The following is a 249375-nucleotide window of genomic DNA, read 5'->3' on the forward strand; positions in this document are numbered from 1 at the left end:
ACACAATTAATCCATAAAATAAATTGCTTGTAAATAAATTACTGGTAAATAAATTACTNGTATGGACGATAAACCCGCACCATACTTTAAATAAATGTAAATGTGCGGTAAAATAAATTCATAAAGTATGAGGGTTAATTCCACATCATACTTTAAGTAAAGTAAATTTGCGATAAAGTAAACGTGCTTGTATGGGCACTAATTCTGCTCCATACATTTAAATAAAAGTAAAGGCATGGACGATAAACTCGCGCCACCCTTTTAAATAGATACTGTTGTACGGATAATAAACCTACACCATACAGTAAATAAATTGTATGGGTAATGAACCTACACCATACAATAAATAAAGTAACTGTGTGAATAAAACCGCCACTATATATATATATATATATATACACATACACTTTATATAACGTGTTATATTATATTACCACCTTTCAATATTAATATTATAATTATATACATATATATATATATATATAAGATAACCATATATAAAAGTAAACAATAATTGAATGATAAGGATGTGTTCTGTGTATATGCATGCTCCCAATTGCATATGTTCTTTTCTTTTTGCCATTATAATATATTAAACCAAAAACAGCTTTCCAACATATCTTATCATATTAAATTGGTTTTGTGCATGTTTGAATTCAAGCCTCTGCTTTTCCAATGTCACCAGTACACCTTTACTAACCTTACTATGTATTAAATATTGTAAAGAAATAATAAAATAATGGAAAAGTTTAGAGACAAGGAGCTTATCCTTCCAGTTGGTTTGCTCGTATATCTCTCTAGCAGACCACAGCTCCTTCACTACTTTTCTTCCTTACATCAACATAATGGTTAGTAGTATAGATAATAGTGTAGCACAAAAATTATACCTGCGAGCTTCTCGTGCTGATAACGTGTTGTAAAATAAACTGAAATATGTGCAAATATTGAGCTGCACGTAAAGTAGATGAGACACAGCATTTAAAGAGGTTCGGCTATGCCTACGTCTTCAGAGAGCAGCAGCAGTAACTTTTCCACTACATAAAATAATAGGGCTACAACTTTAGTGTTTACAATATGTGTGGCTCACTGAATTTTCTCTCTTGGAGAATTTCTCTCAGCTCTCTTTCCTCTCCACTCACTCACCCTTTTTCTTCCTTCTCTTCCTCTTCTCTGCCTAACTCTCCTCTTTCTCTCATATGGAGGTGTCTGTTTAAAGGCAGGATAATGCCTTATTTATAGGCAGATTGGGGGAGGTAGCTAACCCACGTGAATGTGCACTAAGGGAAAGTTGTAGACAAACTTTACCCAAAGCCTCCAAATGAATAGTTAGTGGACTCCACACAAAACCTTTACAACATTTTTTACTCTTTCGTTCTATAAAAGTTGTACAGATCCTCATAGAAAAGTCAAATAAATTGATCAAGTCAGTCAATTGTACAGATGCTGAAGCGATTTTCTTCTTTTTCACACTCGCTCAAGTTATTCAATAGCACTAGGTATTGATCACAAAATAAACAAATAAATAAAGTCGCACTCGCTCAAGTTATCTTGTGCAAACTGTAATCCAAAGACTTGTTAATTCTTCAAGTTCACGGCCAACCCAAAAAAGAAGTTAAGTTCTTATCAAAGTCGCTATTAAATTGACTAATGTTGATCAAGAATCTTCAATTTAGAGTAGATGCAGCCAAAAGCTTGATTTGGAAAATTATTCAATTTAGAGAAGATGAATCTATGATGATAAATCTACAATCATTGAGAGTTCAGTATTACTTACTGGCAATAAATCTACAATCATTGAAATTTCAGCATGATTTGTAATTACATGATTTTTCTTATGATTTTAATAGATTGTAATTACAAGATTTTACTTATGATTTTAATTCATGTAGGACTTTCTTGTATTCTCCAAAGTAGATTTCACCAAAGTGTGGATTGGATTCGGGTAAGCCATCTTTCATCCATTAGTTAAAGGATGCCAAGCCTTTAAAGAAGCAGAAAGAAGCAGAAAGTTGAAGTTACAGCAATCTTAGATCAAGTTATCATTACTATCTGTCATGTATGGCTTTCTTCAAATCATCCTGTTCTAGAGCTAAAACCATAGCGGTCCCAAAATTCAAACATAATTGTCATTAAACTAAAACCATACAGCTATTAAGTTTTGGATATAGAACTAGGTCTGGAACAGAGAATTGACATAGGAACAAGCTACAACAAGGAAAAATCTTGAATCAATTCAAATAAGAAACTGGACAGCTGAAAACAAGTCAAAATGGTCCAGCTATGACATGATACTAGTACAGAACACTTGTCACTCAAATTGATAACACAAATTGACTAAATAAAGACAAATAAATCAAAGAAAATAAACGAGCTGAAAATCTATTGAGAAAAATGCACGCATATTGCATAATTTGAACAACTATTGAAAGTAACGTATATGAAATTATTGTTTAAATATCTGAAGGTAGCCATCAGAGCCTCTCTTTTTTTATTGGGCAAAGAGATTATCTAAATTTAAATGAAATTACAAATGTACCCTTGAGGTAGGGGTAATTTGGTCATTTTCTTACCCGGAGAGAGTTTGGGACAATGACTAATATTTTTGGATAGGTCGTACTGAGATGAGTTCGTAGACACATGGTGGGCTCGAATCGGAATTGTAACAAGAGAGATATGGTCAAAAGAAACCCAGTGACACAATCGTAATTATTTTGAAATGGGATTTTTATCAAAAATCATATTTTTCTCTCTCTCTCCCGCGTGCTCTCTCTCTCTCCTCGAATCTCCGGCCACCAGCAGCGGCTGCCGACGGGACTGGTGCCAAAAGACCGGCTCGGCCTCGGCGTCACGACCTGGCCCTTCCCCGATATCGGCTGCCGCTCCCACCCCTGGAAAAAGGCGATTTTTGCCCGGTTTTCACTCGAACTTCGAGGCTCCGATCTCCCTCCTCCGGTCGCCATTTCTGGATATCAAGGTATGGAAATTCATCCATTTTTCATAATCTAGCTGCCTGTTGAGTAGGATTGGATCGATTCTTAGCGTATGTAATTCAATTTACGAATTGAAATTCGGCCGATTTTGGGATCGCGATTCCAGCCCACTCCGGTCAGTTTTTGGGGTAGGTCCAAGAACAAAAGTGTCTCCAAATAGGGTGTTATACCTAGGGTAGAAGTTTGGAGTCATGGTTTTTAGATTTTCCGGCGATGCGTAATCGCTTTGGGCACCCAGCGCTGCCGGCGCATGTGGCAGCACGTGGACGAGGGTAGTGAAGTTGCACTATGTCTCGATGAGATCCTTAGGTTGTCACGAGTGCGTAGGATTTTGCGGATCTCAATTCGGATGTCGTTTGACTATCAAACGGATACCGCCTATTGCGCGTTATCCGGGCTCGATAGGTTGGGACCTTTAGATGGTCTCAAATTCAATATATGTTAATCTATGTATTTCTAGGATCGTGTAGGATTTCACGGATTGTGAATCGGAGCCCCGGATATTCCGATTTAATAATTTAAAGTTTATGTTTTATAATAACCGTCAGATCGTGCGATCGTGAGCGATCCGACCGTCCGATCTGGACCAAACTTGCAGGACGAGAGTCCTATACCTTGTAGAACTCATAGGAACTTTCGGATCAGAGTTTGGAGGTCATGGGCCAGGTGGGCCCGTTTGACCAGGGTTGGGGTAGTTTGACCCTTGGTTGACCGTGAGTCTTCCAGAGTAGTCTCACCTTCCCAAGAGGATTTAAGTGACCGTAGAGACAGGTCTTGAGTGTTAGATGAATCTTGTTAATTATGTGGGATTAGAAATTAATATATATTTATATATGTTTGCAAAGGTATAAAAAGAGTCTAGAATGTCAGTTTGAAGTGCTATACACACTACCTTAGGCACATCCCGGATATTAGTTAAATACCAAATGCCAGATACTGGAGGCAGAGATTTGGGAGGAAGGGATTATAGAAACCCCCAAAATTTCACCACCCAGAAAGGTTCACAACCCCCAATAAAATTTGTCAACTAATTTCTAGGTTATGATTGCATATGTACCGCCATTAAGGGGTGTGTTTTCCGAAAGGTTGTTGACTTGTAGAGAAAAACAAAGAAACACCCATCGCAATCCACAAATTATCAAAATCCATTGTCCATTTGATTTAGATAAATTTTTACAAGTCATTGTTCTCATAGCTTTTTGACTCAAGGAAAATTAACAGGCTTAATGAAATGTCTGTGGAAATCTAGAAATTAAAGAGGCATGTGATGCAGTTTCCACAAGCTTTTTGACTCGAGGAAAAAACAACATGCTTAATGAAACCATTGTTCTCTGGGCTTAAGCCCCTTTTCTTACGAAGAAGAAGACGCAGAGAAGAGGGAGGGAGAGAGAGAGAGAGAGAGAGAGAGAGAGAGAGAGAGAGAGAAGTAGAAGAAGATAGAAAAAGTAAGAGAGGGAGAAAGGAGAGCGTGAGGTAATCGAGAGAAATGTATGATAAGTTTGATATAATATTAAATTAATTCAATAATCATTAAAGTTGAGACTGTCACTTGCTCATGAAAAAAAACACCGAAGAGCTGTTACGCGTGGCTTTAAGTTTTGTCAATTAATACATATCAAGGCTGCAATACCATCAGGGACGATCCTATGACTTGTACAACCTGGGCTATAGCTAGGGATGGCAAAAATCCTCGTAGGGGCGGGTCCCTGTCAGATCTCCAACTCTAAGGGGGGGAGATTTCGGGTCTAAATGGGTATCGGGTACGGGGATCCCCGAACTTGAAAAATCCCCGACTGGTATGGGGAGGGGATGGTATTGGCGTCCCCATCCCCGAACCCGGCCCGAAAATATATATGTTTATATTTAAATAAATAAATAAATATTTATAATATTTATGTTTAACCCTAAGTTAACTTCCATCTCCTAATTCTTCCTAATTTTCTATGGAATTTCATATTTATGTCATTTTAAATAGTTGAGTTGAACTTTATAGTTAATTTGGATGTGTTGAATGATAAGTTAATATGAAACTTAATGTTAAAATATATGATAAATATTTTTTTATGCAAAAAAATCGGGGATTCGGGGCGGGAATGGGGGATAGTCCCCCGACGGGGACGGGGATGGGGATTCCCCGAAACCTAATAAACGGGGATGGGTTCGGGGATGGGGGCGGGGATAGAAAGCGGGGATGGGGATGGTATTGTCATACCCGGCCCCTACCCGATCCGTTGCCATCCCTAGCTATAGCCCATATGAGTTTTATTTATTTATTTCTTATAGTTAATGTTAATGTTAATCTCATTTATAGCAGAAATATTAATTTGAACTAATTGGATAATTGTAGTGTTACCTCTAGTTGACATACGTCTATCTGACTCCGTCTTTGTGAAGATAAATTTTCATTTTTGAATTTTCTTATAAATTTTCTTTTCTCTTAATTCATTTATGTTCATCATGGTAGACCTTAGCTTGCATTGTTGGTGTAAAATAGGCCTATTATATATATATATATATATATATATATATATATATACACACACACATATGATCAATTCCATAAGCCTAAAATTTAACAGTTCAATAAGGTAAATCTAGCCTATCCCATTTTAAAATCCTGGGAGCATTCCTGAATACCATTGGATTGATTTGGCATTTCACCTTTAGTGTTTGCATTTTAATTAAAATCCAGTCATCTTGATGTGAGCAAACTATATATATATATATATATATATATATATATATTATTAAAACCCCCAACGACATTTCCACCTCATAACCCTCCCTCTCGTGAGTGTATATGATGTGACACTTACACCCTTGGAGATGCTCACCAACAACAATAGTCATCAGTATATGTGACATGAGCTTGCCCGATGAATAATTTAATGCAATAATTTATGTGTTATAAGATTGATTGATCGGATATAATGGAAATTTACCAGAAAATCAAAAGAAAACAAAAACAAAATCTGATAAATGGCAGGGATAAGGGTATCTCCTTCTGATTGATGTGTATCTCCGTCTGATTGGCAGGGATAAAGGTAATAATGACGAAAATCTGATAAATGGTCGGAGCCCACTTGAGATTACAAAAGAGATCCCACTCAAAAAGTTGACATCCCTTCCCTATATAACATGAGTACATAAACAATCCTTTTCATACTTGCAGGGCAAAGATCTAAAAAAATTTACACCGGTACAAATCATGTCGCTAGAAGCTGGTTCAGCAGCTCAATCACAATGTTCTAAGCCTGATCAAATTGTTCGACATACGGCAAATTTCCACCCGAGCATTTGGGGGGATCAGTTTATGGATTATGGTTCAGAAGACATTGTAATTTATATATCATGCAATTAAATAAATAAATCCATGTTGTTTTTTGTTTCACAAGAAATTTGACATGTATTTTGCTCATTTAATGTTATGGGTGCAGATAGCTTATTCCCATAAGCAACAAGAAGTTGAAGACCTGAAACAAGTAGTGAGGAGGGAAGTATTCACAACTGGTGCAGGTGATTTTTCATATCAGATGAAGCTAATTGATGCAATCCAGCGCCTCGGTGTGGCATACCACTTTGAAAAGGAAATAGAAGAAGCACTGGAACATATATATGCTGCAAATCTTTTCCATGATGATGATGATGGTGATGGTGATCTATACAATGTTTCTCTTGGTTTTCGGCTACTAAGACAACATGGACACAATGTTTCATGCAGTAAGCTAAATTATTAGAGAAATTAATGTAACGAATTTGAATTTGGCAAAAATTATTTCTTAATATTTATGTGTTATGTGTCCATTTGCTGCAATCGAGCAGGAATATTCAACAAGTTCAAAGATCGTAAAAATGGAGGCTTCAAGGAAAGCTTAATCCCTGATGTGCCGGGAATGCTAAGCTTTTATGAAGCAACGCATCTGAGGGTGCATGGAGAAGATATTCTAGAAAAGGCTCTTGTTTTCACGACAAAACATCTGGAGTCGGCAACAACCCATGTAAGCTATCAACTGGCAGAACAAATAGCTCAAGCCCTAGAGAGACCGCTCCAAAAGAGTCTCGAGAGGTTATGCGCCCGTCAGTTCATGTCCATCTACCAAGATGAAGCTTCACATAATGAAGCTCTATTAAAACTTGCCAAGTCAGATTTCAATCTTGTTCAGTCTTTGCACAAACAGGAGCTCAGTGAGATTATTAGGTAGGTTATCTTTTAATTATGTGAGATTAGCACATGTAATTAAGTTAGTAATTCATTAACTAATATTAGCAATGAATTAGGTGGTGGAAAGAAGTAGACTTCAAAAGGAAGCTGCCTTTTGCAAGAGACAGAATTGTGGAGTTATACTTCTGGGTTGTGGGGGTCTATTTTGAGCCTCAATACCTCGTTGGAAGAAACATTCTCACAAAATGGATTGCCCTGTTAACAGCAATGGATGATATGTACGATGCTTTCGGTACATTTGAAGAACTCGAGATCTTTACGGAAGCAGTTCAAAGGTTGGATGAATTTTTATAAGTAAATAAAATAGAAAAGTTTATTTACATCTAAATTTCTATTGAGGAGTAGGGTTTAATCTTTGGAATTTTTGGTGACTTTGATCCAAGTCCTTTGATTTTTGTAACACATAAGATTAAATTCCTTTTTAAATATTTTCTAGTGTAATCTTTTGATTTTTAAAATTATTTTTTATTCCAATGTTGCCCCTTATGACTTGAATCGGGTAATAATCATTTATGTCATATTGCATGTTGCCTATTGCATATGTATATATATGTTTTTTCATATTTTCGACAATGTGTAATAGTATTTTATGTATCTTTTTTTTATAGGTATACAATTTTATTTGTTTATTTTTTGTATCTGACTTATAGATAGTCTTCTAATTTATGTTCCTAACTTATAGGTAACACGATTTATCACTAAGTTTTTTTCATTGCTAATAATAACATTATTTACATGTATGTTATGTACATAATTTAATGTGTGTGCTTGTCTAATAGATTGGTAAAATATGTGGGTCTTTACTTTTTATTGATTAAATTGTATTTTATCCATATATCAGGAATATTATCAAGGAAAGAATTCAAAATTTAAATTCTGGAATTCAATTACAATGAAATAATTCATTAAATTTAGATTTTCAATGTGTTTTCCTTATTTACCTCAAAAGGTAAAATCGACACAACAAAAAAAGTAATAAATGTCAAAAGACCTACTTCTACAACCAAAAACTTGTGGACTAAACCCAATGACGGCTAATCTTTTTGGACATAGATCTAAAACCAAACCAAACCAAATTTTAATTTTGCTTTGTAGATATGCTTCAGATGAATATGGTGTGTGCAATTTACAGATGGGATGTCAATTGCATGGATGAACTGCCAGAGTACATGCAAATATTCTACCGTACGCTTTTGAATGTTTTCAATGAAATTGAGGAGGAGATGGTGAAGGAAGGAAGAGCATACGGAGCTTACTATGCAATAGAAGCAGTATGTAATAATTAACTAATTAAACACACAGCTTAACTTACTTTTCACTATTTTAATTAATTTACGTATTATTTATGTCCCATATATGCAGTGGAAAAATGCAGCCAAAGCTTACTTTGATGAGGCCAAATGGTTCCACGAAGGATACATCCCCAGCATGGAGGAATATATGCGTGTTGCTACAGCATCTGCTGGTAACACCACGCTTACAACTATATCTTTACTTGGCATGGGAGATGTTGTAACCAAGGAGTCCTTTGAGTGGTCGTTGAATGACCCTAAAATTCTCAGAGCTTCCAATACCATTATTAGGCTCATGGATGACATTGTTTCAAGCAAGGTACAAAGCAGCTATTGTAGTTCACTATTACATGATTCTCACTTTGGTCTCTCAACAGTTACTAAATTTTATAGTCCTCACATATTCAGTAATGTGTCTGCTTCGGTCCTTCCGTAAAATTTTGTAAGTTTTTTCTGTACTTTTTACCGCCAAAAATGTTTGCTCACACCAAATATTTTTCCCCCACTTCTCATTGTCCACTTTCCGGTTCTTATATTTCATCCTCATTTGAAGTTTGAAGTTGGAACTTCAATTCTACATGAAAAATGTCATTAGAAATGAATTATGAGAAGAAAAATGTCATTAGAATGTCATTAGAACTTCGATTCTACTTGAAAAATTAGAAGTTGGAACTTCAATTCAGTTTAGTAAAGACTACTCTTACAATTATGGATGCGCTATGTATAACCAACTAAATAATTAATTATTTTAGATTCTTATTGTTATTGGATTTTGGATTATATTTTTGCAGTTTGAGAAAGAGAGGGGGCATGTTGCTTCTGCCATTGATTGTTACAGGAAGCAATATGAGGTGTCAGATGAGCAGGAAATAATTGATGCCTTCAACAAACAGATTGTGGATTCGTGGAAAGATATCAACGAGGAGTTCCTCATACCAACCTCTGTGCCAATGCCTATCCTTGTAATTGTTCTTAATTTAACAAGAGTGGTGGATCTCCTCTACAAAAAAGATGATGGCTTCACACATGTTGGAAAAGTCATGAAAGATAGTGTTGCTTCTTATTTCATTGATCCGGCACCACCATGAGCCTATGAGTCTGGATTGTATGTATGAGAAAGAAGAAAGAACTAGAGCTTGCTTTTTTTGTGGATAACTTGAGATAAGTCCATGCTTCAAAATTCAAATAATGAGTATGTACTGTTGATTTCTAAGACATGTTTGGGCTTTACTTAATAAAGATGAGTGCTGCTATTTCCACCAACCTTATCTTCCCACTCACTATATGTAAATTTGAAAATACACAATCATATCTTTCCACCCATCATTATCCTTAAAATACCCTTTAATTATCACTTCTTCTTTTTTTAGTATAAGCGATGGTCTAAACTCACACACTCAACTAAGATGCTATGAGGGTTTGAACATGAGGCTTATAATCTGAATCAATGTCATTTTCCACTGAGTTAAACCTCGTTGGCGTGTATGTTAAACTTAAGTGAAAAGGATATATGTGTGTTAAACTTGTGTATGGATTCTAATTACTCTTTTCATGACATCATCTAATTGTTTCCATATCATTTGTGAGTTATAAAGAGAGTTTGAGTCTTCCATTTCTCTATTAGCTTGGTGGTATGGGATCCTTTTCTCTATCAACTTACAAAATGTCAGCCTTTCTAAGTATTAACAATAACCAAAACAATGTCGTTGAAAATATAAAATGGCTGATACCATAGCGCTCATCACTGAACTAAAGCAAAGGGATGTGTGTTCCGATCATGAATCTATCAAGGAAAGGGAAAAAAGGAACCGAAGTGGTTATTTCTACTGCTACCTCTGTATTTTTAGTTTATCTATACTCAATGCCAGGCAGAAGCTGATATCAAGTTCCTGTCCTTCCATCCCAACATCATAGCCCCGTCCCTATCCATCAGCATGTAATGTTACGGGGGAATGCTAGCAACCTTCTCTCTAATTCTCTTCTCCTTTGGACTTTCTCCTTTTTTTGCTTGACATGTGTCATTCTCTTTACACTTAAAATAATATCATTAATATATTATACAAGTTAACTTTTGCTTTCCAAGGTTACCCTTATTAAATGTATTCAATTTATCCACAAAAAAATTCACAACTTTCTTACCATCTTATTAATTCTTTTTAAACATCAATTATTTTTTTAAAGAAAATGTCTACTTTTTTCAAAAAAGAGGAAATGTCTTTTTTTTTAAACACAAAAGGACTTTTTTTTCTATCTAACCCCTTTGTGTCTTAAAAAAAAAATTACATTTCCTCTTAAAAGCACATATTTTCGTTTAAAAAAAATAATTTAATTTAGAAAAAATAATAATAAGATGGTAAGAAAGTTGTGAAATTTTTTTGGATAAATTGAATACATTTAATAAGGGTAAACTTGGAAAGCAAAAGTTAGCTTGTATAATATATTAATGACATTGTTTTAAGTGTAAGGAGAGTGACACATGTCAAGCAAAAAAGGAAAAAGATCCAAAAAGCTCATTATGACAGAGTTGAGATATGAGCTCAATGGGTATTTCTGAAACCCTGCCATTGTCAACTTGGACTTCCACTTCCCAAAGAGCTCACGGCATTCCACTCTTTCTGAAATTACCTGTAGGATGACTAAAAATGCCTAGAGGGAGGGTGAATAGGCCATTTTAAGATTATAATCAATAAACTTCGGTAGTAGAATTGATATGGCTTATCAATCCTAAAATGTGATGAACATAAAATAAAGGAACACACAGAAAATTAGTAAAACCCAATCTTTAGGGAAAATCCACGGGACTCCTCAGTCCAACACAAATCCACTATAAAACGATAATTACAAATAGTACTCACACACTTGTCCTAGACACATTCTAGATAATCTTTACTGACTTCTTCGTAACTCAACTTCTGTCACGGGATGATCTTTGACACTCCTTATGTTGAACGCAATAGTAGTCACGATTGCTTCAAGCTCGCCGGAGGAAAACCGCCACCATGGTCTTGGTGTCCTCAACCATATGAGTCACCGAACAATGCAATACGAATGATTAAAGTGTTTGATAAATCACCAAGTAAACATGAAACACTTGATGATTTATCTCAAATATATCACAGCAACTTTTCTTAGGAATTTTAGATGCTAAAACAAAATATCGGAAAGCTATGGTTTCCAAAAAAGATGCACACAATGTTTTATACATAACTCATTCTCCCCTTTGCAAGAGAAGTGCAAAAAGCCACGAATCAATATCTTGCCATTGATTAGTTTTGATACTCTTAGAATCCTAATTGATTTCGTCAACTCTGTGACTTTCACTATAACCAATTGTTTATAGAAGAAACAATATTGATCATGGAAACCAATTTGGTATTCATAAAAAGTGCTCTCCAAGTCAAAGATGATGAAAACATAATATTTAAATTTAAATTAAAATAGGGTTCAACTAGGAAAGAATCTCAAGTAAATAAAGTCAAATAACTTGTTTTAAGCAATTTTTGGCAATCACAGAATCACTGGTAGCCTTGCTAAATAAAAAGGCCTGCTACATTTCGTGGGCTTGGTTTTCTTTCTTTTATTATTTTTGGGTATGAGGTTTTCGTTCTTATTTAAACAAGAATGCTGTGTTTTTCTTCTTCTTCAGCACACTTTTTTTATCTTCTTGATCGAAGCCAATTCGTTTCCTTTTTTTCTTTCCTTTTTGTGTAATCTGTTTTTTTTTTTTTTTTTCCTTTCAGATTTGGCTCTTATGATCAGTATTCAATAGCAAACTCGAGAAGGAAGAGGCTACGTGACGCACAACTCGAGGTATGATCAATTATGCTTTGTTTATTTAATTGATAATTTGATATTGATTTCATTAGATTAATTTATATTTATTGATTTTCATTAGATTAATTGATATTGATTTTCATTAAATTAATTGATGATTTGATATTAATTTCCATTTTAATTGATATATATATATATATATATATATATAAACTATACTCAATTAGTCATAGACCTAAAACCCCTTATATGTTTTACTTATACAGTTATGGAATGTTACTTTAAGAGAAAATGTCTAAATCCTCTTTCGAATAATTTGGGTAGTTCAATTTTTTATATAAGAATATTAGGTTGTCAATCTTTTTTTATAAAGCTTTTAGCCCTTCAAAATTGCACCCCAGCTAAAAAATTCATGCATCCACCAGTGGTTGTGGATGCTATACTTGGTTTTTCCAAACATGTGTTTGTGACAGACTGTCTTTTGTCCTATGTGTGTATGAGTTTGATGTTGTCGATGGATCATTTTTTGTTATTTGTAATACATTTCTGGGTAGTTGTAGTGGCCATTGTGGCTATTGTATTTGTATTTCTCTCGTGATGGCATAATTTATGAATGCAATCTCCCTACCTAGTGGCGGACGGAGCTAAAGGCCCAGGGTGGGCATGTGCCCCCTCTCAAATTTTATTTTAGGCTATTGTATTATTAATATAATCATACTTTTCTAACCAAAATTTGAAGTGCCCACGTATTTCTTTCTTTGTATTTTTCTAATTTTCCTTTTCTCACTATCATTGCTACCCTTTGAAATCTCTTATATTGTCGTACTTCGACTGTAAATTTTGTAGTGATAAATTACCGTTCAAATTTTCTCAGTGTGTATTTTTAATAAATTACATTTCATTTTCATTTTCCCTAGGATCCATGATGAGTAGATAGTTAATATAATATGTACAATAATGGAGTAAAAAATTTAGGGATTTTGTATCAAGTAAAAAATTAGTTTCATTTGTCACCCTAAAAAAAAATATATTTCACTATATGAGGTCTCCTTCAATGAAAATTTTCTGGCTACGCCACTATCCCTACCATTTGACTTTAAAAACAAAAAAACAAAAGCCTGCTGATTTCATTTTCTACATTTTAATATGGAAATTGGGCAAATAGCATAGTTGTAGGCACTACTATAGGAGTTTTTTACTCTTTCGTTCTATAAAAGTTGTACAGATCCTCATAGAAAAGTCAAATAAATTGATCAAGTCAGTCAATTGTACAGATGCTGAAGCGATTTTCTTCTTTTTCACACTCGCTCAAGTTATTCAATAGCACTAGATATTGATCACAAAATAAATAAAGTCGCACTCGCTCAAGTTATCTTGTGCAAACTGTAATTCAAAGACTTGTTAATTCTTCAAGTTCACGGCCAACCCAAAAAAGAAGTTAAGTTGTTATCAAAGTCGCTATTAAATTGACTGGTGTTGATCAAGAATCTTCAATTTAGAGTAGATGCAGCCAAAAGCTTGATTTGGAAAAGTCTTCAATTTAGAGTAGATGAATCTATGATGATAAATCTACAATCATTGAGAGTTCAGTATTACTCATTGGCAATAAATCTACAATCATTGAAATTTCAGCATGATTTGTAATTACATGATTTTTCTTATGATTTTAATATATTGTAATTACAAGATTGTACTTATGATTTTAATTCATGTAGGACTTTCTTGTATTCTCCAAAGTAGATTTCACCAAAGTGTGGATTGGATTCGGGGAAGCCATCTTTCATCCACTAGTTAAAGGATGCCAAGCCTTTAAAGAAGCAGAAAGTTGAAGTTACACCAATCTTAGCTCAAGTTATCATTACTATCTGTCATGTATGACTTTCTTCAAATCATCCTGTTCTAGAGCTAAAACCATAGCGGTCCCAAAATTGAAACATAATTGTCATTAAACTAAAACCATACAACTATTAAGTTTTGGATATAGAACAAGGTCTGGAACTGAGAATTGACATAGGAACAAGCTACAACAAGGAAAAATCTTGAATTAATTGAATTTATAAATATTACAACAGACAAGTTGAAATTGGTACTTAGGTGACGAGGGGTAAATTTAAAAGATATTCAATCAAGAACGCAACAATCTTCACACACTCTAGACCTTGACCAAATACTATTATGACTAGTCAACTGTTAGATATGAATTATACCAAACAATAACATACACAGAGCATACCAAAATGTACCTGCAGGCCTAGAGAATTACTAGTGACAACCTAGGCTCTCAGAAGGACCCATCAATCTAGGCATCCCCTGTGCTAGCAACAACTATGGTGAAAGTGTGTGAAGACAACATAATCAAGCAAACACCAAACAGTAGAAAAAGATGACTAGTCAACCGCAAAAATTCAGATGACTAGTCAACTATCAAGAACACAAACCCAGAAAATTTACAGAGATGGAAACCATAAATTGTTCACCCAGAAACCCACCATTGGGAAAAAATTGGGGGTCATCAACCGACCAGGCAATCCACTAAGCAAAAAGATTCTTACAAAGAACACTAGCAAGCTCAAGAAATTCCTAGGTCTATTTAAGAAGATGAGCTATACCTCCTTTGTGCAATCTTCTTCTTCAACTTAGCAAAGCTTGAAGCTCAGTTCTTCATGGCAATGGCAGCTCCTTCTCTAGCTCTTTCATCCCATGGCACTAGCTTGCAAGCTCTAACTCAGACAGAAATGAAATTTGGATTCATGGAGAAAATGACCAATTTCTTCAAGAAACCATACTCTTGAAGAAATCAATCTTGAATCTGACCTAGATGTATATGATAGAGTGTTTGATCTAGCAAGATGAAGTTTTCATATTTCAAATGCATTTTTCAAAAAGAAACAATTTGGAAAACTCAAAGATGAAAAATATGAAGGTTACTCTTGAGGAAGAAGAAGCGAAAGTTTGCTATGAAACTTTCCAAAACTTGTCCCCAAAAGTGACGACTGCCAAATGAGGAATTCTTTGGCTTTTACCAAAAATTCCTAGGTTAGAATAGACACATGGCAGCTGAGAAATTCGTAGAAAATGACAAAAAAATGGTTAAGCCCCAGCTGGAAACAGTGAGCTGGAAATCCTAATTGAAACAAATGTTGACTAGTCATACGAAGGAAAGATGACTAGTCATAATCTTAAGAAATTTAGTGAATGCAATGTAGTGTAATGCAGAATTTACCTTTGTCAAATGCATTGTTTTCCATCAGAATGTAGGCAGATAAGAACACCAAGAGAAGTAATTCTTAATATAAACTTAGAGCTTGAGAAACTACAATGATTGTCCTATTACAAAATTGTCAAGGGAAGCCAAAAGAAAAAACTCAAAATGCATACATTAACACAAGTTAATTGAATCAATTCAAATAAGAAACTGGACAGCTGAAAACAAGTCAAAATGGTCCAGCTATGACATGATACTAGTACAGAACACTTGTCACTCAAATTGATTCCACAAATTGACTAAAGAAAGACAAATAAATCAAAGTAAATAAACGAGCTGAAAATCTATTGAGAAAAATGCACGCATATTGCATAATATGAACAACTATTGAAAGTAACGTATATGAAATTATTGTTTAAATATCTGAAGGTAGCCATCTGAGTCTCTCTTTTTTTATTGGGCAAAGAGATTATCTATAAGATGAAGGCAAACAAACAGTATAGACATGAAGCCAAAAGAAAGGTGAGAAACACCTCCTGCAACCAAACAGCCAGGAGAAAAAGAAAACAAGATAGACTAGAGAAAGCAAAGAAAACAAATACAGCTATTTGAGTCTATCCACTAAATACAGAAGGATCGAGTCTGGTTAAACCAAGGCTTTGTAAAGCCATGAGTACCTTGTTTATCTTCATTTGTTCATCTTCCCCAAAAACAAAAAACGTGAAAATCAGGCATAGGAGGGTGGGATTTGTTTGGGGGTTTGGTATTTATATCACCCACTCAAAAGTCTCACACAATACACCATTTAACGAAATACCTCAAACTCGGCAAGTTTTTGAATACCACCTTACTTTTTCTTATCTTTTAAAAGAACTAATTGAATACCACAAGACTTGGATTGATTATTTAAAAATATTAATTGAATACAACCAGATTTTTATAATTACTTAAAAATCCTAATTGGATACCACTGAACTTTTAAGCTTCAAAACAATCTATTAAAATCTCAATTGAATACACCCCCCTTAATGAATTATGTTGAAATGATAATTTTCATTAAATCAGTCAATCAATTTTGCTTTTGATTAATTTATAAACAAATTCATATACCACTTTCTTATTCTTATTTATATCACTGCTTCTGATCATCACTTTTTTTTTCTTTCTTCCTATGTCTGCAACCACCATCATCAAACAATGAATACGGAATATTTTTTTCTTTTGATATGGGAAAGAGGAGGGATTATGATTACAGAGGTTTTGGGGAAAAGAAATCTCAGTGAGAGGTAAGATTTTTGGGGAAAGAAGAGGAAAAAATAAGAGAAGAAAGACAGAACGTGATGCAGGAAGAAGGAGAAGATTAAAAAAGACTAGGAACGCTAACTTTCCCGTTAGTTGGATTAGAGATTTTTTTTTTCTTTTTTAATTAGAGTTTTTTTAATTTTAGGATAATGTGTCAACTTTTAAGTCTCTTAGATTAAATTTTAATGAGGTCAGAGGTAGCATGTGGGGAACAAAAGTCAAACAAATCATAGCAGAGGATCTAGATCCTTTCTGAAGTGGGCTTTGGACTTGTTGGCTTTATTTAAATTAAATATATATTTTTATATATCTGAGTTTTTGAATTTCGGATAATTTCAGTTAGTTTGAAATTCAAAGTTCAGACATATATGTTCTCTGTTTGAACAGATATGTCTAAGGGGTGTCTTAGGCTAATTTAAATAGCCATAATGTAGTTCGCTAGATACCAAAATTCAAGTGGTAGAATTTTGGTTTTGATAGTTGTATCCTAGTGGACAGTCATCTGCAATGGCGGATCCGCATAGGGGCAAGGGGGGTCAATTGACCCCCGCAAGCCCGGAGTCCACCATAGGAGCCAAGAACTTGACCCCTGCAAATGCCTAGAAGGTGTTTGATGAAATGCCCCAAAGAGGGAGCAGCCATAGGCAAGAGCAAGCAAGAAGCTTGCTGTGCAGCGCCCATCGCTTCTCGTTCCACTTAAGTTGTTTTTTTTTTTTTTTTTTTTTTAAATAAACTTGGCCAAAATGAGGTCGTTTTGGCTCAGGTTTTTTATTTATAAATAAATAAAATAAATAAAAAGCCCCACAGGCCTCACAGCAGCTCGATAGAAGAAAGTACAATCAATTGCAAACACACACACGTATATATAAGCAAACTGATTGTTGTCTGTCTAAGAATACTATATGGTGAAATCAAACACATGTGCCTTAGATATCTTTTGGATATAATATGGCGACATGTTAATGAGTTCCACTTTATTATTAAATTACAAGCCAAACATATATTTTACCTATTACACAACCTTGACTGCTGAAGGCTTGAAGCTTCCTTTTACAAGCTCAAGGATTGGATCGGTTCTAATTAATGGGGGTGAAATTGATCATCAACAAAATAATGGTGAGAATCACTTTCAGAAGAACCATGTCCGAATTTACCATAACTCTCGTTCGCATCATTGTCGTCATCATGCTTGGCCTCGTTGTTGTTGTTGTTTGTGGTTGGAGGCTGAGATTGATCCTTTGTATCACTATCAACAGCCTCATCAGTGCTTCGACCCTGCAGATTTGGATCATTTTTCTGCTGAGCCAGGTGACGTTCATGCAAATTATATCTTTTAGCATCAGCTTGCAAAGAAGCCAAGATCATCATTTTTCTGCTTGGTTCTGTCCTCTCCATTGTTTCATATGCATCATCCATGGTGGCCATGACACTGTAGCACAACCATTAAGTATGGCTTTTATGGTGGATCCATAATTTCTTATCTGCTTTGCAGACAACTTAAGTAAACCTTACCTGACTTGTATATGTTGACCTCTTAGAATCGAACCCTGGAGTTTAATACAATTTACAAATATTTTTCTTGGTAATATATTTTCTGGAAACAAGCCCTCTATCAAAGCAGTTAAAAGAATTATAAACGAAAGTCGCTATCATCAATTTCGTCACTATCATCAACAAGAAAACATACCGTATATAATCTATAATATACAAGAGAGAAATACATATAGTACTTTCTTATATTGAAAATTTGACATAAAATACGAAAGTGGTACATTCATATATAATTTTTTTACCTTTTAGACGTTGACCCCTACAAGGAAAATTCCTGGATCCGCCACTGGTCATCTGCAGAACCACGCAAGCACAGGGGTGGGGGCGAAATACTGTCTAAGGACATAGCAAATCTAATGGCCTCTATCATCTCTGCAAGTTAGTATTTTTGTTTAATACAAATTCTTGTATCTGTATTTTATGTTGTTATATACTGATTCATTTAAAAGCCTTTTATATATATATATATATATAGGTAAAATATAAAGATAATTGATATATTTACAGAATTTCAAAAATAAAACTTCACTATAAATTTGAAATAAATACAATAAAATAACGACAAGGAAAATGTTAAGAATACTTTATAGATGATCGAGTCTAGAACTTAGTTCTATATCTTTAAGACAAAATTGCCTCTTCACAGGTGCTTTTAGGATTTTCTTGGCAAACGTCTCTCAGAATACAACGATCGACTTCTTGTTGAAGTAGCACTATAATCCCTAAGAAAAGCGAACTCAAACTTGTGTATGAATTCTCTCTTACTAACTCAGTATATTTCTGAAAATATAATGCTATGAATGCTCTAAAAACTACTATTGTTGGATGACAATTGGATGAATGAAATGTTGTAGGACCTTCTCTATTTATAGGCAACAAGGCCTCTATTCAGAAAAGATGTGACTAAAAAATATCAACAAATGTGTCTTTTCATGTTGCAACCATAAACCAAGAAGTGCAATGTTTCAATTATTATGAAACAATGCAACTTAAGCCAAGAAGTGCAATATTTAAATTTCTATGAAACAGTGCAACTTAATTCAAGAAGTGTAATGTTTCAATTTCCATGAAATAATGTAACTTTTCACATAAAGTATTATTTTTATTCACAAACAAAATAAATAATATTTTAGTTTTCCTCGGTTAAGAACATGTTCCAATGGATACATACCAATTCATAAAAGTTATGTACTTAAAGTCACAGGTTCCACAATTTAATTTCCATATCAATTATTAAAAAATTAAATATAAATATTATTATTTTCTAACAATATATTCTATTGTATTATACAACATTCTGATTGTTTCCAACAAATGATCGGTAGAGTGTCACTTGAGATTACAAAAGATATCCCACAAGAGCAAGCGCACATAAAGACCGTATCTTCCTAATTGGCCGGGCCCGCGGATAAGAGATAACGGACAACCTTAAACATACGATCCCTTCCCTATAAATAGTACATAAGCAATCTTTCCATACTTGCAAAGCAAAATATCCGAAATTCTTTTACACCAGTACAAATCATGTCGCAAGAAGCTGGTTCAGCATCTCAATCAAAAAATCCTAAGCCTGATCAAATTGTTCGACGGACAGCAAACTACCAACCGAGCATTTGGGGGGATCAGTTTATCAATTATGATTCTGAAGACATTGTAATTTATATATCCGACATATTGTTTCAATAACTAAATGCATGTTTTTTTTTTTTTTTTTGTTCCAAAAGAAATTTGACATGTATTTTGCTCATTTAACGTACAGATAAATTATGCCCATAAGTAAGAAGAAGTTGATGAACTGAAACTAGTAGTGAGGAGGGAAGTGTTCACAACCAGTGGAGATGATTTTTCGAATCAGATGAAGCTAATTGATGCAATCCAGCGGCTCGGCGTGGCGTACCACTTTGAAAAGGAAATAGAAGAAGCACTGAAACATATATATGCTGCAAATCATTTCCATGATGATGATGGTGATGGTGACCTATACGATGTTTCCCTTCGTTTTCGGCTACTAAGACAACATGGACATTATGTTTCATGCAGTAAGTTATTAGAGAAATTAATGTAACGAGATTGAATTTGGCCAAAATTATTTCTTAATATTTATGTGTTATGTGTCCATTTGCTGCAATCGAGCAGGAATATTCAACAAGTTCAAAGATAGTAAAAATGGAGGCTTCAAGGAAAGCTTAATCGCTGATGTGCCGGGAATGCTAAGCTTTTATGAAGCAACGCATCTGAGGGTGCATGGAGAAGATATACTAGAAGAGGCTATTGTTTTCACCACAAAACATCTGAAGTCAGCAACAATCCATGTAAGCTATGAACTGGCAGAACAAATAGCTCAAGCCCTAGAGAGACTGCTCCGAAAGAGTCTCGAGAGGTTATGCACCCGTCAGTTCATGTACATCTACCAAGATGAAGCTTCACATAATGAAGCTCTATTAAAACTTGCCAAGTCAGATTTCAATCTTGTTCAGTCTTTGCACAAACAGGAGCTCAGTGAGATTATTAGGTAGTTTATCTTTTAATTATGTGAGATTAATTACGAGCACTAGTAACTCACTAATTAATGCCGTCAATTAGGTGGTGGAAACAACTAGACTTTGGAAGGAAGCTGCCTTTTGTAAGAAACAGAATTGTGGAGTTATACTGCTGGATTTTGGGGGTCTATTTTGAGGCCCAATACCTTGTTGGAAGAAAATTTCTCACAAAAATTATTGCCCTGCTTTGTGTAATGGATGATATCTATGACGCATTCATCAAAGGTTTGAAATTATTTATTAAAAAAAAATTGTTTTGTTAATATGCTTCAGATGAATATGGTGTATGCAATTTACAGATGGCATGCCAATTGCATGGATGGACTGCGAGACTACATGCAAATATTCTTCCATGCACTTTTGAATGTTTTCAATGAAATTGAGGAGGAGATGGTGAAGGAAGGAAGAGCATACCGAGCTCACTATGCAAAAGAAGCTGTCTGTTAATTAATTAAAGAAACACACCGCTTATTAATTTTCACTATTTTAATTAATTTACATAATATTTATGTCCCACATATGCAGTGGAAAACTAATGCCAAAGCTTACTTTGATGAGGCCAAATGGTTCCACGAAGGATGCATCCCCAGCATGGAGGAATGTGTGCGTGTTGCTACAGCATCTGCTGGGCACACCACACTTACAACTATGTCTTTACTTGGCATGGGAGACATTGTAACCAAGGAGTCCTTTGAGTGGTTGTTGAATGACCCTAAAATTCTTAGAGCTTCCAATATCATTGGTAGGCTCATGGATGACATTGTTTCGAGCGAAGTTCAAAAAGTAGCCATTGTAGTTCACTATTACATGATTCTCACTTTAATTAGTCTCTGAATTCAATTCTTAAATTTTATAGTCCTCACACGCATTCAGTAATGCGTCCACTTTGATCGTTCCGTCAAATTTTATTAATTTTTCTATATTTCTTTATTGTCAAAAATATTTGCTCACACCATATATTTTTACCCTGCTTCTGACACTACTACAAAATTGGTCATAGGACACTGTTTTATTTTTGTGCTCTCTGAGTGGTTTTTGTGATCTGACTTTTAAAAGCACAAATATTTGTGCTTACAATTAATAACCACAACGCGCCCATGAAACTTTTACTTGTCGATTTCTCTTATAGGGTTCCTATTGCTTATTATAGAGCACAATTAATCCTTTTTCTTACTTTTACTCTGACAAGCTGGATTAGACTCTTTTTTATAACAACTCTAACCACAATTCTCAAATCCAAAACCACTTTGCTTCTCCGACCAAAACCACGGTAGAGTTTGGAATTACAATTCACAAATTTTGGATTATATTTTTGCAGTTTGAGAAAGAGAGAGGGCATGTTGCTTCTGCCATTGATTGTTACAGGAAGCAATATGAGGTGTCAGATTAGCAGGAAATAATTGATGCCTTCAACAAATAGATTGTGGATTCGTGGAAAGATATCAACGAGGAGTTCCTCAGACCAAACTCTGTGCCAATGCCTATCCTTGTACTTGTTCTTAATTTAACAAGAGTGGTGGATCTCCTCTACAAAAAAGATGATGGCTTCACGCATGTTGGAAAAGTCATGAAAGATAGAGTTGCTTCTTATTTCATTGATCCGGCACCACCATGATAGGAGTGGATTGTACGTATGAGAAAGAAGAAAGAACTAGAGCTTGCTTTGCTTCTTATGGGAGGGCCTTATTGGGTTTGATAAGTCCATGTTTCAAAATTCAAATAATGAGTGTGTATTGTTGATTTCTAAGATATGTTTGGGCTTTACTTAATAAAGATATTCAAATTATCCATTTCTTTTGACTTACGTATGTGATAGAGAAAACTACTATAATGTTTGGAAATTTTAACTGAAAAGATTAAATTATTCTTTTTTTTATAGAAATGGTACTTCTTTTAGTACATGACCTTTTAATGGATTCTAATTTTTCATCAACAATAGGTTGTGTATGTTAAACTTTTTTGTTTTATTTTTAGTACAAGCGATGGTCTAAACCTTAACACACAACTAAGATGTTGTGGGAGTTTGAACCTTAAACCTCTAATATGCAAATCAATATCATTTTCCACTGGGTTAAACCCCGTTAGCGTGTATGTTAAACTTAAATGAAACGGATATGTGTATGTTAAACTTGTTTCCATATCATCTAATTGTTTCCATATCATTTGTGAGTTATAAAGAGAGTTTGAGTCTTCCATTTGTTGGACAGAATTCAACACAAACATTAGTTCATCGGGACCTTATGATTTAGACTCTTATTATCGAGTGATGTTATGTGATCATTGTTCCTTATTAGACAAGCACCCATCAACACTAACAATTGCCTTGACCAATTTAAGACTTTTCTAACTCATATTCAATGTTTATTAAGCATTGTTTTCGCTCATCGGTAGGCACTAAGTTTGTTATTGAATTACATTGATTATTTGTGAATTTTCGAATATAACAATTACACCCTATTTTGTTTCAACACGCCTGCAATAGATAACCGCCACAATTTCCCAACAAGAACAGAGATCATGGACCTCACGGGCTTACCAGAGTATGAGGACTGGACAAGAAATGGGCTGAGGCTCTGATTGCGGAATGAGTTTTCATCAATTATCATGAGCTATGGAAGTTAAAAATGGATCACAAGTACACATATATACAACTCGGACAAAGAAACAAAAAATAAAATAAAAATTCATTGTGACAAGAAGAACAGAAACAAAAAGCCCCGCATCACAAGGACACATATATACAACTCTGACAAAGAAACAAAAGAACAGATAAACAGAATATGTATAAAGAACAGCCGTAACAAGCTTAGTGGTATGGGATCCTTTTCTCTATCAGCTCACAAAATGTCAGCCTTTCTAAGAATTAACAATAACCAAAACGTCATTGAAAATATAAAATGGCTGATACCATAGCGCTCATCAGTGAACTAAAGCAAAGGGATGTGTGTTCCCCCCATGAATCTATCAAGGGAAAAAAAAGAACCGAAGTGGTTATTTCTACTGCTACCTCTGTATCTTTATTTTATATACTCAATGCCAGGCAGAAGCTGATATCAAGTTCCTGTCCTTCCATCCCAACAGCATAGCCCCGTCCCTCTCCACCAGCGTGTAATGCTCCGAATAACACCTCAGCAGACTCCTTATGACAGAGTTGACATATGAGCTCAATGGGTATTGCTGAAACCCTGCCATTGTCAACCTGGACTTCCACTTGCCAAAGAGCTCATGGCGTTCCACCCTTTCCTTTCCCTCGCAAGCAATGACGTTCACCATATCTCTTGCCAGACAATGCTGCTCCACGTTGATCCTCTCCTTGTTGTTCCTCGGCAGGGTCACGTCAATAGACTCAAACATTGCCAAGTAGTATTCTAGAGTTTCCACAAACCTATTGAAGAAAGGGGTTGTGTTTGTGTTTGACTCTTGCTCCACCAAAGTGGTCACTTTTGGAGATAGTGACTTTACCATTCTCAACAGCCCATCCCTCGGATTGTTCTCATCAACACTCTCATCTGGTGTGTGATGAAGCTGCAGGGGAAAGTTCACAGCAAGAGCCTCTCCAGGCCTGACATCAAGCATGTCCTGTGTGACATCAGGTGCAAAAACTGGCACTCCATGAAATTCAACTGGGATGTTAAATTTCTCAGAGATAGCTTTCAGCCGTCTCCCAACTGCCTCCAATCCATCACCACGGGCGTATTGAGAAAGAGGATCATCAATACCTGTAATCCGTACATGGGGTGCCCCACCGGGTCTTGCTGCAAGTGCTTGAAGGAGAGTCACCCACTGGGTTCCCTGAGCAATCTGGAAGTCTATAATGTGGATGCGATCCTCATTTCTGCAGGCTTCAGCGATGGCCCCATTGGCTGCCATGTAACCAAACTTTAAATAGGGGCAGATCTCATACAGAATCTGCATGTATGAGAGCAAGTCATCGCTTTCAGGCTCTCTACACCTCAGGGCACGGTAAATATTGGCACCCGATGCCTCCTTCCTTGCTACCAGCCCTTCTACCAAGTAAGCTCCAAGTCGCTGGATTGGTTCTCCACTGATAGACACAGCCCCTCTAGCCTTTTCAATCAACTTATCAAAACTATCAATGTTGTTGTCAGAGAGAGCTCCAGCACATGCAATCAGCAATTCCTTCAGATTACCTGCTGGTAAACCCTTGAGAGACCCTTCATCTATTACTTTGGGACGTTTCTCAATCTGAAATTCACACAACTGCCTTTGCCTAGAGACAAAAGATGTCTGACGTTGAACTACAGGTGAACCCTGGTGCTCCTGGATCCATGAAGTGGACCTCTGTGTCTGCCGCTTGCTACTTTCTCCAAAAGAAGTGTTCGGTGTGGTGACTTCTTCTTCTTCATTGTCAGGCCCCATTAAAGTACTCTCCAATTCCTGCAAAGCGTGTTTTATATTCTGGCTAGAATTTGCATCCTGTAATACAGAAGTCCTGCCAGAATAGAGCTGCAGACTGTCTCGACGACAATCCACAGAAGGACTGAAGCTTAATTGATGAATGTAACTGTTTGTTTCAAATGAAGAGTTACAGGAAGGGCTAGCTCCTGAGAGATTCTCCGTGGAGCTGTGCTGCTCCCGACCGTCACTCAGTGTAGTAAGGGTATCAGAATCAAAGTGAGTAGAAAAGGGTGAATTTGGTGAATTCCCTATATCAAATTTCAGTGACCCCAGTAACCTTGTAGGTAAAGATGGAACAGTGGAATGTGGAGCTGTATATGAAAATCCTGCACCAGTCACACCAAATCCAAAATGTTGGTGCGAGTCCATGCTATGAGATTGGCATCAGCTAGTCCATGCGACAAGAAATCTGATGGTATAATTATCAACTACAATAGGATCAGCCTCGCTGCTTTTCCCAGAAACAACTGTTGGAAGCTTTGCAATCTTCTAATAGGAATCAAAGTTCTGAACTTGCAAGATAACAAAATCAACCTGCAATATTGACACAGAAAAAATCCCATTAACAAGAGATTCTGAGGGGAAAACTTTCATATACCCAAACCTTGTGAAGCAGAAATTATCACCAAATCACAAACTCTCTTGTTTAATGTTTTCTCAAGTAAATAAACATACAAAACAGAGACTTTTTTTTTTACATTTTTAACTCTTTAAGTGATTATTATTACGCCAGAAATCATACCTGGAATGTCTTTTATGGCATGGAATATTGCTTCTGCAGGTCATATGATCATATCTATACTAAGAATTCCCGGCTTTCCTAATTCCTGACACTTTTTCAAAACACATTGCAACATGACCACCTACCCCTTGACAAAATATCCCTCCAAGAAGCAGGGAAAGGCCTCTTGTTTTCCAAAAGCACCACTAGTCCTTCTATGGATTGGTTAGTTTACCTACAGTGGAATTTTTTCTTCTTTTTTCTTTTTTTCTTTGGAAAAAGATAACTATAGTGGATAGATAAAGGATAGGTATCAATAGATTGAGATTGAACCCTAGGGCCAGACACTGAATCAACCTCATAAATCGACCAAATATAAGAACAGTATGACCCCCAGTACAAAAGAAAGCAACAAAAAGCAAACAAGAAAACAGTATTGCATTAAAATGGAGAACACAGTTCCAAAAATGACAAAAGTATGTGAATCTAGACAATTTATATGGTAATCCACACAAATGAATTAGAAAGATGAAAAAGAAACCAAAGAATTAACTTCCGAGTGGATAAATTAGAAGTTTTTTTTTTTTCCATTTGGAACCAAAACCTTAAACCTTACCCAGTTGAACTGATTGTGCAAAACCAATACTTCAAATCACAAAACGGTCCAAAGTCACTCACGCTCTGTTTTTGCTTTCTGAGAAGGAGATAGAAAACAGATGAAAACACAAAAAACCCAAGATTTTCCTCACTCAGTCAAGCCCAATACCAGCTACCCGCTCTGATTTTTCCATTTCCCAAAACCCCAAATACACAAACAACACAAAAGCTCATAAGAATTCAGTTTCCACTCAACTTTCCTTTCACCTCAACTTTCTCAGCTACCAAACAAATCATGCTGCAAAACCAATCAATTCAAACACACACCAACACATATATATATATATATATATATGATATGAACAACTAATTTATATGAATAAATACCTTTTTCTTCTCTTTCTTTCTTCTGGGTATCTTTGGTCTTTGGCTTGGACTTCAAGTTCTGGTTGTGGGTAAGCTCCGGTTGGGTCCAAGACCCTGTCTTTTCAAGTTGTGGCAGCTCTGAATTTGCTGAGTTTTCGAAAGAAGAAAGGCAGGCTAGGCTTGGAAGGCATATATAGGAAAGAGAAAGAAAGAGGGTTTTGTACGGAAGTAACAGTGAAAATGCAACTTTGCACGTTTGGATATGATCAGACTGAGAGGGTTTATATTTTTATATTTTAAGTTATAGGGTGACCTGTCGCGCCGACCACAAGCTCCAGTCTTCGAACAACACAGAACATTCCTTGCTCTTTCTCTTTGTTTTTCTCCTTCGCTTGGGTTTTTGAGTTCTCTTTCTCTTCTCTTTCTCCTTCGCTTTGGATTTTTGGGTTTGGCTTTTGGGTTTGTTGAAAGTCATGGTGGAGATGCCTTTACGCGCTTGTAATCAGGAAGTGAGACACTGTTGAACAAAATTTATTTATTTTTATTTTTCTTGGACTTTGGCTGGCCTTCTGTCACATCGTCTTCTAGTGTGATAAGGAAAGTTTAAGATTTAATTAGGATCATAAGAGTTAAAACATGTCTAATTAAATTTAAATTATTATTATTATTTCTTCTAGCTTGGACCATGGGTTGGAACTTGGAACCAATCTTTGAGCTTGAATAAGTGGACCGGAGTTTGACTTCGAAATACTTTGTCAAACTTCTTCACTTTCTTCTCTTAATATATACGAACTTTTGTTGTTTTATACTCTCTATTAACTCAAAATTCAGCTTTTATAACCGAGTGTTTGTCAAGTCAACATAAACGAGTTTATGAACTCTAATTTTTTGTTTTTGACAAATCAAAGAGATATTGTATTTATAAATTACGCCACAAAGACAATATAAATACAATAGCTATAATATATTCACAAAGAGTTACAATCAATATAGAATGATCTAATAGCAACATCAAACTCATACGGTATATCTCCACTCAAAGCCATATAGGATCAAAAGACAATTCGTCATAAATGCCTGAAGATAGACCACAAACAAGCATAAAACTCGAATAAAGTTCATGCATAACTAAAGTTTGGTAGAAGACTTACCCAAAATTAAAAAAATCTACTCCCGCCGTCATGGAGACAGGGACAACACTGCAGAAATTGCAACCACCTACCCAATTAGCATTAACGAAAATTCTAAATTTCATTTAAAACATTTATTAGATTAAAGTACTATTGATTTTGGGGCTCTTCTTATGGAGAAACTGTGACGGTGAAAGCGAGTTTAGCTAGCTTCTATTATCAAGCAGTGAGCATCCGATTTAGAAGTTACTTAATCTCAACCGTCGATTAGTACGCTATTTCTTAACATCCAAGTTGTTGGCACATGTGCAACTGTAAAATTCCAATCAACGACATGAATCCAACTATGTTTGACCGATGACGATCACGTGACATAAAGCGTGACGATTTTAATTAAAACTTAAATTATTAAATAATTAATTAATGAAGTGTCAAACAATGGAGGTCGAAAAGAGCCCACGCCAGCAGGGACACTAATGAAGCATACGCGCTACCACGAGGAATTTATAAGTTTCTTTATTCTTTACCTTTGACTCTTTGACCTGACGTGGCACCCACTTTTTTCCTTGTCATAAAGACCAAAAGGTAAGTCTTCTAGGTTCTCTTTGATCTCGCGTACCCCTTTGTCTCTTTTCTTATGAATGTATTAAGGGAAATTCACTATTAAGGAAAACACACCTAAAGTCTATTTATAATCTAATAAATAGATTTTTAACTTCTTATAAATTACAAAATTATTATTAATTTCTTAAAATAAGTTTAATCCCAAAACTTTATATAAAAAACATAAAATACTCAATAGGGCATCAAAGTAATTTAATAATCAAAATTAAATTCAATAGGATTATCTGTTATTTTTTGGATTTTTTTTTTGGTTTGTTTATAGAAATTAAATAGTGTAGGATTTATCTATATCATTAGTGTAAGAATAAGTATATGACTAAATATCTCATATATTAACTACTTTCATCAAAAGTGTTTATTTCCGGGGCCATCTTTCAAAGATTATTTATGAAGAAAAAAAATCAATTAAATTGAAAATTATTTAATCACTTTACCAGTTGTGTAATTATTCAGTTTTCAATAGAAACATGAGTTCGTTGGTTAAATATTTAAAAACTCAACAAATATTCTTTACTTAAATCGACTAAACTTGAAAATTAAAATAAACATACGCAATGCACATTTTACCTAACTCTAGAGTTCTAAACACTAGCATTCATAAAAAAGAAGAAGAATATGAAAACACATACCAAGAGGCTAGTAATAGTCGAACAAGGTAATTTTTGATGTGATTGATTTTTTACAAAGACGATGTTTAAAGTCGTGTATATGACCAAAAACTGCAAATATTCATATGAAAAGTGCATTACCCATGATTTGTAAATGAAATCATATTCAATAAGAGCAACTCCACCCATTTGCCCCTTGCCATGGCAAGGGGGGAGCTAGGGAATGAATAGTGGTTGTCCTTTCAAATAGTATTTTGTGTTTCCACCCATTGCCATGGCTAAGGGCAATTACTATTCATTTTTTTTGTTTTTTTCACAAATTTTTTAATGAAAATAATTAATTTGGATAATATTTTCGGATAATATTTTTGGGTTCGTACATATAAATATTTACTATAAAATTCATATCTCAATCAGATAAAATTTTGGTATTTATAAATAAAATAAAATAAAAATCAGTAATTTTTTGGTATTTTTTTTCATTTTTTATTGCACAAAAATTGGCTGCCGTTGGATTGGAGAAAAAAATCTGATCGGACCAACCTGTAGCGCCTGACACTGTAGCACTGTAGCTCACTGTAGCTCGAGCCAACCTTGCCCTCGGGCCAGCCCAGGTTGCTGGGTCCCACCTTGCGCTCGAGCCTGGGCTCCACGCTAGAAACAGATTTTTGTTTTTTTCTCCCTCCCAGCCTTGGGCTCAGCTCCTTGCTGGAGCTGCTCTAATCAAACTACCTATGATAACGAATGTTGGGTAAGACATACAATGAACCTGAGGGGAAAAAGGCCACAATCATATCTGACAAAATCATAGTAGACTTATCCTTGAAAATTTTGCAATCATATATTTTTGGCAGAAAAGCAGATACCTTTGTTTTGGCTTTATTCGCGAAATCAAATCTAATCTAATCTCATCTCACTTTCATTTTGGCCTTAATGATTTGCCTTTTTCCATCACCGACATTTAAATGGTTATAGAGGAATTGGAAGCAAAGATTGATAAGCTAAAACCTGCATCTGGCACTATAGAAAAATTTATCTATATTATCGAACCAATTTACATATGCGCATCATTGATTTAAAGATCATAATGCTTTTAATTAAGAATAAGTTATAAGATATATCATTAGTTAAGATGATTGTAGAATCATTTTAGCGGCAGCCAAACCCTAAGGGGTACTCACCAAGAAAGAAATACAAGAAAGCTAAATCAATGACAAATTAAAGGATAAACTAGATTGATGTAAATACTTGTAAATGGGTCGGAGATGGATCGAATCACCCTATATCTGATCGGATCTGATAATGAAAATTTTCAACTCCATTCAATTCGATAATCCAATGGATCATTCATAACTAGAACTATATCCAGTTTGTTGGATTATTGAATATCGAATCAAATAAGCCGATCACAATATTGTTACGTGTACATCAAATCGGTGTATCCCAAACCCTAACCCTAAAGCAACCTTGGCCTTTTCTTCTACCACTTGTTTTGGGCAAATGTATCCACTCATATTGGACCTTATATCTCCCAGCCATGGATGACAGTCAGAGCCTGCAGGAAAAAATATCCGTTCACATTAAAAGTTAAAACCCCCTTTTATTTGCTCCTTTCCAACTTGGATTCATTCCTTCACTCAAACAAGTCGTCCATGGTCTCAGATAATCTGACCCATTTTCATGTGCTTCCAAACTGCTCTTCAGTCGGCATATACTTATTGGAGCATTTGGTCTTTTCCAAATTCCACGTAATAAATTATAAAATAATAATAATATGTGAAAAATTCCCAGGCCGTTTCCAAATTCCATTTTGTTAGCACTGAGAATTTATGAATCACATGGGAAATGCAAAGGTAGTGAGAAAAGCCGCAGACAAAATTAGGGCGCAGAGAGTGCGTTCCCATTTCTCACCTGTGAGGATAACCCACACGTGATTAATTAGGAACAATCGAGCTAGCTCTAATTCTATTAGAATGCCACGTCACCAATGTATCAAGTTGGATAATGATGTGTGGCCCAGATGAATTCAGCTGGGATATGTGGTTTAGAGGTATAGCCACAGGATTTAATCAAAAGTCAAACCTGCGCTTTCGCTTTGACCTTTGACCAGGATTTGAAACATGATGCCTCATGTTGGTGACTTTTATTCTCTCGAATTAAAATATCCTATAATTAATTCATATTCCATATTGGGTCCTGGCTCCTAAGTTTTTTTTTTTTTTTTTTAAATTTTAATTATACAAAAATAAAATAGATTCCTAAAGTTTATGTGAGCAGATGTTTTCTTTTTTCTTCATTTTTGTGTGCGTATACTTTTTATTTTCCCACTTGAAAGTGTGCTTGAATATTTGCTCCGATTTTCAGAGTTGACCATATTCAAATTTTGTGTTCGTTGAGATCAAATGTCAATGGGAAATTTGATGTATGAGATGACCAAATGCATGTGTTCCACATGTGCATGGTATGTGGATGGATGGATGAGTTGTGCAATTGCCTTTAGCTTTCCTCTTTTCCCTTTTTTATTTATTTATAAAAATTATAAATTTTTTGCATATACTCAGGGAACAGTTTTTTTTGTATTTAATGTTTAGGGGAGACCCTTTTTTTTCGTTAGTTTAGGCCCATAATAATTCCTTTTCTTTTCTTTTTTTCTGGTCAAAGGCACATAATAAATTAGAACTTAGAAATAGTCCACAATGGCATGATTAAATTTCAAGTTTATTAAAATTGTATTTTTTTTTCTCTTAGGGCCAGTTTGACATTGCTGTGCTGTAAAAATAATCGCTGTCAGATTTGCTGTAAGATAAATCAACTATGAGAGAAAGCAGTTTGGCGTTTGGTAAACTTTTTGTTAAAAGCGTTGTTGGTACTGATTCCTCGTATAATCAGAAAATTGTTGTCGTATAATCATTAAATACGGCGCCTCTTCAAAATTGATTCTTACATAATCAGAAAATGAAAGCACCTCATTAGATGCTTTCCCTTATAGCTTTCTCTCACAGCAATTTTTAACAATAAGTGATTTTTTCATAGTTTACCAAACGGGCTGGGCTTCCCAAAATGATTAAAAAATCACTTATCACCCAAAATAAGCAATGCCAAACTGGCACTTAATCTCAACTTAAGATGCTTGAGTCTACTACCTAGCTTTTTTTCTTTGCCTATGAAAGTCGGTTATTGGGAAGCTTGAAATGAGCGGGAAAGAAGCCCAAGCAATTAAAAAAGGTTGATAATGGATCGTATAGTGTCGGGTTTATGTCGTGTCTGAATAATAAATATGTTAAGAATGTTCAACACAGGTTGTGTTAAACAAGTTATTAATAAGTAACATATTTCAAATTATTAAGAGGAGATGAAAAAAAAGAAAAAGAGAATTAGAATGACAAGATTGACTTAGGCTAAGAGTTTTCTTTTGGGTGGGTTGAAATCTACCACCCTAAGGTGCACGGTGGAATGGAATAGAATATGTCAATACATGCATTCCACATATTTATTACTAATAATAAAAGTAAAAAATTAAATAATAAACATGTGAACTAGGTCATTTCATGAGTTAGCATATTGACCCTCAATTCACTTATTTATTAGACATGTCATGACCGATTGAACTAAAGTTAACCCGTAATTTTAATAGTACAGGTTGACTTGCTAATTCTAGTAATGAGAAGGGGGAACTTTTCTGACAGCGCATGGCATTGCGGAACAAAACGAAAGGGTTTTCATTTCAGCATATTGAAGAGCCTCCTCCACCACTTGAGCTTTGATTTCTGCCAAAAATTTGACGTGGACTTTAAGTCTCTTTCTGGCGACATACCCCGCTCGCTCTGTCAAGATTGTATGATGCGGCAAGGTCATGAAGTTGATATAAACCTACTCTCCACTCATCTTTTCTGAAGGTTGAGCAATTTGGCGGAGAAAAGGATGCAAAAAGGCCAACAACCATATCTGCTGAAACTCCAATCCAATCATCCCAGGGCCAAAGAAAAGGCTGACTTCCAAATACTATTTCACGGTGCCCTGAAATGTAGGCTTTTTGTCTCCACAATTGTAAGCGCATCTCTAGAAGAATCTCTAAATTCTAGCTAAAATAGCTAAAAAGTTATTATAGCAAACCACTTAAAAGGTGTTTCCTCCAGCAATGTTCTCTATTTTGACTAATCTGAAATATTTTATTATTATTTTCTCTTTCTCTTTCTCTTCTTTCTCTTGCAAATCCAATATATTTTTAAAAAAAATGAAACGAACTCAACCATTTATTTAGAGCTTTTGATCCTTTGGCCAGGAAAGCAACTAGAGCTTTGGATAGTTTGAATTGAAAGTGTGTTTAGATTCTCTTCATAAATGATAGCTTGTAATAGGCGATGTTACGTGCATGATATAGAAGAATGAGATGGATCTTATTTCTAACGATAAAAAGGATTGTCAAAGCTCTCTCGTATTAGTATTTTTTTTTTTTTTCAGAAGGCAGTAACACAATGGTAACCAAAGCACAATAAAATCAAGGATTTTGGAGAGATCTAGACCTAGAAGTTTCTGGCCCATTTCTCCCAGTTACACTTGGTAAAGCCCAATTATTGCCACACAAATGGCCAAGAGCCCAAACAAAAACCAACACCAGTTAGTTCCCAACAACAAAAAGCCTTCTTGTCTTTCTCAAACCCTAGCAGCTTCTGAAAGTTTGTGAATTTGTTTGTTTGAATTGAAGCCAAGTAAGTATTGGCCCTCTTCTAGTTCTAGGTTTGTTTTTAGAACTAGATATGGAATGAGATTATGGGAACGTGAAGAGAACAACATCACATGCCCCCACATGTGCTTCTCACATGCCCCATGGACCCCTCCCCTGGCCAAGAGAAGAGACCAACAGAACATCAATGCTTATGCTTGCTTGCTTGCTTGCTTCAACCTCAAGCCACAATAATCTATGTATCTTTGCCTCCAAGTTAAATGTGAGCAGAGTCAATGGTATATATATAGATAGATAGCGTTTTGATTAAAGGATCTCTCAAATAAAATTTATTTGAGGAATACATTTGTATTATAAAGCTCATTCCATATTGTATTTCACTAATTCAAACAGTCTATTTGGTGGATATTTATTCAACACTTGAATCCAATATCATTTAACCACTCAATTATATTATTGAAATTTAAGTACTTTCTTAAAGCACCGTATTCATTGATTTTGTTGGTCTCAATTAGATGTCTTAATGATTTTCAATTTGAGTAATTTTTTGCAAAGATGATCTCTGAATGAAGATATGAAAAATAAATGGTTTAGATCATTGAAAAAATAAGAGATATTTAGTGATATACCCATTTTTAGCACTAATATTATAAATAAACCCTACACAATTGAATTCCTATAAACAAACCCAAAAAAAACCCAAAAAATGATAGCTAGCCTTATTGAATTTAATATTGATTATTAAATTACTTTGATGCCTTATTGAGTGCTTTGGGTATTTTTATGAGATTTTGGGGTTGGGCTTGTTTTAAGAAATTGATGGCAGTTTTGTAATTTATAAGAAGTTAAAAGCTTTTTTGTTATGTTGTAAATGGATTTTGGGTGTGTTTCTAAAGTCCATTTTATATAGGGTATTTTTATAATTTGGGCCCCCATATTGGGTATAATAGTGAATCTCCCAAAAAATAATTTATATAATATCCTAAATGATGTCCCTCAAATAAAATTATTTAAAAAATTCCTCAATAAAAAGTAATATATAACCAATATTTAATATATTATATACAATATTATGCATGATCATGCATGATCTGCTTTGATGCTTATAATTATTGGGGAAGTGACAGTTTATTTGTGCTCCACTCCTACACACCATATATAATACCCACCACACCACACCGTACGGAGGCATTACGGATTTGCATTTATTATATTTTGGGAGAGCCCACGATTAATAAGAAAATCTTATTTGGTTTAAAATATAATTTGCTGCAAAAATACTTGCTAGTTTTACACTACTCCAGTGTAGTTCAATGCTTCAACTCGACCCACGGATATGTGTTTCATTATAATAAATAAATTAATGGGTTCATATGGTTGTAATTTTTATTTTTTTGTGAATAACAAGGAAATTCTATGTTACATACTCAACTCTGTCATTAGGTTAAAGGCCTTATGAGGGTAAGTCTGGAATATATGTGTATCAAATATATTAAATTTTGTGCAAACATTCAACTCTTGCATAAGTAACTATTTTTTTCTTGAGTCTCGATAAAATCCCGACGATTAATACCAGGACTTTAGGACATGAATATGTGAAATTATCTGCAAATTACACGTATTACGTTGAAAGAGATCCAAAGTTCAAATCCTAATTGATATAAAAAGAAAAAATTTATGAAGCAATATAAATAATTCGTAGAAAAAAAAAGGTGTTCTTCGAAAATTTTGCTCTGGAAACTTCGCAGTTGTAGACTAGGTTTAGGGACAAGCACTACTTTGAAGCCTCTCTTTTTCGAACTTTGTCTGAGCTCACTTGACCATTTAGCTGAAAATTAATTTCCCACCTAGCTTTAGTTAATAAAGTGATGATGATGAAGGGTGGCGATCCAAGATTTGCTCATTTCAACAACATCATCATTGCAAACACTGTTCGGCCCCTCACCAGTCACCTCACACACTTACTAGTAATAAGATCTTAATTAACCCTTCGCTTCCTTTCATCTCATTCTCTTTTGCTTAAATTCTGAAAAAAATGCTTATTTTGCGTATTCTGAGCCGAGAATATTTTTGCCCATCACTTTAATTTAGGGTGTATTATCATTATTATTCTCGATACTTGACATGTATCCATAAATATAACTGTAGTTTCATAAATATACATTGAGTTAAAGTGACGGTGAGTAAAAATATTTCCATTTTGCATCTGCTTTTGAAGCATTGCATTGATCTTCGGTAATATCGTCACAAAAACATTCTGCTATAATATCATTTGATCACCTTCATATGAATTTAATAAAGCAACCCCATCCCCATGTGTCTCATAAATATATACAACAAGAAGTTGGCATTGCCGCATCAAAAAAAAACAAGTTGGCATTGTTTTATTCTGTGTTGGTTGCATTTGTTTCTATCATATTAAGTACCCCGTCGTGACCTCCACACCACGGAATTTGGATAAATAAGAGTGGCCTAGTTGTTGTTGGTACAATCCACATTTTCAGATTATATTAAGGGGCAAGTATCCGTGACGTTACGTACGTGTATATTATATTTCGAAACTACATATTGTTTATCTCATATCTTACAGTATCTTAACAAGAAAAATGATTAGTAAATGTGATAGAAATAGTTTTATTAGTCTTTGAATACGTCTATTACTCTCGATCAGTAGTGTTTATATATTTATTCTCAAGTTTGTACACTTATGTTTTATTGTGCTAATTTTTAGCTAATTATGCATAAAACACAATATTGTTTTTTGTTTTTTTTTAAAGTAAACTAAAATCACGTTCCTCTCATAATTTCATGGCTCGAGTTTAGACTTAAAACTTGTTTTAACAAAATAAACAGAAATTATTATACAATATATAAGCGTGATCACGTGATATATAACCCGTGGATGTGCATCTCTCCAAGAGGATTTTCACGACTGCCTCCTAATTAATGTCCAAAGCTACGACAGCTACCCAGTGCAGTACCTCCAAAACCCCTGTTTCTATCAGTACATAATTTATAAAATCCTAAAAATCATGACTCATGAGTTGAAGAAATTGAATGATGTGACAGAATATATATACAGACACTTACCCACAGGGGCGACATGAGACCAATGGGAACAGTCTAAGATGATATTATTGCTGTACTTAATTTCTTAAACTAACTTAAATTCAAATATTAATCATTACATTAATCTAAGGCAGTCATCTTCATTGAGGTCATTTGTGGGGTTAACTTGTGATCACCTTAAATATGTTCTTTGCTTTGATTATTATTATTTATTCGTTTTCATCTTCCATTAGGTGTACGTTTGGTTGACAGTTGCTCCCTCCAATCTCAGTTTTTCATACCCATTAACTGCTAAGGTCAACAACTACAACTCCCCCCCACATTTTCTGAACACATCTATAGAAATTTCATAATCCCAAGCTCCTATTTCACTAATTATATCGATAGTAATCTTGAATTAATATGTGGCATCAATTGCATATTCATCATCCTCTACTCAAATTGCAGCAAGAATTAGTCCATGATAGTGATATTTTGATTCATTTCCAAGTTTATGATCTCCATCATATTTCTAACACATCGCGTGGGTTAGAAATTAGAAAAGCATGACAATTACATTACCCCATTTTTAACGTACATACCACTTTGATTCTAGCATGTCATTTTCTACATAATTTTTACTAAATATTATCATATCAACTTCATCGTATTTTCTAACTTATTGTGTGCGTATGATCTATTATTATTAAAAGAAAATTCTGAATCAACTCAAAAAGATTTAAACAACTCCATTAACTAAAGAGGATTACACTTTTTAACGACTATTGTGGCCAAAACTTAAAAGAGAATAAGTATCAAATTCCTCTTTGCTTGTGTTGCACAATGGTCTTCTTTTTGTTTTAAGAGAGAGAGAGAGAGAGAGAGAGAGAGAGAGAGAGAGAGAGAGAGAGAGAAAAAAAAGAGAGAGGTATTTTCTTTGCTTTTTATGAAGAAAAGTTTAGGGGAAGAGGAGGCTACTCTATCCCAGTATCAGAGCATACTAAGGCATTTTTGAGAACTTACAGAGAGGGTCATGCCTCTTTTTTAATTTTTACAGATTACCCATTAAAAAAGATGGTCTATAACGAAACTCAAATCTAAACCTTGATAGTAAAGAAAACGATCTTATTTTCTTTTTAGTTAAACCGTTGAATGACCTTTTTAGCTGATGCAATCATGCAATGTATTCATGGAAATTATTATTACTTACGAACACCTCATGCGTAGATTGCTATTTAGTATATCGTAGTTTTCGCAGCAGAAAATTCATCGTTTGACTTTCTCATATACCAAGTCATTAGCCAACAATTTCTCACAGATTATCTGGTCCCATTATTTACATGCCCTTTTTTTGTTTGTTTATTTAATTTGACCCAGGATTTACATGCCGAATGACATTGAAACCTTGAATTTTGTTGCCAAATCCACCAATATTCCTGATTAATGACATCAAATTTAAACTCATACCAAGTCCAAGGCCAACATGAAAATAAATACTATTGAAGTCAACGTCACCTATCCATAAACTCAATCTAATCTCTTATTAGACAACCAAATGCAACCTATTGCTCATTCAAGGTGACAAAGTCAGACCCACAAATTTATGTGTAACTCTTGGACCATTCCTGCATTCCATGAAAATTGATCAAAATTGGTGCACCCACCAATTTTCATATATTGAAATCAATAGTCTCTCAACTAGTGCACCAACCAAGTGTCCAAGACCCACGCTTCCCAATTTATTTATTTATTTTGTAATGTAATACATATTTATTGCTAATAAAGTTCTCTTGTCACACATCATAATTTTGACACCTCGTTACAATTTGTTACTGTATTACATGTTCAAACAAAATTCACCTCGTTACAATTTGGGTTGACAACCTCATTATCAAAATCCACCTCCTGCACGATTCTGATTGACACCCTAATCAACAATACCTACTTCGTTTACGATTTGGATTAACATATTAACAGCCTAACAACATAATATCTAAAGTTGGATTACCATTTACTTTCTTATTTTGAAAAATCACAAATCCCAAGAATTTGGGCATATTGGTCCATTCACACACAAAAGGAGGCCAGTTTTAGGGGCAATAGTGAGGCGCGTTTCATTTCATTATGTCAGCGGCGACTCACGGTATTTAAGAAGCCAGCCAAAAACATACCATTATATTTATACATATACCATTAATTATTCACTGTTTCTTTCTGTATTTCCTTCATTACTTTCTCACACCAACTTTCTTTTTCATTTTCTCTGTTTCCCTTCAAATATTTTCATCTCCTACATCATAATCATATTCTCTTTTTTCATCCTTGGAATCTCTCTCTCTCTTTCTCAAGTCTCGACACTTTCACTTGTTCTTTTCCTTACTCCAGCAAATCATGTAACAGTTTCTCAGCATATACAGGTAATATCCAAAGCGTGTTAGTAAAACCACTAAAGCTGCACGTCAATGTTTTGGTTTGATTGATTCTTTTTGTTTTGATTTTGCTTCTTTTTTCTGTTCAATTTCTGTTGTTTTCGTTTTCCTGGCCATGATCTGTTGCGGGGTTTTTCTTGAATCTCTGTTTGGTTGCCGAGAAAAGAAAAGTTGAGTTGAATGAAAGGAAAGAAAAGTGAAACTGACTTTAAGTAGGTCCAATATAACTTGCATTAGTCTAAATGGTTTTTATTTTAATTTCTCTTTATGATTATGCTGTACTTTCTTTTCCTGGTTTTATGAGCAACCAAACAGAGCATTGTTGGATTTGCGGTTGACCCATTTCTTAGATTTTCGATTATATCCATGAATTTGATTTGGTATGGGAGATCTCTGTTCAGTTTGATTTGGTTAAATGGGAAGCAGATCAAGTAATTTTCTGTCACTATACATTTGATATCTTACTTAGTGCTGTTGATTTGTGCTTTTCCCACATTAATTAAGCTTTTATTTATTAAAAAAAAAAAAAACTTTTTGGGTTTTTACCCCCCCCCCCCCCCCCGGCCCCCAGAAAAGAGAAAATATTAATCGTGTAACTGTTTTTTTTTTTTTGTCTTAGTACTGTCACAAGGCTTTTAATGTGAATTGACGAGGTTGTGCTTGTCCAACGTTAATTTCATGTTCAAACTTGGAACTGGGAGCTAAAATTGCATTATTTGAGATATATTTTTTTTCCTTGAAGACTAGATTTTTTTGTATACATAATTTGGAGTTTGTTATTTTATTTTGACGTCTTTGATGACTATGCATATCAAACAAATTGTTCAAAATTGACCTCACAACTTTCAAGTCCATTGGTCATTTTGCAGGTTTTTCAATGGCTTTGATCATTGAATAGGCACTAAAGTACATTTGAGGAGATGAAAGGCGAGCCGGCTGGGCTGATAATCGGGGTATCTATAGGAGTAGTGATTGGAGTGCTTTTGGCAATTTCTGGATTCTTCTGCATTAGGTACCATAGGAGGCGCTTGCAGATAGGGAACAGCAGTTCTCGGAGGACAGCCACTATTCCTATCCGTGCTAATGGTGCTGACTCTTGTACTATATTGTCAGACTCGACCATTGGTCCAGATTCGCCTGTAAAATCCGGACGCAATGGTTCCTCCTTCTGGCTTGAGGGATTTAAGAAGAGTAATGTGATCTCAATGTCTGGAATACCTCAGTATTCTTACAAGTAATGTTTCCAGAAAAATTATTCCTGTCATGCACCTTAGTTCTTGATTTAGATGATATGTTTTCTATCATATCATTGCTTGTCCCATATGGAAAGATATGAATCATGTTTAGTGGAATTATTTAGCATTCTATCTTTAGAGTCTTGGTGATAATGAGTTGACTAACTGGTAATGGCTGAATTCTGAGGCTGCATACTTGATAGAAACCAACTGGAGTATATGGCGTAAACATTTGAACACCAGAGGATCAATCTATGTGAATACAGTAGATAGCTTGAATGCTTGTTAGAGTTTACCCCTCATTACTTTGTTACGATTGTCATGACAGAGTCCTTGAATTTCAGAGGAATGTGTCCCCTGATAGTGTACATTTATCTAAAACACGTAGACTCAACCAAACAAGCAAGAAATGTATAGACATTAACTATACTTTGCTTCAACTGTTATGTGAGATGCCTAATGCCATACATTTGTAACTGCAAAAAGACTAGATGTTTCGTCATGAAGTGACTGTATATTTCTTGCTTCTGAATCTGAAGTTCACCGCCTAGTAGTTTTTCTATTGAAATTTACAATGAATTTTTATATTTTATTATTCTTAAAGGAGAGGTAGTTTATTTTTGCACACCTAAGTTCTTGACCTCCTTTCGCATTTGGTATATTAGTTTAATTTGTTAATTGGATTCATACAGGGATCTGCAAAAAGCAACCTATAACTTTACAACATTGATAGGACAAGGTGCGTTTGGTCCTGTGTACAAAGCTCAGATGTCAACGGGTGAGACTGTTGCAGTTAAAGTTCTTGCAACTGATTCTAAACAAGGGGAGAAAGAGTTCCAGACTGAGGTAATGTTCATTTAATATTTTACTATTTTTAGGGTCCCTACAAAGTAATTGTTTATACTCTTAACCAGTTCGCTTCTGTCTTTTAGAAAAATATTCGTATTTTGCTTTCTTAAATGGCATCAGGATGCTTTGATTAATGTCATGTAATGAATTTCATTTTTAAGTATAAAATATATTCTGGATTGTTTCGTCAATTGTAGTCCCTCACCTTCTTCTTCTTAATCTTTTCCCTTCAGGTTAAGCTATTGGGAAGGTTGCATCACAGAAACCTTGTGAACTTAATTGGATATTGTGCAGAAAAAGGGCAACATATGCTTATATATGTCTACATGAGTAAAGGCAGCTTGGCCTCTCATTTATACAGTAAGATGACTATAGAACTTCAAATATGTTTCTTTTAATGGCATTTCTTAGGGTTATCACTCAAGTTTTTATGTTTGTTTTAATGGTCACTGTTCTGACATATTCTTATTCCACTTCTGTTCATGTAATGACTGCTGTGAATTGTTAACTTTGCAATTATTGTTGGAAAGGATGATGTTAACTACGTCTTAGTGCATTCAGTTTACATAGGAATAGAAAGAAGAACAAGATTGAAATTTGAAAGAAAATGCAGATTTGATATGCAAGATGTTTAATTGAGAATAACATGCTTTTCTTTGTGCAGGTGAAAAGCATGAGCCGTTGAGCTGGGATTTGAGGGTTCTTATAGCTTTAGATGTAGCAAGAGGCTTGGAGTATCTTCATGATGGAGTATGTCAATCTTACTGTGCTAAAACATAATGAATTGCTTTTGTGCCTGTGCATGTGTCTATGCTCAAAGGTGTTTATTTGTTGTTGTTGTTTCTGTGTATGCCCAAGGTGTTTATTTATTGAACTTTAATTTTCCACTCCAGGCTGTTCCTCCTGTAATACACCGCGATATTAAATCTTCCAATATTCTGTTGGATCAGTCCATGAGAGCCAGGGTATGTGTTTTAATTTTGTATAATCATTTTTCCAAAAGCAGATTCGTAAAGATATCACACTGTGTAAAGGGAGTATTTGATTTACTTTCCAAACATGGAAGAAATTTTTGCATTTTGGATTTTACATACTTTGTTTAATATATGCATATATTTCTGAACTTAAAGTAATAAAACTTATAAAAGGTTAGGCTGCCAATTATGATATTATAGAGGGTTATTCTGGATCAAGCAGGTAGCTGATTTTGGACTTTCAAGAGAAGAAATGGTGGACAAACATGCAGCTAATATTAAGGGCACGTTTGGTTATCTTGATCCTGAGTACATATCTACAAGAAATTTCACCAAGAAAAGTGACGTTTACAGCTTTGGAGTTTTGCTCTTTGAACTCATAGCTGGAAGAAATCCTCAACAAGGTCTCATGGAATATGTTGAGCTTGTAAGATCTCTCTCTCTCTCTCTCTCTCTCTCTCTCTCTCTCTCTCTCTCTCTCTCTCTCTTTTCACCGCACATGGTCACACACGGGATAGGTGAAACAGGGAAGGGAATTTTAAGGTTGATTTGACCATGTGACAATATTGATAACCCAGGAACATAAAGAGATCATTAGACATTGTTATGGCAGCTTTTAATCTATTACACTTGCATAATGTTCTTTGATTCTTTTTCATTTTTTTGTCTGTCTGCTATACATAACTGTATTTTCGTGCGTGTGTGTATCTTTTTTTGCTCGCACTTTTGCTTGGCTAGGTTGTCTATATGTATGAAGAAAATAGCTGCAATTGTCTAGTTTTAGAAGAACAATGAAGGGGAAGACTGTCGTGGACTTTTGTTGCAGAAGTACATATCCACTTAAAATCCAATTAAAGCTATTTATTTGCTTATCTAATTAACTTTCTATGTGAAAAATAGGCTGCAATGAATACGGAGGGGAAAGTTGGGTGGGAAGAAATTGTGGATTCCCGTCTTAATGGGAACTTCCATATGCAAGAGCTCAACGAAGTGGCAGCTCTTGCATATAAATGTGTCAACCGTGCCCCAAAGAAACGGCCTTCCATGAGAGACATTGTACAAGTGCTATCACGGATGCTCAAAATGAGGCACAACAGGAAGCACATGAAATCCTTGTCATCCGTAACAGATGAAGTCACAATTGACGTGAACCAACCGGAAACCAAAATCCAAATGGCTGAACATCGAAGAGAGGAGTCTGCGGACAGCATAGCTGATACCTATGAAGTATAGACGATAGTTTTCCCATTTGTTCATTTTTTATTATAAATTTCTTGGTTTTTTGGCTTTGCTTTTTTGATACATGTGCAGTCTTTGATGGGCTAGAACTAGCAGATTTCAAGTAGTTCTGATTTCTGCTCGAGTGACACAGGATTTCTGTTCAGCATTTTTACTCTGTAACATATCTTTTTCTCTTTCTTCCTCCCTGTTTTGCTGAAATGACAGGTTTCTAATTTGTATACCGTTCTCAAGCAATGGAAATGAAGGAACTTATTTCCTTTTATTTGCAGTGTTATATAATTTATTATTTTAATGTTCTACAAAACGTTTGAACTTGTTCAACATGTTGACTTTCCTATGTAATTTGAACCAGAAGGCAAACCTTTTCCACCCAAAAAATAAATGAAAATTGGGAACATCACCAAAATAACAAGGGTGATTCTATGAACACAAATATTGCAGACGTGGGTTAGGCCAGTTCGTTAGGGCAGTTAATTGCTCCATTGCATTCAAGTTCCAGTCCCCTTCTCTACATATTATATTCATTTAGAGTAATTTAAACTATCGCTTGTATAAAAAAATAAAACACAAATACCATAGATACGTTCTGGTTGTCCAACAATTCTTGGGTGTCCATAAAATCACCCTTACCCAAAAGTTGGGTTGGGCTTTACCTCGTCTCTTCACTAAAATCTATTAAGGCCCAAATTACATATAGTCCCTTGCTCCCTCCAAACCCATCTTTAAGTAAGAAACAGCTACGTCGTCGTTTTCGTCCCAATCCTATATCGCAACAAGTTTACACTCTTTTAAGCTCTGCTCTGTATTATCCATTTCTCAATCACAGCCAAGTACACGCAAGCAACGAAAATGGCAGCCATGGCTGCACTTCAGAGCTCCATGACCTCTCTTTCTCTCTCCTCTAACTCCTTCCTGGGCCAACGACTCTTACCCCCTACTCTTTACCCAGTCCCGGTACGATTTCGGTTTCCCCTTCAATTCTTATATCAAATTTCTTTTATTTTGTTGCGTTCAATTTCAACTCATTGTGAAAAAGTTCTGCCAAAATAAAAATAACACTCACATTGTCAGGATGGAAGGTCAAACTTGTTGTTAGTGCTGTATTTCCGTTATTTTTGCTTGTAACACTGAAATGGGTCTTGCTTAAAATTTGACTAGCTCTTTGTTCTAGTGGTTCGTGCAAATTGATGTGATTTTCCTTTACTCTGTGAAATTGGATTCCTTGATTAAGATGTCAAACTGGGCTTTCTAAGAATTGGAGAGATGATAAGGAAATGGATAATGTTTTAATGGGTTATTTGTAAAATTTGAAGAAATTGTTCTTTGGGTTATGGTTCTGACATTGGTGGATTGTTTGTTCAAAATGTTCCAAGTTGGTATTGAAGATTTGTATTCTTTTGTTGGAAATTTGAATAGAAACCAGATGCCGGTTTGATTAAGAGGTTTTAATAGTGAAGGGAGATTGCCGGTATACTATTTTGGAATTTGTTGTGTATAAGATTTAGTAGTAGGTGCTTTAAGTGTTTTATTTCTTAATGAGACTTTGACTACAATTACTGTATGCTATTCCCACTACCTAAGAATGAAAATGCGCTAACACCCTGTAGATTAGCTTCTCCCCTGGTATTTGTGGCAGGATTTAATGACATCTAGTAAAGGATTTTTTTTCCCCAGGTTTGTAAGTAAAAATAGTTGCCCTATATTAGTGGATGAATAGTTTTTACTTCACTGACATGAAACTAATTGCATGAAATAATGCTTTAGCTGGATAAACCTTTAGCTTTTGGTTTAATGATGAGTTGGCTTCATTTTGTGATCTTGCATTCTGTTTACACAGTCGTGAGCAGGCTTTTTGTAACCCACATACTGACTGTGACACCGTTCAGTTCATTCTACTAGAATGGTTTTATTTCTTTTCATGGTTTTATGTAAATGTCTCAAAGACGGGATCTAATAAAGTTTTGAAACAAAATGTGTCATGTTATATTTTAATAATCTGTTTTAAGTATACTAGTAAATTTGTTAAAGTATATGCTTTGTTGTTTTTTTTAATTTTTTATGAGCTCATATTTCTATATTGGTTGTCATCTGAGAGAAACAAAATTGTTACATATCGAAGTGATGAGAATTTTTTTTTTATTCCACTCACGCTGTAGCTTGAGTTTGAATCACTGATCACTGGGAGGATAAAAAAACCATTTCATAACAATTTGTCTACTTGTGTTGTGTGCAGGCTAATTTAACAGCGAAGCCTTGCCTCATTGTAGTGAAGGTTAGTATCATGAGTCCTATCTCTACCTATATTTGTTTTTTCTTTATCTTTGTCAATAACTTATTTTGTTGTACAGAACCAGAATATGATAACTGTATAAACGAAAATAAAAGATTTATGAATTTTGGATAAAAAATTGAGTGAGAAAGACGGTAATGAAATTGCTGACTTACTAGTTACCAAAAGTAGTGCTCTCCCCTCTCTTGGAAAAAAACAAAAAAAGTAGTGCGCTCCTTGTATTTTTTTTTTGGAAGCAATCTTCTATTATGCAATTTCACATATAATTTTCTCCAAAATTTACCGCTAAATGGGATATTCCACTCTCCCAAGCCATCTGGTTTTAGAAGAGCCATACAGTGGGCATTTTGTTGCAACTTATCTATGAATGTGGTGGAGAGGTCTTTATCTTGATTTTGTTCTGGCTAAACCAAGTTAAAACTTTGTTTCAATTCGCTTGGCATGGTTCACATAATTTAACATCCTTTTCTTTTGAAAAATCTATTTTGTAATATGGGTTCTCATGTAGCTTATTGGGCTGCTCATCCATTTTCCTGAAATGTTGCTTTTTTGTCCTCGCACAGCTCAAGCGATGGGAGCGGAAGGAATGCAAGCCAAACAGCCTTCCTGTTTTACACAAAATGCATGTTAAGGTTGGAGATACGGTGAAAGTTATATCTGGGCATGAAAAGGGTAAAACTGGAGAGATAACAAAGATCTATAAGCACAATAGTACTGTGATAGTTAAAGACATAAACTTAAAGACGAAGCATATGAAGAGCAGGGAAGAGGGTGAACCAGGACAGATTATTAAGGTTCTTTTTCTTTCTTAAAATGTGTACTCATCAACTTATTGGTTCTTATGTTTTCTCGTTTACTAGTTTCATTTAATTACAAAGAAACATTTTACATTTCATATTGCAGGTAGAAGGAGCTATCCACAGCTCGAATGTGATGCTTTACTCAAAAGAAAAGGATGTAGCAAGTCGAGTGGGTCATAAGATTCTGGAAAATGGACAACGAGTTCGCTACCTCATCAAAACTGGTGAAATAGTAGATAATGTAGAGAACTGGAAGAAACTGAAGGAAGAAAAAAGGAAAACTGAAGTAGCTGCCACTTCTGCATAAGGATCCAATTCTTGCCTGAACAATGTTGTAGTTTAGACACTAGATGTATTGATATCATTTTGTTGTTTGTATTGGTTCAATACCTTGGCATGCCCCTTGACTGATGCACATGCAACAGGGTAATATAAGTTTGTGTATTTGTGTTGGTTGAATGACAAATTAGAATGTTGATCTTTCTCCAAAACATGCCCCTTGTCTTGACATTCAGGATCTAGGAAAAGTGTTAGCATCAGTTGTGAGTAGACGTGTGACGCATTATTGACTCATTTCTAATGCGACACACGCCGACACGTAACTGACGCTGACACTCCTCAATAATTTATTGTTGTTTTCTTAATAAGATACGATGGGTCGTCTCTAAACACAATTGAAAGCATATCCTTCTGACTGTTGCACTTGTTCCAACTGTTGGGTTGGGACCCAACCGGAAGGATGGAATGTGACTTATTAAAATTCAAGTATTAAATTGTACAATGTAGATGGTTCAAATCCATACATTGCGATTTATTTATTTATTTTCACTCTTTTGGTGCTTGGGAGGACAGTGAACAAAGACTAATATATTATGGATGTAGACCATTTAGACACATAAAACCTCGAACACTACGAACAGTGACTTGAGTTGGAAGTTTAAAACCTGAAGCTTTTCCTTGAAAAATTAATATGAGATGTAATATTAAGGTAATGAGAGGTCTTTTATAATTTTGATGTATTCCTACTCACATAAGAGATCACCTTGCTAAAGTTTCCTAAATTAATATGCGATGTAAGAAATGAAAGAAAGACATGTGATGAAAAAATCGCAATACAAAGTGGCTCCACAAAGATGACCTCAAATGTATTCATTTATAAAGTTAGTATAGGATTATTAGAAAGTTCGTAAATGTATTGTTTAATTATTATATTGCCCTAACTTTTACATTATTATTATTATTATTATTATTATTATTATTCAATTTACTCTATATTTAAATAACGAAGTTGACCTTTTACTCCCTCTCGTTGACAATAAAGGGTTCCCTCCAGTAGGTGTGAAGTGTCAATGTTGTCCTATTAGAGCACTTCCACTCATTTGTCGTGGTATAAGACAAGAGGAGGTAAAGGAAGTTATGTTCATGCGAATAGTGACTGCCGCAGCAATTTTTTTGATGCATTATCACCCATTGCCATAGCAACTCAAGGGCAACTACTATTCACATGAGATATGAGGAGATGAATTTGTATGGAGTTTTGGTGTGGAAAGTGAAGATATGGCTAGATATTTATAGAAAAAAAAAATATGAAAATCATAAAATTTTGGTTTTTTATTTAGTTAATTTTTTTGGTATTTAAATTGATTGTTGTCGTCACAATGATGTTAATGTGATGTCAGCTTGCCCAGACAGCAGTCCAGGCAAATCTTGCCTTTAAACTTGTCCAGGCTAATAGAATCGAACGCTTGCCCTAGCAAGTTTTGGCTGTTGAAAACGGAATTGGGGGCTAGCGGGCTGCCCCTCCCGCTCGAAATACTCTTAACATTAAACAACTGGTTTACCAAACTTTCTCCCACCCTCCTATCATAACTTAGTCGTATAAATAGATAACTAGTAGCAAGTAAAAAAAATCTCATGACAAGTGGCATCCTTAAATTATGATACATTTTCTTTACATTGGAAGGAAGGGATCGAACTCTTGGTGTATCTAATCCTAATCCATTTTTCCACTCTCCTTCAACACTAACCCAAGAACTTGGCCTTCTCATACTTATTGATCACATACAAGGTTTGGCTTCCTGAAAGGAAAACCACGCCAGCGCTAACAACCCCAAGCTAAAGTAAAACTGAAGTACATCCTCTTCGTTAATGAAAGCCCAGATCACTTTGATTAAAAAAAATAAAATACTTATTGATCATTGAGAGGGAACTATATAATGTAAAAATGTTCTGTTGTAAGGATCATTCTCTTCGCTATCAAGGCTTAGGTTCGAGTCATGCTGTCGACAATCCTTTTTGGTGGGTAATCTGTAAAAACTGAAAAATGGGCTAAGACCCCCTCTGTAAGTTCTCAAAGAGACCTTAGCATACCTTGGCTTTGGAATAGGGTACCCTTCCCTTCCCTTAAAGTTTTTTGTAAGTTCTCAAATACCTTGGCCTTGGAATTGGGTACCCATACCTTGGCTTTGGAATAGGGTACCCTTCCCTTCCCTTAAAGTTTTTTGTAAGTTCTCAAATACCTTGGCCTTGGAATTGGGTACCCTTCCCTTCCCTCTCTGAAGGTCTGCAGCCGCCTCCCTCCTCCCCTGTGGGGGTGGGTGGCTTCCCCATCTTCCATCTTTCTCTCCTCATCTCCCTTTCTCCTTTCCTAGTTTTCTTCCCCTCTCCTATTCTCTCCCCAGATTTGTCTGGATTTTGGGTCCTTTTGCCTAGATCTATCTGGATCTTGTCTTTTGTTTGTTTGTTTGTTTGTTTGTTTGTGTGTTTTCTGTTGTAGGTCCTTGGTGACTTTTGTTTTTCTTGGATGTGTCTTGCTGTCATTGGGATGGTTGCGGTGTGGTGTTGTGGACCCAGCTTTTCTCTTTGGTTTTCATTGTGTTTTTCAAGCAAGTACTACAATCCACCATAGACGCCATGATTTTGTTGCAGCTTTTGGTCCACGCATATGGAATTTGCTCCAATTAAGTGTTTGGAGTTGGAAAAGTAATTGTTGCTGGTTTGTGTGGGATCGGATTTTACTTGTGCAAAATAAGAGGTTTAGCCATGTTGGTGCTACTAGTCTCTTTGGTTTGTTGGAGAGGAAGTGATGCGGTGTCCTTGTTTCAGTGTTTATTTTAGTCTAATAATTCTCAGAAACTCAATAGGAGTTTGCTGATGTATGTATTTAGTGTTCGACTTTTCGATGCGGATTTGCCGTTACTGCCGTTGCGCGGTAGATCTATATTGTAGGTCTGAGTACAGATGTTTCTTGTCTGCCAAATTGGGCTTTTTAGGTTTTTCTGGCATGCCTAATTCTCTCCAAATCAAACCAATTTATTTTTTTGTATGGTCACTGGAGATGTTGTACTCATATTTGGCATTGCAACTACTCTGTACTTTTTTTCTGTGTTATCAATAAAATTACTATCGCTTTTATTTTATTTTATTTATGAAAAAAACATTCATAGAACTTCAGGATAAGAAGCATTTAATGTGTTTGGCATACACCTTGCAAAATGAAGTTTCCTTTCAAAATCTAGTTCTTTCCACCACCTAATTAATTGACAGTATTATAGTTAACCTCACATTTATGTTCATGAATTTTACACATGTGTTTCATTTGAGTTGTTTATGATGGTTCTTCGAATTTAAGTATTATTTATGATAGTTCTTTGAACTTGATGTAATTTTAGAATTTATAGTAAATTTGGCTTACCCACTCTAAATTGAATTTTCCTTAACTGTAACTCATCAATTTTTGTTCCTATTAATAAAGAGTGCACCCATTTGTTCTATTTCCCCACTGACCTTATAATCAAAGTTTTAAAGACAAATTTACCCTTTGTAAAATTACTTTCAAGAACTTGGAAAAAAAAACCTCAAACTCTCCTTAAAATAAAAAATTAAACAATAAAATAAAACTTTCTTTATGAAAAACAAATTCGCTCTCCCTATGTCTCCCCCTCCCGAGCCACCCCAATCTATCCTTGGAATCTCTACAGCCACCCCCTAAGCAACCCTAGCCATTCCCCTGCAGAACTTATTTACGAGTCTTGTTCAGTAGATTAGGAAACATTTAAAATTGTTGGGGCTTTGGTATCTAAACCAAATCTTGAAGGAAAGCTTAAGATGATGTTGCCGCCATGAAAACTTGAAACTTTACTCGATTCTTAAGCAATATTTTTTTTTTCATGGCAAGCCACGTGATAGTGGAGTCTGGCTATTAACTAGTATAACCTACCTTATCAAATCTTATTGCATGGCTTTCACTATATTAATTCATTTCAGCCCTATGTAATATTTATTATATATTTTTACACTTTACAAAAGTATTAGATAGGCCCTTGTGCTTAATAAGCATTCTATTCAAAGTTGACGTGTTGCATGCATATAGTTTGTCAATTCTTGTTAAAGTATTAGGTGAAATATTTAAGCATGAGGCGTAAGCATTGCATGTATTCTTATTTATAGCCTTAATTTGAGAGTGCTCATTAAGCACCCTATAAAGCCAACGCATAGGGCTATATTTGGTGGTAGACTACTATCAAGCCACCCAAGTACTCTAGGAAACCATAGACTAGTTGTGGCGCACAAGTTTAGCTTTCATCTATTCCTATTACTTGGACTTTGCCGACTTTGGCACCTTATAAATAGCACTCCCTTATAGTTCTTGTATCATATTCCTTCACTTAAATTGCTTTAGTTTCCTAAAATTCGTAGAAAAAGAAAACAAAAGTGAGAAAAAAAGTGTTGTGAGATTTTGGAGAAGTTCAGGGTGTTTGGACTTGTGACTAAGAGTTATACAGTACTTTGAATTTGAGGTAGGGGTTTTTCTTGGGGAGGCTTTACATAAATTGATTTAATTAAATTTTCTGAACATTATGTTATGCTTGATAATATTATTTGATTATTATCCTTGATATTGGGTGTTTACATGTTGTCAATTATCATTCTAATTTGATTAATGTTGACATGTTCATATGTTATCAGTGATGGTTGGAATTCTTGGGTTGATAAAGAAATTATGAAAAAGAGGGTGGTAGGAAGGATCTTTTGTGTAGTTGAGTCTGACCATTGTAGGGACCAAGTTTAGGCGAGCTAGTGTGCACAGTAAATTAGGATATCAGCGGTATAATTGTCGATTAGGTGATTTGGGTTTGGAGATCAATAATTTAGACAAGATGACTAGCAAAAGGGGAATTATGGGATAATTGAGATGGGTGTTAGTTTATAAAATGGGGCATTTAGAATCACAGTGGTAAAATGCATGGTATGGGACATGCAGATTTGCTTGCCCTATTATATAGATTAACGGGTTGGGCATGAAGCTCATTCAAGCATTGCATAAATTATACATTATAAATCTCACTAATCACATAAGACATAGGACTCCTATTGAGCATGTAGTGCTCACCTCTTATTAAATCTATTGCAGGTTTTGAATTTGAAGTTTAGTTTGTGACCTGAAAACAAGAAGAACAAGTTGTGGATAATTTTTGGACATTTGTTGTGAAAAAAAATAAGTTACGAGTATGTTGTTTTCTTATTATTTTGCTTGTAAAATTACAATGTAAATTACTTTAGTTTAAATAAAAGTTTTTGTTCAGTTCTCATGTTTCTTGTTATTTAAATTTTTAGTTTTAGTTTTTCTTGTTACATGGAAACATATTTCAAAGTATATTGGCTTCACGCTTAGATTTATTATCGAGGGAATTTCTCTATCAAGATGTCATGGAGGTTCGAACATGAGGCAACTGATCTGCAAGTTGAGGCCATTAAACCCCAACCCTTATTTTTAATTTTTTTAAAAGATACTAAGGCCGCGTTCGGTATCGTTTTCACTGCCCGTTTTCCGTTTTCATTTCCTGTTTTCTGGAAAATACCTATTCGGGTGAACCTTTTTATTTTCCCTAAAAATATTTTTCAAAAACAAATCCAAATCATGAACAAAAGTTGAAAACGATATTATGTTGTTTTCGTTTTCAATCCATACAATAATTCATTTTTTCCATCTCTCTTTCTCCAATCAACATCGATTCTTGTCTTTGAAATTCTCCATAGCCATTCTTCTTCTTCTAAAATCTCTAAAATCTTGATTTACTTATAGAGGTGTCAAACGGGCCGTGCCGGGCCGGTCCAACCCATTTAAACTCGTGCCTTTAATGTATTCGTGCCGTGCCGTGCCGGCCCATTTAATTTATCGGGCCGTGCCGTGCTGGCCCATTTAGTAAAATCATTGATCCCAGCCCGGCCCAAAGCCCAAGTCCATATTGAAACGGGCCGTGCCGTGCTTGGGCCGTGCCCGTGCTCGTGCTCGGGCCATACTCGGGCCCAAGAACAAGCCCATTTAATTTGAATTTTTTTTTACTTGATTTTTTTTTTCCCACTAGATAATTAAAATTATAAACATAAAACATATAACTAGAAGCAAGGAATGATGAACTATTTGAAAACATTAATAATCAAACATCCAAACAATATGAAAAAGGTGGAGGGCAAAAATAGCTGCACTACTAGATGAAGATGAACCAAATAAATGAACAGTTGGAGCACTTTGTGTAGCTATTGTACCAACACTATATTTCTTCTCATACAACAAATAAGTATCATTGAATGTCTTCTGAATATTGGATATTGTAAGTAGGGCTGGCAATGGGTCGTGTCGTGTCGGGTTCGTGTCGTGTCGGAATAATAAACGTGTCAAGAATGCTCAACCCGAACCCAACCCATTTAATAAACGCGTCGTGTCGGGTTCGGGTCGTCTTTTATCGTGCGGGTTTCGAGTCGTGTAACGGGTTCATAAATAATAACATGCATGTTACAAAACCCACAACCGAAAAAATTTAAATTAAAAAAACAGAGAGAGTAGAGAAAATATAAGAAAAAGAAAGAAAAAAAAAAGATTGAGAGATGAGAGAAGAGAGAAGGAAAAGAAAGAAAGAAAAATAGAGAGAGAGAGAGAGAGAGAGAGAGAGAGAGATAGAGAGAGGAGAGAAGATTGAAGGAAAGAAAGAAAGAGAAAAGAAAGATGAGAGAAAACTAAAGAGAAAGAAAAGAAAGAAGAAAAAAAAAGGAGAGAAGAGGAAAGGAAAAGAGAGAAGAAGAAAGAAGGAAAAAAAAAGAAAAAAAAAAAGAAGAGGAGAAGAGAGAACGAAAAGAAAGGAAAACACAAAAGAAAAAGAAACATTATAAATATCAAAAGGTATACTATAAAATCACAAAATTGTTTGTAGCATGGTGGATAAGGTGTTTGAGAGAAATGAAGATGGTAGGAGTTCGAAACCCCTTGTGTGTGTGTTGAAATCTCCATTTGTCTTTATTTTTTAGTGGGTTAGCGGGTTGTACACGGGTTGACACGACCCGTGACACGACCCGTTTAATAAACGGGTTAGATAGGTATTATAGCGGGTTAGCGGGTTAGCGGGTTGACCCGAAACCCACCCGTTTATTAAACGGGTCAGAACGGGTTGACCCGAAATTGACCTGTTTTTTTATCGTGCGGGTTGAACCCGCTAATTTCTCGTGCGGGTTTCGAGTCGTGTATCGGGTCGTATCCGAAATTGCCACCCCTAATTGTAAGTGGTAAACTAATTGATAAATTTCTTGAAATTTCAGTCAATATTACTTCCAAACCACTTACTTTAATTCTGGGATCCATTATTGCACCAAAACAAAAAGTATAAGGAATCTCTGTCCAATACTTTTTATATTTAGTTTCCATTTGCTCACAAATATTTGTAAAATTACATGTAGTATCAAATCTGTATTTAGCAAAGGTAGCACCAATTGAAAATAAATCATGAAGTGCAATAGGAGATGTCGGATAATAAACACCAGAACAGTTACACGTAGCATCATAAAAAACTTTGAAAAAGTCCACCAAAGCAAAGCATACATTCCACTCTTCATCCCTCAACAGATTGTCATTCATTTTATTATTGTAATAAAAATTGATGACATTGGTGTAACCTTTACAACTTTTAAGCATGTGATAAGTTGAGTTCCAACGAATACGGATGTCTTTTTTCAATTTTATAGGTTTCAAGCCATGAGACATACACAGGTGAGCAAAGTCTTGCTGCCTAGAGCTACTAGAAGAAATATAACCAATAGCATCCCTAATCAATTGAAGCTGGGTTTGAATAACTTTTAATCCATCTTGCACCATTAGATTAATTATATGACACACACACCTCATATGAAAAAATTTTCCTCCATAAGAAGGATGTAAAACATGTTTAAATTGCTCAATAGCAGAAGAATTATTGGAAGCATTGTCAAAAGTAATAGAAAATATTTTATGAGTAATGTTATACTCCTTAAACACATTCATCATACTCCTTAAACATATATTGGAAGACGAAGAGGAGATGCAGAAATCGAGAGGAAGAGGAGGAGACGCTGCTTTGTTTTCATTGCTTCTTCACGAATCACGCACGGCTCCTAGAGTCTAGACGCTTTGAGTTTGAGTCCAACTCCAACTCTCCAACTCCAAATCTATTTGTTATGTCATCAAGGCTGGGTGGTTGTTTGTCAAGTGTTTTTATTAAGTCACTTAAGTCTGCCGGTAAGTAATTGGTCATTGCATCAATTTTTTATATTTTTATATTTTATTTTATTTACTTGCTGTTCCAAGTTCCAACTTGGTAGTGAAAAAATGCAGTAGATGATTTAAGTGGGCTCGGGCTCGTGTCGTGCTTGGAGCGGGCTCGGGCTCGTGCCGTGCTTGGAGCGGGCTCGGGCTCGTGCCGTGCTTGGAGCGGGCTCGGGCTAAGCCCGTCTCATGTCGGGCCACGGGCCGGCCCGGTCCATTGGACCTTTTTTAAAATCCCAGCCCGGTCCAAGCTTTCGTGCCGTGCCAAGCACGGCCCATTAATATTCGTGCTCGTGCCGTGCCGTGCCTCATTTAAATGGGCTGGACTCGTGCCGTGCTGGGCCGGCCCGACCCGTTTGACACTTCAAGCACTAGACCCAAAAAAAAAAAAAAAAAAATTCAACTGAGGAGCACCACTATGGAAACCCATCTCCCCCAATCCAGACCCATCGTCTAGTTTGCCGCACCGGCACCTCCAAAGCATGATCACCACCAAAGCAGTCGAACCATAATTGCCACAAACCCAATCGAACCACCATCACCACTCAATCGAACCACCACCAACCATTAACAAATGAAAACAGAGAGAGGATGGGTATGAAGAGAGAAGAAGAAGAGGAAGAATAAGAGAGAAGGAAGAAGAAAAGAAAAAAATAAGAGAGGAAGAAGAAGAAAAGAAAAAATTAAGGGAGGAAGAAGAAGAGAAGAGAAAAGAGAAAAAAAGGAAGAAAGAAAGAAAAAAGAAACGGTCTGGGAAGGAATTTAAGAAGAAAATAGGAAAAGATAAAAAAGAAGGGCATGGGCCTGGGAAGGAAGGAAGGGAAGAAAGAGAGAGAGAGAAAAAAAGAAATGAGATAAGATAATTTGTCTTTTAAAAAAATATTAGAATTTTTTATTTGTTAAATTATACTTTTTTTGTTGTTTATAAATTTTTGCCTTTGAAAAATAGCAGATTTTTTTTTAAAAAAATACACTTAAAAATAACTCACATATTATTATTTTCAAATTGTATTACTAAATACGTTTTCATTGTTTTTGTTTTCTGAAGATATTTTCTAATTAATCTACCAGACGCATTTTCATTTCCTGAACATGTAAATTTGTTTTCTTGTTTTCATTATCTGAAAATATTCTCTAAAAATACTCTCTGAAAACGTTACCAGACGGGCCTTAAAAATTATCCCCCAAAATAATTTTACATAAAGATGAATTCATAATAGAAAATTTATTAAATAATAGGTGGAAAATTACAAATGTGGTGGAAATAACGCCACCCAAAGCTATGCAATTGAAGCGTGTCCCACTAAAACCTCATGGACGCTTTAACACTTGGCAACTATGCATTGAAAACACAGAAATCTCCCAGACATGTAGATTCCAAACATAGGCCAGACATGTTATATTTGCTTTCAACTTTTCCAAATCATGAATTAATTACTGTCACACGCGTACTCGATCGTCTAGTAGTTTCTGATCATACAATTGCGAAAGGAATATTATATTAGCTACAGGATTACAACATCCAATAAATTCCCTCATAGACAACACTGAAATGACCCAAAAAAGAATAGAAAAAATAGACAACACTGAAAGGGTATCTAAAACAGCAGCCTGCATCGAGTTAAAGAAATGGAGGGTTTGGAGGGCAAGAGAAAGGGAGCTATGGCAACTTACTGTGTGACAGGAGCCACTGGTTTTATAGGGTCTTGGCTGGTGAACACCCTCTTGGAAAGAGGCCACATGGTTCATGCCACAGTTCGTGATCCTGGTCTGTTACCTCACCAACCTCTCACTTTTGCTTGTTTTGGTTCTTCAAGTTTTTCTTTTCATCCAAGCAGAAAAACTTATAGCTTTCTTTGTTCTGATTTGTTTGTGTTTATGGTTGATATGAATTGAACTAGAGAGAGAGAGAGAGAGAGAGAGAGAGAGAGAGAGAGAGATTAAGGACTACACTGAGTTAGCATTAGCTTCTGTGATTTGTATAATTTTTTTTTGGTCTAACATGGCTTAGCTAGAAAATCATCCATAGTTGCATATTAGACGCACACAAATTTTGAGTTAGCATCAGCTTCTGAGATGATTGGTATTGGCTTTTCAATCAAAGATGGCTTAGCTTTAAAAAATAAATATATTTAAAAAAATCGTCAGCACCCTGCATATAGAAGTCATGTGAGTACCAAGTTTGATAATTACATGCATTTAAAAAAAACTTGATGTCAATCTCAAAGATATGTGTGTATCATTTCCTTGGTTTGCTATTGGTTTATGTGGAGGTGATGGTGGGATTTTTGCAATGTACTGTAAACTATAATATTTAACCATGGAGAAAGAAAAGAATTGGAGTATCCAATCACCCAATAAATTGTAATTCAATTAGTCTTCCAAAGGAAAAAGTCTGACCATTAAACCAATTATGGGATTCTGATTTGTGGACCAAGAATGTTACCTCAATCATTCTCTTTAATTTCAAAAATATTCTCAAGTTGTGCAAACACGGTTTAGCCTAGTATGCAAGGGTCTTGATTTGCAAACTAATAGTTTCAAATTCAAACTATAATGACACATTGGCAGTGTGTGCGTGTGAGAAAACCCCCCTCCCCATTCCTAACTTCGACAAAAATGTTCTCAAGCTGTTTTTCTTGCTTAATGGTTGGTAATAGATACATTTATTTGATTTTACAATAATTCCTTAAAGAAGAAGAAAATAGAGGCTGGACTGGAGGTGGCACTTTGATCCTTTCTCTTTGCCAATTTTTTTACTAGGACTTTTCAGAGAACATTTTCTCTGATTTCAAACTTTAGCACATGAATCTAAGTTTCCATGGCATCTTTTCTTTGATGGGTGCTTCCATCACGAAGGAAACATTAATTAAATAGTATATATTTTTGGCATTTTGCTTTATAAGATAGAAATGTAGGATATTTTGGAACTTGTTGGTTGGTGTGACGTCTTACATTTTTTGTCTGTTAAGATGACTTTATATGCACAATTTAAAACACCCAAGTCTCATCAATCACTGGTTACATGCCCTCACTTAAGTATTATTTATTTTTATTAAGAATTAATCTGACTATTTTGGTTTTATTAAGAATTAATCTGAAATGAAGGCAACTATGTTTGCAAGTTACAACAACCATTCCTATTGGGCTGGTTAAACATTGACCTAACTCCTAAGCAATCCAATAGACTGCTAATCTAGGCCAAGAAATATTGGAACAAATCTAGATTGGACTGAGGAAGTAGCTCAGCCCAATTTTGTAACTTGGTCCAAATAATGGCAGATTTGGATTTGTCTGTTTCGTTTAGGTCTAGTTCATAGGTGGAATTGGATTTAATCCATGGGACTGCTGAGTCCAACCTTTTTGACAGTGATTTTCATCTTATTTGGTGATGAGGGCTTCTGTTTGGCCTGCTGAAACTCATTTGCCTTGGTCAGAACTGCTACAAATGGAAGTTCAATTAAGTGATAGTTTTCTTTTCAAAAAAATAAATTAACTGATAAAATGGTGAGGGGTGGAAAAGGTATGTTTCTTATGTTGAAAATTATTAGAACAGATCACTTTGCTCACAGATTAAAGCCATGTGAATCAAACTCCATGTATGATGTCTAGTTCATTGGTAGAGACAGCAACACAGAACAAGTAAAAATACTTTAGCGGTGAAATGAAAACACTTCTGTCCTGAATTACAAAGTAAAAGAATTGGATCATGCAATCAATTTCTGTTCTATATACCTCTTTGTCATAAAAAATGAAATCCTTAATTCATGAGCATGCTTTATCTCTTCTTGTTATTCTGAATGTTTTTAATAAGGCTGATCAAGTTCCACCTAACATCTCAGCCAAGTGTTTGCACCTATTATCATTGTGGACGAACACTGACCGGTTGAGATTGTTCCAAACTGATTTGGGAGAGGAAGGAAGCTTCGACGAGGCTGTGAAGAGCTGTGATGGTGTATTTCATGTTGCAGCATCAATGGAATTCAGTGTTACTGTAGAAGAAAACATTGGTAATCACTATGTAAATCTACAATGCTACCTTAATATCATTTAGTGGAGCATAACACTAATTAAGTTGCTCTCAATCTTTGACATCTAAGAGAGTTATGTGCAATCAAATATCATTGAACCTGCAATCAAAGGAACCTTGGATCTCCTCAAATCCTGTCTGAATTCTGGAACTGTGAAAAGGGTTGTGCTCACCTCTTCCATCAGCACTCTCACTGCTAAAGACAGCAAGGGAAATGCAAGAGCTGTTGTTGATGAATCTTGTCAAACACCAGTTGATCAAGTCTTGAGTGAAAAAGCAAATGGATGGGTAATGCTTCCTCTCCCTCTCATGCTATATGCTTACTACAAAATTGCCTACTCAATAACTATTAGAGATGTTGGGTATAATAGTGAATCTCCCTAATTATTATACATGAGAAATTTAAATAATAAAAAATCTTTGACAGGTTTATGTACTTTCAAAGATTCTCACAGAGGAAGCAGCATTTAGATTTGCAAATGAGAATGACATTAATCTGGTATCAGTGATAACAAGTACTGTTGGAGGTCCATTTCTCACTTCCAAGGTTCCATCAAGCATTCAAGTTCTTTTTTTTTTTTTTTTTTAAACATTCATAGAACTTCAGGATAAGAAGCATTTAATGTGTTAGGCATACACCTTGCAAAATGAAGTTTCCTTTCAAAATCTAGTTCTTTCCACCACCTAATTAATTGACAGTATTATAGTTAACCTCACATTTATGTTCATGAATTTTACACATGTGTTTCATTTGAGTTATTTATGATGGTTCTTCGAATTTAAGTATTATTTATGATAGTTCTTTGAACTTATGTAATTTTAGAATTTATAGTAAATTTGGCTTACCCACTTTAAATTGAATTTTCCTTAACTGTAACTCATCAATTTTTGTTCCTATTAATAAAGAGTGCACCCATTTGTCTTATTTTCCCACCGACCTTATAATCAAAGTTTTAAAGATAAGTTTACCCTTTGTAAAATTACTTTCAAGAACTTGGAAAAAAAAACCTCAAACTCTCCTTAAAATAAAAAATTAAACAATAAAATAAGACTTTCTTTATGAAAAACAAATTCTCTCTCCCTATGTCTCCCCCTCCCGAGCCACCCCAATCTATCCTTGGAATCTCTACAGCCACCCCTAAGCAACCCTAGCCATTCCCCTGCAGAACTTATTTACGAGTCTTGTTCAGTAGATTAGGAAACATTTAAAATTGTTGGGGCTTTGGTATCTAAACCAAATCTTGAAGGAAAGCTTAAGATGATGTTGCCGCCATGAAAACTTGAAACTTTACTCGATTCTTAAGCAAGATTTTTTTTTCATGGCAAGCCACGTGATATGTGGAGTCTGGCTATTAACTAGTATAACCTACCTTATCAAATCTTATTGCATGGCTTTCACTATATTAATTCATTTCAGCCCTATGTAATATTTATTATATATTTTTACAATTTAAAAAAGTATTAGATAAGCCCTTATGCTTAATAAGCATTCTATTCAAAGTTGACGTGTTGCATGCATATAGTTTGTCAATTCTTGTTAAAGTATTAGGTGAAATATTTAAGCATGAGGCGTAAGTATTGTATGTATTCTTATTTATAGCCTTAATTTGAGAGTGCTCATTAAGCACTCTATAAAGCCAACGCATAGGGCTATATTTGGTGGTGGTAGACTACTATCAAGCCACCCAAGTACTCTAGGAAACCATAGATTAGTTGTGGCGCACAAGTTTAGCTTTCATCTATTCCTATTACTTGGACTTTGCCGACTTTGGCACCTTATAAATAGCACTCCCTTATAGTTCTTGTATCATATTCCTTCACTTAAATTGCTTTAGTTTCCTAAAATTCGTAGAAAAAGAAAACAAAAGTGAGAAAAAAAGTGTTGTGAGATTTTGGAGAAGTTCAGGGTGTTTGGACTTGTGACTAAGAGTTATACAGTACTTTGAATTTGAGGTAGGGGTTTTTCTTGGGGAGGCTTTACATAAATTGATTTAATTAAATTTTCTGAACATTATGTTATGCTTGATAATATTATTTGATTATTATCCTTGATATTGGGTGTTTACATGTTGTCAATTATCATTCTAATTTGATTAATGTTGACATGTTCATATGTTATCAGTGATGGTTGGAATTCTTGGGTTGATAAAGAAATTATGAAAAAGAGGGTGGTAGGAAGGATCTTTTGTGTAGTTGAGTCTGACCATTGTAGGGACCAAGTTTAGGCGAGCTAGTGTGCACAGTAAATTAGGATATCAGCGGTATAATTGTCGATTAGGTGATTTGGGTTTGGAGATCAATAATTTAGACAAGATGACTAGCAAAAGGGGAATTATGGGATAATTGAGATGGGTGTTAGTTTATAAAATGGGGCATTTAGAATCACAGTGGTAAAATGCATGGTATGGGACATGCAGATTTGCTTGCCCTATTATATAGATTAACGGGTTGGGCATGAAGCTCATTCAAGCATTGCATATATTATACATTATAAATCTCACTGATCACATAAGACATAGGACTCCTATTGAGCATGTAGTGCTCACCTCTTATTAAATCTATTGCAGGTTTTGAATTTGAAGTTTAGTTTGTGATCTAGAAACAAGAAGAACAAGTTGTGGATAATTTTTGGACATTTGTTGTGAAAAAAAATAAGTTACGAGTATGTTGTTTTCTTATTATTTTGCTTGTAAAATTACAATGTAAATTACTTTAGTTTAAATAAAAGTTTCTGTTCAGTTCTCATGTTTCTTATTATTTAAATTTTTAGTTTTAGTTTTTCTTGTTACATGGAAACATATTTCAAAGTATATTGGCTTCACGCTAGATTTATTATCTGGGGAATTTCTCTATCAAGATGTCATGGAGGTTCGAACATGAGACAACTGATCTGCAAGTTGAGGCCATTAAACCCCAACCCTTATTTTTAATTTTTTTTAAAGATACTAAGGCCGCGTTCGGTATCGTTTTCACTGCCCGTTTTCCGTTTTCATTTTCTGTTTTCTGGAAAATACCTATTCGGGGGAACCTTTTTATTTTCCCTAAAAATATTTGTCAAAAACAAATTCAAATCATGAACAAAAGTTGAAAACGATATTATGTTGTTTTCGTTTTCAATCCATACAATAATTCATTTTTTCCATCTCTCTTTCTCCAATCAACATCGATTCTTGTCTTTGAAATTCTCCATAGCCATTCTTCTTCTTCTAAAATCTCTAAGATCTTGATTTACTTATCAAGCACTAGACCCAAAAAAAAAAAAAAAAAAAAAAAAATTCAACTGAGGAGCACCACTATGGAAACCCATCTCCCCCAATCCAGACCCATCCTCTAGTTTGCCGCACCGACACCTCCAAAGCATGATCACCACCAAAGCAGTCGAACCATAATTGCCACAAACCCAATCGAACCACCATCACCACTCAATCGAACCACCACCAACCATTAACAAATGAAAACAGAGAGAGGATGGGTATGAAGAGAGAAGAAGAAGAGGAAGAATCAGAGAGAAGGAAGAAGAAAAGAAAAAATAAGAGAGGAAGAAGAAGAAAAGAAAAAATTAAGGGAGGAAGAAGAAGAGAAGAGAAAAGAGAAAAAAAGGAAGAAAGAAAGAAAAAAGAAACGGTCTGGGAAGGAATATAAGAAGAAAATAGGAAAAGATAAAAAAGAAGGGCATGGGCCTGGGAAGGAAGGAAGGGAAGAAAGAGAGAGAGAAAAAAAAGAAATGCGATAAGATAATTTGTCTTTTAAAAAAATATTCGAATTTTTTATTCGTTAAATTATACTTTTTTTGTTGTTTATAAATTTTTGCCTTTGAAAAATAGCAGATTTTTTTTAAAAAAAATACACTTAAAAATAACTCACATATTATTATTTTCAAATTGTATTACTAAATACGTTTTCATTGTTTTTGTTTTCTGAAGATGTTTTCTAATTAATCTACCAGACGCATTTTCATTTCCTGAACATGTAAATTTGTTTTCTTGTTTTCATTATATGAAAATATTCTCTAAAAATACTCTCTGAAAACGTTACTAGACGGGCCTTAAAAATTATCCCCCAAAATAATTTTACATAAAGATGAATTCATAATAGAAAATTTATTAAATAATAGGTGGAAAATTACAAATGTGGTGGAAATAACGCCACCCAAAGCTATGCAATTGAAGCGTGTCCCACTAAAACCTCATGGACGCTTTAACACTTGGCAACTATGCATTGAAAACACAGAAATCTCCCAGACATGTAGATTCCAAACATAGGCCAGACATGTTATATTTGCTTTCAACTTTTCCAAATCATGAATTAATTACTGTCACACGCGTACTCGATCGTCTAGTAGTTTCTGATCATACAATTGCGAAAGGAATATTATATTAGCTACAGGATTACAACATCCAATAAATTCCCTCATAGACAACACTGAAATGACCCAAAAAAGAATAGAAAAAATAGACAACACTGAAAGGGTATCTAAAACAGCAGCCTGCATCGAGTTAAAGAAATGGAGGGTTTGGAGGGCAAGAGAAAGGGAGCTATGGCAACTTACTGTGTGACAGGAGCCACTGGTTTTATAGGGTCTTGGCTGGTGAACACCCTCTTGGAAAGAGGCCACATGGTTCATGCCACAGTTCGTGATCCTGGTCTGTTACCTCACCAACCTCTCACTTTTGCTTGTTTTGGTTCTTCAAGTTTTTCTTTTCATCCAAGCAGAAAAACTTATAGCTTTCTTTGTTCTGATTTGTTTGTGTTTATGGTTGATATGAATTGAACTAGAGAGAGAGAGAGAGAGAGAGAGAGAGAGAGAGAGAGAGATTAAGGACTACACTGAGTTAGCATTAGCTTCTGTGATTTGTATAATTTTTTTTTGGTCTAACATGGCTTAGCTAGAAAATCATCCATAGTTGCATATTAGACGCACACAAATTTTGAGTTAGCATCAGCTTCTGAGATGATTGGTATTGGCTTTTCAATCAAAGATGGCTTAGCTTTAAAAAATAAATATATTTAAAAAAATCGTCAGCACCCTGCATATAGAAGTCATGTGAGTACCAAGTTTGATAATTACATGCATTTAAAAAAAACTTGATGTCAATCTCAAAGATATGTGTGTATCATTTCCTTGGTTTGCTATTGGTTTATGTGGAGGTGATGGTGGGATTTTTGCAATGTACTGTAAACTATAATATTTAACCATGGAGAAAGAAAAGAATTGGAGTATCCAATCACCCAATAAATTGTAATTCAATTAGTCTTCCAAAGGAAAAAGTCTGACCATTAAACCAATTATGGGATTCTGATTTGTGGACCAAGAATGTTACCTCAATCATTCTCTTTAATTTCAAAAATATTCTCAAGTTGTGCAAACACGGTTTAGCCTAGTATGCAAGGGTCTTGATTTGCAAACTAATAGTTTCAAATTCAAACTATAATGACACATTGGCAGTGTGTGCGTGTGAGAAAACCCCCCTCCCCATTCCTAACTTCGACAAAAATGTTCTCAAGCTGTTTTTCTTGCTTAATGGTTGGTAATAGATACATTTATTTGATTTTACAATAATTCCTTAAAGAAGAAGAAAATAGAGGCTGGACTGGAGGTGGCACTTTGATCCTTTCTCTTTGCCAATTTTTTTACTAGGACTTTTCAGAGAACATTTTCTCTGATTTCAAACTTTAGCACATGAATCTAAGTTTCCATGGCATCTTTTCTTTGATGGGTGCTTCCATCACGAAGGAAACATTAATTAAATAGTATATATTTTTGGCATTTTGCTTTATAAGATAGAAATGTAGGATATTTTGGAACTTGTTGGTTGGTGTGAGGTCTTACATTTTTTGTCTGTTAGGATGACTTTATATGCACAATTTAAAACACCCAAGTCTCATCAATCACTGGTTACATGCCCTCACTTAAGTATTATTTATTTTTATTAAGAATTAATCTGACTATTTTGGTTTTATTAAGAATTAATCTGAAATGAAGGCAACTATGTTTGCAAGTTACAACAACCATTCCTATTGGGCTGGTTAAACATTGACCTAACTCCTAAGCAATCCAATAGACTGCTAATCTAGGCCAAGAAATATTGGAACAAATCTATATTGGACTGAGGAAGTAGCTCAGCCCAATTTTGTAACTTGGTCCAAATAATAGCAGATTTGGATTTGTCTGTTTCGTTTAGGTCTAGTTCATAGGTGGAATTGGATTTAATCCATGGGACTGCTCAGTCCAACCTTTTTGACAGTGATTTTCATCTTATTTGGTGATGAGGGCTTCTGTTTGGCCTGCTGAAACTCATTTGCCTTGGTCAGAACTGCTACAAATGGAAGTTCAATTAAGTGATAGTTTTCTTTTCAAAAAAATAAATTAACTGATAAAATGGTGAGGGGTGGAAAAGGTATGTTTCTTATGTTGAAAATTATTAGAACAGATCACTTTGCTCACAGATTAAAGCCATGTGAATCAAACTCCATGTATGATGTCTAGTTCATTGGTAGAGACAGCAACACAGAACAAGTAAAAATACTTTAGCGGTGAAATGAAAACACTTCTGTCCTGAATTACAAAGTAAAAGAATTGGATCATGCAATCAATTTCTGTTCTATATACCTCTTTGTCATAAAAAATGAAATACTTAATTCATGAGCATGCTTTATCTCTTCTTGTTATTCTGAATGTTTTAATAAGGCTGATCAAGTTCCACCTAACATCTCAGCCAAGTGTTTGCACCTATTATCATTGTGGACGAACACTGACCGGTTGAGATTGTTCCAAACTGATTTGGGAGAGGAAGGAAGCTTCGACGAGGCTGTGAAGGGCTGTGATGGTGTATTTCATGTTGCAGCATCAATGGAATTCAGTGTTACTGTAGAAGAAAACATTGGTAATCACTATGTAAATCTACAATGCTACCTTAATATCATTTAGTGGAGCATAACACTAATTAAGTTGCTCTCAATCTTTGACATCTAAGAGAGTTATGTGCAATCAAATATCATTGAACCTGCAATCAAAGGAACCTTGGATCTCCTCAAATCCTGTCTGAATTCTGGAACTGTGAAAAGGGTTGTGCTCACCTCTTCCATCAGCACTCTCACTGCTAAAGACAGCAAGGGAAATGCAAGAGCTGTTGTTGATGAATCTTGTCAAACACCAGTTGATCAAGTCTTGAGTGAAAAAGCAAATGGATGGGTAATGCTTCCTCTCCCTCTCATGCTATATGCTTACTACAAAATTGCCTACTCAATAACTATTAGAGATATTGGGTATAATAGTGAATCTCCCTAATTATTATACATGAGAAATTTAAATAATAAAAAATCTTTGACAGGTTTATGTACTTTCAAAGATTCTCACAGAGGAAGCAGCATTTAGATTTGCAAATGAGAATGACATTAATCTGGTATCAGTGATAACAAGTACTGTTGGAGGTCCATTTCTCACTTCCAAGGTTCCATCAAGCATTCAAGTTCTTTTGTCACCAATAACAGGTGGTTCTTCTGCTATACCTGTCTCATGAATACATGGACATGGCAAACTAATAGCTTCTTAAAATGCTGAATTCTCCTAAAATGACCAGATTAGGTGTGATTCATCACAAATTATGGAGTGATATCATAATTTCACAAGTCTACCACAAACTAAATGTTATTTTAATCTGTCCTGATTTTCCCAGATATCTTTCTGAAATGTCCCAATAAATATGTAAAATTAAATTATGTTTCAGTTTTTATTATGAAAATGCTTATAACTTATGATTGATGCATGGGACGCATTCTCAGAAATAAAATAAGAATTATGGATAGAGGAAGACAATTGAACATGTGGATATATGATCTTTTATGCAGGTGACTCTGAATTCCATGGGATATTATCTGCTGTAAATGCAAGAATGGGTTCAATTGCTTTAGTTCATGTTGAAGATATATGCAGTGCCCACATATTTTTAATGGAGCATGCCAAAGCTGAAGGTCCTTACATATGCGCTGCCCAAAGTTATCCGATATCTGAGTTGGTTAAGTATCTAGCTCAGGCATACCCTTGCTCAAATTCAAACAGGTGATTTCTCTGTCATAGACCTGTCAGTGTCAAGTAAATGATATATGTATGTAGACATATATGTTTAAGTATAAACAAATTCAAATACTATGTTCTAAGCCGCCGGACGAAAATTGAACCTTTCAAATGACCAAGGTTAAATACCATGTAACTAAATGGTATATCGTATTATCCGTCCGGCGAGCTTAGAACATAGTATGTGCTTTATTAAAGTATTTAAACAATGTGATTCTCAAGTTAAGTCTCCAACTTAGATCCTCATCAAATGGCTTATGTATTAAGACTAAAATACTCATGTTAACTGATACAGATTTATGGAGGAGGAAATTAATGATGTAGTGCCTTCAGAGATCTCTTCAAAGAAGCTAACAGATTTGGGATTCAGTTTCAAGCATGGACTAGAAGATATTATCCATCAGACAATTACTACTTGTCTAGGTTATGGCTTTCTGCCTCCTCTTTGAAGTTAGTGGTGTTCAAGTTAGACTGTATACTTTTTATGGAATTTTTGAAGATGAACGAAATTTGATGCTATGTGCCCCTCTGCTACAGTGCCCACGCGCGGGCAGCGTGTGGGTGTCCAAAGCGATAAAGTTTCGCCGGAAAATCTCAACATCTCGGGCCAAGACTTCTACCCTAGGTATAACACCCTATTTGGAGTCACTTTTGTTCTTGGGCCTACCTCAAAAAGTGACCGGAAGTGGCCAAAAACCAACTCCCAAAATCGGCAGAATTTCAATTCGTAAATCGAATTACCTACGCTCAAAATCGATGCAATCCTACCCAACCATCAGCTAGAGCATGGAAAATAGGTAGAAATCCATACCTTACTCGTCTGAATCGGTGGCCGGAGGAGGGAGATCGAGCTCCTTGAATTTTGGGTTAAATCAGGTCGGATTTTTGCATTTTTCGGCGAGCACAGGTGATCCCGGTGGCTGGGATTGGTCGGGATGGAAAGAGGAGGATGACACGGTTCTTTTGGGACCGGTGCCACCCCAAGCGGTGGCCGGATGCGAACATGTTTACCTATATCCAATTTTATGAAAATTCATTGCCATTATTGATGATTAATCAAAGATGTGGGCCTGGATGCAAAAATGTAGCATCATTCCTCTGTGATTTCATGCCACCCTAACTAAGCCAAACTAAGGTGGTCATTATTTAACCATAATCATAAAGGTGGAAAATGATATCTCCAAGCCCAGCGTCTGGTCCAGCAAGAACTATGGATAATTCAGAAAGCTGGAGAAATTATTGCAGTTTGCATATATTTAGGTGAAGCAGATTTAATGCAAAGCTTGCCCAATGAACTTGTCATAGGGTTGTAGGTACCACCAGTATGCTTCTGTATAAAGTTATCTGCTTTTGTCAGTAGTGTTTTTATTAAGAAGTAATATAAATTTTTAATAAAAATTCAAGTGCTTTTTGTATATCCAGAAGCTTTTTTTTAAAGTACTTTCTCAGGAATTACTAAAATTTAATTATATTAATCCTTAAAAGACTGGGTTGCTTATCTCTGTCAAACTTTATTTATAAATAAAAATACATTTTTGACTACTTGGTAACTGCTTTTAATTATTGTTATTTTCAAGTTGTTTGTCTCTACTCAGAAGAACAGAAGCCTCATCTCTGCCACTTCCTGATAATAAAATAACAATCAGAAGCTTGACATGATCGGTGCATTGCTTAGCCATTGGCAGCCCTCTAAGAGTCTATGTCAAGCAGTAATGTCAACTGTAATAAAACAAAGATATTCAATATTTGAGTTCATCATCATCTGCAAATGCAACTTTTTTTTAGGCCAGAAATTGAAATTGAATAAGACCATATTCAATTTTCTTCAGATCATGATTTCAGAAAAGTTTTAGGAGCGGTAGCATTCATTTATGAGGTGCATGTGCCACAGAGCCTTAAAAGCTGTATAGATGTATCAGTAAGGACATGTACGTAGTGTTCTGGCACTTAAAAGACTATAATAATTAAAACTACCATTTTTGAAGAGGAAGAGAGATGAGTAATTTCTTCAATGTAACCGTAATACTGTCACGTGATATTATAAGTGCTACCGTTATGTGAATTATTCAAAAGCAAAAATAGAGAGATATATGAACCCTGACCTTATCTTGAATGTTAGCTGCTCCTACACCAACAGTAGGCACCAAAGAAATCAAATCTGAAAATAGCGAGTAAAAAAGATTTACACAAAAATATCAATCAAAGCTTCAAACAGTGATAGGGATAGAAGAGACAAAACAAATGCCTGACAGTGAACATATGTCATGCAATCCTTCTTAAATTTTGTCCTCTGATTTTGGACTAACATGACATAAACCTTCCAACAAGGACCACATGACAACCTTGTCACTCTGCACAATGCCAGTGGCTACTAAAAACCCATAATGGTCCCATTTAAAATTTGGAAGGAATCTAAGTTTTTAGTGATTATTCTACTAATGCCAGTTCTTTGTCTCTGAGCTCTGTAGCTCTTAGCTTGTAGGACTTAATAAAACAGCATAAAGAGTGCAAGCTTTCTGTTATCTTCTCTTGGGTATTTTGCTTCAATCTTTGAAGGTTTGAAGTTTTAATTACTTGTGATTTAATATTCTGCCTTCCCCAAGAACTATTGAAATTGATGATGCTCAGGTTCACACTTGGGGTTGAATGCTTACTCATTTTGATAGACATTGACCTTTTCCTTTAATGCAGGCAAGAGAATAGCATGCACACAATTCAATAATTCAATCACTATTATTAACTGCGATTTTTCTTTCAAGACTAGAGATTAATATATGGTTTATTTTTCCCAAACTATTTTTTTATAATTCAATTGTTTTAGTGAGCATTGTTGGCAAGCTCTATCAGTTGTTGCAATAACAGCAGAAATATTCATTTCTTCACCAAAAAAATTGTTGCACTGATAGCACAGGCCTTAACTGAAGAGGCAGAGATACAATTGAGACTGAAATGCACAACTTTTACACAATGGTAGGTGACTTGGAGTCTTGAAAGAAGAATCAATTTTCTTCCAAAAATCAGTGGGAAAATATCTTCACCCAAAAAAAAAAATAGAAAGAAAAAAAACAGGAGGGATTCACATAACATCATAAATATAGATGCATTGAGCCTTTTTTTAAAAAAAAAAAAATTCAGCAAAAAAGATAAGAAAAGGATTGTTTCTTCAGGGTTTGCAGATGACCACAAAGCAAGGAAGGAGAGCTCGAGGATTGAGCAGATAAAGCTCTTCAATATTTGAGTAAAGACCCATTTTTCCAGCCAAAGAATCAAACCCAGTTTGGCCAGCAATTTCTTGTATATTCTCTAAAGGCTTATGAACCCTCCCAGCAATTACTCTGCAGACTATCAAAGCTTTCCTTATGGAGGGATCTTCTTCTAATATTTGAATGGCTCTTCCACTTGTTGAAGTTGTAAAAACACCTACCCCTTCCTTGAGCTCCTTCTTTGCAGAGAACCCATTTCTTATGATCCTACAAACACAGCATTTTTCTGATACACAGAGACTTGAGGAACTATTTAGACCAAGGGAGCAGGCCACAGTGGTGCCATAAAACCTCAAAAGCTCATTCCCATCGGCAATGCACCTAGGGTGTTTCTTAGGGAGTTTGCTGGCTTTCATTTTCACCATCTCTCGATATTCTTCGAATCGAGCAAGAGTTCTTTGCATGTTGTGGACTTTCAACACTCTCTCAATCCGGCCACAATTGTTCTCGGATTTCAACCAGCTTGTCCGGCATATTATTTCGACAATTTTTCTAGATGAGTCACCTTCCATAAGTTCAGTAACTGCCACAGATATGAAGATAGTGTGAGTGGGAAATCTACTCTAAAATTTGAAGTAACCATTGGATGAATCCAAAGATAGTTTATAGAATCAGAGCCATTTTAGAGTGTGATTGACCTAACATTTGGGTGAACACTAAATATGCTAGAAGTCATCATTCAAGCAAAAAAACTGAGGTTTGTTGGGGAACCAAAAGGAAACCAGATAAAGTTTCTGCTAGATTCACCAGTGTCTCAAGCAGTGGTCTCATCTTCAAACTTGCAATATGTAAATAAGAACTCTCTGCGCTCTTCCTCATTTCTTTGTCAGAAAAAAATAATAATAATAATAACACAAGAGTGCTCGTATATTTGTGGCCAGAAGAATATTAGTAATTTGATCCAAAGAGGATAAGGAAAAGTAAAACAGATGCATATCTACAATGTGTAATAAGGAGAACTCTGTTCACATTTGCTCTTTTCTTGGTCAGTGCTCATATTTTTGTGGTCATAAGAATTTAGACATTTAGTCCTATGAGGATAAGGAAAACTGAAAATAACGAATACTTGAAAACAAGAAGAAGAAAGGTTCTGAACAAACTGAAGAACATTTCAATTTTCAAATAATATTTGCCCAAAATGAGAGTTTCATTCAGCAGGGATTTCTTACCAGCATGTTTAGAGAGATGGTGTGCTTCAGCAGCTTCCCATTTGGTAAAATGCTCACCACATTTGTGACAAGTTATTGCAGAAGAACCATGAGAGTTCTCTGCGACTGTGTCAAAGGAGACCCTATTGCTCTGACGAATTCCACCACTACCAGGAAAAGCTGAACCTTTCCCTGACCCTTCTGTATTATCTGCAGATGCAAGAAAAGGACTTTTCCTTGGAGGAGTTGATGAGGTCCTAAAAGATGGATTAAAATAGTGCACTGTTGATGGACCACCAGGGCCAGGTGTGCCTGGCCTTAGAGTATCCACAAATGTTGAACCACCACCACCATTGTTGATGTTTCCAGACCCAATTCCTTCATGGAACCCACCAAGGCTTGTGATTTTGAGCTCACACCTTGAGTTGCTCAAAATTACTTCATGGGTTATTGGGTTCAGAAACTCACTGCTCCCTATAGATCTTGGGCTGCAATTACTTGGTGGCCTTTCCAAATGTCTCTTGCTTCCATGAATCACATCCTTGAGGTTTGCTATAGACCTTGAACAGCCTGACCTCCCTCCCTTTCTTGTCAAGATTGTGCTCAACTGCCTCCTTGACTTTGGATCATGAACTTCTGATGGCTCTGATTTGCAGTGTAGAGATTTCTTCAGAGAGAACCACACTGTTGGCATATTTGATCCCCCCCTTTGCCTTTTTGGTTCTCGTTTTTCTAGTGGCTAGGCTGCTCCAAAGCTCCTTACAAAGTACAATCTTTGAATTCTTCAAGTGTTCTCCATTGGGTTGAAAAGCAAGTCATCACTTTCCATTGCCATTTCACATCCTTCCTACCAGCATTAAAGCTGGAAAAAGTAAGCTAGCTGCCATCACTTTCTCTTCAATTAACTTTCTATTTTGGCACACAACTTTAACTTCTTTCCACTTCTAGCAACCAAGAATTCATCCAAGAATATTCAAAAAGCTGGATATCAAAGAGAACCCATGTCAAAAACTTTTATGAAAAACCCAGGAATACAATTTAAAAAAAATAATAAATTCAAATTCAAAGTACCATCATGTCTTTTGTAAAGTGTCATTCAAATGAAGCACATTTTGGAAGTATCTCCAAAATGGGTATCCAGGAAAGAGGAAGAGAGAGAAGTGGTCTCAAAGCCATAAACAAGAGAAGAAATTTTGATTTATAAAACAAGAAGACACATGAAATTTCAAAAAAAATGGAGAATCTTTGCGCTATTTACCAAAACCTTGCTCTGTAATAACACCAATAAATGGGCATCGTTACTGAGGAAGGTACACGTGAAAGAAAGAGACACTAAACCCTGAAATCTGAATTGGCATTAATTAGGGATTCTCATGAATCTGTCTCATATCTTATTTGAATTTTTTAACCTGTTTCAGTTTCTGCGTCTGAAAGATTTTTTCTTTTCTTTTTGTGGTAGTGGTGTAATTTAAGGGATTAAATCCAAAGCACAATGCCCAAATTTTGTCCCCATCTTGTCCAATCGCCACTGTCAAAGTAGAGCTTCTGACTTACATGCATAATAGGTAATGAGGGAGCGGAGTCGTCTTATTCAAAACCATTGAGTCACATTACACGACATATTTTCGTAGTTTCCTATGGATGCGTTCACCAAGTGAAAAGGAATAAAATTGGGTAAAGTTAGAGGAGCGCTGAAAAGAAAGTTTGTTAATCATTCTCACACAGTATGATTATCCACTAATGTTTTGTTGATTATGACTTGGTTTTTTTTTTTTTTTTTTGGTTGGTCTAAGTTGTAATTCATTGCAAACCTTCAAAAGGATAGAGAACAGTACAAAGCAAAAGCACCAGCCATAAAACTAACAGAAAACAATCAAGAACAAATCTAGCTAAAACTAGTACAGTATAACATGAAGATCATGTTCCCGAGTCAAAAACTAAAATGTCAAAAGTCAACAAAAAGGCATTTAGCCCACATAAAGGCATATAGCCCACAAAGAGGCATTACACCCACATTTAGCATAAAGCCCACATTAAATATAAAAGACATAAAATAAAACACAGGAAACCTAGCCGCCACAACCAAAGAGAAACTCCAAGCCGCCACCACCAAAGAGAAACTCCAAGCCGCCACCACCAGCAAAGAGAAACTCCACACCTGATTTTCAAATTAAGGGTTACACGTTAAGTTTAACGTTCAACACCTAAATCCTCATATTAAAATGAGCAAGAAAAAGGTAAACTCTTCATATTAAAATGATCTAGAAAAAGGTAAAGTCTTCATATTAATATTCATCAAATGATGTGTTTGTACATGTGATGTGCCTAGTAATATAGACTACATGGATAAATCCTTTTTATCGGAACTTCACTGTTTGACACTAGGGAAACTATTTTTAGTGCTTGTTAAGCATTGCTTATTTAGGTCCATAAGTGATTGTTTTGAAATTTTTAAAAGGCCAGCCGGTTTGGTAAAACATATAAAAATTTATTGTAAGTAATTACTGTAAGGGAAAGCAATTAAGAAAAGCAGCTAGCTGCTTTCAATTTTGAATTATGTGAAAATTTGGTCTGGGAGGTTTAATGAAAATTTTAAAATTCCAAAAATAACCCGAAATATTTTCACACTATTTCTTCTCCATAGTCTTTCTGCCCTTCAATCATCTCACTTTCTCCAAGCCAAAGGTCAATCTTCTCCTTCTCTTCCTTTTGTTCTTCAATTTTTGTTACTCAAGTAAGAGACATATTAGGTTGATTTCTTATCAGTTTCATGCTTCCCTTTCTTTTTAATTCCTAGGGTTTTAATATGTTTTTTTTTTCTTACTTTCGTTCTCTAATGGGTGCATATTTCATAAGCAACCTGAGTTCACCACACAGAGTGGGTAATACTTAGATGTGAACCTTGCAGACCTCATTGGTTTCAAGTCAAAGGCAATAAAATATACACGCATTGTATGCAATGATAAGATTAGATGTAATCTATGATTTCATTCTTTTGTGCTTATATCTATATACATGTCTTTCTTGCAATAAGATGGGAAAGAAGCATGTGAAAAATCTTGCCTTATCACTACTATGTTCTATTACCCAAATATTCAACCAAGTTGAAGTTTTTGTTTATTGTTTGAAATATTGATAATAGAAGTTTCTGTGTTGAGTGTGCGTTTTGGGATTCTAATTAAAGGTAGGCGCTTAAAATAATGAACTGAGATGAAAACAAAAACTGAAATGTGTATAAGTGGTGATCCGTATCATGTCCACACCTAATTCTAATAAATAAATCTTAAGGTATAAATTTACTATTTGAGTTATGTTAAATTTTGGTGCCAATTAAATTGAATTGGATTTATGATGATTTTCGAAGTACAAGGTGTCAATATCATTTCTAGTGTAGGCAGATTCACTCAATGAAATGTATTACTTGAAATAGACTATATAGAATGAGTGTAGGACGATTCTAGGATTTTATGTAATTAGTAACATTCTTCAATTTTAGGCTTTCTATACTTGTGAAATTAATGATAGCGAGTTTTTAAGCAAGTGTAGGTGGTGATGGAATACATAAAGGCAAGTTGTCAACTTAAAAATATACAAAACCAGAATGCTCTTGTTCCAAATGGACCATTCTAAATCATGAAAGAAAAAAAAAAAACCAATTATCCAGCTCTGGGAATCAAAGAAACAAACAGCAGGAGGGGAGACAAAATACACCAACAAAAATAAAAGAAGATGAGCACCGATGATCTTGGAAGCCAAACCTTTTTTCTTCTTGGAAAGTGGAACCTAAACTTGATTTGATCCTTGGATTTGTAAGAAGCATTAATGAAACCCAAACTTCAAAACACAAGTGTTTTTCTTGTTAACTTTGGGTTTTCGCAAAGACAAATATCATTATTAGCTTTCACCACTCATCTTCTTCAACTATTTAATTCAGCTTTGAAAACCTAATTCCTCCTCGTGTGAAGAGGGGCCATCAGCCAAAACTAAATGTTAATATTACATGATTAAACCATAATACAACAAAAAAACTCAAGCTACCGTGCACTGCATTATCCACGTATATATTTTTATCAACCAAATGACTATCCAAAATGTTTAAAATAGGTGGATGGAGCAAGTCTGGGAGAGAACTTCTCCAACATCATGCCTTCTCAAGCCAATGATTCGGTGCTTCTAATAATTGATGAAAGTGCTTTAGAGCACTTCCGCGCATTTGTGCCATGATAAATGGTAAAGGCAAGTAAGGGCAAACACTATTCATGTGAATGGTGACTGTCTTAGCAATTTTTTCTCATTGTTATGGCAACTCAAGGGCAACCACTATTTACATGAGATATGAGGATAGGAATTTGTATGGATTTTGGCGTAAGAAGTGAAGAACATGGCTAGGTATTTATAGGAAGAAAAAAAATTCTGAATTTTTTGTTTTTTTTAATTATAATTTTTTGGTTATTTAAATTGGCTGTTGACGTCAACTTGCCTAGTCAAGTCTTGATTTCAAGCTTGCCCAGTTTGGTGGGTCCACTTTTTGCCATGACAACTTTTCCTTTGTGGGGGTTGCTTTTGGAGCTTAGGCCGGCAAAAGGGGAGGGGTGGAAGTGCTCTTATGGTCTACAGGTTCTTTTTAGAATTGAGACATTTTGTAGCTCAATCACCCTCGAGTCACCTTCAGGGGCGGATCCAGAAATTTTTGTTGTTGGGGGCAAAATGTAGTAGTTTAAATCACTAACAAACTTGAAAATTTTATAAAGTTCATGCGTAAAGCAGAGAACAATATTTTCTAACATGAATACTGAAGATTCCAAAATAGAACTAAAAATTCCAAAACTCAATCCACTTCAAACACAGATGAATTATATACAAGTAACAAGAAGAAGAGCCAACGAAATTTTAGGAAATTTTAGTTGTTTTAGTAATAAAATGGTGAAGTAACAAGGAGAAGAGACCAAAACAACTTGGATATGAGAATGTTGGGTGTTAGTAATTATGGTTGATTTAAGTGACAACCAAAGCAAACTTGTTTTGGTATGTCAACTTTGCCCCTCCATGTTCTCTCATAAGACTTTTATCAATCACCTTGCCCCATTGCAGCATACTTAAGTAGAGCTTCAATGGAGATTCTAAAGACTTCATGAATAGAAGAAAGGTAAGTAGGGGCAATAGCCTTCATTGGGCCTTAGGTAGATCCACCACTGGTCACCTGGACTTACAGGCCCCCATTATTGGTGCTAGTGGCACAATGAAGATGAACATGAACTCCTAAACCATCTATATGTTGGCCCAAAAAACAAATCTTTTTTCTAAACAAAGCAGCTACCTAGGAAACAGAATATCTCCTACTCCTAGCCTAGGAAACAAAATGGGAACAGTTTTTCATCTTTTCTTCTTGTGGACTTTTATTAGTAAAGTGAAGTGAGAAAAGTTGATAATATGAATTAACCATATGCTCTATGAGATATGTTCACATTTTGTTTCTGCTAAAAAAAATTAAAGGATCAATCAATCCAAACTTCGAGCTAGACTCCCTGTCACCTCTAGAAACCATATCAATGAGACATAGAAGTTCATATTCAATGCAAATTGGTTAGATGATTAGGGCTACAAGGTTGGTGCATTTCTTTCCTTTCCCTCCTTTAGTCTACCTAGTACTAGTTATGTAACTCCATTATGTTCAACATAATTTTTGGTGTCCTCCAACATTTCTTGTCATCATATCAGTAGAACCACTATGGGGGGAAGCCATTACAACAAGTAAATCAATTTTAAATTTCTCCATCACAATAAATGAATCATTTTAAAAAAAATACTCAAATGCTGGTTAACGGAGTCTAATTTAATGAAAAATGAGTTTGATTTGCAGACCAATAATCTCAACTCACGTTATAAGTACCTTTGTAGTTTAGACAAATGTGACTATCAAATTGACATGCCCTATACATTTCACAATATTAAAAATGATGAACTTGTGAAAACTAAAATTGTGTGAATAATTTAAGCAGCGAAATTGAGTGCTGAAAGAAACAGTTTTTTTTTTTTCTTTCTGTTTCCACTTGTGCGTGGACTCCATCACTGGGCGGGGAGTGTGTTTGGCTGGAATTGACCTTCATGGAGCATGGGCTCCAAATAGCCTAGGCTATCTAATCTCATTAGAAACCCATTAGAACAGGCATGGCCTGGGCCATTTGGCTCCCACTAGACATGCTCTCGGAGCATGAATGCTGATCAAACCCGAGTTGTATTGTGTGGAGAATCATGGTTGTATGCATGAATTTCATTTGGGCCTCTCGGTTATACGGGGAATCATTTCCTCAAATCAGATTTGTATTGTGTGTTTACACATCAATATGCGTATTGTGTGCTGCCTGAGGGCGTTGACGCCAGCTAAATTATAAATAAATAAAATAGAATTTTTTAATTATAAATACTTAATAATTTTTTATTTATTGATTTTATATGTAGAAATAAATTTAATCACATGTGAATAGTAATTATCTTTGAAATATTACGGTAATGAGTGGAAAAGCAAAAATAAAAATAAAAATACTAATATAGATACTATTTACATAAACAGTAACCGCCATTACTTACCCTTCGTGATACTCTCCATTGTAATTTGTAACATTTTCAAAGGAGAAGTGCATTTATGCAATTATGCAAGCAAGGGGGGCAATTGAAAGCATACAAACCCAAGTCAAAAGTTAATTGCGCAAAAACAAGTCAACACGAATGAACAGAAAAGACAAGGTTAGTTTCGTCACTTCACCAAATCCAACAGAACAAAAAGTTACAAACTTCAATCAACCAATCTCTACCGTCCCTTCTCATTTTAATCAACGGCTGTTGATCTCGATCCGCGTACTTCAGCCCATTGGCTCAAATTCAAATCCCACCGACTATAAATACCCAAAACGCGTTTCAGTTCTGCTCCATAGCACCAAACACTTTGTTTCTCTCCATTGCTTCTAATTCTTTTCCTCTTTTTCATTCTCTCTCTCTCTGTCTCTCTCTCTCTCATCTGTTCCTGGAAGTCCATCAATGGCGGGTCGAGGCAAGGCTATAGGATCCGGGGCCGCGAAAAAGGCCACTTCTCGGTCGAGCAAGGCAGGTCTGCAATTCCCGGTCGGTCGTATCGCCCGGTTCTTGAAGGCAGGAAAGTACGCCGAGCGAGTCGGTGCTGGAGCTCCGGTCTACCTCGCCGCGGTCCTTGAATACCTTGCCGCTGAGGTATACTCCTCTTTCTCAACCTCTTTCTCCCTCTATATTTGTACGTGCATGAATATCTCTCTCTTCCCATTTTGTAAATCTAGGGTTAGGGTTACGAATTGGGAATAAGATTGTTTCGTAAGTTTGTATGAGTGTGGAAATTGGTTAATTGAACATTAAGAAAACTGTGAAAAGGAGGTAATTTTGCTTCAACTGGTCGTATCGAGCCAATGTTAAGATCTTGGATCTAGTTTGTTTCCTAAATAATTTTTATTATTTTTTGGTTAACCAATTTGATTATTTCTTTCTTTAAAGTACGGGGCTTTGAATTGAATTCGATTTCATTGTCTGGTAATTTTCAAGTTATGATATGAATGTTTCTGTCCGTAATATTGAGAAATCTTGGATTTTTTTTTTTAAATTGCTTCATTTTTTTTATTTATCTTTTAGGCTAATAGCACTGAAAATCTTTCAACTGTCGAATAGGGTTGAATTAATATCCGCCCTTTGCATTTGAACTGTTTTATTCTTGTTCGAGTCTTCATTTTAATGCATGAGGCATGTTTGTGGAATTGGTGTTTTGGGTAAGTCATAGGAATGAAAAATTAGTGTTGGTTCTTGGATGTGTTTTCACCTCCATTTTAGATGACAACGCTATTGAATTGGTGTGTCCTTCCAAATTAGGATATTTTCTTGGTAAAGGTATGGTTTTGTGTGTTAATTGATTTCTGTCCACAAGTTGAGGCTTTTATTCTAATGTTGTTTAATTCTGTTTGATTTTACAGGTTCTGGAATTGGCTGGTAATGCAGCAAGAGACAACAAGAAGACTCGAATTGTGCCACGCCACATTCAGCTTGCTGTGCGTAATGATGAGGAGCTCAGCAAGCTTCTTGGTGATGTTACAATTGCTAATGGTGGTGTCATGCCCAACATTCACAACCTCCTGCTCCCAAAGAAGGCCGGGACCTCATCCAAGAACGTAGGCGGTGATGACGACTCTTAAATTTGAAGAGAAATGCCAATGGGGGGGTCAATGTGCTTGATTCAGATTTAGTTTCCTCTAGTAGGTTCAAGTAGATTATTGAGTCTCTGTTTCTGGAATTGTAGTTGGGGTAGAGTTAGGGTTGTAGGTAGTAGTGTTTGTGAATATAATCATCTTCTACTAGCTTCTTAATAGAAGAGATTGTGGGAACTTCTTTTGCTTCCTTTTTTATATTTTTGGGCCTTTATTTTTTGAACGGGTTCTTTGTGGGTTTAAATACTTAATGACAGTGCTTCAATATTTGAGCATCATATGATTCTTCTGCTATGTACTGTTTTCTGATCTTTTACTCTTTCATTATGTGTTCAACACTTGGAGAAATGCGGAAAGCAAGAGGCAGATCCTTTTCCCCCAATATATGCTCAGAAAATGTTTTCACTCTACGGTTAACCTTTATTTGGGTAAGAAAACTAGGTGTACCTAATCTGATGTTTATTTTGCTATGAAAGCGACCCTGGCCGAAGTTGTTTTTCTTGGTAGGTAATTTAGTTATGTTATTCCTTATCCACGCACGTTACCTTTAACTTCATTAACTTCATTTATTTTGCGAATCGAAATATAATTACATCATCTATTACATTAGTTTGTGTCTAAAATCTGACAGAACTCTCATTTTAGTCGATGTACTGTCGTGTATGACAAGAATTGGGGTACAAGTACAATAAACTTAACTGCAAACTCATGTTGTCTAACACTAGTTGAGCCCCTTCCACCTCCATCCATGTGGACAAAGGTTTGAAATCCTCACGCACCCAATGAATATTTGTGTAAAATTTCCTTCTCCAATCACTTGTACTAAAAAATAAAAAGGGACTATGATGTAGACCCCAATATATTGTCTGGTCCTAAGTCTTGCAGTTACGCTATCGTATCCTTGACAAAAAAAAATAAAAACTATGGAAAGCCAGAATTATGTCTACCAAATTGCACTGAAACACCACTTATGCAAAGCCTGGTAGAGTAGAGAGAGTTGCCATGCGTGTCTGATGATATCAGTTTAATATCCTACTCCAACTGGATTCACAATTTGAAAAATTAATAAATGATATTGAAACCGACTGTTCTGAATTGAAATACAAGTTACTATGGCTGATTATGTCAAATCAGCAAAATCTCAAAAATGACGGTAGACTGCTTGTTAGTATTGTTAAAAACGACGCCTCACGAAAATGCAATTATATATTAATCTATGACCATATCACTCGTACAAATTCATATGTAGCTCAAAATTCCAGTTACATGAAAAGTCGCATTACATCAGGTCCATACTTCTCTGGAGGGCCGGACATCAGTTGCGCAGCCTCATTCCTGCAAAATCACACAAACATGCAGACTGGAGTATGCAAGTTTCATAGCACCAAGAAGTACACACTTTTAAGCTAAGAAATAAGCAAAAAGACCTAGACACAAAAAGAAGCTAATCATTGATCAACACCTACCTATTCAACGCTTACGCTCAGCCCGCCACTTGAATACAGGTTTGGATGTTGGGCAGACAATCTCATCTTCCCGCAGTTTGCGTTTTCTTCCCTTTTTCTGTTAATTTAGATGGAATTTTTTTTTCAACATTTTCCATGCACAACATAAGAACAAGATGTACGAAAAAGAAATTTGGATGTCAATACCTGTAATTCCTTCTGCATTGCCATATCCGTATAGATTTTCTCCAACTCATTGACTCTATTCCTCCTTGCTTCTAGCTCTCTGTAGGAAGCAGCTGTTTTCCTGCACATTTAAGACAAAAGAATATAAGACTTAACCAAAAGACTAATATCGTTCCACAAGAATTCAGCGCGACAATGGAAACAGGAAGGAAGAAGTGTGCATCACTCCACCAATTGAAAGGTAATATACCATGATATTGTAGAAATTTAAGGATAATAAGAATTTCTTAAAGCATGAGTGAGCTACCTAGGATTCAGGACAAAAATGGAAACAGGAAGGAAGAAGTGTGCATCACATCCACCATTGAAAGGTAGATTACCATGATATTTATGAAACAGCAGGATAACAAGAATTTCTTAAAGCATGAGTCAGCTACCTAGAATTCAGGAGATAAAATGGCATAGAAGAAAAGAAAACTTAAGATATCATGATAACAAAAAAATTTACAAGAGAGATTATTACACTACCAAATTTCTCAACTAGCACCTGATAGTAGGGCCTCGAACCAACTTGTAGTTTAAAATTTTAAAATCAAACTTGAAAAATCCAGCCTATAATCAGGTCTTTTCCACGTAATGCGGCCGGAGATGCAAAAGAATTGGTTTGTGGTTGACATAACAGCAAAGGGCAGTTCATCCCATTTGTTAAAAATACAGAAAACTTCAGCAATCTACTTGTGACCAATAAGATTCGCTTATCCTCTCAGGTCAATTAACGTACTGACAAATAACAATAACAACTATAAAAAGCCAAATTGCATCCATTGAACTAGATATTAAGAGAATAGTTTTGCTTAAAACCTTTCCATTATGACGAAGTTTCTAAGTCCTATTCATATTCTGAGGGATTAATCGATTTGTCTCACAAAGTAATGTTATGGCGTTTTAAAAAAAAAGTACAAACCAATCAGTGCACAGTTACCCCTTGATTGAAAAATATGCCAAAATTCTATCAACCAAATCAAAAGGCATTTGTTTATACGATACTGTAATGCACAGACATTCATAATAGATTCTTAAACTGATAAAAATCAACAGACCACCTCAATAATAAACATAACTCATCAATCTGTCCCCTAACACTGAAAACTTTGTTTGTACCTTTTTATATGATCAGGAATGTCCTCAGAAGCAGGCATAGTTCCACTTTTTGAACGTGAATGAATTTCTTTAGCCTCCTCCCTACAAACAAAAGGAAATAACAAGATAAGATATATTTATATAAAAAAAGGTTCAAAAACAATATATTTGGCAAAACGGGTGTAAATGAAACATGTAGCGTCTGACTGTAATTAGGCCAAACCTCAAGGGGTGTAATTGAAAGTCTCCCTAAAAATGACAAGAAACAGAAAATGGTCTCTCCAACATATCTAAGTCTGGTTACAACTAACAACAACAATAAGAAAAACTAAAACATTAAAAAGCAATCCACTTATTCAGATATAATTTTGATTTTCCAAAGACAGAAAAAGCAGATGAAGCTCAAACCTGTCTTCAGCAAAGTAAACGTGTCTACTTGAAGGCCGATTATCAAGAGAGTGGAGTGTCGCAGTCAACTTTTCAATTTTCTGCATTGGATAACAGCATAATTATAACCAACAGGGTAAACTAAAAAAACCACTTGATAAACCATAGCTTCTTGGTAACAGTATTAATAACCTTTTTCTCACTCTGAACTTTCTGAAGTATGTATCCAATATCTTGGGTCTTCATAAGTAAGAGCTCTTCTGGAGTGTACTTGTTTGCCTGACTCCTGTAGCAACAAGCTATGTCATTTGAGAAGCAAGTGCCAAAGAAAAATGATAAAGAAGCATTATACAGAGTTCTGTTACTCTAATTTATGGACTCCATGAACAGTTCGAGTCTTGATCATCTTGAAGTAGAACTCATCTGGGTTTCTAAAGGCTGCTTTCTCCTTCAGTCTCTGTTGAGTGAAAAGGCAGATGAGACATAGTTGGAAGTTATATTACACGATTATAGAAAAATGATGAAATCCAAGGAGACAAGCAACAAAGTCACCACAATTTTACCCGTAAAGTCTCCTCCTTCTTGTGATATGCTTTTGCACGCTCAACATAGTCTTTGTGCTTTTCAAGAAGCCCAAATTTTTTCCTCGATTCCCTAACAAAAAATTAAACAACAAAATACATAATTCCCATGATCTGATGCAAAACAACATTATCTGAAAGTCTTAACAGCAAAGGGAATGTGGTTGCTCACGGTTGAGCTCGTTCCTTGTGAGCCCGCCTGCTAATAGCATTCCTTAGGGACGACATGCTGAATAATATGAAGCAACAATCACAAATCAACTGCCAAGGTAGCAAAAAGACTCAGTTTTAGTTTGTCAGTGTGCAAACGTTCGGTATCTATTAAGCTATGGAATTGCAGGTACAACAAATATATAAGTTATAACCATCTCCAGATAGACTGCACGAAAATATAATTACAGTGCATTTGGATGGAGGGAAAGGAATTAATGAAATTCTATAATTAAAAATGTTGAAGAACAGTAACATTTATTCTTGGGTAGTTTCCAAATATCAATCTTTACAAGTCAAGTCTACAAATTGAATCAAAACCCTAGCTTTGAGCAGCAACTTGCTCGTTAAAATTGAACAATACAAAAGATAAATAATCAAAAAATCAAAGTGACCAAACCTTAACGATGTCGAGTTGGTATTCTATTCCTTAACTGCCCAATAGAATGCCAAAGCCCTCCTTCGATGGTGAGATTACAGCGCGAGCAAAACCAAAGATGGAAAGCTGGCCTTGGAACACAGAGACTAAAACCCTAGAGAAACCTTATTTGAACCCTGAACTAAACAGAAGAACGCTCTATGGTGGTTACGGAGAAGAACTTCAGTGAAACGGGCTACACCCGTTCTCTCTGTCTCACGTGAGCCTAAGCCAAAATCCCTAATTTTAAATTTTTTTTGTTGCAAAATATTTAGAGTACAGGAATATAGTGCCTGTTAATTTATTAATTAGATATTTGTATTTCCACCCTTATAAGTAGGGATGGCAACGGGTCGGGTAGGGGCCGGGTATGACAATACCATCCTCATCCCCACTCTCCAACCCCGCCCCCTTCCCCGAACCCATCCCCGTTTATTAGGTTTCGGGGAATCCTCGTTCCCGCCCCGAATCCCCGATTTTTTTGCATAAAAAAATATTTATCATACATTTTAACATTAAGTTTTATATTACATCATCATTCAACACATCCAAATTAACTATAAAGTTCAACTCAACTATTCAAAATCACATCAATATGAAATTCCATAGAAAATTAGGAAGAATTAGGATAGGGAAGTTAACTTAGGGTTAAACATAAATATTATAATTATATATTTTATTTATTTATTTATTTAAATATAAACATATACATTTTCAGGTCGGGTTCGAGGATGGGGATGCCAATACCATCCCCTCCCCATACCTGTCGGGGATTTTTCAAGTTCGGGGATTCCCGTACCCGATACGCATTTAGCCCCGAAATCTCCCCTCGTTAGGGTCGGGGACCTGACGGGGCCCGCCCCTACGGGGATTTTTGCCATCCCTACTTATAAGTACTCCATCTACAGCCAATACCTCTTTTTTTTTTTTTTTTAAATTTATTTATTGAGTGATTTTATTGGCACCCCATTATTTGCTCTTTTCATTCTATATTAATTTTAAATATAATTTTATTGACACCCCATTATTTGCTCTTTCCAACCTTATTTTACTCTTGTACATAATTACCGTTAAAGACAAAAAAAAAAATTTTTAATAAAAATTAAATTTGTTCACTACACCCCACATATGTTCCTGCAACCCTAGTTAGACTTTTTTCTCAAACCATCATGTTCTTACAACCCTAACAAGCTTTATATACTTATATTGGTGAAAAATATCTTGTATTTATTCTTGAAGGGTGTGACTGAAGTTAGAGAGGCTTCGAATGAGGTATGAGTTTATTTTTTGGCGTTTTTCAAGTTCAAGATTTCATGATGGTCGCAGTTGCATTCAGCACACCAATACCGAACGCGATAGGTAAATTCGGTAGGATGCCACCGAAATATTGCACCTATTTCGGTGTGTGTTTGGCTGGCTGTTAATTTAAGATGCAATGGAGATCCACCGTAACATGGAACAATGTTCGGTGGTGTATTACCGAATTTTTACCTACAATTCAGTGGCAATGAATCGAAATATATATATTTTTTCAGTAACTTATCGCCGACCGCAAATTTAATGCAAGCTATTTTGACCTTACTTTCATTAAAGGAACAAAAATAAGGTGACGCCCCTACTGAAGGTGTTATGTTGGAACAGAATGTGTAATGGACTATAGTGATCAATTCACAACTCATTCGGTAATTATTTTGAGTTTTTTTTTTGTTTTGTCTGAAATCCTTTTTAGTATCATTAACGTGACATCTACCTCAGCATTACTATCATGAGTACCAGCTACATCTTCAATCTCTATAGTATCTTCAAAGTGGTCTAGGGGACCATACTGGGGCTGGTCCTCTTGAGGGGCTAACCTCGCCCCTCTATGTCTCCTCGTTGAGGCTGTGAGATGTTGTCCATCTTGTCGAGATGATGAAGCCTCAGTAGTACCTCTGTGAGTTCTCTTCATATCTAAAAAACAATATTAAGTACAAACTTAGTAATAAATTCGGTAAAGGATCATTGAAACAAGAAACGAATTTACTAAAACAAGAAACGAATTCAGTAGACTACCACTGAAAAACGGAAACAAATTTGGTGGACTACCACTGAAAAATTTAAACAAATTCGGTGGACTACCATTGAAAAACGGAAACACATTCGGTGGACAACCACTGAAAAACGGAAACAATTTTGGTGGACTACCACTGAAACAAGGTAACGATTTCGGTGGTAACACATCGAAAGTAACATCTATTTTCGTAAAACCAGGTTCGAACCATACATCTTCAAAGTTGAAATAAAAATTCAAATCAAGCCCTAGCTTTTCAAAATTAAAATCAAACTTTGGCTTAATCAACACTCAAAAACATAAATATAGAAATCAAAATTGAAATCGAACCTTGGCTTTTTGGAGGATTTTGAGGTCATATGGGTTTGTGATGGGGGTGAGATCGCGTCGTTGCGACGAAGGTAGATCACCTGGTTGCAATGGGGTGAGGCGATTCGTGTTGGGGTGTGCAATGGCTTTGTTTCAAATGGGTTGGGGTTTGCGATGGAGTCTGTTGCATATCGGATGGGGTGTGTGATGAGATGCGTTTGAAACACCAAGGGGTTGCGATGAGGTGTGTCTACAAGAGGAGAGAGTTTTCGATAGGGTGGGATTTGATATGGGATGAGATTTACACAGGTAAGTTAAGGAATAGGGTCCATGAGGGCAATTTAGGAAAAAAAATGGAGTGTAGTGAGTAATTTTAAATTGTACTAAATTCAATGGAGTGTAAAAAGAATGTGGGGTGCAAAGAACCAATTTTGGGGTGCCAATAAAATCTCCCTTTTATTTTTCATATTTGTTTTTATTATATAGTGTAGCCGAGCGGCTACAACATTGACATACAATTTTTTACACACAAAAATAGTATCACCACACGGCTATACTCGTTTTTCCTAATCTTTTTTAAAAGAAATAGTATAGCCGAGCAGCTATACTCGTTTTTAAAAAATTATTTAAAGAAATCGTATAGCCGCGTGGCTATACTCGGTTTTTTAATTTTAAAAACAGAATAGTATAGCCGCTCGGCCGTACTCTTTTTTAAAATTTTGTTTAAAAGAAATAGTATTGCCACACGGATACATTGGGTTTTTTTTTTTTCAAAATCTTTTTAAAAAAAATTCCTTTTTTTTCTTCTAAAAATAGTATAGCCGCTCCGCTATACCAAATTAGTATTTCAATAATACATCCGTGTTTTGTAAAGGTCTTAAGAACTCGGTAAAATTTACGTTTTTTAAAAAGCGAATGTACCGTACTCGTATTGAACATGTACATATGTATTTTTCATGTTTAATACACATATTTTTTACAAAATTCACGTATTATACACATAATTATCACATATTATTGAATACAAATAATATATATTAAAATATTATATAGTGGCTGAAAATTTAAGTTGTAATTTGCCAAAATTTTCCACACAAAAAAATACATACATATTTTATTCGTATAACCGTGCGGTTATACAAAATTAATATCTATAAAGTATAAACAAATGCAACTAGGAGGGTCCTTTTTTCATATTTATTTTTATTAAATAGTATGGCCATGAGGCTATACCATTGACATATAATGTATTTAAATAGTATGGCCCGGCAGTTATATTACCCTTTTTTTACAAACAAAAAAAAAATAGTAAAGCCCCGCTATACTCGTTTTATCTAATTTTTTAAACGAAATTGTATAGCCAGCTGACTATACTCGTTTTTTCTAATTTTTCAAAAAGAAATAGTATAGCCACACGGTTACACTGGGGTTTTCCAATACTATCTGTTAAAAAAAATTAGGAAAAAAATAGTACAACCATTCAGCTATACTATTTCTTTTTGAAAAAATTGGAACCGAGTATAGCCGCCCGCTATACTATTTCTTTTTTTAAAAAAGAAGAAAAACAAGTATAGCCGGACGGCTATACTATTTCTTTATAAACAATATCAGATAAAACGAGTATAGCCAGGCGGCTAAAGTTTTTTATTAAAAAAAAAAATTGGAAAAACCCCAGTATAGACGTGCGGATATGCTATTTCTGTTAAAAGAAAATTGATTAAAAAAAGCGTATAGCCGAACGGCTATACTAGTTTTTATAAAAAAAATTGGAAAAACCTCATATAGCCGACCGAGTATATTATTTCCTTTTTAAAAAAAAAGTAGAAAAAACGGGTATAGCTGGGCGGCTATACTATTTCAGTTTAAAAAAAATTGGGAAAAAAGAGTATAGCCTTTTTGAAAAAATTGGCAAAACCGCGTATAGCTATTTTTGTTTTAAAAAATTTAAAAAAAATAACTAGTCTAGGCTTGCGGCTATACCATCTTTTGTAAAAAATGTAGTATAGCCACACAACTATACTATATAAATACAAACGGCCATGATCATTCAATACAACGGTATGAACACGATACCAAGGCAAACCCATGGAAATACCCCTTTATCAATGAAAAATAGACACAATGTAACTTATTGCATTGCAAAAAAAATATGTTGTGGACCGTGGATTAACTTGGGGAATGTCCCAATTCTATTTCCTTGCTTTATCTATTTGTGTGGATTTCAATGGTATAGCCGCATGTTATAAATACATTTTTAAAAAGCGAACGTTCAATACTCGTATTGAACATGTACGTACATATTTTTTTTGTTTAATACACTTTTTTTTTCAAAATTCATGTATTATACACATAATTATCATATATTATTGAATACAAATAATATATAATAAAATATTATATAGTGGCAGAACTTTTAGGTTGTAATTTGCCAAAATTTTAACTAAAAAAACATGTATGTATTTTATTGGGTAAATTACTCAAATGGTCCTCAAATTTATACCCGATTTATATTTTGGTTCCTCAATTAAATTATTCGTTCAAATGATCTATCAACTCTTTATTATTCGTTGAATTGGTCCTACCTTCTAATTCCGTCAATATTACCGTTAAGTTGAGGGTTAAAATCGTCAGTTTATACTAAAATGTTAATAACTTTTTTTTTTTTTTTTTGAGGTCCTTTCCTATTGAAAGGGGCGATAACATATTAAACTCACACACACAACACGGATGCTAGGACTCGAACCCAGGACCTTGCCTGAGAGAGTAAATACTCCAAACCACTACACTAGTGGGTCTATAGGATGAGCCTATAAAATACTATAAAAATCAGAAAATTTAAAAACTGAAATGCCCAATAATCAAAAAACCAATAAATAATAAATAAATGAAAAAAAAAAACCACCAGAACCCGCCCCAGCCGCCACACCCACAACCACCCCCCCAATCTCTGCAATCCTCCCCATCAATCCAATGTAAATCAACAAACACCCATTTTTCATTTTCTCCAGGCAGTCATTGCATCCAAGAATGACACCAAAATATGAAATTTAATTCTACATTTCTTCCCCAACCACACAAGCTAATATAAGATTCGACGGGATTTCTTGGTCTTGGGACTGGACACCGAATTGGATTGTCCGAAGCTTTTTCGATCTTGCCTTCTACGGATGTAGACGACACTAAATTCGCAGAATCCCAAGTCCACCCCCAAATTTTCTCCCCAAGAGACAGAGTCGATTTTTAAAAAAAAAACCAAAAAGATAGAAACGGTGAGGATGAAGCCCTTCTCTAGAACAGAACGAAATGGGAGAGCACAGAGAGTATAGAAGGAGAGAGGGAATGAGGAGACAAAGGGGAATTGGATTATAGAAGGCAGAGGGGAGATAAGGGGAAGAGGGGAGAGGGAATGGGGAGACAAAGGGGAATGGGAGGAGAAATGGCACTGCAGGTTTTTTTTTATTCTAAAAAACTTATTCTTATTTATTAACCTATCAAAAGTCCAACTTACCCTTAACAATATAGCATGTGCTCCTCACATGATTTTATTTGACAGAAAATGTTACGATAAGAACAATTTGACGAATAATAAAGAGTTGATGAACCATTTGAACGAATAATTTAATTGAATGACCAAAATGTAAATCGAGTATAAGTTTGAGGACTATTTGAGTAATTTATCCTATTTTATTCGTATAGCCGCGCGGTTATACCAAATTAATATCTACAAAGTATAAACTAAAAAAAAAAAAAAAGTATAGCCGCCCTGCTATGCGAGGTTTTTCTTAATTTTTTTTTTTTAAAGAAATAGTATAGCCGTCCAGCAATACTGGGTTTTTTTCTTATTTTTTTTAAAAAGAAATTGTATAGCCGCACGGCTATACTAGGCTTCTTGCTCCAAACTTAGCTCAATCTCTACTGTTGATGTTGAGAGAGAAACTATCTCCCGATGACCAAACTATTCAGCATCTTATTTCAATCGAAAAGTGGTTGGAGTAGCTAAAAAGTAATTGCCAATTTAAAATGTTGAATTCAAAATAGATAATGTTTTAAACCATGTTAGCTAAAATAGGATTATAATCACAAATCATAAATTTCATTCCTGGCAATAAGATGAACAATATAGATCTCAAACTACCTTGCTACACCTCTTTACTCCAAAAAAAGTCAAAATTATGAACAAAAATATAACAAAGAATCATAGGTGGAAAGAAAAAAAAGAATCACTATATCTAAATAGCTCCTGCGCATGTTGTGGTTTTTTAAGGCAATAGTATTGTTTTCTAATAATTTCATTCTCAACAGGACACCAAATAACAATGAAGGCACTCCACCACTCAAGGAAATGTTCGCCTTTTGCATAGGACGCGCAGGCAAAATTCTGTATGGTATTGGCATTGTACAACACTAATCATGTCGTCTGCCTGATTAGCGGGGAGACATTGATGCACACGGCCAGCCATGAACGGAGGTGAAACATCATCAGAGGTACCTTCAAAAGTGACCGTAGGTTTTATCTAGTGAAATTCCACCTTGAAGAGAGGGCATAGGCCAACTCCAACTCCTTTTTCACTAATCCTTCTGTGAAATCAGTGGCCACAGAAGACATCTAGAAAAGAACCGAGCAACTGAGTACATGAGATTCTGTGACGGCCACCTGAGTAAATGCCAAGAGAAAAATTTCTTAAATACTAAATCAAAATATCCTTGACTTTCTTTGTTCTAAGTAAATTACACACGCACCCGCATGGATTGAAACTCTGACATCACCCTACCCTTGTTTTAAAGGGGAAGGGGGACGAGGTAACACTAGGCCCAAAGTTCATTGGCAATATCTACGACTATCACATATTGATATATGATCTACACAACAACACATGAGTGATTCTTTCTTCAACCAGGTTTAGAAATTTCAATACCTTCTCGAAATGAAATCTATTAACTTTCATCATCTGAGCTAGAATTATCAATTCGCCGATCTTGGATTGCCGGGAAAAGCCGCTTATGGAGATCAGGAGAAGGAGGCTGGCGAAGATTGGAGGCAGATGGTGTTGTAGGAGGCTGACGGGGATCAGAGGAAGGTGCTTCCTTTTTTTGAACATTTGTTGACTTTTTTGGTGCCAATCTTATCTCTTTGCATGCCTTATCTATGATTAGTAAAAAATCCCGAACAATAACAAACAATCTTAAACCCTCATCCTTCCCTGCGTTCCCATGGAAGTAGTCACCAGTGTTCTTCACCAGAGCCATGATTCTCTTTTCTTCCTCGAGGAGACCTGTGATATCAACCTCAGCATTCTGCACAAAACTCTTCAGTGTTTCATGGAACTCACTATCTTCCCCTGAATTTTTCATGTCTGAGTTCAGGAAGTCTCTGGTTTTTACGAGTGCATGACCAAGTTTAGTAACAGTTCCTGTTAAGTTTTCAGCATCCAAAACGGATGCTTTTTTGACATTCTCAAGTTCATTGCTTAAACCTGAAACTTTCTGAAGACCAAGACTGCGAAAGTGCTCTTCGGTTTCCTGGGAAGTTTCCTCAAGGAGATCATCTGATTTGATGCTAGAGAAACTCCTGCTCTCTTTTGCTGCACGAGCAGCTCTGACACCCTCAGAGCGGATTATTTCCTGAACAACAAAGTGCAAAAGGGTTGTCTTGCCATCTATTCCTTTTACATCAGATAATTTCAAGAGCGTGTCAAGTTTGAATGCTTGTGCGCGACCACGAAATGTTCCATCATTCATGCGATTGCCAGTTTTAAGAACAGCTTCTAAAAGCTTGAGGAAAAGCCGGCTGCTTCTTAGTTCCTTACAAGCAACCTGCCATAGACATGGATATGATTTAGATATTCTAGAGTGCGAGGTTTCAAGATATGGACCAGAAGTTACCGGCAGACAACGTCATGCACAGAAACAAAATGATAGGCTACAACAACATGAAGCTGTGCCATTTGAATGAAAACTGGCAGACATTTTTATATATACTGTACAAATATATTCGTATATTTCTTCATGACACATTATCTCCATGAGTTTCCCCTATATGCAGATACGTACCATATTTCATGGCCCATACAGGACAGTATTGTCTAGGCCAGACAAGCCTTCATCTTTCCTGATAAGACTAAGCTTAAGGTATCTAATAGAGAGTTTTGTTATGCTATTATCCTCTGCTTCCACATGTGAATCTCAGTAGCAATATTAGAAATTTGAAATTTGAAGAAACTAGTCATTGCAAAAAGTGATGAAAACTTGAAAACTAAGCATAATGAACAAAATATTTGTCGAAATTTTCAATCTCTTAAACTATTCCAGCTAAGAGTTGGAGTAGAAGTCATGGGACATTTATCATTAAAGGCTTGTAGACAGATGAAAATGCAAGAATTGGAGTCCAAATGCCACCAGAAATGAAACTGACCATGAGCTGCCACTCTGGGAAGTTCTTAACATAGGTAGATAGTGGCAACCACTCCCCATATTGTACATCATGGCATCATTTTTTCCTTGTTGCATCAAACTCTATTCATGCTATTTCAACTGTACATTTTCCCTTTGTCCATTGGCATTTGGCTCTTTATCGGTTCATCATCTGATGATGATTTACACAGCTGAAAAGCACTGTCTTGCGTAGGATATCAGCATTGGATGCTAGCTTAGCATATATATGCACCAAGTTATATGTTTATAATAGTTGTATAAGCATAATTCAGGTCACTACATTGGTCTTTTCCATACTTGCTGAACTAATAGAAGTTAACCTGAGATACCCAAAAAACTGGGTAGAAGAGTATGAGACTCAAAATCATATATGGCATGCAATTCAGAAACTCAGTCTTTACCTCTAAGGTTGCGAAGGACTCTTTAAGGGTGGTGACCTCCTCCTGAAGAGTGCACATAAAAAGTAATGCTTCCAATCGCTTAAAAGCAAATGGAATCTCAATCAAGGCTTTTAGGAACCGCTCAGCAGGCCCAAGTTGAGAAAGTTGACCATTGAACAGTCTAAGCTTTAGTTCTTCTTCTTGTGTTGGTGCCATCTTCAGCAAAGTTTGTAGGAATTCTGAGGGAAGCTCATTTCCTGATTCAACTAAGAAAGATTACAATATGCTTCTCATGCAAGGAAAAAAAACACATGCACTGGATCATCTTTTATTTTAGCTTTCTTTATACGTTATTCTATTACTTAGACAAGATGTTCGCTCGAGAATTTTCAGAAAAAGTTCCAAAGTAATTACTAGGTTTTTTGAGAAACACAGCGTTTAATTAGAAGTTTAGAACAATTACAAGGCTTTATTTTAAAATCACCAATACCCTTGAAATATTGCCCCATAATCAAAGTGGTCCCTGAACTTTCAATTGCATCAATGCGACCCTCAAACTTTGGTACCATGCACCAATGAGGCCCTGACATCTGATCCTTCAGCTTCTGTCCAAATTGATCACATGGAAAGCAGATGACTAAATTTTAGGGGTATTTTTCACTTATGGGTTTCAACACAGTACTTTTGAGTTTTAGTGGTTTGGTGGTTTATCTAGTTTCTGCAGTATTTTGATAACGTGATTTAACTTCATTCAGTTTTATTGTTGCATTTAGTATATTAGAATACTTGTTGATTGTGTGTGAGCACGGAAGGAGAAAGAGAAGAGAGAAAAAGGGTGACAGAGGAGGAGAGAGAAAATGCTTTTTAATCTATAATTTATGGTCTAATGCACCATTCTACTCTTGAAAGCATGCCACTTTCAACAGAAAAACCAATGGATCAGACATCAGGGGATACATTGATGCACAGTACCTGAGTTTGACAGGCATATTGATGCAATTGACAGTTCAGAGTCCAATTTGATTGTTGGTGGGGACATTGGTTATAAAAATCCTAAGCACAAGCACTAGGTGCATCTACCACTTGAGCTTCTCTAAGTCCTCAAACTTCATAAAAGGACTAAATGCAAGTTTCTTCTAGAAAAATAAAGAAAGTACACCATATATCCCTTTTCCTAATACATTTCCATTTTGACACACTGAAAAAAGAGGAAAGGAAAAATACTTGCTCTTTTCAATGCCATGGATAGAAAGAAGGAGATAAGTTACCTTCATGAATTGCATCACAGACTTCTTCTACGGTGACATTCAGTGCCCGCAAAAGAATTGATAGATTTTGTGCCTTTTTGGGATTAATAATTTGAATTAAATGGGGCGAAGGATCTTGGAATGTAGATTCTTTCTTGCGTTCATTTTTGTTTTTCTCAGCAGCATTATACCCAAACAGAGTTTCAATCATATTTTCATCAAACCTGTATAAGAATCATCATTGTATTACTATTCAGAGGCTTGTAATATCTAATGATTCATGGATCACAAAGAAGAAAAGGAAGAAAACTGCAACTTACTGGAAAGATCCTGATTTAATCTGATGCCAAACCATTGAATGATCAGGGTTTGCTAGAACCTTATCCCAAAAAAATGGCTTCAGCTTGGTTTTAGGAGCATCACCTTCAGCATCAGATCCACCTACCTCACCAGAAGCAGCATTTGATGGACGTTTTGGTGCAAGAGGTGGAGGTCGAGCTACCTTTGAACCAAAAGGCATCGATTGAGGTGGCCGAGGAGGAGGAACACCAATCTTTGGAGGGGGTGGGGGGGGAGGGCCAGGAGGTGGTGGAGGTGGTGGGGGAGGGCCTGCACTGCCCGAGGGTTTCAAAGTGGAAGGTGGCACTTTCAAAGTGGAAGGTGGCACAGGAGGCGGAGGAGGAGGAGGACCATTCCTGCTGGGAGGAGGCTTAAAAGAAGAAGGTGGTTCAGGAGGGAGAGGATTTGCTCTGCCAGGAGGGGCCTTTAGAGTAGGCAGTCCAGTAGGAGGCCTTCCAGGAGGAGGTGGTACCAGTCCATTGATGTTGCTGGATGTATCAAATTTGGAAGCACCTCCAGTGGATCCTAATTCTGCAGTTTAATGTAGTGAAGTATTTAAAACATCAGACTCAATGTGAAAATTACTATTTAAAAATTAGGCCTTTCTGTGATTACTTGAGTTATTACCCAACGATTGATGGTCAAGCTTCACTTCTTTCATTGAATTTCCCAAAACGTAAGACTTGTACGAAGAACCTGAAACATTAAAACTTTCAGAGATATATAGAATTGAAATGGTTCAAACAACTAAAGATAACAGAAACAAGATATTAGAGAATTATACCACTAGAATCAGTTAAACTAAGGCTAAGGAGGGGCCTCTCATCATTTTGTCCATCTTTTTTCCCAGTCCTACAGATTTTAGTACAGCATAAAAAGAAAACTGCTGCAACAACAAGAGTCACTGATGCAGTAACAACAACAGCAATGACAATTTTTTTACGATCATCTTGTCCTTTATCTTCCTGTACATTTAAACCGGCATCTGGCTCTGAAGCTTGCACAGTCGAATTTTTGGAATCGGAAGGAAAAAATGCTGCAGCAGGGCGCCTAGACCTAGGAGTGTGAGAAGTGGAAGGTGTTGGAGCAGCGGATGGTACTGGACTGAGTTGAGGAGATCCTGCTGCAGGGGCTGGAGAAGCTACCTCAGCAGAGCTCTGAAGCGATTCACTGCCCAAATTCCTTCTTGGAACATAAAGTCTGGGAAATAGGGACTCAATATACTTGGTATACCATATCTTCGAGGCACCCTCTTCTCCAGAGACACGGGATAGGAGACCATGCCTTCTTAAACAATCTGAAAGAGTTTGTTTCACCTCAGGGTGCAGGACACTAATAAGCTTCTGAAATCTTTCTTTTCCCGATGACTGTCTTTTTGAACTAATTTCATCTGTACCACCAGATGTTTCCTCTTCTAACCATAAGTGAAGATGTTCAATAGCTTCTGTCAAGTGGACCAAATCCACCTGGCAACTTATCCATAACAGCTGTGCCTGCAGCCCACAGAATTTACAAATTTTAATGTCTACTTTTGCAAAAACAAGCATGTAACAGAGTTGATGAAGAATAAGAAACTTCATTGGTGAAAAGTAAAGCTCAAATACATCAAAATATCATTTCTCATATAATTTTTTTCAATTCTGTTTTGGCCTTTTTTATCTTCAATAGATATACAACTTTGTTAGACTTATCAAGATATCACTTTGTCAAATACTACTTCTGGTTTTCAAATAAGTTGTGCACAAACATTTTAGTAAAATTAACAAAATCAAAATCTATTTCAGTACAAGAATACTTCATAAGCTCCAAACATACTTTCACGAACTAAAAAGCTTTAGATTATTTATCTAATTTTCGGATCTACTGTTCGGTCCAGATATATGACATGATGCTATTGAAATAAGAGCAGAGAGGCGTACTACAGAAATCCCTATATAAGATATGGTTTTGATACAAATTTAAAACGAATAACATTAATATGAACAAATTTATCATATAAGATATAACACTCGTATGATAAGGTATCTTACTGAAACAAAAAGATGTTATATAGTCTCTTACCATGTCCCCATCAATCTTTCCAGTTGCTGGATCAACAAGTTGACTGAGAAACACTTCCTCTGTGATTTTCCTCTCCTCTGAGCTTATTGATGTTGAAGCACATAGCAGAATAACCAAAACAATGAAACAGCTTGTCCTCATAAGACCTATTTGTTGTTGAATTGTCATTCCAAACGTTTAATATCCTTCTCATTTCATCAATGCCTAAACCTCTCATAACCAAAACCCTAGAACAGCTTCATCACGCAAAACCACACAAAAGCTTCTAACTTTCACGATTTGGCACCAACCCAATTCAATTTCCTTAAGAAAACACCTATTATATCCCAATTTCCACCATATATAAGAAAATCTTCACATACCCACGGAAGTTTTTCTGATGAGAAGTTGAACTCTGAATACAACAGAAAGAATTGAAGAAAACCCAGAAGTTTTCTTCCCCAAAGCTGCCAACCAAATCACCTGCAACACCACAAAGAAACCAACCAAAGAGAGCTCGTATGGAGCTCAAGCAAGCCGTGAAATTTCCAAATGGCAAATGAGAATGCGAAAAATCAAAAGGCTCCTCGTGTGAAACCTTTTAATGTGTCTTCGATTCTAACCAGATCCACCCAATGTGTTTAAGAAATGTCAGCTATTAAATTTGTATACAAAACATTGGCGGTATTGACCGGAACATGTCGAAAAGGTGAAATTTTTCTTCAGAACGTTTCGTCTGAAAGCCGTCAAGGGAATGACTATGTTTCCTGTCTCTTTCCTTTTGGTTGTTTTTTTTTTTTTTTTTTTTTTAAACTCAATAAAAAAAAAAATTAATCTCGTATTATTATTATTTTTTAAAACTCCCACTTGTACCCAGTATGTTGTTTGTGTCCTAATGGAATATTTGCAACACAAAACAGATGTGAGATGTTGGCTAATCATTGTTTTATCCACTAAATTACACTACAACGGTAACATGCTAATTTTATTTCATAAAACCTTTTTTTTCTTTTTCTTGTACAAAGAAAATTAAAACGACTATAAATGAAAATCAACTTCATTCCAAAACTATTCTATAAGTGAGATCTGAATGAAACCTATATAAAATCAACACCAATTAGAGAATATAAATACTTTTATTCTTATTTTCTTAGTCTTTTCTTCTATATGAACTAACAAATTAAAAGCAGATTGAAATTAATTTGAAAGAACCAAAGATATGATGTGCTCAATTGACCAATTTAAATTTGATAAAAACCCAAGTCGATATGACCAGACTCCGATCCCTCCATCGAAGGGAAAAAGAGGGTAAGACCTTGAAGTCGATCCGCGATATAGGAGTACTCGGGCGGGGAGCTGCACCTAAACTAACTATTACTTAGGCTAATAATTTTTATTTCCGGAGAAAATAATCAAGTTTCAATAATGTACTAATACAAATGTAGTAAATATTTAAAAGGAAAATGAAATGTGCACTATAAATATGATTTCTTGCTGAGGAAGGAGGAGTGTAGGATGCAATTTTTAAATGCAAATAACAATTATTTCAAAAACAAAAACTTGAAATCTAACTATGATAATATTAGAGGATCAGAAATGTATCTCAAAGACAAAATAACCCAACCTTTCTTTTCCGTTCTTGTTGCGCTATCCAATCACCTACGCGCATTTGATCTTCATCTTTCTTTTCATCACTCGGTTGTCTAAGTCACCGACGTTGTCATCATTGTAGGAGAGAATAGACTTTTGCAGTAGGTTTTGAGGAAGAATAATGCTAGGTCACATGATTCTTGATGCGTGTGGAACATTTTTTAACCGTTTGTAGAACATTTTTTTTACTGTTGATGCATGTATATATTTTTTTAATCGTTGATATATGTGGGGTATTCTTGACCGTCCATGCATGTGTGCTGGGGCACCTCTTTGAGTTGTCTCCCTTTTCTTTGTTGCTTCAAATTATATTTGTTTACAATTTTGTGAAAGAAAAAAGAAATGGAATGTGTCGTTGTTCTGAATCTGAAGCATGACCAAAAGTTTGGACAACGTGTTGTGAATAACTGTCGAGAAGGCCAAGAAGTTTGGCAGCAGGGCAGCCATTGACCCTTTCTTTCAATTTAACTTGTTGCCAATTCTTTACGTTAAGCTGCCGACTTCCATATTCGTTCTTCTGTTTTTCTTCTTCGTATTTTATATATGCATGTTTATGATTTTCTTTCTATCTTTCTTCTTCTTCTTCTTCTTCTTCTTCTTTCTGGAAGAGAAACACACTCCTGGAAGCAAAAGAATGAGCGTGTTGTAATGTCACGACTCACGCTTAAGCTAGAGTCTCGCCAAAGTCATTTTCAGCAACTCGGATTAGCATTTCTCTTGTTATTAAGTGATTTATTTACTTCATTTTTCATTTCTAACTATTAAAATGATTCAACAGATAAATTACTTTATTCCACTTGCTGAATTTTATGTTCCAAGAGGACAATAATTGCCTTATCGTAGATGGGATGAACCACAATTACTAGGTCACTTATTCTAGCATTGGCAGCACATGATTAGCCCTGAACTTTCAAGATAACTGCACCTATATAGGAAAGCTGCCCTTTTCTGGCTGTGCCCCACTATCCAAAGTCCCTCCAGAATTTTCACTGGTTGGAAATTCAGCATCAATCATGAAGATACTAATCCTGCTTTAGGAAAAAGTAGCTCTGCCAGATGCCAATACCATTTGCTGTAGCCTGCACTGCACAAAAGCTTCATTGTAATAAGTAGTCAAAAACTTAATGCCATAGTTGAAAAGAAAGATATAAAAAGACTCTGCATAGTATGGGGAGGAGGGGCAACATGACAAGAGAAGAGGCACCCAACTCATGTAAGTACGTGACAAATATTCCTTTCACACAGCCTTTCGTGAATATATAAAAACTTATCTCAAAAGCAAAAGCACAAATTCACTACTGTACTTTGACAGCATAGAAAAGGTTAATTGCACCAAAACTCCATCATTGATCAAAGAAGTGCTTTTCCAGAAAAATTACTCTTGCTTCAAATGAACTGACCTGAAAGGGAAGTGTCTGACTGAGCTAGTTTAAATATGGCATGTCTTGACCACACTCAACCCATCATGCCCTATAAAGATTCTTCCATGGATCAGATTCATTGAGCTTTTTTTCTTCTTCAAGGATGTCATGTGCTGATGAATTTATTTTTTCATGTGAACAGCAAGCCTGAGTTTTCTTTATGTTCTGCACAAGCAACAATCAATCCACGAGTTTCAAGGTTGAATGGACCTTTTGTCAATTACCTCTTCCATTTTGCCACATGTAATTTCTTGTCACCAATGAGGAAGGATCAAGAAAAAGAAATATTCCAATTAGCTTTACAGCCCTTCAAGTATTCTGAGGGAATTTGTGCTCTACTACTTTCTCAAAAGTGCTTCTCCCACACTATAAGAACCAACAAGCCTCAAACCTCTCTCCACCACACACTCAAAAGTTCAGTTTCTCTAATCTTCAATTCAATGACTACTACTCGCAAGCAGCTTGAAGTTCTAACAGATGATCAAACTCCACACAAATGGTGTGTTTTATTGAGAGAAGATGTGTTCAAGAAGTTCATGTCTCAAGGCAGTCCAGCAGTGCACAAGGTTTTTGGTGGAGGATCATTGTTCAGTCCATTCTTGTTTGGGAAATTTTTTGATCCTTCTGATGCCTTCCCACTGTGGGAGTTTGATGCAGATATCTTGTTGGCTGGCCTCAGAAGCTCTGGTCAAAGCAGTGCTGTTGACTGGTTTCAAACAGATCAAGATTATGTACTAAAAGCAGATCTACCAGGTAAGATTTCCAAATACTTCTTAGTGATTCAAATCATCATGAACCAAGGAGACTGCATAGTTGAATTGTGTATATTATTTTGGCAGGCTGCAATATACAAACCTAAGAAATATAGGTGGTATTATTCCTTAATTCACATCACAAGTAAACCTTTTGAGTTTTGAGAGAAGGAAAGGAGGCCTTTTTATCAAACATTTATGTTGGGTTTTTTTGCTTTTGGTAATTGAACATTTAATATTGGGCTCCAAATGGGTCGTGTTTTTTTTAGTACAAGCAATAGTCTAAACTCAATAGTCTAAACTAGAGGGGAGGGGGATGTCATACACACACACAAATGATGTCTTTGAGAGTTCGAACATAAGACCTCTTATCTGCAAGTCAATATCATATTCCACTGGACTAACCCCGTTAGCAAAATGGGTCTTTTTAAAATCTGATACATCAGATGGGATAAAAAATCATAACTTCATCTATATATATGAAGAGTTTTGAACTAGAAACTAGAAATTCAAGAGTGCAATGAAACAGAACAGTATTTTTGATTTGGTGAAACAGGAGATGGGAAAAACAATGTTCAGGTCTATGCGGAAAATGGGAAGGTTGTGGAAATTAGTGGGCAGTGGAAGCAGCAAGGAGGAGAGTCCAAGAGCACAAAAGATTGGAGAAGTGGGAATTGGTGGGAACATGGGTATGTTAGGAAGCTTGAGCTCCCACAAGATGCAGATTGGAGAAGAATAGAGGCCTCTGTGACTAATGACCTACTTTTGGAAATCAAAATCCACAAGATCAACCCCTTGGATTGTGATATTAATCATCTGACCATGAAAGATAAGGAAGCAGTGTAAGTTAAACCAAAATATACTGCTAGTGATGACTTGTTTATTTTGACATACTTGTAACATAGATTGTGTTATGATGTACTTTCATACAAATCTGATCTTATCTGATATCCGATGGTATCCATGATATATAAGCTACAAAGAAGAATGAACAAGCAAAGGGGATGTAGCTCAGATGGTAGAGCGCTCGCTTAGCATGCGAGAGGTACGGGGATCGATACCCCGCATCTCCATTTTGTTTTTTGCCTTTCTCCATATTAATTTAGACGACTATGAGCTTATTGTCGTATCAAGTAGCTCACACATAGTGAACGACGCTAAAGTTAGAGAATCACAAACAATAAAGATAAGTTTGACGACAAAAAGGTGAGATAGGGTTGGTGGCATTCATATGAATTGCATATTTTTCCCTTTTTCTTCATTTACAAAGAAAAGAGGTTTTTTTTTCCTGAATAAATATGAATTAGACGGGTCCAAGATATCGAGACTGTTAAGTACAATAATTCTGTTCTCTTGGACTACTGGGATTCAAGAGATTTGTGGTCACTCACCGTTGGATGTAAATTCAACGGTTCCCTCACTCTTGCACTCCTTTTAAGAAACTTTTTTGAACCATTGGATTAATATCTAACGGTGAGTGACCACAATCTCTTGGACTCCTATGGTCCTAGAGATCGAGACTGTTAAGTACAAACTAAGCCAACTTACTCAGTTCTATCAAACCTATCAAATGTTTTTTTATTGTTGCTTAACTAATTCTTTTTTCTTTTCCTCAACTTGAATTGTATCGAGCCGCTTTATAAGTCTTCATCTATATATATAAAGCAAAAGGCAGAGAATTGCGAAATATTCAAAATACCAAAAAATACCCTTTGTTAATTCAAACATTAAGAATTAAAATTATTAATATATATATATATAAAGCAAAAGGCGAAACATTCAAAATACCAAAAAATGCTCTTTGTTAATTCAAACATTAAGAATTAAAATTATTAATTAAATGAGGATAATATGGTAAATTCACACATTTTCATATTTTTAAAAAAATTAAAATTGAAAGAAATATCATATAATGAATCCTATTTTTATGGAACATAACTACTCATTATCTTTTTTAATTCTAAAATAAATATATTAAATATATTTTTTAAAAAAGCCTCTCACAGGCACGGAAGCGTGTGCGGAGAGCCTAGTAATAGCTTAAGGGACCAAAAAAGAGGGAGTATCTATTGATTATAATTAGAATACAGAATAATAGGTTCATAACTTGTTGCCCTCAAAGAAAATAAATTTTTTTTGGGCTGCCCACACACATGAGGAGTTCTATTTTTTTATTACACACGAAGAGTATATATATTTTTTTATACAAATAATACTTTACTTTAATTTAATCTAAACTACAGGGAGGAGAATTCGAACTCGAGTACAGCATAGAGAGCACATCCACTCTAGACAACGTTAAGTATGAAGATTGATCCAATTAGATTAGTTGTCAGTTTTTTTTTTATCCAACTTCAATTTTATTTTATTTTTGGGTAGAAAATGTCAAGTATCACATGTTTTGCACTGTGTTTTGTTGTTGGTTTAAAAACTTTGTGTTTTTTTAACATCGTAGTTACGTTTAAGTTTTTATTATTATTTTAATACAAGTGATAGTCTAAACTATATGAAATGGAGATTTCTCGCACACACACAACTATGATGTCATGGGGGTTTGAACCTTAGACCTCTAATTTGCAATTTAAGACCCTTTTCCACTCCGCTAGAGCCCATTGGCTTTTAGAGCACTTCCACCCAAGGACGAAGCCAGAATTAACATGTACCAAACATATAGAGTAAGAAGAAAAATATAAATTGTAGAAAAGAAAAAAAAAAGGTATATTAAACTTATTTTGAATTAGGTTAAGCTCTATGGCCATTTTAATTATTTTTTTATCAAGTATTTTTAACCTATTTGGTTAGTTATGATAAGAATTAAGATTTTCCAACTAAATCTATTAGGGGTGGGCATTGGGATCAGAAAACTGGAACACCGAACTGAACCGGTGAAAAAAATCGGTTGACCAAAAAAGTCAACAAAATGGACCGAAACCGGACAGAACGGTTCCAACCGATTTCAGTTACATCGAACCAAACCAGACTGAACCGAACCGGACCGGTCATATATATATTTTTATTTTTACAAATTTTTAAAATCTAATGCCATATTTTAAATTTTATAATCACTATTTTTCCAAGTTCAACAGCAAAAAATTTATAAATGTATGAATTGGATTATTTGTTAATTTTTAAGCCAAAAAATAAGTTATTTATTTGACAAGACCCGATCCTAATTCCACTTTGGAATTCGAACCAAGCCCTGTGCATGTCCGACATCTGGCAACTGTCGGGCACCAATGACCGTTTTATCCTTCCTGCTACAGTTACCATGAAAACTTTCTCTGGACTCTTGCCGAAAATTAGGCAGAGTCTCCCCTGTATTTTGACCAAACCCAAAATTTTTCACCTGTTAAACAATCAAATAAATCCACACCATCTGCCAGAATATGATAATCACTTAATTGCCAGCTTCAGTTTTCCACTAAAACCAGATATCAGAGCAAATTCTAAAGTTCACAGGATTTCAAGAATTTTTCCACAAAACTCTACCTTACTTGGTGGTGCGGAAGCTAGGGATGGCTCGGTGGTGGATCCTGCGCACTTCTACGGCCTGGGGGCGAAAAACAGGTTGAAAATGTGAGTGGACAAAAATAATGTTCTTGAAAACAATTTTTTTAAACATAATAACCCCCATTTAAAAATAAGAAGGGATCTAAATCGAGGGTTTGTCTATATTTCAATACAAAGTATTCCAATAAGCATGTAAAAACCTACTGATGACTGTGCTTGTATAACTGAACAAATATGTAAAGATATAAATGCACGAATATAAAAAAAAACTGATATAAAATAACTGAAAGTTATAATTGAATAAAAGAAAACTCAAAATCCTTTGAAAATACCGCCTATTTGTACCCCTGTCATATCCGTCAATTCCCCTGGCAGGTCTCGGGCGCCACGCAGTCTACCCGAGCCGCAAACTGGCGAAATTAGGGGACTATGATCAGCCTGATCTGCCGGCGGGTCCTCGATGACACCAAGTCAGCTCGAGTCGCTCAGGCAGGATGCAGGGGACCGTAGTCAGCCTGATCCGCAATCCTGGCAGGTCTCGGGGACACAGAGTCAGCCGAGCCGCAATCCTGGCAGGTCTCGGGACACCAAGTCTGCCGAGCCGCAAATCCTGGCACTCACGGTCCGAGCGTCCCCGAAACTCGTGAGGCAAAGTCAAGTGCACTGACTGAACTATAATCAGACTGGATGTCCGTAGACATCGGTCCGACTCTGGGTAATCACCAAAAGTAATGGGTACACGGTGGTTTTCTTTGAAAATAAAGTATTTTAAGAAAAGTCTACTAACTCACTGCATCTCAGTAAATCTGAATCGTAACTGTATCTCCTCTGGTAAAGTTCTCAACCTCTGTTTTTAATATTACTTGAGCTTCAATAATTAAGCCTCTACTTAATAGTACAAATCATACTCGAGAAGAATAGTTCATAAAACTTATTCAAATAAACTCATTTATAAAAGCTTATTTATATAAAATCAATATAAAATCATTTAAGTAAACTTGTTTATATAAATCATTCATGTAACTCATTTATATAAAATCATTCATGAAAGAAAGTCCACTCACAGATGGTCCGAGCTAATTGGGCCCTTCGAAGGTCCCGGCTGCGGGTTGACTGGACCTTTGGTGCATGATTATCCATGAATAATAAAGCAATAAACTTGTTGAATAAAAAGAATTTAAATTAAATACCCTGCCCCCGGCTCCTAGAAATACGTGCGCCCAATTTTTAAGTTACTCATATGCCCACATTAGCCTTTTGGACTCTTAAATCAGTTTTGGAAGACTCGACGCTTGACTAAGCGATCAACCACCAGACCGGCCAATCCGGGACCCCGTGGGTCCACGGTCTCCGATGGCCAATCTGGGATTCTCTGAAGGTTCCTGATAGAGAAGGAACCATGTTCTGCGAGTTTGGTCCGAAACGGACGGTCGGATTAGCCAAAATTGCGTTATCGCTTAAAATCCAAACCCTAGCCCCAGGGTTCGCGATTCCGGAGTATCTGGGACTCCGATTCGTAATCCGTCAAATCCTACACAATCTTGAAATCATGTGGACCGACATATCCAAAATTCAGCTCGATCCAACGATTGGACGACACTGCACCCAAGGATCGCGCGATATGGAAAATTCGTTCGGGGCTCAAACGGACTCCGAATCGAGATCCGCGAAATCCTACGCTCTCGTGACAACACGAGGATCACAAAAATGCACAGAATTACTTCACCACCCTCACCCAGCGCCCCAGCACGCGCGGGCAGATTCGGGTGTCTAAAGCGATACCGGGTGGCCGAAAAATCTCAGAACCAAGACTCCAAACTCCTACCGTAGGTAAAACACCCCATTTGGAGTCACTTTTGTTCTTGGATATACTCCAAAAAGTGGCCGGAAATGGCCGAAAACAGAGGCCGAAAATCTGCTAAAACTTCAAGCTCAAAAATCCAATAGCTACACCACGAATCGATCTAATCATACCCAACAGGCAGCTAGAACAGCTCGAGAGGTTCAAGATCCATACCTGGGTCGACGAAAATGGTGGGTGGAAGTGAGAGAACGAGCTCCCAAAAATTTTCAGAAAAACTGTTGGAACCGGCCTGTTTCGTGGCAGTTTCCGGCTACTGCAGTAGCGGATGGAGGCTGAGGAGGGGCAGGGCTGATAGAGGGAAGTGAGGTGGTTCGTTTGGGACCGGTATTGCCTGAAACGGTGGCCTGAGTTGGGAGAAATCGCTGTCTGAAGTTGGCTGGTCGAAGTAGTCGCAAGAGAGAAGAAAAGCTGGGTTTATAAAACTGAATTTCGAAATATTTACGGTTCTGCCACTGAGACTCTTTTGACCATAACTCCTTCGTTACAACTCCGATTCGGGTCTACTCCGTGTCTACGGACTCGTTTCGCCGTGCTCTACGCAACGGCACAAGCGGAATTGCTAAATTCTTTCTCGATCAAAAAGTCAACTTTTTCCCTATTAAATAATGCGATGTTAAAATTGTCTTTTTGCTAAAAGATATTAATCATACTTTTTAGATATTTTGTTTTGGGTTATTACATTATTATTATTATTTTCTATAAAAAAAATAATTTTTTTGAAAAAAATTTTAAAAAATAAAAAATTAATAATTCGGTTTAAAATCGGAACCGGTCAGAATCGAACCGGCCAGTTTTTGAATTATTTTTGTCTAAACTGGACCAGTTAAATAGTACCGATTTCGATTCCGGTTTGAGGTGAGAACCGGATCAAACTGGACCGCGCCCACCCCTAAAATCTATCCAAGTATATATATTTATTTTTAATTTTTATACTAAAGAAATCAATATTTACTAAAACCCAAAAGAGAAAGATATAAAAATCAGCAAAGAAAAGCCAATATAACTTCACATTATTACTCAAAATGAATTTATTAAGGTGGCCATTAACTTTAAACATGCAAAATCCTTTTAATATTTTACAATACATTGCCTTGATTGGTGAAAACTTAGAAAATATTGGAGGGGCCAGGGCCACCTTTGGCCTAAAGGTGGCTCCGTCCCTGACTTCCACCCATTTGCCCTAGCAAAAGACAAGGGGAGGCAAGGACAATCACTTTCACGTTTATAGTGTATGCCCTAGCAATTTTTTTGATGCATTCCCACCCCATTTTCATGGTAACTCAAGGGCAATCGCTATTCACATAAGATATGAAGAGATGAATCAATATGGAGTTTTTGTGTGGAAAGTGAAGAACATGGCTAGATATTTAAAGAAAAATGATATTTTGTTTAAATTTTGTTGGTATTTAAATTGGCGATCGACGTCACACTGACGTTAGTATGAGGTCACCTTGCCCAAACAAGTTTTACCTTTAGGCTCGTCGGGCCTTCAGGACCCCACCTCTTTCCTGGGCTGGATTTCACCGTTGAAATGGGTTTTGGGAGCCTAGGGGGCCTTTTGCCTAGGCTAGGCTCACCGCTGGAACTGCTCTTAACATGGGAGTTACGTTTGAGTTATTAATATTATTAAACAAAAAAATTAGTACAAATTATAATCTAAACTATAAGGAGAGAGATTTCTCACACACACTTTAACATCATAGTTACGTTTGAGTTTTTTTTATTTTTCCGTGAGTTATAAAAATACATAATCACGTTATGTTGGATTATGGCATTGAGTAAGTATTGGATTGATTGAATTGAGTTACAATGTTTGAAGTCCAAAAAAGCCCAAGCAACCCAAAAATATCTAAACTATCCAATCCAGCTCAAACTGATCCAAGCCAAATTTCCAATCCAAATATATTTGGATTTGGACCATATTGCGAACATAAACATTAATAAAATTAGATTGGAACATGGTGCAGTCCGACGTGACAAAATCATGTACAGCAAAATAAAATGACATTATATGTGCATGTTAAGTTTCATCATGTCGGGTCTATGAAACACCACTATTAAACAAGCTGAGTTAATAGTTATATGGAAAGCATGATTGCGACACGTCACCTTATTTTTGTGAAATATGTTTTTAGTTATTTTTTATTTTTGAAAAATCTTTTAACTTATAACTTATTTCTTTTTCATATATGTTTTTTGGTTCATTTTTTGGACATTTTCTATCTAATATGTTTGTTTGACATAAGTTTTTATGGTATTAGAAGATGTTTGATTTAGGTTGTGATATGCTTGATAATATTTTCATATTTTGGAGTTTTATTGACAATAAAATAGAACAAAACGGGTAGACATATAAATGCAGAATATGTAAATGGATTTAGATTCTTATATATTTGGACGTGATAAATTAATGGTTAGGATAATTTCATATGACTTTATCAATAACAACAATGTCGTAAATTGGGTAATTTTTAGATGCGTTCTAATTTAATGTGACATTTTCCTCTTCATACAAGATGAATGTCTCATACGAAATTAAAATTAATATAGAGCCAAATGCTTTAATATAATGTCAAATACGGGTAAATTTGTAATGAAAAAGCTATCAAAATGTGGATCACATCGGCAGTCTAATAGTCCATAGAATAAGTTTTAGACTTTTCAGTTGCTGTTTTGTTTATCGGTGATAAGCATTTTTGGTTCAACTAAATTCAACTAGACAACTATAATTAGACTCAATCAACACATTTTGATTCATTCAACACATCCTTTCATGACATGTCTATTATTAAAAATGGGTAGACTACTTAATTGACTTTGTTCACATCATATTAAAACTCATTTGGATAACATTTTATTTTTAATATTTTTTTGAAGACATTTCCTATTGAGATGGGCGATAGCATATTAAACTCATACACACCATAACGATACTAGAACTCGAACCCTGACATTTTCTAAAAGAGTAATTGCTTCAAATCACTACACTAGTGAATCATTTTTTAATTTTAAAATATTTATATTAGTGTATTATGATGCAACTCATATTTTTTGAGCTTATGGTGCAGGCGACCATATAATATAAGTAAATCCAAATATATGGGACGCCATAGAACTCACAAACTTGGAGGATCTTGACTGGTAAACAAGTTCTGTGGTCAACCAGTTGTGTTGGAATTTGAAGCCGCCCAAGCATTAGGGTTTTGTTCGAGTTGGCATTCACATAAAACAATAAACACTTGGCAACAATATAAGACAAGACTAGGGGGATTTATATATATAAATTGCTTGAGGACTTATATAACGATTTGTTTCTGACCAGAGAAAAAGTATATCTATAGTTGATCAATTCCTTCCTCGCTTAATTAGGTATATTATTTTTTTTGGTGAACAACTCAAATATATTTTGGCAATAATGGTAAATACACATGCAAATTTGGTCCGCAGCAATTATAATGACATTTTATATCTTTATAATGTTGCTCCGTTGTCAATTTTTTCACCTGAATTATACCAAACATTTAATAATGTTACTTTATGTAGGTGAAAAGAATGTTAAATGCATTCACCATTTATGCATATCATGTTTGTTTTTTAGAGAATTTTGACGGAATGAGGGAAATTTTATTGATAAAATGAAGAATTGTAACACGGGGATAAAACACCTAACCCCGATTCAAAAAATCACATAATAGAGAGTTCTAAATAAGATCATGGGACACCTCAAACCAAATAAAATTGTCCACATTATATAGACCAAATCGAGCAAGTTGGTGTGCAATATCATTTACTCCCCTATGGATAAATTGAAAAAGAGAATCAAGAATCTGTTTACGCATATCATGTTAAACTAACTTTACACCAAACATTTAAAATTGCGTAAATGGTAAAAGCATTTAACATTTTTTTCACCTGCGTGCGTAATATTGCGCACTCATTGTGTGCAACAAAGTGGAGCGTGGAGCTTATAACTTCAGAGGCTCCTTGGTCCCGAAAATGCATTCATTGAATTGAAACAAGCCAAACGGCACTTGCACAGAAATCATTAGTTTTTATTGAGAAACCTAAAAATAAAAAAAATAGTCAGCCGGAGAAGAAAAAAGAAAGAAATCATAAGCTATCAGAAAAATGAAATAGAATTTGAGGTTCTTATATGAAAATGATAAGAAAGAGAGAGAAAGATAGATAGTATTTTGTTCAATTTGTGTTATTTTGGCTGATTAGATTTGAATGTTTTACACCGCAAATTGGCCGGGGCAATGAGCTTGCCCCTTGCACTTAAATTTGAGTCCCCTTTCATGTAGAATAAATTAATTTAGAGTATTTAGGATATCACTTGTTTCCAAAGGACTCACTAGTGTAGTGCTTTGAAGTAATTGCTTCCTCAGCCAAGATTCTAAATTCGAGTCCTAGCATTCGTATAGTGTGTGAGAGTTTAATATATTATTGTTCATCTCCATAAGAAAGATTCCTAAAAAAAAGAAAAAGAATAGCATTTGTTTAAAGAAAAATTCCTTCTTAATATGGATCATTAGGCCACCACCTGCCTGACATTTAAAATCTGATTAATGTCACCCGACATCTCACATGTTACCTAATTACTAATTAGAAAGGCAAGCTATGAACATCAAAATATAGACAAAGAAATTTACACTTTATTCCATTTGGTAAAGAAAGCCATATATAATCAGCAGCATATAATGAAAAAAAAGTGATCATCCCGATAGCATCTATATCACCTTGAAATTATCTTCTTTTTCTTTTCAGATTACATAAAAACACGTTTGGTATATATCTTTACAAAGATTTGATGAAAATAAAAAAATAATAATAAAAACTTTGGGGAGAGAGAGAGAGAGAGAGAGAGAGGAGAGGAGGAGTTTAGTTCATTAATTAGCAATGGCTAAACAAGAAGCTTCCTAAAAAGGATGATTAGATGAGATGAGAAAGTGACAACAAGAATGGGAAGCTGAGCACCAAGAAATGAAAAGGGAATACCAACAAACTAGTTGCACACACCATGCCTGATGGGAACTTGCATCCTTTTGTTTGTTTCCAAAGAAAATAATTGGTAGAAAATTTAAAGTTTTCCGGGAAAATTAAAAGTGAAAATACTTTACCTCCATTTGAAGCAAGTAAAGATAAGATCTTTATATTATTTAATTATTTATTAATTAAATCTTATCTGGTGGGAAAAAGTTTGGGGAGAGCTGGAGCTGGCCTTGGGTTGCTTGCTTCAGCTACAGCAAAAGAGAGAAGAACCATAAATAATACTATAAGAAATTAGTTGCACCAAATATTTCTAATTTAAGAATGTGACAACTGCTAAGAATTCATCATTCAACTTGAATTATTGGGATAATCATTAATGAATTCTTTTTGTCTTTTAATTTTATGAGACAAAATACTTTATAATCATTACCTCTAACTCTGGCTCAATTCCAACCAAACCATCATTTGGAAATGTAATTTAGGCCAAGCTATATGCAACTTTATTTTATTTATTATTATGATTATTATAATTTTTGTTAAAGTTAGAAAAGAAGGGGAGAGAAAACTCAGACACACGAGTACCATGGAGATTTAAACCAATCGGTAGGTAGCTATATGCATGTATTCTAATTAAGTTATTTCGTTTGAAAAAGTATAAACAAGAAAAACATGGTTTTTTTTTTCCTCATTGGATGAATACATATGTAATATTTTTTTTCTTCTGTCAATGATTGTGAAACCCCAAAAGCGACTTCTTAAATTCTTGTGTTTATTGTTGGGTCAAAATGTGATGCATTCTGACAATTTTGGTTCATCCTTTCAAAACTCCAAAGATGGTGATATAGCATTCTCAAAACAAAAAGCAATCAAAAAAACCAATTAATGTATAACCTGACACAGAATTTTCTTATTAAAAACGCATTCAAACGTAGTTTAGAATTCATCTCTTGAAACAGAAAAAAGGAATTCAAAAGTTGAAATCAAATATTGAAAACCAATGTTCACTCAATTTCAGGATAATCATATTTTATATTATATTATGAAAAGTAGGCCAAAATGACATATATAGTCCTTATAATTTTCCCCATTTTCATTTTAATCATTCTATTTTATACTCATTAAAGGGTGGACGAAAAGATAATTTGAGCGATACACGCTAGTATATGACCTAAATACCATGTCATTTGACAAATTTTAAAAAATTGTAGTTAATTGAAAGTATTTCAATTCTTTTTATGCCAAATGTATTTTTTGGAACTGAACTTAAAAATCAATTCGGGAAATAAAATTATGAAAACAAACATAAGGGTAGTTTAGGCACTGCATTGTTCCAATGAAACTGTTGAAGATGGTACCGCCTGATCCCCAATTCAAAAACATTCAAATGCCAACGGCAGTAAAATCAAACCTTACCCAACAACAGCCAATAAACTAATGAAATAATCACAAAATCAAATAAATAAATTCAACCATTTTTAAATTTTAAAGAAGATTAAAGATTTGTTTTTTAATTTGGCAAACGAAAACAAATATTTTGCTATCACTGGGTTTCTTGCTTGGGGATCATCCATCTTCCTGCTCGTTGAAGCAACGGCTGAGATTTCACTGTTTGCTTTGAATGCAATTCATGGCCCCACACAACAACACTTTCTCTCTCTCTCTCTCTCTCTCTCTCTCTCTCTCTCTCTCTCTCTTCCTCTTATTATTCTTCTTCTGCTTATTCAAATATTTTTCAAGAGACAGATTCAGTCTTCATTTCCCATAAGATACAACCAGCTACTCCTACAAGCTAAAACTACAACCCCATCAAATATAGCAATTCCAAGCCTTGGTTTTTAGTCACCATCCGCTTGTTTTTCATGGGTTCCTTCTAGTTTTCGCATTTGGGTTTTGGAATGTGTGCTTCATTTGATTTCTTGGTGAATTTTTTGTGGGTTTCTGGAGACACAGAGCTAGGGCACCAAATATAACATTTTCAAGACGGGTTTCGATCACTTTCCACGTATTTTTCTTGGTTTGCTTTTGGGTGTGTCTTTCTTTGTTGGGTTGTAGATTGTGTTCTTGAAAGTTGTGTTTTTATTTTTTTTTTTTTTTTTTATTTTTACAAGTGTTGGTGTTGGTGATGAAGTATTGAAGTGGGTGTGAAAAGTGGCAAAAGTTTTAGAGGGGAAAAAAATGGTGGGCACTGCGAGAAATGGGAGAGTCCGACACGCGTTTTCAGTGGTAAATGGGGGACAAGACTTGGGTCCGAGTAGCGCTCCGGCGAGTAATGCGGGTTCGGAGTGTGATGGTATTGAATTTACCAGAGAGGATGTTGAAGCATTGTTGAATGAGAGACCCAGAAGGAAGGACAGGTTCAATCTCAAGGTCAGTGAGCTTTTACTTCTTAAAAGATGTGATTTTTTCTCTGAACTTTTGAGCTTTTGAATAAATGGTAATTTTGTTTTATTTGGATTAGTTCACCTGAAATGCGTTTTGGATTTTTTGCAATTTTATCATGTTTCATATTGATTGATTTTCTAGGAAAAATGTGACACTCTGACTGAGTATATTAAAAGGCTGAAACTTTGTATAAAATGGTTCCAAGAGCTTGAAGGAAGCTACCTGTTTGAGCGCGAGAAGTTACAGAATAGTGTTGAAATGTCAGAGCGGCAATGCAATGAAATGGGTATGAGTGACATCTTTTTTGTGTTCGTATTCTCAATGCAGTTGCTGAAGAAATTAATTATATTTATGTTGATTATAGGGATCTTATTCAAAAACAAGGAAGAAGAATTGAATTCAATCATTGTGGAGCTGAGAAAAAGTTTTGCTTCTGTACAAGAGAAATTTACAAAAGAAGAATTGGATAAGATGGTAAGTAGGGTGGGTCGGATATCCAATGTGTCTGATTTTAGCTGACTGATGTAGATTATTTAACATTCTTGTACATGACAATCAGACTGCAATGGAATCTCTCACTAGAGAAAGGGAGGCTAGGCTTGAAATTGAGCGATCGCAAAATTGCCTCTCGGATGAGCTTGGGAGAGTCCAAAGAGAGCTCTCAAGTGCTAATCAGAAGGTGAAGTAGAATATCTATTCCTTTACTTCTTTTCCCTCATTATTGATAAGTGTAGAGTTTCCATATAAATATTTTAATCTGAGTACTTTTCTTTTTTGGAATTCCTCAGATAACTTCACTGAATGATATGTACAAACGATTGCAAGACTACATTGCAAGCTTGCAACAATATAATAGTAAACTGCACATGGACCTCTCTACAGTTGAGGAAGACCTTAAGCGAGTAGAGAAGGAAAAGGCTAGTATGGTGGAGAACCTGAGCATGTTAAGGGGTCAACTTTCAGTGACCAGGGTGAGTTTCTTAGTATGAACTGTTTCTAATTGCATACTGTAGTTCCCTGATGAAGTATCTAGAGAAGGAAAAACTTGTAATGATTATATTGTTGTTGAATGTGCTTATCAGTTGCACTTTTAAGTTTTGACTAAAGACCAGATATTGCACTCCCTTAGGATTGTATCCTGCCTTCATTGGGAATGATGATGTTGTAGATGGTAGAGGTCTTTCTTCCTTTATGTTGCCAGTAGGCCCTAATAGGCCTTTCATGGATGGCATTTTAATTACTGACTATATTTTTGAGAAACTTTTTGCATTCAAGGGTCTAGAAGAAACTTTTTGCATTCAAGGGTTTAGAAGAAATTTTTTTTCCCTTTCCAATATAAATTCAAGTTTTAGGGAACGATCTTGTAGTCAACTTTATTGTAGCACCGATAAGACAGTTATTATTATTTGTAGTCGTGACTTGAGTTTCGTCAGTGCATTTTTTAGCTTGGTATAAGGAATGGATCAAATAGTATGTAATCTAAAAGTTGAGTTTTGTCCTGTGTTCTCTCTTGCCTTCCTTTTGAAAATGAGCCGTCTCTAACTTTTATTTGATGGATGGATACAGCAATCTCAAGATGATGCTATAAAGCAGAGGGATTCCTTGGTAAATGAAGTTGCATGCCTTCGGATGGAGTTGCAACAAGTGAGAGATGATCGTGATCGACATCAACTCCAAGTGCAGACTCTAACAGCTGAATATACCAAGTATAAAGAGTCGACGGAAAAATCTTGTTTTGAGTTGGATAACCTCACATCAAAAAAGGACGAACTGGAGGTTGTTTATATAATTCTATCTTTCTTCTTATGTAGGTTTTGTTTCTATTTTTTGCTAACATATTACAATGCTGGGTATTCTTCAGGAAAGATGTCTGTCACAAAGTAACGAGATAAGGACTTTGAAGGACCAACTACTGACTGCAGAGGGGAAACTGCAGGTGATAATATCTGGTTATTATATGTTGCATGGACTATGTATGACATATGGGTTATGTACACATTCGTTTTGGAATGAAATGGTTGAACCACTTGCTCATCATGTTGGTTAAATTTTCTAAGTATAATTATGTTTCTCCTAGATGTCCGACTTATCTACACTGGAAACAAGAGCAGAATATGAAGGGCAAAAGAAACTTATAAGTGAGTTACAAACTCGCCTGGCAGATGCAGAATTTAAGCTTATTGATGGAGAGATGCTGCGTAAAAAGTTGCACAATACCATCTTGGTAAATCTTCTGCGATTGCTTTTATCAGCTACTTTGTCTGCACCATACTTAATCTCTCATTCTGTAGGAACTGAAAGGGAACATCCGCGTATTCTGTAGAGTGCGACCTCTGTTGGCTGATGATGGTCCTAGCACAGAAGGGAAGGTTATCTCTTATCCAACAGCAATGGATGCTCTCGGACGGGGCATTGATTTAGTGCAAACTGGTACATTACTTGAAAAATAGTAGTAGATAACAAGTCTTATTCTTGCGTGTTTTCCTGTGCTCTTTGTTGATCAAACTCACATATTGTCTGTATTTGTCATCAGGGCAAAAACATTCTTTCACATTTGACAAAGTTTTTATGCCTGATGTATCACAAGAAGATGTATTTGAAGACATTTCGCAGCTTGTACAAAGTGCTCTTGATGGTTATAAGGTGATAAAAAGCTTGTTGTATTCTTTAAGTGACTATTGCATTTCATGCCAAGCAATTCATTTAATGTCTAATTAAATTAATTTTGCCTTCAAAGCTGTCTTGTTAGTTTTGGTAGAAAGCCTTAAAATTCTTAGTGTCATTTAAAATTTATTTTGATAAATATGTGAAGCTTCTTAGAATGCACATTTTTCTTGTACTTTGTTATAATATTATCCCATAATTTTTGTTATTATGGGTTGATAACTTGAAACTTTCTTTTTATAATATACCTATATTTAATATACCCCAGGGGTATCACAAGCATTTTGCACATTTAGCCTGATGATGGTGGCTTCTTGTTTCAGGTTTGTATTTTTGCCTATGGACAAACAGGATCAGGGAAAACCTATACCATGATGGGTAACCCAGGAGATCCAGAGGAAAAAGGGCTGATACCCCGTTCACTAGAACAAATTTTTAAAACCAGACAATCACTTCAACCACAAGGTTGGAAATATGAAATGCAGGTGAGTGGAATCTCTCTCTCTCTCTCTCTCTCTCTCTCTCTCTGTGTTATTCTAGTTATATGAATGTATTAATCATTGCATTCTTTTTATATGTAATTTTCACTTATTTTGACAATATATGTAGGTGTCGATGTTGGAAATATATAATGAAACTATTCGTGATCTATTATCACCAAATCGATCATCTTCAGATATGTTACGAACAGAAAATGGTATTGGTGGAAAGCAATATACGATCAAACATGATGCAAATGGAAACACTCATGTATCTGATCTTACCATTGTGGATGTGCGCACTGCTAAAGAGGTCTCATTTCTCTTAGAGCGGGCTGCACATAGCAGGTTGTAAATCCAAATACTAATTCTGTTTTATTACCTCCTGTAATCTTGACTGACATATCCTCCCATGCTTGTTAGTTTTGTATTTCTTACTCCTCTTTTGTGCATGTTTGTATATCCTTTCTGAACTTTCCTTAACGATATGCTTGACATTGGGGATATAACTCTAACTCAATGAATTGAAAATGTTGTTATTGTTTAAGGAAGAAAATTGCTTTTGAAAGAAAGGTGGGCAACTGATCCACATACATCATAAGTGATGTTTTTACTCGTACTTTTTCTCGTTGTCTATGTAATTTAGTACTTACCAAGCAAAATGAAAGGAGAAAAAAAAAGATTTACTTATCTTCTACTTGGTTCCTAACAGGTCTGTAGGCAAAACCCAAATGAACGAGCAATCGTCAAGAAGCCATTTTGTCTTCACACTACGCATATCTGGTGTCAATGAGGTAGCAACATCTCTTTTATGTATAAATACTCTACTGTATTCATGTGCTAATGTTTTGACTCTGTCTTTTTCTTATTTGTATTATTGTGCTTACTTTTCTTAACTTACCCTCTCATCTTAGAGTACCGAACAACAAGTACAAGGTGTCCTGAATCTTATTGATCTTGCCGGGAGTGAACGACTTTCTAAAAGTGGGTCAACTGGGGACCGACTGAAAGAAACTCAAGTATTTTACGGAAACCTTCATAATCTATTTTGTTTATATGTTCTCATTTTCATTTTGTTTTTAGTAATTACATGTATGTATGTTTATTTTATTCAGGCCATCAACAAAAGCCTCTCATCTTTAAGTGACGTAATATTTGCCTTGGCAAAGAAGGAGGACCACGTACCATTTCGGAACTCAAAGCTTACATATCTTCTTCAGGTTGTTGTTTACTTGTTTAAGTGATATATGAAAATGATTTAAGTTTATTTTTGGAACATCCCATCCCATATGTTCTTCTTGAAAGTCCTGAAATTTCCACTCTTAAGAAGTTTCCTTTAGTTAAATCACACTTGAATCATAAAAGAATTTAGTTCTGTTATCTTATTGTGCTTAGCTGTTGAGTGTTAACAAAATCCTGGTTGCTGTTTTCGTCTTTCGTTTTTTTTTTTTGGATTATTGAAGACATTCTAAACTCTTAAATCTAATGTTGACCAGCCATGCCTAGGAGGAGACTCAAAGACATTGATGGTCGTAAACATCTCTCCTGAGCCCTCTTCAGCGGGTGAATCACTCTGTTCACTTCGTTTTGCTTCACGAGTAAATGCTTGCGATATTGGAATTCCACGACGTCAGACCAATATGCGGCTTCCAGATTCACGTTTGAGCTACGGTTGATCTTTGATCGAAGGTTTCTTTTTTATTTGAAGTAACCAGTGATTTGTATCTGCACCACTCGTATCATAAAGTGAAAATTTGGGAGTGATTCTAACGTAGGCTTATCTGTATAGTGAAGATAGTGTATTTGTATAACTAAGCTGAGAGAATTTTCTATTCTAACTAGTGATTGTATTGAGCTTGATTTCTCAATAACATTTTCCTCCTTAATCTTCTAAAGTAATTCTTGATTACTTCTTCGATGTTGTCGAGGTAAAAGGGACTAGAAGCAAAAAATAGAGTGCATTCTCATAGCCATAATCTCGAAGGCTCATAACTCAGCCTTGTTGTCATGTGCAAGTTATCTGCTTTTACATTTGCAAATTCAATCTGACAAAGAGTGAACTTTGAAACTGATGGAACTAGATGTGCAGTTCAACTAATTTTGCTCTTATCAGAGGGACATATTTGGAGTTTCATGCCATTCGATCCATGACCTCCTGGAGAATAACTGTTGTGTCTTTATAATATGATTCAGTCTCAGATAGGTTGCGTTGCCTCACAGCGCCATCAAGCTGTTGACAGAAAGTAAAAAGAATTCTCAAGCAGCTGCATGGAATCTAAACAATAAATTATGTGCTCATTTTGATACCTTTTCTACGGTGTCAAACAATCTATTAGCAAGATCAGTGAGAGGTTGTTTCTCATCGACTGGTGCTGCAGAGATAACTTGGTCGAAATCAAAGTACATGAATGTGGATTTTAGCCGCAGGAACCTTCTAACATAGTTTAGGGTATCTTGTGCAATCAAATCTGCCATTGCCAGGAGATCAAATGCATATTTCTTAAGCCTAAACTTCCTCCCTTTGGTTCCAATGTTTGCCATGTAGAGACCCTTTTTCAGAAAAGAACGAGTCCCCGTCTTCTCATTTGCAATTTCTGCGATGAAAACATGGGTTGCAAGTAAAGAAAAGTTCGGCTGAAATTTTTGGAAACAAGTTAAGGCTTGAAGCAGCTTGGAGTGAATGACAATGTAGCAAATGTTACAACACTTGAACTGTTCAGTAGGAAAACTTACTGTTTTCAGCAGAAGGCACCGGCAGGGGGCCGTCGATCCAGAACCCGTTGCCCTCAGCAAGAGAGACTCCATTGCAGGAGTTCCCAACAAGTGCAATAGAGGCGAGGCCTAATGCTAGTCTTCTTGTAGTTTGTAGTGGCTGTTCCTGAAAATCATCTTTTTTCTTGCCCATAAAGCCAACAATGCTCACTCTCTTTTGGGTCCCTTGTATGCCTGGAAGCCTTGGTATGGCTGGCAGTGTTTCAGAGACTCCATTTAAGTTTGCCAAACGAGCCATTGTACAAGAATTGGCTAAGGAAATGGTAGGCTTGAGCGAGCAAAAATAGTGGGTTGGCAAGAATTTCAGCTATATCCTTTAGGAAATTGCAGGCTACTACTGACCACCAGAAGGATATCCTCTCAAGGGATAAATTGGTCATTATACAAGGCCCAATCATTTATGCATAGCATAACCTCAAATTGCAGTAGCCCAACCCTTTGTGCATCAGCCCACATGGAAACTTATAGATTCCCCAATTTTTTGGATAGTCCATTTTTTTTTTTTTGGGAATGAAATGTAGATGTGGTGCATTTTAATAGTACTATGTGGAGAAGTGTATAATAACTTTCTTATGGTGCCAATAATAACTCGTTATTTTAGTGTTGTGAAAAAAAGGGAAAAACAAAAAATTCAAGGTGTGTTATTAGAAAAGTTCCTAAATAAAAAATAAAAAAAATCAAGGCGTTATAATTTGACAAAGACATGGGTCTTATCAACCTGTGTGCCAATACAATTATACAAGGTATGGGGTCTCTACATGTTTAAACTATTTTGACTAAAACACAAGTATATCTTTGGCTTGGTTCAAAAAGTTCCCAGAAAAAGTGAACTACTAGGAAGAAAGATAAAACTTTTTCTATCCTTCAAAATATTTGCTGGGTTCCTATCTCTGCATCTAATCATTGATATGCAGATTGATTGAAAAATAATACCTGAAATAGTTGCATCCCTTCTCCTCAATTGTAAACACAAGACGTGTATGCAAAGTAATGCATGGGTTCCTCTCCCTTCATTTGTCAAGATTTTTTTTGGTTGCATCTCTTTGTTTTCTTCAAGTTTGAAAGCTCGTTTAAGTGGTGCCACATATTTTGTTTACCGACAGATAGATTGATAATAACTTCTCCGACGGTCAATCAAGACCACAACAATCATTAACAATGTAATAATATAACATACTATTATTTATTAATTAAAATTGTCACATATGAGATACTTTCCAGTTTCCGATACATATATGTACAGATTTTCTCTTATGTGAATGTTATGATGTTATTATTATGCGGACATTATGTATTTTCTATTATCTCTTCGTGTTTACAATAACGTTCGCACGACAATAATATTTGGACGTCTACATAGGAGAAAAACTGTATATATGTATATCAATTGTGTTGTGTTGTTGTATCCTCTAATATCTTATGTTAGTCATGTTTGAATGTACAAAGCATACCTAGATAAGGTTGTTGTGGTTTCTATGTAGTTCATATCCTTACTTGTTTTTTATATGCGTTGATGTTGTGCTTATGGTTAAAATATGTCATTTCAGACCATTACGTTTAACTTACATATCTTCTAAAAACTCCCCAAGTACCTAAAAACGACGCCATTTTTATTAACTTTAATTAGAGAGGCAGTACAGCCATCAGTGGGCAGGCCAATTAACTCCAAACCTCTATATAAGTTGCACCATCTTTCCAGAAAAAAAAGATGAAGAAGGAGGAGCAGGGTAGCTAGGAACAACTAAGATATATGGATGTGCATGATCAGCAGCAGCTCAAGAAGTCAAGGGTTGTCAGAGTGAACTCTGAGGAATTATGGGATTTCTTTCTCACTCAAGCTGCCAATCAAGGCTGCCCTGTGAGTTTATTATTATTATTATTATTTTGTCTTTGTGTATGTTAATTTGCTTCCTTACCATATTTTGTTACTTAAAAAACTCTGTTAATAATCTATATTGTTCTCAGTTTGAAACTGAGTTTGGGAAAATGGAGCTTGGTGTAATTTGCTTGACTTGAGATTATTGCAGGTGATGGTGCATTTTACTGCTGCCTGGTGCATGCCCTCTGTAGCCATGAATTCATTCTTTGAGGAATTGGTCTTCAACTACCACGATAGAGTCAAATGCTGAATTACCCTCTAAACTTGTATCATACTTTCGTTTTATCCCCATCTTTTTTTGTTGTTGAAAAACTAAGGATATGAATTAAATTTTATTGTCAATTTGCCCCCCACCGTTAGAGTGGGAGACATTCCATCTATGACTCTGTTAAACAAGTCACGTTTATGGTACCTGACACACTTTCCCTCTCTGCTCCACTCTCTTTTCCTCAGAAACCCAAACCCAAACCAAACCCAGTTACAGAGAGCTGAAGAAAATGGGGAGGAATACGACGATGCTGATGAGCATGGCTGATTAGAAAACTCAGGCACCCAAAGCAAAACAAACCGGAATGTTCACCGGCAACAACGCTGATGTCACCTTGGCACTACTTTTCTGATCTGCCATGCTCATCAGCATCGTCGTATTCCTCCCCATTTTCTTCAGCTCTCTGTAACTGGGTTTGGTTTGAGTTGGGTTTCTGAGGAAGAGAGAGTGGAGCAGAGAGGGAAAGTGTGTCAGGTCCCATAAACGTGACTTATTTAACAGAGTCATGGATGGAATGTCTCCTACTCAAACGGTGGGGGACAAATTGGTAATAAAATTTAATTTATATCCTTAATTTTTTTAAAAACAGATTTAAAAGTAAATCAAAAGTATGATACAATTTTAGGGCACCAAGATATTCTGTTTCTCTTGGTGGATGTTGATCAGGTACTATATATATATATATATATATATATATATATATACATTTTATTGAGTTTAAATGAGAGGTCATGGCTCATAGAAAAATATAAGTTGGATACCAGATCATCTCTGTCTGTTTTCAAGGTTAAATATCTTTGTCCTTTTGAGAGAAGCATATTATAATATTGGTGGTGGGAATTAAAATAAATGGTTCAGACTCTGTCACATAATCACTTGCATGTTTACTATACTATATCAAACACAAGGCAAATGTTTATTTTAAATATAAAAGCCATCTAAAAAAATTAAATATATTTCTTGGAAAACATATTAAATAAATACAATTTAGAAAATAATAAAACTAACTACACATATCAATATCTGTAATATAATTCAATTTCTAATAATAGAGAGTTATAGATTATAAATAAATTGGACAAACAATAATTTTCACAAAAAAAAAAAATAAAAAAAAATCTAGAGTTCATCATAGAAAACCATTTTCTGTGTCAATTGGGTATTTTTGAAGTTTGTTGACATGTCTCTATCAATCAGAATGCTAGATGTAATGTGTTTATCTTCAGTTTTTTCATACATTTTACTCATTTAATTGTGTGCATGATGTAAACCTTTTACCAGGGAGTTGCCCGCAAGATGGAAATTAAAGCCATGCCTACTTTCCTCATGATGAAAGGAGGAGATTCAACTGATAAGCTTGTGGGTGCTAATCCAGATGCCATCAAGAAAATGCTCAAATAATAATGAACTATAGTGGGAAAATGTATGTGGATGATGCCCATGATTTTTCATTAATTAAGACCATAATTAAACATCTTTGTGGTAAATAAAACTAGTGCCAATGTGCCTGTTTCAATTCAGGACATTGCCTAATTGTATTCCCAGCTCTGACGAACCATCTAGCCATAATATTATATGGTTTAGTACAAAAATTAAAGGCCAAATCACATTTTTGGTTCTTATGGTTTGTTTTGGTTTATTTTAGTTTTTAATATTTTATTCATATTTTAATAAATTTAAAATTAATAAAAATTTAAAAATATGAGACTCACAGTGCCATATAAGCAACTAAAGGAGAGATCTGATAGAAACCCTAACGGCGGAATCACATTGTAACAAATTTAAAAATACGGAGTATGTTATTGTAAATTGAAAAAGTATGAACTAACATATCTTGAGAGTGTAACTATAAGATGCTAAATTGTAATTAACCCAAGATTATAAACGTGGAAACTAAAATAATGGAAACAAAAAGTTGAAAATGAATCAAACTACGGAAGTTTGGCCAAAATTGAATTAGATATGAAATGAAGCCCAAGCCCATGGAATTGGTAATCCAGGCCCAAAACCCAGAAAAAACGTTTACTGGGAGGTAATGTTGGATCAATGACGAAACACACACGCAAAACACACACCACCTGTTGCCACCAATCCCCACATCATCATCAAGCACACAGATTCCCCCTCTCTCTCATCCCAAGTGAACCCACCAACCCACGAACGGCGAAGCCTTTCAATTGCCCCCTGTTTGGTTCCGAGGATATCACCAATTCCCAGCCGGAAAACCCCTTTTTTTGTCTTTTCCGGCAGCGTCCAAACATGGTCTCCCCGGAAAACACCAACTGGCTCTTTGATTATGGACTGATCGACGACGCCCCTGTCCTGGATGGGAACTTCCCTGTCTCCTCCTCCGGCTTCACTTGGCCCGTTCAGCCCCTCGCCGGCTCCTCTAGCGTCAGGTGTTTTTTCAATTCTCTTATCTTTTTCACTGATAATTAAGTAATATTTGTACTCTGTATAAACCAAACTAGGGTTTTTATTCTTTTTGAATATTCGATTTTTCTTCGATTTGGGTATTTTATATAATCTATAAATAATTGGGTGCTTCTTGTTATTTGTGGCTCATCTGTTGGGATTGAGTGGTTGAAATTGCTGATTTCAATACGTTTTTTTTTTTTTGGGTCTTATTCGAAATATATTGGTTAGGGTTTTAGGAATGTTTCTGAGGATTTGATTAGTTGGGTCTATTTAGGACTTGGAAATGTCTGCTCGGAGACCTAAATTGAAGCAGGTTATTGATCTTATGTCTTAAGTTTGGGCTGGCTACTTATTTTGGTGGGTTGAAATGCTATGTCTGAACATCTCAATCTCAATTTTGTTGAAACGTTTACTTGTTAGGGCATTATAGGATAGTTGTCTGCACAGGTAGGAAAAAAGAATCAAATTTTGACCAGAATATCACTTGTTTAGGGTGTTTGGCTGAGTAAAGAAAATGGAGGTAACCTTTTTTATTAATGAAGAAAAGTGTGATTCCAACAATTTAGTGAATCTCCAGCTGTGACGGACCAAATGCTTGCTATATGATTTGAGTAGTAAGAGATTATGAGATGAAGTCTACTTGTCCGCCCAACTTGAAGTTTTCTTGGTGGTCACTGTCAGAAACTCCGGATAGCAATGTCACTTCTATCACTTGATTTAATCTTTTTTCTATGTACACTTGAGATTTTAGTGTTTATACATTAGGTGGTGTACTACCTGTTGGTGGTGTACTACTGTTGGTAGTGGGTACATCACAGAAAATCTTACCAAGAAATTTGTAAGGGATTTGAGTTATTTTCTACTGGAAGAAGAAGATGACTTCAGTGCTGGTGATATGGGATGGACAGTTGGTTCTCATAGTGATGAGGGTTTCTGATGAAAAATGTTACACATATATGCATATATTCATGCTTGTCCAAAAAAATATCCTAGAGTTGCAATCGATACAGACTGGACCAATTTTAAATGACTGTTTAGGGAACAGTTCATTGGCTTGGTTTACCTTTTGGGTTCATTGTGCGAGCATATATTATATTAATGAGAAAAGGTTTGGTATAAATTTTCGTTTTGCTAGCTGGTTGGAGACAACGGAGTGCAGCAATGTTTTGGATGTTTGTATCATGATCTGTTTTTAATGCGTAAAGTTTACTTTGTACTACCTGTTACTAGTGTTTGTATTGTTCATGCACTTTTTAGAGTTGGTCATTTTTGTGGTTGCTCACTTATTTTCTTTATTTGACATTATCTGTTTCGTAGTGTTGAAATTGATGGCTCATTGGGGGATGCAGAGGGAGTTAAGGAATCTGGCTCAAAAAAGAGGTACAAACTTGATTGTTCTCATCAAATAAATCACAATCTGTAACCACTTCAACTCAAAAAGTTTGTTCTCATTGACTCTTTTCTGGGCATTATACCTTTTCATATTTGGCTATTTTCTGAATGCCTGTGCTGCTATGGAGGATTCTAAACTAAATTTTATCATGAGGTCTTCAGTCACTAACAAGCGTTGCTTACTTGCCATCATAAACTATAATTGGTTTTAGATGAAGAATTTTGAGCCAATATCATTTCAGTTGGTTTAATTTATTTCAGTTTTGTGTTAAAGCATTTCTTGTCATTTGTTGACAAAGTATCATATTATCTTCAAAATCACAACTCAGATACTATTATGTTAATATTATAGTGAGCTGATCAAAGTTAGTAAATTTATTTTGGATTTATCTTATTCAAGCTGTCTTCTTCTATCTGTTGCATTTTTCTCCTTGCAGGGTCAGAACTGAATCATGCAGTGGATCTAGTTCCAAGGCATGCAGGGAGAAGTTGCGAAGGGATAGGCTAAACGACAAGTATTCTTTTTGTTCTCTCTCCTTTCCCCCTTTTTCTGTCCCCACTTCCCTCCCCTTCTATCTTCCCCTCTCTTTGAGGCAGACTTCTTTTATGCTTGACATGAACCAATAATAGGTTTCTCGAATTGGGCTCTATATTGGAGCCTGGAAGGCCCCCCAAGACTGACAAGGCTGCTATATTGGTGGATGCTGTCCGAATGGTGAATCAGTTACGCGGTGAAGCCCAAAAGTTGAAGGACTCAAATTCAAGCCTCCAGGAGAAGATCAAGGAATTGAAGGTAAGCCTTTGTTTCTTTTAATTGAAAATTTGAGGATTACTTGTTAGAAACCTTGAATTCTAGATGGTTTCTGCCCATTTGTCTACCTGTTAGGTATGGATAGAGCTTAGATACAAAAACTACATGTAAAACCCTTTCGCCCCTCATGCAGGCAGAGAAGAATGAACTTCGTGATGAGAAGCAGAGGTTGAAGTTAGAGAAAGAGAAGTTGGAGCAGCAACTGAAGGCCATGAATGCACAGCCAGGCTTCTTGCCTCCCCCTCCTGCAATTCCTGCTGCATTTGCTGCCCAAGGCCAAGCTCACGGCAACAAGCTGGTGCCTTTCATTGGATACCCTGGGGTTGCCATGTGGCAGTTCATGCCACCTGCCTCAGTGGATACTTCGCAGGATCATGTACTCCGCCCACCAGTTGCTTAAGTTGGCAAGATCTAAGATGATTCGGCTGATTTGGGATAACATTTTGTCCCCAACATGTTTATTGTCCTGTCATTGCTCTTGTATTTTTCCTTTTATTGTCTACTAACTGAATTTGGTGGGTGATTTAACTGTATTTGCAACTGTAATTGCAACCTGGGTACTTTTATGAATTAATGATGGTATTCTCATGTAAATGGTATTAACTACTATTAAGTAAATCTGGCAACTCCTCGTTACCAATTTGTTCGAGTGCACAGGAGTTGGGCTGACATTGCCCCGACTCAGGCATATAGCTTTGTGGGGTTGGGGATTTGTAGTTGTATTCTGGAAAATTGAGCACTTTGGGGGTTTTGGATGGAGGTAACTTTTCAGCTGTGCGCTTTGTGGATTTGTAAAAGGAAAAATGGGTTTGCTTAGAATTTTGCAGCTCCACTAACGGTATATAAGCATGTTTAAGGTGTTATGCATGGTAAAAGGAAAATGGAGTCATTCTCTGAGGACCCCATACAGATAAAATCTGTGTGATAGTGTTCAGCTGCGGGTAGAAAAAGAAACTAGAAAAGATTGAAGTAACAAATAATTGCATCATAAAAGGTGAAAGTAACAAAAGGTTGAACTGCTTTTTTATAAAGCTCTTGCAACTAGCAAGCAAAAAACCTTATCTTTTAGTGCGCCTGGCAACTACTTATTTCTCTCCCAGACTCGGCTGTATGCAAACTGTGTTAAAGACTCAAAATGGCTTCCAATCTTCTCAGGGTTCATACAAAAACCATTAAAACTGCAAAGCAACCAAACCCATTTCCACTCACTAAAACTCTCTCTTTCCCTTCTCTTCCATTTCCCACACGCCAACACCACCAACATATCTCCTTGCCTCCAATTTTCCTCCACAAATCCAAAATTACTACTTTGTCCCCACTCTGCTCCTTATCTTCTCCCACCCCTCCAAGCTCAAAAGAAGCAGCCATTCAACAAGCCAAAACCTGTCTCTCAACCACATTGGAAAAGCCCCTCAACAACCTCAGACTCACCAACAAGCTCAAGAAGCTCAAGCAGCCCAGATTTCGTATCGAAATCCCGGTCATCGATGACTCTCCTGAATCCCTATCCCAGCTCGCTTTCCAGGTATTTCGAGACCTACCCATTAAAAGAAAAGGGTCCAAAGTTAACATCTTGATCATATGGCCTAACCTTGCCTACACAGAAGCTGCATTAAAAGCCTTCGAGTCTAACCCTTCAAGCCCAGTTGAAAATTTAGACATATATTCGATCACCAACGGTAATACCAGAATTTCGAGCTCTGCTGACGTGGCAGTGTTTGTGGCGCCAGAGGGAACCCAACTGGCTGATATGAAAAGTGTTGCTGATTTATTGTACCCAAGGCCAGTGGTTATTTTCAACCCCAAGTGGGTGTTTGAGGATGAAGCTGAGTTTGGTGAGCTGAGTGGCTTTGTGGGTTCATTTGAGGTCATTTTTTCATTTATGGGTTTGGAGGTTCAGGGGCTTTTGAGCAAAAGAAATGGAGTGATTTTCAAGTGTGTGAGAGATGGGGTTGTGAGCGGTGAGAAGTGGGCTGTTCTTGTTGAAGAGGAAGGGCAATTGAAAGCGGTTTCAACGTTTAAATCGCGGCCATCAATCAGTGAAGTTGAGAATGTTTTGTATAATTTGATGGCAATTAATTCGCCTGTTACGAAGTCCGTGAAGTTCTTCAGGGATTTGGTGTCTAATGTAACCGGAAAGAAGTAAGTTTCGTTCGAATGCCTGTCTTGTATAATCTGTGATTGACGATTCTCTGCATAAAGTTTTGAAATTTTAGAAGCTGTTTGTTGAATTGTTTGAATGAATGCAATTGCACTCTTATTGTTTGAATGAACGCAATTGCACTCTTACTCTCAGCAATATTTTGTTGAGTACTAAAATTTGAATGTTATTTATTGCTTCATGATACCGTGTTGCAGTATATGTTAGCTTATTTGTCTTTCTTTCTTTTTTTCATTTGGGATTAGATTGAGTATATGATTAGACATGTTTTTGTACCAGTTTGAGAGTGATCTAGGACTGGTTGTAAGAAGGGAGAGATAGTCTTATAGTGCAATTTCCTTTGCTGTCCATCCTCATTGAAGAATCCAGAGTCATTAATGGTCGAACTAGTTATGATTTGTATGGTTTTAGCAGTCAATAGGAAAAACCGAATCTTGATGCTGTCCTCCCTGCCACCATTTTATGATGGCATTTGGCAGTGCACCATGGTTTCAATTTAAAGAGGTTGTTGCACGTAGTCAAGCAATTCGTAGTGTCGATGTATTTCCGACCTTTTCAGTGGTCTTTCTAACAGTTGGTGCCATAGTTTTTCCTCTCTTTGTTTAATGTATCCTATCATCTGTCAGCTTGCAGTTCTCATTGAGTCTTAAAAGTGTGTGGTCTTGCATTTTATTGCATGTACTGCATACTAACATCTTGTTATTAAACAAAAATTTATGGTTGCAAGATCTAATTGGGAAAACAAGGGTAAAAAAATACAGAGACCGGTTAAGGAATTTCCACTGAGGAAAGAGAGTCCTGCAATTCAGAAGCCTGGTGCTGTTTTTATCTTGCATTCAGTGTTGAAAGGCTTGAATTTGGGAAGAATTCTCTCTCATTTTCCTTTTCCTCATATACAGTAGACTCTTTCTCATCAACACTGTTGACATATGCCTCTGAAAACCCAACCTAGGATGCCCTTATATGACAGCTCTTGATGAATTTATCTGAGAAGTCGACATATTTTGCCCAAAATGGCCGAAGTTTCGGAAAAGCAATCTCTAGCCAAGGCTTTGCTCTCCCATTGAAATGGATGACACCAGCACTCTTAACATCCGCAGAACTTGTGTTTTCCTGATATCCCAGTCCCAACATGTGCCAAAACGGATCAATAACATGGACATGACCGTGGAATGCTATTAGGCCGGGGGGTAATGTTCCTAGCTGCCACAGGCTCAGGTCTGATTTCAAGTTCTGGATAAAGATAATATTAGGATAAATTGGAATATGATAACACATTTTCCATGACATTCTTCTTGGGAAAGTTTAGAATATATAAAGGTGGAGTCATTCTATATTGAGGGCCTTATATATGGCCCTTATGTGAGGTCCTATCTCTTAACTGTTGGATCATGCTAACCAATTTGATCTAATGGCTAACCAATTTGATCAAATGGTTAAGAGATAGGGCCTCACCTAAGGGCCATATATAAGACCCTCACTATAGAATTCTTGTATAAAGGTGACCTCGTACCTGTTCAAGCCAGTAGTGGTATGTAAGGCTTATGTTGGTTTTCCGCCAAGCGTCCAGATCAAAGATGTTCATGCCATAAGCCCATGCACATGAATTGGGATTGAAATTGTTCGATATCAAAGGATGAGAGAAGTTCAGATAACTCTTCAGCCGCTTTGACATCACAAAGTTATCTTCTCCCCTGCATGTTTCAACTGCTCCGTTGACCTTTCCATTCATATCAATATCCCATAATGGTGAAAGATCCGTTTGAACTACTATATCGTCATCCAAGAACACTACCTTATCCAGACTGGGAAACATCTGCATTGAGATTAAGCAGAGATTAGCACAAATGCACAGAAAAACACAATGACTTCCAGACCAATTAGGCTAAGCAAAATAGGTGTACGGAAGAATTATAAGTTCTCTTAAATGCTATTGAACCATAGTTAAGCATGTTACCTCTGGTAGATGTATTCTGATATGGTTCATCACTGAGTTGTACTTGGGACTAAGTGCCTGCAACTTTGCTGCAATGACATTAGGCTTATCCGTATTGTTTGCCACAATGGCTGATGACCCTCCTCTAAACTGCGATCTCACTTTTTGGTCTTTCTCCATTGCTTCCAACACTGGCACCTTCCCCTTTGTAAACCAATCAAAATGGTGCAATGCCTTGACCTCAATTATAGAAGGCGATAAAGGATGCAAAGAAAACCATGCTTGCATGGGATAATACGTCTTCCTGTCTGTAATTATGTGAAGGACAACTTTGTGAGGGCGCAATGAGTTACGGACAAGTGAAGTGGCAACGACAGAGGCGGCGAGCACATTATCTGAGGCTAGGACAAAATGGAAGTAGGAGTTGTCAACAAGGGCGGGGACGAGTTCAGCAGAAGGGAGCTGGAGGCGAGCAGCTGCGTTGGAGGCATGCTCATTGGCTAACCTCAAGGCTAGGCAGTGAAGCTGTTTAGGTATGCTGCTTGATGCTACATGCCGGTACAAGTACTCTTGGATTTTGGCATTTCTTGTTCTCTGCTCAAGAAGTGTGACCTGAAATATGCACATTGTCTCATAACTCAAAATACTCTTGCACCAAATAATACTTTTCTTATCAGTTCTGTTCACCAAAAGTGTGATAGTGTTTCGTAATCCATTATTTTCGAACGAGTAAGATATCGATGTAGATAACACATCATTTGGTAAACAAATTTAGTAACTCTAGTATTATCGTTTCTTTATCGCGGTTTAGAGGTGGCAATATCACTGACACATTAATTAGTTTTCAATGTGAAAAAAAAAAAAAAAAAAACTGAAAAGAAGTACCATATCTCTGAGCTTGACAGCAAAGGTCTTTGCGTCTGATTTGCCTTCCTTTATCTCAGCCATAAATTCGTCCAAGGACTGAGGAATATCAGATCTTCCTTGTAATTCATCTTTGCCGATGGGTTCTTCTAATATTTGGTATATCACTTCTGGGACCTTTCAGAAATTAATAAAAACTCCAATTAGGGCACAAAACTTGCTTGATCGCCCCAAATTGTTGTAGAAAAATAAGAAGACATAAACTAATTAAATAATATCTTCAACCAGAAGTAGGGATTAGGAGATTACAGTAGAGTCGAGCCTTCTTCCCAAAATCTTGGGTCTTAGTCTTTTCCCCAAGCAACCTACCATTAAAACAAATATTAGGACTTTTATTTTATTTTATCAAGAACAAATATTAGGACTTACAAATAACTATAATAAATTATAATGTGTTTGATTAAATTTATTCATATAATTATTTTTACTATTATCTCCTTTTCATCTTTGTCACTCTTGGGTCCCTTTTGTTTACCAACACATTAAAATTTAATACGTCACAAATTTTCCAGAAAAAAGCTAATAAATAACAAAAATTACATTATACCTGAATTATTACATAAAATTATAAAATAAATAAAAATTTTAAAAGGAGCAAGGCCACATCGAGCAAATTGACTCACTTCAAACCAGTATTATTGCTATAAAATAGATAGAAAAGACACTTGCTACCATGAAAAAAGAAAGAAAAGACACTTCAAATCAGTATTATTGTTATTAATTATAAGAAAAATTAAATAAGAAGGGAAAGCCTACATTGAGTGACTCATACTTTATATTAATAAAGGTCAGTTTTATTATACAAATTGGTCTTTCAGATTTTATTATACAAATTTTGTTATATTTCTCTTTTCTGAAGATTTTTTTTTATATTAATAAAAGTGAATTATTTATTTCATTCTCAAGCAATAATTTTTTTACTAGAAAATATGAATTGAAAAAAAAGTCAACCAAGATACTGTTTTCCTAATTTTTTTAATTATCTGATAAATATTTTTTTATGTTTATTTAAGTCACTATAAAAATTTTATGTTTTCTAAACCAACAAAAAATAAATAAATAAATAAATAAAAGCAAGTGTAGGTTGTCCTGTGCTATTCATCTGATGCTTCAGATTTAGTGGCTTCAGAAATGGATTAGTGTGGGATAATTCATGATGTTGCACTAAACACCTTTATCAAATTATCATTTCCTGAAAGGAGCTTTGAGCCTTTTCACAATTTAAATAATTAGGGGTGCTTATGTAAATGCAGCTACTACCACATATTTCACATATCTACCAACTTGTAGTTAATTGGATTTCACATGAATTTGGATCCTATAAATAAATAAAATATAAAATTAAAAAAAAAGGTAAATGTTATTACATTGGTTAGAATCAAGAATAAATTTTCCTAAAATGATCTTATCCAATGGTTGATCATCAAGTTTATTATATTAATACTAGCCTGCAATTGATTTCATCGAGACAGAAAAGACATGCTTTGTTATGAAACCTAGATACTAACTAAGATGAATTAAAGATAAGTCCCACATGTATATCTTAAGGGTAATGCTAGAGAGACCATCTTTTTTGTACCACAATTGTATACCATCTGATGTGGCATGCCAAATCATTTAATACAATTATATATATTAAATTTTTATTCTCCCCTAATTAAAGCACTGATCCCATCAGATTTATTTATTTATTCATTTATAGCCTTTCCTCTTCCTCCTCCTCCGTCTCACCCATTTCATACAAGGAAAGGTAGTTGGGTTTTGATTCTAAATATTATATTATTTCAGATCTACAAGAACACTATAGTTAGATTTCTGAGGGAGTCCATGAAGATATAAAGTTTTTATTGGATCAGTTGCTTTTTCCACCACATTATAGCGACTAGGTTATTTTTTTTTTTTTTTTTTAGGCTGCGAATTTGACCACTAGTTGCAGGCCGTAAGAGACAAAAGAACAAAAAATGGCAGCCAACATGAGGAAAGGGGTTGATTCTGTGTTTAACACCCATGAAAAATCCGGCAATCATAAAATTGTTTTGGAGAAGACAGTGTAGGAAGAAGGAAGAAGAGAGAGTGAAGATAGAAAGACTCCTATCGGTAATTGTGCTGTAATTAGGGGATAATAAAATATATTTAGCTATATTTAATGACTTTTGTGCTTTAATTAGGGGAGAATAAAAATTTAATATATATAATTGTATTAAATGATTTGGCATGCCACATCAGATGGTATACAATTGTGGTACAAAAAAGATGGTCTCTCTAGCATTACCCATATCTTAATGCTTACAATTCTTGTTCTTTAACTTTTCTTTTTCTTTTTTTAAATTTATTTATAAAGAATTATTGTTTTATCTGCAAGATTATCACCAGTTTTACAGATATTTACATCGCGTAAAACATAAAGTAATATTTTTGTTCGGATATCTAATATGTTATATTGTTAGATTATCAATTTGAATTGTAAATTTAAATAAGAATTCACAGATAAATAATGCACATTAAGATATTTGAATTTGTAGGTTTGTTAGCTTTTCTTGCAGAAACACATGCATTCTTCTGGAGCCCTGAAACCAATGCTGCTACATATTCTTTAATAGCATAGCTTGATTAATATTGGGGTTGAATGAAAGTACATACCTATTGTGGAGCACTTGCGTTCTCCGTCAATGGTGTCCACTGCTGTCATAACAAACACAAACCTGAGAAGAAATGTGAAGAAGAGAATGGAGTAGAAGAGCATCCGGTACGAAAGCCGCCTCGACCCAACTTTCACTTTGATGAATTCTCTAACTCCCTTCCCTGGAAACACAGTCACATGCCTCAAGCTGGGTGATATGTGAAGCTGCATTTTGTGTTTTGTTCAAGACACCCCCAGACACAAAAATCCAAACCCAGGCAAAGTATGTTGTTGTTATTTTCTGTGGCAATTCAAATCACCAAAACAAGGACAGAATAGAATTGCAAGAACCCATGAAGGAGGAGTATGCTGTAGAAGGAAGGTTTTGATGGGGGCTTAAGGTAGCTATCTGTTACCTAACCTTGCTTAGTTTTTGGGCTATGGAGATATCAGGGTTTTGGGAGTATATTTTAATGTAGAGAGTTGAAGGGGGGTTGTTAAGGAGAAAGAGACATGAGACTGATGTTTTTGCTTTTTCTGGTTTGGGATTTGGCTTGGTTTTGAAGGAGGGAAGTTAAGGGAGAAATGAGATGAAATGAAAAAAAATTATAATATATAATATTCAATTTGAGAAGAAGAAGATGGTAGTTTGGTGTTTGCTTGGCTTTGCATCCACATGAGGTTCTTAGCAGCAACTCAAAACCCTTGGACTATGGAGTCTTTGACAGAACAGGGCTTCTAAATGGATAATGACTCTTCCTCTATCTCTACGGGGTGGGTTTTGGTTGTTGGAGTGAAAATGCAGCAACATCTGATTCTATTTTTTTATTTTTTATTTCTAACAAACTGTAAATTGTCATGGCCTGCTTGGTATATATTTTTGTTTTCCTATTTGTCATGGTTTGACTGCCGTAAAATATTGTATTTTTTTAAAAGGAAAGGGAAATAGGACCTTTNTGCCACAATTATAAATGGTATTTATTATTTCCTTTCACAAAGACTATGCACAGTTTTGGGGTTGGAATTTGGTGTATCTTGTTTTGACATCATTGACAGAATTGAAATGACCACTTCCCTTTGAATCATGAAAGTAATTTATTCTCCTTTGACCAAAAAACAAATCTACCTTCTTTTTTCTATTTTTTACTTCTTCTGCTGTCCTGTCCTATGGGGCAGCCCAAATGAACACATAAACCCAACCAGGGATAACCTTGGGCTGAGGAACTCTATCTTGTACGTAGACACACACCCAAACATTATCTTTTAGACACCCATCCTCAAATTTTAAAATCAAAAAATTTCTCATCTCCTGACCCAAGTGCTTTAACCCCCCTCCACCTCTAACTTAAATCACATAAGAATTGCATAGACTGTCTTTCTCAGTAAATGTAGTAACAAACTATTCTCCACAATGATTTTGAAGAGAAAATTTAAGGCTTTTGCGTTATTAAAAACAATATTTGGTTTTGATAAAAATACGAGTTAGTGTTCTGTACAATGAGCGAAAAGCACACGAGCTCGAAGCATGCAGTTACTAGAGACTGCACATCGTGAATTTTTGATGTTCCCAGCTCGAAGCTTGCTTTACATGCTTCTGGCATCTAAAGGGGATGTGTCAAAGGTTGCTCCTAGTGAGTCCCAAGTTGGGCTGACTGTCTGTATTGGTCTAGTCCCAAGCAACTTTACTTAATTCCACATGCTTCTGCCATGTCTGAGAATTGAGAGATCATCCATCAGTAAATTCTCATCATACTCGAAGAAGTTGACGGTACGTCTATCAGGAAAAAGAACAAGGACAAAAGCCAAAGGAATTCAGTAGTCGTCACAGAAAGCGAAAGGAAGCCTGCTTCTGGCTGCTCTGTGTTGTTTGGGGATACAAACGACCTGTTGTTAAATTCCAAAGCAAAGTATATGTGTAGTAGTTTTGCTGATAATCAGGTTTAGAGTGTGCTTATGTATCATAGGGGGTTCTAGAAATTGACTCTGTTAATGATACCTTGTTTTCTTCTGGTGATCCTCTAATTGTTAGAAATTTTATATATTTTCTATTTTGAGCTTTGTCTGATTATTGGGTGTTGAAGAATATGAAGTTCACATTGAAAACTTAACAAAATAAAATACAACGTATAGTGAATGATTCCACTATTAATAGCATAAGGCCTTTTTACATAAAACCCCACACCTTCGAGTATACAGGTGGATTGGACATGTGAATTGTCCTGGTTAAATATTATGAGGATCAAAGACATCCCTCACATATTGGAGTGGAAAACTAAGAAATTTTTAAATGACACATTCCGCGTATTTGCAATTTTATGTTAGAATTTAGATGTTACAATATTAAAAAAATATATCCTTTTCCTACTCTTGTTCTTGTTTTCCTCCTTTCCTCTATCTCTCCATTGGTCCATCGATAATTTTCATTCTCTTCACTTTGCTCATGTATTTCTAAGGGCATCTATAATTATGCTTTCTATTTTTCAGTTAAAATTTAACTAAAAACAGACAAAAGTTATTTTAGGAACTCTCTACAAAATTTTAACTCCAATCATACTTCATAGTTTAAGGAGTCATAAATACTATAATTATTTTTTAATTCAATATAATTGGTCCATCTCTATAAGAAGTAATAAAAAAATAGTTAGCGTTAATTAAAAGTTTAAACTATACATAAAACAAAGCAGCGCTAAATTATAGAAAACCATTAGGAGTCCTTTGTCCGATTATTGGGTGTTGAAGTTAAGGAGTGGCTTGAGAAGACCAAGCAGATGGAACGTGAAGTGCGCCTACTTTTGGAGGCTCTTAAGAAAATAAACAAGAGAATATTTTGCTGAATACTTTGTTATATATTCAATAAGCAATTCGTACAAGGTATATATACATGAGAGAAGCTCTAGTGCGTCAACCTTCTAAGGTTAAATAATCGTGATCCACTATTTGTGGGATTTGACTAATCTATTCTAGGAAACTAGATATATTACAATATAATTCTAATACCCCCCCTCAAGTTGGAGAGTGAATATCATGAAGTCCCAACTTGTTACATAATATCACATATTGATCGTTCCCCAAAGCCAACTGGAAGTGTGTAGATACGTGCGATGGGCTAATTACTCTAGCTTGCAATTTTTCTCGAACTATGTGATAGTTTATTTCAATGTGCTTTGTACGTTCATGAAAAACAGGATTCGCCACAATATAGAAAGCGACTTGATTATCACAGTATAATGGTGTAGGAGCTAATTGTAGAACTCTTAAATCTTGCAATATGTATCGCAACCAAGTTAACTCCAAGCATGTATTTGCTATAGCTCGATATTCGGCTTTTGCTGATGATCTAGAAATATTGGCTTGTTTCTTGGATTTCCATGATATGAGAGAATTTCCAAGAAAAACACAATAACCTGTAACTGCCTTCTTGTGGCACGACAACCACCCAATTCTGAATCACAAAATGCTCTTAAGGCAAGATTGTTGGTAGCAGAGAATAACATACCTTAACCAAGAGTACCTTTGACATTTTTGAGGATTTGTATGGCAGCATCCCAATGTGGTTTTCGAGGCTCATGCATGAATTGACTTAGTGTCCGAACAGAATAAACTATATCAGGTCTCGTGAGAGTAAGATAAATCAGTCTTCCAACCAATCTTCTGTACTTAGTTGGGTCATTCAACAATGCTCCATCTGTCGGGGTGAGCTTCAAGTTCTATTCCGTGGGAAACTTCTCTGGGTGTGCTATTGAAAGTCATGAATCTTGTAGAATATCTAGTGCGTTTTTTTTTTTCGCGTTATGTCCCTAATATACGCATACAGGTGACAAACCCTACCTCCATTGTAGGCAAGCTACTTCACGAGTACAAACTCAATGGAGTCTCTTTCAAGTGCTATGTCTCCAGACATACACTTACAAGATACGGTAAGAATTGAAGTTTAAAGGACAACTGAAAATTGCATAGCAAAACGGCCAACCAACCAAGTTCAACAAGAAATAAGGTGGTCAACCAAAGACCACTTATTGAAAGAAAATTACAAAGTTTAAAAATAGCAAAAATGAACTACATCTATTAGGGGACTTCAGTAGATGACCTTTAGCCAATCACATCCTCAATTGCGCTGGCAACAGTCTCACACTGCTCAACTAGCACCATCTGCTCAACTGCCTCAGCTGCCTGCTTCTTCGCATTTGCCCTAGCCTCATTAGCTGCGCCACCTTGGGCGTTGTCTTCCTCCATTGCAGCTTCATATGCTATCTGCTCTTCAACTACTTCTGCATCCACAACATTGATCTGCTCACTCTAGGAAGGGGGCAGGTCAAGACAGAATTGCCTACCATCATTATCTTCGAGAGGGTAGCAAGGAGAAGCACCGTTCTGGCAATCCAAGTATCCCAGCTTGTATGCATTAGCAGCAATCTCGTGCTTAGACACCTTCATGGCTTCCACATGGGTGTCAAACTTGGCCAGCAGCTTGTCAAGATCCTGGGCCAGAGCAGCATGCTTACGTTCGAGGCAAAAGTAGGCTTCCTTGAGTTCAAGCAAAGTAGCCATAAGAGACTTGAGCTCACCATCTTTTTGGCCAACAGAACTCTTGAGCGCGGATATACTCTCATTCATCTCGAAAATCCTCGCATCATGGCGAATTCGCTCATTCGAGAGCTTATCAGTCAGGTCAGCATTCTTCTTCACCAGCTTGTCAGGCAGGGCAGAAGATGGGGCAACATCACGCGAGTTCTGCATGGACCCAATGGCAAAAATCACCTCTTTTTGAAGATGATACATGGCAGCTTCTTCTTGCTTATCTAAGGGAAGGCTTGAGAAGGCACCAAGGTCACCAGCTCGATACACGTGGCCAACTAGCTTAGCACAAGCAGATGGACTTGACAGAAAGCCTGTTTTCAGCAGATCAGACACGGGCTTACACCCAGTAGAGTTATCACCAATTCCCCGACCGGCAGTTCGCGCAACTAAAGGACTCTTCGCTCTCTCTTGGCTGAAACTTGCAACATTGAGTCAGCTCCGCACTTGATTGTTTGTGGCCCCGCAGATGAGTCATAGTTGCTAGGCAGAGGTATAGTCCTCTTAGTTTGATCCCCATATCGGCGCAGACGACCCAAACCTTCTCAGCGGCCTCCTTACAAGGTAGATCACGGGTTTTGGGCAGTACGGGCTGAGACTTGAGCAGAATATCCCGGACCTCCTGCATGTCATTGGCCTTCTTACTGTTCGAGCTGACGAGGCACTTGATCCCAGCAGACGACGCATTAACAACTCAAATATGGACCTTCTCAGCAGACAAGACCCCATTTGAGGAACTTGCTTGTGGCAAAAGAGGATCTCGGCTGCCTTCGCTGTGGAGACGTATCCCTAAATCGTGAGACTGCGGCTTCATCGCGGACGAGTATACTGCTCGCCTTCCTATCCTCGGGGGACTCGATCGATGACTCCTCTTGCTCGACTAGCAGGTCACTTAGGTCCGAGCCATGCAGCTTCCACCTTTCAATATCTTCAGTAGGGGGTAGGCTGTGGACCTTCTTCCGATGTTCGCTTAGCAACCAACGCCATTCACAAAACTGGACGGGAATGTTCAAAGCCTGTAGAACCTTGGTCATGTTCGGGTCGAGAACGAGCTTCTTACGAATGACATTCTCTGCAAGTAGAAGACAAAAGTCAGTCAAACACATAGCAAGAACATTCCCTGGTAACTGTAGCAGACCAAAGGGATGCAACTTACCATCAGAGTATGTGAGAGGAACGAGCGGATAGTCGCCAACCTCCCCTTCCCATCTGCCAGTGACTTCCAGCATATCCTTGCTCTACACATGATCGCCTAAATTCAGACTATCAAATAACTTGGCTTTGCACACGCAAACTTGGGCATACTTCTCGAAGCGTCTCACCTAGAAAAAGTAGAAGAATTCTTGCACGATCAGACCTAGTTGGAAGAAGCGGCTCAAATTTATGACAGCTCGATAAACATTCGGAGTATACTGGCTCAGGGCATACTCCATGGCGCAAAGCACATCCCTGAAAAATTTTGACAACGAAAATGTGAATCCCAACGAGAAATAGAAGGGACGGAACGTGATAATCCTTGCGCCTAGGTTGTTCGGATCCACACGAGGTACGTTGTCGGACGAGGGCTCCGCCAACTTAACATGCACGTCCTTGGGAATGGAGGAGTCAAAAAGTGCACACCATGTTTTGAACTGGGCCTCAGTGGTGACACTGTGCAAATTTTCCACGAACCTCTCTTTGGGTACTTGGAAGCCACCCCACAGGTACAAAGGCCCTTGCAAGCTTGGTGATCGGCTCATTCCTTTAGAAGACATGGTCATTGAGCAGCTACAAAAAAATAACAAAGAAAATTGCAAGTTAAAATTCCTAGTTCGTGGCTCAAGAAAACCAAAAACAAAAAACAAAAAAAAGAAAAGTGGGTCTAGCAAGTTGCAACCCAATCTGCAGAGGAGTCCAGCTCATGCCAGCTTGAGCCCACTTGGCCCACAGCACACTCGGCCCAGCTCGCGCCTCCAACCCAGGCCTGCTTTGCTTCCTCCAGCCTCCAGCCCATGACGCACACAGCTGTTTGCGTGGCCCAGCAGCGACGCCCAACGGGCATGGCCCATTCCTTCGCATGCCAGCTCGAGCCTAAGAGCGCAGCCCTAGTCCAAAGCAAGGCTAGCCCTCATGCATGTCTCCAGCACCAGGCTCACTCCACACAGACCCAGGTTGCGCCTCACTCTTTGCTGCCAAAAGTTCACCACGCTGGACCCACAGCCAAGAAAACAAAATACACACACATATAAATATATATATATATATATAAAAGTATATATATTTTTTTAGCTCGAATCAATTTACCTAGGGATGCACTCTCTCCTCCTTGACAAGCAAGCGATTTTTCAAAGAACCTCTCTCTAACAAAAATATGGGAAGTGTTTCTTACAATTTGAAGACAAGCAAGGAAGAGCCTCATATTTAAAACGACTGGGGTTCCCTGACCTAGAAGGAATCCCAAGCCCATTCCGACTGGGAGTCCAATTTCAGAAAATTAGCAAGTCAAAAACCTCCTCCACGCAGGAGCCAAAGTCATAGAAGGACGCCAATTACAGCTGGACAACCCAACAATTAATTCACACCTCCTCCATGTCACAACGTGCCATGCAGAAGCTGGTGGGGCATTTGTGAAAGCAAATATTTCGCATTAGGTCAAATAATTAGGCCAATCAATTTGGGAATTATTTGACCTAATTGGGAGTTACCTAACCTAATTGGGAGTTACCTAAATTAATTGGGAGATTATTTTATTTAAATGGGATGTATTTGATTCTTACCTTAATTAGGAATTTGATTTAAATCAAATCCCTAATTACACCAACCTCAGCCAATCAGGATTCCTTTCCAGCTACGGAATTATTCTTCTGAAATCCTAGCCTTCGAGCCACCTATAAATAGATGACTACACAAAGAGTTGAGGTACGTCTAAATTCCTACTAAAACTCTGCAGAAATTATCCCTCACAAACCCTAGCCGCCATATTCTTTCTCTCTCTCACACAAGGCTTCGGCCACCCGGTTTTCCTACAAACACCCTACCTAACTTAAGCATCGGAGGGCCTTTGGCCAACACCCCCGAGTGTGGTCCTTTTACTCCGATTTGTTTTGTAGGGAGAAAGAGAAGCGAAGAAGACGAAGGAATCTTAAGCGAGTATTCTCGTGGGACGAAAATCGCTCCCACAGCTAGTGTCACCTTGTGCTTTGTAGCTGCAAATTTTAACAACCAGAAATATGATGGCTCTGTCATATCCGAGAAATGCATCTGCCTAATTTTCCATCTACATGCCCTCCTGAAATTTTGGTATTGTTAGAAATGCATCTGCGTAAGTTTCAATCCATATGCACTCCTGATGATTCTACCACAATCTCAGAAACTCACATCACATCACACACTCCTTATAGTATGGTCTTGAAGGCAACATTTTCAATTGGACCTGGATAATATAATATAGACAATTTCATGAGGAATGTGTGAGATCACTACAGCTACGTAGGGATGAGTATATCAAGGATTTCTTCATATATTGAAGGCAATAACTAAGGAAAGTTAATGAAGCCAACTAGGAAATTTACAGACACCTTCCCATTTGGATTTTATGTTAGATAAAATATTATTTTTCCGGTTCTTGTTCTTGTGCTAGCTCTCTCCTTCTCTGGCTCGGCATTGGTCTATCGGTGATTTTCATTTCCTTTACATTTCTCATTCCTAGTATTCTGAGACTGTTAATAGCTTCTGGACAAAACAAAAGGACTTTATAAGACCATATGATGCATAACTATGACTTCGTAATTTCAAAACGACTACTGAGCCCATAGCTACACTAGTGTTCTTACTCCCAACCCTTACTTTGGCCTTTGTTGTGTACCATGGAAACCTTGGGTGCTTTCATTGTTGAAGTTGGTAGATGTTTAGCCAACACCGTGTTGTCACTGTTTGCCACCCTGAAAAATTTCCAGAAAAACATCCAAACTTTGAGGGAGGAACTACAAAAGCTCATCTGCCGAGAAAATGATATAACAGAAGATATTGATATAGCAAAGATAGAAGGTAAGCACCCCCCAGGGCAAGTTAAGGAGTGGCTTAAAATGGTTGACAAGATCAAGCAAGAGGTTGAGGAGATTGAACAAAAAGCTCGGCTACTTTTGGAGGCAGATCCCCTTGATGCTTCCATTGACCAGGGGTGTTTTCTTGATTCTAACATGCGCCAGAAGTACCAGCTTAGCAAAAGTGCAGCAAAGAAGTGTGATGAGGTGAAACAACTAATCAAGGAATCATGTGATCTTCCACCTATGGAAGATAGGAAGCTAAGTGATATACGTGTTGAACATATTCCGGCACCTTCTCTTGTTGGTCAGAAAGCCCCAGAGAAGCTAAATCAGCTTATGGAACTTTTGGCTGATAAAGGAATCACAAGGATTGCGGTTTATGGAATGGGAGGTTCTGGGAAAACTACACTAGTAAAAACCTTGAACAATCGGCTTGAGTCTTCTGCCTCAGAGTTCTTTGATATGGTCATCTGGGTCCCTGTGTCGAATGACCTTGATATGAAAAAGGTTCAATCTCGAGTTGCTGAGAGATTGAATTTAGCACTGAATGCAGAAGAGAGCACAGAGCGAAGGGCTGGTAAACTACATCGAGTATTGAAGTCAGGAAAAAGGTTATGTTAATTTTCTGATCCGAGCATGATTTTTCTTACACTTCTATCTTTTCAAGTTCAATTTAACTTCAATTTTGGTCTTGATTATATTATCTGTCTTAATGTTATGTTACTGTTAAAGTCAGTTACAGAATTTGGTTTCCTAATTCATGATGGCCAAGCTCAATGCTATTTCTACTGCAGGTTCCTGCTCATTCTTGATGATGTTTGGGAGAAAATTGATCTGGACATCGTGGGGATACCACAAGGTGATGACCAAGCAAATTGTAAGATCATTTTGACAACTCGATCACTTGGCGTGTGTAGGGAAATGATGACTGATAAAGAAATAAGGATGGAACTTCTGAATGAAGAAGAGGCTTGGAATTTATTTGCACAAAATGCAGGAAACGTAGTGGAGTCAGAAGACATAAATCCTCTAGCAAGAGAAATTGCAAGGGAATGTGGTGGTTTACCTCTGGCAATCGAGACGATGGGGAAGTCCATGAGGGACAAAACAATGATTCAGCTATGGCAGAATGCACTCTGGCAACTGAAGCATTCAGAACCACATTACGGGAGCTTCGACAAGGTATATCTGCGATTGAAACTGAGTTATAATTCACTGCCAAGTAAGATTTTTAAGTGGTGCTTCTTATCTTGTTCGTTGTACCCAGAAAATTTCTTAATTAAAACAAGGGAACTAATATATTGCTGGATGGCCGAAGGATTGATCGGTGAACGTCAAACTTTAGAGGAGTCATTCAATGATGGGATTGCAAAACTTGAATATTTGAAGGATTCTTGCATGTTAGAACAGGGTGAAGGTATTGGCACTGTAAAGATGCACAGTGTATTGAGGGAAGTAGCCATATGGATATCCTCAAATGAGAAAGAAACTGGGTTTTTCAGCAGTTCATTGCAAGGAATGCTAGAAAAGCTTCAAACATCCTTCAGAAGAGTTTCATTTATGAATAAATCTATAACGAGTTTGCCAACTCGGTTGCTGGGGGCCTCAAATCTAACTGTGCTGTTCCTTCAATGTAATCCTCTAAATAAAATCCCCGACGGTTTCTTTCGAGAGGTTAGAGTACTAAAATTCTTGAATTTAAGTAGCACTCAAATAACTTCCTTGCCTTCTTCTCTTCTTCATCTAAGGGAGCTACACACTCTTCTCTTAAGAGACTGTCGTTCTCTAGAAAATCTACCCCCACTTGGAGGTCTTTATAAACTCCAAGTGCTTGATCTCTGTGGCACTCGAATAAGAGAACTTCCAAAGGATATGGGAAAGTTAATTCATCTGAGAGATCTAAACTTGTCACGCACACACCACTTAGAAATCATCATGGAGGGAAGCATATCAGGATTATCTAGTCTTGAGGTCTTAGACATGTCTTTCAGTGCTTATAAGTGGGATGTGAAACGCAATGTAGAAGGAGCGGCATTTGATGAATTATTATCATTGCGTCAACTTTCAGTTCTTCATATAAGGCTAGACACAGTTGATTGTGTTGCCTTGGACTATGCTGGCCCATGGTTTGGGAGATTGAAGGAGTACACCATACGGATTGGTACAAGGAGCTGCGATACGAATTTACCAACTCAACATGATGAGAAAAGAGTCATCCTTAGAGGGGTTGACCTCTTGAAACGAGGCCTCGAGGAGCTACTGTGCAGTGCTAGTGCCCTGGACCTTGTCTCGTGTGGAGGTATGAGTAGTTTGTCTGATATAGTTGCCAGAAAGAGTTCATGTGGCCTGCCAAACTTGAAGTCACTCACCATATCAAATTGTGGCTGCATAACTAGTTTGTTAATTGGCGAACAAAATCTTAGGAGCACATTAACAAATCTGGAGCATTTAACTCTCAGTCGCCTAGACAACTTAGCAACCATGGTGGATGGAATAGTTCGCAGAGGATGCCTTGGAAACTTAAAGACCATTAAAGTGGTGGGATGTGGAAGGCTAAAGAAACTCATATCCTTTGCTTTACTTCGGCTGGTTCAAAACATCGAAGAAATAAAGGTAAGTGACTGCAGGAGGATGAAGCAATTGATCGCAGAAAATTACTACGAAACGCTTCCAAAGCTGAAAACCATAGAACTCAGGGATATGGAAACTTTGAGGACCGTTTGTTCAAGGGAAATGGAAGGATCAGCTTTGGAGAGGATTGAGGTGAGCAATTGCCCCAGGCTAGGGAAGCTTCCCTTCACAGCATGCGATGCGCTAACTATTAAACAAATTAGAGGAGATTTAAATTGGTGGAATAGTCTTCGATGGCGAAATGATGCAGATAAGATCAGTCTTCAGCAACGATTCCAAGCAACAGAGGATTAGATAGGTAAGTTAAGTTGTCTCATGATATAATTTTGTTGTTTGAATTTTTGAGTTGAAGTTTTCATCTGTGTCTCTCATGTACACAAGTTGGTATACAATAAATATAGTCTTTGTCTGATTCTTATGGTATTCTGAAATCATCTTTCTTGTTTGTAGGCCTGAAGGTGTGAGGCTACGTACACAATGGCGAGCAAGTCCAAGGAGAAGTTCCAGAGACAGTTCATGGAATTCATCTCCTTGTTTGTACTTATTAGTTGCTCTACACAAGTCATATTCTCTTTGTTTTAGCTTTGGTGATGTGGGTTGTGTTTTAACTTTGGCTGTAGAGTTGTTTTGTTTCAGATGCAAACTCCTCGTCCACATACTTTCTTGAGATGATAAAAGAAGTGTGTTTCTTTTCAAAAATTAAATCAAATACATAACTAAATTTCAGAATCTTTTTGTCAAATTCAGAAAATCAGATCGAGGGGTTTACCTCAATGGTGAGGTCCCTCCCCCTTCCTCCCATTGGTCACCCGTTCGAATCCCTGGAAAAGTGCCCTCCTCCTCAATGGCTGGAATTCCAAAAAAAAAACAAAAAAAAAATCAGAAAAAAAGGGTCCATACTGACTCATACTGTATTTCTCGCTCACCCCCAGGCTAGAATGAGGGGTTTTTGTAAGGGGTTATAATGAGTGGGTCCTTAATAGCTGTTCGATCCAGTGTAAAGTTATTATTGGACTGTTGGATTGAAGCCCCTTATTGTAATCCCTCAACATAGCCCCTCATTATAGAAGCGCTCAAGGGTCAGCCCCTCTTTTCAGAATATCACATAATCCAAATCCAAAATTGTTGAATATGTGACAAAGGAGATATAACCTTAGCATGGACGAGTGGCCCAAAACCCATACCGAATAATTGACAATGATATCCAAGAAAAAAATCTAGGTATGAATGGACAAGTGGGAATATGGTCAGCTATGGCCCCTCTTGATGGACCCAGTGAGCAAAGGAAAGATTTCTCAAACAGTGACAAAATTATTGCACGAATAGTCAACTTCAAATGGACAACTCTTCATAAGTTTCTTCAGATAATTTTTGTCTGTGCATCCTTTAATTTCTCAGTTTCTTGCTTGTGAATCTAAAGCATCTGGCACCCAATATACCAAAAAATCTGCAAAGGACATTGTTGTCTCAATCTTGGGTTTTATAGTGGGAGAAACTGTCCCATCCTTTTGTTGTCATACGTTTATTCTGAGAATGCTGAGAATGCCGAATCAATCCAGAATTATTTGGGATAATTTGCAAACCTTACCAGACCAGAACCGTCCCATTTCAAAGCAGAAGTAAAACACACAAGAAAGTGGGCAGGATAATTCAAATCTGGCAGAATAAAAAGGAGAGACTGAAAAGAGCATACAAACTTCATACTGTTATTTACACATTATAACTGATTATTGGAAATTTATATGGTCACTTTATTTACATAGTCAACAGAAGATGAAACCCCAACAACAGAGTATCCACAATTCCGCATCGGTAAGAGCCCCCTGTTGCTCCTTTTCTCTACAGACCACCCCATACTATTAACAGTGTTAATCTCCCAGGAGAATCAAAGAATATCTGCACATCTGAGACAAAAAATGAAAACAAAGGGTGACTTAGAACAGCACACAACAAGCATACCGATGGAGTAATATGGTAAAACTATTTGTCTCAAACACTCGACTAAAAAAACCAACAGCAAGTCAACAAATCAACATTGCCATGGCAGATGCCAGTGTAGATAAATATAGGCAAGTGCCTTGCTCTCTTATGCTCGGCGTGTTGAGCATTTAAGGAAATGACATACCAAGCTGGATGATTGTTTTTCCTTGGGAGAGGATTTGTGACATACACACATTGCAAAAATATATAAAGCATTAGCATCTTACAGCGTAATAGATTTACCATAACAACTGAATAACAAGTGGGAGAAAATGAATGCCATCAATTTCAAATAGCTAGATGTCTCTTTCTAAAGCACCTCCCTAACTATATAATCATACTCGCTTCATTTAGTGAAGACATTTGATGAATATCCCCACACTAAATTTTATCTAGAAAAAATCTACAGGAGTAAAAGGGGCTTACCTCTAATCAAGCTCATCACCTTCCTCTCTGAATAGATTCTCCATTCCCATGCCTTCTATGTTACTATTTACAAACTTAAGTTGGGCCTCCGTTTTTAAGGTCCTCTCCCTATTATTTACAATCTCAAGCTGAGTCTTTGTCTTTTGGCTGTCATTGTTATTTACAAAACGCTTGCTTTCTATGGGCGTCTGAGAACCACCCCACTCAGTTTCCTCGGTGCCATTGCTAAGTTCTGCCACACCAGCACCACTGTCAGTCATGGTGTCAAGAGAGCCTGAACTGCTTCTGCATGAAAGCCTGCCATTTTCAGATATCCCGCTAACATTGCTATCTATAGCAGCAACCCTGAATAAGAAAAGATGGTAATTCATATACATTAATAGGATGTCTCCCTGTTGTGTACATGAAAAAGGCAACTTGCAGAAAGAAGTACAAAGAGCATGTGACATATAAGCATCGCTTGCATCACCAGGACCTGGTAGATAAATGGATGCATAGAAGTTCCCCTCACCTTGTTTGTTGGAATCTGGGAGTTTGAAGATAGTCAAAAACCGGGACCAAATCCTTTGACCTTGCTTCAATCATGCGAGTTGGAATCCTTTCGATCTCAATTTCCCCACCTGAAGCAGTTTCATCATCCATTTTGACACCTTCCACGATCATTGACTGAAAGTATAGCTGGCAAACAATTTTACAAGAGCAAAGAGCATAAATAAGGAATTCGTCTGAATACAAGCAAAGCCACAATTTTGCATTTTCCAGTACTCAAAACAAATACCTCAGGTTTTGCCCACACTGGACTTTGAGTTTCATGCATCTGCAGTTCGGCTTCTGAAATATACAACTGATGTTTCTCCTCAGGGCTGATCTTTGCTTTTGTAATAGTGCTCCAAGCTTCAGGATAAATGGTGTTTCCCTTTTTCTTCCCTTCAGGATATATCTTATTGTTGTCTAAATTTCCGTTCTCACCATATATGTCAGTAGTATCCTCTCGTTCTCTTCGATTTTGTTTTTGACATATATTCCATTTCTGAATAGCTTCAACTGCTAATCTTGCATCACCCTCCAGGCCTGACTCATAAGCAGTGTTCAATCCGGTCACAGCTGTCGAATCTGGACCATTTGAGATTCGCAATGCATATTGTATCATGGAACCAGAAGGAGAAAAAACCAAAAGGTGGTACTTAGCCTTCAAAGAGCTGCAATCCACATAATGAGTATTGCCTTTGGAATTGTGGAAAGAAGCAGCAATGGCCCCAGAAAGGGAACTCATCTTCCCTGTTGCAGCTGCTGCAGCACCACTTACGGTGCCTCTCCAACTATTATTTCCATTTCTTATTCTACTAACAACAGAAAGTGTAACAGGGGGACCAGCTGAGCAGAGGCTTTGCTGATTAGGCATTTGAACACCTGGCCAACGAACTGCTGATTTAGTTGTAACACCCAATCCTGTATTTTTGGTAGTAAAACCAGCATCAGCAGTTGGAAGATTTACTGATCCTCCCCAAGGATTTATAGCAAACAGATGGCTTGTCCCCCTAGAGGAACTAACCATGATCCAGTTGCTGTCATCACTAAAACTGATGTCCTGTATGATCTGGCAAATGAAGAAAGGGGAAAGTTAATATCAAACATATACTAGTTGCAACAAATGGCATGTCCAAGAAGGAATGGAGAACAAGAGCACAGATCTTACTGCATTTGTAAATCCACGTTGCAGCCTGTACAGATGTACATAAGATGCAGCAGCATCAGTTGAAAAGGAGTTTCCAGGCATTATTTTAAAAACATTGATGTTATGCCCCTGAACCGAAGCAGTCACTAAAAGGGTGCCACTACGATCAAAGCATAATGCAGAAATAGGACTCTTGTGGGCCCTAAACTGTGCAATAACAACTTTACTGACAATATCTCTGACAATGACCTGACAAACCAAAGAATATAATAAGCACAGGGAACCCAAATAATTGAATATGAAAGGATCAGATAGCTCCAACTCAGTTACCCTTAGATAAATCATGCACATGATTTATACCATGCATACCAGCAGAAATATCATTCCACGATAATGAAGTATAAGAACATTTTCCAAACACTTTCTATCACGCAAGCGGATGCATATTCTCATGCAAAGTTAGCAAATGGTAATTCACTAAATATAGTACTCCAACAGAATACAAAAAGAAATGAAAATATAGCTACAAGTGAAAACAACTGAGATATGTACCATTCCAACATTATCCATGTCTGCTGACTGGCCATTGACAGTTCCATTGCCTTTCCAGCCAGGATTCCCTGAATGAAGCGGAATATTACTATCAGGTACAAGCTCAGAGCAGTACTGGGAGAGCTTCTTATATCCCATGTCTCCAAGGGTTACAATCCCAGCAGCTAGTTGCTTGCTTGATTCTTTTGCATAGTGAGCAACGAGGCTCCCATTTGAAGGAAATCCAGAAAAACTTGCAGAAGGTTCCAGATGTTGTGGACTGACACGCCCGGAAGTAGATACAGCGACAGGACTTCCACTATAAGCCAGCCACCTCTTGCCTACTGCAAGAGGTCCACAACCTATACCTCCAGAACCAGGGAATCCCGCAACTATGGGATTGGTAAGAATGGTATATTCCCTCTCCAATGTTGTGGAATCAAAACAGTGTATCTGCAATACACAAGACTAGATACTCAAACACTGATTAAGCAGAATATAAGAATTACTGGATAAACTTTGCACAATCAGGTATACCTGAGCTGCTTGAGAAATAGCAACAACTCGAGAACTGCACTTTACAGAATAAACAACTGATCTAAACTTTAGAACATGAACATAAGATTGAGATCTCAAGGAATAAAACCGAACAACAGTAGGCACAAAACTACTCTTCATTGTGTCATGGCTGGTTGCACTAATACCATTGCGAGGAGAGGCCATCCCATCCTGTATATTATTGCCGACAGAAATGGACCCATCAGCACAAACTACCAGCAATGGACGGCTTTCTTCAAACTTGTCTTCCAATCTCTTTGAGGCTATTGGTTTAGGTAGCATTTGCATAAATGAGACAGGGCCATCATATCTGGAAACCAGGTCACGGACATTATCAGATTCTTCAACATCCCAAACCTGGAAACCAGAACGGTAACCCAGCAGGAGAACTTGCCGAGTGACATTTCCCTCACCTTCTAACTTGTCAAAGCCAGCCCAGTTCACCTTTATTTTTCAAAAGGAAAATGAAAAGTTAACTCCAATCTCTATTATATTGAAGACACCAGAAAAAAAAAAACCAAAAAAACCTTTAACCTCAAGTGCTTATGAACAGAACAAAGAAAGTAGTAGGATCATGTCCAGTGAAAAAAATCAAATACAGAATAACCGAACAAATTTAAAACAAATGGAAGAAATTTACAGAAAACAAAAATATGAAGAGCCATTAATCTAAATGTACACAATCAACACCAATTCTTTGCTCATATATAATTTTCTTTCAGAAATTAAAAAAAAAAAAAAAAAAAAAAAAAAAAAAAAAAAAAAAAAAAAGAGAGAGAGAGCGGAAGAGAAGGAAAAGCTTGACAGAGTAGCATGAATGCAAAATGGAAAATATGCATCCGTGTATCCATGTTGAATGGTTAATATTCTCAACAAAATATCTTTTTACAACTTCTAACAAAATCCAAACACAAACGAATCTACGAAGCTAACTTTCCAATCAATTAAAGAGTCCATTTAGATAATCATTTTTTTGGTCCGAAGATTTTAAACATGCCTAAGACTTACTAAACTGTTAAATAGATAATAGAATCATGAAACTTCTTAACAATAAAAGAGCACCTCAATTGATCCTTCCAAGTGCTAGCGCATAGGCATGTTTGATGTGAAATAACTATCTATTTGGGTGTCAAAAACTCATAAAGGCACTGCTACCAGCACCAACTATTTTCATTATGAAATTCTGTCTTGTTTTCAGAGTAACGATACACAAAAATAAGGAGCAAAAATTATATTAATATTATTTTTTTGGATTTAATACAGTACACATAAATTTAGTGTTCAAAAGCTCCTTCACTAATGAATCATTGTTACACCAGGTGAGAATAATATAAATCATCTCCACCATAATAGTTTCCAAGAGCTCCGTCAATTTTTAAGCTTTTTTTGTTTTTTTTTGTTTGAAGAATTGAACTTCTAGGCAACCAGCAATTCATAATGTGTGTCCTCATCACAAAGTTTTTTTAATATAATTTTTTTGTTTGAAAAAAAAAGATAGAGGCTCTGTTTGGCTGCAAAAGTGGTATTACCTTATCTATATCGGCACAGTGTTTTCCTGATCAAAGTTACTGTTAAAAGAATGATCACTTCAGATGCATTTCTGATTTTTACCAAATTCATTTGCATAGGGAGCAATAAATGCGTCACTAAATGTTACTACCAATTGAGTCCTTAGTATCTATAATACTAGCCCCTACATCAATTCAGACTATGAAAGCAAGTCTACATTGAAATTAAATTAACTATAAATTATCACAAGTTCCACAAAACCAATCACTAAAGGTCAATGCAAGTTGCAAAGTATATTCTTTTTTAACAACTGCATGACAAGTATAATGTCACGCATTTATTTTGCACAACCCCACAGCCCATACTTTTAGCATACTAGATTATGACTCTTTTAAAAACCCAACAGACAACATACAATCGAGGCCCTCTTCTTGCCATGCCTGAAGTAATTTCTAGCAATTCCATATAATAATCTAAAGGACAAACTCAGATTGCTAAGCCGAATGTGTACCTCCTATAGCACCTAAGTCGCACATGACATGGGAACCTCCTTATACCACCAATCTAACAAAGAATCCTTATATTGCTTCACCATATGCTTTGCTCTTGAATCTGAACATCATGATGCACACTTGTAACAAACTTCATTAAGGATCACATACTCTAAAACGTCTTTTTTATTTATATTATTTCACCTGATGGGAAGCAAGATCTAATTCAAGTCAGGCAATCAAGGATCAACAATTAAGCCAAATCTTTCCAAATCAATGCTTGATAGTAATAAAAAGAGCTTAAACAAATAGAAATTAATGTCTCATTTGGAATCAAAACACATGGAACGTGTAGTACATATATGACAAAGTAAATAGCATACCGTCACTAACGCTTACGTATATTTAAATATTGATTCGAAGAAAACAGGTGGATCGTGTAGCACATATATGACAAAAGGAAATAGCATACCGTCACTAACACTTATGTATATCCAAATATTGATTTGAAGAAAACACATGTAAGGTCTCGATTACAAAACTGGACAGATTAAAAACTCCTATGCTATCCGACATCACAGACAAGCGACAAATCAAATAGCCTGTTGCCAATACCCCATCTGAACTACCTATGACCCCAAACTGCCACTTTCTTCAACACACGTGGAACGCTTTCTTATGAACTAATCCCGACATGAAAACGACAACATTTCTCCACACAAAAATGTGGTCGACAAAGAACCATATCTTGCAAAACATGCATGCATAACAACCTCGACCACTATAAATCACCCTTCCTACGAGTTGCAACTTCTGCTCTAAACACCCAGATCGTCCTAATTGAATATAATGCTCAAGAATAGCCAAATCAAACTTCTTTCACCATCTTCATTCACTTGTGGAAATAATAATCGACTCCATAAACAATTCTCGTCATCCATAGACAGCTTTTGCATTCTCTTTCAGGTTAAAAGTTTCACATGCAAGATATTCAGACAAAATCTCCATAGCTGAAAGTTTTGGCAACTAAAGTACTCAACATGGTATTCTACATTCAATCTGCATTTGACGGTTTGTACTATAAAAGTCACCAATTCACGCAAAATCCAGCTTTTATATCCACCTTTCCATAATAGCAAAGTTAAATTGTCTCTCTCCACACAGGTAGCAACATCAATAGTAGGTTACACTATCATGTGATTAGACACTTACAGTTAGTTACACACATTAAAAGAACTGAATTAGACACTTTTGAACTAAGTTTATATCACAGTGCTGAAAGCTAAAACATTTCAATATAGAAACCAAAATACAGCAACTCCTACCTGATCATGGTTGGTGTCATCATCCCTATCAACAATGGATGAAGCCACCGACGCTGCAGACCGAGCAACAGTTGAAGCACCAGACGAAACGATTCTCAAATAGCTTGAAATGGCACGAAACGAGTTGGGAATGAAGTTATTGGTCCGTGCGGGGCGAGGAACACCACCCTGCTGCTTTTGGCCACCATCATTCCTCATCCCCAGAAGCAGAGAGATCAAACGAGCCAATACCCAGATCACGAAAACTGCTGGTTCTTCAAAGACTGCCTGAATCATAACCCCAGAGCTGTTTCTCTTTGAACTTAAAGCCACCCAAATAAGAAACAGCCCCAAATTCACAAGCTCTAGGTACCAAGTGTCTCCATCTCCTTCTTACACACAAAAAGCATCCAAATTTCACAAACACCCAAAAATTAAAACCAACTTCAAATCGAACCAAATGGAAACACAAGGCCTCTGCCTCTGATTCCACGTCTCGTTAATAAAAACAAAGAAAATTAGAGCTGTGTAACTGCTTCCAGAAACAAACAAAGTCCACCAAAGAGTCTTATCTTCAATACCCAGAAGCTAAAATCAAAAAACACAATGAAAAAATATACAATCTTTCTGAAGAATGAGGTTTTTTTTAATACTCCTACAATGAAAAAATTAAAAAATAATGGGATTTTTTTGAAATTTGAAAATAATAATAGTAGAATTGGAATGGAAACTATTGTACAGAGGATTAAAGAAGAGATTTTTCAGAGTTTCTGAAGGGAAAACCGCCGAGAAATCGCCAGATAACCGGGGGAGATCTGAGGAGAGAGAAAGTTGTAGAGAGAGAAACAGATTGGATAATGGCAATGTTTTTTTGCGTGTTTTTTTTTTTCTGCTTTGTTTTTAATTTTTTGGTGAATGAAATGAAACGAAATAATAATAAAAATTGAAATTGAAAGACTATTCGTTTACGACTCTTTCTGGGTGCTATGTGCTCTATGCTCTCATCTTTCAAAGTTGGGTTTTGATTTGGTTTCGAGTATTTGTATTGGCTCTCACGTCGTTGAACCAAAACAACTCCATCTCAACTTCTCCAACTTCCCCTCCTCTACACGTTTTAGCCTTCCTTGTTGCTTCACTATTGTCAAACTAAACGGTTTTCACCCCATTTTTCTTTTCTTTCTTTCTTTTTTATTTACATTTTTGCTAGGATTATTTTTTTTTTTTGGTTGCCAAAGTTAAGATGAGGAGGGGGAAAAACTCACACGCACGGTATCATAGGAACTTGATCACAAGACTACTTGGGAGCACACCAAAGACATAGACGAATCCAACTAACACCCGAGTGATTTTTTTCCTTTTTTTTGTTGGTTCATTCTCAATTTGTAATTTTACATCTAACAACATTTATTTGCATTTAAGGATGTTAATTTAATTGGTGATTTTTGATATGTGAAGAACAAACCAATGTCTACATCAATTGAATCTAGATCCTCTTTAAGGACTATAATGTTCTTAAGTCTTAGGGTTCTGTGCTAAAATAACCATTTTTCACAATTTTTGTTTCAAAATAGCCACTACCCCCCATAGTTCCCTCTATTTTGTCCCCATAGTGCCTCTCTAATGCAAGGGTGGCTATTTTGGAACAAAAATTATAAAGAAGGGCTATTTTAATTAATTTTTCTAAATTTTAACATTAAAATCAAAATAAATGATAGAATTTTGAAATTTCGATTCCACAATTTAGGTTAACAATGAAAATTTCAAATTCAAATGGTAAATATTTTGGGAGCTTTAGTAATATACCCAAAATAGGACATGAAATTATAAAAAAACCCTATATGGAATAGACTTTAGAAACACACCCAAAAATCATTTACTATCTAATAAATGAGTGTTGAAGTTCCTATAAATTACATCTCTGCCATTTATTAACTTAAAACAAGCCCAATACAAAAAACTCAAAAAAAACCCAAAATAAGCCCAGCAAGCCCGAAGTGCATTGTTAATACCATGTCATAGAAGTGTATTGTTAATACCATGTCATAGAAATACATTGTTAATATCATGTCATAGAAGTACAATGTTAATATCATTTCATAGAAAAACATTGTTAATACCATTTCATACAAAAAACCCAAAAAAGCCCAGCAAGATATCCGATATCCTTTGCAAAAACATTGTTAATACCATTTCTGAAAAATCTGTTAATACTATGTCATGGAAGTACCTTGTTAATACTATGTCATAGAAATCAACTCAATAGCAAGGTATGAACAGTTTAACAACTGTTCATACCATTTACTGGAAGCTAACAACTATATTTCATTTGCATAATAGGTACGATAACTTAAAACAAGCCCAACACAAGCCCAACACTAATTTAATGCTAAAAAGGGTAATAAAGATATTTCATCTTATTAATTAAATTAAAAAATATACAATTGTTGATTTTTGGGTTTATTTTGGGTGTGTTTCTATGTTTTAAATAGTGTAGGGTATATTTATAGTTTCATGTCTAGGAATGGGTGTTTCACTAATTTTGTAAAATATTTTTGTTGTAGCTTCTCTTTTTGAGTTTTCTTATTTCTACCATATTTTAATTGGGTAAATTTGTAAATATAAAATAAAAAGGCAAATTTAGATACATAACACACATTTGGGATATATATATATATATATGTATATATTTTAATTATCATATTTCTGACCCTTGTTTGCAAGGAAGAGTAGGTGCCTTTCATACTCCAAAGGAACCTTGACCTCTTATTTTATATGGAATTGAATTACTCACCTTGTGGGTTTCCATGTAAAATACAAATTAATGCACATACATGATAGCCATTGTCAACCGTCCTTGTGGTGCGCTTTTACTTTCACAAAAAGCAAATCATTGAATTCAAATTACTCACCACCATATGCAATATTGAAAATCAGAAAATTGCTTGTTTTCTTTTTAGGGCTTATTTGGAAGTAATTTTGGATAAGCGGATAATTATTTATATGGAGAATTACCATATAATCACTTTAGGTGATTTTTAGTAATTTTAGAGAGAAAGCACCTGAATTAAAATAATTTAAAGTGATTATGTGAAAAAACACATTAAATGTGCTTTTTCTCGTAGATAATTTTAAACATCTCATAATCACTCTCAAACAAACTCTTAATTTTGTTGAAGAACAGGAAGAGTAAAAGGAAAATTGTAGGCTTTCTTAAAAGCCAGTGGCTTCTATGGGAAATCATAAATGCCATTAATGTGTATAGGTATTTGTTGCGGATGGCAAAGAATCAAATTTTTTATTCTGCCTTTTACAATAATCAATGGCAAAGAAAATGTTTTTTTCTTTTTTTAGTATGATGTGTGGATAAGTATCATATTTTCGTACGACTTGTTTCCCAAGTATTCTATTCTATTTCTTGGAGGCCAAGCATAACCATACCATACCCTTTCAAATTCTCCCGAGATTTTCCATATTTTGTAGATATTGCGCTTTTTCCTTCTTCTATATTTAGATTCCATGAAAAGAGCTAAAATATGGAAGAAAATGGAAAGTTATATATAAGAAGAAGACAAGTCTTTGCAGGGGTAATTATGAAGCTAATGTGACACATACCCAACTCATCATGAGCAGGGGAGTAATTACAACCATAAAGTTCCTCTGTGGAAGGAAAGGAAACCCTACAAGAAATTTCAACCAAACAAAACAAGTAATAATGTGGACATGATGAGGAGGATCCACTAATATTGTATACTGTATGAACTCTAAAGCCATTTTAATGGACTAAACTACCCTCCTGTAATTTTTTTTTTTTCAACAAATATTATTTATAAAATTATGAATTCAGTTTCGGAAAGAAAAAAAAAACCCTAACCGCACTCTCTTTCTCTGTTGTTTTGAACTTGGCTCTTTGAATGTCTTATTGGGCAGCTTGCTTGCACAATGTTAAATATCCAATTTACTTTCAATGAACATATTTGCTTGCTAATCAAACTTGCAAGTTGCAAATTGCAAATTGCACCGACTAAGTTGTGTCCTGCATTTTTCAGACCCAAAAAAAAGTTGTGTCCTGCATTTTTTTCAACTTGCAAGTTGAAAATTCAGAAGCAGCTGCTTGGGTTCCACCAGGCACCACTGTATCTAGTTGCCAATTATACAGACTATGACCATGATTGGAAAGGCTAATATGGGCCATATGATTGGGTACCTATAGCCTGGCATGATTGGTTTTATTCCCTAAATGCCAAAGCATACCTATCAAACTTGAAAGTGTCATATGAATGCGGTGAAATTTGAGTGCCCAAACACCCAAGTCAATTTCAACTAGTTTTGCCTTATTTATATCATCATGTGGCTTTCCCAGTTTGGGGCATTGTTATGCATTCTAACTTGTTTTGATGCCCAAATATGCATACACTAATCACCCAATTTGTAGTTAATGGACATCAGCTTCCTCACAAATCACAAATTTAGTAATTAAGGGAAGCCTCCTCTTAACATTCCCTTTTTCACGATGCTAGCTTGTCGACTATCATTTTTGGGAAAATTCTACACAATGATTCCTGTTATTTCTCCACAAACGAAAGCAATATTAATATGCTAAATATGTTGTTGTTGAACTCTGAGTCTAGTGATGTTTCTCTTATCAATGTTAGAAACGATCCCAAAGTTTTATGTTGAATTTTTAAACTCTCTTTTTTTTTTTTTTTTTGGCAAGGCTTGAAATGATGAAGTCGCCATTGTAATGCATGGATTGCAAATGGTCATGGGCGGAGCCAATTAAGGCCTATAAGGGTCACGTGATCCTTCTCACCCTTTGATAATTTATTTTTGTATGTGTTGCATTTGATTGGATTACTTTCTATATTACGTGGCTTACCTTTCTCATCTTTCGAGTTTGTTAACTTTCTCATTTTCTTGTTTTCTTTGTTTACTATTTAAATCCTATAACAATTAAAGTACACTACAAAATCCCTCTTGGCTCTAGTAGTATCTTTTTTCTAACACATAAACACACTTCATAATTCCTAAGATTTATCGTGATTTCTTTAATCAAATGAGCCAATTAATTAGGCAAAATTCTTATTCTCGCTATTTAAGATTGACCCTTCTTGATATAATTTCTGGCTCCGCCATTGCAAGTGGTTGAAGATACATGAGCCTGATGTCAATACAAAAAGGCAATGCTGCCCTTATAACTCTGTGCATGTGCTGGTGGTGACTGGAGGAGGACAAGATGATGAAGTCATATGCAATAAATAGAGGGGAAGAAATTTAGCATATAAACACAAAAAGGCAGTTTTGCTGACGGTGTGTTTCATTTCAGTGAAAAGCCCGAATGAGATTTTGTCTTTGGGGTGTCAAAATTTATGGAAGATGGTGAAAGGAGTTTTGATGCAATGGCTTGGAGTGTCACCAATAAAAGGGTGTAGAGTCTTAACAAAAAAAAATCCCAGGAAGGATGAACAAGAAAAAGAAAAAAGAAAAATAAATTGTGATTGTATGATGTGAATTTGACCATGTGCATTGTTATAATTAAAATTTCCAAAGAATTCATCACTTAGTTGAGTCACAAATGACGATTTTTAAATCAACGTAGAAGTGGGGATTCAAATTTGTAACATTTTTCAATCTTGTGAACAAACGTACCATTACGCTAAGAATTTCAGTCAAAATTACTAAGAAGTTTTCGGGTTTGTGAATACAATCCAGCTAATATGTCACAATATATGTTCTGATATTTTGATTTATTGTGGATATGCTTGTCAAAATGTCATCTCAATTTATGAGAAACAGCATATTCGCAATTTAGAAAGGCATATCTAAATCAATATGCTTTCCAGAATGTACATGACAATCCGTGAGAGCATATCCTCAATTTAGAGGGACATACCGATCCAGAACATATCAATGATATTTAGCCCATGAGTGACAATGAATTAATTTACATAATTTTATTCGGTTTTGATTAGTTTTATGCATTTACAAATAGTTCAAACTACTCATCAAACCGCAAATAGTGACTTTCTTTGGTTTATGAATTCATAATCTTGTTTTTCTGTGTAAAAACTGAATCAAACAACCAAGAATTATTTGAGTTGGTCGTTTTAACCAACTAGTTTTTGTTGCAGTGGCTTCTCTCTTTTTTCAAAAGAATTCAAATAATTATACTTTTTTTATATTATATATATATACAAATGATATTCCGCTTTAAACTAATCTAAACTACGGGGAGGGGGATTTGAACTCACAAGCAGAGTGGATAGCACATCCGTTCTAGTCAACTTGACTAAGCTCATGTCTCCAAATTCAAACAATTTAAAATGAGTAGAGGAGAGGGAAAAAGTGAGAGACATCAAATGATTAAACGATTTGGTTATAATATGAAAACCAAAGCCCAAATTAAATACACATCAATTTTCATTCTTAATTTTGATTAGGAACTTTTGCTATGAGCCCTGGGCCGCCCAGAGCCTGACCAATCTATATCAGAATTAATACTGATGGTACTTCAGTAAGGGAGAAATAAGAACAAAGATGAAAGCATATGTACATAAAGGTGCATGAGATTTTAAGTACTTATTCAGTGGGAAGGAGTGTGGGGCAAAAGAAAGAGATTGGCATGACAACATATTGTAATAGTATGATATGAAATCTTGATTGAGAGTAGTAGGCTGCGAATTCAAATGGTAACCTAAATATTTTGTGGCCCGACAAATAAAGGCACCTGCAGCATCGGGTCCTCATCAACAGAGATTAAATAAAAGAAAATAATAAATGTAATTTGCTTTAAAAAAATAAATATACTTCAATTTAACGTAATTTGTTATCGAAAAGTGGGTTCGTCATTGGGCCGACCTGGTCGAAACTTTTTGAGCTCAGGCCGGACCTCTTCGTGTCTTTTCTTTTTTTAGGTTGGATCAGGCCGGGTCGAGATTTCAAAAGATTCGACTTAGCCCACTCATTGAGTCTGGCTTATAGGGCTTTTCGAGTTGGGTCAGACAGGGCTGTCGATGGGCCTAAACGGGCTGAGCCTTTTATTTTATTTTATAATACTTTTTAGAGGAATGCTAGCAACCTTCTCTTTTGGACCTTCTTTCTTTTCCTCCTGACATGTGTCGCTTTTTTTACACTTCAAAGAGTGTCATTAATATATCACATACAAATTTGTAGTAATGGTCCCTCGATTAAGACCAAACTTTACTTTTCGCCCCTCATATTGTTAAATTGTTACGATGGTACTTTAATTATGCCTTTACTTTCAGAAATCGTCTTTTCCGTCATCTCAGTCAACTTTTCCGTTAAAAATGATGACAAGGCAATGACAAGTCCTACTTAGCACGGGCAAAAATGTCTTTTCACACAAAAAATTTAAAAAATAAATCTCTCTCTCTCTCTCTCTCTCTCCAGCCCCGATTCCCCTCATGAATTTCTTCCCTCCCCAAATAGCTACAATTTTGACAATAATTGTCAGTTGTAAACAATTCACCCAGACTGACCAAGGAAGCAAACCAAATAGGAATAGCAATGACATCGGACTCCTCAACAACAATAGCAAAGGTAGAATATTAGATCCTTCTCAGCTCATCACACTGCCAGTTTTGTGTGCTTTGGTTTATAGTTTGTCGTGCTTTGATTGCATATGGCGGGTTGTGGGTGGCAAAATTCACACACACACACACACACATATATATATATATGTGTATATATATATATATATATAATCCAATTGTTCTTTACTACTGGAATTATATTCAAATTGTTCTTCATTAACTATCTCTGGGAGTCGACTTATATTGGTACTAGAATTGGCAGAATTACAAGACTTTGTTCTAAACAAACGACTCATAACTACTCAAGAAACTGGGTTTGGCAGACTGAGGAAGAAGATGAACAGTAGATCCTAAACTGACCGTTTAAACTCTAAGCAACCTATTAATTTTCTCAATTTTCTGTCTCCTGCCCACCACACACACCCTCCCTAGGGATTTACAGTTCTAGGAAAAAGGACTCACGGGTCAGACCTTAGAGAAAACCAACAGAGGACTCAAAGAATAAAAGGGAAGAAAAGGAAGAAATGAAAACCTTCTACTCAGATGCTTAAACAAGCCACTTGGGTGGGGATGAGTAGCAAACTTAGACAAAGACCGTAACACTTACGGCTCTGATACCAATTAAGAAACATTGGTTGCCTTCCAGTTTTAATAGTACAACACATGTCAAAACAGTTGAACAAGTGTACGCCCTAAGCAAAGAACACGAAACTTGCCAGTTGCTTAATCTTGAGTATATATTAAAACATAAGAAAGACGGTAATAATTTCCTGCATATTGGTTTAGTTCAAGTAGCTGTCAAACCCTTGACACGGTTAGGATTGAAAGCCTCAATCCTACTCTGTCTACGTGATGCTAGATTCACCGAATTTAGCGATAGTACCCTTGGAGTTATTGAGTCCAGTCTGTGCAATGGCCCTGTCCATTTTGACTGCTATCCTGATTTCACTGTAAGTCTTAGTGATCCTCATATCCTGAGAACTTTGACTCTGAATATTAAGATTGAAGGTTATAATGTCCTTCCAGGAACCCAACCTTTAGCCTTAGTTTACAGAATCTACTATAAGGTCACAGGAACGAATATGAATTTCCAAGCCCTTAATAAAAGCCCAAAGGATCAAACCGTCCTGATCCAGAGTCACACCTCAGACGCCCATATACAAGTTCCCCATACTATCAAATGGTTCGAAGTTGCCCTTCCAAAAGATTGGACCTTAGTCACTGAGAGCCAACCGACTCCGATCCAGCGTAGTCTAAACAATTTAGACTACATTCAACAATACTTAGATGGCACAGTTAAAATTAAATTCGACAGTCATCCCTTACGAAAGTCTAATGTCCAGTTACAACAATTGCCAACTCCTAGTCAATCCCAGAGGCATGTCCCTGCTCGACATTCCTTTGCTGCCTCTTCCTCCACTCTAGAACGAGACCTAGAGTTAGAAAAGGCCATGATCGATTTCAAACTTGAGTCCCTGAGAAAAACCTCTCAGGTTACCCAACCTTGCTACGGCACGGTTCCAGTCAGAGACGACAAATCAGAATCCCCTAAGTCCCCGACCCAGTCTGATTTCCTAGTTGACAATCAACTCAGAACCCTAAATAAGAAATTTGAAATTAATTGGGTAAGTCTAAATCGCCATTTAAAAGCCCCTGAAAATCAGTACAGAAGAGATAATTATCACCAAGCCTACCCTAATAGCAAACACCGCGAAATGATCTTTAGTAAATGGAAAGATTACATGCGGTCTGCCAAAGTTGAAATTTTCTACCTTGATTTCGTTGAAAGCCATTACATGTCTAGTGATGAATTGAAAACTCTGACTAAAGAAAAATTGAAACTAATTGATAAATCTGTAGTTGAGTCGAGTCATCCTCCAGTAGAAACTATCATAATAGAACATCAGAAAGCACCAGTAGCTGCCACCCCTTTCAAAACCTTTGAAAGCAGTGACCCGAATAGAAAAATGATTGAACAAAACAATTACACCAACCAGAGTCTAATCACTATAGGAACAGCAATTAGATACAATCGAAACCAAGGTCGACATGCTGAGTCCGCCTGTTGCAGACTCCAGACCCAGACCTAAAATTGAAAAGCCGATAGTTCAATTCCAAGAGCTTAAGTCCAGTCCCGTCTTAAAAGTCAATTCTACAATGAAAAAGATAGAAGAAATGCTAGAACAATTGACCCCTGCCAAGCCCGAGAAAGGTGACAAATCTGGTATTAAAACATTAGATTCTTTTGCTGCTTCTCAATCTGAGTCCGAGTCAGTTAGTTCAGAAAGTGACATTTCCAAAATTGAAAACGCCTTCAAAAATTTAGAAGTCCAAACTAAGCCCAGAGTCAAAAGAATAGAAAAACATATAAGTCCCGCTAGCCTAACAAAGAATTGGTATCCCAGACCAATACCTCCAGATATCCAATTTGAAGAACGAAACTTTCAAACCCAGTTTTTAGTTTCTTCTGATAAATTGTATGAATGGAATATTGATGGTCTTTCTGAACAAGAAATCCTGAATAAGTTGCAACATATGTCTATGGTCGCCAACAGTTATATCACCAATCACAGTTTTAAACAATCTGAAATTGTCCCCCTGTTAGTTACCGGTTTCACTGGTACTCTCAGATATTGGTGGGATAAACATCTTACCCCTGAGTCTAAAAATCGAATAATCTATGCTGTAAAACTTAATGAAGACGGTCTCCCTATATTTGGCGAACAAATAGGTCAAGGTATAGAAGACGGTGTCAACACTCTGTTTTACACGATAATTGAACATTTCATAGGAACCCCTAGTAATACCACTGCTAGGATACATGATCAGTTGAGTAATCTTAGATGCCCGAAGTTATCTGACTTTAGATGGTACAAAGATGTCTTTATTTCCAGAGTCATGCTTAGGGACGATAGTAATCAACCCTTCTGGAAAGAAAAATTTATTAATGGTTTACCAAACTTATTCGCTCACAAAATCCGCACAACCCTAAGTAATGAACAAGGTCAAATTGATTGGGATAATTTAACTTATGGTAACATTATAAGCACAATTAATCAAGTTGGTATGAAAATGTGTATCGACTTTAAAATCAATCGCCAAATCCAGTCTGATAGAAAGTCAGCTAAGTATGAATTAGGAAATTTCTGTGAACAATACGGCCTCACTACTATCCTTCCTTCTAGGAAACATAAGCCTAGTCACCTTAGAAAGCGTCATTACCCGAAGAAGCAATTTCTCCGGAAAGATGAATTCTATAAGAAAAGAAAGTTCTCCCCTAAAAAGAATTGGTCGAAACGTCCTGAGCAAAAACAAAGTCGCCCTAAGAAAGATAAGAGCAAAGTCAAATGTTTTAAATGCCAAAAATTTGGTCATTATGCTTCTGAATGCAAAGTAAAAGATGTTATTAAACAATTGCAGATTACAGAAGAGGATAAGAACAAATTAATCCAAGTTTTGGAGTTGCGAGACTCTGAAATGAGTGATGTTGAGTCTCTAATATCCAGTTCCGAGCCTGAGTTCAGCCAGTCTTCAGATTCACAACCCAGTTCTCCTAGAGTCCAATTTGGTTGTACTGATAAATGTTGTAATAGGTTAAAATCTGTCTTAGTCCTCACTAAACAAGAAGAACTTTTAATAGACTTAATAGGAAGAGTTCAAAACCCTGAGTTAAAATCTGAATATTTGAAAAAGTTGAAAAAGATCCTAAGTCAGGATAGCCAGAGTTCACTCTCTTCTACTCCCCAGCCAATTAGCATCAACACTACTTTAGAAAAATTCAATTGTAGAAAAGATGTCACCCTCCAAGATCTCCAGTCAGAAGTTAAACAGATTAAAAAAGAAATAGTTGAGCTAAAACAGATAAGTCAACAATTGCAAACCGAGAATTATACTATCAAACAAGACTTACTTGATCTAAAACAAGAAACCTGTAAGCCTAACAACCACTCAGAAAGTCCGCATCACTCTGATGATGAACCTTCTGAAGAACAGCCAGTTGTCAATTTAATTAAACAAGTTCACCTTAGAAAATGGTATTCAAAAGTAACAATATTTGTCCAAGATTTTGAGTTTACCACAGTCGCCTTATTTGATTCTGGTGCAGACCTTAACTGTATTCAGGAAGGTCTCATCCCCACTAAGTATTACCAGAAGTCCAGAGAATCCCTTAGCACTGCCTCAGGGAAGTCCCTCCAGTTAAATTTTGAAATACCAAAAGCCCATATTTGCCAAAACAAAGTCTGTTTCAAAACTTCATTTGTCTTAGTCAAAAACATTACTGATGAAGTCATTTTAGGATTACCATTCCTAGCCTTATTATATCCTTTCCAGGTAGAATACGATGGTATCATTTCTACCCGCTTAGGAGAAAAAATTAAGTTCCAATTTTTGTCAAAACCTGAGTTGCATAACCTGAAAGCTTTACAAAAACAGTCAGTCTCTAAATCTGTCCAAGTTATCCGAAAAACTAATCAGTTGAATTTTCTTAAAGAAGAAATTAAGCTTAAAAGAATTGAACAACAGCTTACTGATAAAGCCTTACAGTTGAAAATCCAATCCTTTGAAAACAAATTAAAAGATGAAATTTGCTCTGAATTGCCTACTGCTTTTCGGTATAGAAAACAACATGTTGTCTGTCTTCCCTATATCAAAACCTTTAGTGAAAAAAATATCCCCACTAAAGCTCGGCCAATCCAGATGAATCAAGAGTTGATGGAAGTCTGTAAAAAAGAAATTCATGAGTTACTCCAAAAGAATATTATTCGCAAAAGTAAATCCCCTTGGTCGTGTCCTGCTTTTTATGTCCAGAAAAATGCTGAAGTAGAAAGAGGAGTCCCCAGGCTAGTCATCAATTATAAGCCCCTTAATTCGGTCCTAGAATGGATTAGGTATCCCATACCTAATAAAAGAGACCTCATTAATCGACTAGGAAAAGCAGTTGTCTTCTCCAAATTTGATATGAAAAGTGGTTTCTGGCAAATCCAGATTGATCAGTCAGACAGGTATAAAACTGCATTTGTTACTCCTTTCGGTCATTATGAATGGAATGTCATGCCGTTTGGATTAAAAAATGCCCCCAGTGAGTTTCAGAATATTATGAATGATATCTTCAATCCTTACAGTCATTTTTCGATTGTTTATATTGATGATGTTCTCATTTTTTCTGAGTCAGTTGAACAGCATTGGAAGCATTTGCATAAATTCCTTCACATAGTCAAACAAAATGGTCTAGTTGTCTCTGCTAAGAAAATTAAGTTGTTTCAAACCAATATTAGATTTCTTGGTTTCAATATATGCCAGTCTCAGATTTCCCCAATTGATAGAGTTATCCAATTCGCTGATAAATTCCCTGATCAGATTCTTGATAAAAGTCAACTCCAGAGGTTTTTAGGATCTCTAAATTATATCTCTGACTTCTATCCAAATCTGCGAAAACAATGTAAGCCCCTATTTGATAGGTTGCAAAATAATCCTCCTCCTTGGTCAAATATTCATACTGAAGTTGTCAAACAGATCAAAGCCCATGTCAAGACACTTCCCTGTCTTGGTATTCCTTCAGTCGATTCTTTCAAAATAATTGAAACTGATGCCTCTGACATTGGTTATGGTGGCATCCTCAAACAGAAAGTCAGTCCAGAATCTCCAGAACAAATTGTTCGTTTCCATTCTGGAACCTGGACTCAGTCGCAATATAATTATAGTACTATTAAAAAAGAAATATTAGCTATTGTATTATGCATTAGTAAATTTCAAGATGATTTACTTAATCAAAAGTTTTTAATACGAGTTGACTGCAAATCTGCAAAACATGTTTTAGAAAAAGATGTTCATAACATTGCATCTAAACAGATTTTTGCACGATGGCAAAGTATATTGAGTATATTTGATTTTGATATTGAATATTTGAGAGGTAGTGAGAATTCAGTTCCTGATTTTCTTACTCGAGAATTCCTGCAGGAACCACAATGGCTCCCAAAAAAGACAAACACAAAGAATCAGCCAGTCTGCCTAAGTCAATCCATCCAGTTGTCATCCTTACAATCCGGTTCACACCTCCGTTGATTATTATTAATTTTTATTAATTTAATTTTTTTTGAAAAAAAAAATTATTTTTTTAATTATTTTTTTTAAAAAATTATAATAAATAACTTATTTTTTTAGCTTAAAAATGAACAAATAATCCAATTCATACATTTAGAAATTTTTTGAAGTTGAACTTGGAAAATTAGTGATTATAAAAGTTAAAATATGGCATTAGGTTTTAAAAATTTGTAAAAATATAAAATATAAAATATATGACCGGTCCGGTCCGGTGCCGAAAGATGTAAAACCGGAACCGGAACCGGTTGGAACCGGTTCGGTCCGGTTCCGGTCCGGTTTGTTGACTTTTTTGGTCAACCGGTTTTTTTCCAGTTTTTTTTTCACCGGTTCGGTTCGGTGTTCCGATTTTCCGGTCCCGATGCCCACCCCTACTTACAGTTGCCACCCCATTATCAGTTGCCAATAGATTTTCCTCTCTAGGATCCACAGTTGGCCAAATCCGTCCTAGTTATCAATCCACACTAGTAGCCAGTTATGATCCCTTTTCAGTCGATGTCCCAGCCGGACCTTCAGTTGCATTCAAAAAATCATCTCCTTATTTGCCAAAGAGTAATTCCCATCTATTCGTCATTGAGCCACTATACGATGTTAATACAAACCCAGTTGAAATTGCCAAACACTACTTTCCTCCTGGATTTCATTATATGCCCTCTAGTCCCTACAAATCCCTCAAGTATTATAGAGATATATTACTTGAAACCAAATCAGTTGAAATCAAGCCGATAAAGGATCGTGATCATCCCGAGTTCATTCTTTATCATTCTTTGTATATTCATCAAATAATAAGCCAAGAAGCCTTCAGTAGCCGCCCTTATGAGTTGAAAGTCCTTCAGTCCAAATTACAGTACAATTATGCTGATTATATTGATGCCTGGTATACTATTTTTCTTCATCAGTCTGAAGATTTTAGTCATTCCTGGTTCATTAATTTTGATAACAAGTTCAAATGTTCTTTCCCCTATTGGTTCTTCCATTGGTGGGAAAAGCATGGTCCAGTTGACGAAATATTGCCAGTTTCAGTCATTGAGTTAATCCGCCATTACACCAAGAAGACCAAGTTCTCCAAAGTTGAATTATTCTTCCCCAAGCAGTTGCTGTTTCTTGCCAGGTACAAGGTGCCGTGGATCCTTAAATGGTCCTACAGAGTCACCAAAGATGCCAGGATCTTTGCCCGCCAATTCTCTGTCAAGTGGTGGGACAAATTTGAAGTTGATCGAATTGCTAGATATGTCTACAATGATCTCCCAGTTGAACCAATGCCGCGCCCGATTTCCCCTACTGGTTCTACCCGATCTTCCTTCTCAGTCGATGGAAAATCCAAGGCTGAACTCCAGGAAATTGCTCGCCAGTTGATCTTACAGGCTTCCCAGATGGATGATGATGAGGACAACGACTCTCCTTCGTCGTCTAGTTGTCAGCCCATTCCAAATCCTGTTGAGCCTAAGTCCTGGTATGACGACAGCCAGGATCCTTATGACGCCTATGATCTGCATTCTGACTAGGCTTCATAATTGCTGCCGACACTTTCACATGCCAAAGTTGCCGCCCCATAATGTCAGTTGACGACACCATAATTGCTACAGGAAGAAGCATCTGCTTTTACTGTTCGCTTTTCCACTGAAAGCTGTCTCAGTAAAAGAATCTTCCGAATAAAACCAAATTCAAAGTTGAATCAGGTTGCTTTTCGTGACCCAACAGTTGCAGCGAACCCCAGTTACTTTACTATAGTTAATCCAAACCAGAGTTGCTTCTCTCTATATAAGCAGGCTTCGGCCTCAGTTGTAAGCAGAATGTAATTTTCCCTTTCTTCAGTTTTAAAGATTCTCTCTGATACATCCTTCGGAGAAATCATCTTTGTAAATAAGTTTGTGAGCTTTGAAGTGTTGCAGTTGCAATCTTTGTGAGTATAATAAAAGTTATTTTCAATTATCTATTTTCTGAAAGCATTATTTTGATGAATTAACATTATTTTCTGCATTAGTCTGAAAGTTGTTTAGGTTGCATCCATTCCTAATTTCCTTCTGATCTTCTCTATATATATATAAGCAAAAGAAAAAATGCCTCTGCTTCTCTGTTTTGATATGATATGGGGTGGAGGATGGGGGCTGAGGTTCTGGGTTTGTGGGTGCTGGTGTTGCAGGCTAGGGTAGAGGGTTCTGGGTTTGTGGGTGCTGGGGTTAGGTTCCCAAATTGCCCTTAATTTTGACAGAAAATTTAACTAAGTTGACAAAAAGACCAATGATACAACAAGATATCTAATTGAAACACCACCGTAACAATTTAACAATATGAGGGACGAAAAGTAAAGTTTGGTCTTAGTCGAGGGACCATTGATACAATTTTGCCTATATCACACAAACTAATTTTTGTTTTTCAAATTTACCCTTATTAAATGTATTGACATTTTTTTTTTCTTTTACAACAAACTAGCCTTTTTACATCTTTGTTTCCATCTTGTTAAAAAATTAAATAAGAAAAAAAACATAATTTTTTTAAAATATAAAATGTCTGCCTTTTTTCTTTTTTTTTTCCAAGAAAACAAACATTGCTAACATGCTAATTTTTTTTAACAGACGCTTTATGATTACCATGAATCTATTGTTGCTAATAAACTATTCTATCATTTCCTATTTTTAAAATCAATTTTTATTTGTCAATGGATATTGGTAATGTTTATCTTCCACTGTTTGGTATTATTGATGTTTATCTTCCACTGTTTGGTATTATTGATATTTATCTTCTACTGTTATGTTTTCTTTTCCTTATCTTAACATTTAACTGCCTATTGTGTTTAAAAACAAGACGTTCCCATTGGATTACAAAAAATTTTAAAAAAAAACTAACTGATGTTTTTTGTTGAATTTTTTAAACAAAGCGTTAAGAAAGTTGTAAAAAAAAAAAAAACCAATAGATTTAATAAGGATAAACTTGGAAAGTAGAAACTAGTTTGTATGACACATTAATGGGTATTGTTTCAAGTGCAAGGAAAGTGACACATGTCATGAGGAAAATAAAGAATGTCCAAAAGAGAAGGTTGCTAGCATTCCTTAATTATATCTTTTTGTTACAAATTTTAGACAACTGCATTAATTTTTTTTAAAATAAAAAAAAGAAACATAGGACTGCATTATTATTATTTTTTTAAAACAACAATAAAAATAATAACAATAAAAATTGCATCAACACAAGAGATCACTCCTTCAAAGACAGGGGATTGCAATCAACATAAGAGAACTGCATCAACTTCAAAGACAAAAATCACTTCTTCAAGATACTCTTTGTTTCCACAGCAGAAGTTGTTGGCTTGGCACTTTGGACCTCCTCTCTTGGGTTTTCACGCACTGCTTCTTGGGGCTCACCACTTGAGCTTCAAAAGATCACCTTCTTGGCTTTCACAAAACTCAACTTGTGATATCCTTGCTTGCGTTTACTCAGTCTCTCCAAGGCCTCCAACTGCTCTTGCATGTCTCTAGAGTAAATAGCTACCATCTTTGATAACTGTTTATTCTCCTCATGCAATGTTTCAATTTGGTTACGCGTCTCCTCACAAGCATTTTCCTTCTCTTTCTGAAGTCTTCTTATAACCCTTTGGCACCAAACTTTGTTGTGTCTGCAATTGGGCTCTTAGCACTTGCACTTCATGGGATTTCACAATTTAGCAATGACCCACACTTGCGACTGATGTCACACTTTGCACGTTCAATGCCATGGCATCGGTCACTACACGGTTATCTTCTCTTGTTCCCAGCACATGCACATCCCTTGGAGTCAATAAACTCCTCGCAACTCCAATGACAATATTGTTGTCTAGGAGAATTGAGTCGTTTACTGTAACCGATTCTCTTGAGGAACCAAAGTAGGGCATCCACACTGGTACAGTCTCTTGCCCCCATGTCTGAGTTGGTGGAGCTAAGTTCAGATCCCAGAGAAAATAGGAAGGAAGACGCCATTTTTTCTGATTTTTTTTCTTCTTCTTATTTCTCTATTTTCTTATTTATTTTCTCTCTTCTGCTGGTTGTAATTTTGTGTTTTCATTTCGTTTCCTTTTATAGACGTCCATTATGACGAACCCTAGCCACTGCATCATTCTACGAGTTTCTGATTTTCGTGCGTCCTTCTGGCATTCCACCCGTCCCCTAATTGAATTAATCGCAACATGACCTTTCTGGAGGAAAGCGTCCAGAAAAGTCGTCACAACTTTCCACGACACCAATAATTCCGGCTTAGAAATTTGCAGGGGCCTCAATGTGTCGACACGTCTCTCTTACTCTGTTTGCCCATGAGTTACAAGGAGACGAGACACTAGGACCATGTTTCATTTTCAGAAATCCTACTATTCCAACTTTGTCTTCTAGGCACCGAATCAAATTTAAAATATGGGTACAACAACGCACATGAAATGATTTTTTTGTTCTTTCTTTTTTTCACTTCACAGGTAGCAGCATAGTATCTTTATTTTTTTTTATTTTTTTCATAACCAAGTTGGGCCTAGATGGGCTTTTTCGGGCTGAGCCGAGGGTGGGCCGGAGGTTTCAAAATCCAAGCTCAAGCCCTACCCAACCTTAGAATAAGGCAGGCTGAGCAGGCCTAACCATTGAGCTGGGCCGAGCTTTGGCCCATCGGGCCTCAGGCTACCCACTTCAGCCGGCATGCTGCGGGCCAAATGATGACCCTTATTGAAAAGAGTGCTGCTATTTTCACCTCCTGTCCTATTTGCCCACCCACCTTAGGGATGGTAACGGGGCAGTTCAGAGCCAAGTATGATAATACCATTCTCGTCCCCACTCCCCATCCTCGCCCCCTTCACCGCTCTTATCCCAGTCCCCAGGGGTTGCCTCCATAACCCACCCCGAATCCTTGATTGTTATTATTTTTTCAAAAAATTATCTTACATTACATAACACTTAAATTTCACTCTAAGTTATCATTACATTGAAAACAATATTGGGCATTGTAGCAAAAACTTAAAAACACTGTAGCAACCAACAAAAAGAAAGATGGAAAAGACAAAGAAAAAAACTGAACAACATTGTAGCACTTAGGGATGGGCATCTCGTTTGAAAAATCGGCATACCGACCATACACTATCAAAAAAAGAAACGTTAGGGACGTCGTATTAGGGGTAGAAAATATGATACACCCCTATTAGTTGTTAATTAGGGGAGGAAAACCGATAGGCCCCTATTAATGGGGCGGATAAACATGCCCCCATTAAATAGGCGCGTTAAGGAGGCAAAATTTGAGCCAAATTTTTTGGCAAGCGTAACTTAAAATAAAGAGATGAGCAAAACAAGCACCCCTATTTGAAGTAATATTGTACCGACTGTTTGGTTTAGTTTGGTTAAATTATTATTTTTAAAATATTTTATTCTTCCGATCAGATCCGTACAAAAGTCTTTCGTTAAAAGATTGGGTAACAATATCCCTAACCTGACAGAAATCCGTATCGAACCGATATATATTGTAACTTTCACTATAACATTTATCTCTATGTTTAGTGTTAAACATTATAGTTTACCACATGAACAAAAAATCCACCAATTGATGCTATTATTGGAATGACTAGATTTTTCTTCTTCTTCGCCTTCTTTTTGCATGAAGTTGATGCACATAGGTCTGCATCTTCTCCCACACTAGCATTAACAAGGTTGATTCATGAATAATCAGTCCTGCAAATTGGAATTGTGGCCATCCCCAATATAATGGTCAATGTGGTATGAATAGGCCTAGGCTAGCAACTCCTACATATTTTAATACTTTTTCCAACAAAAAACCAACCACATCGGTTTTAACCTTCACTTTTTCATCCTTTATAAAAAGCTTCATCCTACCATATTGTTCTACAAGCTTGAATGAATAATTTTTTCTTGGGCTTGAGTTGGAGTTTTTCAACGAGCTTTAGTAATAAATATTTTTATTCTCAAGAGTTTTTGTTAAATGGTACTATCGGCCTACCGAACCAATCTGAATCCAACAAGCGGTTATCCAATCCAAACGGTTAAAATTTTTATTGAAGAATATAAATCCTACATAGGAAACTTGATTAAATGAACAATATATAATGAATGGCACTACTCCTAATAGCACTGAGGCCTTTTTTTGTTGTTGATAAAACTCCACACCTACTGGGCTTTGTAGGTGGTTAAGTTAGGAACAATATCGGTGTTACCAGTAGTGGGCCGATGACCCGTCTCTTTAAAATTTAACTTGGTATCAGAGAGAACTCATTGACTGGGCCTGAAATATTGGACCTTTATCCTTACCCCTTACCCCTTACCCTATATGTGGTGTTCATATGTTGGGCTTGAATGTTTACCTTTATCCCTTATCCAATACATGGTGTTCACGTATTGGGCTTGAATTTTTGTTTTCGATGTGGACTTGGCTTCACTTGTGACTCACTATATGGTGCTCCCACGTGAGGAGGTGTGTTGAAGAATATAAATCCCACATAGGAAACTTGACTAAATGAGATACAATATATAATGAATGACACCACTCCTAATAATATAATGGCTTTTTGTGATAAACCCCACACCTATTGGGCTTCGTAGATGGTTATATTGGGGACAATATCAATATTACTAATAGTGGGTTGATGACCCCTCTATCGTTCTAAACTGATCGGTGCTCAGGCCTAGTAGCACTGTAAAACAAATCTGTGCTCAGGCCTAATAGCACTATAGTTTCATCAAATAATATGAGGGGAGGTTTATAATGACTAATAAGACATTGAAAACACAATTTTTTTTTTTTTTAAAACACTTTCTATGTCTTTAGCTTTTTTCGTCAACATGGAAAATAAGGAATCATTTATTGAATATGTCATTAGATATTAACATCCAACAATTTTGTACGTAACGACCAAGCAAAGGCTTGTATAAAATTGTCATTGGGGTAACTTTTTTGCTTGTTATATTATATTATATATTTATTAAGTAAAAATAATAATATATCACTTATTGGGCCGAGTTCGGGGATGAAGATAACAATACCATTCCTGGCCTGTCCTCAACCGGGGATTTTAAAATTCAGGGATCCCATACCTGCACCTAATTTTCCCCTGACATCTTCCCTCGTTAGGGCTGGGTAATCGACAGGGACCCGACCTGGCGGAGATTTTTTCCATCCATCCCACTGACTATGTAAATTTTAAAAAACCCAATCCTATCTTTCCACCTACCATTATTCCTAAAAATTATTAATTCAAGCAAATTAGCTTTGCTAATCATTATTAGTTGAGATATAAAGAGAATTAAGTTGTGTTTGATGGACTAGATAAATGTTTTAGTATAATATTTTGATTTTCTGGATATTTATTTTTTAATTCTCTACCTTGTAGATTCTGAAAATATTTTGGATAAATGTTTTGAAGAGAGTTGAGGTTTTTTCCCTAAGGCTTTAGAAGTCATTTTACAAAGAGGTAAATTTGTCTTTACAATTTTGAAGATAAGGTGGGTGGGATAATAGGATAAGGGTTGAAAATAACAGCAATCTATCTCAAAAACTACTTCATTTTAAAGGAACAAAGACGTAAACCAATAGTCTATTAAATTACAAATGATTATAAAAAATGAAATAAGTTTCATGTTCACAACAATTTCTATATAATAAGGATAAAAGTAAAAAAAAGCTTATTCACACTTACTTGAGGGTATAAAGAAAACTACAAGGGGATGGGGAGTTCGAACTTGTGACTATTGACCTGTAAGTCAATATCGTTTTTCACCGAACTGTACCTAGTTGATGATATATTATATTATTAAATTGGAAACAAGCATCACCTTATTCTACTTAATCAATAGACAATATTATATAGATTAAGAATCTGTCTATATAGTATATATGTCAGACCAGCTCACAAGAATTATGAATTTATAGATGTTTATTTTTTATCAAGCAAATGAGGTGTGTATAATGTTTGATTTAAGTTTGCCTCCAATGCCAAAAAGATAATAAAGGAGAAAAATGAGAATCTATAAAGCAAGGGCACATAGAAAAAACATTCTTTCCCTGTAATTGGTGGACAGCTGAACGTTTGTGTGTGTGGCTATTGCATTGCAACCCATCCAAATCAAGCCCTACAATTTGGGCTAATTATCTTGATCCAGCTAAATCATATACCAGTCCACTTGCAAAGTATTATTAAATAATTACGTAAAGTAGTTTGCAAAGCAACGTAGAAAGCAAAGAACCAACTCATCCTTCCTAGGCAAAAGTCGAGGCAAGCAGGCAACCACAAGAATTTCGGCTCTCTCTCTCTCTCTCTCTCTCTGTGTACAAACAAAGCATATTGGTATATTGTGGTGGTTCCAATTAATATATAAATTCTTTTTTCTATATACCTTTAGAATTAATCACAAGAAAGAGGTACTAACCATTACCAATTCGTATACTTCCATGCTCTTGTTATTTTAGCTCTACTTCCATCTTCTTCTTTTACACGTTTTGAACTCAAAAATTCATATATGTGCTAACTACATAATCCTACCAAGGGAGGAGCCATGAATTTTATAAAAGAGGTGCTATAATTTCTTTTCGGTTAAAGAGCTGTTTTGGTGGAGTAGACTAATTCTACTAGATATGTTCAACTTCCTAAAATTAGCACTAAATTCTTATTTTTCTAAATATTTACGCTCAGCTAAAGGTAAGTAGCATCACATGCCTTCTCATTATTTAATATCTAGGGTTTTCCCTTAAAAAGAAAGTCTAGGTTTTTTTCTTCCTTTCATCAAGTATTTCTTAGAAGTTGAGCTCATTAGAATCAATTTTTTTACATCTAAATTATCATATAAACATTGAAATATTACATAAAATACTTTATCAAAGATAAAATATGTCTTCTGTCAAAATTATAAAGGAAGAAGAGAAAAATCTCACATACACAGTAATATTTTTTTTCCTGATCCGAACACACACGGTACCTTAATAATACGAACATATGCAATGCGTGACATGTAAATAGGTAAAAAGGGTAAACGAAAATCGCACCCAAAACTCCCACTTGCCCCCCAAAAAAAAAAAAAAAAAAAAAAAAAAATCTCACTTGCCCCAAGCTTCGAAATCGCTTTTTCCCACACACGAAAGCCATGCCGACAAATCCACTGTTCTCTCTGCTATTCTGAATTTCTGACACACCCAAACACCCCCCCAGATCCAATGCACACCAATCCAACCCCTCACGTGCCACTCATACGGTCCCCTCCCCCTCACACGTGCCGACCCATCCCCGCCTCTTTCTTCCACCCCACTGTCCTCAGATTCCCACCTGCAACAAGACCACCCCAAAAAGGAAAGAAACCCCAAATGCATGCATGCTCACACCGGCAACCACAGCCTCCGATCCGAACCCGATTAGGGTTTTCTGCATTTCGCGTCGCGTAGATCCACAGAGCTCCGAAAGCTCCATTATCAACTTCTCCGAATTCTCGAGGAGGTTGTAGAAGTTTCTGGAAGGTTTGCCTCTCAGCAATGGAGTCCATATTGGCTCTGGCTCTAGAGTACACTCTCAAGTACTGGTTGAAGTCCTTCTCCAGAGACCAGTTCAAGTTGCAGGGACGGACCGCGCAGCTTTCTAATTTGGGTAAATTCGGCGATTTGTTTGTTTGGTTTTGTGATCAATTCGATCTGATTAGGGTTCATTTTGAGTTTGCTTCTGAATTTGACAGATATAAACGGCGATGCTGTCCATTCGAGCATGGGATTGCCTCCGGCACTGAATGTAGCCACGGCCAAAGTCGGAAAACTGGAGATAGTGGTTGGTGACTGTTAATTCTGCATTCATTTATCGCGTGTTCGATATTATTCAATTGGTTTTGATAGATGTAAAGTGTCCGGCTGAAAGTTTGAAGGAAAATGAATTAGAGGAAATGAGAAGTTAAAAATGTGTTGGCTTTAGTGTACGCTCTCTTACTTGTTACAAAAGTCCCAAAATTGGTTGAGTATATCATTACACAATATGTGATTCTCTAGTTAGAGCTTGGTAGATGTATATTCCAGATGGGTTCGTTTATATGCATTGAGTGGCTTTTGTTTTTTTTTTTCCCCAATTCATGTACGGATATATAATTAATTAAATGATTTTGCTTTGTGTGATTTATAGCTTCCATCTGTGAGTAATGTACAAATAGAGCCGATTGTTGTGCAAATTGATAGGCTTGATTTGGTTTTAGAAGAGAAATCAGATTTGGATCCAAGGAGCCCAAGAAGGTAAAGCCTAATTACATATATTTCTTGATCTTACATTTCCATATTGAAAAAAGTTTTGTACTGCAGTCATAGATTTACTGAGCACTAAGTTTCACATGCAGTTCACCGTCATCCTCTAGCTCTGCGAAGGGTAGCGGTTATGGATTTGCTGATAAGGTAAGGTTCAATCAACGCAGTGAATGTATGTGTTACAGTGCACATAATGATAATATTGTCATTCTTTCAAACTAATGGAACTGGGAATCTCAGTAAGAATGAAAATATTAGGGAATGTCATGCTTCTTGTAATTCAGGCATGCAAAGTTTTATACAAGCTTCCCTACTGACAACTGTTTTCTTAAAATTTTGTTTTGAAGCATGCACCTAGATTTGAACATTTATTCTGAAAGTTGCATTATTGACCTTTGTAAATTCCCAGATTGCAGATGGAATGACTGTGGAGATTCTCACAGTTAATCTTCTACTTGAAACTCGTGGGGGTGGTCGATGCCAAGGAGGGGCAAGTTGGTAATTTCCAAAGGCCCAGTTTTGTAGTTATATCTTTATTTATTTATTTATACGGATGTGCTCTTATCCTACATGAATTGGCCTTTTAAGAATTTACTCGCTTAATTTTATTGATTGTATGACCTTAGATTGGAGTTAAATATAGATATATACACAATTTGTGAAGTCATATTTTACCTTAAGCAATAATGATTTTCCTATTTATGGATCCCTTTGTAGGAATGTAGATTGTGATAAAAAGTTTTGGCCTCCAAACAAGGAATTGTTTTTTTATACCTCAGCTTGATCAACAAGAAGAAATCTTTTACCCCTGAAATTTTCTGGATGGCTCTATTTTAGGGGTTCAGGTCTGTTTGGATGATGGTTTTAGATAGAAAAAACTGTAGGATTGATGAGTTCAAGTTTTCGGGCAAAAACAGTATGGAGATGCACTGTAGGCTTTCTTTGACATTTGAAATATGAAGTTGTATGGGTCAGTGCTTATAAAGCTCATCCTTCTCTCATTTTTTTGTTTTTTTATGCTTAACCCAGGGCATCACCTCTGGCCTCTATCACTATACGCAACCTTTTGCTGTATACCACTAATGAAAATTGGCAGGTAATGTGTTGGTTAAGCTCATATGAAAATTTTCTTTGGACCACTTTCATCCGTTCACTGGCTTATTTGAATAACATGTCCTGTAACAGGTTGTAAATCTTAAGGAAGCACGTGAGTTCTCCAATGACAAAAAGTTCATTTATTTGTTCAAAGTAATGTGCTAATCTTTGTGCATCAGATCCGTATTTCCTTCTATCTCTATTTTCCCTTTGTGGGGGTGGGGTGAGGGGCTAAGCGGTGCCTACTTTCCTTTCTTGAACTTCTCTAAATTCTAATTATATTTTGCACATCTCTTGCTCTTACTTCAAGTGTATGTGCCGCCGTGTTTGCAAGTGTGTGTTCCAGTATTCTCTGAATACAGGTGTTAGGCTTCCCAAGTTTAACTTAGTTATTAAACAATGATAAATTCTTTTCTTACCAGAAACTTGAGTGGGAGTCTTTGTCTATCGATCTCCTGCCTCACCCTGATATGTTCATGGATGCTAATATAGCACGTACTGAAGATGGAGGAAACCAACGAGATGATGATGGTGCAAAGCGAGTTTTCTTTGGTGGGGAGCGTTTTATAGAAGGAATTTCAGGAGAAGCTTATGTAATGTTGATATGCACTTTTTAGTTCATTCTTGATGGATTTGTTTTCCTCCATATATCAGTGTGAATCTAGAGAGCTTCTAGAGTTTTATGGGCTGCGTTACTGCATCTTTCTTGACTTTGTGACTTTGACCAGATCACAGTGCAAAGGACTGAATTGAACAGTCCACTTGGGCTTGAGGTTCAGATCCATATCACAGAGGCCATTTGTCCTGCAATAAGTGAACCAGGTAACAAGTGAAATTATTTGTTTCACTGAATTCTATAAATATGTGGTAAATGTATAGCTTGGTGCTAATATATAACCACGTGGTGCAGGCCTACGTGCTCTTCTCCGCTTTATGACAGGATTGTATGTCTGCCTGAATAGAGGAGATGTAGATTCAAACACTCAGCAGGTTTGCTGTTACCTTTACTTCATTCTCATACTATTTTCTAGCTAATCTCTTATGATTCTCCTTTTCTTCTTCTGTCTCTCTCTGTCTCTCTCTGTCTCTCGCTCTACATCTCTCATGAAATTTTTGCAGCGATCCACAGAAGCAGCAGGACGTTCTATAGTCTCAATTGTTGTGGACCACATATTTCTCTGCATTAAAGATACTGGTCTGTGATTTTCCTTTACAAGTGCTATAGGGATTTGATACTTTTGTACATCAAGATAAAAAGATGTAGGTTATTACAAATGTTAATTTTAAGCATTCTCAGAAGTCTTGGGTATACTTGCAGAGTTCCAGCTCGAACTTTTGATGCAATCACTCTTCTTCTCACGGGTACCGTTCTATGACTCACTCTTATTAAATTAAAATTTTCATTGGCATTGTCTTAGTATTCTATAACTCTTGGATTTACTATTTTTTAAAGTAATATTCAGTCTATGGAATGCGTATACATCAAGGAGTGTCCTATGTATATTGTACTTCACAATTTTGTAGAGAGCCTCAATTGAGTGATCCTTAAATAAGCTTATTTGAGGGACACCCTTGTAAGGCCCATTCCACTTTCTATTTCAATGATCCGAACAGTCTATTTTTTAAGTCATCATCCATAGATACTCAAAACACTGTTCATCATTTTCATATAGATGTCTTAATGGTTTATGATTTGCCCAATTTTTTTTAAGGATGATCTATGGATGAAGACTTGAAAAATAGACAGTTTGGATCATTGAAATAGAATGCGGAATGAGCCCCACAAGGTGTCCCTCAAATATCCATCAATAGGAGGGGAATCCACACATTTGTCCCACTTTATGATTAAAAATATTTGGCATTTGAAATCTGTGCAATATATTAACATAGAGCCATCGGACCCCTTCGATCTCATTGGTGAACATACAAATTATAGGTTTTATGCATACACATGTACTGTTTTTGCAGTGCCATGTCTGTCTAACTCCTTTGGGAATCTAAGATCTTATATGGGGATCCACTTTTGCAGGCTAGTGTTTCAGATGGAGAAATTGACAACAACTTGTCAAGGGTTATGATTGGTGGACTGTTTTTAAGGTAAGCTTTGTTCATTTATGATGTTTCAAGAGTTTTAGTGCTAGTAAATATGTTTTGTCATCGACATTCTCCTGGAGCTCAGTTTGGAATCGAGTAAGGTCTATTCTGTGTGACTGTAGTCCTAATGTGTTTCTATTTGTTGTTGAAGCCAATAAATTTTGGATGATACATGTGGCATATGACTTCCCTTTCAATTTGATATGTACTCAGTCATATGACTAAATCATAATTTATGCTGGTGGCTGGAATGTAGGGATACCTATTCACGACCTCCATGCACCTTAGTTCAACCATCTATGCGAGCAGTTTCTGAAGAACCTTTACATGTTCCTGATTTTGGTATGGGCTAAATTTATTATGCACAATGGAGAGAAGGGCATTTAATGCAGTGGCTGTGTTTAGGTTTTGGGTATCTATAGTTTGAAGCTATTCTCCATCGTTTTTGTCTTTTTGTTTGGACAGGTAAAAACTTTTCCCCTCCCATATATCCTTTGGGAGATCAGGAGTGGCAGTTAAATAAGGGTGTTCCTTTTTTATGCGTCCATTCTCTTCAGATCAAGCCCTCCCCGGTCCCTCCATCTTTTGCTTCGCAAACTGTAATTAATTGTCAGCCCCTCATGGTATGTATTGGTTATTCCAAAGTATGAACGCTTATATCAACATTTTTGATTTTTTTGTTTTGTTTGCCTCTTCTTATTTTTCATCTTTTTTGTTTTGATTCCAGATTGATCTTCAGGAAGGATCCTGTTTGAGGATCTGTTCCTTCCTGGCTGATGGAATTGTAGTCAACCCTGGTGCTGTTTTAGCAGATTTCTCCATAAATTCCTTGATTTTCAACCTCAAGGAGTTAGATGTGGCTGTTCCTTTGGACATAGACAGTAACCCTGCTAACAAAAGGGGCAGTATCAACCAGAGTGCCTTTTCTGGGGCAAGGCTTCATATTGAGAACTTGTTCTTTTCGGAGTCACCATCACTAAAACTAAGGTTATTGAATCTGGAGAAGGATCCTGCTTGCTTCTGTCTCTGGGAAGGTCAACCGGTTGATGCTAGCCAGAAGAAATGGACTACTGGAGCATCACACCTTAGTTTGTCACTAGAAACATGTACTAAGTCAGCTGGACATCAGAGTTCTCTTGATCAGAATTCAGGCTTGTGGAGATGTGTTGAGCTGAAAGATGCTTGTGTTGAAGTAGCTATGGTAACTGCTGATGGGAGCCCATTAACAAATGTTCCTCCCCCTGGTGGTATTGTCAGGGTTGGGGTAGCTTGTCAAAACTATCTCTCTAACACTTCTGTTGAACAGTTATTTTTTGTTTTGGATCTTTATGCTTACTTTGGCAGAGTTAGTGAAAAGATTGTCCTCGTTGGAAAAAATACTGGACAAAAGAAAAATAGGGATCATTCTAGTGACGGAAACCTGATTGACAAGGTTCCCAATGATACAGCAGTAAGTTTAGCAGTGAAAGACCTTCAGATTAGATTTCTGGAATCATCTTCCATGAATAGTCAAGGAATGCCTCTAGTTCAGTTTATCGGGGATAATCTCTTCATAAAAGTTACTCACAGAACTCTTGGTGGTGCAATTGCTGTTTCATCCACTATACTTTGGGATAGTGTTGAGGTGGACTGTGTAGACACTGAGAGAAACTTGGTTCTTGAGAATGACACAGTTTTGACTTCTATTGAAAATGATCTTTCAACAAGTGGAAATGGGTATCCTGAACTAAGACCTGTATTTTGGATAGATAACCAAAGAAAACATCAATCAAATGGAAAAGTTTTTGTAGATCCATTTCTGGACATAAGCATGGTACACGTAATTCCTTTAAATGAACGAGATGTAGAGTGTCATAGTTTGAATGTGTCAGCGTGTATCTCTGGTGTTCGCCTAGGTGGGGGAATGAACTATGCTGAATCCCTGCTGCATCGCTTTGGAATACTTGGCCCTGATGGTGGTCCTGGAAAGGGGCTTTCTAAAGAGTTAGAAAAATTACGAGCAGGACCACTGTCAAAACTTTTCAAACCATTGCCACTCATTGCTGATTTGAAAGAGGGTATGTGACAATTGATTTGGATAATCTTGTGTGTTTGATTACCTACAGTCTGTTGTGCTGTTTTTTCCCCTTTTTTAAAATATATTTTTTACGTCTACTCATTTTATTGTTACTGTAATGGCTCTAATATTCCATTTTTTTCCAGATGGAAGTTCAGGAGATGGGAAAGAAAGTGGGGTTTTGCACTTGGGAAAACCAGACGATGTGGAAGTCTCCATAGAATTGAAAAATTGGTTGTTTGCTCTTGAAGGTGAACAGGAGATGGCAGAAAGATGGTGGTTCAATCATGAGGATGTGGGAAGAGAAGAGAGATGTTGGCACACAACATTTCATAATCTGCATGTGAAAGCGAAAGGTAGTCCCAAGCATATGCTGAATGGTAATGGAAAGTCATACAGGACAGAGAAATATCCTGTGGAATTGGTTACAGTAAGGATATCTCACTCTCGTTGTTGTCTCTCCCTCTCTTTTTAAGGTTTTAATGTGCTAGTTGAGCTTGAGCCTTTCAAAAGTATGTTTGACGAAACATGCATGCATATTGATTATTGACAGTGAACATTTGTTTTCAAAAGGATCAGCCATGAATTAGGCAGCGCCATTGAAACATTTTGTCATTTTGTTTTTGGATATTTCTTGGACATAAAATAGTTTATGGTCTACCTGGGTGTTATCTTAGGGTATATTGTAAATTTGTAAGGTGCATGCTTTTCTGGGATTATGTCCCTGTTATAAGGTTGGTTCATACTTCACACTATGTTCTCTGATGTTTGTATTGTGTTGTTAGATTAGAGCGTTTGGTCCACTGTTATTGTAATGTGGTAGTTATCCTAGTGGATTTCTCATCTGCGCAATGTATTAGTTTTTGGTTTAACAAATTTCTGTTTCCTTTCAGAAAAAAGATATGATCATATTCTTAATTCGCCTGTTATGATTTCTGTTTGGTAGAGTACCAAAGAAGTATGATAATTCTCGGCTTTACCTTAAGTGGGTCAATTATATGAGGGTGAGAAGGTGTCTTGCTCATTCACTCAGAATACTAAATGGTTGGGATGCAAATTGCAGATATGTAATATAGACCTAACATTTGGTTTTGGTTAAAGGGTGATTGAGTCAATTCTAGGTTGAGCAAGGATATTTTGAGATTTGGGCAAAATGTGCAAAGTACATTCATGTGAAAAGTTTTATGACCTGACAATACTAAAGCATATTCCTTGGTGGAACTTGGCTGGCTTGCGCTGTGCCTGTGCTGCCTTCAACATGTGTTCTGGCACCATAGATATAGTTTGCTTTGTTTATGAATATTATTCAATGAAAATATATGCAACTCATTATGATTCATTTCAATGTAGCGGTTCATGCTCCTTTATTTTAATCATAGAGATATCTAGTTCATGATCGCATACATCTTAATTATGGTTGCAGGTTGGTGTGGAAGGCTTGCAAACTTTAAAGCCCCATGCCCAGAAGTGTATTGATGCTGCTGTCTTACCTGTGAATGGGATCAAGGAAACTGCTGACACATCTGCAGGTATAGATCTTGAAGTTCGCATGGTGATATCAGAGGACACGGTTGATCATGAAATGGTGGAATGGGCTGTGGAAAATGTGAAATTCTCTGTTAAGCAACCGGTAATGGGTTTTTTCAAGTTAATAACTGTATCTTGTAGAAAAATATTCTGCATTATGACACTTTTGTCTCCATAGATTGAGGCGGTTGTAACAAAGGATGAGTTGCAATATCTTACTTTCCTGTGCAAGTCGGAAGTTGAATCAATGGGTCGAATCACCGCTGGAATTCTGCGGCTACTCAAGCTGGAGGGGTCCATTGGCCAGGCTGCAATGGAACAACTAAGCAACCTTGGTATGTTACTAAACTGTTTGTCAGTCGATGAATACATCTCCTTAATTCTGATCAGGGTTGTGCTCTTCTTGTTTTCTAAGTCCTGAGATTGCTATGTTAAAATCAAATGACATCTCTTGGCATTTGCACATGCTTGTAAGCACTAAATGCCTCGAATTACCTGATTCATGTGGAATTTAGATAGATTTTCACAATTCTTTAGCCAACAAGTTTTATCTGGTATATGTGATTGGGATACTGCTGTAGTCATTTTTTCTTCTCGGCCATTTGTGAATTTGGAAATTTATGAAAATGATTTGCAGGAGGAACTGAGGGCATTGACAAGATATTCTCCCCTGGAAAGCTAAGCAGGGGTAGCAGCTTTTGCAGTACTGGGCTCCCTCAATCAATTTTGATTGGTGAAACCCCATCTACAACCGCCACCTTGGAATCAACAGTGGCTTCACTTGAGGAGGCATTTACAGATTCACAGGCCAAGTGTGCCGCTCTTCTTGCCGACCTAGGTAATTCAGAATCTTCCGTGCAGCATCTTGCAACTGTAAAACAGCTCACTCAGAAACTTCAGAGTATGCAGAGTTTATTGACGCAATTACGGTCCCACATATAGTTGGCCAATTTGTGCTATTCTTTCTCCCTGTTGTACTTTGGGATGAAAATAGTCCCAATCATATAGCTTACCCATTCTTTTTTGTATATACGGGAGACCAAATTGCTTGGTGAGTGTTTGTACTAATCAGGCAGAGAGAGAATCTATTCATTTGTCTGGTAAATCAATTTTGTATCTAAGGTCCTATGTATCGATCTAAATTTCTAAGGTATGCGTGTCACATCTGTTAGCTATGATGAGGGCCAATTGGCAAATATGATGTGTACTCGATTTCATGTTTACAAGCTTATAGCAGATTAGCATGCAGTTGATAAAATAACTCTTATGCATATCCCCTAACTTATAAGCCAAGGTCGGCCATTATCTATAAGCTTCTTATAACCCTCTGTAGGGGTGATAATTCAACATGTCGAACCAAACACGAAATTATACTGGATTTGAGTTAATTATTACTTTGCCATTATCTATAATGGAATTGCAGTGGGGGTTGTGGCTGAAGTGTCAAGAGCATTCACCCATGCATCTTTGGTCACCGGTTCAATTCTCCCTCCCTAAATACCGCTTGTATTAAAAAAATAATAGACTTGCCCTGTTAGCTTAATTTTTATTTTATGAAACATCCATGGATGATAGTGTTTGATTTACAAATAAGGGAAATTTGGTCCTAAGTTTCTGGTTCATAATGTGCTGCAATTTGGACTTAAATTTGGTATAGAAGTACATGTTTGTTGGCCGGGGGACTTGAATTTCTAAATAAGGAATGCAACTGGTTTGCTTTGTAGTTTGCATCATGTTCATTTTCTCTGTTTTTTCTTTCCTTTTGTGTGAAATGTTACTTCGTAATTTTGTGTCAATACGCCCATGGCACTAGCAGAATCTCCTCAATCGACGAAGGCTTCACTTCTTCCATAAGAGCACAAACCATGCGAGCCCTCAATGTGCACTGAGAGTTAAACATGACTGGCTGATACTAAAGCCAAAGTGCGTCGCATATTTTATAACATAAAAAGGCAAGATTGAATAACATGGTCTAAAATTCTATTAAAGTAGACATGCGATCAACCTCACATAAGTTACACATAACAACTAGGCTGGAGTAAAAGGTTCACCAAAGTCTAGTCATCCGTACTCTAAATTTCGATAAATATTACGAAATACATTACCACAATTAACCAAAGCTGAGCCAAGGCGATGAGCATTTTACAAAATTCATGCCAATGTACACCCACTTGGATAGGCTTTAAGAATTTTCCATGGCATCCCAGCGCCAAATAGTCCCATCCTCACAACAGCTGAGAATGGTGCTGCAATATATAATGATACAACGAGGATAAATTTTCACATTACAATGTCATATAAAGATATATGTAACAAAAATAATGATAAATAAACCATGTAGGAGAGTCACCTTCCATCAAAAGACGTGGCAGTTTGTCTAATTGGCGATTTTGATTGAGGATGTATCAACCTGAAAAAAGGTGCAAGGTTATGATTACCGACCGGCATATAGACAAAATTTCTTCAGCATGAAGTTTGGGTAAAGAAAAATAAAACCAAACGGACTTTGCAATTAGAACAGGAGGGCTGGATTGTAGTTCCCAAACAAAGATCTTTCCTTCTCTATTCCCTGCTAGACAGAAAACAGTAGAGGCTAAGAAGTCGACATATAGTTGTGCAACAGTTGGAACATCTAAAGTTTACGTTTGAAAGTATCAAGAATTATATCAACTGCAGTTTGCATTTACCTATAGCAGCTGCATTGTAGTGGAAATCACAGGAAAACTTGATAAACCAAATATCACACTCCGGAACTGGGTATTTTTGAAGGATGTCAACAGTACCCTAATCAGAAAGCATCCAATAACATTTTAGCCCACCAGAAAGTAGAATCACTGGACTTCTACAGAGTCAACCAATATCAGCAGATATTCATGGAATACACCGTAAAGAATAAGAAAATATAGGGCTTGTTCGGTAACTGTTTTGTTTATAATTAGAAAGATAAAGGGAAAAAGAAAGGGACAAAGTACATTGAGTAGCCAGAAAATAGAGGGTGAGGAAGAAAAGAGAGAAAATAAATAGAATAGTTTATAGAGTAAGAGATAAACACTTTTTAGACTTGTCTTTAGTTTAATAATATTCCACTCATTTCTTCCGAACCCTTCTCACCTCCCTCTCTCTCTCTCTTACTCTTCTGCTATACATTCCCTCCATCTCTTTAAATAAATTTACAAAAAAATGATAAAAACCAAAAAACAAAAAAGTTATCGGCCATTAACATCTAAAACAAGAGGAGCAAGGTATTCTAACCTCCCCAGGAGACTGTTCCTTCATTTTCGGTTCCCACAGCACAATTTCATTGTCAACACTCTGAAAATTCAAAACATAATCAATTAATGTAATCATTAGAGAACATATGAAATCCAGCTACAACAGAAATCTAAAAGCAATTCAAGCTACCCATATTTGAAATTTATTTGTTATATGCGGACAAATTTAGCACACCATGCAAAATAGCTATTAAAATTTATCTGGCTTTTAGATGATCTAATAAGCTAAGCAGAGCTTGATACGACCACAAACAGATGAAGCAACTTTTCAGGCATTGATATGTCATTCTCATGAAGTCATTTGAACCAACTGATTGTGCTGATTTAAGCTACATCAATTAGAAGAGGCAACATGATTTGAGATATTAAGATTTTCCATCCTATATAATGTGGCTCTTTTCCATTCCCAAAGCACCTTTAGACTTTTACACTGACAAAAATGAAAATACAGGATGAAATTGTGATTCACCTTTGAGAGGAGAAAATCACCAAGCCACCTATTACAGTCAACATAGTTTGTATGAATGGAGGCTATGAATACCTGAAAGGTTAAAGTAATCTCAGATAAAATGAGAATGAAAACTCTAATCTGTAACACAGAGAACAACAGGTACTCACGGGAAATTGCACATATTTTGTTGGAAATTTTGATGGAAGATCTGTCCATGTGAAAGATTTTTCTACATATGTCCAGAACTCTGAAACAAAGCAATATATGAGAAAATAAAGTAAAAATAATATTTGATTACACCTAGTCAACACATGTACAAACTTTCAATCAAGCACTCTGACCCTGAGATGACATTACTTGAAAAGCACAACATTAGTAGTCACGCATAACCCATTACTTTCTCAATACTAGTAAAACAATGAGGGCTTCTTCTATTTTCTATTAGTAATGTATATTCTACCTTTTCAGAGGCATAAGTATACACATAATACTGATTGTCTTCACAACAACTCTGTGTAATCTCAAAGTCCAGTCTATCAGACAGGATATTGTGAATGGCTAAATTTGCGACTATTGTGATCCATGTCACATAGTTACATAACTATGGCTTACCAAACCAAATTATGTAAATTGTCATATGGAGCAGCACCATGAAGTCCTACCTTTCATTGACCAGATCTTAACAGTGTTGTCCATCCCACAACTTGCAATTCGATATATGTCAGAAGGATGAAAGTCCTATAATAATGAGAACAAGGTAAGTATAAACAGCCTATCAAATCATTTTCTTGCATCACAATCTTACCTACAAAACAACGAAACAGTAGATTTCTTTAAAAAAGATTAATAGAAGGGTGGCAGGACATAACTCCTCGTCCAATATGCTTACCACACTCAGGACTTCATTGCGGTGACCACCTGCCCCAGCAAATATCAAAATACATATTCCAGTATGAACATTCCATAGCCGAACTGACTCATCCTGGCAAGTTATAAGATTACCAATAAAGCAAACAAAAAACAACATCTTCAAAGAAAAAAAAAGAAAAGGTTATTGTGTTCACTTTGCTTGCTGACACTACAAGTGACGACTTCAATGGCTGAGTCCTGATTTCATTTATTGAATCCCCATGGCCAACAAAACTCTACACATAGATTAGTATGTTAGGAGGGGGGGAAGAATGTAAAGAAAAAAAAAAAAGTCCTCTACTTTTGTTGCCACTCCAGCAATTTGAAAATTTTCAGAAATTTCAGCTGAAATAGATGTACACCTACATCCTGATTGTATGCTAAGTATAGACTAGGAGATCGGAAACAGTACTAAGATACCTTGTCTATCTTCTCACTACCACAATCAATGACCCGCATTATACCATTAATTCCTCCAGCCACAAGAAATGGATTTCCATCAACGTTGCATGCCCAGCTCGCAGTGTAAAAAGACTCATCCTTCTGATCTACAAAGCACATGTAAATCACATATCAACAAAGAAAAGTTTTAAAAATCAGCAAATGAATGCTAAACCGTATGATAAGTGACTGAGAAGAGAACACTAATCCATTTGAACAATGGCAGAATGATGGCTGTCTTTACTTACATCTTCATCAATGTAAGACTGCAACACGGCGATCACACCCCCTTCTAGACATTGGTATACAGTCACCTGACAAAAGAATAATATATAAAAAAAGCAACATTTTACAACAAGTACAAGAAATAGAGGAAAGAGAACCAACCTTGTAATTTGTCTCTCTCAGATAAGATTTTTACGCAAATAATCACTTATGGGAACTAATTCATGTTGTTTAGTTGCAAATGAAGCAGTGAACTATAACATTACCAGCTCAGAACAACTATAATTCAACCCTACCACAGGTGCATTGCAATCCAATATTGTAAATATCAAATGTGGTGCCTTTTGCGTTGTTTTCCCCAAACACTAACCTTAATAATCATTTCATTGTATTCTAAGGCCCTAACTTTCGTCTATGTAAACAAATTATTAGGCAAAGCCGAGACCAAAAACCCAGATTGATCCGAAATCTCTAGTAATCCACTCTATCTAACAAAACCCATTAAAGCAAAATATAATTAAAAAATTAAAAAAATAATAACAATCAGTCAGAAAAGCATAAAATCTCTGTTTGGTTCCCGAGAAAAAGAAGGAAAGTCCAGCTTACATCCCGGCATTGGAGTTCCATTGTAAATTTCTTTTACGAAAAAAAGGGTTCTTTTTTGTTGCTTTTAGTTCCTTGTAGGATGAGTTATAGAGGGCAAGAGCAACAAACCCGATTGCCACCGACTGTGGCGAAGACGTTGAAGTAGCGAGAGTCGATGAAGTTGAAAACGATGGCGTATAAGGGCCTCTTGCCCTCTTGGAGCCTGTTAGTGACTCTGTACTCTCTCTTCTTTGAGGGTGCGAGTGAACCCGCCACTGGCTCCGACCCTAAAGCGAACTTCGCCGCCATGTCCACAGCGCGGGATGGCAACAGACCAACCCCTCTTCGCGAACAACGGAAATTTCAGTTTAAACAAGACAAAGACGACTTCTTGTAATAATTTTAGCTTAATTTACCAAAAAGATTTAGCTTAAATATTTTTTTCTAACCCACCATTTTTTATTAGAATGTAAGATTATTAGATGTGGGATATTATCAACATGCCCCTGATAAGAACCTATGGATAGAACTTGCCCTTAAAAATCGGCTTGTAAGGGGCTGGTGCCCATGTATTCTTAAACCTAGTGAGTCCTAGCATTCCACCACGCTTACATACCTAATGTCCTCGTTGGCCCAGTCTATTGACACTAACTCAATAGTAGCCCTTTCCTTATATACAATGACTCAATATCATGCCCATACATAACACCGATCATTTTAATCTAGCCTATAGGTCGCCTTTTCTGTGGATTTAGGCCTAGTTGCATGGTGAAACCTGGCTTTGATATTAAATGTTAAGAACCCATGAGTAGAATTTGCCTTAAAAAAGGGGATCGTAAGAGCATCCACAATAGTCTTCCTAAACCACCTCTTCAGCTAAAATTTAGGGAGGAATTGAAAAAATCTACCTCCAACCAAGCTCCATATCCAGCTCCTAAAATAGAGAGATCTCTAGGAGCTCCTAAATTTGAGGAGAGAGAAAGGACTCCTAATAACTCCCTATAATTAAATGTTTCTATATTTAATATTATTTTAAGCATTTATCTAATGTCAACTATTTTTTATTGTTGCTTTTGTGTTTATACTTTATTCAAAAATTGTATTAAAAAATATTAAAAACATTTATGACTCTTTAAACTAAGGAGTATGGTTGGAGTTGAAATTTTACAGAGAGCTCATAAAATACTTTTCAAGTCTTTTTAGCTAAATTTTAACTAAAAATTAGAGAGCATCCACAATGGGCTCCCAAACCACCTCCTTAGAGCAACTCTACCCATTTGCCCTTTGCCATGGCAAATGGGGGGCGGGGCGGGGCGGGGCTAGGGCAGTCATTATTCACGTAAATAGTAGTTGCCCTTGCAAAAAGTAATGTGTGTTTCCACCTGTTGCCATGGCAAATAGCAATTACTATTCTTTCTTTTTTTTCCACAAATTCTTTTACCTCAATAATTAATTTGGATAATATTTTGGGGTTCCTATGTGTCAAGACTATTCATATCTCATAATCGGATAAGATTTTTGGGTTCAAATTTCGGATGCATTTCAAAATTCAAAATTCAGATAATTTCAAAATTCAAATTTCGGATGAATTTCAAAATTCAAAATTCAAATAAGTTTCAAATTTTAGATGAATTTCAACATTGAAATGTCAAATAAATTTCAAATTTCAGATAAGATTTTCATCCTCTAAAATAGAGCCACGTGTCATCTCTATCTGGCCAAAATTTTGTATAAAACTATAGGCTTAACTCATACCTCTCACACCACATCTTTCTATATTTTCATTTCTCAGAGTTTAGAATTCATACTCCATTCTCAATGGAAGACATGAGAAGATGCTTGGAGAGGTAAGAGCGAGAAACAAATGAGAGAAGCCATAGACGAGCTGAAAGGCAAAGGTTGCAGAGAGAAGAAGATCAACAAGTTGTCATAGCAGTGACTTTGTTTGATGAAAAGAACCAAGGTCGTCGCCATGGTTCACAAGTCGGCCATGGCCCGAATGTGAACAAACATAGGCATTCTCGGGGTAAGAATCTTTTGGAAGATTATTTTATCTCAACTTCTTTGTACTCTGATGTTGATTTTCGAAGGCGATATAGAATGCAACCCCATTTGTTCAATAAAGTCATGCATTATATTTGCAATTATGATGCATACTTTGTTTAAAAAGTGTGATGCTTTTGGGGTTTTGGGACTTCTTCCGGAGCAAAAGCTTACAGCTGTTATACGAATGTTGGTGTAGACCTACTCCTAGGGACCTCCAACGGCTTCTACAAAAAACCGAAGCTCAAGGATTTCCAGGAATGATTGGTAGCATCGACTGCATACACTGGCAATTGAAGAATTGCTCAACTGCCTGGCAAGGAGATTACGGAAATAGAAAAGGCCAAAAAAGTATCATCCTTGAAGCCGTTGCTGGATTTGATACCTGGGTTTGGCATGCCTTCTTCGGAGTTGCTGGATCTCAAAATGACCTCAATGTGCTGAGTCAATCCCCGGTCTTCAACGATTTTTTGAGAGGTGAGTGTCCAAATATCACCTATCAAATCAACAATACTGTCTACCAGACGGGGTATTATCTAGCTAACGACATCTATCGAAGGTGGACCACATTTGTCAAATCCATTCCGAATCCCTGATCCCAGAAGCAAAAGATTATTTGCTTCCTATCATGAAGGATACATGAAAGATGTCGAAAGGTATTTTGGCATCCTCCAAGCTCGGTGGTTGATTATTCGAGGTGCGGCGCGTATGTTTGATGAGGAGGTGCTGAGAAGCATTATGATGACTTGCATCATTCTCCATAATATGATTGTGGAGGATGAGTATGATTACGATGCTATAGAGGTCTACGAACCGGATCCCATGAACGGCCTTGACACGAACTTATGAAAGGCTGATGGGGCCAAGTGGAGAACCATTGGAGCAGGAACCGTTGGATAGGGATGGTCGTTTCATGACCCATATGATAGATCGATATACAGAGATGCAATCTTCTTATATTCATGAAAGGCATCAAGTTGACTTGATGGATCATCTATGGGCGGTGAAAGGCAATGATGGTGAATGATGGAGCATAGATGCTTTGGTTATGTTTTATTTAGTTATGGTTTGGTTGTGTTGTTTTATTTATTTATTATGGTTTGATTTTAGTATTGGGCTTTGCTTGTAGTTTTTATTATTTTTTATTATGCTTTGATTGTGGTTTTTCCTTTTAATTTGTTTTGTTTGATGTATGGAATATGTTGAATAAAAAGGTATTTTATTGAATGCTTTGTTTATTAAATAAAGAAAGCGAATACAAGTCATTAAGAATTACTACCACTAAAATAAATTACATGAATTACAACAACTTTAATACAAAACATGAAAAATACAAATAAATAAAAGGTATGCCAACTAATTTAATGGTTTTGATCATTTAACCAATCCGTGTTGCTAGGTCCATCGTCACGGAAAAGTCTTCTTCTCATAACATCCCTTCGTTGTAGCTTCCAAAATTGTTTTGTTTCAGGGGACATATGGCTTGTATCCATGACCATGGTTTCCGGATCCGTCTTGTCAATGTGTTGTTTGCGCAAATACTCCATTTCTTGTACATATTCTGCTCGAATTGCTATCTCATTCTCTTGGTGTTTCTTCTCAATTTTCAATTCTTATGGCGCTCTGCCTTGCAATTTCCTCCAAAATTTTGACGTACTAGAGTTAGAATTACTCCATTTCTTCGCCTTCACAGCCTTTCGGCCAATGGACCTCGGCTCCTTTTTGATGGGAGAGTCTTGACTCATAGGGGAATCGAAAGGTGAATCTGATGCCGTTGAATCATGGAGTGGCGTCTCGTTTAACATAACGGGGGGACCCGTGGGAATAATTCTGAAGCGTTTGCAATTTTTCACCACCTCCCAACATTTTTGATGGTTGAAAGATTTTTTGCCTTGCTCAATTGCACCAAACCACATCAGTACTTGCATGATCAATTAACAACAACAAAACAAAAAATGGAAATGCAAGGAATATTTAAAATATAATGGAAATGCAATTAACCTTACAAATATATTGGAAATGCAACAAATATTAACAAAATATTATTTAAGCAAGAAATATTAAGAAACAATTGGAAATGCAAGAAATATTAACAAAATATTGAAAATGCAAGTAACATAAAAAAATAAAATAGAAATGCAATTAACCTTACAAATATATTGGAAATGCAACAAATATTAATAAAATATTATTTATGCAAGAAATATTAAGAAACAATTGGAAATGCAAGAAATATTAACAAAATATTGAAAATGCAAGAAACATTATAAAAAATATATATTAGGACATTAAACTTAATAAAATGAAAATTACAAAATATTTACCTCGATACTAAGATTTTTCCCGCTTCTATGGTTGTCCTTGCTTTTGTCAAGGTATCTCTCTATTTTTCCAACTATTTATTGAGAATTTTTCGCCTACTAGACAATGTCATTTTCGTACGAGTCGACCCCGGAATTCTTTCACAAAATTCGGCATGAATTTTTTTCCACATATGAAAAAATTTCATCTCATTGCTGACACGGGACAATGACTAATTTGGACCCAACACTCAGACAAGAAAACATCTTCCATGGTGCTACACGCTCCTCCGGTTTTGATAGAAAAAGCCAAAAAGATAAGAAATAAAAATACAATTTGAAAGAGAATAAAATGTTGAGTAAATAGTGAATAATAGTAGAAGTAGAAGAAAATGTATGAGGATTAGTGTTGAAAGTGAAGGGTATTGATAGGTATTTATAGATAAAAAATTCAGAATTTTTTGGTACTTTAAAAAAAAAATTTGAATTTTTTTCATAATTTTATAGGCAAAAAAAGGTCAGCCGTTGGATTGAGGAGAAGCAGCAGATCAGAGTGCCCAGGCGAAGACACGTGTCTTCTAGCCATTGGAAACACACATGGATGACGTCAGCGCACACGAGTTCAAATTTTTTTTACCGTTGGCGCGTGCATCCCTGACGTCAGCCTCCCTCTCGGGCCGCAGGTCGGGCCAGGCAGTCTTTGTGGGTCCCACAACCAGCCCGGGCAAAAGTGGCCCCCTGGAAATGTATTTTTCAGGTGTCCTCCCCCCAGCCTCGGGCTTGGGCTCCTCGGTGGAATTGCTCTTAAACAAATTTTAGAGAGCAATTGAAAAAATACAACTCTAACCATACTCCTTATCTACCTCATAAATTAGGGAAACCTCTAGAAGCTTCTAGATTTAAGGAGAGAGAAATGACTTTTAGTGCCCCCCTATAATTTAATGTTGCTTTGTTTTATTTATAGTTTAAATTTTTAATTAGAGTGCTGCTAAACGAACCCTAAAATTAACTGAGTATACCATACTATCAAACTATTTATTGAATTACTAATTTACCCTAATATAAAATAACCAAAAATAATATATTAAATTATGGAATAAATGTAATTTTAATAAGCACACTCTAATTTTAATAAGAAAAGGCCACGAAATGGCAAAGCCATGAGGGAAACAGGCAGACAAACACTTATCAACCTCCATCACTTCTCAAGCCTCCTCTTCTCTCCAATAATACCAAACCCACTTCAAAACCCACCACCATCATCAACCACCCAGGCTCTTCTTGGGCTTAGGGCCCTTTCTTCTTCCTCTTCCTTCACCACTACCATCATTTTTTTGAAACATAAAGCATCAAATATCCCAATAAAGACTCAAAAGATTCTTGATCAGTTCTAACTCAAAAAACTCAAACTTTTGCAAACTTTTGCAATTGTATTAGGTTCAAAGTTACAAAAAGCATACTTCTTATATGTTATTTGTGTTGTAGCTGCTAAGACTATAAGAGAAGGTTCAAAGACCAAGTATCCACAAGCTCCTATGTATCAATACATGATACATCGGTAGGGGAGCCTAATAGGAAACATATTTTATCCGTTGTCACACCCCCGGATCGGCTTGGCCGTAGCACGATATTGTCCGCTTTGGGCCCCCTCTCTGCCCTCACGGTTTTGTTTCTGGGAACTCACGAGTAACTTCCTAGTGGGTCACCAATCCTGGGATTACTCTAGCCCCCAACTCGCTTAACTTCGGAGTTCCGACGACTCCGAAGCCAGTGAGCTCCCAAAAGGCCTCGTGCTAGATGAATGCAAGTGTGCACATATAAGGCACATCACCCCCTCTCCGTTGGTTGATGTGGGATCTTACATCCATTGCCAACGCAAAATTTTGGCATAATGAACTCTCACAATCAGGTGGAAGCATACAAACATTTGACTTGGCATAGCAAACAAATTTTAAATTACATTTAAAACAAATGTAATTTTAATATATTGAATTGTGATATATTGTATTACGGTGTATCAGGGGTATTTTTGGTAGTTAAATAAGGTGTACTTAGTTAATTTTACAATTTAATTTAAATATTAAGGTGTACTTAAATCATAAGGTGTACTCAGTTAATGCTAACTATTTTTTTAATTATTATTATTATTTTTTTATAGAGATGAACCAATCAAATTGAATTAAAAAAATAACTATAGAATTGTTGAGGCCCAAAAAATCCAAGGGTGGGCTCAAATATATTTCTAGCCCAGTAGAACACTTAACTAGGGAAGAAGCCCGACTGAGGTAAGCAAGAGATTGTCGTGTACGCTTGCACAAGTTATGGTCCACGTATCACGCCAATCAAATACGCAACCCGCCAAGTAGAAAGGTTGTAACAAGATAGTAAAATGTATTGGCTCCGCGCTTATTATCCCATCGAGTGCCATTTGGCTCGGCCATAGCCCATTACAATACAGTAAAGCTCGAGCACAAGCATGCTAAATAACACGCAACGCCAAGCGAAAACCTTTATCTTGGCACTAAGTCACGCGAATGCCTGGGGCTTGCTGAGCAGGTTGTGGTATGGATGGTTACGAGTCTTCATGATGCCCATTAATGGTCCAAAAAGTGGAAGTTTTGGGCTGCTTGAGAGCTCCAAACTCAGGCCCATTGCTTGAGCCTAAATATTTAGGTAAGCATGACAGAGAGAAAACAATCCAGCACCTTAGTGAAATGGCCTAGCATCTTAGAAAATATCCCAACATCCTATTAAAACCAAATCAAAATCAAGCCATCGTTAAAACTAAGTGAAACCCATGTGCACTGACTACTAGAAGTAAAACACCTTTTGGACCAGCACCCTTACCCATTCTTTCCTCTACAAGCTTTGGTAGGAAAACCAAGAGAAAAAAGCAAGAGGCGCCTCACCCGGGATGGAAGAAGTTAGCTGCAGGAAAACCTTGGAGCCCCAAAATGCTCTATCCTAATATGCTTGGATTAATGAATTTTCACAAAAAAAGATTGAATCAAAGGAAGTGAAGGGAAATGGAAGGGAAGACTTGGCAAAATTTGAGGAAAGTTATCTATGGTTCTTGAACCAGAAGGGGCTTCCAGGGCCTATAAAAGGGGGTATCTCCTATTCAGCAAAACAACACATCCAGAGCTAGCAAGCATCTTGACTCACTGTTGGAACCTTCTATAAGATCCCACATCAACCAACGGAGAGGGGGCGATGTGCCTTATATGTGCACACCCGTATCCATCTAGCACGATGCTTTTTGGGAGCTCACTGGCTTCGGAGTCGTAGGAACTCTGAAGTTAAGCGAGTTGAGGGCTAGAGCAATCCCAAGATGGGTGACCCACTGGGAAGTTGCTCGTGAGCTCTCAGAAACAAAACCGTGCGGGCATAGAGGGGGGCCCAAAGCGGACAATATCGTGCTACGGCAGAGCCGATCCCGGGATGTGACAATTTGGTATCAGAGCCACTCTGCCGTGTGGTGCGAGTGTGCCGACGAGGACGTCGGGCCCTTAATGGGTGTGGATTGTAAGATCTCACATCAATCAACGGAGAGGGGGTGATGTGCCTTATATGTACACACTCGCATCCATCTAGTACGAGGCCTTTTGGGAGCTCACTGGTTTCGGAGTCGTAGGAACTCCGAAGTTAAGCGAGTTGAGGGCTAGAGCAATCCCAGGATAGGTGACCCACTGGGAAGTTGCTCGTGAGCTCCCTAAAACCGAAAATGCGGGTAGAGAGGGGGCCCAAAGGACAATATCATGCTACGGCGGAGCCTATCCGGGATGTGACAATTAAAGGCCTCGTGCTAGATGGATGCGGGTGTGCACATATAAGGCACATCACCTCCTCTCCGTTGGTTGATATGAGATCTTACAATCCACCCCCATTAAGGGCCCGACGTCCTCGTCGGCACAATCGCACCACACGGCAGAGTGGCTTGATTCAAATTGTCACATTCCTGGATCGGCCCGCCGTAGCACGATATTGTCCGCTTTGGGCCCCCTCTCGCCGCACGGTTTTGTTTTGGAAGCTCACGAGCAACTTCCCAGTGGGTCACCCGCCCTGGGATTGCTTCTAGCCCCAACTCGCTTAACTTAGGAGTTCCTACGACCTGCGAAACTAGTGAGCTCCCAAAAGGCCTCGTTCTAGATGGATGCGGGTGTGCACATATAAGGCACATCAATTCTCTTCGTTGGTTGATGGGATCTACAATCCACCTTAAGGGACCGACGTCCCCCTGTCGGCACACTTCACACCACACGGCAAAGTGGCTCTAATACCAAATTGTCACATCTCCGGGATGGTTCCGCCGTAGGCAAAGATATTGTCCGCCTTGGGCCCACTCTCTCGCCCAAGACACGGTTTTGTTTCGGGAGCTCACGAGCAACTTCTCCCCGGGTGGGTCACCCATCCCCGGATTGTTCCTAGCCCCCAACTCCCTTAACTTCGGAGTTCCTACGACTTTTGTAAGATCCCACATCAACCAACGGAGAGGGGGTGATGTGCCTTATATGTGCACACCCGCATCCATCTAGCACGAGGCCTTTTGGGAGCTCACTGGCTTCGGAGTCGTAGGAACTCCGAAGTTAAGCGAATTGAGGACTAGAGCAATCCCAGGATTGGTGACCCACTGGGAAGTTGCTAGTGAGCTCCCAGAAACAAAACCGTGCGGGCAGAGAGGGGGGCCCAAAGCGGACAATATCGTGCTACAGCGGAGTCGATCCGGGATGTGACAATTAAAGGCCTAGTGCTAGATGGATGCGGGTGTGCACATAGAAGGCACACCACCCCCTCTCCGTTGGTTGATGTGGGATCTTACAATCCACCCCCTTAAAAAAAATTTCGTCCCCGAAATTTACGTACCTGTCAAAGGAAGAGATAAGGGTACTTGGCCGGCATCTGTGCCTCGGGCTCCCAAGTAGCTTCTTCAACAGTTTGACTTATCCACAAAACTTTTACCACAGGAATAGATCTGGAGCGTAACCTTTGTTCTTTTCTATCCAAAATCTGCACTGGTTGTTCTTCATACGTCAAATATTCTCTCAACTCCACGGGTTGATATTCCAGAACATGAGAAGGATCAGGCATGTACTTCCTTAGCATGGATACATGAAACAGTCATGGATCCGAGATAGTTCGGTAGGTAAAGCAAGTCTATAGGCAACTGGTCCAATGCGCTCCGTGATTTCATAAGGTCCAATATAACGAGGGCTTAACTTCCCACGTTTACCAAACCTCATCACACCCTTCCATGGAGATAACTTCAAGAATACCCAATCCCCAACTGTAAACTCAAGATCCTTGGATCTGTTATCCGCATAGCTCTTCTGTCGGTCTTGTGCGATTTTCAACTTCTCTCTAATCATATTCACCTTCTCAGTTGTTGCTCGGATATTGTCCACCTTTTCCACTTTTTTGTCACCCACCTCATTCCAACAAATAGGAGTTCTATACTGCCTCCCATACAAAGCCTCATACGGAGCCATCTCAATGCTCGAATGATAACTGTTGTTATATGCAAATTCCATCAAGGCAAGGTGAGTATCCCAATTATCCTTCAGCTGTAACACACAAGCTCTCAACATGTCTTCCAAGGTTTGAATGGTTCTTTCCGACTGTCCATCAGTTTGAGGATGAAAAGCAGTACTAAAACGTAACTTAGTACCCATAGCCTCTTGTAAACACTTCCAGAAATGAGACGTGAACCTTGCATCCCTGTCTAATACAATGGACACAGAAGCTCCGTGCAATCTTACTATCTCATCCACAAAGAGTTTCGCCTGCTTTGACAAGGAATAGGTTTCTTTTATAGGTAGAAAATGGGCGGATTTGGTGAGTCGGTCAACTATCACCTAAATTCCGTCATGCCCTTTTGAAGTACGTGGAAGTTTGAAAACGAAGTCCATTGTGATATGCTCCCACTTCCATTCAGGGATTGGAAGTGGCTGCATAAGTCCCGATAGTTTCTGCCACTCCGCTTTCACTTGTTGACAAATCAGACATCTGCTCACAAACTTAGCAATATCACCTTTCATATGTGGCCATGAGTAGTGCTCACGTAGAGTCCGATACATCTTAGTAAACCGGGATGCATAGAGTACGTGGAACAGTGAGCTTCCTCCATAATTTCTCTTCTCAAGTCAATTGTAAGATCCCACATCAACCAACGGAGAGGGGGTGATGTGCCTTATATGTGCACACCCGCATCCATCTAGCACGAGGCTTTTTGGGAGCTCACTGGCTTCGGAGTCGTAGGAACTCCGAAGTTAAACGAGTTGAGGGCTAGAGCAATCCCAGGATGGGTGACCCACTGGGAAGTTGCTCGTGAGCTCCCAGAAATAAAATCGTGCGGGCAGAGAGGGGGGCCCAAAGCGGACAAAGCCTCATACTGAGCCATCTCAATGCTCGAATGATAACTGTTGTTATATGCAAATTCCATCAAGGCAAGGTGAGTATCCTAATTATCCTTCAGCTGTAACACACAAGCTCTCAACATGTCTTCCAAGGTTTGAATGGTTCTTTCCGACTGTCCATCGGTTTGAGGATGAAAAGCAGTACTAAAAAGTAACTTAGTACCCATAGCCTCTTGTAAACACTTCCATAAATGAGACGTGAACCTTGCATCCCTGTCTGATACAATGGACACAGAAGCTCCGTGCAATCTAACTATCTCATCCACAAAGAGTTTCGCCAGCTTTGACAAGGAATAGGTTTCTTTTATAGGTAGAAAATGGGCGGATTTGGTGAGTCGGTCAACTATCACCCAAATTTCGTCATGCCCTTTTGAAGTACGTGGAAGTTTGAAAACGAAGTCCATTGTGATATGCTCCCACTTCCATTCAGGGATTGGAAGTGGCTGCATAAGTCCCGATAGTTTCTGCCACTCCCCTTTCACTTGTTGACAAATCAGACATCTGCTCACAAACTTAGCAATATCACCTTTCATATGTGGCCATGAGTAGTGCTCACGTAGAGTCCGATACATCTTAGTAAACCGGGATGCATAGAGTACGTGGAACAGTGAGCTTCCTCCATAATTTCTCTTCTCAAGTCAATTGTAAGATCCCACATCAACCAACGGAGAGGGGGTGATGTGCCTTATATGTGCACATCCGCATCCATCTAGCACGAGGCTTTTTGGGAGCTCACTGGCTTCGGAGTTGTAGGAACTTCGAAGTTAAGCGAGTTGAGGGCTAGAGCAATCCCAGGATGGGTGACCCACTGGGAAGTTGCTCGTGAGCTCCCAGAAACAAAATCGCGCGGGCAGAGAGGGGGCCCAAAGCGGACAATATCGTGCTACGACGGAGCCGATCCGGGATGTGACAATTTGGTATCAGAGCCATTTTGTCGTGTGGTGCGAGTGTGCTGACGAGGACGTTGGGCCCTTAAGGGGGTGGATTGTAAGATCCCACATCAACCAACGGAGAGGGGGTAATGTGCCTTATATGTGCACACCCGCATCCATCTAGCACGAGGCCTTATGGGAGCTCACTGGCTTCGGAGTCGTAGGAACTCCGAAGTTAAGCGAGTTGAGGGCTAGAGCAATCCCAGGATGGGTGACCCACTGGGAAGTTGCTCGTGAGCTCCCAGAAACAAAACCGTGCGGGCAGAGAGGGGGGCCCAAAGCGGACAATATCGTGCTACGGCGGAGCCGATCCGGGATGTGACAATTAAAGGCCTCGTGCTAGATGGATGCGGGTGTGCACATATAAGGCACATCACCCCCTCTCCGTTGGTTGATGTGGGATCTTACACCTTCAATTTCAAGCCCTTTTTCCCCATCTTCTTATTTTATCTTCTGGCAAATCATCTAGAGCGTGACCAAGTTTTCGTCAAGCTGCTAGAAAACCTTCTCAAGCCACCCATCCTTCAATCCTCATCTCTCCCTCAACAAATCTTCCCAAAATTCCCTCTCCCCTAGCTTTAAACCTTTGTTTCTAATAAGAAATCTAAGCTTTCTCTCTCTAATGCTAAACTTATGAAGTCTCAGCTCCTATGCCACAAGCTTCTCAAGGCTTATTGGTGAAAGAAACCAAAGTGCTTCCTAAGGCTCCACGAACTTTTCGAATTACTCTTGGGGCTGTTCACCCGTTTTCGTGTTTACTCCTGAGATGGAAAGGCGAAGTTCCCCACTGGCTTGGAGACCATTTGTTGGTCGACAAGTCAGCTTTCTTTGGTGTGTGAGCGTGCCACTGCTAGCAATGTAGATCCTAGCAGACTTCTTTTTAGAGTGGATAACTTGCGCCCCAAGTTATTGACTTCTAAAACAAATGATTGTGAATTTGGGTGAGGAATATCTCCCAAGTAAGTTCTTTTCTTGCCTCAGATTGGTGAGGACTTTCATAATTTATCTCAGTATCAAATGGCTGTTCTGGTCAGAAATATTTGATAGAAGTTGGGCTTTTTTAGGCAGAACTGCCTTTTACAAAACAATAAATATGCATATCGACGCTAGGAAGGTTAAAAGATGGCCGGAACTCCGTTGCTGCTTGGATGGAAGGTTCTAGTTTGGGCTGGATTGGACGCACCTGGGCCGGTCCGTACTGCTTCGTGACTTCAGATGCTAGGCTGACCTATAAATCGATACCAAAGTTCGATTTTGGCAGAGCTTTATGTTTACTTCACGCTTCGTGAGGCCTTTGAGTGGGCAGAACTGCAGCTTCTTTAGTTTGAAGGGGGCAGAAGTGGCTGTTCTCGAGGGTTTAATGGGCTAGGGATTGTACTACGAGCGTTGTTCTGCTTGAACAGGACTCTTCATGAGTTCGCTGAGGTCTCCACGTTTGTGAAAACTCAAACTCTGCTTGCCTTGGCTTTCGCTGAACCAAATTTGTAACGAGAGATCTCGTTTTAGAAGACTTATTTTCTAAGTCTGAACTTTGGAATTCTGATCTAAAGCTTGTTTCTCTTGGAATCCAAGTGAGCTTTTGGTTGTTTTCTTGTTGTTGTTTTTTGATTGATTGATGAATTGAGTGTCCTTTCCTTCCTTGCCTACTTCTGTTTTTATAAGAGACCCTCTTGGGGAGGTGGTTTTAATTTTAATAATGGGCGGTAAAAAGATCTCCTAAAATGTAAAGTAAAAGGGATTTTTATCAATCATGGCAGATAGGCTCTCAGTAGTCACCTCCTAAAGCAATCCCTTCCCTGGTTTCCTAGGTGGCAGCTTTCTATTTCAACCAACGTCATCGTCTGTGTGGGCTAAATTTTATGGCGGTTGGTTTTCTTTTGTATTTTCTGAACAACTCCCTGTTTCCCGTTTAGAAAGCGTGACCCGTGAATTCCTTGGAAGATGGTGTATTGCCTTGGAGCAAAATCTCCGAATACAGATGGGTTTTGATCTTCTGTTGGCAGTGCTTCAGAGATGTCTCTCTTATATTTTTTAACTTAGTTGGAATTGCTGACTTTTCAAAGCTGAGGTAGTCACGTGGGTGTGTTTTTAATCCATTGGGTTTGAACCCAACAAAAATTATGGGCTGATCCTTGAAGCCCTAATGACAGTTTCCACGTTGGTCTTTCTTGGGCTGGGGCTTCGTTTTCGACATCCTGGCGTGAAGCCCAACCTGTCTGGATCCTAATTTTGTTATCCTCAAGTTTTGGGCTGGGCAGGTAATTTTACCATGGGCCTGTTTTTTGAGCTTTTGGCGTGCTAAATTTAGGCCCAAACAGGGGCCTCATTCTTGAACTCAGGCATCGGGGCAACTTCATCCATTTGCTCTTTATAGCAGCCCAGGCCCATCTGTAGATGCTGGAACAAAAAAGCCCCTACAAGTATTTATGACTCCCTAAACTAGGGAGTATGATTGGAGTTCAAATTTTATAGTTCTTATAATAATTTTTGTGTGTTTTTAGCTAAATTTTAACTAAAAACTAAGGAGCATGATTGTAGATGCTTTAGGATATACTATTTTTCCAATGTTCCCTAACAGCCCCTCACATGTGGGGGGTCACATATAGAGTCTTTTAGGCTAATATATGAACACTTCTTATTATATGACATGATTTGCCACATGAATAGCATGCTCTTGTACCATATTAGAATGTGATTATCTAACCTAAAACCAATTCTTATTAGATGATATGTGAATACGTAGGTTTGCTACATGGATAACCTGCTCTCATATCATATTATAATGTGAGCATCCAACTTAAAATCAATTGACAATAAATAAAGAAACTTGATATTTATAAGATAAATATATTCAAATTAACACATTGTTGATCACGTGGTACTTCTCCAAATGTTGAAAATGATGCAAAGCTCAAATCACCTCCCTTGTAATTAAAAAAAAACACTTCAAGAAACGCTATTCTAGCTGTTAGCAATAATTATTCACACCAAAAAGGAAGAGTAAAAAAAATGAAAAAAAAATATTTAATTTTACTTTAGGAAGAAGAAAAAAGAAAGAAAATGAGAATGAGAGAGGGTTTCAATTTAGGGACCCCTGTAAATAAGAGCATCTCCAGCAGAGTTGTTATACTGGCTAGAATGAGGGCAAAATGCAGCTCTAACAGACTTGCTATATAGCTCTCTATTTTGGAGAACTTCCTATTTAAGTTTGGTGTTTCTCTATATTTAGAGAGGAGGAGAGATAAATTGAGGGTTCTCTATTTCTTCCTCTTCTCTCTCCCTAGGCACATAACACCCTCTCACCTCTTACTTTTTAATTTTTTAATAAACTTTTAATTTAGAGAGAATAAGAGAAAAATAATAAAATATTAGAAATTAACTAAAATAGAGAACATTTCTGAAAAAATAATTTTTAAATAATTTGCTATAATAATTTTTTAGCAATTTTAGCTAAATGTTTAGCTAAAATTTGGTTAAAATTGAGAGATGCTCTTACAAAGGCTGAGAGCAACACACTAAACGCCCAAAGCCATAATCAGAAATCAGATGCCAGCCTCCTCCAAAGCCAAGAGCCTAAGCTCTCTGGTTCGCTCAGCCATCAAATCCAAAGCCTCCTCCATATCTCTAGCCTCACCCGCCGACGACGCAACTCTCAAGCATTTCGCCTCCTCCCTCGACTCCTCCCCTCCCTCCAAACCAAAGTCCAAGAAGTCCATCAAGTCCAACAAGCCACTCTCCGAACCCACCGCTCCTTCTGCGGTCGCCAGCTTGAACTTGGACCCGGGCTCGGCTTCAGGTATGGCATTAACTCTTTGTTTGGTTCATTAGAAAGAGTGGGAAAAGTAAAGAAATGGGAAATAAAGTTCGGAGTCTATGCATTTTATTGTATGAAGAAATCACCCAAACAAAGTAAGAGTAAAGGTCAAGTTCGTTAGTCTCAGTTTGGAGAAAAAGGTCATCCTTTCTTTGTCTATTTGTTTTCAGAGGATAAATTAGATTACTTTTCCTTTGTTTTCAAAGAGAGTGGATTCAGTAGAATTTAAGTGATGCATCATTTGTTGATGTTTTTATTTTAGATTTCATGTTTGATTGCAGAAGATTTGACGAACGAGCTGCCTGGGGGGATATTTTCGATATTGTCTGGTATGTGTTTGTTACTTTTATTGTGAGAATCAAAGTAGTGAATCATTTCATTTTGTTCTTGGTTGCTAAGGGAACGTAGGAAATTATGAGACTCTGGCGTCTGGACATTGATCAGCATATTCCCAATATTACACTAGCTTGCTGAGCTTAAGATTTTTTTAGCGTTGTTTTTTTCCCTTTTAAGGAAGTGAGAAACTTTCTGAACTCAGTACTTTGATTTATGTATTGATACAATGCTTTAGTTGAATTTTAATACCGTGTAGAAAGTTTCCTGATAACTTGAACTTTGATAGTAAGAGGGAAATTCCAATTTATCAGATAGTATTCTTTTGATTGGCTAGCATTTAATAATTTCCTTCAGGTTCTGTCACCTCCTTGTAATAACTAATCTCTACTCTATAATGGTGTGACCATTTTTGTGCATATACTGAGGAGTGCACATTAGCCTATGTGTCATGACCTTTTTATTTTTCTCCCTAAGTAGTTTGGTTTTCTTGTTGATGGATCGTTGTAGCTGTGTATTCCTTACTCTTTTCAGGTGGTAGTTCTAGTAATTCTCCTGATGTCCAGGGAACTGAAGATGAGAAATCTATGGAAAATGCATTGGACTTACCATGGTTTCCTGACATGTCTCATAGTGTGCTATCAATGCGTCGCAAAGAAGTGACTCGTGAAAGGAAGCAAAAGTGGATTTTCAAAAGCTCTCAGGTAAACCGTTTTGGTCGGTTAGTTAACATGTGTGCCGACAGGCTAGGGACACACACCACTATTCAGGTGTTTGATAAATTGGGACGAGAAAGTGGTGTGAAAGAATATAATGCATTGATAAAAATATGCATAGAGAGGGCTAGGAGTAGTGCCGACGAAGATGTTGGATTAGAACAGATTCACATGGCTTTTCAAATTTTTAAATCCATGAAGGAACAAGGTTTTCTGCTGGAAGAAGAAACATATGGTCAATTTCTTGCATATCTAGTTGACATGGGTATGACAGAAGAATTTCAATTTTTCTGTGGAGTTATCAAAGCTGAAAACCCTAGTTCAGTTGCAAGACTAGGATACTATGAGATGCTGTTATGGATCAGAGTCGATGATGAAGAAAAAATTCAAGAGCTCTGTAATTACATCGTAAGTGATGATGAAGGAACGATGTCCGTTTTACAAGGTAAGTTTCTCCACTTCCAGGCTAGCGATTATTTTGAGCTCAGTTCAATTATATTCTAATTGTCTGAATATCTTAACTTTTTCTGAGACATTTAGTTCTTAGTGGGTCATGTATTGTTGCAGTTCTCTTTGTTGTCACATCTGGGAAAATTGGTCTGTGTTTTCAAACAACCTTGTGAAATAATATGGCTGCTATGTGTTTGAGACTTAATGGTGCATGGTTAATTATATGTGAGGAATTCACCTCTGGAGGACTTGGAATAAATCTCTTTTGTAATTTTTGACCAGATTCCTGAATAAGAGGGTCGCTTACCGATTAAAGAGAATATAACATGAAATTTAAATCTCAAATGTAACATTCTTTAAAATTCCAAGGAAGGACTTTAAAAGCGTTAATTGGGGTGAATGATGTTATCGGTTTTGCAACTGATTAGTGGTAAATAATAAAAATATTTATAAAATGTGTCTAGCATGGATATTTAGTGCACATGTTAATTAGGACATTATGAAATTGGATGCTGGGATTTTTCTGCACACTAGGACATTTTTGTGACCAAGACACTGTCATTGGACTTGGCATCAGTGAAAACCTTACTGGATTCAACTGATGTTGCAGAGAATTATCTGTTAGCACTTTGTGAAAGTGACCGGAAGGAGGAGATTTTGCAGTTGTTGGAAATTATGGACATAACCCAAATCTCATCATTGGATTGTGTGGCTAGTATCTTTACATGCTTGGGAAGGCTACTACTGGAGTCCTATGCGGAGAAGTTCCTTCTGTCATTTAAAGCCTGTGGTATGTTCATGATAATTATAATTTCCTGACTGATGGACACTGGTATTTCCATTGGAATTTAAAATCCTATCATAATTGAAATACAAGTAGTAACTGATTTTACTTTGAGAAAAAAAAAAAAAGGGATAGTGTACCATTGGTTCCATAGTATTCCTGCACCGAAATACTTACAGACTTGATTTTATTTTTGTTGCTAAATTGCAGACCATGCAGCAGAGAACATTACAAACTTCATCAGTAGTTATGTTGTCGGCATGCCAAATTTAGCGGTGAGGAACTTCTCATGAATACTGCTGGTAATTTCCTCAAGTCCACAATTATAAGAAGCACTTTTGCTTCTATGTAAAAGTTGTGCACATTTTTAAAAGAAAATATATGGTAGTTAATTTTTTCTTAAATTTTTTATATTGCCTTTAGTTTTTGGGCTCTAGTGGTCATGATGTTGATGCCAGAAGTTTTATTAGTTGCAAGTTTTTGAGGTATAAGCCTTTTTGGACTCGAGAAATAAAAATACAATCATCCCAAGACATATAATATTCAATTGTGCACACAGTCAATCCCGCAAAGGAACAATCTGCTGGTGATACTTGAGAAAATAGAGGGGAAGGAGGCTTAGAGCTTCTGATGACGGAAGTGGTCTTTTGGGTTGGAACTGCTCCAGAAAGGAAAACGATTTGGGTTTTGGCTTGGTTTTTATTTTATTTTATGGTTTTTCTTTCTTGTGAGGGGAATCAGATTTCATTCTTTTATTGTAGGGCATCTGACATTCTTGTTCTTCAAGGAAACCCTGGTGGTTTTTTTTTTCTTTAGGAAATCAGATGGTGGAAATTATACCTGCAGCTGTTTTATTTTTCTTTCAAAAATTCCAGGCCAAACAAAGTGAGCCTGGGATTCTAAAAACTTTTCAAAAGCAATGGCCAAAATTCACCGTCTGGATGTAGGGCTTTTGAAAGATTTAGAAACCTGTTTACAAGTTACAATTGCTTATGGTGGTGTGCAATAGTGTTCAAAAGCTGGTGATTTGAAGGCGTTGGATTGTAAAGGAGTTTTATGTTCTGCAGATCGAGTTATGGTTTAAAAGACAAAGAAAAAAAAGGGTAAATAGAAAAATAAGATAAAAGATGAAGTTCTGCAAAGAGGAGAAGAAAATAAGAAAACAGGTTGCTGGAAATTCTGGGTGGTAGCTTGTGTTAGGATTTGAGCTGTTTTGAAGATCTCCTTGGGGGCTAGAGGTTGTAGGACAAGCTTGGGTTTAGATTTTGATTGTCTAAGCCCCGAAAATGATTGGATCTGCAAAGAGGTAAGGTAAGATATCGAGAGAACTTGAGGTTGCTCTGTGCAATGAACAGTAGCCCCTGTACAGTTTACAGGAAAGAAAAGTGGAGAAAAAGAAACACAGTAGGCAACCACGCCTTCAATTATTAAGTGTCATAGTTGTATATAACAAATTCTAACAGTCAATAGGATTAGATAGGAATGTATTGACTTCTGAAGTTACCATTTTTGTAATTTCTCACAAACAAAAAGTTACTGTTTTTGTAGTAGGACTGGGGCAATGGACTGCTGAAGAAAGAAGCCCCCATAATATTTCATTACGCAAGCTAGACTTCTTAATTAAAAGACCTTTTGCTCTTAGTTATGACCCATACTGAACAGCGATAGATAGAAAAATGCCAAATATAATGTAAGATAAATATCCATGTCCGAACAAATTATCACTGACACTTGTTTGTTGATTAAAATGTCGTCCTTGAAGTTGTAGCTCTTGTAGATCTAGCCTCTGGTTTTGGAAAAGCATATTATTTTTCTAACTGATCAAAGGCCATTGCTTTAGTGTGAACTCTTTTTTGGAGTACTGATTCTCAGTTATAATTAAATAAAAATCAGCTTCTGGCAGCTTCTATCTTGTCTTTTATAACTGCTTTAGAAACTTCAACTGCGATAGAAAAAGTACAGAGTGATTAGATCCTTGTTTTGCACTATCTGTTTATTCGGAAATAACTTTCTATTTAGTGTTCGATGCTTCTTATGACAGTGTTGTATTTACACTAATTATTGGGTGTTGAAGGTTGAGGATGTCATTTCAAACTTTAAAAATTGGCACACGAAACTGGAGGTGACTCCTTCATCTGCTGGCTATGAGAAGCTTATCATGTACTGTTGTGAATCACTTAAGGTATGCTTGATCTGTTGAACAATAGATTGAGCTCCAACATTGGTCTTTCCATATTTTGCTTCATGAAGTTGTCTTGTATGTTTCTTAAAACCCCTTAATGGTTTGGAGATTGCTTCAAGATTGGTTATTTGTTCATCTATTTCTATACAGGTGCATGTGGCTCTTGAAATGGTTGAGGAGATGTGTGAACGGGGTTTGACCATTTCGATAGGGGCATTACACTCCATTTTACGTGCTAGTGACGAGAGCTGTGATTTTAATCTGGTGTGCTGCACTATTCTATATATATATATATATTTTTTTCTCCACTTGTATTGTATGACTTTAATTATTTCTCTTCATACCTTTTCGATAGAGGCACTACATTCCATTTTACATTCTAGTGACGGGAGCTGTGATATTAATCTGTGTGCTGCGCTATTCTTATCAGTTATTCTCTCATCCGGATGTCTGTATGTTATTATTGTGTGAATGCCATTGTAAACATGGAGGAAAGCAGGGAGGGGTAGTAGAAAATACATGGCGTCCGCACGATAATAACATCCAGATGTCCGCATAGGAGAATTTCTGTATATATATTTATTATCCACTTATATTGTATAACTTTGGCCAATTCTCTTATCTTTCAATGTGACGAGACTTGCTACAAATCGTAACAGTTTTAACTAGAACAACTCAAGGTGGGTGCTGTCTATATTATGGTGGGCAGCAGATGTTAGAAAGTGTAATAGTTAGAAGAGCCTTAGTTAAATACAGAAGAATATTTTGGGTTGCTGTAGTTGTAGAGTATGTAGACAGAATGTGGGCTAAAAATAGAGGTGTCGCTATGTTATTGGGTTGGGATACTAGTTCAGAAAATTAACTTGTCAAAATGGCTAGAAAGGACCATTTACCCATGCACAGATGCTCATATGGGTCCAATTGGATGGAACTTAGATGGAAATTTCAATCTGGACTGAGATTGGTAACAGACTTGACCACAAGGGTATGGTTAAAAAAATTGAAACTACAGTAGTAATTTTGAAATAGGACCCAAGACATGGGGACTAGTGTCGAAGGCTGAACAATTTTGTGTCCAGTCAAGCCTTTGAAACATTTTTGACATTTTTACGGAGGATAACCAGAACCAAAGTGGTTGACTAGGGGATTTGTTAAAGTCATAACATGGACTATTGCTGAATCACAATATGGCTAATCTCCAAGTGAAAATTTTGATTTTAACAGAAAGAAAATGGAATATCATATATACATATATCCCATCCCCCTAAACAAAAGAAAAAAAAAAGAATAACAAAGAAGATTGAAAACATAATGTCAATGGTTGAATAACCCATAGAAACTGAAGATTTTCCATTTATGTTGCTTTTGTTTTCCCACTGCTTGTTTTTTCCTGTCTTTGGTGGTTTCTCGTCTTTTTTTATCTCCAGGTTGAGTCCTGATTGAAATTCGAATATTATCTTTTTTGTTCTGCATTACTAATCCACAAGGTTTAAACTTCTTTGTCATTGATTGTGTATGAGTGTTCTGATATGGGTTTGACTGCCATACCTTCAGGTTCGCCAAATGTATTCAATGATTTGTCGGTACAAATTAAAGCCAAATGGTGAAACTTTCAGGAGTATGATAACTTTGTGCGTGAAAATGAAAGATGTAAGTTTTTATTTGGTTCCTCCATGAGTTTCCGATTTTGCGCACTTGCATTATTTATTTATTTTCGTTTTCTGTTGTTTTCTGCCAAATATTTATATTTTGACAATCTCATAACATGGAAGTTGAACCACAACTATCAGCCATACCACAATTTGATCTCATTATGTTTCTTTTCTATTGCAGTATGGAGGTGCGTATGACATGCTAAGTGATTTGGAGAAAATGAATTTAACTCCTACTGCTAGCATGTACAATGCTATAATGGTGGGATTTTTCCGAGAGGTAACCTTCTTTGATCTATGAGATCCTTTTTATGTCCCTTTGTGCAGACTCTTTCTTTCTTCCAGCTTTGTAAAACTAAGTGGGCTTCTTGTGCCCATATATTGTTCCTTGTCTGCATTTTATGATGTTTCCTAGTTGTCTATGGTGTTGGACAATGACCGAGGATTGAAATCTCGGCCGATACACTGATATATCTACCGATATATCGGTATTTTCAACTGTCGACACCGATATTGGGGGGTAAGGCCATATCTTCCCCTGTATCGACGATATATCCCCGATAAGTGCGATATTCCCAATATTTTGCCGATATTCCCGATATTTCCCGATACCCATAAAGAACCCAAAAATAATTCAGAAGTTTTGAAGGCAATTGAAGCAAATTGAAACCCAAAAATAGCTAATCCTTGCCTAGAACCCTATAATTTATTAATATGAAGAGTCTATGCACAGTCCACTGTCCACATACCTCCAATCCATCTGAAGAGGACATGGCGATCAGTTTTGGATCTATGAGCATATGAACTAGACCTAGTACTAACTCAAATGAATCTTATAATGGCTGTGGTTATGTCATGTTTGATTATAGTGGAACTAGTTATGGAGCTCAAGATGATAAAAAAGATTATGGACCTACTAGTTGGTTAATCCTAACTATCCCATATATGGGAGGACAATAGGGAGCTCAAGAGAGACCTATGTGCACCATGTTCAAACGTGGCTTACAAACTGCTCGGGTTACATGACTTGGTATGACTATTGTATGAATCTAGATGGTTGGTCCTCATTGTTTGAACCTCATAGGAGCTCTTCATTTATGTAGATGGACACTTATCTAAATTGTAATCCAATGTTTACACAAACTATGGATTTATGCATGGTTTATTCATTCTAATTAACATTTTATTTTCAAACTTTTTATTTACGCGCATTACATACAACTTATATTTCATCATATGTATATCTGATTATTAGTAAATTTTGAGTTTTATTTGTTCAATACATTCATTGATAATGTACATAACATCTATGAAAGTTTTACACCAAAATTATGTGTTTCAATGCCTATATCTGTCATTTTTGTTGATTTTTTCACGATACCTAAAACGATAACGATATATCCCCCGAAATATCCGTAAATTGGAGGCCCGATATTATCTGCACGGCCGATATTTTAATCCTTGACAATGACTATGATTTTTAACATGAATTAGTGATTGTTTAAGCTTTCATTAGTGGTGAGGTCTGTTTTTAGTTTTCCATCAATTTGTGTCCGACACTTTTTTTTTTTTTTCTTGTACTCTGCAGAAGAACATTTATGGTGGGTTGAGGGTTTTCAAACAAATGAAAGAAGCAGATGTACAACCAGATTCCCAGACTTTCAGCTATCTAATTAGTAACTGCAACTCTGAAGAGGATATTAACAAGGTACCCTGAAGTTTTTTGTTCTGGCCAAGGTTCCATGTCTTACTTTCTGTTGTCATATGATATTCAATCTGGGTATTTGTGAGGCCTCGTTTGTTTGACCAGAATGCTTGTACATAAATAGGAATCACTCCTTTTCCTGATTGTCCCAGACATACAGCGAGAAATAGAGAGATAATTTAAGTCCTTTTTCTTATAGACACCTCTAAATTCACCATCGTCCCTGTAATTCTATTCCACCTGTTTAAAGGAATTGATTCCAGTCAACGACAGTCAATTCTTTAGTTTTGTTTCCTTTGCTAGCCAGCCAAACATCACATCGTGATGGCATGGGAAACCCATTCCTGATTTGAATTTTGGCCAAACAAGTGAGGCCTGATTGTCCAATTTACTAATATTTTACGAGTGTTATTTCAAAAGATGCTGATCTGGTTTTCTACTTGTAGTATTATGAAGAAATGAAGCGTTCTGGAATTCAAGTTAACAAGCAAATTTTCATGGCACTTGTAAATGCATACGCAACTTGTGGACAGTTTGAAAAGGCAAAACAGGTATCTATGCATGTGGCAACTTCTTTGTACTGAGTCTCTTATGATCCAAGGAGAAGATTTTATGTTATCTTGAATGTAGCTTTAGAACTTTGGGACAATAATAGAATATGATTGCAGAACTTGTGTTCTAGTTTATCATTGAATATAACTTCAGTTTGTTTTAATCTTTTATGTTTGGTAGTCGTCTACTATCATATTGATACTTTCCTCACGTAGTGATGTGATTACTATTTAAATCAGAAGGGACTCAGTCGTCGTTTTTTTTTTTTTGGGGAAAATATGAATAACCATAAACATTGGGAGTTTGCAGCCAGTTCCTAAACGTTTTAAAGAACTGTTGTCATTATTGTTGTTTCTTGCGAGAGTAGAGCAAAACAAAATGGCCTGCCTCCTAGAATTAAATTCTTTTGAATAACATTCAATATGGAATTTTAAATTAAATGTGGAGGAAATTAAATATTTTTATTTCTACGTAGTCCGTTTTCCCCCAATCTTCTATTTTTTTAATACTGTAAATGTCCTCTATCTGTGTTTCCTGATAGTGCCTTATTCATTTTCCTGCCATATTGTGATATAGGACAACATTTGCCTGGTATTCTAGTTTTTAGCATTCTTCTTACTAATAATTAACTGTTTACTATTTAGGAGCTGTTTTTGGCGCTTCAACTCCCTCTATTTTTTTTTTCATTAGGAAGGAGTGTGTGATGACTTTTCGGAGTGCTAATAACAATTCCCTAATATTTTCTGTTGTACCAGAATTATGACTCTATGAGTCTACAGTAGAAATTCTAGGTCTCTATATACTGTAATAATTTCTTTCAGATATTAACAAGCTTTCCAAGCTATATGCTTTGCTTATGAATATGAATGGTTTCTAGTGATCTTACTGATACTCGTTGAATGGTAGGTAGTCTTAGATAAAGGGATTCCAGTAAAGTGCTTGAATGAAATTAAAAGCATGCTTGTCCAATCCCTTGCATCACATGGGCAATTGTCTGATGCGTTCAGTATATATGAAGAGATGAAGCAAGCTGGATGCAGTTTAGAGCCGAAAGCTGTTATAAGTCTTATTGTGAGTTCTTAAATTAATGCTTGAATTCTTTGTCTTGTCTGAACATCTAACATTTTCTTAATTACCTCTTAGGAGCACCTCCAATCTGATGAAGAATTAAGCAGATTACTCCCTCTTCTTGACGAATTAGATGATCCAGACTATTGGTTTGAGGGTTGCCTGAGAACGATCTTATATTGTGTTCGGTACAAGCACTTAAGGTCTGTTCATATAACAGTTATGTTGAGAATACCTTGGGTATTCTAAGCCTTGCATTCAATTTTTAATCTTGGGCCATTACCAATTGCTTTTGGTTTGGATGCTCCAACTTTAATAATTTCCTTCATCTGATTATTTTGACAACTCCCAGTTGCTCATGTCTCTCTCCTTTTGATTTAGACCTGCGCTCAATTTACTCAAGCAACTCAGGGATAAAATCTGTACTGACGAATTAGCTCTAGAAGTAATTTTTAATCAGGTTTGTTCTTGTTCTCTCACAATAGATGTGTGAATGAACATCTTATTTTGGTAGCAGCAATTCATTGTTATTTGGTTAAATTGTATCTTCCTGGTAATATGGTTTAACTCTTTCAGAATCTGTTTTCCTTTTTGATCTATGAATATATTGCCTGTTTTCCTTTCTGTAATTTGTATATTCACGTCTTGTACAAGACTCCCTTGCGGTATGTTGTATTAACTGACTGTATTTTGTTGCTTTGCTGTGACAAATTGTAGGTGTTTGCCCTAATTGCAGAATCAGAGTCTACACATTTGCAGTTGGGCTTGGATTTGCTTCATGCTATCAAGAATGAGCTTGGCCTCACCCCTTCACGGAAATGTCTTGATTTTCTTCTCCACGCTTGTGCTAATGCCAAAGATCTGAGAAATTCCAAACTGATTTGGAAAGAATATGAAGCTGCTGGCCTGCCTTACAACACTTTAAGTTTCATAAGGTGAATAATCCTGCTGCTAGTGGAAATGTTTCAATTTTTGGTTTTAGCTTTTTACAAATAAGCCCATTCTAACATGTCATTTTATAAAAAAAACCATTCAAGTCCAATACTTTAGAAAAACTCCATGTTGTACTTTCAAATGAAAAAATTGTATCAACTAAGAACCAATTACAAAATGACAAGTGGCTAATTGAGGGCTTTTTTCTCCATATAGGCTCTCTCTAAGGTTTTTTGTATAAAATGTCTTGTTATAATGGGCCTTTTTGTCTCTCTTGCTTGAAAACCTTGTTTCCTTGGATTGGAAATGATTTTGTTGACCTTTGGGTTTCAATATCGGAATTCTTGCAGGATGTATCAAGCCCTTTTGGCTGCAGGGGACACCAAGGCTTCGAAAATTTTGCTTAGTAAAATTCCTAAAGATGATCCCCATGTTCGAACTATCATTAAAGCATGTAAAACCATTTACTCAGAGGGTAAGAAGTACAAGAAATAAACAAGATGAATGCATCCTTCAAATTAATGCATTGAATTTGATAAGCGACTTTTTTTTTTTTTTGGCTCCTTGAGAAATGAAACCACGAGCCTTGTACTGTGATAAGTCCCGTATATCCAATGTGTACGGAATGCTGGTTCTATATGCTTAATTCACATCGTTTGTTTTTTGGTCGTTGCATTGTGGTTCCTTAAACATGAAAGACATTGCGGTTTTATTTTTGGTTTGCAAGACAGGTTCTAAGAGACGATACTGAGGTTTGAATCGGAGGCTGGACCCGTGGAACTGATGAGTTTAACCGTTGCCTTCTTTAAAGAATGGCGGATGCATACATCTCACAGGATTTTAATCTTCCAGGTTAACTTTGTTAAAGTGGATAGGAGAATGTTCTGTATAGAATTTCACCTTTATGAATAAGTAAATTCTCACTATAACTACCCAAGGTTTTAACAGATTCTTTTTCTTTGGAATTACAGGAAGATCTGAACCCATAATCACTAGATGTCAAGTTCACGGGCAAATTGATTGAATATATTTCGGCGTTCAATAATACTAGACACATCAACTCGTCTCTTTTCCGCACTCTTAAAATGAGTTGGAAGAGAACCATTTGCCAAAACCAAATGTACATTTAGAAGCTTGTTATTTTTTCATGGCGCACTCTCCATTAGAACAAAGACCCTCATGAAAAGCAAAATATCCTATCCACCATTGTCACATTGCTAAATTAGCTTTTTCAAAAAGACAAAGCAACAAGTATAGCTTGCCTGCAGCGTGCCTTGGCCTGCTCAAGCCTCTCATTCAAAGTCTCTTCCTTCACTGCAGCCTTTATCATAACCATGTCCATTTCTATCAACTTCAACACCCTAAACAACTCGGTCACCATTCTGTCTTCCACTTTGCCTTCATCTCTCAACACCTCTGCTTCCTCTCTTGCTCTCTCAGCCACAATCTCTGCAACTTTCACCAACAAGTCAGCGGAACCAAATTCTTTTCCCATTAAGCTCTCCAACTTCTCCAAGAAGTCAGCTATCACATACCCTATTGGCTTCTCTAGCTTTATCTCTTTGGTTCTCTTCCAACCAATCTCAAAGTTGGGTGGCTCAGGCTTTACAAGGCCAGTTTCTGACCTCCTCCTGTCCCTGGTGATTTCTGATTTTCTGCGCTTTTCGATCGGAAATGTCTCTGCACTGGTGGTGGTTTCAGCGTCTGGACTTGGAAAATCTGGTTGAGTAGAGTTTGGAGGAGTGCATGTGGTGAGGGACAAGTGTTTTCTGTGTGGGCTGTGGGTGGAAAGCTGGGGTGGGTTTGTGGTGGTTTGGGTTGGGAGGAGATGGTTTAGTGGGTGAGAGTTTGGAGTTGAGAGGAATTGTGGGAATATGGAAGCCATGCCTGCAGCCGGGAAGTGGAAGCCAAACTGATAGAAAGAAGATAAGGCTATTTGTCCCTTAGGATGCGAGTCAGGCGTTTTGCCGAGCATTAACCCGATTAATCACGGGTCCCACTTTATTATATAGCATTTCATCAGATTTTTATTTTTAATTGAAAACTTTCCCTTTTTGTGAACTCTCAAATTCCTCTCTGTGTGGAAGTTGCAGACCTCACACTCAAGGAGAAAATTCAGAGCAAAAATCGAGCTCTCAAAACCTTCTCTCTTACTCCATAGAAGTCTCAGACCGCACTCAAGATATGGAAAATGCAGAGAGAAAACCTCTCAAAATTTTCCCTCGTATACCAAAACAAGTCTGCTCTAAATTCCCCCAGCTGGCAGCCACTCATTGGCTTCATAATAAGACAAAAAAATCACCAGCACAGAAAACCTACAGCTGACAACACGTGAGAAAATAATGAGCTAGCTAGCAGCACACATGTTACTAGTCGCATATGCTGACCAGCCATAACCTAATGCGCTCTAATATATGCAATGCATGATTTAATCTTGATTGCATCGTGTCACTGTTGATGGTCTTCCACAGTAATTATCTTCAACTAGACTAATTTAGTCTAATTAAGCTTGAGCTTGATGAATTTACATGTTCAATTACAAAGTTGTCAAGAGAAGCTAAAAACCTTAGCTAAACATAACCTAACAAGAACACAGCTTAAAATTGTTTTTAGCTTTTAGTTTGCACCACCCTCCTGTTAAGAGTGTTTATTATCTACATTGAAAAATTAAGGGACCTAGTTTGGGTTTATAAGGAGCTGGACTACTCCCTCAATTACCAATTGATTTTGAAGTGGAACCTCAACTCCACTACCCTTTATCTCTCATCTTCTCGTATATTTTTCCGCTATCTCTAACAAAAATGAAAACAGACTTGGTTACGTTCAAATAACTATTCATTTTACGGTCAAGCCATTTCCTTTAGGCAACAAGGTTATTCAAGGCCACCGCATGCCTGCAAGGCCTGCAGGGTGTGTCTACACTTAAATCAATTAGTTTCGAAAATTTCAACATTCGATCTACTTCCAATAGCACGTATGTACAAATAAAGCTTGCAATTGCCGGATTTCCCACACAATGCATATAAAATATATTGCTCTATAAATTGAGACATCACTTCACTTCAGGGGCCAATTGTATCAGTTTCCAACTACTACATACATTCCAGAGCAGAATTATATATTAGGAGAGGAGCTAAAATTAAAGATGGTTAAAACCATGAAATTGGGTGTGATGGTTCTTCTTGCCCCCTAGCAATGGCAGCAACATCACTGGTGTTAGATAGAACAGAAGCTGCAGAATATGTAGCAGGACTGTAGGAGACGACCTGGGTTGGACTGTTCCTCCAGATGGCGCTGCCACTTATGCTTCATGCGCTTCCAAGCATACCTTGGTGGTTGGCGATATTCTAGGTTCTCAACTACTACCCTGTCTGTCAGACTCGCTTTTTATCTTCTTATTTTGGTTAAAAGTGACTTTTGGTCATGTAGTTTGATATTTCAATCACTTTTGACCATATAGTTTCAATTTCATCAATTTTGATCATATGGTTTCGTATTTGTAGCAAAATATGGTAGATACTCGTTTGCTTATATAGGGTTGTTTGGATTTGCAGTGTTTAAGTTTGAAGCAGGAGAACAAGACTTGGCTTTCGTAACCAAGGAAGATTTGGCCAGTTATGACACTGCAGATCCCCTGCATGTATTCGAGAAACCAACAACAATTAAATTTCTTGGAGCCGATACGTTTTATGTCACCTCCACTTTGGCAGGGCACTGCTCCAAAGGGCAAAAGATGACTTTTGACATCTCACCCTCTTCAACCTTTTCAACCAGTCCAAGTCCAACTGCTGACCAAGAGTCACAGCTCCCTCTCAACTTTGTTACTCAGATCTCCGGGATTGGCTTGTAAAGAAATATATGCCGGGGCGTTCAAATTGATACATATGTCGTCCAAACCCTCCGGAAAAGATAGAGCCATATTATTTGAGATGGATTGTATTCAAATATTCCATGAAAATGAAATTGATTGACATCTTTTCTTTTAAAATATTTGATGTCACAATAAAAATATGTCATTTACGTAGCACAAATTGCCTCCAGCTCTATATTTTATTTTTCATGCGAATGGGGCCGAGCCAGAAATTTTAACACAAGAGCCAAAACACAGGGCGCAAGTTTGAAAAAAAAATTAAAAAAATAATAATATACAAAACAAAAACCAAATGATAAAAAACAAATTGTGTACCCATTTGTTGGTATTTTAAATGTTCTTTAAAAACTAATGTCTCAACAATAGTTTAGAGTAATGACAAATGAACATTAAAAGAAAAAAATTATAATAGAAAATGAAGGCAAAAAATTATGCAAATGGAAGAAGCTTCGACAATGGAAGTTGTATATAGGTAGAATTTAATGTACACAGTTACAGTTTGCAGAGAATTTTTTTTTTGAACACAAACCGCTAATTTTTTGTTCTTTCAAACAATATTGTCGGAAAGCACTGGTAAAGTAGTCCATTCCGGGTTCTTTGAATTGAAACATATGTCGTCCAAACCACACATCATCAGAATTGGTGACATTGCAATCGTTGAAATCTTCCTTGTTGATTCTTGCCAAATTAGTCCATCTACCATTATCGTCAAAAACTACAAAAGCAAAAAAAAAAGGTTAGCAAATTAGTTAGCTAAAACACAATCGGTTAGCAAATTAGTGCAAGTTTACACACACTTTACAATGCCAAGCCTCGAACCTAGATTCAACTGGATGGAGACAAAGCTACTTACCACTATACTAATGGAGTATCGGCTAATAAGATAATTTGTTTACTTATAATTAGAAAAATTTACCTAGTACTTTTTTCTCTCTCACATGCCAACAAAGGGAGAAATACTTACATGAAATGGGGATAATACTATTTTGTTATCCCGGTCAATCACAGTATGTCACATGTGATAATTTTTTCACATGACAGACTGTGATAGGCCTGGAATAGCAAAATAGTGTTATTCCCGTTTCATACAAGTTTTTCTGCAACAGAGGACACGCCTATTTTCTATGTTTGATTTTCCTTTTTGTATTTCTTTTTTGTCATCAGATCAAAAACGAAAAATTCAGCTGCTTTGGGCTACTATGATTTTATACATATTGTAGCAAAATTTGAACATGTCATGGATATGATTTCAAATACACACCATGAAAGCTTGAAGATTTCAAATCCACATAAATGAGAAAAATAAAGCAAAACTCAAAATTTTTCCTTCTTGAAGATTCCATGAAGCTTGCAAATCCCTCCTTAGCAAAAGAAAAGGGAGCTGATTTTCTCATTCCCATTTTCTTCACTTACACTTCCTTTTGCTTTTTAATAATTTTTAATCAATATTTTTCTTTTTTGTTCTTTCTCTTTTCAATTCTACCATTACCCTACATTAAGGTTTTGATAATTGAAATTAAGAAAAGTTAACATAAAATAAAACAAAAAAAAAGAAAAGGAAATTGATTAAAAAAAAAAGAGTAAGTATTTGTACGCCAAATTCTTTGTTTTTTTTCCTAAGTATGTGAGTATTATTTATCTTTGTTGTAGTTAATAGATAATAAATTTTTTGGGCTAATATGTTTACCGGTAGAAAAACTAGAGAATCCTACTAACCAAACTATCATTAGGAGCTTAGATATGGAAAGAGCACGGTATGCATAATAGTCTCAGATTTTTATTCTTTCATAATATTAGTAAGTGATTGTACATGTCTTTTTAAAGGGCATTGTAAGATAAAGGTAGAATAAGAAAGAGAAAAAACAAAAAAGAATAAAATTGATTAAAAAGTATTAAAATGCAAAACGGAGTGTAAGTGGATGGAGTGAGAAAATCACCCCAAAGAAAAAAGAAAAAACTTGCAGATCCCAGATGAACACCCATGGCAGGACCCACCCACCCATCGACTTCCAAGGAAGAAAAAAACCAAAACTCAAAGTGTGGGATAAAATTTGAAGCTTTCAAACACCCAAAGTTGACATCAAAACCCAAAAGCTTCCAGATCTCGACTCAAATCCCCCTTGAACATGCTAAGAACACCCAAATGCAATCAGATCTCCAATGGGAAAAAGATAAAAAGGGAAAAAATTATGAGACAAACTGAAACAGAATGTTTCAAAATTTTCGCAGTGAGACTAACAAAAACTTATAAACAAAATTTTCAAAAAAGAAAAAAATCGTACAACGAAGAAGACAAAGAGGTGTTGGGTGAGAGAGAAGAAAACATATGCATAGTAGCTGTTCTCTTTTCCAAGAATTTAATTTAAAGATGGGTAAAAAGGGAATTCAATTTGTCTTATTCAATAAAACACGTGTCACTCGTTGAAGCAAAGGCTCTCGCTACTGTCACTTTGAGTGACTTTGGCTAGCATTCCTTTATGCGAGCAAGGTTTTTTAGCGTAGCCAGAAATTTTTCAGGGAAGGGGCAATATTTAAAAGACTAAAAGCTCCAAAAAAATTTCAGACAACCAAATTCCTTTAAAATTTAGACAATTTCATTCATAATTCATGAAAAAATAAAACAACAAAGCCTTTTTGAGGCATTTAGTTGAACGCATAGTAAGCACCAACAAATGGTTATATTTCAATATCTCCAAGGAATTTTCCTACGAGGGGAGGTGTAGCAGTTGCACTTCTTGTGGCTCTATGGCTCCGCCATGCATATGTGGGTGTTAAAGTTGCTCCTTCCTTGTCATATTGTTATTTACCCCTAATTTGCTAGCCTTAGAAATAGGCAAGATATTGTATAAAATTGTGAGCGTGCCACTATTTGCAATGTAAAATCGTAATAGATTTGAACACAAAAAAAGTAACTTACGCACCAAGAAACTAACTTCAAACTGAACAATTGTGCATTGAATGAGGAACTGGTTCAATATAGTTTTTTTTTTCTTTGCCTCAAGACAAATGAGGACTTTAATATTTCTTTAATACCGAAGAAAGGAAGTAAATGACAAATAAAGAGTAAACAAGGGGTCAGATCAAGATGGTTAGAACTGGGACTGCTACCACCTTAGATCATTTCTGGATTGCTTTGAATGCTTTGAGACTTGGTAATAGTCGAATGATGGGGTCCAAACTTGTACTATGACTGAGCGCAATACCTTCAATTGATTGCAAATCAATTGGAAATTGATGCTAGTGTTGGAACTGGCAAAACAATTATCGAGAATATTTGTTTGCCTTGAGAAAGGAAATAGGGTTTGTTCCGAGTTTATTGTTGAAAAGTTGTGTGCCGAGACAATGAGCTCTCTCTCTTTTTTATATGATTTTTTCCCTAGCTCGAGAGTCCTCAATCAATTAGGGCATGACATTTATGAGGATCAAATCTAGTAGCATAATATAAATTATCCAATTAATTTGCCTTCACTGGCAAGAAAGAAAGAGATTTATCCTTGATTTCTTGAGCAATTATTAATTTACTAGATAATCACTTTTTTTAGCCACGCGAATTGGCCTAAGAGCACTTCCATCCTATTGTGCCATGACAAAGGGTAAGGGCAAGTAGGGGCAAACACTATTCATGTGAATAGTGTTTGTCATAACAATTTTTTGATGCATTTCCACCCATTCCCAATGCAAGCCAAGGGCAACCACTATTTAACATGAGATATGAGGAGAGAAATTTGTATGGAGTTTGGTGTGGGAAGTGAAGAACATGGCTAGGTATTTATATAAAAAAAAATTTTCAATTTTTTTTGTATTTAAATTGGCTGCTGACATTAGCTTGCCCAGGCAAATCTTGCCTTCAGGCTTGCCTAGTTTCGTGGGCCCACTTCTTGCCATAGTAACTTTTTCTTTGTGGGGGTTGTTTTTGGAGCCTAGGCCCCCTTTTGCTTGGCAAAAGGGGATGGGTGGAAGTGTTCTAAGGAGTTAATTTAACCCGAGTGGCCCAATTGGCTATTTGTTTTATCGAGGTTGGTAAAAAACCAGTCCCAAACACATACTCCTATAAGAGTTCCTTCCTTGGGTCTACTTGCTTGCATGATATGTTTTGGGTCTTCTTTGAATTGTCTAAGATTGTTTTTCAATGCATTTTTCTTCTTGTTTGCTCTTCAGCCGTTTTATGTCAAGTTTTGGTCTCATTGTGCATTGTTCTTATTTCTTCTGCAATTCTTGCTCTGCTATATTCCTTTCTTGCACATTTCATATTCTCATCAACTGCACTTATTTCAGAGTTGCCTTTTGTTGCTCATCTTTCTAAGTCTTTTTGTTTTGTACTTCTTGTTGTTGCTTCTGTTGTGTTGGGCAGTTTTAAAGTTATTGACACTTTCTTTTGTATGGTAGTTTGTGCCATTATCCCTTGTGGTTTCTTTTGCACCAGCAGCTGGTTGTTCTTGAAAACTTTTGATTGCTTATACTTCAACAAGTTTTTGATTTCTACTATATTAAGGGGGAGACAAGTTTCGGTTTTTATATTTAATTTCCATTTGTCTTCCCGTGGGATCACATCACTGATCAAGAAAATTGTTTGTTCCCAGAAAGATGTAGTGATATAGAAAGAGGAATTATACAAGCTTTTGCTGCTAGCAACATCAGGACTGGACACATGAAATTGCAAACAATGAGATTTTCCAATCTGCTTGTTGCCTGTCATACAATTCTTCAATCAAACCATGCCCAACTCCCTACGCTTGAAACATGATCCACCTTGTGTTGACATTTCACAGGGGCAAAACAATACAAGAAATCCCATAAACGATGAGCAAATTTTCAACAAAATGAAAGTGTTTTATTGGGTACAAAAGAAAAGAAAAACAAGTACTCTACAACAATTTGCCTTAAGTGGCTCAACAGAAAAACAGAGATGGCACCTGAAAATAGATTCTACCAATTTGTCAATCTTTGCTCAACAACTTCTTCCCAGTTTTGTAAGTAAGATAAGCATCAATGGTGGCGCACTCAATCTGCTCCGGCGTAAGCGACTCCTCAGCCCAGCTCGTCCATATCACATCCTGCGGCCTCTGCTCAACCCCAACCTTCAAAACCTCCCTTGCCAGATCCCTAGGGCCACACGCGAAAAGCCGCGGCTTTCGAAGCACATTGGCAGCCAGCTCAGTCAGCTCCACCACATTCCTAATATCAATCCCAAAATTCTCCCTCAACTTCACCAGATCCTCCTTGATCTGGATCCCGACAAATATCACATCCTTCATGATGAGAAATTTCTTGAGAGACGGGCAAACCGGGCCCGACTTGTGATCCAATCTAATGAGGACGCAGCCAATGCAGGAGAAGAGCTTGATGAGGACGACGCGAGCTTCGATTTTTCCAGTGCCTGCGTCGACGAAAGTCCATTCTGTATCGAACCCAACAACCATGTCTTTGAAGTCGCGGATGTTTTGGGTTATGAGGTAGAGGCAGAGGTGGATCGAGCCGTGATCGGAGACGATCTCGGTGACCACTTTCGTGCCATCGCACATTACGTTGTGGAAGCCTCGCAGTGGGTCTCCAGGTTTGGAAGATATTTCCATCTTGTTGTTTGAAGAAAGTTGCAGAGTGGAGATAACAGAATTTCAAAATCTGGGGAAAGGCTTATTTGCCCAACCCGGCTTTTTGCAGTAAAACCCTTTATGTTTTATCTATTAAGAATATCTCCCAATTACAACCTGTATATTTAGGTCCTGTTTTTTTACTTTTTTTTTTATTGGTAAAGCATTGGTCCTGTAGTTTGTCCGTCACTTCGGTTCCCGTAGTTCCAATTTTGTTAGTTTTATCCTTGTAGTCTCAATTCAGAGCAGCTCAAGGACATGTTTCAATTTCTGTCAAATGTCTCCAAATTATGTTAAGTTTCGATAACGTGCCCCTCATGTGGAGAGGTATTTCAATTCACTCGAGCCATCTAACGGTAAAAAGAAAAGGATAATTGACAAAATTGAAAACTACAAGGATATAAATTAACAAAATTAAAACTATAGGGACCAAAGTGGCAAAACCGGAAAGCTATAGGCACCAAAACTAGATTCAAGAGCTATTGGTATACAGAAAAACTAGATTCACCAAAGCTGTACATCAAAGTTGTTCATCTAATAATGTGACAGATGTGATGATGAAATAAAAGCAGTTGAACTACAAAACCCTCACTAATTTTCAGCCTTGTGTATGGGATATCTGTTGACATGCATCCTAGTGCATGCAAGTAGTGAAGAATGCACTCTTATTCTTCATTGTTTATTTGTAATTCTGGACTTGAGCTTACAAAGATGAGAAATAAAAAATCTGCCGGCTTCAGGGATGGAAAACATTTTGACCAATTGGGAAAGAAACAGGAAGGTACTAACATGAAAAGCAACCCCAATTGCATGTCCCATTATTCTGACGAATTGCTGATGGGGCATGACAGCCGTAATCCCTGTTGTGAAGGCTACTGCAGTGAATTGCAGAGCGAAATATGTAAGAGTAGCAGCACTTGTGAAATAGTAAACATAGGAGCACTTGTTGCTGTTAACAGCTCCCCAGAACAGAAGGCAAGCTGCAATTATTGAGAAAGTCATGGCAATGGTGTCTGCGATGATGAACAGTTTGAGATATTTGCTTGATTCCAGAAGAGCCACCCCTTTGTCTGGACCAATATTGTTGTTGTAGCCTCCAGGCATTGTGAAGGCCGCTGTAAATGTCACAGTTGTGATAAGTGTTGCAACCATCAAAAGGGTCTGCCCCATTTGTTTGTAAGTTTGCACTGCATTGGTTTCTTCTTGGTCTGCTCTTGAGAGGATCTTGATGCTGTCCAACCAAGAAGGCGGTGTCCGGAGATGTCCCCAAATGCTTGGGACTATATTCTGCAAATAAATTGATTAAGAGAAACAATGTCCATAAGACTCAAAGTTGTAGTTTGTTAAGCATTAATACCCCAATTTGGGAGATTGATCATGTATTTAGTTACTGCTCTAGTACTCACTCTGCGAGATGTAATTTCTTTGATTGACCTATCAATGTCAAATGCTGTTTGGCCATATTTGTTCTTGGATCTTGGATTTACTCTTCCATCCCACTTCAAGTAACACAAAATCCAAGTTTTTCTTTCAATGGTGGCTAGATGCAAAGGCGTATTTCCATCAAAATCAGGCTGGTTTATGAGCCCCTCCAGCTCTGCTGTTTCTAGTATATACCTGACAACTTCTGTTTGCCCATTGAAGATTGCAATATGAAGAGCATTCCGTCCATAAGGGTCGACAAGTTCTCCCGAATCTGGGCAATGTCCAACAATCTCTCTAATCACATTGGTATAACCTTTGCTGGCTGCAACATGAATTGGTGAATAACCCTGTTTATCCAAAACATACGCAATCGAAATATCGAGTTCTAGTAATCGTTGAACTGTTTTATGGTCTCCCAGGGATGCTGCATAGTAGAGAGGAGTCTTGCCTTGGTGGTCAGCTTGTTTGATCAGCTGCTGTTTGAACCTTAGGAGGGATTCCACGACACCTTATAATCATACACAAAAAAATTTAGCGTAGATTAGAAAAAATTACAGAAGACTCTTACTGATTAGAGGAGCAACATCTGTATGGAATGGATACTATTATTTTTATTTATGCAAAATTCAACTGCCAGATGTGTCAATAGTGAAAGTCCCACATAGGATTTGCAAGTTAATTGAGAAAATGGTAGCATATGTTACTGGGCCAAAGTATGACATACCAAAATGCCTCTCAACCACAGCAGCATGCAGAGCTGTTTGGCCATCTGAGCCACCATGAGCTGATGAAGGGCTTGATTGCAAAATTTGATTCAGAATATCTAACAATCCCTCTCTTGCAGCCAGGTACAATGGAGACTCACCTGCCTCATTTTCAAAACAAGCCAATTTGGGGTCCATCTTAAGTAAGAACTCAGCCACTTTGGTGTGACCATTCCTTAAAGCTTCGTGTAAAACCGTGTTGTTTCCCCTATTTCTGATTCTCAGAGTCTCAGTCATGCTGTTGTTGGCGTTCCCGAAATCTGCTTGTGACATGGACAAGGTTTCTCTGACCAGATAATTGACAATCGAGAAGCACCCAACCCTTGCAGCCACATGTAAAGGAGTATCTCCATCTAAATTTGGCTGTGTGACAAGGGACATGCATCTGCTATAAATCTCAGCTGTAACATTTTTGTGTCCAAATTGCACGGCGATATGGAGGGCAGTGTTTTCTCGGGGTGTAAGTTGATATAGTAGCATGGGATCATCGTTAAGAAGTTGTTTAAGGAAGCAAACATCCCCTGATTTTGCAGATTTGTAGAGCCTTGGATCCATGGAATTTTTGGAACTAGGTATTACATAATTGTGGGGTTGCTTTATATAGCCTTGTTATTGTAGGTAGTTTTGACAGAGCATTTGCATTGGCGCTTGAAAAAAAAAATCCAAATTCATCCCATCTGAACCAAGATTTTTGTGCACTGACCTCTAAGTTGCCGTGGTCTATTTTGGTTCACGTGGAGGAATTGAACCCACCTCAAGTTCAACTCAGTTGACTATATATCTAGACTAAACCAACCGCCACTAAGATTGAACATTCCAACCCATTTTTCAAAATCGAAACTTGACAGGAAAAGCTTCAATAAATTTGTGATTATGACAGTCACGTCTGCTTCATACAGTTGTCTGCTATGGCTGATTTCAAGACCTTCAACCCAGGTCATTGTAAAACTAAGAAACGGCTCGTAACTTCTAAGTCTACAGACAACAAGAAATAATGGGCCAGTAGAAGTGGAAAGGAATTGCTGTAAAGTCAGAGCCCTGCATCATTTTATGCAGTGTGAGAAGCATGTAATGTATGTATTAACATTGGCTGATGAAGTGGGTTAATTTGCACCTTCTCTAAGTCTACAGACAACAAGTCCTCTAACCAAGCTTAGAACTTCATAAACGAGAAAATCGATTTAGAAGTAAACCCCCACAGAAAATAATTCAGAGAATGAAAAAAGAAAGAAATTCAAACTCTTCATATGCAGACTTTTCCTTTTGTGTTCGACTTCAGTACGCAGATCTTTCCTCCTTTGTTGTTTCTGTTCCTTGACTGTTCTGTTCTTTTAATTCCGTCACATCAGTTGTGAACTTGGCCTCCACTTGTGCAAATGGTTGAAATTGAAACTTCAAATGAATCAAAGAGAGAACTGGGGCTCGGTTGACTTGAGAAACAAAGCTAAAGTCTTCTTGCGTTGAGTTTCAGAGGGAAAATGGGCAGAGGCAAACTTACGTGGTGTGTTGATTAAAAGAGCCAATAAAGATTTCATATATGCATATAGCTGAGATTTGAGGGAAACCATTATAGGGCTCATTATGGATTATATTTTAATTATCTGAACCGTTAGATTTTAGATATTTTCTACAAAAATTATCTCTAATATATATATGGCAAAAAGTCACTTTTGGTTCCTGTAGTTTGCCACTTTTACCATTGGTCATTGTCGTTTCAATTTGGTCACTTTTGTCCCTATAGTTTTCAATTTGAGCAATTTAAGGACAATCCTCAATTTCTGTTCAATTTTTTAACTTCCGTTATTTGTGGAGGGGCAATTTGGTCCACAAATTATTAAAAATTCATTCCTTCAAAAAATTTAGTTTAATATAAAAGTAATATTTTTGAAACAAAAAAATAATTTAATTTCCCCACCCCTTATCGGTTGAAACCCAAGCCCATTGAAAAGCAAAAGTTTTTGAACCTATGGTTCTAAGTAGGGGTGGGCATCGGGACCAGAAAATCGGAACACCAAACCATACCGGATGGAAAAAATTGAGAGAAAAATTGGTTGATTAAAAAAGTCAATAAACCAGCATCGAACTGGACCGGACCAGTTCTAATAGATTCCAATTTCAGTTTCACACCGCACTAAACTGAACCGAATTGGACAGGACCAGTTGTTTATAATTTTTTTTTATAACAAAATTATTTAACTAAAATGCTACATTTTTAATCTCATAGCTAATATTTCCCCAAGCCCAACTTCAAAACATCTCTCTTTTAGGCCCAATATCTCTCTTTGTATAAAATTGGATCAATTGTTAATTTTCAAGCCCAAAAAATAAAATTTTAGTTTGAATTTATATAAAAAAAGAGTTAAAAAAATTAATAATAATAATTCGATCCAAAACTCCAAAAAACATAAACCAAACAAGAATCGATTCAAACTGGACCGCTGGTTTAAAAAAAAAAAATTCACTAAAACCAAACCGAACTTGACCGGTTAAATAGTACCCGTTTCGATTTCGATTTGAGGTGAACACCTTACCCAACTGGACCACACCCAACCCTAGTTATAAGCCTTGAAGGCATCGTGCCAAGAGAAGCTTATGTGCTAGGCCGCAATGTCTTCCCAATCTTCTTCACTTACCACTCTCCCTCTCCCGAAATCCCTTATTCTTCTTTTCTCAGCCAAATCTCTCTCCCTCAATTCAATTTGGCATTCCCTTTCAGACTCAACCCCACCTCCTCCCATCTTTGCACTTGGGACCGCGTTTCTCAATTACAGATCCAAGATCAGCTCCACTTCTTCTGGTACTTCAATATGAACTATGATCAAAACATTGTCTTGAGATGCTTTTGGATTTGAATATATTATGCAAGTAATTGAATTGAGAAGTGTAATCTGATAGTGATCACGGTGTCACATGTAGGTCACGTGAACAAACAAGCACAAGAGCATGGGGTTTGGCTGTTTTGGATGGCTGGGGTGGTGGTTGGGTTAGAGGGAGGTGGTGGCTGGCGGGGCTTGGGTGGGGCTGTTGGTAGGGGTTGGGTTGGGGTTGGGAGGAGAAGGAGAAAAATTGAGGATTGTCCTTGAATTGCTCAAATTGAAAACCACAAGGACAAAAGTGACCAAATTGAAACAACAGGGACCAAAATAATAAAAGTGTCAAACTACAAGAATCAAAAGTGTATTTTTGCCTATATTTAATACTTGAAATACATTTCATAATTTTCATCTTGGATTAAAGTTCTTTTATTTCGTTTGATTTAGTGAGTGAATTCAATCCAAACCTATAAAGACTTTTGTGTACTTTTTTTAAGTGGCTAACTTTCATAGACTTTTTAGAGTTTTAATGACCTTAACCTCAATGACATACTTTCAAAGAATTTTATAGACTTTCATAAAGTGTATCATACAATTTAATAGACTTTTGTTATTCTTGAATTTCAATTCATTACAAACCTTGATAGTGTGTATGGGAGAGAACCCCCTTCCGTTTCCTTAAAGGATCGGATTTGAACTAGGAGTGGCAATTTCTGTTGTGAAGGCTGCTGCAGTGAATTGCAGAGCGAAATATGTAAGAGTAGCAGCACTTGTGAAATAGTAAACATAGGAGGACTTGTTGCTGTTAACAGCTCCCCAGAACAGAAGGCAAGCTGCAATTATTGAGAAAGTCATGGCAATGGTGTCTGCGATGATGAACAGTTTGAGATATTTGCTTGATTCCAGAAGAGCCACCCCTTTGTCTGGACCAATATAGCCTCCAGGCATTGTGAAGGCCGCTGTAAATGTCACAGTTGTGATAAGTGTTGCAACCATTAAAAGGGTCTGCCCCATTTGTTTGTAAGTTTGCACTGCATTGGCTTCTTCTTGGTCTGCTCTTGAGAGAATCTTGATGCTGTCCAACCCAAGAAGTCGGTGTCCGGAGATGTCCCCAAATGCTTGGGACTATATTCTGCAAATAAATTGATTAAGAGAAACAATGTCCATAAGATTCAAAGTTGTAGTTTGTTAAGCATTAATCCCCCAATTTGGGAGATGGATTATGTATTTAGTACTCACTTTGGGAGATGCAATTTCTTTGATTGACCTATCGATGTCAATTGCTTTAGGCCATATTTGTTCTTGGATCTTAGATTCACTCTTCCGTCCCACTTCAAGTAACTCAGAATCCAGGTTTTTCTTTCAATGGTGGCTAGATGCAAAGGCGTATTTCCATCAAAATCAGGCTGGTTTATGAGCCCCTCCAGCTCTTCTGTTTATAGTATATACCTGACCACATTTGCGTGGCCACCAACAATGGCCATATGAAGAGCATTTCGTCCATAAGGGGTCAACAAGTTCTCCCGAATCTGGGCGATGTCGAACAATCTCTCTAATCACACTGGGATGACCTTTGCTGGCTGCAACATGAATTGGTGAGAAACCCCGTTGATCCAAAACATATGCTATCAAAATGTCGAGTTCTAGTAATCGTTGAACTTTTGTATGGTCTCCAAGGGATGCTGCATAGTAAAGAGGAGTCCTGCCTTGGTGGTCAGCTTCTTTGATCAGCTGCTGTTTGAATCGTAGGAGGGCTTCCATGATATCTTACAATCAGACAAAAAATTTAGTTTCAACATAAAAAAAAAAAAAAAATATATATATATATATATATATATTTGCAGAAGTGAGGAGAAAAAATATAAATTAAAGAGGAACTAGCTAGACTCTTAATTATTTATGCAAATTCAACAGCCAGAGGTGTCTCTCTGTAGTGAAAGCCCAATATAGAATTTGCAAGGAAATTGATATAATTGTAGTTGCTAAGGGCAACTGCATAATTAAACCATAGCTCAAACATATATATAACTGTGCTAAAGTATGACCTACCAAAATGCCTCTCAACCACAGCAGCATGCAGAGCTGTTTGGCCATCCGAACCACCATGAGCTGATGAAGGACATGATTGTAAAATTTGATTCAGAATATCTAACAATCCCGCTCTTGCAGCCAGGTACAATGGAGACTCACCTGCCTCATTTTCAAAACAGGCCAATTTGGGGTCAATCTTAAGTAGAAACTCAGCCACCTTGTTGTGACCATTCCTCACAGCTTCGTGTAAAACCTTGTCGTTCCCCCTATTTCTGACTCCCAGAGTGTCAAACATGCTGCTGCTGCTGACGTTCCTGAACTCTACTTGTGACATGGACATGGTTTCTCTTACCAGATAAGTGACAATCGAGAAGCGGCCAACCCTTGCAGCGACATGTAAAGGAGTATCTCCATCTGTGTGAGAAGGGACCTGCATCTGCTATAAATCTCATCTGTAACATTGTTGTGTCCAAATTGCACGGCGATATGGAGGGCAGTGTTTTCTCGGGGTGTAAGTTGATATAGTAGCATTGGATCATCGTTAAGAAGTTGTTTAAGGAAGCAAACATCGCCTGATTTTGCAGATTTGTAGAGCCTTGGATCCATGGAACTTTTGGAACATCCTGGTATTACATAATTATGGGGTTGCTTTATACAAGGCCTTGTTGTTGTAGTAATTTTGACACAGCATTTACCTTGGCAGCTGGAAAATTCTAAATTCATACCATCTGGACAACCAAGATTTTAGTGCACTGACTTTTAAATTCTTGTGGTCTATTTTGGTACATGTGGTGGAATTGAATATGCCTAAAGTTCAACTCGGTTGGCTATTCGTCGAAATTGGAACTTGACAATAAAGCCTTCAATAACTGTGTAATTATGACAGTCACGTCTGTTTCAAACAGTAATCTGCCGTGGCTGACTTCAAGTCCTTCAACGGAGGTCATTGAAAAACTAATAAATTTTGGATTCTCTTGAACTGCTGTCAAGCATTGCCTGATGAGGTGGGTAAATTTGCACCTTCTTCCAAGTCTTTTATCTATTGACTGAAAAGAAAATAACCATGGAATTTTATGAAAAAATGAAAGAATTTCAAACTCTCCCTGAAGATGCAGACTTTTTAGTCCTTGGTTTCAGACTTCTGTTCCTTTTTGACTGTTTCGTTTTTTATTTTGGTTTTTTTCTCTTCTTATTGACTGTTGTTTCTGTTGCTGTGAACTTACGACACTTGCTTCTCCATGATTTGGGTCATAGACTCTTTAACGTGTACTTTACTTCATTCGTGTCTCCACTCCAAAACCAATTGGTAATGGGAGTAGCGAAACTCTTTATAAACCCATACTAGTAACTTTCCAATGTGAGACTTTTTCACTTTTACATCTCACACTCCCCCACACGTGTGGCGAATGTTCAAGTCTAACACATAAATAACACACATTGGGTGATGTTGAACACTTGTGGCCGTTGGGCTTTCACACGTGGACAACCCGCTCTGATATCATGAAAGCTTTGAATTTTCTTGATATATTTTCCTCATTGAGAAAGGTATTTATAATACAAAGGGTTGACAAAGTTCTATTGTACAGCTAACAAACGGCGAGGAAAATAAAATCCAAAAATTGAGTAATCTAATCACACAACTAACAACTATAGTTTACTCTTATTAGAGGAAATAAGTAGATGTCTGAGGAGGAAAAATAGGTGATTTAATAAGTAACATTAAGTGTCAATGGTTGAAACTTCAAATGAATCAAAGAAGTGGGGTGGGCTCGGTTGACTCAAGAAACAAAGGGGAAGTCTTTTTACGTTTCTATAAGTTCCCAAGGACAAATGTGAGGACAAATGCACCCATGCACCCGAGGTACTATGTTCTTTATGTATCCAACTGAGAGCGCACGAAAGGCTTGGGCCAATCCAACTGACACCCGATTAGTACTTGAGGTACCATGTTCAAGTGCATTATCGTGGCCACAACTGCTACTATTGCTTCTTGGACTCTCATGTATGAGATGACTCACTGCTATAGCTTACATGCATTGCATAAGTTGGCAGATCTTATCTCAACCTTGGCATCAGTAATATTGAAATACAAACTTTATACATCAAAAGTGTATAATATTGTGACAAATTGTAATCTGTAAACTTTTAAACATCAAACTTGTTCATTAGATATGTGATAGATGTGCTGAAGGGGTAAAAGGAGTTGAACTATAAAGTAGTGCAAAATGCACTTATTCTTCATGGTTTGTTCTTGATTTTGCACTTGAGCTTACAAAGATGAGAAATGAAGAATCTGCAAGCTTCAGGTAGGGAAAACATTTTCACCAACTGGGAAAGAGCCAAGAAGGTAATAACATGAAAAGCCGCTCCGACTAGGGTTCCCAAGGTTTTGAGAAATTGCTGATCAGGCATGGCAGCCTTAATCCCTGTTTCGAATGCTATTGCGGTGGATTGCAGAGCAATATATGTAAGAGCAGCAGCACTTATGAAATAGTAAACATAGGAGGACTTGTTGCTGTTGACAGCTCCCCAAAACAGAAGGCAAGCTGCAATTATTGAGCAAGTCATGGCAACAGTGTCTGTGATGATGAACCACTTGAAATCATTATTTGACTGCAGAAGAGCCTGCCCTCGGTCTGGGCCTACATCATTGTTATACCCCCCAGGCATTGTGAAGGCAGCTGCAAATGTTACAGTTGTGATAAGTGTTGCAACCATCAACAGGGTCTGCCCCATTTGCATGTAAGTTTGCACTGCATTGGCTTCTTCTTGTTCTGCTCTTGGGGATATCTTGATGTTGCCCAACCATGAATGTTGGGTACCGAGATGTCCCCAAATGCTTGGAGTTATGTTCTGCAATTCCTATTAGATGAACAGTTGTAGTTTGCTAAGCATTATGACCAATTATATAAAAGGAATATTAATTATGTTATTAGCACTCACCCTGGGAGATGTAATACTAGATTCTTTGATTGACCTATCAATCTCAATTGCTGTTTGGCCAAATTTGTTCTTGGATCTTAAATTTACTCTTCCATCCCACCTCAAGTATCTCAGAATCCAAGTTTTTCTTTCAATGGTGGCTAGATGCAAAGGCGTATTTCCATCAAAATCAGGCTGGTTTATGGTCCCCTCCAGCTCTGCTGTTTCTAGTATATATCTGACAACGTTTGCTTGCCCATTGAAGATTGCAATATGAAGGGCATTCCATCCGTAAGGATCAACAAGTTCTCCCGAATCTGGGCAATGTCGAACAATCTCTCTAATCACACTGGTATGACCTTTGCTGGCTGCAACATGAATTGGTGAGAAACCCTGTTTATCCAAAACATATGCTATCGAAATGTCGAGTTCTAGTAATCGTTCTACTGTTCTATGGTCTCCAAGGGATGCTGCATAGTAAAGAGGAGTCTTTCCTTGGTGGTCAGCTTCTTTGATTAGCTGCTGTTTGAATCTTAGGAGCGCTTCCATGATATCTTACAATCAGACAAAAGTTTAGTTTAAATATTGATTAAAAAAATTGCACAAGTCAGGAAAAAATATAAATTAAAGAGGAACTAGCCAGAATCTTTTTTTTATATTTATAGAAGAGCAACATCTGTATGGAATGGATACTACTATATTATTTATGCAAATTCAACTCTCTGTAGCGTAACCCCCATAAAGAATTTGCAAGGAAATTGATATAATAGTAGTTGCTGAGTGCAAGTGCATATTTAAACCATAGCTCAAACATACATAACTGGGGAAAAGTGTGACATACCAAAATGCTTCTCAACCACAGCAGCATGCAGAGCTGTTTGCCCATCTGAACCGCCATGAGCTGATGAAGGACTTGATTGTAAAATTTGATTCAGAATATCTAACAATCCCTCTCTTGCAGCCAGGTACAATGGAGACTCACCCGCCTCATTTTCAAAAGAAGCCAATTTGGGGTCAATCTTAAGTAAAAACTCAGCAACCTTGTTGTGACCATTCCTCACAGCTTCGTGTAAAACCGTGTTGTTCCCCCTATTTCTGACTCTCAAAGTCTCAAGCATCTTGCTGCTCACGTTCCCAAACTCTACTTGTGACATGGACAAGGTTTCTCTGACCAGATAATTGACAATCGAGAAGCGCCCAACCCTTGCAGCCACATGTAAAGGGGTATCTCCATCTAAATTTGGCTGTGTGAGAAGGGACCTGCACCTGCTATAAATCTCAGCTGTAACATTTTTGTGTCCAAATTGCACGGCGATATGGAGGGCAGTGTTTTCTCGGGGCGTAAGTTGATATAGTAGCATGGGATCATCGTTAAGAAGTTGTTTAAAGAAGCAAACGTCCCCTGATTCTGCAGATTTGTAGAGCCTTGGATCCATGGCATTTTTGGAACTAGGCAGACATTACATAATTGTTGGGGTTGCTTTATATATGGCCTTGTTATTGTAGGTAGCAAGTGTGGAAATTTTGACCGAGCATTTACCTGGGCACTTGGAAACCAAAAAAAAAAAAAAAAAATCCAAATTCATCTAAATCGGAACAACCAAGATTTTTGTGCACTGACTTCTAAATTGTTGTGGACTATTTTTGTGCATGTGTAGGAATTGAATCTGCCTCAAGTTCAACTCAGTTGAGTTTATTTTTAGACTACACCAGAAGCCTCCAAGTTGACTATGGATATAGACTACACCAGAAGTCTAAGATTGAACATTACAACCCCACTTTTCGAAATTGTAATTAATTTGACAATCATGTCTGCTTCGTACAGTAGCCTGCCATGACTGACTTCAAGTCCTTCAACCCAGGGCATTGTAAAACTAGGAAACTGCTCATAAGTGCTAATGTGTATGTGACAGCCTTGAAACAAAACAAAATACTAAATGAGCTAAAATAAATTTATTAGTTTAACTATAACTATCTAATGATATAATAATACCAATTGATTTTGAAGCAACCACAATGGTTTCGAAACAATAAAGACGATGGTTATGTAGAAAATATATTTCCTTGTATTAAACAGATTACACAAAGTCTCTATTTAAACTGATACAGGATATCTACGTAAGGTAGGAAATAATATAGACATGAACACAATCCGATTTACAGGGCTAATTGCTAGGAGGAGATTGTGAAGTTGACTTCCGTGTGGGCTAGGAAAGGAAAAGGAAAGCTGCGTTAATACCACACCACCACCACCCCACACAACCACCACCACAAAGTGGGCGTCACAGGATGCACAAGTTTGGAAGACATATGCTGATGGCATGGTTTGTGAAGGGCTTTGGTAAACAGGTCCGCAGGTTGGTCAACAGAAGGAACAAAGCAAACTTGATGACTTCCAAGAGCAAGTTTTTCACGAACAAAGTGATAGTCCAACTTATTGTGACGTGTGCGGGTATTGAAAACTAGATTGGCCCATGTATGTCGTGCTGAGATTGTCACAAAAGAGTTGGATCGAGAACTAAAGACGCACACCCAATTCATGAAGAAGGGAGTAGAGCCAAGTGGTTTCGGCACAAGCATGAAAGAGGGCACGATATTCCGATTCTGTACTAGAGCGCGAGACTGTGGGCTGTTTCTTGGAACACCATGAGATGAGGTTAGTTCCAAGAGTAATCACATATCCAGTGGTCCACCGACGAGAATCAGGGCACCCAGCCCAGTCCGCATCAGAGTAGGCAGAGAGAATAGCTGCGGTAGTTTGAGGAGTGAAGGTGAGGTCGAGATCAATAGTGCCCTTGATGTACCTAAGTGTAAACTATCTCGGTTGGGTTGGAGATGAGAGCACCATCAAAGATAGAGAGGAGAACCTTGGTAGCCAATGGAGTAGATGCGGGTTTGGAGTTGAGAAGATTGGCTTTGTGTAAAAGATCATGTGCATATTTGAGTTGATTGATGTGGAGAGTACTATCCTTATGAAGAACCTGTAAACCCAAGAAATAGCTTAGCGGACCAAGGTCTTTGACATCAAAGTGGCCACATAAAAGAGAGATGAATTGTTGGAGATGAGTGGAATCACTGCTACTTACCACGATGTCATCGACATATAGAAGAAGAAAGAAGGTATGAAAGGCCTGTTGAAAAATAGATAATGAACTATCAGCTTGGCTCCTTGTAAAGCCTATAGAGAGAAGGAAAGTACTGATGCAATGGAACCAAGTACGAGGTGCTTGTTTGAGGCCATAGAGTGCTTTGTGGAGCTTGCAAACATAAGAAGGACAAGTGGGATCAATGAAACCAGGGAGTTAAGCCATGTAGACATCTTCTTGAAGAAATCCATGGAGAAAGGCATTTTTTAACATCAAGTTGACGAAGGGACCAACCACGAGAAACTGTAAGATTGAGAACAGTGCGAATGGTGGCAAGCTTGATAATAGGACTAAAGGTTTCAGCATAGTCTATGCCCGGACATTGATGAAAACCCTTGGCAACTAGACGAGCTTTATGGCTTTCAATGGAGCCGTTAGAGTGACGCTTAATCCGAAAAACCCACTTGCACCCAACCAAGTTCTGAGAAGGAGAGGAAGGAACCAAAGACCATGTATGATTTTTGAGAAGTGCATTGATCTCTTCAGTCATGGCGTCACGCCATTCAGGATGCTTAATGGCATGTGAAAAACAAGTAGGTTCAATATAATCAATAATAATTAATAAGGCACGGGGAATGGGGTATTTAACAGTGCCGTCGGTATGAAGCTTGGGCTTTTGAATGCCATCTTGAAGGCGGGTGTGCATGTGAGGAACATGGGCAGGAGTGGGAGATTGAGGAGCTGCTGGAACTTGGGGGTTAGGAGCTGCTGAAAATGCGGGGTTCCGATGTCACATCCCGGGATCAACTCCGCTGTAGCACTATATTGTCTGCTTTGGGTCCCCCTCTCTGCCCGCACGGTTTTGTTTCTGGTTGCTCGTGAGCTCCCAGAAACAAAACCGTGCGGGCAGAGAGGGGGGCTCAAAGCGGACAATATCGTGCTACGGCGGAGTTGATCCCGGGATGTGACATCGGAGCTACTGGAACTGAGGGTTCTGAGTTGCTGGAACAGGGGCAGGCGCAAACGGAGAGAGGTGTATGCGAGGGCATCTGGAATAAGTTTGGAGTAATGGCTGGGCTAATGCGGTCGTGGAGTGGACTAGATCTAGGAGTAACGGGAAAAGTCATATGTAAAATAACGATAACCAGTGCAGAAATGACCGGGGACATCCATACATCAGAGCGAATTAAATAGAAGGGAAATGGGGCAAAAGTTTTATTACTAATAAAGGATAGTTTGGTGGATTTTCTAAGTGCACAATCCTTATAGAAAGCATGAGAGCCTTTAAAGCCTAGAAATGGCGCTAAGTGAGAGAGCACAGGATGGGATGAATGGCCAAGGCGACAATGCCAAGCAGGAGAGTGCACGGTGGTAAGGGCACGAGGGACGGTGGATGAGTGAGAGGAGAGGGAAAGTGGGTAAAGACTATCTTTTGAAGGGCTCTGAAAGAGTAACGAACCATTACGTAAGTCATAGATTTGATAAAAGTCAGGAGTAAAGACAAAAAAAACTAAATCATCACGAGTAAAACGGGCAACATAAAGAAGATTAGTACGAAGAGAGGGAAGACAAAAGACATTTTGAAGAAAAAATTTGTGAGAACCTAAAGGAAAAGGAAGAGAGCCAGTATGAGAAATAGAGAGAGAATCTCTATTACCAAGAAATACAGAATTATTACCCTGATATGGCTGTTGATTTTGGAGATTAGAAGGACTACCAATCATGTGATGAGTGGCACCTGTGTTAGGGTACCAAGTGAAGTCAGGTAGCTGCATGAATTGAGCCCCAGCAAAGGAAGGAAAGGATTCTAGGCCATTACAGCGATAGGGACATGTTGTAGTAGTATATTGATTGGTATTGCAGGTGGTGCACCAAGCGGGTCCCAAGACACTAGGAGCTGAGTTGGGCCGGGCATAGTGTTTGCTAGAAGCAACAGATTGGGCACAATAGGGCTAAAAGGAAGGCCAATTGCTTTGAGGTCCAAAACTTGGAGCAAAATGAGGCCAAAGTTGATTAGGCCATTGGAGCTGCTGGGAGCCATTCCACGGGTTGCTCCAGAAAGGTGAGAAGTTGCGCTAACCACCACGTCCGCGACTGTGCCAGCCACCGCGGCCACCACGCCTGTTGCTGGAGAAGCCACCACCACGGTAAGAATTTAAGGAAGTATGACCGGTGGTGTGAGGAGAAGATTGGGTGGCCATTAGCACTGTGTTTGATAAGGAGAGATTCGATGAGCCTATGCGTCGAAAGCTAACAAACGAGCACGAAGATCAGCAAAGTCAGGAAGCAGAGGAAAATCGAGAATTGCAGTGATGAGCATGTTGTAATCGGGTCCTAAACCCGGAGCACAGCAGTGACAAGTTCTTTTGGGGAGACAGGTTCATTTATGGCAACCAATGAATCGGCAAGGGACTTAGCATGACGAAGGTAAGTATCAATGGGTTGTGAGCCTTTTTGCATATCCATGAGTCGAAAACGAAGAGCAGATTCACTGGCTATACTGGATTAAGAGAAGTGGCGTTGGAGACACTCCTAGAGATCCCGTGCAAAGGTGCAGTCGACAGTAAGAGACAGAATTGACTCAGAGAGTGTACTGGTGATGTAGCTAACAATGAGTTGGTCTTGTTGGTACCACTGAGTATGGGCGGAATTAGTTTGGGTAAGAGTGGCGATGGTGGTTGTGGGTGTTGTGGTGGTAGAAGTGGAGGTTTGGGTAGAAGGTTGTTCATGAGTGCCATCAATAAATTTCCATATAGGTCATGCACGACCGACTAAAAAAGGTTTGAGTTGGCGGAGCGAAGGAGTCAGTAAACTTGATAAAATGGGAAGAGTTGGGGCTAGGGAGGGAGACGGTGGATTCAGACGAAGCCATGAGGTAGACCTAAAGGAGAGGATTGGATCGAATAAGGGAGAGGGAGGAAACCCTAGGTTAGGCTGATACCATGTAGAAAATATATTTCATTGTATTAAACAGATTACACAAAGTCCCTATTTATACTGATACATGATATCTACTTAAGGTAGGAAATAATATAGACATGAATACAATCTGATTTATAGCAGGAAATCCGATTTACAGCAGGAATGGCTATTTGCTAAGAGGAGATTGTGAAGTTAACTTCCGTGTGTGCTAGGAAAGGAAAGCAGCGTTAACAGGTTATTTCACTTCTCATTTTTCAATTTATTATACCATACCCAAAAAAAAAAAAAAAAAACTAAATCAATATACTATACCATACAATAAAATCATAAATGAGAAAATCGTTTTACCAACAAAAAAACAGGACAGAATTTCAAACTCTCTCCAAATATGCAGACATTTTAGTCCCTAGTTTCAGACTTCGGTAAGCAGATTTTTCCTCCTTTGTTTACATAAATTGTTTTATGTTCCTTTTTGAATGTTTCATTTTGGTTTTTCTTCTTCTTCTTCTTCTTGACGTTGTTTCTGTTGCTGTGAACTTACGACACTTGCTTCCCCATGATTTGTTTTAGACTCTTAACGTGGACTCTACTTCCTTCTTAACGTTGAAACTTCAAATGAATCAAAGAGAGAAATGGGGCTCGGTTGACTTAAGAAACAAAAGGTGAAGTCTTCTTACGTTTCTATAAGTTTCAAAGGACAAATGCGCCCATGCATCCGAACTAATACGATTGCTTCTTGGACTAATGCACTTGTTGTAATAGTGTAGTTAAGTTTCAGTCAAATAGGTCTTGAAACATTTTGGACAGAAACTTGTTCGGTCTTTGGTTGTATATTCATGCTACTTTATTTCGTAAGGCTTAGATCTGAGTTAATCAACATTGACTTCTCATATTAGCATACCAAGACAGTATAGAAAGAGTGCTCAAGAAGCTAGAGAGAAAAAGTTTTCTCCCATATCACATTTCTGGATTTTCTAGCTTGAGATTGATTTCACAGATACTTTCTTCTTTGTTTATTTGCTCTCTTTCTATCTTGTGTGTGTGTGTGTGTTAGTTGAATCATAAAACCAAGATATCTCAAAATCCAACAATTAGTCTACAAAATTTCATACATCAAAAGTGTATAATATTGAATTGTAATCTTTAAACCCCTAAACATCAAACTTGTTCTAATGTGACAGATGTGCTGAAGGAGTGGTTGAACTATATAGGAGTGCAGAATGCACTTATTCTTCAAGGTTTCTTCTTGCTTTTGCATTTGAGCTTACAGAGATGAAAAATGAAGAATCTGCAGGCTTCAGGAAGGGAAAACATTTTCACCAGTTGGGAAAGAAACAAAAAGGTACTAACATGAAAAGCGATTCCAACTACGTGGCCCAAGACTTTGGCAAATTGCTGATGGGGTATGACAGCCTTAACTCCTGTTGTGAATGCTATTCCAGTGGATAGCAGAGCAATATATGTAAGAGCAGCTGCAATTGTTAAATAGTAAACATAGGAAGACTTGTTGCTGTTAACCGCTCCCCAGAACAGAAGGCAAGCTGCAATTATTGAGCAAGTCATGGCAATGCTGTCTGTGATGATGAACCACTTGAAATTACTATTTGACTGCAGAAGAGCCTGCCCTTGGTCCGGGCCTACATCATTGTTGTATCCTCCAGGCATTGTGAAGGCTGCTGCAAATGTCACAGTTGTGATAAGTGTTGCAACCATTAAAAGGGTCTGGCCCATTTGCTTGTAAGTTTGCATTGCAATGGCTTCTTCTGGGTCTGCTCTTGAAAAAACCTTGATGTTGTCCAACCAAGAAGGCGGTGTCCGGAGATGTCCCCAGATGCTTGGCATTATATTCTGCAATTAAATTCATTTAAGAGAAACAAGGTCTATAAGATTGGCAGTTTGTAATTTGTTAAGCATCAAGACCAATTTTATACAAGGGATATTAATTATGTACTTGGTACTCACCCTGGGAGGTGTAATATTAGCTTCCTTGATTGAACTATCAATCTCAATTGCTGTTTGGCCATATTTGTTCTTGGATCTTGGATTTACTCTTCCATCCCACTTCAAGTAACACAAAATCCAAGTTTTTCTTTCAATGGTGGCTAGATGCAAAGGCGTATTTCCATCAAAATCAGGCTGGTTTATGAGCCCCTCCAGCTCTGCAGTTTCTAGTATATACCTGACAACTTCTGTTTGCCCATTGAAGATTGCAATATGAAGAGCATTCCGTCCATAAGGGTCGACAAGTTCTCCCGAATCTGGGCAATGTCCAACAATCTCTCTAATCACATTGGTATAACCTTTGCTGGCTGCAACATGAATTGGTGAATAACCCTGTTTATCCAAAACATACGCAATCGAAATATCGAGTTCTAGTAATCGTTGAACTGTTTTATGGTCTCCCAGGGATGCTGCATGGTAGAGAGGAGTCTTGCCTTGGTGGTCAGCTTGTTTGATCAGCTGCGGTTTGAACCTTAGGAGGGATTCCATGACATCTTATAATCATACACAAAAATTTAGCTTAGATTAGAAAAAATTACAGAAGACTCTTACTGATTAGAGGAGCAACATCTGTATGGAATGGATACTATTATTTTTATTTATGCAAAATTCAACTGCCAGAGGTGTCAAGAGTGAAAGTCCCACATAGGATTTGCAAGTTAATTGAGAAAATGGTAGCATATGTTACTGGGCCAAAGTATGACATACCAAAATGCCTCTCAACCACAGCAGCATGCAGAGCTGATTGGCCATCTGAACCACCATGAGCTGATGAAGGGCTTGATTGCAAAATTTGATTCAGAATATCTAACAATCCCTCTCTTGCAGCCAGGTACAATGGAGACTCACCTGCCTCATTTTCAAAACAAGCCAATTTGGGGTCCATCTTAAGTAAGAACTCAGCCACTTTGGTGTGACCATTCCTCACAGCTTCGTGTAAAACCGTGTTGTTGATGCAGCACAAGCAACAAAGGTTTCAAGCGAAACCTTGAGTAACAAGAAAAACTGGATTCCACCAGAAAAATTAAGAGAAGCTCTCTTAGATTAATGTTGATAAAACTGAGTTACAGAAACATTAGACAAACCTGTCTAAATACACAATTCTCAACAACCCTCAACCCTTCAACTACCGGAGAGTTATTACATAAAACTGAAAAAACAACAGAATTAATTTGGAGTCTTAATAACGTAACTCCTAAACTGTCCGAAACAGAAGAAAACAGAATTAAGTTGGAGTCTTAATAACATAACTCCTAAACTGTCAAAACAGAATTTATTGGAAAATTAACTACCAAGCTTTAACTGCAGTTTTGGAAGGCCAAACGACCTCAGAATGCCAAAATCCATCATATGTCATAGCAAAGCAGTGAGTTAGACTCGTGGCGTCGTTCCCTTTCCGAAATGGTATTTTCCGTCCTAATCGGAGCTTGGACGACAAAACTGCAAATTCCCACTACGTCCATTTTCTAGCTCAACCGCGATAAAATCTGCTATCTGTTCTACATCAGTCTCTTAGATTAATGTTGATAAAAACTGAGTTACAGAAACATTAGACAAACCTGTCTAAATACACAATTCTCAACAACCCTCAACCCTTCAACTACCAGGGAGTTATTACATAAAACTGAAAAAACAACAGAATTAATTTGGAGTCTTAATAACGTAACTCCTAAACTGTCCGAAACAGAAGAAAACAGAATTAAGTTGGAGTCTTAATAACATAACTCCTAAACTGTCAAAACAGAATTTATTGGAAAATTAACTACCAAGCTTTAACTACAGTTTTGGAAGGCCAAACGACCTCAGAATGCCAAAATCCATCATATGTCACAGCAAAGCAGTGCGTTAGACTTGTGGTGTCGTTCCCTTTCCGAAATGGTATTTTCCGTCCTAATCGGAGCTTGGACGACAAAACTGCAAATTCCCACTACGTCCATTTTCTAGCTCAACCGCGATAAAATCTGCCATCTGTTCTACATCAGTCCCCTCCACCTCCGAGGAACTCGACCCCGAGTTATGATCTGGATAAAGGACCTCATCTTCACGGAACTCATATAAATCTGCAACATTAAAAATATTGGAAATTCCCATGGAATCCGGTAACTTAATAACATACGCATTATCATTGATCCGTTTGAGCACTTTGTAAGGACCATATTTTTTTGGTTTAAGCTTGCTATATGTGCCAACTGGAAACATCTCCTTCCTCAGAAATATCATCACAGAATCGCCTTCTTGAAACACTTTAACTCGCCTATGCCTATCTGCAGCAGCTTTGTACTTAGCATTAGTTTGCTCGAGTTTCTGCTTGACTTCATCTCGAACGGCTACTACTTCTTCAGCCAAATTTTTCGCTGCCACACTGGCTTGCTGGCCTCTAGGCAGTTTCACCAAATCAACAACATGGTTAGGTATAGCGGTATAAACAATGGAAAATGGAGACTTCCCAGTTGCACTATGGACTGCACTGTTATATGCAAACTCCACCTGTGGCAGTGCATAATCCCATTGTTTTGGCTTCTCTCCACAGACACTTCGTACCATGTTGCCCAATGTCCGGTTTGTAACCTCAGTCTGGCCATCAGTCTGGGGATGGGCAGTGCTGCTACGATTCAAAGTAGTCCCAAACAGCCTCCACAAAGTGATCCAAAAATGGCTCAAGAACTTGGTGTCACGATCTGATGTTATGGATGTAGGAACCCCATGCAAGCGAACAACCTCCCTGAAAAACAGTTTGGCTATATTTGATGCATCAGCAGTCTTTTTGCAAGCTATGAAATGCGCCATTTTTGAAAACCGATCAACCACCACAAATACAGAATCCACTCCCCTTTGTGTTCGGGGCAAACCGAGGACAAAATCCATAGCAAGATCCTGCCAAATATCGTTAGGAACTGGTAATGGCATATATAATCCGGTGTTTTGTACCTGCCCCTTCGAAGTTTGACAAGTGTAGCACTTGCGCACAATAGTTCCAACATCTCGTTTGAGTTGTGGCCAATAAAATCTCTCCTCCATCCCTGCAATTGTTTTATCACGGCCAAGGTGACCACTCAATCCTCCACCATGCAAGTCCCGAATGAGCTTCTCCCTCAAAGAGGAAACTGGAATACACAACTGGTTGCCTTTGAACAAATAACCTTCATTAAGAAAGTAATCTGCCATTGGCTCTTGATTGGTGCACTTAGTCCAAATTTCCCGGAAATCATCATCACCTTCATATAATTCCTTCAGACATTCAAACCCCACAACTTCTTGAGTTAGTGTGATTAACAATGAAGCTCTTCTACTCAGCGCATCCGCCACACGATTTGTCTTGCCGGAAGTATGCTTGATAACGAACGAAAATTTCTGCAAAAAAGTCACCCATCTAGCATGCATTTTTTCAATATTTTTCTGGCTGTTAATATACTTCAACGCTTGATGATCTGTAAATAAAACAAATTCCTTCTGGATAAGATAGTGCTCCCATTGCTTCAAAGCTCGAACAACCGCATAGAACTCTTGGTCATAAGTACTCCACTTTTGACGTGCATCGCTCAACTTTTCAGAGAAGAATGCAACTGGCCGCTTGTCTTGTGAAAGCACAGCTCCGACTCCCACACCGCTGGCATCACATTCAACTTCGAAAACTTTCTCAAAGTTTGGAAGGGCTAGAACCGGCGCAGTGCAAAGCTTTTTATTTTATTTCTGCAAAGCTTCTCTTTTGCTCCTCTCCCCAGCTGAACCAACCCTTCTTCAAACACTCTGTGATAGGTGTAGCGATGGAGCTGAAATGCCTCACAAATCTCCTGTAAAAGGTGGCCAAACCATGGAAACTTCGAACCACAGAAACTGTTTTTGGGGCTGGCCAGTCAAGAATTGCCTTGATCTTCTCGTCATCAACCTGGATACCATTCTCACCAACAACAAAACCCAAGAACAGTAGCTTATTTGTGCAGAAAGTACATTTTTTAGGTTCACATACAGTTTATTTTCTCTCAAAACATCTAAAACTTGTCTCAAATGCACAAGATGTTCTTCTTTTGTGGTGCTGTAAATTAAAATGTCATCGAAATAAACCACGACAAAAGAGCCAATAAATGGTCGAAGAACCTGATTCATGAGTCTCATGAAGGTGCTAGGCGCATTTGACAATCCGAATGGCATCACCAACCATTCAAATAATCCGTCCTTGCTCTTGAACGCTGTTTTCCATTCGTCGCCAGGTCTGATGCGAATCTGATGGTAACCGCTTCGCAAATCTATCTTGGAAAACACCCTTGAGCCGCTAAGAACATCCAGCATATCCTCCAACCGTGGAATGGGAAACCTGTACTTGACTGTTATCTTGTTGATTGCTCTGCTATCAACACACATTCGCCAAGTCTTGTCTTTCTTCGGAACCAGCAAAATAGGAATTGCGCAGGGACTCAAACTTTCCCTGATAAATCCCTTCTGCAGTAATTCTTCAATCTGCTCTCTTAGGATGTCATTCTCCTTGGGGCTCATCCGATAATGAGGCAGATTCGGAAGGCTAGCTCCAGGCACTAAGTCAATTCGGTGTTGTATGTCTCGCATAGGTGGCAGATCGTTTGGCAATTTTTCAGAAAGTAGCTCCTGAAACTGTGACAAAATCTGCTGCACTTCTTGTGGAATGTCACTTTCTCCTCTGCCAAGCTTCAACAACCCCTTCAACACGAAGGGACAAAAATACTCCGCCTCTTTGACAGCCTCGTTCAACTCCTGCTCGCTGCTAATTAGGGTTAGAAAACTAGAACACCTCGTCTTGGGCTCAACAGATTGTTTTGAGGGCTTTGTAGTTGCCATTGCAATTTTCCGATTGTTCCAAGAAAACAAAATTACATTATCTCGTCCCTTGTAAGTCGCATCCACATCAAATTGCCAAGGTTGCCCTAATAAAATATGGCATGCATCCATGTCAATAATATCACATAATACATCATCGCTGTAATGCTTACCAATGGACAGTGGCACACGGCAAGTCTCAGCAACACGAACCGAAGGACCTTTTTTAACCCAACCTAATGAGTAAGGGCTGACATGTGGCTCCGTTGATAGCTGCAAATGCTCCACCAATTTTTTTGACACGAAATTCTCGCAACTTCCATTATCAACGATCACATCACACACCTTGTTTTTGATTGAGCAGAGGGAACGAAAAATATTATGACGCTGCCCTTCCTCCTTAGGTGCTAAAAGAACTCTCTGCAAAACCAAGGTAATCTTCTCCATTCCTTCTTCAATTGCAAATTCAGCCCCTGCATAGTCATCTTCCCCGACTTCATCTTTTTCCTCCTCGTCATCGACCTCCTCAATAAAGTTAGCCTGCTTCCGCTCTGGACAAACATTAGAACGATGCCCTGGTTTTTGACAACGGTAACATATGTCCGTCATGGGCTTGGCATACGGATTCTGGGATTGGTTTCGGAACTGCCCTATGTTGAAATTTCGGCTGCTGCCTTCATTAAAATTTTTGTTTTGGACAGTTGATGCTGGCTTCGTCGTCCCTCCAGGTTGCTACTGCAGTTTCCCCTTATCTCCGGAGCCACTAGAAGCACCAGTGGTATATTCGGAGGCTTCCG

General features: G+C 36.9%; 27 protein-coding genes, 1 long non-coding RNA gene, 1 other non-coding gene and 3 pseudogenes across 39 annotated transcripts in view; 17 read left to right on the top strand and 15 right to left on the bottom strand.

Moving 5' to 3' along the window:
- The first annotated feature begins 6195 nt into the window (after window positions 1–6195).
- Window positions 6196–9592, top strand: LOC117625394 ((-)-alpha-pinene synthase-like). The gene is made up of 7 exons (XM_034356952.1): window positions 6196–6327; window positions 6428–6710; window positions 6813–7188; window positions 7269–7487; window positions 8345–8483; window positions 8575–8823; window positions 9296–9592. The coding sequence occupies exons 1-7, from the start codon at window positions 6199–6201 to the stop codon at window positions 9590–9592; spliced, it is 1692 nt and encodes a 563-aa protein (XP_034212843.1). The 5' UTR covers window positions 6196–6198.
- A 10268-nt stretch (window positions 9593–19860) lies between these two features.
- On the top strand, window positions 19861–22491 carry LOC117625395 (annotated as a pseudogene).
- A 1052-nt stretch (window positions 22492–23543) lies between these two features.
- LOC117624488 (scarecrow-like protein 21) lies at window positions 23544–27484 on the bottom strand. The gene is made up of 2 exons (XM_034355775.1): window positions 27001–27484; window positions 23544–25829 (listed from the first exon to the last, which is right to left on the bottom strand). The coding sequence occupies exon 2, from the start codon at window positions 25662–25664 to the stop codon at window positions 23907–23909; it is 1758 nt and encodes a 585-aa protein (XP_034211666.1). The 5' UTR covers window positions 25665–25829; window positions 27001–27484; the 3' UTR covers window positions 23544–23906.
- Window positions 27485–39278: 11794 nt separating this feature from the next.
- On the top strand, window positions 39279–44064 carry LOC117626716 (calcium/calmodulin-regulated receptor-like kinase 1). Its single transcript, XM_034358530.1, has 8 exons — window positions 39279–39490; window positions 40372–40736; window positions 41430–41583; window positions 41820–41946; window positions 42251–42336; window positions 42480–42551; window positions 42784–42987; window positions 43461–44064. The coding sequence occupies exons 2-8, from the start codon at window positions 40423–40425 to the stop codon at window positions 43791–43793; spliced, it is 1290 nt and encodes a 429-aa protein (XP_034214421.1). The 5' UTR covers window positions 39279–39490; window positions 40372–40422; the 3' UTR covers window positions 43794–44064.
- A 433-nt stretch (window positions 44065–44497) lies between these two features.
- LOC117626797 (50S ribosomal protein L24, chloroplastic) lies at window positions 44498–47386 on the top strand. Its single transcript, XM_034358639.1, has 4 exons — window positions 44498–44756; window positions 46036–46074; window positions 46656–46886; window positions 46996–47386. Exons 1-4 carry the CDS (start codon window positions 44652–44654, stop codon window positions 47197–47199), a joined length of 579 nt encoding a protein of 192 aa, XP_034214530.1. The 5' UTR covers window positions 44498–44651; the 3' UTR covers window positions 47200–47386.
- A 9631-nt stretch (window positions 47387–57017) lies between these two features.
- Window positions 57018–62088, top strand: LOC117625396 (putative anthocyanidin reductase). The gene is made up of 5 exons (XM_034356953.1): window positions 57018–57232; window positions 59307–59474; window positions 59565–59782; window positions 59922–60059; window positions 62062–62088. Exons 1-5 carry the CDS (start codon window positions 57094–57096, stop codon window positions 62086–62088), a joined length of 690 nt encoding a protein of 229 aa, XP_034212844.1. The 5' UTR covers window positions 57018–57093.
- Window positions 62089–63922: 1834 nt separating this feature from the next.
- On the top strand, window positions 63923–68389 carry LOC117625093 (putative anthocyanidin reductase). The gene is made up of 6 exons (XM_034356679.1): window positions 63923–64137; window positions 66211–66378; window positions 66469–66686; window positions 66826–66985; window positions 67343–67553; window positions 67864–68389. Exons 1-6 carry the CDS (start codon window positions 63999–64001, stop codon window positions 68015–68017), a joined length of 1050 nt encoding a protein of 349 aa, XP_034212570.1. The 5' UTR covers window positions 63923–63998; the 3' UTR covers window positions 68018–68389.
- On the bottom strand, window positions 66293–68485 carry LOC117625094. The gene is made up of 4 exons (XR_004585411.1): window positions 68380–68485; window positions 67474–67573; window positions 66499–66621; window positions 66293–66360 (listed from the first exon to the last, which is right to left on the bottom strand). It is a non-coding gene; the product is annotated as an uncharacterized LOC117625094 (long non-coding RNA).
- A 2202-nt stretch (window positions 68486–70687) lies between these two features.
- On the bottom strand, window positions 70688–73408 carry LOC117623815. Of its 2 annotated transcripts, none has more exons than XM_034354807.1 (3): window positions 73238–73408; window positions 72001–72960; window positions 70688–71354 (listed from the first exon to the last, which is right to left on the bottom strand). In XM_034354807.1, exons 2-3 carry the CDS (start codon window positions 72671–72673, stop codon window positions 70732–70734), a joined length of 1296 nt encoding a protein of 431 aa, XP_034210698.1. In that variant the 5' UTR covers window positions 72674–72960; window positions 73238–73408; the 3' UTR covers window positions 70688–70731. The 2 variants fall into 2 exon arrangements, with proteins under 2 accessions (XP_034210698.1, XP_034210697.1); XM_034354806.1 differs by having other exon boundaries at window positions 73051–73408.
- Window positions 73409–78910: 5502 nt separating this feature from the next.
- On the top strand, window positions 78911–80510 carry LOC117624687 (probable histone H2A.3). The gene is made up of 2 exons (XM_034356088.1): window positions 78911–79203; window positions 79968–80510. Exons 1-2 carry the CDS (start codon window positions 79015–79017, stop codon window positions 80184–80186), a joined length of 408 nt encoding a protein of 135 aa, XP_034211979.1. The 5' UTR covers window positions 78911–79014; the 3' UTR covers window positions 80187–80510.
- A 709-nt stretch (window positions 80511–81219) lies between these two features.
- LOC117624953 (probable U3 small nucleolar RNA-associated protein 11) lies at window positions 81220–84800 on the bottom strand. Of its 3 annotated transcripts, none has more exons than XM_034356491.1 (10): window positions 84548–84800; window positions 84110–84198; window positions 83920–84010; window positions 83722–83813; window positions 83549–83642; window positions 83378–83457; window positions 82991–83071; window positions 81851–81950; window positions 81665–81761; window positions 81220–81239 (listed from the first exon to the last, which is right to left on the bottom strand). In XM_034356491.1, exons 2-9 carry the CDS (start codon window positions 84163–84165, stop codon window positions 81669–81671), a joined length of 687 nt encoding a protein of 228 aa, XP_034212382.1. In that variant the 5' UTR covers window positions 84166–84198; window positions 84548–84800; the 3' UTR covers window positions 81220–81239; window positions 81665–81668. The 3 variants fall into 3 exon arrangements, with proteins under 3 accessions (XP_034212382.1, XP_034212380.1, XP_034212381.1); XM_034356489.1 differs by lacking the exon at window positions 81220–81239 and adding an exon at window positions 81269–81533; XM_034356490.1 differs by lacking the exon at window positions 81220–81239 and adding an exon at window positions 81269–81558.
- Window positions 84801–90995: 6195 nt separating this feature from the next.
- On the bottom strand, window positions 90996–98136 carry LOC117623962 (formin-like protein 5). Its single transcript, XM_034355029.1, has 8 exons — window positions 97384–98136; window positions 96107–96815; window positions 95950–96018; window positions 95304–95853; window positions 95005–95207; window positions 93758–93993; window positions 91841–92738; window positions 90996–91578 (listed from the first exon to the last, which is right to left on the bottom strand). Exons 1-7 carry the CDS (start codon window positions 97549–97551, stop codon window positions 91860–91862), a joined length of 2814 nt encoding a protein of 937 aa, XP_034210920.1. The 5' UTR covers window positions 97552–98136; the 3' UTR covers window positions 90996–91578; window positions 91841–91859.
- A 2032-nt stretch (window positions 98137–100168) lies between these two features.
- On the top strand, window positions 100169–102154 carry LOC117623963 (21.7 kDa class VI heat shock protein). Its single transcript, XM_034355030.1, has 3 exons — window positions 100169–100229; window positions 100576–101186; window positions 101742–102154. Exons 1-3 carry the CDS (start codon window positions 100180–100182, stop codon window positions 102029–102031), a joined length of 951 nt encoding a protein of 316 aa, XP_034210921.1. The 5' UTR covers window positions 100169–100179; the 3' UTR covers window positions 102032–102154.
- Window positions 102155–102185: 31 nt separating this feature from the next.
- TRNAA-AGC lies at window positions 102186–102258 on the top strand. Its single transcript has one exon. It is a non-coding gene; the product is annotated as a tRNA-Ala (tRNA).
- Window positions 102259–113267: 11009 nt separating this feature from the next.
- LOC117624400 (kinesin-like protein KIN-14N) lies at window positions 113268–118971 on the top strand. Its single transcript, XM_034355609.1, has 17 exons — window positions 113268–113553; window positions 113660–113918; window positions 114075–114219; window positions 114298–114407; window positions 114493–114612; window positions 114722–114904; window positions 115500–115709; window positions 115795–115869; window positions 116011–116157; window positions 116225–116363; window positions 116467–116576; window positions 116921–117082; window positions 117207–117424; window positions 117789–117870; window positions 117991–118095; window positions 118192–118296; window positions 118573–118971. Exons 2-17 carry the CDS (start codon window positions 113727–113729, stop codon window positions 118750–118752), a joined length of 2283 nt encoding a protein of 760 aa, XP_034211500.1. The 5' UTR covers window positions 113268–113553; window positions 113660–113726; the 3' UTR covers window positions 118753–118971.
- Window positions 118972–119015: 44 nt separating this feature from the next.
- Window positions 119016–120290, bottom strand: LOC117624401 (photosynthetic NDH subunit of lumenal location 3, chloroplastic). The gene is made up of 3 exons (XM_034355610.1): window positions 119810–120290; window positions 119384–119670; window positions 119016–119306 (listed from the first exon to the last, which is right to left on the bottom strand). The coding sequence occupies exons 1-3, from the start codon at window positions 120084–120086 to the stop codon at window positions 119208–119210; spliced, it is 663 nt and encodes a 220-aa protein (XP_034211501.1). The 5' UTR covers window positions 120087–120290; the 3' UTR covers window positions 119016–119207.
- A 956-nt stretch (window positions 120291–121246) lies between these two features.
- LOC117624402 (thioredoxin-like protein CXXS1) lies at window positions 121247–123615 on the top strand. 3 transcript variants are annotated; one of them, XR_004585314.1, is made up of 2 exons: window positions 121247–121706; window positions 121876–122101. XR_004585314.1 is itself a non-coding variant. In XM_034355611.1 (2 exons), the coding sequence occupies exons 1-2, from the start codon at window positions 121599–121601 to the stop codon at window positions 123394–123396; spliced, it is 228 nt and encodes a 75-aa protein (XP_034211502.1). In that variant the 5' UTR covers window positions 121248–121598; the 3' UTR covers window positions 123397–123615. The 3 variants fall into 3 exon arrangements, 1 of the variants encoding a protein (XP_034211502.1); XM_034355611.1 differs by lacking the exon at window positions 121876–122101 and adding an exon at window positions 123277–123615 and having other exon boundaries at window positions 121248–121706; XR_004585313.1 differs by lacking the exons at window positions 121247–121706; window positions 121876–122101 and adding exons at window positions 122165–122661; window positions 123277–123615.
- A 363-nt stretch (window positions 123616–123978) lies between these two features.
- On the top strand, window positions 123979–127258 carry LOC117624843 (transcription factor ILR3-like). The gene is made up of 5 exons (XM_034356321.1): window positions 123979–124394; window positions 125731–125793; window positions 126243–126320; window positions 126436–126598; window positions 126750–127258. The coding sequence occupies exons 1-5, from the start codon at window positions 124042–124044 to the stop codon at window positions 127014–127016; spliced, it is 924 nt and encodes a 307-aa protein (XP_034212212.1). The 5' UTR covers window positions 123979–124041; the 3' UTR covers window positions 127017–127258.
- A 410-nt stretch (window positions 127259–127668) lies between these two features.
- Window positions 127669–128885, top strand: LOC117625184. The gene has a single exon (XM_034356791.1). The coding sequence runs from the start codon at window positions 127752–127754 to the stop codon at window positions 128760–128762; it is 1011 nt and encodes a 336-aa protein (XP_034212682.1). The 5' UTR covers window positions 127669–127751; the 3' UTR covers window positions 128763–128885.
- Window positions 128886–129416: 531 nt separating this feature from the next.
- LOC117626577 (probable galacturonosyltransferase 12) lies at window positions 129417–134802 on the bottom strand. The gene is made up of 6 exons (XM_034358323.1): window positions 134278–134802; window positions 131887–131942; window positions 131599–131754; window positions 130735–131325; window positions 130291–130593; window positions 129417–130010 (listed from the first exon to the last, which is right to left on the bottom strand). Exons 1-6 carry the CDS (start codon window positions 134486–134488, stop codon window positions 129726–129728), a joined length of 1602 nt encoding a protein of 533 aa, XP_034214214.1. The 5' UTR covers window positions 134489–134802; the 3' UTR covers window positions 129417–129725.
- Window positions 134803–142677: 7875 nt separating this feature from the next.
- Window positions 142678–145782, top strand: LOC117625397 (disease resistance protein At4g27190-like). Its single transcript, XM_034356954.1, has 2 exons — window positions 142678–143468; window positions 143652–145782. Exons 1-2 carry the CDS (start codon window positions 142678–142680, stop codon window positions 145780–145782), a joined length of 2922 nt encoding a protein of 973 aa, XP_034212845.1.
- A 1352-nt stretch (window positions 145783–147134) lies between these two features.
- Window positions 147135–155047, bottom strand: LOC117624231 (autophagy-related protein 18f). Its single transcript, XM_034355377.1, has 8 exons — window positions 153984–155047; window positions 150638–151102; window positions 150122–150553; window positions 149591–149818; window positions 148673–149491; window positions 148406–148572; window positions 147895–148239; window positions 147135–147392 (listed from the first exon to the last, which is right to left on the bottom strand). The coding sequence occupies exons 1-7, from the start codon at window positions 154257–154259 to the stop codon at window positions 147897–147899; spliced, it is 2730 nt and encodes a 909-aa protein (XP_034211268.1). The 5' UTR covers window positions 154260–155047; the 3' UTR covers window positions 147135–147392; window positions 147895–147896.
- A 21668-nt stretch (window positions 155048–176715) lies between these two features.
- Window positions 176716–185827, top strand: LOC117624334. 3 transcript variants are annotated; one of them, XM_034355505.1, is made up of 20 exons: window positions 176716–177197; window positions 177283–177371; window positions 177717–177823; window positions 177925–177979; window positions 178242–178330; window positions 178862–178928; window positions 179018–179080; window positions 179350–179520; window positions 179656–179749; window positions 179838–179917; window positions 180047–180122; window positions 180246–180289; window positions 180957–181024; window positions 181278–181363; window positions 181487–181644; window positions 181749–183078; window positions 183224–183507; window positions 184501–184707; window positions 184783–184939; window positions 185242–185827. In XM_034355505.1, the coding sequence occupies exons 1-20, from the start codon at window positions 177086–177088 to the stop codon at window positions 185544–185546; spliced, it is 3642 nt and encodes a 1213-aa protein (XP_034211396.1). In that variant the 5' UTR covers window positions 176716–177085; the 3' UTR covers window positions 185547–185827. The 3 variants fall into 3 exon arrangements, with proteins under 3 accessions (XP_034211396.1, XP_034211398.1, XP_034211397.1); XM_034355507.1 differs by lacking the exons at window positions 184783–184939; window positions 185242–185827 and having other exon boundaries at window positions 183224–183433; window positions 184501–184660; XM_034355506.1 differs by lacking the exons at window positions 178862–178928; window positions 179018–179080 and having other exon boundaries at window positions 176741–177197.
- Window positions 185828–186496: 669 nt separating this feature from the next.
- LOC117626318 (polycomb group protein FIE1) lies at window positions 186497–190890 on the bottom strand. The gene is made up of 13 exons (XM_034357985.1): window positions 190617–190890; window positions 189926–189991; window positions 189657–189779; window positions 189392–189472; window positions 189217–189309; window positions 188990–189065; window positions 188495–188574; window positions 188346–188417; window positions 187857–187916; window positions 187292–187388; window positions 187110–187173; window positions 186955–187014; window positions 186497–186850 (listed from the first exon to the last, which is right to left on the bottom strand). Exons 1-13 carry the CDS (start codon window positions 190794–190796, stop codon window positions 186787–186789), a joined length of 1116 nt encoding a protein of 371 aa, XP_034213876.1. The 5' UTR covers window positions 190797–190890; the 3' UTR covers window positions 186497–186786.
- A 14780-nt stretch (window positions 190891–205670) lies between these two features.
- Window positions 205671–217039, top strand: LOC117624473 (pentatricopeptide repeat-containing protein At4g04790, mitochondrial). 4 transcript variants are annotated; one of them, XM_034355749.1, is made up of 16 exons: window positions 205671–205971; window positions 206271–206318; window positions 206857–207483; window positions 208099–208278; window positions 208483–208547; window positions 210347–210454; window positions 210605–210718; window positions 212009–212104; window positions 212288–212386; window positions 213695–213814; window positions 214258–214362; window positions 215270–215434; window positions 215507–215634; window positions 215813–215891; window positions 216149–216366; window positions 216715–217039. In XM_034355749.1, the coding sequence occupies exons 1-16, from the start codon at window positions 205722–205724 to the stop codon at window positions 216857–216859; spliced, it is 2547 nt and encodes an 848-aa protein (XP_034211640.1). In that variant the 5' UTR covers window positions 205671–205721; the 3' UTR covers window positions 216860–217039. The 4 variants fall into 4 exon arrangements, with proteins under 4 accessions (XP_034211640.1, XP_034211641.1, XP_034211643.1 ...); XM_034355750.1 differs by having other exon boundaries at window positions 206274–206318; XM_034355751.1 differs by having other exon boundaries at window positions 205880–205971; window positions 206252–206318.
- Window positions 217040–217368: 329 nt separating this feature from the next.
- On the bottom strand, window positions 217369–218540 carry LOC117624475. Its single transcript, XM_034355753.1, has one exon. The coding sequence runs from the start codon at window positions 218337–218339 to the stop codon at window positions 217596–217598; it is 744 nt and encodes a 247-aa protein (XP_034211644.1). The 5' UTR covers window positions 218340–218540; the 3' UTR covers window positions 217369–217595.
- A 1019-nt stretch (window positions 218541–219559) lies between these two features.
- Window positions 219560–220214, top strand: LOC117625399 (annotated as a pseudogene).
- A 4623-nt stretch (window positions 220215–224837) lies between these two features.
- LOC117625863 (protein RISC-INTERACTING CLEARING 3'-5' EXORIBONUCLEASE 1-like) lies at window positions 224838–225881 on the bottom strand. Its single transcript, XM_034357446.1, has one exon. The coding sequence runs from the start codon at window positions 225806–225808 to the stop codon at window positions 225173–225175; it is 636 nt and encodes a 211-aa protein (XP_034213337.1). The 5' UTR covers window positions 225809–225881; the 3' UTR covers window positions 224838–225172.
- A 503-nt stretch (window positions 225882–226384) lies between these two features.
- LOC117626213 (protein ACCELERATED CELL DEATH 6-like) lies at window positions 226385–228584 on the bottom strand. Its single transcript, XM_034357873.1, has 3 exons — window positions 227976–228584; window positions 227233–227759; window positions 226385–227113 (listed from the first exon to the last, which is right to left on the bottom strand). The coding sequence occupies exons 1-3, from the start codon at window positions 228568–228570 to the stop codon at window positions 226499–226501; spliced, it is 1737 nt and encodes a 578-aa protein (XP_034213764.1). The 5' UTR covers window positions 228571–228584; the 3' UTR covers window positions 226385–226498.
- A 2218-nt stretch (window positions 228585–230802) lies between these two features.
- On the bottom strand, window positions 230803–237217 carry LOC117625400 (annotated as a pseudogene).
- On the bottom strand, window positions 232691–233465 carry LOC117625668 (ankyrin repeat domain-containing protein 6-like). Its single transcript, XM_034357194.1, is given in 2 exon segments — window positions 232691–233276; window positions 233279–233465. Coding segments are annotated over 2 exon segments (738 nt in total). The 3' UTR covers window positions 232691–232725.
- A 5805-nt stretch (window positions 237218–243022) lies between the features above and the next one.
- The window catches only part of LOC117625401 (protein ACCELERATED CELL DEATH 6-like), a 9719-nt gene continuing 3366 nt past the window's right edge, over window positions 243023–249375 (bottom strand). Inside the window, exons 2-4 of the mRNA XM_034356955.1 lie at window positions 244499–244734; window positions 243752–244284; window positions 243023–243637 (exon numbers count right to left, since the gene is read on the bottom strand). Coding sequence (XP_034212846.1) covers window positions 243023–243637; window positions 243752–244284; window positions 244499–244734 — 1384 coding nt within the window. The remainder of the gene's footprint in view (window positions 243638–243751; window positions 244285–244498; window positions 244735–249375) is intronic.

This window comes from Prunus dulcis, chromosome 4 (genome assembly GCF_902201215.1).
Source record: "Prunus dulcis chromosome 4, ALMONDv2, whole genome shotgun sequence".
NCBI lineage: Eukaryota > Viridiplantae > Streptophyta > Magnoliopsida > Rosales > Rosaceae > Prunus > Prunus dulcis.

What these genes read in the sequence shown, in the direction of transcription:
- LOC117625394 (XM_034356952.1), top strand. Translation starts at nt 6,199, where the DNA reads ATGTCGCTAGAAGCTGGTTCAGCAGCTCAATCACAATGTTCTAAGCCT. An exon ending in TTTACGGAAGCAGTTCAAAG is followed by an intron (nt 7,488 to 8,344) that starts GTTGGATGAATT and finishes TGCAATTTACAG; the next exon opens with ATGGGATGTCAATTGCATGG. An exon ending in CTTACTATGCAATAGAAGCA is followed by an intron (nt 8,484 to 8,574) that starts GTATGTAATAAT and finishes CCATATATGCAG; the next exon opens with TGGAAAAATGCAGCCAAAGC.
- LOC117624488 (XM_034355775.1), bottom strand. Translation starts at nt 25,664, where the DNA reads ATGGACTCGCACCAACATTTTGGATTTGGTGTGACTGGTGCAGGATTT.
- LOC117626716 (XM_034358530.1), top strand. Translation starts at nt 40,423, where the DNA reads ATGAAAGGCGAGCCGGCTGGGCTGATAATCGGGGTATCTATAGGAGTA. An exon ending in ATACCTCAGTATTCTTACAA is followed by an intron (nt 40,737 to 41,429) that starts GTAATGTTTCCA and finishes GGATTCATACAG; the next exon opens with GGATCTGCAAAAAGCAACCT. An exon ending in TCATGGAATATGTTGAGCTT is followed by an intron (nt 42,988 to 43,460) that starts GTAAGATCTCTC and finishes TGTGAAAAATAG; the next exon opens with GCTGCAATGAATACGGAGGG.
- LOC117626797 (XM_034358639.1), top strand. Translation starts at nt 44,652, where the DNA reads ATGGCAGCCATGGCTGCACTTCAGAGCTCCATGACCTCTCTTTCTCTC. An exon ending in CTTGCCTCATTGTAGTGAAG is followed by an intron (nt 46,075 to 46,655) that starts GTTAGTATCATG and finishes GTCCTCGCACAG; the next exon opens with CTCAAGCGATGGGAGCGGAA. An exon ending in AACCAGGACAGATTATTAAG is followed by an intron (nt 46,887 to 46,995) that starts GTTCTTTTTCTT and finishes TTCATATTGCAG; the next exon opens with GTAGAAGGAGCTATCCACAG.
- LOC117625396 (XM_034356953.1), top strand. Translation starts at nt 57,094, where the DNA reads ATGGAGGGTTTGGAGGGCAAGAGAAAGGGAGCTATGGCAACTTACTGT. An exon ending in TGCCACAGTTCGTGATCCTG is followed by an intron (nt 57,233 to 59,306) that starts GTCTGTTACCTC and finishes CTAACATCTCAG; the next exon opens with CCAAGTGTTTGCACCTATTA. An exon ending in GTGAAAAAGCAAATGGATGG is followed by an intron (nt 59,783 to 59,921) that starts GTAATGCTTCCT and finishes AATCTTTGACAG; the next exon opens with GTTTATGTACTTTCAAAGAT.
- LOC117625093 (XM_034356679.1), top strand. Translation starts at nt 63,999, where the DNA reads ATGGAGGGTTTGGAGGGCAAGAGAAAGGGAGCTATGGCAACTTACTGT. An exon ending in TGCCACAGTTCGTGATCCTG is followed by an intron (nt 64,138 to 66,210) that starts GTCTGTTACCTC and finishes CTAACATCTCAG; the next exon opens with CCAAGTGTTTGCACCTATTA. An exon ending in TACTGTAGAAGAAAACATTG is followed by an intron (nt 66,379 to 66,468) that starts GTAATCACTATG and finishes TTGACATCTAAG; the next exon opens with AGAGTTATGTGCAATCAAAT.
- LOC117623815 (XM_034354807.1), bottom strand. Translation starts at nt 72,673, where the DNA reads ATGCCAACAGTGTGGTTCTCTCTGAAGAAATCTCTACACTGCAAATCA. An exon ending in CCATCTCTCTAAACATGCTG is followed by an intron (nt 71,355 to 72,000) that starts GTAAGAAATCCC and finishes TATCTGTGGCAG; the next exon opens with TTACTGAACTTATGGAAGGT.
- LOC117624687 (XM_034356088.1), top strand. Translation starts at nt 79,015, where the DNA reads ATGGCGGGTCGAGGCAAGGCTATAGGATCCGGGGCCGCGAAAAAGGCC. An exon ending in TTGAATACCTTGCCGCTGAG is followed by an intron (nt 79,204 to 79,967) that starts GTATACTCCTCT and finishes TTGATTTTACAG; the next exon opens with GTTCTGGAATTGGCTGGTAA.
- LOC117624953 (XM_034356491.1), bottom strand. Translation starts at nt 84,165, where the DNA reads ATGTCGTCCCTAAGGAATGCTATTAGCAGGCGGGCTCACAAGGAACGA. An exon ending in CACAAGGAACGAGCTCAACC is followed by an intron (nt 84,011 to 84,109) that starts GTGAGCAACCAC and finishes ATTTTTTGTTAG; the next exon opens with GGAATCGAGGAAAAAATTTG. An exon ending in GTTTACTTTGCTGAAGACAG is followed by an intron (nt 83,072 to 83,377) that starts GTTTGAGCTTCA and finishes TTTTGTTTGTAG; the next exon opens with GGAGGAGGCTAAAGAAATTC.
- LOC117623962 (XM_034355029.1), bottom strand. Translation starts at nt 97,551, where the DNA reads ATGACAATTCAACAACAAATAGGTCTTATGAGGACAAGCTGTTTCATT. An exon ending in TAGTTTAACTGATTCTAGTG is followed by an intron (nt 96,019 to 96,106) that starts GTATAATTCTCT and finishes TTAATGTTTCAG; the next exon opens with GTTCTTCGTACAAGTCTTAC. An exon ending in CTGTGATGCAATTCATGAAG is followed by an intron (nt 93,994 to 95,004) that starts GTAACTTATCTC and finishes TAGTTGAATCAG; the next exon opens with GAAATGAGCTTCCCTCAGAA.
- LOC117623963 (XM_034355030.1), top strand. Translation starts at nt 100,180, where the DNA reads ATGGGGAGGAGGGGCAACATGACAAGAGAAGAGGCACCCAACTCATGT. An exon ending in GAGGCACCCAACTCATGTAA is followed by an intron (nt 100,230 to 100,575) that starts GTACGTGACAAA and finishes TCATGTGAACAG; the next exon opens with CAAGCCTGAGTTTTCTTTAT. An exon ending in ACTAAAAGCAGATCTACCAG is followed by an intron (nt 101,187 to 101,741) that starts GTAAGATTTCCA and finishes TTGGTGAAACAG; the next exon opens with GAGATGGGAAAAACAATGTT.
- LOC117624400 (XM_034355609.1), top strand. Translation starts at nt 113,727, where the DNA reads ATGGTGGGCACTGCGAGAAATGGGAGAGTCCGACACGCGTTTTCAGTG. An exon ending in GCGGCAATGCAATGAAATGG is followed by an intron (nt 114,220 to 114,297) that starts GTATGAGTGACA and finishes TGTTGATTATAG; the next exon opens with GGATCTTATTCAAAAACAAG. An exon ending in GTCAACTTTCAGTGACCAGG is followed by an intron (nt 114,905 to 115,499) that starts GTGAGTTTCTTA and finishes GGATGGATACAG; the next exon opens with CAATCTCAAGATGATGCTAT.
- LOC117624401 (XM_034355610.1), bottom strand. Translation starts at nt 120,086, where the DNA reads ATGGCTCGTTTGGCAAACTTAAATGGAGTCTCTGAAACACTGCCAGCC. An exon ending in GGTGCCTTCTGCTGAAAACA is followed by an intron (nt 119,671 to 119,809) that starts GTAAGTTTTCCT and finishes TTTTCATCGCAG; the next exon opens with AAATTGCAAATGAGAAGACG. An exon ending in TGTTTGACACCGTAGAAAAG is followed by an intron (nt 119,307 to 119,383) that starts GTATCAAAATGA and finishes TTCTGTCAACAG; the next exon opens with CTTGATGGCGCTGTGAGGCA.
- LOC117624402 (XM_034355611.1), top strand. Translation starts at nt 121,599, where the DNA reads ATGGATGTGCATGATCAGCAGCAGCTCAAGAAGTCAAGGGTTGTCAGA. An exon ending in CTGCCAATCAAGGCTGCCCT is followed by an intron (nt 121,707 to 123,276) that starts GTGAGTTTATTA and finishes ACCTTTTACCAG; the next exon opens with GGAGTTGCCCGCAAGATGGA.
- LOC117624843 (XM_034356321.1), top strand. Translation starts at nt 124,042, where the DNA reads ATGACGAAACACACACGCAAAACACACACCACCTGTTGCCACCAATCC. An exon ending in GAATCTGGCTCAAAAAAGAG is followed by an intron (nt 125,794 to 126,242) that starts GTACAAACTTGA and finishes TTCTCCTTGCAG; the next exon opens with GGTCAGAACTGAATCATGCA. An exon ending in AGAAGATCAAGGAATTGAAG is followed by an intron (nt 126,599 to 126,749) that starts GTAAGCCTTTGT and finishes CCCCTCATGCAG; the next exon opens with GCAGAGAAGAATGAACTTCG.
- LOC117625184 (XM_034356791.1), top strand. Translation starts at nt 127,752, where the DNA reads ATGGCTTCCAATCTTCTCAGGGTTCATACAAAAACCATTAAAACTGCA.
- LOC117626577 (XM_034358323.1), bottom strand. Translation starts at nt 134,488, where the DNA reads ATGCAGCTTCACATATCACCCAGCTTGAGGCATGTGACTGTGTTTCCA. An exon ending in GAAGAAGGCTCGACTCTACT is followed by an intron (nt 131,755 to 131,886) that starts GTAATCTCCTAA and finishes AATTTCTGAAAG; the next exon opens with GTCCCAGAAGTGATATACCA. An exon ending in TCAGAATACATCTACCAGAG is followed by an intron (nt 130,594 to 130,734) that starts GTAACATGCTTA and finishes ATCTCAATGCAG; the next exon opens with ATGTTTCCCAGTCTGGATAA.
- LOC117625397 (XM_034356954.1), top strand. Translation starts at nt 142,678, where the DNA reads ATGGAAACCTTGGGTGCTTTCATTGTTGAAGTTGGTAGATGTTTAGCC. An exon ending in GTATTGAAGTCAGGAAAAAG is followed by an intron (nt 143,469 to 143,651) that starts GTTATGTTAATT and finishes TTTCTACTGCAG; the next exon opens with GTTCCTGCTCATTCTTGATG.
- LOC117624231 (XM_034355377.1), bottom strand. Translation starts at nt 154,259, where the DNA reads ATGATTCAGGCAGTCTTTGAAGAACCAGCAGTTTTCGTGATCTGGGTA. An exon ending in CAGTGTGGGCAAAACCTGAG is followed by an intron (nt 148,573 to 148,672) that starts GTATTTGTTTTG and finishes ATTGTTTGCCAG; the next exon opens with CTATACTTTCAGTCAATGAT. An exon ending in CCCAGATTCCAACAAACAAG is followed by an intron (nt 148,240 to 148,405) that starts GTGAGGGGAACT and finishes TTTCTTATTCAG; the next exon opens with GGTTGCTGCTATAGATAGCA.
- LOC117624334 (XM_034355505.1), top strand. Translation starts at nt 177,086, where the DNA reads ATGGAGTCCATATTGGCTCTGGCTCTAGAGTACACTCTCAAGTACTGG. An exon ending in CCACTAATGAAAATTGGCAG is followed by an intron (nt 178,929 to 179,017) that starts GTAATGTGTTGG and finishes GTCCTGTAACAG; the next exon opens with GTTGTAAATCTTAAGGAAGC. An exon ending in TTTACATGTTCCTGATTTTG is followed by an intron (nt 181,364 to 181,486) that starts GTATGGGCTAAA and finishes TTGTTTGGACAG; the next exon opens with GTAAAAACTTTTCCCCTCCC.
- LOC117626318 (XM_034357985.1), bottom strand. Translation starts at nt 190,796, where the DNA reads ATGGCGGCGAAGTTCGCTTTAGGGTCGGAGCCAGTGGCGGGTTCACTC. An exon ending in CAAAATATGTGCAATTTCCC is followed by an intron (nt 188,418 to 188,494) that starts GTGAGTACCTGT and finishes TTAACCTTTCAG; the next exon opens with GTATTCATAGCCTCCATTCA. An exon ending in CCTCCTGTTCTAATTGCAAA is followed by an intron (nt 187,015 to 187,109) that starts GTCCGTTTGGTT and finishes ACCTTTTTTCAG; the next exon opens with GTTGATACATCCTCAATCAA.
- LOC117624473 (XM_034355749.1), top strand. Translation starts at nt 205,722, where the DNA reads ATGCCAGCCTCCTCCAAAGCCAAGAGCCTAAGCTCTCTGGTTCGCTCA. An exon ending in AGAGCTGTGATTTTAATCTG is followed by an intron (nt 210,719 to 212,008) that starts GTGTGCTGCACT and finishes CCATACCTTCAG; the next exon opens with GTTCGCCAAATGTATTCAAT. An exon ending in TGGTGGGATTTTTCCGAGAG is followed by an intron (nt 212,387 to 213,694) that starts GTAACCTTCTTT and finishes TGTACTCTGCAG; the next exon opens with AAGAACATTTATGGTGGGTT.
- LOC117624475 (XM_034355753.1), bottom strand. Translation starts at nt 218,339, where the DNA reads ATGCTCGGCAAAACGCCTGACTCGCATCCTAAGGGACAAATAGCCTTA.
- LOC117625863 (XM_034357446.1), bottom strand. Translation starts at nt 225,808, where the DNA reads ATGGAAATATCTTCCAAACCTGGAGACCCACTGCGAGGCTTCCACAAC.
- LOC117626213 (XM_034357873.1), bottom strand. Translation starts at nt 228,570, where the DNA reads ATGGATCCAAGGCTCTACAAATCTGCAAAATCAGGGGATGTTTGCTTC. An exon ending in TGTGGTTGAGAGGCATTTTG is followed by an intron (nt 227,760 to 227,975) that starts GTATGTCATACT and finishes TATGATTATAAG; the next exon opens with GTGTCGTGGAATCCCTCCTA. An exon ending in AAGAAATTACATCTCGCAGA is followed by an intron (nt 227,114 to 227,232) that starts GTGAGTACTAGA and finishes ATTTATTTGCAG; the next exon opens with AATATAGTCCCAAGCATTTG.